Source organism: Panthera leo, chromosome D4 (genome assembly GCF_018350215.1).
Source record: "Panthera leo isolate Ple1 chromosome D4, P.leo_Ple1_pat1.1, whole genome shotgun sequence".
Classification (NCBI taxonomy): Eukaryota; Metazoa; Chordata; class Mammalia; order Carnivora; family Felidae; genus Panthera; species Panthera leo.
In genome coordinates this window covers 24,774,602-25,016,192 of record NC_056691.1, presented here as the reverse complement: position 1 = coordinate 25,016,192, position 241,591 = coordinate 24,774,602, and the positions used below count along the sequence as shown (strand labels likewise).

General features: G+C 37.9%; 2 protein-coding genes and 1 long non-coding RNA gene across 20 annotated transcripts; 2 read left to right on the top strand and 1 right to left on the bottom strand.

Annotated features, from left to right (window-relative positions):
* The first annotated feature begins 14,482 nt into the window (after positions 1–14,482).
* On the top strand, positions 14,483–112,981 carry KIF27 (kinesin family member 27). Of its 9 annotated transcripts, none has more exons than XR_006195943.1 (20): positions 14,483–14,584; positions 20,461–20,829; positions 30,662–30,889; positions 34,068–35,026; positions 42,147–42,290; positions 51,959–52,165; positions 57,661–57,830; positions 58,301–58,404; positions 59,890–60,045; positions 64,058–64,263; positions 68,912–69,109; positions 79,513–79,626; positions 83,016–83,192; positions 90,306–90,521; positions 95,136–95,342; positions 96,696–96,894; positions 100,087–100,251; positions 104,885–104,968; positions 108,109–108,254; positions 112,829–112,981. XR_006195943.1 is itself a non-coding variant. In XM_042913361.1 (20 exons), the coding sequence occupies exons 2-20, from the start codon at positions 20,532–20,534 to the stop codon at positions 112,926–112,928; spliced, it is 4,017 nt and encodes a 1,338-aa protein (XP_042769295.1). In that variant the 5' UTR covers positions 14,483–14,584; positions 20,461–20,531; the 3' UTR covers positions 112,929–112,981. The 9 variants fall into 9 exon arrangements, 7 of the variants coding, with proteins under 7 accessions (XP_042769295.1, XP_042769297.1, XP_042769296.1 ...); XR_006195944.1 differs by lacking the exon at positions 112,829–112,981 and adding an exon at positions 108,811–108,976; XM_042913361.1 differs by having other exon boundaries at positions 108,109–108,193.
* On the bottom strand, positions 77,214–126,344 carry LOC122205207. 8 transcript variants are annotated; one of them, XR_006195949.1, is made up of 8 exons: positions 124,324–124,697; positions 123,581–123,693; positions 106,787–106,893; positions 97,640–97,831; positions 94,023–94,111; positions 92,577–92,762; positions 78,255–78,342; positions 77,214–77,864 (listed from the first exon to the last, which is right to left on the bottom strand). It is a non-coding gene; the product is annotated as an uncharacterized LOC122205207 (long non-coding RNA). The 8 variants fall into 8 exon arrangements; XR_006195947.1 differs by lacking the exons at positions 106,787–106,893; positions 124,324–124,697 and adding an exon at positions 126,240–126,344; XR_006195950.1 differs by lacking the exons at positions 106,787–106,893; positions 124,324–124,697 and adding an exon at positions 125,700–125,944.
* Positions 126,345–126,420: 76 nt separating this feature from the next.
* GKAP1 (G kinase anchoring protein 1) lies at positions 126,421–209,833 on the top strand. 3 transcript variants are annotated; one of them, XM_042913381.1, is made up of 14 exons: positions 126,421–126,496; positions 126,939–127,072; positions 127,497–127,583; positions 140,011–140,263; positions 141,702–141,845; positions 151,383–151,460; positions 154,963–155,086; positions 157,469–157,491; positions 186,410–186,559; positions 197,637–197,738; positions 202,532–202,595; positions 206,635–206,705; positions 207,249–207,326; positions 209,507–209,833. In XM_042913381.1, exons 4-14 carry the CDS (start codon positions 140,054–140,056, stop codon positions 209,552–209,554), a joined length of 1,092 nt encoding a protein of 363 aa, XP_042769315.1. In that variant the 5' UTR covers positions 126,421–126,496; positions 126,939–127,072; positions 127,497–127,583; positions 140,011–140,053; the 3' UTR covers positions 209,555–209,833. The 3 variants fall into 3 exon arrangements, with proteins under 3 accessions (XP_042769315.1, XP_042769314.1, XP_042769316.1); XM_042913380.1 differs by lacking the exon at positions 127,497–127,583; XM_042913382.1 differs by lacking the exons at positions 127,497–127,583; positions 186,410–186,559.
* Positions 209,834–241,591: the final 31,758 nt, after the last annotated feature.

Here is a 241,591-nt window from a genome sequence, read left to right as displayed (position 1 = left end):
TTTTTTTCTTTCATATTTCACTAATTCTTCAGTGGCCGCCAGATGACTTGCCTGTATAAACTCAAGTACGTTAGCCATGGGACCAAGTCAGTGTCCTCCAGCCAAAGCAAGGGGGAGGATTTAAGAAGCCGCGTTCTCTCTAGATTGGGTGCTGTCAGAAAACGGCAATTCGACCCCTGGCTATCTCAATAAACCTTGTCTATAAGGAGGGCAGGCTAGAGCGAGGAAAGAGTTGAAATTGGTAAGACAGATGTCATTCACTTTAGCCAAGATAGAAGCACGTTTGGTACTACGTGCATGGCACCATGGCCTTGTTTTTGTCTGTGCTTGGACACATTTATCAAGGGGCCTTATTTCACCTCACTTTATCATAGTCTTGGGTAGTAACCTTGTCCGATGTGGGTGTTCTGGGGGATTGTGTTCAGCAGGAGCACACCACGTGGAGCTGTACCAGGCCAGCCTTCGTAAGGGGCTGTTTTTGACCCTTCTGCAGCCTTTAGCTTCCCCCTGATTAGTGCTAAAGAAATTAATAGATTTCATTCGATTGAATTCAGAAATCGTTTATTGGGCTCCTTCACTGTTCTCCCTCCCCTGAAGCTGAATGGGTAATAGTTTAATAACCTGGTTGAGGAGGTACAGGTTTCATGAGCCACAGTATGCTATTTAGGAATCAGCCCTGAGGCAACTGCACCTTCTTTTTCCTTGTGAGTCTGTAATCCATCTCTCCCAGATCTCTTAGATCACTTTTTTTTTTTTTTTTTTTTAATTTTGGTTTTAGGGGCACCTGGATGGCTCAGTCGGTTAAGCGTCCGACGGGCTCAGGTCATGATCTCACCGTTCGTGAGTTCGAGCCCTGCATAGGGCTATTTGTCTGCTGTAAGCACAGAGCCCCCTTTGGATTCTTTGTCTCCCTCCCTCTCTCTGCCCCTCCCCTGTTCGTACTCTGTCTCTCTCTCTCTCTCTCTCTCTTTCAAAAATAAACATTAAAGAAATATTTTTAAACTTTGGTTTTCGATGCCACTATCAAAGACAAAACCTGAACAAGTAAGGGAATGGATCTCGTTCAGTATTTGCAATATGAAGGGCACCCCAGATCCAAAGACTAGAGTCCCTTGGCAGGGTGATGGTGGCCTAGCCTTTTATAGGGAGGAGTAGACAAGTTACAGGTGGGGGGATTTACAGGTGGGGTTGTTTTGCAACCAGAAGTCTCAGTTCACTGGACAGGATTTCCCAGTGTTTTTCTCCGTGTCTAGCTAGTTTCAGGGGGACAGACAGTTCTAATCTTAGGTAATCATTAACAATACAAAGAATGAGGAATTGGAGAGGCTGTGTCTGGCCTTGTTAGCAGGTTTAGGCAAAAGGGAAAAGATACATGTTGGACCCTGTCACAGGTGAACAAGGGAGACATGAGACTCAATAGTTAATCTTATTTAAGTCACTTAGAGAAGGGTGGTCCTTTTGGATAAACTGTTTCCCAGAACATAAAAGGGTGGGGGATTTCAAAAAACAAAAGGCTGGAGAGGGGCATGTAATAGGTCAACTTATAAGATATTGGAAAACTTATTGTATATAAGTTCGGCTTAAACTCACCTTTCATAAATAATTGAGATAAAAGGCTTATATAGTTCCCTACTAGGGTTATCAGAAATTACTAACCGCCCTATCTCACTTCTGTAACCTCGCCTGCTTGCTAAATAGATAACTTAGGATGCAAAACGCTTCCCCACCCCTTCTACCAAGATCTGGCCTAGGCAAGACCAACATGTAAAAAGTCACGTACTTGCTGCCCTGAGGCATCTTAGGTGTCTAAACTATGATTGATCATTTTAAACCCTCTTAGGACAAAGACCTTTAAATTGATAGGTTCCCGCCCAAACTAACGTCTGTGTGTCACAATATAATTGGCTACCATGAAATGTTGTAAATTGTAATTGGTTACGTATTGACTTGCTAAAATCCATATAAGCTCACTACTACCTTTGTTCGGGGCCATTCTCTGCACTTTCCTCCTTAAGATCAGGAGATCAGATTTGGCCTGGCTGTGAATAAAATCTTGCCTCGCTTCTAATTGGCGTCTGGTGGTCTTTTTCGACAGCACCCTGTTTCAGGGTGCCTGGGTGGCTCAGTTGGTAGGGTGTCCAACTTGGGCTCAGGTCATGACCTCGTGGCTTGTGGGTTCGTTCGTGCCCTGCGTCGGGCTCTGTGCTGACAGTTCAGAGCCGGGAGCCTGCTTCGTTCAGATTCTGTATCTCACTCTCTGCCCCTTCTCCGCTCATGCTCTATCTCTGTCTCTCAAAAATAAATAAATGTTAAAAAAAAAAAAAAAAGTTAAAAAGAAAAGTTTGGAGAAATTTAATGTCAGTGTTTTCTTAAAGTACAGACCTCAGGTTGAATGTTGTCACCATCAATTCTTTCTTGTGCCTGGGTAATTGGTTGGAAATAAATTAGGCTGTCACGGCCTAGACAACATTTTTATTTGCTCATTTATTTTATTTGCTCTCAAACCATGGGAGGTAATGACCCTCAAAGTAAGGAAGTCCAGAACTGTGAATTCTCCACAGTATAAAATGTCTGGAGTTAAGATCCAAGGGCCCAGGTTGCCCTCAGGAGACTCATTATATGCTCACTGCCTTGGTTCTGTCATCAGCTTTTGAACAAATCAGTTAAAATCTCTATGTCTATTTAATTTACATATGAAATGGGATAATCTGACTCTGATTTTTTAGTTCTGGTTCCAATTTCCTTTTTATTCATTTTCTTTTATTTTTTTAATGTTTATTTATTTATTTTTGAGAGAGAGAGCATGAGCAGGGGAGGGGCAGAGAGAGAGGCAGAGAGAGAATCTCAAGCAGGCTCCACGCTGCCAGCACAGAGCCCAATGCAGTGCTTGATCCCACGAACCACAAGACCATGACCTAACCCAGCAACAAGAGCTGGACACTTAACTAACTGAGCCACCCAGGCATCCCCCAATTTCCTTTTTAAATCATTTTATAAAATATATGCATGCCTCAAATCATTTATAGGATGAGAAAGGACGAGACTGTGGTAGTTCATTTTATGTGTCAGGTTGGCTAGGTTACAGTGGCCAGTTGTTTGGTCAAACACCAGTCTAGATATTTTTCAGATATGACTAACATTTATAATCAATAGAGGAGTAAAGCAGCTACACTCTATTAAATGGGTGGGCCTCATCCAATCATTTGAAGGCCTTAAGAGCAAAAACGGAGGTTTTCAGAAGCAGAAACAACTCTGCCTCAAGACTGAAACGTAGAAACCCTGCCTCACTTCCCCACTTGCTCCTGCAGATTTTAGACTGAAGACCATAACATCAATTCTTATCTGAATATCCAGTTTGCTAGCTTGCCCATCAGGTTTGGGGCTTGCCAGCTCCCACAATCACAAGCCAATTCCTTAGAGTAAGCCTCACTTTTTCTTTCTCTAGAGGGATGGACGGGTAGATGGACAGATATAGATTATATATCTATCTCCATTTCTCTATATATTCTGTTGTTTCTGTTTCTCTGGAGAACCCTAATACAGGTATGAATAAGTAATATGGCAAAATAACTCCTATCTAATTCAAGAATATTGAATATAATTTTTTTAATGTTTTATTTATTTTTGAGAGAGAAAGAGAGAGAGCATGAGCAGGGGAGGGGCAGAGAGGGAGGGAGAAACAGAATCTGAAGCAAGGTCCAGGCTCTGAGGTGTCAGCACAGAGCCCAACACGGGGCTCAAACTCACAAGCCATGAGATCATGACCTGAGCCCAAGTTGGAGGCTTAATAGACTGAGCCACCCACGTGCCCCAAGAATATTGAATATAAGATTAAAAATTAATAAATTTATGGTGGGACTAAATCATTTGCAGGATTTCTTTCTGGTATAAAATTCACTGACTAAAGTCATTAGAAGTTTGGAGAAATATATTATTACGGCATTCATCCAAGTTTCTCTTTTTCCCATAAACTACATTCCTTCTTTTCCTTTTCATTTCTGCTTTTTAAAAATGTCTTTATTTTGAGAGTAAGAGAGAGAGAGGAGGGAAGGGATGGAGAGAGGGAGGGACAAAGGATCTGAAGTGGGCTCCAGGCCGACAGCAGAGAACCCGATGTGGGACTCGAATTCACAAACCGTGAGGTCATGACTTGAGCTAAAGTTGGTTGCTTAACCAACTGAGCCACTCAGGCACCCCCGCCCCTTTCTGTTTTGATTTATCCCACTGGGTTTAGTTTCAAGTGAAAGAAACCAGGCTGAAACTAGCTTAGTGAAAAATGAAATGTATAATGATATAAAAAAAAAAAAAAAAAGAGGGTCACCTAGGTGGCTCAGTTGGTTAAGCATCCAATTTCAGCTCATGTCATGATCTCATGGTTTGTGGGTTCGAGCCCCCCGTCAGACTCTGTGCTGACAGCTCAGAGCCTGGAGCCTGCCTCAGATTCTGTGTCTCCCTCTCTCTCTGCCCCTGTCCTGTTTGCGCTCTGTCTCTCTCAAAAATAAATAAATACTTAAAAAAAAAAAGATAAGTCCAGGGAAAGGGCTGGCTTTCCCCATACCTAGTTATGGTCCAGAGATTAAAATGCACAAAGACCACACCTTGTTTTTCTTCCTGCACTGTTGGAAGAGCTCACTCTAACAGCTAGTGATTCCAGGTCACAGAGTGCAAATCTTTGCCAGTAGCACAAGCCGAAGCCTGGGGCTTGGCTGCTGAGCCTGGCTTGAGTCCCAAGTCCCCTACCACTGTGTCCCCGCTGTGGCCTGGGGCAAAGGCCAAGTGATTGGCTGGCCTAGCAGGTAGAACAGGGGCAATTCTTGAGGAAATAGAGGAGGTAGGAAGAAGAGGAATGGTAGGCAGCCCCCAAACCTTGTGTTCTGCACCTTTGGAAGTTCAGAACTCTTCAGCAGATGAGGATCATTTCAAGTTGGGAACTCTGCCGAAGAAAAGCTGGGAAAGGGGTAGGGCTGCATTCTGAATTGGTCTAAGAAAACAACTAATTCAATTTCCTGTCTGAAGGTGGGAAAAACCTAGTAACTCCCTTTCACTATTCCTATTTTAACATTCTCAGGATAGACTGAGGATTATTTGGTAGGTGAATTAATTAGTGTTCTTTGGTTGCAGGAATGGAATTCAATTATTAAGGCACAATAACTTTGATGAAGGCTGAGTTAAAATGAAAAGAAACAATAATGGTTTCCTAATGGTGTTTAATAAGAAGTCTAGAAATACTCTGAAGAGTGAAAATGGTCTTTGGACAGTAAGTAAAAAATATAAAAATCTATGAGTTTATAATCACCCTTTCCCCATACTCCAAAAGAAGAAACCCTATTGGTTGACTTTAGAGCTTGCTAGGGACCAATTCGTTATTCTCAAAATCAATAAATGGAAGGGAAAAAAATCAAGCACGAATCCTGTCATTCCTGTATTGACTGGTGTACTGTTTTCAGATTAACCCCATAGAGGGAAAGCTCTTCTTTTTTTTTTTTTTTTTAATTTTTTTAATGTTTATTTATTTTCGAGAGAGACAGAGTGTGAGTGGGGGAGAGGGAGAGAGAGAGAGAGAGGGAGACATAGAATCTGAAACAGGCTCCAGGCTCTGAGCTATCAGCACAGAGCCAGATGCAGGGCTCAAACTCAGGAATGTGAGATCATGATCTAGGCCAAAATTGGACGCCCAACCAACTGAGCTACCCAGGAGCCCTTTCTTTCTTTTTTTTATTCTCAAGTTAGATAACATACAGTGTAGTCTTGACTTCAGGAGAATTCAATGATTCATGGCTTACGTAAAACAAGTGCCTTCCTTAATGCCCATCACCCATTTTCCCCACCCCATCAACCCTCAGTTTGTTCTCTGTCTTTAAGAGTGTCTTATGGTTTGCCTCCCTCTCTGTTTCTATCTTTTTCCTTCCCTTTCCCTATGATCATCTGTTAAGTTTCTCAAATTCCACATATGAGTGAAATCATGTGATATCTGTCTTTCTCTGACTGACTTATTTCACTTACCATAATACCCTCCAGTTCCATCCACATTGTTGCAAATGGCAAGATTTCATTTTTAATCACTAATATTCCACTGTGTGTGTGTGTGTGTGTGTGTGTGTGTATACATCTTCTTATATATGTGGTATATATATATATATATATATATATATATATGCCACATCTTCTCGATCCATTCATCAGTTGATGGACACATTTGGGCTTTTTCCATAATTTTCCATAATTTGTTGATAGTGCTACTATAAACATTGGGGTGCATGTGCCCCTTCAAATCAGCACTCCTGCATCCTTTGGATAAATTCCTCGTAGTGCAATTGCTGGGTTGTAGGGTAATTCTATTTTAATTTTTTGAGGAATCTCCACACTGGGAAACTCTTCTTTATAAAATAATTCCAGCTACTAAATGTGAAAAGGAAAATTAGAATTATAATATTACCATTTTGGAATCCCCAGTGAAATAATAGATCTGGAAAATGATCATCAATGTCTGTTCAAGCCATGAGGTAAAATGTTGATGGGGAACTTTTTAAATGGATGGATTAGGCTGGAGGCATGTGAACTCACTAGTAATGTTAACATTGCTCAAAGTGGAATATGCAGACATTATGTGCTTCCTGGTGTGTTACAACAGGAAGTGTACAGACCTGTGTGTATGAATTACTCTTGCCAGAAACACTGAACTATGAATCTAATCAGGAATCTAGATCTAACTGCTAGTTTTCAGGAAATGTAGGAAATACAGGAACAAGTTAAAATTAAATGACAACACAAAGATGCGATTGCCAGATCTAAGAATGTGAGTGTTCTGAAGGACAAATGGTGCTGTTTCTTCAATAGATGAAAGGTTTTTTTGAAAAGCTATTTAATTTTTTTAAATATATATTTTTTTCAAAACTATGGGGGTTGGCAAAAACGTGGAGAAAAGGAAAGCCTTGTGTGCTGTTGTTGGGAATGTAAATCAGTATAGTCACTGTGGAAACAGTATGGCAGTCCCACAAAAAAATAAAAATAGGATTACTATATAATCCAGCAATTCCACTTTTAGGTATATACCCAAAAAAGTTGAAAGCAGGATCCTTTTTTTTTTTAAGTTCATTTATTTATTTTGAGAGAGAGAGAGAAAGACAGAGAGACAGAGCACATGCACACACATATGCATGTGACTGGGGAAAGGGTGGAAAGAGAGAGGGAGAGAGAGGGAGAGAGAGTGTCCCAAGCAGGCACCACGCTGTCAGCACAGAGCCTGAAGCAGGACTCGATCCCATAAACGGTGAGATCGTAACCAGAGCCGAAATCAAGACTTAGACGCTTAACCAACTGAGCCACCCAGGTGCTCCTGAAAGCAGGATCTTGAGGAGATACGTGTAGTACATGCTTGTGCATAGCAGCATTACTTGCAATAGTCAAAAGTTGGAAAACAACCTACGTGAGAGACAGGTAAAGAGACAAAATGTGGTATATCTCTATAATGGAATATTACTCAGCCTTTAAAAGGAAGTTCTGACACATGCTACAACATGAATGAATCTTGAGTACTGGAGTTGTTCTTTAACGGGTATAGAGGTTCAGTTTTGCAAGATAAAGAGAGTTCTGGGGACTGGCTGCATAACAATGGTGAATGCACTTAATACTACTGAATCGTACATTTAAAAATGGTTAAGATGGAAAATTTCATGTAATGTGTATTTTACCACAATTTTGAAGAAGGTAGAAGATAACTGTTATTGAATACAAGATAATTAAGGGACATATCAACTGAATGCTACATGTGGACCTGATTTGATCAAATACACCGTTAGAGAGTAAGCAAGGGAGAGGGATACATTATGTAGAGAGCGACACTGGAGTTCAATCTTTGGGGAGGCAGTGTTGACTTTGTCATCTGACACACCCAGGCTTTGGTCATGCCTCTGTCACTTATCAACCATGTAACCTTGAGCAAATTACTTGTTTTCTGTTTTTAATTTTTTTTAAATTTTCTTACATTTATTTATTTTTGAGAGACAGAGAGAGACAGAGCGTGAACAGGGGAGGGGCAGAGAGAGAGGGAGACACAGAATCCGAAGCAGGCTCCGGGCTCTGAGCTGTCAGCACAGAGCCCATGTGGGGCTCGAACCCACGAACCGCGAGATCATGACCTGAGCTGAAGTCAGATGCTTAACCAACTGAGCCACCCAGGCACCCCTGTTTTTAATTTTTTAACTTCTGTAAACACTTACTGAATCTCTGCAATGAGCTTTATATTTACTATCTTTTTAAAATGTTTGTTTATTTATTTATATTCTTTTTTTCTTGGTGGATGAGTTTTATTTTACACCAGCAGACTCAGAGGAGATCCTTCTCCAGAGATCTGAGCCTATTTATAATTTTTAAAATTTTATTTATTTATTTTGAGAGAAAGAGAGCTGGGGAGGGGCAGACAGAGGGGAAGACGGTGAATTCCAAGCAGGCTCCTTGCTGTCAGCACGGAGCCCAGTGTGAGGCTTTATCTCACAAACCATAAGATCATGACCTGAGTCGAAATCAAGAGTCAGAAGCTCAACCAACTGAGCCACCCAGGCATCCCAATATTTACTTTCTGTTAAACACTGACTGTGCTCAATAGCGTGGACAAAAAATAATACATGGTCTCTGCTGATTCTGGAAAATTGATCAATGCAACAGAATAGAGAACCCTTCAAATAAGCCCATGAATATGTGGGAGTTTGTCCTATTTCATTGGTTCTAAGACAATTGTTTTTTACATTTTACTTCTATATACATGAACTATATGAAGTTATATGAAATATATTTTCTAATTCAAAATAATCTGACTTGGGGTTTCTGTTACTCATAACATAAAGCATGCTAATGATAAACTTTTCAACAAAGTTTTTTTTTTTTTTTTTTTCTTAAGTAAACCCAAGTTGGTTTCTGTTCCTTGGAACGAAGACTCTAATTGATTCAACTATAAAAATAACCTTTAGGGGCACCTGGGTAGCTCAGACAGTTAAGCATCTGACTTCAGCTCAAGTCATGATTTCATGGTTTGTGGGTTTGAGCCCCCATGTCAGGCTCTGTGCTGACAGCTCAGAGCCTGGAGCCTGTTTTGGAGCTCTGTTTCAGAGTCTGGAGCCCTCCCCCACTCACACTCTCTCTCTCTCAAAAAATGAATAAACATTAAAAAAATTAAAAATACCCAGATCAGTGATGTATTTCGGATATCATTTAAAAAATGACCATTAACTCAGTGTTGCTGACAGTTACCATTTCAGTGAATTTTGTTGAATATTTTTACTATCTTGTGTTTTTATATGTGTATTTCTCCCCTGAGCAAAATTGAGAAAATTATCATTCTAGCTACCTAACAATTTTTTAAGTGATTTTATTTTTAAAGAATCTCTACCCCCAACCTGGGGCTCAAATTCACAACCCTGAGATCAAGAGTCACATGTTCCACTGACGGAGCCAGCCAGGTACCCCTCTAGCTACCTAACAATTTTTGAGTTCTATCTGCTTTATTCCTACTTTCAAACTTCACAACAACTTTATGAAGTAGGGGCAAGTTTTATCCCAATTCCAGGTGAGAAAAGTTGATATTATTTTGTATCCTTAATCTGTAACCATTCTCCTATACCAATTTTTTGTAAATATGAGTTTCAATGAGTACATAATATTCTTTTTTAAATGCACTATTAATTTATCAATCCCTTTCATTGAACATATATGTAACTTCCAAGTTTTTGATATTACAAATAGTATAATAAACATTCTTGCACATGATTCTTTATCTATTTTCTTAGGAAGATGACAAGAGATGCGATTATGTATAAAAGTGACTGTCTCCCTAAATACTTGCATTTACATTATGAAAAGTTGCTGCCAACTTTATAGGTGAGAATGGTTTGTTGTTTTAATTTGCATTGCTTGATTTATTAGTGAAGTAAAATGTCACTGAAATGCAAGCCAGACTTCAGCTTTCTTGTAATCTGCCTTCTAGGTCCACATGGTCAATCTCTGGTTTTGTCCAGCACTAGACTGGACTTGAGGACTGGCGTATCTTTCTTTTATTTATTTATTTATTTATTTATTTATTTATTTATATGCTTATTTTTATTTTATTTATTTATTTATTTAAATAACATTTATTTATTTTTGAGACAGAGAGAGAGAGAGCATGAACAGGGGAGGGTCAGAGAAAGAGGGAGACACAGAATCTGAAACAGGCTCCAGGCTCTGAGCCATCAGCACAGAGCCTGACGCGGGGCTCGAACCCACGGGCTGCGAGATCATGACCTGAGCCGAAGTCGGACGCTTAACCGACTGAGCCACCCAGGTGCCCCTATATGCTTATTTTTATTACAGGTGCCCTGGGACTAGCATATCTTTCTTTTAAGTCCCTACAAAACAACCCTCTGTCACAATGCCTCAGTTAGCAACACAGACTTTATTATAAAGATTTTGCAGGAGAGGGGAAGGGTCCATGCTGCACATGTCTCAGCATACAACCTAAAGATCCCTGTTAGCCATTTCTGTTCTCTCTGGAATTCCCTCAGCAGCTATCCTCTCCTTCTCTGAGCCTCTTCTCAACACCTTCCCTTCCTCCATCTTCCTCATTCTTTCTCAAGAGCACTCAAATAATTCTTCTCTTGGTCTCATATGAGCAACATTATCCTCTTTACTGAAGCCTGGGTACCAACCAACTCAAACCTAGCTGTGGACTAGCAAAGCATCTTCTCAGCAAAATTGTGTCTCTCCATTCCAGCTGTTAAAAGGTAATATTCTCCATGGCATTGAAAGAGGACTTCAACTACCTCCATTTTGACCTCAAACTTCCAAATTAAGTTCTTCTTTCCAGCTTATCTCCCCCCTGCCCTGCGTTTTAAAGTTTACTTATTTATTTTGAGAGAGACAGAAAGAGTGTGAGCAGGGGAGGGGCAGAGAGAGAGGGGGAGAGAGAGAATCCCAAGTAGGCTCCATGCTGTCATCGCAGAGCCCGATGTGGGGCGAGAACCCAAGAACTGTGAGATCATGACCTGAGCTAAAACCAAGAGTTGGACGCTTAACCAACTGAGCCACCCACGTGCCCCTTTCCAGCTTATCTCTTAACTTAGGCAAAGGATCCTGTGAGCAAAGCATCCCCTGATGGGAATTGGAACTATCCCCCTCCCCCCAAGCAATAAGGACTGCCCTGAGCAAGCAAAACCCCACGTGATTGACCCCAAGACAATGATTAATTTGACCTTCACTGCCTACTTGCACATACCCACCAAACTTTTGACCCACATTTCCCTTATTTAAACGTGGAAATATCTTCAGCACTTTGGAGACAGTCTTTGAGATGCTAGTCCGTTGTCTTCCCAGTGTTGGCCTCACTGAAATAAATTCCTTTCCTGTTTCACCACCACTAGTCTCTCTGCCTTTGGGTTTTGTCAGCGCCCAGTGGCCGAACCTGGTCGGTTTGGGCCTCCCCGAGCCAGGTGCTCTTGCGCTTCTGTGCTCGGCTGCATCACAGAAAGGCTACAGGAAAAGGACATCTGTGTCCTACATAGATCACTAGAGAAGGTGTGAAGGATGTATTTGTGAGGGCAAGACTGGAGACATGGAGAAATCATAGGTTCTCACCCTGCCAGGTGTGAAAGTGCAGGCTGCTCCATTCCAGTGCCAACCACCTGCCGCATTCAGCTGCTCTGCTTCAGTCTAGAGAGGCACAGAGGCCCATTAACCAGCCTCTACCCCTAGTCGCGGGAAGGACACCAGAAGGCCAGTTTCCTCTTGGTGCAGCTCTCTGGGTCACTCTTAGAGCCTCCTTTGACTTAGTAGGAAAGCCTTTCATGTGTGAACCCTCTATTCCCCACGCCACAAGGCCGAGACCCCATGACTCTCTCCTTGGCACTCCCAAGTCCCACTTATAAAGACTTTGAAAGGAGATAGGGTTGGAGTTGGAATGGAGTCAGCTTTGTTCTGCTGTCATCCTGGATGGTGTGGGAGGAGATGACAATGACTGGTATCCACTTTACAGTTTGGGGAACTTTACAATTTGGGGAACTACCAGACAATGACTGGTACCCACTTTACAGTTTGGGGAACTCCTTAAAAAAAGGAGTTCTAAAGATTCAAAATAATTAGTGAATTCACATTTTTGGGTTTTAAAAATTCAAAATACAGGTTTCCCTGCTACCTGGAAGTAGCATGGTCCTGCAAAAACTTTTGTAAGCCAAAATGGTGTAAAGCAAAGAAGCAATTACCCTTAATTTTTATGGAAAAAATTTTGAGCATTCCAAGACGCCCAAATACCTTCTCTTTTATTTTTATTTATTTTTATTTTTTATTTTATTTTATTTTTTTAACGTTTATTTATTTTTGAGACAGCGAGAGACAGAGCATGAACGAGGGAGGGTCAGAGAGAGAGGGAGACACAGAATAAGAAACAGGCTCCAGGCTCTGAGCTGTCAGCACAGAGCCCGACGCAGGGCTCGAACTCACAGACTGTGAGATCATGATCTGAGCCAAAGTCGGACGCTTAAATGACTGACCCACCCAGGCACCCCAAAATACCTTCTCTTAATTCTTTTCTGATACCTTAGGGCACATCTTGCTAACAGATGCACAAAATAAATCGAGATAAAGCATAGATGCTCACAGACAAGTTCAAAGCTATGGGGGCTTGATGCTGAGGTGCTCAGTATAGTTCCCTTGAAGGCAGTTGGTGGGGCCACTCTTGTTTCCCCGGGTGCCTGCTGCCTCTATACTATAAAGATTGGCTGCAAAACAAACCTATTGTGGCTTTCGCCTTTTATCATAAAAGTGAAAATCCTCTTCAGATTTCTTCGGTTAATGAAAAGAGGTAACTAATGTAGATCTTTCAGCCAAGAGGTATAATGTGAACTTTTGAAAAGCAGGGGATACTTGTAATTCAATTTAATAACTAAGCACTTTTTTTTCCACCTTCACTTCTAAGTTCCATGAGAGAAGGGATGCTTTTTGAAAATGCTTAGATTGTGGGGCGCCTGGGTGGCTCAGTCAGTTGAGCGTCCGACTTCAGCTCAGGTCATGATCTCATGGTTTGTGGGTTTGAGCCCTGCGTTGGGCTCTGTGCTGACAGCTCAGAGCCTGGAGCCTGCTTCAGATTCTGTGTCTCCTTCTCTCTCTGCCCCCTCCCCCACTTGTGCTCTGTCTCTGTCTCTCAAAAATAAATAAATGTAAAACAAGAATTTTTTTTTTAATTAAAAAAAATGCTTAGATTGTGAGGGGTGCCTGCCTGGCTTAGTCAATAGATCATGCGACTCTTGATGTCAAGGTTGTGAGTTCAAGCCTCATGTTGGGTGTAGAGATTACTTTAAAAAAGAAAAGAAAAATCTCTTGGGAGAAAACACTTAGATTGTGCTATTAAAAATGGGAGGCATTGAGGCATTTAAAAGTAAATAGGAGGGGTTCCTGGGTGGCTCAGTCAGTTAAGTGAGCGACTTCATCTCAGGTCATGATCTCATAGTTCTTGAGTTCAAGCCCAGCATGGGGCTCTGTGCTGATAGATCAGAGCCTGAAGCCTGCTTCTGGTTCTGTGTCTCCCAATCTCTCTGTCCCTCCCCTGTTCATGCTCTTTCTCTCAAAAATAAATAAACATTAAAAAAAAATTTTTTTTAAGTAAATTAGAAAAGTTAAACATAGAATAACCATATGACCCAGATCCCAGGTCTATACCAAAAGAACTGAAAACAGATGTTAAACAAATACATGCACAAATACTTGTACATGAATGTTTCTAACAGCATTACTCATATTAGCCAAAAGTGGAAACAAACAGCGTGTCCATCAAGAGATGAGTGGATAAATAAAAGGTGGTAAGTCCACACAATTGAATATTATTCAGCATCAAAAGGAATAAAATTACTGATACATGCTACAACATGGGTGGACCCGGAAGACATTGTTTAGCCAAAGAAGCCAGACACAAAAGGCCACAAGTTGTATGATACCCTGAATACAAAGTGCCCCCAATCTGTAGATTCATACAGACAGAGAAAGTAGATTAGTGGTTGCCAGGGACTGCAGGAGAGGGGAACTGGAGAGGCTGTAAACTGACACGGGGATCTCCTTTTGTGGTGATGAAAATGTTTTGGAACCAGAGGTGATGGTTGCACAGCATTGAGAATGCCTTCATGTACACCTTAAAGCGGCTCGATGTATGTTATACGAACTTTACTTCAATAAAAATAAACTGAATTAGCAGCTAAAATATGAAAACGCAACGTGAATCTTTCTTACGTAAAGTTTACAAACTGGTGGGTAGTGACTTCGGTCCGGCACGCTGAAAGCAGTCCCCTGCGAGTTGGCTTTGTAGCCACACCTGGAGGTGGTGTCTAGGCGGCCAGCGCAACGCTCTTCTCGGTGGGGCGGGGCTCCTCGGGGGCGGGGCTCGTCGGGGGCGCGGCGCAACGGCCGGCCGGGAGGGGGCGCGTTGGCTGCTGGTTTCGCCGTTGCCGGGAGAACCCGCGACAACAAAAGGCGCGGGCGGCGGCGGCGGCGGCGGCGGCCCGGCGGAGCGAAGCTGGGGAGTCCTGTACTGTGCTCGCCGCCGGAGATCAGAGCTTTCTCGAGCCGGTCTGTAAGTGGCGCGCCGGCCTGGCGGGGCTGATGCGGCCGGGTGCGGTGCGGCGCCCTCCCGCCCTAGTGCCGCAGCGCCCGCGCTCTAGCCGTTTCGGGGAGGGGGCGCCGCCTAGGGGTCGGACGTCAGGGGCCGCCGCGGGACGGCTCGGGGACGGGGGCGGTTGGGGGGCCGGCAAAGCCGAGGGAGGGCGTCGGAGGGGGCTGAGGTCGTTGCTGGGACCCCTGGAGAACGGCATGGGGAAGTTGGGTCCCCCTAGGTAGACAGGCCCGGGGATTAGGGACGTGAGCGAACGCCGGACGGGAGCCCCACCGAGGCTGATCCTGTGTGTTTTTTGTGCCGGTGCTTCCAACTTCGGGAGCTAAACGGGATGGGAAGGCCCATCCCCCCTGGGGGTTTCGTTTTGTCTCTGGTCTCCTTTTTCCGTTGCGGATGTTGAAACTTTGGTGCAACGCTGTAGAAGTCTGAAAGCCCTCTCCCTCAGAGGCAGGTTAGATTGAGAAAGAGGGTACCCAAATTCTTTGTTTGGAACACTTTTTTTTGTTTTAGTCTCTACACCCAAGATAAGCCTCGAACTCACTATCCCGAGATCGAGTAGCAGATTCCGAGGCTAAGCCAGGCAGACACACCAAAACACTTTTTAAATAACACTTCGCCCCCTCCAAGTTGTCAAATTTTTGTTTTTCCACTTCACTTTATATATTCTTTATCTAGTCATTTATGCATTTGGGACCTTTTCTGAGATCCTTTTGTGATTCATTGTTAATTTGCTGGGAAATTTCTTACAAAAATATAATTAACAGACCACAATTTTTAGCCAACCCACTACTTCTGAAAAGCCGTGGGCACAGGATAGAAACAGTATTAGAAGACACTTCTTTTTGATGAGTGACATGGCATCATTGATCAAAGATTCTCTTGCCTTTACTCAATTTCAAAACTCCATTGAGTATGCCTAAATATTACCAATCAGATTTCCCCTTTCTTTACATTTCTTGGCGGGACAATACACATGCTTCTGGTTACTGCAGTTGACCAGAATCTAAAGTATAAATGCTATGGATTTTTTAAATGCTTAAATTCTTGAATATTACTCTTTTGCAAGCCATATGTTTAAGGGCCTTTATTTATTGGAATAGAATAGAATTTCATTTGCCCTTGTAGCAAAATTGTTTCCTATTGCAAAAACCAAGAAAGTGAAAATATCCCAGTTACACTCTGCACCTTTTTTTTTTAGCAGTTTTGTTGGAAGTAGTTAGGTTTGACTTAACATAGACTATGACTTTTGTTTTAATGTGATGCCATAAACAGACTTTAAAAAGCTAATCTGTATGATAAAAAACTTCAAATATAGATGTTCAGAGACATTTGAGAGAACCAACTCATTCAGCATCTTTGTAGTTTCTTTGGAAAAGTTTCCAGTACCAAGTGACTGTGGAGTCCTATAGGATACAAGAAGGATTTATCATACATACGAGTATTTTTTCACAGCCGGTTTTAACTAGAATGATTAAAAGTGACAAGATGGGGTGCATCTCTTTGTTTTGGCCATTACACATAGCATGTTGACTCTGTTTTGGGATTTTACAGCCCAAGGGAGCTGGTATTTTTTTACTCTCTGAGCTTTTAGTAGACTAATGTATTTGTTACTGTGATCCTTTTCAGACTTTCCCACTCACGAAATTATAATCTGCAGTACTGCTGCAGAGTTTTTTAAAGGCTAGTGAATATTAAATATGTCTTCATTATCATCTCCATAGCAAGTAGTGCCAAAAATGTTATTTTAGTCTGTTAATAGTCTACTAGGTTACTTAATGATAGTGTTCAAGACTCTCCTTCTCGAAAGAGCCCAGCCACACCCCAAACTGATTATTTTTCATTATCTGCACTTGAAAATTATCATAGACTGTTTGTTACATTTTCTTTTTAGCTTTTATATGGTGTAAGCTTTATCCTACCAAGACTGAACATTCATGTACAAGTTTTCATAAAAACATATATTTTTATTTCTCTTGGGTATATACCAAAGAGTGGAGTTGCTGGGTCAAATAATAACTCTGTGTTTTTGAGGAACTGCCAGACTCTTCCGAAGTGGCTGCATCATTTTACAGTTCCATTGGGAGTATGCGAAGGTTCCATATTCTATACATCCTAATACTTATTTTGAACTGTCTTAAAAAAATTTAAATATATTAATATCCTTTTTTTTTTTTGAGAGAGAGAGAGAAAATGCGAGCGAGTGGGGGAGAGGCAGAGTGAGAGAACCTCAAGCAGCCTCCACACCTAGTGTGGAGCCCAACACGGCACTTGACCTCACGACCATGAGATCATGACCTGAGCCGAAATCAGGAGTTGCTTTTTTTTTTTTTTAATTGAAGCCTTTTTTTAAATTGAAGTGTAGTTGACACACAATGTGACTTCAGTTTCAGGTGAACAGAAAGTCTATATGTTATGCTATGCTTGCCACAAATATAGCTATCATCTGTCACCATGCAGTGCTATTACAAGACCATTGACCCTATGCTGTACTTTTTATCCCCAAGACTCATTCATTTCATAATTGGAAGCCTGTTATCTCCTACTCCCCTTCACCCATTTTGTCCATCCCCCATCCTGCTACCCTCTACTACCGTCAGTTTGTCCTCTATATTTATGGATCTGATTTTGCTTTTTGTTTGTTTGTTTTGTTTTTTAGATTCCACATATAAGTGAAATCATATGGGGGCCACCTGGCTGGCTCAGTCAGTGGAGCATGGGACTCTTGGTCTCAGGGTTGTGAGTTCAAGCCTGACATTGGGTGTAGAGATTACTTAAAAGAAAGAAATAAATAAAAAAAAAATTAAAAAAAAGAAATAAAAAGAAATCATATGGTATTTGTCTTTCTCTATCTGACTTATCTCACTTAGCATAATACCCTCTCGGTCCATCCATACTGTTGCAGATGTCAAGATTTCATTCATTTTTACAGCTGAGTAATATTCCATTACCTACACACACACACACACACACACACACACACACACACACTAAAATCTTGGATTGTGAGTAACTTGGTCTGTGAGTGTTGCGCAGGAGGAGCAAACATTTCTCATAAACTTTAACTTGATAAATGAGTGATGTCTTGCAATACAAGTAGTACATGATGCCGAACATCACATGATCACAGCTGAGCCAGTGGTTCTGATATACAGGTACTTTGGATTACAAGCCTGTTTCTGGAACAAATTGTGCTCACAAACCAAGGTTTTACTATGTATATTTATATCCCCCACATCTTTTTTTTTTTAAGTTATTGATTTTTAGAGAAAGGGTGTGTGTGTGACCTGGGGAGAAGGAGAGAGAGAATCCTAAGTAGGTTCTGCACTGTTAGTTCAGAGCCCAACATGGGACTTGATCTGACGAATCATGAGATCATGACCTGAGCTGAAATCAAGAGTCAGATGCTTAACCGACTAAGCCACGCAGGTACCCCATATATACCATGTCTTTTTTATCCATTCATTTATTGATTAACACTTGGGTGGCTTCCATAGTTCCATATCTTGGTTATTGTAAAAAATGCTGCAAGAAACAGGTACATATGTCTTTTTGAATTAGTACTTCCATATTCTTTGGGTAAATACCCAGTAGTGGAGTTACTGGACCATATAGTAATTCCATTTTTAATTTTTTGAGGAACCTCCATACTGTTTTCCAGAGTGGCCACACAAGTTTGCATTCCCACCAGCAGTGCTTGAGGGTTCCTTTTCCTCCACATCCTTGCTAACACTTGTTATTTCTTGTCTTTTTGATTCTAGCCATCTGACAGGTGTGAAGTGATACCTCATTGTGGTTTTGATTTGCATTTGTGTGATGATGAGTGATGTTGGACATCTTTTTTCATGTGTCTGTTTGCTATATGATGTCTTTTTGATTATAGCTGTGTTAGTGGGGTTAGAGTAGTAATCTTATTGTAGTTTTGATTGCATTTCCCTGCTGGCTAATGATGCTGAGCATCTTTGCTTGTGCTTATTAACCACTTTTATATATTTGAGGAACAAAGCTTTTAAATTTGATTAAATCCATTTTATCTGTTTTTCCTTATAAAGCTTATTGCTTTTGCTTTGGTGTTACACCTGAGAAACCATCGCCAAATCCAACATTACTAAGAGTCAGTCTTGTGTTTTCTTCTAAGAGTTTTATAAGTTTCAGCTCTTACATTTAGGTCTATGAATGATTTTGAATTGAATTTTGTATATGATGTGAGTAGGAATCCAACTGCATTCTTATGCATGTGGACATCCAGTTGTCCTATGACCATTTATTGAAAAGTCTATTCTTTCCCCCCATTGAATTGTCTTGGCACTCTTGTCAAAAATCATTTGCCCAAAATATGAGGGTTTATTTCTGGATTCTCAATTCTTCTCCATTGATCTTTTAGTTTGTTTTATACCAGTACCACACTGTCTTAATTACTGTTGCTTGGTTTTAGAATTGGGAAAATGTGTCCTCCAAATTTGTTCTTTTTCAATATTGTTTTAGCTATTCTTTGTCCTTTGAATTTCCATATGGATTCTAGGATAAGCTTGTCAATTTCTGCAGTTCAGCTAAGATTTTGATAGGTGTTGCATAGAATCCGTAGATCAGTTTGGAGAATATTGCCATCTTAACAATACTGTCTTTCAGTCCATGAACATGAGATGTTTTTCCATTTATTTAGATCTTCTTTACTTTCAACAATCTTTTATAATCTTCAGAGTATAAGTTTTACATGTCTTTTATTAAACTTATTCCTATGTATTTTTTTAAGTTTATTTATTTTTTTAATGCTTATTTATTTTTGACAAGAGAGAGAGACAGAGCATGATGGGGGAGGGGCAGAGAGAGAAGGAGACACAGAATCCAAAGCAGGCCCGAGGCTCTGAGCTGTCAGCGCAGAGCTTGATGCAGGGCTTGAACTCACAGACCACGAGATCACGACCTGAGCCGAAGTCGGATGCTCAACCGACTGAGCCACCCAAGTGCCCCTTAAGTTTATTTTGAGAGAGAGTGTGAGTGGAGGAGGGGCAGAGAGAGGGAGAGAGAGAATCCCAAGCAGGCTCTGTGTTGTCAGCGCAGAGCCTGACATGGGGCTCAGTCTCATGAATCATGAGATCGTGACCTGAGCTGAAATCAAGAGTCTGTTGCTTAACTGACTGAGCCACCCAGGCAACCCAGTATTATATTCTTTTTGATGCTACTGTAAGTGGAATTTTTAAAAATTTTTCAGGTTCCTTATAAGTATAGTGGGCACTTTATTTTTTGATATATTAATTCTACCAGAAGTCTTCAGAAATAAGTATACCATATTTTAGAAGTAGAAAAGCAGTGTTTCAGTTTTGATTATTTTTGAATAATCAATAACTTGGTTTCAAGTTATATCATAGAAATCCTTGAAACTATTTTCATGGATTTATTTCTGATATTTGTGGCAAAAAGATGTTACTTTCCAGCACATAGCTATAAAATCTAGTAAAGGGTTTTCTTTCAATACGGGTGTACAATTATTCGGTTATTTCCTTGTCTTAATTTTCTAACTCTCCAGTTATTCAGTATTTAGATTAATGGACTGGGAAACCTATTTTTACTACAGAAAGAATGGCACAATAGAATCCCATGCACTTATCACTTTGCTGCATCATTTACCAACTCATGGCCTCTACTCCTTAGATTGTTTTGCAATAAATCCAGACATTTCATCTGTAAATTATAGGTGTATTTTTATAAGACAGATTTACTCTTTGTAACCGACTTATATTGGAGGAAAACCTGCTTTAATGGACTTTGCTTGAGAAGATGGTTAATTTATTAGGATAGAGAAGTCAATAACTAAATTTGGTTTTTATTTTGTTACACAGGAGTCCAGAAATTACATAAAATGGATATTTCTCACACTAGATACTGAATATTAAGTAAAATCTAAGTTGCTATGGAAGAAATACCAGTAAAGGTTGCTGTAAGAATCCGACCTCTGCTATGCAAAGAAGTTCTTCATAATCATCAAGCTTGTGTGAGAGTTATTCCAAACACCCAGCAAATTATCATTGGGAGAGATAGAGTCTTTACTTTTGATTTTGTTTTTGGCAAGAATTCCACTCAAGATGAAGTTTATAATGCATGTATAAAGCCACTAGTGTTGTCGCTCATTGAGGGCTATAATGCAACCGTTTTTGCCTATGGACAAACTGGATCCGGGAAGACCTACACCATTGGAGGAGGCCATGTTGGTAAGATTCTCGTCCTACCTTTGACTTTTATTTGAGACACTAGAATCAAGCTAAAATATGATAGTGCCTGACACATAGTAGGTGCTCAGCATATTAATTGAATGAAATAAAGGGTAGTCAGATGAGTTCATAAGATCATCATCTTTGAAAGATTTATTTTTAAATATTGGTGTTTTAGTCAACAGTTTTTATTGTATTTGCTTGAGGAAACAAGTTTAAGACAATGTTCAGTGTTCAGCCCTTTCCATTTTTTTCCAGTCTTATTGAGATATAATTGACATATACCATTATATTAGCCCAAGGTGTACAATATAATGATTTCTATACATGTATGTATTGCAAAATGATTACCACAGTAAGTTTAGTTCACATCGATCACATCATATAGTTCTAAATTTCTTTTTCTTGGATAAGAACTTTTAAGAGCTAATATTTTAGCAGCTTTCAAATACACAATACAGTGTTGTTAACTGCAGTCACCAATATTGTATATTATTACATCCTCAGAACTTAGTTATAACTCAGATTTTTTACATCTTGACCACCTTCACCCATTTCCCCCACTCCCTGCCTCTGACAAACCTTTGTCATTTTGAACAGAACTTCAAGTAGAAAGAAATGAGTTAACATGACCAGATTTTGGTCTTTTAACATAGTCCACTTGTAAATATCAGAGTCTTACAACCAAGACTTAGAGGCAGTAGGTAGAATTTGTTATGTGGTTTAAAGTGCCTTTTTTTGGGGCACCTGGGTGGCTCCGTCGGTTAAGCGTCCGACTTCGGCTCAGGTCATGATCTCACGGTCCGTGAGCTCGAGCCCCGCATCGGGCTCTGTGCTGACAGCTCAGAGCCTGGAGCCTGTTTCAGATTCTGTGTCTCCCTCTCTCTGACCCTCCCCCATTCATGCTCTGTCTCTCTCTGTCTCAAAAATAAATAAACGTTAAAAAAAATTTTTTTTTAAAATAAAGTCTTTTTTCCTCCTATTTTTTAGCAAATTTTTATTTTATTTTTTCAGCTTTATAGAGGTACAATTGACAAATAAAATTGTACGATATTTAAAGTGTACATCATGATGATTTGATGAATGTAAACATTGTCAAAGGATTCTCCAATGTAGTTAACACATCCATCACCTCACATATAAATACAGATTTCTATTTTAAATACTGAATATTTTAGAATATAGTTTCTCCTGCTTGTAATTCTAGTTTGGAAAAGGTGAAATTGTTAGGATTTCTTGTAGAGCTGGAAGGAACCTTGAAAATCATCTCTCTTTATTTATAAGTGAGGAGCTCCAGCCATGGAGCAATCACTGAAGGGCTTGCTCAGCTAGAGGGCTAGTGACAGCTGGGATTGAATGCCAAGTCCTCTTTTTTTTTTTTTATTTTTTTATTTTTTTAATGTTTATTTATTTTTGAGAGAGAGACAGAGTACACTAGGGGGATGAGGCAGAGAGAGAGGGAGACACAGAATCTGAAGCAGGCTCCAGGCTCTGAGCTGTCAGCACAGAGCCCGACGCGGGGCTTGAACTCACGAACTGTGAGATCATGACCTGAGCCGAAGTCGGATGCTCAACCGACTGAGCCACCCGGGCGTCCTGCCAAGTCCTCTTTTGAGGACTTGTTTACTGTATTGATTTTTTTTTTCACTAAATGCAAACTTTTGAATGTTGTACATATATATGTATTATTGTCTAAAATTATTGCTACGTTCTGTATACATGTAATGACTCTTAATGTATTTTCTACTTTCCTGCTTCTCAAATATAGAATATGTGACTTTCAGAAACATCTCTTATTACATGTAGGGACTGGTGAGGGGTAGAGTTGGAGTCTGGCTGAGTTGAGGAAGCCCTGATTGCAAAGATTAAATGGAGAGGCCGTTAGTGCCCAGTACCCCCCCACACCACCATTTTTAGAATCAGTATGACATAGGATTAAGAGGTTAAAGATACTAGGTTATTTTAGGGTCTCAAAAAATTCAAATTTTCTGTTATAAGTTGTGGGTTTTTTTTTTGTTTTTTTTTTTTTAGGGCTGTAGCCCCTTTTTTAATTGGCAAATGTTTTGCGATCTTTAAGACTCAGTATGTTCTTTTTACTAATAGGAGTTATGTTTAGAGCTTGGTGACTTAAGTATAGCTATATTGTTTTTTATTAAGAAGCCATACATACAATTTTAATTCTTTAAGGGAAAAAGTTGTTAAGTTTATCTATTCTTGGGGCATCTGGGTGGCTCAGTCAGTTAAGTGACAGACTCTTAATTTCGGTTCAGGTCACGATCTCACTGTTCGAAGCCTGCATCAGGCTCTGCACTGACAGTGCGGAGCCTGCTCGGGATTCTCCCTCTCTCCTTCTCTCTCTGCCCCTCCCCCTCTCTCTTTCTCTCTCTCTCTCTCTCTCTCAAAATAAATAAATAAACTTAAAAAAAATATTATAGCTGCTCTAAAGTACTTTATACTTGATAACACCCTTAGAAACAGTTTTTTATTTTATCCCCTAGGTTTTCTTATTCTTTTTATTTTTTTAATATATATTTTTAAAAATGTTTAACGTTTATTTATTATTGAGAGACAAAGAGACAGAGCATGAGCAGGGGAGGGGCAGAGAGAGGAGGAGACACAGAATCGGAAGCAGGCTCCAGGCTCCAAGCTGTCAGCACAGAGCCTGACGTGGGCTTGAACTCACGAACTGTGAGATCATGACCTGAGACGAAGTTGGACGCTCAGCCGACTGAGCCACCCAGGCGCCCATCTTTTTATTTTTTAAAAAAATCATTTTTTTTCCACCATGTTAAGTGTACTCTTTAATCCCCATCCCCTCTTTCCCCCATCACCCTACACACCTCCCGTCTGGTAACCGTCAGTTTATTCTCTATAGTTAACAGTCTGTTTCTTGGTTTGTCTCTCTTTCTTTTTTCCTTTGCTCATTTGTTTTGTTACTTAAGTTCCACATATGAGTGAAATTGTATGGTATTTGTCTTTCTCCGACTGACTTGTTTCTCTCAGCAGTACACGCTCTAGCTCTGTCCATGTCCTTGCAAATGGCAAGATTTTATTATTTTTTATGGCTGAATAATATTCCATTATATATATCTGTGGTATCTTCTTCATCCATTCATCTATTGATGGATACTTGGGCTGCTTCCATAGTTTGGCTATTGTAAATAACACTGCTATAAACATAGGGGCTTAAACAAAGGGGTATCCCTTTGAATTACTGTTTTTGTATTTTGGGGGTAAATACCCAGTAGTGCAATTACTGGATCATTAGGCAGTTCTATTTTTAAGGTTTTGAGGAAACTCCATACTCTTTTTCCACTGTGGCTTCACCAGTTTGTATTCCCATCAACGGTGCAAGAAGGTTCCTTTTTCTCTACATCCTTACCAACACTTGTTTCTTGTGTTGTCGATTTTAGCCATTCTGACAGGTATGAGGCGATATCTCATTGTAGTTTTGATTTGCACTTCCCTGATGATGAGAGATGTTGAACATCTTTTTTTTTTTTAGTGTTTATTTATTTATTTTTGAGAGAGATAGAGTGCGAACAGGGGAGGGGAAGAGAGAGGGAAACAGAGAATCCCAAGCAGGCTTCACGCTGTCAGCACAGAGCCCAACATGGGGCTCGGACTCATGAACTGTGAGATCATGACCTGAGCTGAAATCAAGAGTCAGTTGCTGGGGTGCCTGGGTGGCTCAGTTGGTTGAGCGTCAGACTTCGGCTCAGGTCATGATCTCACGGCTTGTGGGTTTGAGCCCCGTGGCAGGCTCTGTGCTGATAGCTCAGAGCATGGACCCTGCTTTGGATTCTGTGTCTCCCTCTCGCTCTGCTCCTCCCCCACTCACGCTCTGTCTCTCTCTCTCTCAAAAATAAATAAACATTAAAAAAAATTTTTTTTTGAAGAGTCAGTTGCTCAACTGACTGAACCACCCAGGTTCCCCTCGAGGATCTTTTCAGGTATCTGTTGACCATCTAGATGTCTTCTTTGGAGAAATGTCTGTTCATGTCTTCTGCCCATTTTTAAATTGGATTATTTGTTTTTTGGGTGTTGAGTTGTATCAGTTCTTTCCATATTTTGAATACTAATCCTTTATTGGATGTCATTTGCGGATATCTTCTCTCGTTCAGTAGGGTTGCCTTTTAATTTTGTTGATTATTTCCTTTGCTGTGCAGAAGCTTTTTATTTTGATGTAGTCCCAATAGTTTGCTTCTGCTTTTGTTTCCCTTGCCTCAGGAGACGTATCTAGTAAGAAGTTGCTATGGCCAATGTCAGAGAGATTAATGGCAGTACTCTCTTCAAGGATTTTTGTGATTTCAGGCCTCACATTTAGGTTTTTAATCCACTTTCAGTTTGCTTTTGTATATAGTGAAAGAAAGTGGTCCAGGTTCATTCTTTTGCATGTAGCTGTCCAGTTTTCCCAGCATCATTTGCTGAAGAGACTGTCTTTTTCCCATTGCATATTCTTTTCCTCCTTTGTTGAAGATAAATTGACCATATAATTGTGGGTTTATTTCTGGGTTTTCTATTCTGTTCTATTGATCTATGTGTCTGTTTTTGTACCAATACCATACTATCTTGATTGCTATAGCTTTGTAATGTAACGAAGTCTGGAATTGTGATTCCTCCAGTTTTGTTTTTCTTTCTTTTTTTTTTTAACATTTTTTTATTAAATTTTTAAAATGTTTTTTACTTATTTTTTGAGAGCGAGAGACAGAGTGTGAGTGGGGGAGGGGCAGAGAGAGAGGGAGACACAGAATTCGAAGCAGGCTCCAGGCTCCGAGCTGTCGGTACAGAGCCCAATGCGGGGCTTGAACCCACGAACTGTGAGATCATGACCTGAGCCGACGTCTGATGCTTAACCAACGAGCCAACCCAGGCACGCCCCTTTTTAAGAAATTTTTAAAATGTTTATTTATTTTTGAGAGAGAAAGAGAGAGAGAGGCAGAATGCAAGCAGGGGAGGGGAAGAGAGGAAGGGAGACACAGAATCTGAAGCAGGCTCCAGGCTCTGAGTTGTCAGCACAGAGCCTGACGTGGGGCTTGAACTCATGAACCGTGATACCATAACCTGAACTGAAGTTGGATGCTCAACCGACTGAGCTACCCAGGTGCCCCCAGTTTTGTTTTTATTTTTCAAGATATCTTTGGCTGTTTAGAGTCTTTTGTGGTTCCATACAAATTTTAAGATTATTGTAGTTCTGTGAAAAATGCTGTTGGTATTTTGGTAAGGATTGCATTTAATGTATAGATTGCTTTGGGTAGTATAGACATTTTCACAGTATTTGTTCTTCTAATCCATAAGCATGGAGCGTCTTTCCATTTCTTTGTGTGTCTTCAGTTTCTTTCATCAATATTTTATAGTGTTCAGAGTACAAATCTTTCACCTCTTTGGTTAAGTTTGTTCCTAGATATTTTATTTTTGGTGCAATTGTAAATGAGATTATTTAATTTTCTTTCTGCTGCTTCATTATTAGTGTATGGGAATGCAAAAGATGCCTGAACATTGATTTTGTATCCTGTGACTTTACTCAATTCATTTATCAGTTCTAGGAGTTTTTTGGTGGAGTCTTTAGCATTTTCTATATATAGTATTGTGTCATCTGCCAGTAGAGTTTTACTTCTTCCTTACCAATTTGGATGCCTTTTATTTCTTTTTGCTGTCAAAGTGCTATGGCTGGGACTTCTAGTACTATGTTGAATACAAGTGGTGAGTGTGGTCATCCTTGTCTTATTCCTGACCTTCAGGGGAAAAGCTCTCTGTTTTTTACCATTGAATATCTTGTTGGCTATGGGCTTTTCATATATGGCCTTTATTTTGTTGAGATATATTCCCTCTGGACCTACTTTGCAGAGGGTTTTTATCATGAATGGATGATGTTCTTTGTCAAATGCTTTTCTGCATCTGTTGAAATGATCATATGGTTTTTATCTTTTCTCTTACTGATGTGACATACCACATTGATTATTTTGCAGCTTATAAACTACTCTTGCATTCCAGGAGTAAATCCCACTTGATCGTGGTGTATGATTTTTTAAAATATATTTTTGAATTCGGTTTATTAATATTTTGTTGAGGATTGCATCCATATTCATGAGAGATCTTGGCCTGTAGTCATCTTTTTTGTGGTGTCTTTATCTGGTTTTGGTATCAGGGTGATACTGGCTTTATAGAATGAATTTGGAAGTTTTCCTTCCTCTTGTATTTTTTGGAATAGTTTGAGAAGAATGGGTATTAGCTCTTTTTTAAATGTTTGGTACAATTCACAGTGGAGCTGTCTGGTTGTGGACTTTTGTTTGTCGGGAGTATTTTGATTCCTGATTCAATTTCATTGTTAGTGATTGGTTTGTTCAAATTTTTATTTCTTCCTGCTTCAGTTTTGATAGATTATATGTTTCTAGGAATTCATCCATTTCTTCTAAGTTGTCCAGTTTGTTGGCATATAGGTTTTCATAATATTCTATTACGTTTGCTTTTATTTCTATGGTGTTGGTTTTTATTTCTTCCCTTCTGTTAGTAATTTTGTTTATTTGGGTCCTCTCATTTTTTAAAGGAATCTTTCTAGAAACTTATTCCCTGGCTCTTTAAAAATTATAATAATGTGCATTGTAAAAAGAATTGCAAGTGATGCTTAAGAAATTAAATTAGGGGTGCCTGGGTGGCTCAGTTGGTTAAGTGTCAGACTTTGGCTCAGGTCATGATCTTGCAGTTTGTGAGTTTGAGTCCGGCATCGGGCTCTTTGCTGTCAGTGCAGGGCCCACTTAGGATCTTCTGTCCTCCTCTCCTGCCTCCCCCATAAAAAAATGAATAAACATTAAAAAAAAAGAAACTAAAATAAATGAAAACTAGTCTCATCCCAAGGAAATAACCATTTGATGTATAGTATTCTAGAGTGCTCTAGACATTTTTCTAGGCATTTTACAAATATTCATGTAGTTTTATTCTTGTTGTTTTGTTTAATGAATTATTATACCATTATTTCTATAACTTTCTTTTTGCATTTAACAATATAAAGTATTTCATTTCTTCACTTTTGTGTCATAGAAATTTACTCATTTTTTTCAGACTATATAATATTCTACAATTGGAATGGACCATAGTTCCTCCATTCCAGTTTTTATTTATTTCTGAGAGAGAGATAGAGTGTGACCAGAGGAGGGGCGGAGAGAGAGGGAGACACAGAATCTGGAGCAGGCTCCAGGCTTCGAGCTGTCAACACAGAACCCAGTGTGGGGCTCCAACTCAACGAACCATGAGATCATGACCTGAGCCGAAATCAGACACTTAACCGACTTCTTCCTTACCAATTTGGATGGCTTTTATTTCTTTACGTTGTCGAATTGCTATGGCTAGGACTTCCAGTACTATGTTGAATAAAAGTGGAACTCTTTTGCACTGCTGATAGGAATGCAAACTGGTGCAACCACTCTGGAAAACAGTATGGAGGTTCCTCAAAAAATTAAAAATAGAACTACTCTATGACCCAGCAATTGCACTACTAGGTATTTATCCAAGGGATACAAGAGTGCTGTTTCGAAGGGGCATGTGCACCCCAATGTTTATAGCAGTGCTATTGACAATAGCCAAAGTATGGAAAGAGCCCAAATGTTCATTGACTGATGAAGGGATAAAGAAGATGTGGTGTATATATATATATACAATGGAATATTACTCGGTGATCAAAAAGAATGAAATCTTGTCATTTGCAACAATGTGGGTGGAACTAGAGGGTATTACGCTAAGCAAAATTAGAGAAAAACAAATATATGACTTCACTCATATGTGGAATTTAAGATACAAAACAGATGAACGTAAGGGAAAGGAAGGAAAAATAATGTAAACAGGGAAGGGGACAAACCATAAGAGACTCTAAAATACAGAGAACAAACTGAGGGTTGCCAGCAGGGTGTTGGGTGGGGGGAAGGGCTAAAGGGGTGAGGGGCAATAAGGAGGACACTTGTTGGGATGAGCACTGGGTGTTATATATAAGTGACAACATCTGTTGTTGCCTGAGTTAATTTTAGCCATTCTGACAGGTATGAGATCGTATCTCATGTGGCTTTGATTTGTATTTCCCTAATGATGAGTGATGTTGAACATTTTTTCATGTGTCTGTTAGCCATCTGGATGTCTTCTTTGGAAAAGTGTCTATTCATGTCTTGCCCATTTCTTCACTGGATTATTTGTTTTTTAGGTGTTGAGTTTGATAAATTCTTTATAGATTTTGGATACTAACCCTTTATCTGATATGTCATTTGCAGATATCCTCTCCCATTCCGTCCATTGCCTTTTAGTTTTGCTGATTGTTTCCTTCACTGTGCAGAAGCTTTTTATCTTGATGAGGTCCCAATAGTTCATTGTTGCTACTTGTTATTTTTATTTTACTTTATGTTTTTAATGTTTACTTTTGAGAGAGAGAGAGAGAGAGAGAGAGAAAGAGAGAAAGAGAAAGAGAAAATGAATCTGAAGCAGGCTCCGGGCTCTGAACTTTCAGTGCAGAGCCCAATGTGGGATTCAAACCTACAAACTGTGAAATCATGACCTGAGCTGAAATCGGATGCTTAACCGACTGAGCCACCCAGGCACCCCTGGTGTCTGATTTTTAAATAATGCTGTTTTTTTCCTCCTATAGATAATTTATTGAGCATTTGTAGTGCCTAGGGCACCATGCTAGGCCCTGAGGCAGAATAATCTTTTTTTTTCAATAGGATGCCTATTTAAACTAATAGTCATTTTCCTGCTTCTCAGCACCTTGGATTTACTGACTTGTACCAGAAACTAGAACATTCTCTAGAAACTTTTGTGTGTTCTTTAAATAACATACAATAGCTAAATGATAGCTGTTGATGTATAAAACTTTACAAGTTCTCTCTCCGAAGCTGTCTCTGGAATATAAGTGTAACGTTGAAAATATGGCATTTAGGTTACCAAAATACCTACTGAAGCTTTATGATAAATATTTGAAATTCAGTGTTTTGGTAAGTTTTGAATTATTGTGTTTTGTTATCTTTTGAAGTGGGAAATGAATCAGCTGTTTCTAATCGACTTTATATTCTGGGTAATCTACAATGTGTATATTGCACTGTAGTTCATAGGTGCAACTATTGGCTAGTTCCTGGAAACTCAAAAAAGAATCTTCACTCTCTTGTATTAGAAAAAGCTACAGCTTTCTTTATTTGCCACACGATGGCAGTCTTGCATCTTAAATTAGGTGAAAGGTAGTCCAAGTTAATAGAGGTTCACATTTTCAGGATGTTTGTTGCCAAAAATCTAAACATCGGTAATTTTCAACCTGGAAGCTAGTTATTTTTAAGGTTCATTTGCAAACCAACCCTTTGCGCTTGAAACATATTTTCTATGGAACAATGCTACAAATGCTGGGTAGGTTTCTAAATTAACTTAACTTATTTAACCTTAAGTCCCAATTTGTTCTTTGACTTGTTTCACACTTTACCTTGTAATTTTTAAAACTATTTAAAAAATTGTTGGGGCGCCTGGGTGGCTCAGTCGGTTAAGCGGCCGACTTTGGCTCAGGTCATGATCTTGCGGTCCATGAGTTTGAGCCCCGCGTCGGGCTCTGTGCTGACAGCTCAGAGCCTGGAGCCTGTTTCAGATTCTGTGTCTCCCTCTCTCTGACCCTCCCCTGTTCATGCTCTGTGTCTCCCTCTCTCAAAAATAAATAAAACGTTAAAAAAAATTTTTTTTAATTGTGGAAACTTTTATACATCAATATTATAGTTTACAGTTTTAAAAAATTTGTAATATAGAGAAATGTAAGAAAATAGATGTATACATTATAAATTTAGGGTTTTGGCTTTTCTTATATTTTAATTTTCAGATGTCCTTTCTTTCTCTAAATTTTTAGCTTCAGTTGTGGAGGGTCAAAAGGGTATCATTCCTCGAGCTATCCAAGAAATATTTCAAAACATCTCTGAAAATTCTAGCACTGACTTTAATATCAAAGTGTCTTATATAGAAGTATATAAGGAAGACCTAAGAGATCTTCTAGAATTAGAAACATCTATGAAGGATCTTCACATCCGAGAAGATGAAAAAGGAAACACAGGTAAATAGCATTGACTGCCTTCATTACCAAATAGATGTGATTTAATTCAGTTTCTGGATATATTCCAAAGAATCTTTAAAACAGACATAGAAGCAAAAGGAATTTGTTTTTTCTTTAAAATTGAATACCTTTTTAATTCCCAATATCCATTAAATCACCCAGGTGAAAAGTAGTTCAGACTGGTTGGTTAAATGAAGTTAGTAAGTTGTAATTCAAGATACTTATATTCTATAATTGTCCCCACTCTGGGCTGAAGATCAGTGAGACTTTGAAATAGGCTAAATTAGTATTTGTACTTTTTTTTTCTCCCAGAGTTTCTCCCAGATTGGAGACGGCTTCTCCCTTTGGTGTTTGTCCAAGTTGATCTAGAATTCTCCTTTTGTCCTCTTTGATTTTGTCCTGTACTTTGTTGTATTTTTCAAGATCTTTCTATGCTAGCAACTTGTTAATCTCATTAAATATCAATTTGTTTGGAAATGGGAGAAGGTTCGAATGGGTCAAAATGCAAGTATTTTAAAGCATAGCACCTCCTGCTTTTCTGATTTAAAGGGTTATATGTTCAACATAGAACATTTTGAAAACATAGAAAAGTTTAAGGAAGAAAGTTATTAAAGATCAGTTTTAATCCCAGAACCCAGAAAAAGTAACTTCTGTTTTTGGTGTGTTTCCTTCCAGATTTCTTTTCCCATGCATGTATAATTTTTTTTAATATACTTGCAACCCTACATATAACATCGCATCTTATTTTTTCATGTAATATTTATATGGTGAGCATTTTCACACAACATTAAATATTTCTCAAAGTTATGAGTCTTCATGGTCATGTAGTAATTTGTCTTCTAAATGTATTATACTTTACCTAATATTCCATTGTTGGACATTTAATCAGTTTCCAGAGTTTCATTATTATTAACAACAATGACTTGGATGTGTTTCTAAGAAAGGATACTTAGGTAGAACCTTCTTGGAGAAAAAGGATCCTGCTTGAGGAGTGTCCCCTTGAGGGAATCTCCTCGCAGTAGGAATGTAAGGTCGTTCAAACTGCCTGCAGGGGGCAGTGAAGTTTGTTGCCTTTTTAGCCCTGGGTTGGCAGCCCTGGAATTCCTCAATGTTTGAAAAAATTGGTTTTTGTTTTCTTTTTAATTTTTTTTTACATTTATTTATTTTTTGAGAGAGAGAGACAGAGTACAAGCGGGGGAGGGGCAGAGAGAGGGGGAGACACAGAATCCGAAGCAGGCTCCAGGCTCTGAGCTGTCAGCACAGAGCCCGACGCAGGGCTCGAACCCACAAACTGCAAGATCATGACCTGAGCTGAAGCCGGTCGCCTAATTGACTGAGCCACCCAGGCACCCCTGTTTTGTTTTTGAGAAAGAAAGCATACATGGTAGTCTATGGTCTTATTAGATAATTCAGTGTAGTTTATCTTTTCTGGACAGAATCCAGGCCAGTGTTTTGAGCTTCTATATCATATAAAAGGTAATTCTTGAATGTTTTTATTTTTTGTTAAAGATACAAAAATAATACATATTTATTGTAAAATAGCCCATATGCTGTCACCCCTGATAAACTTAATAGCTGTTATCAGTCCTGCAAAAGTTTTGGAAAGATGTGACAAATGCTGTTAAGACAAATTGCCGTATGTTTTATACGGTATTCCACTCACAACCAAAATGTATTTCTTTGACATCCTTATTTAGTTCCTTCGTGTAAAGCACTGGTTGGCATCCAACCTAGATGCTGCACAATTAGCATCACCGTGGAAGTTTTTTAAAAAATACTGATTTCCAGGGGCGCCTGGGTGGCTCAGTTGGTTAAGTGACCAACTTCAGCTCGGGTCATGATCTCGCTGTTCGTGAGTTCGAGCCCCGCGTTGGGCTCTGTGCTGACAGCTCAGAGCCTGGAGCCTACTTCAGATTCTGTGTTTCCCCCTCTCTCTACCCCTCCCCTGCTCACGCTCTCTCTCTGTCTCTCAATAATAAATAAACATTTAAAAAAGTAAAAAAAAAAACTGATTTCTGGGCCCTGCTTTTCAGAAATCCTGATGAATTTGTCTGATCGGGCCTGGGCATCAGTACTTTCTCTTTTATAAAGCTTCCAGATGATTTGCAGCTAGGTTTGAGGACCATGGATAGTGCTAAGCTGTAGCCTAACATTAAAAAACTTTATGAAAGTTATGCTTTGATTTACAGTTACATTGTCATACTTTATAATTGGTGATGTGTTAGCATTCCCTGTTTGTAGTATAAGTACTTTAGAATTTTCAATGAACTAGGTTGTTAAGAAAGTGTCATGATGGAAATAATGAAGGCAAAATGATTATTTTTCAAGAAAACAGTGACATAACCGAATCTGAATAAAGAGGAAACATGGCTCTGTAATTCAAGCACAGAATCAGGAGCTTTATGACTCTGATTCAAAGCCCAAATCCACCTTCTTCTTTTTGAAGTATGTTTGGATATAAGCAAATAATGTGGGTGGTAAGCTTTGGCTTATTTTTGGCTCTTATTCTGCTGTTGTTGAAATAGAAACTTTTTTGCTTTTTGTGAATTGCCAACATGTTTGTTTATCTTATACTCTGATATTATGTAGGTTAAGCCTGTTTTTAAAATGAATAACCAATTTATTTATACTGAAATTTTCATGTATCGTTGGTTATGACCACACAGTACCAAAACCCTTAAACCTAAGGATGGTTTGAAGACTCAAAAGAAACGGATTTCTTTTAATTAATCTACCACTAGTTAATTCTTTTGAGTTAATATTTAATTAATCTATTTAAATAAGTCTGTTAGACTCTATAAGTCAAAATACTGGATTAAAGGGTTTTTCTTTTCTCAGTCATCTTAAAGAATTGAGTGTGATATGTGACTCCAAAGAAACCAGATTGTTTAATACACACACACACACACACACACACACACACACACACACACATATATATAATATCTTTTAGAATTTAAATATCAAAATGAGTGCTGTCTATTAAAATAGTTCCTTTGGAAGATTATCCAAAATTACTTAATGATATTGCTGTCACTATTGTTTGAAATGCTCTTGATTTTTTAAGACACTTTCTTAGCCTGGGAAGTTTAGCAAATAATAACTGTTGTGGTTAAGTTTAAACTCTACTGGGTTTTGATTAAAATTTGGTTTAAAAACTTGCTGTTGCTATTTTAAGTGATTGTTGGGGCCAAGGAATGTCACGTGGAGAACGCAGATGAGGTGATGAGTCTCCTGGAGATGGGGAATGCAGCCAGGCATACAGGTACCACCCAAATGAACGAGCACTCCAGTAGATCACATGCAATTTTTACAATCAGCATTTGTCAAGTAGAGAAAAATACAGAGGCAGCTGAAGATGGATCGTGGTATTCCCATCGGCATATTGTCTCAAAGTTCCACTTTGTGGATTTGGCGGGCTCGGAAAGAGTAACTAAAACCGGGAATACTGGCGAACGGTTCAAAGAATCCATTCAGATCAACAGTGGGCTGTTGGCTTTAGGAAATGTAATCAGTGCGCTTGGGGACCCACGCAGGAAGAGCTCCCATATTCCATACAGGGACGCTAAAATCACCCGGCTTCTGAAGGATTCCTTGGGAGGCAGTGCCAAGACTGTCATGATCACTTGCGTCAGCCCATCCTCCTCAGATTTTGACGAGTCCTTAAATTCCCTCAAATATGCCAACAGAGCACGCAATATTAGAAACAAACCCACCTTAAACTTCAGCCCCGAGTCTGACCGTATGGACGAAATGGAATTTGAAATCAAGTTGCTTCGAGAAGCTCTGCAAAGCCAGCAGGATAGCATCAGCCAAACCAGCCAGATCCATCAAGAGGGGACTCCTGATAAAAACAGGATCCGGTCTCTTGAGGAACAAGTAGCTCAGCTACAAGGAGAGTGTCAGAGTTACCAAACCTGTGTAGAGGAAGCCTTTACCTTCCTGGTGGACTTAAAGGGTGCTGTCAGACTGAACCAAAAGCAGCAACACAAACTGCAGGAGTGGTTTAACATGACCCAGGATGTCAGGAAGGCGGTGTTCGCCTCGTTCAGAGGGAGCCACGGCGTCGGCAACCTGGAAGAAGGACCACAGCATGTGACAGTTCTCCAGCTGAAGCGAGAGCTTAGGAAATGCCAGGTATGTAGACACCACTTCCGTTAGTGACTTGTTTAAGGACTCCGTTTATTTGGGCAAGGGTCATTTTGGGATTCCAGAAGTTTTTAAAAAGGATTATATGTAAATTCTCATTTGCCTTTTGCTCAGTCTCTTTTTCCCTTTTCCTACTGCTTTGTCCTCATTTTCCTTTCTCTTTTAATATTTTTTTAATTTTTTTAAGTTTATTCATTTCGAGAGACAGAGAGAGCAAGTGGGGGAGGGGTAGAGAGAGAGGGAGAGAGAGAATCCCAAGGAGGCTCCACAGTGTCAGCACAGAGCCTGACACAGGATTCAAAGTCAGGAAACTCGAGACCATGACCTGAGCCGAAACCAAGAGTCAGATGCTTAACCGACTGAGCCACCCTGTTGCCCCTCTCTTTCAGTATTTTAACTTGTTACATTTATGAAGTAGAATCTTGGGGACTTGGTCATTAATTTAGAGGGTGAAGAGAAACATAATTTCAGAAACAAAATGAAGTACTTTATTGAGTTTTTATCCCTCTTTGAGTCAGTGGTTCTTGAAGAAAAAAAAAAAAACTTCACCCCTTGAGTGTGGAATGTTGAGTTTTTAAAAAAAGTTTATTTATTTATTTATTTTGAGAGAGTACAGCAGGGGAGGGACAGAGAGAGAGGGAGAGAGAGAATCGCAAGCAGGCTCTGTGTTGTCAGTGCAGAGCCTGATGTGGGTTTGAACCCATGAACTGCAAGATTACAATCTTGAGCTGAAATCAAGAGTCAGAGGCTGAAGTGACTACTGAGCCACCCAGGCACCCCGGAATGTTGATTTTTTTTTAAACAAACAAAATCATTGTATGTGACAATATTTAAGGGATGTAGGTATGTACATGTGTACATATTATGTACATTGAGTTCTGAAATACATTTGTCACTTTCCATTCAAAAACCTGAAGATTTCGTGTCCCTAGGGAAATCACGGAAAACAAGATGTACCTATTCTGCTTACGTGGAGTTTGCATTATGTTGGGCAAATAGGTATTCTGCCAGTTTTTGAAAATAGGAAAACAGCTTTCTTTCTTTCTTTTTTTTTAACGTTTGTTTATTTTTGAGAGAGACAGAGACAGGATGCAAGTGGGTTAGGGGCAGAGAGAGAGGGAGACACAGAATCCAAAGCAGGCTCCAGGCTCTGAGCTGTCAGCATAGAGCCTGACGCAGGGCTTGAACTCACAAACCACGAGATCATGACCTGAGCCAGTCAGATGCTTAACCAACTGAGCCACCCAGGTGTCCTGAAAACAGCTTCCTAGAAAGAAACCTCTATTGCAGCAGTTCTTGGACTTTTTATTCACAAGGTTTTTTTGTTTTTGTTTTTTTAATATTATTTATTTTTAAGAGAGAGCACAAACAGGGGAGGGGCAGAAAGAGAGGCAGAGGATCCAGAGTGGGCCTGATAGCACTACACTGATAGCAGAGAGCCAATGGGGAGCTCGAACCCACAAACCGTGAGATGAGTTGAAGTCAGACACTTAACTGACTGAGCCACCCAGGTGCCCATACAAGGTTTTTTTTTTTTTTTTTTTATGTTTTTAAAATTGAGGTCCCCTAAAGAGCTTTTGTTTATGTGGGTTGTATTTACCATATTAGAATTAAAACACAAAAATTTAAGCTATTAATTCACTCAAAATAATAACCCAATGACATGTTAAGTAAAAACATTTTTTCATGAAAAATAACTATTTTCCAAATAAAAAAACTTAATAAAAGTGGAATTGTTGTACATTTTTACAAATCTCTTTTAATGTCTGGCTTAATAGAAGATGTGTGGATTTTCATATCTGCTTCGGCATACAGTTTGTTGCAATATGTTGTTTTAGTTGAAGTACATGAAGAATATCCAGCCTCATTTAGATTTGTAATTGGAAAGAGGAAGATTTTAATTTTTTTTCAGATAATTATGGATATTCTTCTTGGTTATTGCACCAAAACTCAACAAGTAGCGGCATCCTAAAGGTTACTTGCAATGTGGGATTTGAAACTATTTTTGTTACATTAAGATCTATACATTAAAATTTTTATTTTTATCTTGCTTTTTTTTGTTTTTTAAGAGAGAGAGAAAGAGCGCATGCGTGCGCGCGCAAGCAGGAGAGGGGCGGCAGGAGAGGGAGAGAGACTCTCCAGCAGGCTTCACGCCCAGCACAGAGCCTGTCACAGGGCTCCATCTCACAACTGTGAGATCGTGACCTGAGTGGAAATCAAGAGTCAGTTGTTTGACCGACTGAGCCACCCAGGCTCCCCTTTATCTTGTACTTTGAATGGATCTTTCATCCACGTGATTTTCAATCATCACCCATCGATCATTTGGAAAATATTTGTTTACTAAGTTACGTGCATCTTCCAATCAAGGGGCAGAAAGAGAGGGAGAGAGAGAATCAAGACTTGGACGCTCAACTGACTGAGCCACCCAGGCACCCTATCTCACAACGTCTGATACTTAAGTATAAGCATTTAAAGTCATAACTTTAAAATAATGGAGTTTTTAATTTTTGTTTTGAAGTAATCTGCCCCCAATATGAGGCTTGAACTCATGACCTTGAGAGCAAGAGTTGCATGCTGTATTGACTGAGCCATCCAGGTTCCCCAAAAATCATGGATTTTTTTCTTTTTTTAAAGCAGTAACTCTGCTCTACCTTCTTCATAATAGAGCAGGCCTGACCCTTCCTGTTTGGTATAAGAAAGTGGCAGAACAGGAAATACGATTGATGGGAAGCTTGAACTTTGGAGCACTATAGGAGTTGACAATAAGGAGTACTTCATCCTTCTAAGGTGGCTGAAATGGAAGCCCATAAAACCCCCTGATTGAGGATGGCGGGGTAGTAAGTTTTTCTCTCCATCTGTTGGAAATTCTGAATTAACTTGCTCTAGATTATGTACTCTAGATTAAGATTTCCCAAGGATATTAACAGTCTTTTTTGTTGTTGTTGTTAACGTTTTTGAGAGACAGAGACAGAGTGTGAGCAGGGCAGGGGGCAGAGAGAGAGGGACACACAGAATCGGAAGCAGGTTCCAGGCTCTGAGCTGTCAGCACAGGGCCCGACGTGGGGCTTGAACTCAGAAACTGTGAGATCATGACCTGAGCTGAAGTCAGATGCTTAACCGACTGAGCCACCCAGGAGCCCCAGGATATTAACAGTCTTGATGAAAAAGGGCACCATGATCAGATGTCTTTGGGGAATGCTAGATTGCAAAACTCCCAAGACTTCCCAGAACTTTCAAAGTGCTAGTGTAATTAATCTCAATGTGAAAGATACAATATTCAGTATTTCCCAATTAAAAAAATAGATTTTTTTTTTTTTTTGGTCTGAAGTCTTGCAGGAGTAGTAATCTTGGATACCACTAAATAGCAAATAGAGAAATGATTGCTGTCATTCCTCACCCCATATGTCTCCTTAAAAAGTTGTTTTCTAGGGGTGCCTGGGTGGCTCTGTTGGTTAAGCATCTGGCTTTGGCTCAGGTCATGATCTGGCAGTTTGTGAGTTCGAGCCACGCATCGGGCTATGTACAGACAGCTCAGAGCCTGGAGCCTGCTTCAGATTCTGTGTCTCCTATCTCTCCGCCCCTCTCCTGCTTGCTCTCTCTCTCTCTCTCAAAAATAAATAAAAAAAATTAAAAAGTTTTCTAGACTTTCTGTTTGAGACAGAATAACACAGTGGTTAAGAACATTGGTACCAAACTCCTAAGATTTGAATCCCAACTCCTTTGCTTACTTGCTCTGTGACTTTGGGAAAATACTTAACCTCTCTGTGCTAATTAAACAATAATAACAAGCACCTTGTAGGGTTCCTGTGAAGATTATTAAAACACTAGTTCCCATAAAACGATGAGAAGGCTGCCTGGCCTGGAGTAAGGCTCAATAAAGGCAGCTCATTATTATCTCTCATTTATTTTTCACCTACCTGTGCTGAGGTTATGTATCAGTGGCAGCTAAGTGATTGGACTTAGTAGCTGTACGTGGGGCCACATGCCCCACTTCACTACTGTGAAGTCAGCTTGATAAACTACTTAGCAAGACAGCAGGTCTGTGCAGGGAGAGGCATGGACATTCTCTTTGCTCAGCCCTGCTTCCTTGAGCCTGTTACACAAGCAGGTAAGTACTTAAAAATAAAATTCCTAGCCAACAGGAGATCGTGGGCCATATCACAGGTAGAATTACCACCAGATTTTTGCTAAGGAAGTGTCACTTTGAACTTCACCATCTCCTCCTTGTTAGATGCTGTCAGGTAGTGTTTCTGTTTTTTTGTTTTTAATTTTTTTTTAATGTTTACTTTTGGGAGAGAGAGAGAGAGAGAGTGCGTGCAAGTGAGGGAGGGGCAGAGAGAGAGGGAGACAGGATCTGAAGCAGGCTTTGTGCCGGCAGCAGACAGCCTGATGTGGGACTTGAACTCATGAACCATGAGATCATGACCTGAGCCGAAGTTGGACACTTAACCACTGAGCCAGCCAGGTGCTCCTGTGTCAGGTAGTGTTGTAATCCTTGGTTTTTGCCATTGGTCAATTATTGGAATACTCCATATTCTGTATGGTATATCCATATGGAATACCTCTCGAAGGACTTTGTTGCCTTTTTATTCCAAATTTTGAACCCGAGAGCAGTATGTGAACATGAATTTACTCAACAGTTAAACACTTGAAATAAATAATAAATAATATAGCTGTAGTCTGTAAAGCATATGTAAAAATAGTTGAATATGCAGTACTACGTGACAAATTACATTTTAAGCTCAAATGTACAGTTTACCACGGGAGAGGATATTAACCAACGAGAATTATAGTTTAATCTCATTTTATGAAAGAAGTCACATAGGTCATATGTAAACATATGAAAATGAGGACGATCAGGGTCATGTGTCCTCTCCTCATTTGGTCACTTGAGGATCCCAAGCAGAGAAAAGAAGGGACTTGCCCTAAGTGGTGCTACGAGGCTGTGGCAAATCAAGGCTGGCCTTGGTCTATGGGTTCTCTGTACAGGGGCCCATCTACCCCTCTATGCCATTGCCTGAGTAGTCACGTACATACTCTGTTTTTGTGAATTAAATCTTACTTGTAAAGGGAACACTATTTTTGTAAATCAGCTCTTGTTCTTGTGTTTTCCTATAGCTTAGTAGAAAGAGCACGGGGTTTGATCCAGAAAGACCCTGGGATTGAAGGTCAGGAGTTTGGTTTATCTACTGGGTCATCTTGGGAAAAGGTTTTAATCTCTTGGTTTCTTCATGAAAAAAGAATCATGTCTATTCAGTGAGATTTTTTTAAATGTATTTTTAATGTTTATTTATTTATTTATTTATTTTTAAATGTTTATTTATTTTTGAGACAGAGAGAGAGCATGAACGGGGGAGGAGCAGAGAGAGAGAGGAAGACACAGAATCCGAAGCAGGCTCCAGGCTTTGGGCTGTCAGCACAGAGCCCGACGCGGGGCTCGAACTCACGGACCATGAGATCGTGACCTGAGCCAAAGTCGGACGCTTAACCGACTGAGTCACCCAGGGGCCCCAAATTATTTATTTCTAATGTTTATTTCTTTTTGAGAGAGACAGAGACAGAATGCGAGTGGGCTAGGGGGCAGAGAGAGAGGGAGACGCAGAATCCGGAGCAGGCTCCAAGCTCTGAGCTATCAGCACAGAGCCTGACGTGGGGCTTGAACTCATGAACTGTGAGATCATGACCTGACCCGAAGTCGGACACTGAACCGACTGAGTCACCTAGGCGCCCCACAGTGAGATATTTTTAAAATGTCAAGTCACTATCTAGCATAAAATACACTTTAAAAAAATTATTTATTTATTTTGAGAGAGAGAGAGGGAGGAGGAGAGAGAGAGGGAGAGAAATCCAGGCAAAACTCTGCACTCTCAGTGCAGAGGCCAACGCGGGGCTCAATCCCATGAACTGTGAGACCATGACCTGAACTGAAATCAAGTCGGACGCTTAACCAGCTGAGCCACCCAGGTGCCCCTAGCATAAAATTCACTCAACAAATATTAAATTTCTTTCAGTTTATTTAATTTAAAAATTGTTTTAAAAGTATTACTTGCATATCTCAAGTTTATTTGTTTTTTTTTTTTTTTTTTTTTTTTTTTCAACGTTTATTTATTTTTGGGACAGAGAGAGACAGAGCATGAACGGGGGAGGGACAGAGAGAGAGGGAGACACAGAATCGGAAACAGGCTCCAGGCTCTGAGCCATCAGCCCAGAGCCCGACGCGGGGCTCGAACTCACGGACCGTGAGATCGTGACCTGGCTGAAGTCGGACGCTTAACCGACTGCGCCACCCAGGCGCCCCTCAAGTTTATTTGAAAGCAGGCATAATTCATTGGAAATTAAGAAAACTATTTGTTTAACCATATTTTTAAATATCTTCAAAATATCTCTTCATAGTGAAAGTGCATAAAATTACCAAATATTTGGGGCGACTGAGTGACTCAGTCAGTTAAGTGTCTGACTTTGGCTCAGGTCGTGATCTCATGGCTTGTGGGTTCGAGCCCCGCATCAGGCACCGTGCTGACAGCTCAGAGCCTGGAGCCTGCTTTGGATCTTGTGTGTGTCTCTCTCTGCCCCTTCCCTGCTTGTGCTCTCTCTCTCTCAAAAATAAACATTAAAAAAAATTTTTTTTTGAATTACAAAATATTCTTTATTTAAAAGATCCAAATGTGTTCTTAACTCTATAGGTCAGTTTGGAAAACGTGACCTCTTTGATTTTTAAAAACCCACATTTAAAAGTCTCATGGCAAAAAAAAAAAAAAAAAAAAAAAAAAAAATCTCATGGAAATTCTAGCAAACTTGTAAAAATAACTCCTCCTGAGTGTAGTCTAGAATCAAGTGACTGTTTTTGTTTTAAAATTCAGGAAATAAAAACCAGGAAAGTCTTTGTATCTTTATGGTAATTAATTCTTAGGTTATAGCAATGACAGGTCCTCGAACTGTTTCTGCCTTTCTTCTACAGAAAACAAAAAAAATTGCAAATGAATAGGATGAGAAAAATTTCGAGAGATGTTGTCAAACCATCATGAAATCCCAGTTTTTGTGGTATTTTCTGGGCTGTCTGGAGTACTTTCTGTGGTGAATCTCTTGTGCTTTCTTTCCCTCCTCCCAGTGTGCACTGGCTGCTGATGAAGTTGTATTTAATCAGAAGGAACTGCAGGTGAAGGAACTGAAGAATCAAGTGCAAATGATGGTCCAGGAAAACAAAGGACACGTGGTATCTTTGAAAGAAGCACAAAACGTCAATAGATTGCAGGTAGAGTTTCTTGACCTATCTAGTGCTGTAGATTTAGTTGAATAGTACTTGGCTAAAAGAATAGCATTTTAAGTTTATTTATTTGAGAGAGAGAGAGAGACAGTGAAAGAGAGCAGGGGAGGGCCAGAGAGAGAGGGAGAGAGAGAATCCCAAGCAGGCTCCACACTTTTAGTGCAGAGCCTGATGTGGGGCTTGATGTCATGAACCATGGGCCAAAATCAAGAGTCAGATGCTTAACTGACTGAGCCACCAGCCGCCCCAGAATAGCATTTTATTTTATTTTATTTTATTTTATTTTATTTTATTTTATTTTATTTTATTTTATTAACTTTATTTTTTAAAGGAGATATTTCATCCCAGTTATTTAAAAAAAAAATTTTTTTTTTAAACGTTTATTTATTTTTGAGACAGAGAGAGACAGAGCATGAACGGGGGAGGGTCAGAGAGAGAGGGAGACACAGAATCCGAAACAGGCTCCAGGCTCTGAGTGGTCAGCACAGAGCCTGACGCGGGGCTCGAACTCACGGACCGCGAGATCTTGACCTGAGCCGAAGTCGGACGCTCAACCGACTGAGCCACCCAGGCGCCCCTCATCCCAGTTATTTAAAAAATAAATTTTTTTAATGTTTATTTATCTTTGAGAGACAGAGAGAGAGAGAGAGAGAGAGAGATCATGAGCGGGGGTGGGGCAGAGAGGGAGGGAGACACAATCCAAAGCAGGCTCCAGGCTCTGAGCTGTCAGCACAGAGCCCTATGTGGGGCTTGACCCCACGGACTGCAAGATCATGACCTGAGCTGATGTCAGACGCTTAACTGACTGTGCCACCCAGGCCCCCCGAGGAGAAAACATTTTTATTGTTAGCCTGACTTTCACAAATATGAAGGTGATACACAACTTAATTTGCATATCATATTACGGTTACCTTTTCTCCATGTTTTTCCATTCTGCTGTTTGCCAAGGTAACAGGCAACATGATGTTGTTAAGAGTTGGAAAGTAAACACATACTTTAAAATTTATTAGATAATCCTTTTATACTCTTATCAGTGATTTGCTCTTTAACCTTTGTTAAACTTTATACTTTTCTATCTTAGCTTCCCTAGTGTCTCTAAATATTATACTTCTCGGCTGTGAACACCCCCACCCCCATCCCTGGTGGGGCACTTCCCACAGCCCCAAACAGTTAATTTCATTTAAAGCCTTTAGGTTCCTATCAGGGAGGAATAACCTGATCCAGCACAAGTTAGATTTTGATTTTGACATTTCATTTTTGTTTCCTTTTTTAACTCTTCTCATTCTATAATAGTTTAAAAACATAAAACATAAACAAAACACAATGTACCATGCAGTGTTGTATCACAAAGAGAGCAGCAGCCGGGTAACCAGCTGGTAAATAGTAAACTGTCAAAAAATAGTCAGCTCTCTGCCCCTTAGAAGTCCTTAGTTGGTCCTGATCAGAGAGAGCCGCTTTCCTCACTTGATAGTATTGCTTTCCTTGGTTTGCTTTGTGGTTTTACTCTGTATCTTTGAACACTACAGTTTACTTGTTGGAATTTTAAGAAATTTAATCATTCAGTACATATATTCTTTAGTATCTAGTTGCCTTTATTGAAAGTTTTTTTTTTTTTTGTTCTGATTCACCTATCATGTGTGTAACTGTAGCCTGTTTAGGTTTATAGACATATAGGATTTCATTGTATGAATATATGGCAATTTATGTTTCTCTTCTACTCTTAATGAATATTTTTTGGTGATGGACATTGTATTTATTTTATTTTCTTTGTTTTTTTTTTTAAGATTTTATTTTTTAAGTAATCTCTGCACCCAAAGTGGGGCTTGAACTCATTGATCAAGAGCCGTGTGCTCTACTGACTGAATCAGCTAGGTACTCTCTTTTTTTTTTCTTAATTCTGGTATAATTAACAATGTTGTATTAGTTTGAGGTGTCTAATATAGTGATTCAATAATTCTGTACATTACTCAGTCCTTACTGGGATGGACATTTTCTCATAGGTGTTTGTTGGTGCACACGCACATACGTTTGTTTTGGATTTGTTCCTGGAAGTTGGATTGGTAGGTCATAGAGAAGGCGAATTTTCAACTTTAACAAATAATATCAAACTCTTTTTCCAGTTTACACTCACACCGGTACTGTATGAATATGCCTCTTGCTCCACATGCTTATCAACGTTTGTTGTTAATTTTTTTATTTCTCTGAAAGTTTCGGGTTTTTTTTAAAATTTTATTTTTTAAATTTATATGCAAATTAGTTAGCATACAGTGCAACAATGATTTCAGGAATAGATTCCTTAGTGCCCCTTCCCCATTTAGCCCATCCCCTCTCCCACACCCCCTCCAGTAACCCTCTGTTTGTTCTCCATATATATTTTTTTTTAATGTTTATTTTATTTTTTTGAGAGAGAGAGAGAGAGAACATGAGCAGGGGAGGGCAGAGAGAGAGGGAGACACAGAATCCGAAGCAGACTCCAGGCTCTGAGCTGTCAGCACAGAGCCCGACGCGGGGCTGGAACTCATGAGCCTTCGAGCTGTGAGATCATGACCTGAGCCGAAGTCGGCCGCTCAACCGACTGAGCCACCCAGGCGCCCCTGTTTGTTCTCCATATTTATGAGTCTCTTATGTTTTGTTCCCCTCCCTGTTTTTATATTATTTTTGTTTCCCTTCCCTTATGTTCATTTTTGTCTCTTAAAGTCCTCATATGAATGAAGTCATATGATATTTGTCTTTCTCTGACTGACTACTTTCACTTACCATAATACCCTCCAGTTCCATCCACGTAGTTGCAAATGGCAAGATTTCATTCTTTTTGATTGCAGAGTAATACTCCATTGTATATATATACCAGACCTTCTTTATCCATTCATCCATCGATAGACATTTGGGCTCTTTCCATACTTTGGCTATTTTGATAGTGCTGCTATGAACATTGGGGTGCATGTGTCCCTTCGAAACAGCCCACCTGTATCCCTTGGATAAATGCCTAGTAGTGCAATTGCTGGGTCGTAGGGTAGTTCTATTTTTAGTTTTTTGAGGAACCTCCATACTGTTTTCCAGAGTGGCTGCACTAGCTTGCATTCCCACCAACAATGCAAAAGAGATCCTCTTTCTCCGCATCCTTGCCAACATCTGTCTTTGCCTGAGTTGTTAATGTTAGCCATTCTGATAGGTGTGAGGTGGTATCTCATTGTAGTTTTGATTTGTATTTCCTTGATGATGAGTGATGTTGAGTATTTTTTCATGTGTCGGTTGGCCATCTGGATGTCTTCCTTGGAGAAGCGTCTATTCATGTCTTTTGCCCATTTTTTCACTGGATTATTTGTTTTTTGGGTGTTGAGTTTGATAAGTTCTTTATAGATTTTGGATAGTAACAATTTATCTGATATGTCATTTGCAAATATCTTCTCCCATTCTGTCAGTTGCCTTTTAGTTTTGCTGATGAAAGTTTCATTTTTTTTTAAGTTTTAAATTCTAATCCCAGTGTAATTTACATACAGTGTTATATGGTGTACAATATAGTGATTCAACAATTCTATACATTACTCAGTGCTCATTATGGTAAGTGTACTCTTAATTCCCTTCACCTATTTCACCCATCTCCCCACCCACCACCCCTCTGGTAACCATCAGTTTGTCCTTTATAGCAAAGAGTGTTTCTTGGTTTGTCTTTCTCTTTTTAAAATTTCCTTTGCTTGTTTATTTCTTAAATTTCACATATGAGTGAAATAATATAATATTTGTATTTCTCTGACTTATGTCATTTGGCATTTATAGTTTCTGGATCCATTTTTGTCCTTGCAAAAGACAGGATTTCATTCTTTTTTATGGCTGAATAATATTCATATATATACACATCATATATACATATATATATCATATATATATGATGTGTATATATATGCTATATGTGTAAATGCCACATCTTCTTTATCCATTCGTCTATTGGTGGACACTTAGGCTGCTTCCATTTCTTGGCTGTTGTAAATAATGCTGCTATCACTATCAACAATAGCCAAATTATACAAATACACACACACACACACACACACACACACACACACACACACATAGACACCATGGAATATTACTCAGCAGTCAGAATGAAATTTTGCCATTTGCAACAATGTGGATGGAACTAGAATGTATTATGCAAAGCAAAATAGTCAGAGAAAGGCAAATATCATATGATTTCACTCATATGTGGAATTTAAGAAACAAAACAAACAGGGGAAGGGAAGGAAAAATAAGATAAAAACAGAAAGGGAGTCAAACCGTAAGAGACTCTTAAATACAGAGAGCAAACTGAAGGTTGCTGATGGGGTGTTCGGTTGGGGGAATGGGCTAAATAGTTGATGGGCATTAAGGAGGGCACTTGTTGGCATAAGCACTGGGTGTTATATGTAAGTGATGAATCACTAAGTTCTACACCTGAAGAAACTAACTTGCGTTTGAACAAAACAAATAAATAACACATTAAAAAAATAATACTGCTATAAACATAAGGGTGTATGTATCCCTTTGAATTAATGTTTTTGTATTTTGGAGATAAATACTCAGTAGTGTGATTACTGGATCCTAGGGTAGTTTTATTTTTAATGTTTTGAGGAACCTCCATACTATTTTCCACAGTGGCTGTACCAGTTTGCATTCCCACCAGTAGTATAAGAAGGTTCCTTTTTCTCCACATCTCCCTAACACCTGCTGTTTCTTGTGTTGTTGATTTTAGCCATTCTGACAGATGTGAGGTGGTATCTCATTGTAGTTTTGATTTACATTTCCCTGATGATGAGAGATGTTGAGCAAATTTTCCTGTGTCTGTTGGCCATCTGGATGTCTTCTTTGAATAAATGTCTGTTTGTGACTTCTGCACATTTTTAAATTGGATTATTTGTTTTTTGGGTTGTTGAGTTGTATCAGTTCTTTACATATTTTGGATACTAATCCTTTATCGGGTATATCATTTGCAAATATCTTCTCCCATCCAGTAGGTTTACCTTTTAGTTTCATCAATTATGTCCTTCACTGTACAGAACCTTTTTATTTTGATGTAGTCCCAATAGTTTATTTTTGCTTTTGTTTCCCTTGCCCCAGGAGACATACCTAGTAAGAAGTTGCTAATGGCCAGTGTCAGAGAGATTACTGCTTATGCTGTCTTCAAAGATTTTTATGGCTTCCGGTCTCACATTTAAGCTTTCAATCCATTTTTAATTTATTTTTGTGTATGAAAGAAAGAGGCCCAGGTTCATTCTTTTGCACGTAGCTCTCCAGTGTTCCTAACACTATTTGTCAAAGAGACTGTCTTTTCCATGCATACTCTATCCTCCTTTGTTGAAGATTAATTGACCATATAATTGTGGCTTTTTTTCTGGGGTTTCTGTTCTGTTCTGTGGATCTATGTGTCCATTTTTGTGCCAGTACCATACTGTTTTAATTGCTACAGCTTTGTGATATAACTTGGGAATTGAGATGCCTCCAGTTTTGTTTTTCTTTTTGAAGACTGCTCGGGCTATTCAGGGTCTTTTGTGGTCCCATAGAAATTGTAAGATTGTTTGTTCTAGTTCTTTGAAAAATCCTGTTGCTATCTTGATAGGGATTGCCTTCGATGTGTAGATTGCTTTGAGTAGTATAGACATTTTCACAGTATTCTTCCAGTCCATAAGCATGGAGTGTCTTTCCATTTCTTTGTGTGTCTTCAATTACTTTCATCAATATTTTATAGTTTTCACCTATACAAGTCTTCCACCTCTTTGGTTAAGTTTCTTCCTAGATATTTTATTATTTTTGGTGCAGTCGTAAATGGGGTTATTTAATTTTCTTTCTGCTGCTTCATAATTAGTGTAGAGGAATGAGACAGATTTCTGAACTTTGATTTTGTATCTTGTGACTACTGAATTCATTGATCAGTTCTAGCAGTTTTTTGGTGGAGTCTTTAGGATTTTCTGTATATAGTGTCATGTCCTCTGCAAATAGAGTTCTACTTCTTCCTTACCAATTTGGATACCTTTTATTTCTTTTTGTTGTCTGATTGCTGTGGCTAGGACTTCCAGTACATAAAAGTGGTAAGAGTGAGGGGCACCTGGGTGGCTCAGTCAGTTAAGCATCCAACTCTTGGTTTCATCTCAGGTCACAATCTCACAGTTTATGAGATCAAGCCCCACATCTGGCTCTGTGCCGATGGGAGCCTGCTTGAGATTCTCTCTGTCCCCCCTCTCTCTACCTCTCTCTTTCTCAAAATAAATAAATATTTTTTAAAAAGTGGTGGGTGCCTGGGTGGCTCAGTTGATTGAGTGTCCAACTCTTGATTTCAGCTCAGGTTATGATCTCACAGTTTGTGAGTTCAAGCCTCACATCGGGCTCCATGCTGACAGTGCAGAGCCTGCTTGGGATTCTCTTTCTCCCTCTCTGTCTGCCCCTCTCTCCCTTGCTGTCTTCCTCTCATTCTCTCTCAAAATAAATAAATAAACTTAAAAAAATAGTGGTAAGAGTGGATATTCTTGTTTTGTTCCTAACCTTTGAGGAAAATCTCTGTTTTTCCCATTGATGTTCTCTGTGGATTTTTCATATAAGCTCTTGATTATATTTTGGTGTGTTCCCTCTAAACCTACTTTGTTGAAGGTTTCTGTCATGAATGGATATTGTACTTTGTCAAATGCTTTTTCTGCATCTGTTCAAATGACCATTTGGTTTTTATCCTTTCTCTTATTGGTGTGATATATCACATTGACTGTGAATATTGAATCACCCTTGCATCCCAGGAATAAATCACACTTGATTGTGCTGAAGGATTTTTTTTTTTTTTAAGGTTTTTTATTTATTTTTGAGACAGAGAGAGACAGAGCATGAACGGGGGAGGGGCAGAGAGAGAGGGAGACACAGAATCGGAAGCAGGCTCCAGGCTGTGAGCCATCAGCCCAGAGCCCGATGCGGGGCTCGAACTCACAGACCGTAAGATCGTGACCTGAGCTGAAGTCGGACGCTTAACTGACTGAGCCACCCAGGCGCCCCATGCTGAAGGATTTTTTTAAATGTATTGTTGGATTTGGTTTGCTAGTATTTTGTTGAGGATTTTTGCATCTATATTCATGAAGGATATTGGACTGTAGTTTTCTCTTTTTGTGGTGTCTTTATCTGATTTAGGATCAGGGTAATGCTGGGCCTCATAGAGTGAATTTGGAAGTTTTCCTTCCTCTTGTATTTTTTGGAATAGTTTGAGAAGAATTATTCTTTAAATGTTTGGTAGAATTCACCTGTGAAGCTGTCTGGTCCTGGACTTTTTGTTTCTTGGGAGTTTTTTGATTACTGATTTACTTTCATTGCTGGTAATCTTTCTAAATTCTTTAGAAGGATTCTTAGTTCATTGATTTTTAGCTTTTCTTCTTTTATAATATGTGCATTTAAGTTATAGATTTCCTCCTAAGTTTACCTGCTCAAAATATTTCCTTATATTTACTATGACTTTTATCTGACTCATGGGTAATAAGTTACTTTATTTCCAACACATGGAGGATTTCTTTTTATGAGTTTTTGGCTTAATTGCATTGTGGTCCATATGATTTCAGTCCTTTGAATGTGTTGAAACTTGCAGGGGCGCCTGGGTGGCTCAGTCGGTTGAGCGTCCGACTTCGGCTCAGGTCACGATCTCGCAGTCCATGAGTTCGAGCCCTGCGTCGGGCTCTGGGCTGATGGCTCGGAGCCTGGAGCCTGCTTCCCGTTCTGTGTCTCCCTCTCTCTCTGCCCTGCCCCCGTTCATGCTCTGTCTCTCTCTGTCTCAAAAATAAATAAACGTTAAAAAAAAAAAAAAGAAACTTGTGTCATGACTTAGCATAAGGCCAATTTTTGTAGGTATTACAGATGTACTGGAAAGGAATATGTATTCTGTAATTATTGGGTGGTGGTAATCATGTTAATAATATCTATATTTTTATTCATTTTTGGGTCTTTTTGTTATATCAGTAATTTAGAGTGGTGTTACAATCTTTTGCTACAATTTTGGATTTGTCTTCCTTTTCCATAAAGTACTAACAACTTTTTTTATTGTTTATTTATTTATCTTAGCACAAGCAAGGGAGGGGAGAGAGAGAGAGAGAGAGGGAGACAGAGAATCTGAAGCAGGCTCTGAGCTTTCAGCACAGAGCTGGCCGGAGGGCTTGAACTCACAAACTGTGAGATCAGATGCTTAACCAACTGAGCCATCCCGGCTCCCCAGTACTAACAATTTTTGCATTATACATATTGAAGCTGTGTTATTAAGTACATAGAAATGATGACTGTTACATCATTCTGGTGAATTGACTTTTTTAATATTTTTTACCTCTTCCAGTGGCTTTTGCCTTAAAGTCTACTTAGGTATTCACATAGCTCTACCAGCTTTCTTTTGATTAACATTACCTGGTGTCTCTTTTCCACCTTATTTTTAATCTTCGTGGGTCTATTTTAGTTGTGTTTCTTGGAAGCAGCAAGTTAGATAATTTTACAATCCCCTGACATATTGTAATCTTTTAATTGGATTACTTAGTTCATTTCTGAATTTAACATAATTCCTTTCATATTGTGGTTATAATCCCACCATTGTGGTTTTTACTTATCCTAACTGCTCTGCATTCCTTTTTCTCTCCTTATCTTCTTTTGGATTAATTGTGTTTTTTAAATTTTTCTATTTTTACTTCATTAGCTTAGGTGTTGTACTTTTACTCTTTTAGTTATTGGTGGTTACGCTAGAGAGTGTACCATGCACTCTTGATTTAATAAAGTCTAATATTATTGGTATTTTCACCCTTTCCCAGACAGTGTAAAGACTCCATATCACACCCCCTGCCTCAACTTCTATGCCATTGGCATACATTTTAATTATCTGAATACATGAATTTTTAATAAGGTTGCTTTCTTATAGCTTAGCATGAGCACTGTAAAACTTTAGGGTTTTTTTTTCCCTGTTTAACAGTATAGTACGTGTGAAGTATTAAGATGAATGACAGTTTCTTGTTTACATAATTTTGTGCTGATAAAACAGAGATTGATGTTAGAGCTTTCTGGATTGGGTATAGTTGACAAAGTTTCTCTAGAGGATATGTAGAAACCTAACACACACACACACACACACACACACACACACACTCCTGACACAATTTGTTCAGCCTTTGCTTTCCAGTTCTGTTTCCTCCCAGGACTACCAGCTACCTATCTTTTATCTCTTTGTGCTTTAGGCTTTCTTTTGCCCTGAGTAAAGGCTTTCACTTCACTGCACCTGTTACCAGTTAGTCTCCTTTGCAGCCACCTCTGCCATTCGTAGTTCTTTCTCCACTTTTCAACTTTCTTCTTTCCTGTTCCTGCTTGGATTTCACTCAGGAAGGCCAAACATTTATAGAGATCAGCTAATCAGAATGCTTCAGGTTGGCAAACCAACCAATCAAAATGTATGGGGCATTTACTTTGAGTATTTAATTCTTCAGTCTCTCTTTGTCACTGCTTACTATTCAAAAGTTTTTATCACTCAGAACCGTCTGGGGAACACCAGAAGGCTAGTCTGTGGAGCAGTGAGGTTTTATGGTTCTGTTAAGGTAGTCATGAGTTCGGGCAATGTACAATTTATTTTTAATCATTACACACTTACTGGGGTTCTCTATTTTAAACATGTTCATCTCTCTTTTACAAAGAATGAAAAAATAATAGAACAACAACTTCTTGTGGATCAACTGAGTGAAGAACTAGCAAGACTTAATCTGTCAATGACATCTTCAGCTACGGAAACTTGTGGAGACGGGCCAGACACCAGGACACCTGGAAAGAGGCCATGTACCGTACCGTTTGATACTCGTTTGGGGCATTATATTTATATCCCAGCCAGATCAGATTCCAGGAAGGTAATGTCTAAACATTGATTTCTTTCTGGTTTTGGTTTTGATACGTAAAAAATATGTATAGTATCACAGGATATTTGTACAGTCTCAGCACCTTCTCTTTTTCTGTTTGGTTTCATGGACTTTTATGTATATTCTTGCTTTCAGTCATGCTTATTTTTAACAAAAAATGAATAAATAGGAGAACATATAGTTTTATTTGGAAGGAATAGTTGAAGGTGATGTCTGTATTCACCAAGGAGAAAAAGCTATCCTTTGCCATCATATTTTCAGATGCCATCATATTTTCATATTTTCATGTTTTAGTCTGATATCTTCATTAATTTTTTTCTGTCTTTAACCACACCAAGTTGAGATGAGATTGGAGGGTGCTTAGTTTGATTTATTTGGTCTGTTTTATTATTTTCAAAATGATATTTGTCTATTATCCGGTCTTGCCAAGCTGACATAATCAAGACTGTGTGGAGATCAGTATGAAGTTTCATTTTAATTTTTATTTATAAATATGTGTGTGGGTGGTAAATATATGTACACAGATTTCTCATGAAAAATCAAGGAATCTCTACTGGATTGGAAATCTCTAGTGGAGAAGACTAAGTAACAGATTCATGAATTTTGGTGTCTATTTATTAATTTTATGACTGGAAAGGATCCGAAGGCCATGTGATGGTTACCATTAAAGGGGTAAGAAATATGGGAAGCGTCATAGGCTTTGTAGTCAGGTAGGCTTGGCTGTGAACACAAGCTCTTTGTATAGACCTGTACGTGTGCCTAAACCCATGTGGGCCCCCGGTTCCTTATCTGTCAGACTGGGGGAAACGTGGGTGTGTGTGGAGGATTTACATAAGATAGTGATGCTAAAACTGCCTGGTACACTGTGTCTTCAACACACGCCTATGGGGTGCGTTACTGTGTCCCAGGCTCCGTGCTTCAGAGTAAGACAGGTGCTATCCTTACCTGTGTGGTTTTTAGCTCTGAGTGGTTGAGTTTTAAAAATTAAATCACTGTTCTTATTAATTTCAGTTTTCCTTTGTAGAGTTATTGACATTTTCTTTTTAAAAATTTTTTGTTAACATTTATTCAGTTTTGAGAGACAGAGAGCACGAGCGGGGGAGGGGCAGAGAGAGAGAGGGGAGACAGAATCTGAAGCAGGCTCCAGGCTCTGAGCTGTCAGCACAGAGCCTGACGCGGGGCTTGAAGTTACGAACTGTGAGATCATGACCTGAGTTGAAGTCAGCCGCTTAACCGACTGAGCCACCCGGGTGCCCCTGAGTTATTGATATTTTCTTTATGGGTGAATACACAGTAAATTTTCGTAGAACATATGCGATGAAAGGTAAATTTTTGCAGGATTCAAATTTGATAACTATGATTTCAACTTAATAATTATATATCGTCTTCTGTACTTAAGCGATTTATTTATTAACTCTTGGCTAGTAATGTGAATAAATTTTCTGTTTATTCTTTTATTTTTTATTTAAAAAAAATTTTTTAATGTTTATTTACTTTAGAGAGACAGAGACAGAGCATGAGTGGGGAAGGGCAGAGAGAGAGGGAGACACAGAATCCGAAGCAGGCTCCATCCAGGCTCTTAGCTGTCTGTCAGCACAGAGCCTGATGCGGGACTTGAACTCACAAACTGTGAGGTCATGACCTGAGCTGAAGTCAGACGCTTAACCGACTGAGTCACCCAGGTGCCCCTCTTTTATTTTTTTTAAAGAACATTTGTTTTCCCCTGATTACAAAAGTTGTACATATTTATTCCCTCTCAGTCTCTCTTTCTTCTTTTTACTAGACATTCACTCACACATACACTCTGTGGGCTCTTGAGAAAAGTTAGACCCTTGTTCTTATTTCTAGTTGTTTGAATAGGGCTGAAACAGGCATGAGTGGAATAACGACTTCCGTGGTTATTGTTTCAAATTATCAAGTTATGAGTTTTGTTTTGTTTTTACAATTTTCCTTCCACCCCAAAAGATCTCTGCTAGCCATTAAAAGGAGGGGAAAAGAAAGAAGATGCAAAAGTCATATGATTGGCAGTTTTAAGAACTCTTATTCCTACCATGTGTCCAAGAATCTAGGCCCCTTTTCTTGTTTGGGCTGGTTACTGCAGCAGACATGAGAAGGCAGGCTTGCATGGGAAGACACATGGCATGCCAAGCCTTGTTGGTGTCCTGCTTGTTCTAAAAGTGAGGGGAAGTTTTCATATTGAATACCGAAATGAACTAAATTACTCCCAAGAGGACATCTGAAATACCATTTCATTTTCTCCTGGATTTCTATCTCCTTGGCAGAAATCTAGCTAATATTTTCTTTTTCTTTTTTTTTTTTTTGAGTTTATTTATTTATTTTGAGAGAGAGAGAGAGAGAGAATATTGGGGGGGGGGGGGCAAAGAGAGAGGGGTAAGGAGAGAATCCCAAGCAGGCTGTCAGCACAGAGCCTGATGTGGGGCTCAAAGCCATGAACCATGAGATCTTGACCTAAGCCTAAATCAAGAGTCCAGCTCAACTGACTAAGACACCCAGGCACCTTAAAAATATTTCTTAAATGCTTGTGTATACATATTGGAGAGAAAAGAGCAAAAAGATCTCATTTATTCTAAATGCATTATTTGTTATATTATGCGTATACTCATATACTTTCATTACTGGCTTTTCTCACTTAATATATCATGAACATTTGAGAGTTATTAAATATTCTTTTATAACATATCATGATTTTTAATGGCTGAATAATATTTACCTTAACATATTATCTTAATATATTGAGATATATTATCTTAAATGTTTATTTATTTTATTATATTAAATATTTAATATAATATTTTAAATAATATTTATCTTGTGTACTTTTTCCTATTATTGCACATTTGTTTTCAACTAGTTCTTAATCTGAAAAGTTAAACACCAAAATGGAATTATAGAACATATCTACTTATGCAGAATTCCTAAAGAAATTGCCCCTCACAACTAAGTAGTATATAGGTAAATGAAAGAAAAAGTTTTAGTATTATTTATCAAACTAATAGGAAAAAAGAGAAAAAACTCCTTTGTCTCAATAGATACCAAAGCTCATCAAATGAAATGTAAAGTTGAATCTTGATTTAAATCTAAAGAAAAAATATAACAGAGGTGTCTACTTTCTTAACATGGTAAATACGATATACTTGAGGCCAAGGGCCAGTATTATACCCACTCAGAGGGCACTTTGGAAAGAAAAAAATTAGAGGGGTCAGTCAATGCTTAGGTATAATACAATATCACAAATACTGATGAAAATCTGCCATGTTTCATTGATAGTAAGACTCCCGTTGTTTTCACATTTTATCATCTTTGATGCCAGGGTATGTTTTATAATTGATGGCATGTCATAGTTTGACAGCTTTTTTTCTTTCTTGATGGGATAAAAATAATGGTGTCTCTTATAGTTGATGGCATTTGAGATTCGATGAAATCTGATATGGAGTGGAAATAAAAGCAATAGGTAACTAATACCACTTTTAGTACTTCATACGACTGTATGCTAAGAAAACCGACCAAGTATTCTTAAGGGATATATTTAAAAAATCTGGACTCTCCAGGACCAGGGAGAAGAAGTGCTAAGGGAATACTTCACTTAAAACTGCCAAAGATGTGGGGCACCAGGGTGGCTCAGTTGGTTAAGGGTCCTGCTTCAGCTCAGGTCATGACCTCAGTTCGTGGGTTCAAGCCCCACGTCGAGCTCTGTGCTGACAGCTCAGAGCCTGGAGCCTGCTTCGGATTTTGTGCCCCTCCCTCACTCATGCTCTGTCTCTCTGTCTCTCAAAAATAAATAAATGTTAAAAAAAAAAAAAAAACTGCCAAAGATGATTCCAGAGGCCCCAGGGCCCCAGCAGCCAATGCTTCAGCAGAGGTCATGTTATAAATAAGAGCCAAATATGGGTAGAATAGTTGAACTCAGTAAGCTTTAAAATTCTCTCTAGCTTTATGGCTATATAATTCTAGAGAAGAAAATGGTTAGAATAAAATGTTGGCTTCTAGTGTATACACCTCAGTTAATCTGAATTATTAATCAGCTTATTTGAGTACTTACATTAGTGATTAGTACTGTTTGGGGTGTGGTTGAAAATGCTAAAGCGGGGAGCTATGGAACGCAGAAGCAACTAAAGGGAAGCAGGACTCAGTACTTAGGTGAGAAGGTGCCAGGTTTTATTGCATTGGGTGGAATGACTGTTAAGGAATTAATTTACTAAATATTACTAATTGTTGTAGAATATATTTGCTGTTCATTATTGGGCTGGCTCCTTTGGGGTTTTTTGTAGAAAGAAATTTTAAAAGCAGATTACAATTCTAGAGAACAATGTTTGACTTTGAACAGAAAGTATTATTTGCTCCTGAAATAATTCGCATTCCTCTGATGAAGAGAAACCTTGATGCCTGTTTGTTTTGGGGCAAAATGGACATGCGGGGTAATTGTGCTTGTTAGAGAAAAACTTATTGAGTTGGTTCTTCTGTAAATAATTCCCCTCCCCCCTCCCTCAAACCCCAGGATTGGGAGTCTACCTAGAAAACTTTACTCTGTGTCCATCATGGTACCAATGTGACCTTATTAGGTGGCCAATAACAGGGGCACAGAAATCAGGTATCAAGGAATCTTCCATATCAGGCGGGCTTTTCTGGGAGGGATTATGTGAGGGACCTCTATCACTTGAATCTTGATACTCTGTGATATACACATTCCACTATATGTCATAATTTTAATAGCTTCTAATGATCTGTTCATAAATGGAATGTTTCCTCTAATATTTTATTGTCTGCCTTTTTTGAGAAATTACTCTGAGGTTTGGTTACAGAGAGGTGGTGAAAAAGGAAATACTTGTAACAAAAACTAGAAGAAGAGTATAAAGGCAATTTCTGTTTTCTGTTGTTGTTTTCCAAGGTCATTTTTTGAGAGCTGAAGGCACATTGCCAGTAAGAAGCATGTTATCGTATGGAAAGCTCCCAGGCTAGCCCAGGAAAATCTATTTATCCATGATACATATTAACTATGTCACTTAGAGCATTAAGTCAGCTATCCCTAACCGCCACCTGTAAAGTGTGAATACATGCATTTGGATTTCCTCCAGTGTAGTGCAAATAGGTCATTGCCTCCTATCACACTGTCTGGGTTTCACTTTTGTTGGGAAGTACCCGTGCAATGTTTAAGAGCAGTGATGTTTTCACTCGTGCCTCTCTTTGGTTTCATTTTTGAATAATGTTTTCCATGAAGGTATCATTGAAGATAGCTTTCTAGAAGGAGGAAGAGCTGTGTAGGTTCTGAAGGAAGTATGTGTCTATGGGGTAAAACGGCATGGTGAAATTTACTTTGACTTTTTTTGGGAGAATGGATATTTTCGGTGATTGGCTGTTTCCATGTAACTATCTAATAACCTCTTTAAAAATATTTTGAGTAATAGGATAAAAATAAACATAAAAAAAATCACTTTTTTCTGTTGTTGGGTGGGGTAATCACTTGTAAGGTCTACACAAGTCCTTCTGTGTACTCTCTGGATCGAGTAGTTGCCGGATTTCGAACACGAAGTCAGATGCTGCTGGGTCATATAGAAGAACAAGATGAAGTCCTCCACTGCCAATTTTCTGATGACAGTGATGATGAAGAATCAGAAGGCCAAGAGAAATCTGAAATTAGGTATGTTAAATATAGACTGATTTCATAAGCATAATATATGGTGCAATAAATATAGATAGATATAGGGGTTTTATTCATTAACATGTATCTTTACCGTTTAATATAAGTTTTGCCTCAAGCACTGTCTACTGTGTCTAATGTGTTATGAAACCAGCATTTGAACACAAGTCATCAGTCTTAAAATTGAAAATATTTTTGCATTTAGGGCTTTTATAGCTGTTGGATTTTAATTTTCAGAGAGAATGTGTTCGGATTTCCTGATTTTACTGCCACAGTGGCAACAAACATGAATTTTCCCCTGAGTTCAGCCTGAGGGAGACATCCTTTTATTTTGAGGAATAATAGAAAAAACTGTTTATGTAATTAATACTTTTTTAACATTGTGGTCAGTTCTGGGGAAACTAATTTGAGGGCATATTAGAAAACACTAACAGACAAGTTACCTTTGATCCTGATTTTTTTGTTTTTAGACGTAGAAGTCGCTCGTGGATTCAGAAGCGAAGTTCTGTTTGTTCTCTTGTTGAATTGAATGATATTCAGGATCAAACACAAAAGTCAAGTTTGGGGAACGAAGGTACACAGACTTTCTCAAGTAATTTAGATGTAATGTTTATGACACTTCTCTTTTTCTTTAGTCAATAATTTAATTCGCAAAGGTGGGAACTTGGTAGGAGAACTTCCTTTTTGTTCTCTGTTCTCCCTCCAAGTTTTCACTTGCTACTCCTTAATTAAAAAAAAAAAAAAATGTCCCCAGTTAATTCTGGCTAGAGTTATAGGATAAATGTCTCAGAATGGGGATTTTTGTACCCAAACTTGAGTTGATATTCACATTGTTCATTGATGACAGTAAAATACATTAAAAATTTTTTTAAATAATTTATTTAGGGTTATTTATTTATTTTGAGAAAGAGTGTGTGTGAGCAGGGGAGGGGCAGAGAGAGGGAGAGAGAGAATCTCAAGGAGGTTCTGCATTGTCAGCACAGTGCCCGATTCAGGGCTTGAACTCAAGGACCACAAGATCATGACCTGAGCTGAAGTCGGACACTTATCTGACTGAGCCACCCAGGTGCCCCTAAAATACATTTTAAATAATGTACCAGGTATCTGCTGCTTCCCTGGCACACCTGCCTTCCAGTAGTGATGTATGTGACCTTAGAGCCAACTTAGTCTGCTGAGTGCTCATAATGTTGTACTACACAGCTGATGAGAATTTGTATGCATCAAATAAGCATAAAATATGTTTGTGTTGCCAAAACTATGTTGTAGTAGGAGATTTTTAACTCATTTCTCTTGGCCTATGAGTGGTCAGACACACACACAGAAAAGAGCATAGCAAATACAAATAACACAATAGGTAAGTCCTCCACTATGAAAATAGAGAGTATTTTATCTTTTAAAGAGCCTATGCCTGTTCTATTAACAGCGCATTGACTTTATGTCACAAATAAAACTGAAATAAATTTAAAAATGTATAAATAGAGAAGTGCTACTCAAGTAGCCATCCTTGAGCTGTTTGTTACTGGTCTACAGCCAGGTAAGAAACTCACGCCGAATGTAAATCAGTGCACTAACTTCTTCACTGAGGGAGTCTTGCTGTGGGGGAAAAAAGTCCGCTGAATTAAAACAGTGACATAGTTGACTTACGTTCCGGTAACCAACAGTGCTGGACTACACCTTGGGTAGCGTGGTGCAGACAGACCACATTCTCTGATGACCATTAAAGTAGAAGTTAGTGGGAAAAAATTTCAACTCTCTGCCCACCTGGAGATTTTATACCTTTCTTAAATAACTCAGGTTAAAGGAAAACTCAAATCACATACCTAAGGACAATGATGACCTATGTATCAGAACGTACAGGATGTGACTAAAACTTGCTGTCAGCTAGAAAATGAAAGTCCCAATTGCCATGTATTTTTTCCTTTCTTTCTTTCCCTTTGTGTTTGTCTCTTCCTCTGCTTCCTCTAGACTGCTTCTTTCTGCTTTTATTTAACTCCACTTCTGTGGAAAATTCTATGGGCAGGAAGTTTTATTTCTCAGTTTTGCTTCTTTTTCTTTAAAGATTTAAAGATTGAATGTCTCCAGGAGAGTCAAGAGTTGAATTTGCAAAAATTAAGGAATTCAGAACTCATACTTACTGAAGCCAAACAGAAAATGAGAGAACTTACAATTAACATCAAGATGAAGGAAGATCTAATTAAAGAATTAATAAAAACAGGTAATAATGTCCTGTGAACCAGCTTATATAAGAAAAGCATCTAAAATTGTTTTTTTTTTTTTTTTTTAATTTTTAACGTTTATTTATTTTTGAGACAGAGAGAGACAGAGCATGAATGGGGGAGGGTCAGAGAGAGAGGAAGACACAGAATCTGAAGCAGGCTCCAGGCTCTGAGCTGTCAGCACACAGCCCAATGCGGGGCTCGAACTCATGGACCGCGAGATCATGACCTGAGCCGAAGTCCGATGCTTAGCCGACTGAGCCACCCAGGCGCCCCTAAAATTGCTTCCGATGTTGCAACATTTACTTTAGTTTTTGACACTGAGGACTATCCACTGTAGCTTAGAATTTGGTATAACAAGGTGTGTTTCATAGCCAGTAGGTGGAGGTTAGTTACCAGAAGAACGTGGTTACATTGGGATTTCATCTGTGAATTGAGAGAATTCTGTGGACTTTGTATCGTGTTGCAAGTCTATGGGCATTTAATGTTTTTTGCCACTTTTTAAGAAACATTATACTAGGTACCTGGGAATATGTCTAAGATGTTTTCTAACCCACTTTAATACTTATTTTAAATTATTAGTCCTCATTCTCTTGGATAGTTCATTTTTAACGTTATTTATAAACTTTATATTAAAAAAATTTTTTTAACTTTTATTTCTGAGAGACAGAGGCAAAACACGAGCAGGGGAGGGACGGAGAGAGGGAGATACAGAATCTGAAGCAGGCTCCAAGCTCTGAGCTTTCAGCACAGAGCCCGACATGGGGCCCACAAAGCATGAGATAGATCGTGACCTGAGCCGAAGTCGGATGCTTAACCAACTGAGCCACCCAGGCGCCCCTAAACTTTATATTTTAAATGTAGATCATTTTTATTTCTCTCAAGATGTAAGGATGTATTCTTGAGAGCTATTCTCTCAGTGAGCCAAGCTTTTAGCTCTTCCCCTTAGTCTCAGATTCTGCCTGGTTGGGCATATGTCCCACATCCTCCCCTCACCCTTAGCTACATTATCAGGCTTGCCTCGGAAAGCACATCTCAGGCTTCCCCCCCCCCCCCCCAATAGACTCAAAGTGTGAGCTTTGACTGCTTTGAAATTCAGTAAGGAATTGAAGGGATAAGAGTTTTTTCTCAGTTCCAATGAACATTGGTCCCATTTAAAGGAACTGAAGGAAATATCGTCTTCCTTTTCCTTAAGCCAAGGCTGTAATTACCCTCAGATTACATGAATTATGGTGGCTCCTAGGGCAACTTGCCTTCCCACTTCCCTCCTCTTTCTGATGAGCTTGTTTTCTGTCTGGCTGGCGTCTCTCATCCTCCACTCCATAACTGCTGTGCCAAAGTGTTTTCCTTCCTCAGTCCTAGTGACGAATGTGCTATATACTGTTCCAGGCCTAGGTGTCCCAGATGGGTTTTTTGTTTTTTTTATTTTTTATTTTGTTTAATGTTTATTTATTTTCAAGAGAGAGAGAGCGAGTGAGCAGGGGAGGGGCAGAGTGAGAGGGAGACACAGAATCCAAAACAGGATCCAGGCTCTGAGCTGTCAGCACAGAGCCTGACGCGGGGCTTGAACTCGGGAACAGCAAGATCATGACCTGAGCCGAAATCTGATGCTTAATCGACTGAGCCACCCAGATGGGGTCCCAGATGTTTAATTGAGCTTGACTATGTTCCTTCCTCATAGGCAGGATCAATGCCAGTACATGTCTCATAGGAATGTCTAGGAACTGATTTAGGATTTAAAATTTTTTTTTCCATGTTTGTTTATTTTTGAGAGAGAGAGAGAAAGAGAGAGCATGAGCAGGAGAGAGAGGGAGACACAGAATCTGAAGCAGGCTGCAGACTCTGAGCTATCAGCACAGAGCCCCACGCGGGGTTCAAACTCACAAACCATGAGATCCTGACCTGAGCCGAAGTCAGACACTCAACCCACTGAGCCTCCCAGGCGCCCCTGATTTAGGGGTTTAAATAGCTTCTCCATCAAGGTACTGCCTGTGAAAGTTAAGGATATGTACCTTCTGGAATAAATGATTTTTAGATAGGTCACACCATCATGAGATCTCTCACTAAACGAGCACGCTCTTGTAGCCCAGTATGTTTATCCTGGTTGCCTCAAAATAGAGGCTACCTGAATGTACACAGAGAAGGTCCTCTTCTTACTTACGAGAACCAAGGGCAGTTTGGAGCTGTCCTTAGGGATGGTGATGAGAAAAAGGGTCAACGTGTGCTTGCTTTTCAAATCCTCCTCACCGAAGACTTCCCCCCAGTAGCAACTATTTCAGCCAACAATAAGTGACAACTATACTGTATTTCATCAATTCTAATCACATTCTTTCACATTTGAATATCTCTGAAATCAGGATGCACCGTTACCATCAGTGGCATCCTGGCATTTTACCATGTAACTGGTATAATGGGCACTGTACCTTTTTTCTCGGTGACTCATAAAATATTGGTGTGTTGAGCAATATATGGGGTCTTTAATTAATTAAAATATAGTAGTCATGTGCATTTTAATGTTAGTCAAATAATCAGAGAGTTATAGAGACAGAAGAAAACTCATAGTGCATTTAGTTCAGTAACTCCTTTTTACTAATAAAAATTAGAGATTTTCAGGGTAGCAGAACAAACTGGCCCTGATAATTATTCATCCCATGAGCTTTGGATTCAGTTTTCCATTGCCATGGGTTTGCTAGTCTAGTTCAAGGATAAGTTGACTACTCAGAACAGATTAAAACCAAACTTTTAGGGCCTAGTAGCTTAGAATGAAGAGAGATACAGAAATATCTATACTCTTTTTCATCTCTGTTCCAAGTATAAGAAAAGCATTGAAAAAGAATTCATCTTTAACAAGTTTAGTTGAGTGGAAAAGGAGGGGGCCAGCTCTAGAATGAAAGTTTCATAACAGATATAACAATCAAATGTATTGTGGGCCTTTTTGGATGGTGATTAAAATAAACCACTTGTAAAAGACATTTTGAGACAATTGTGGAAGTCTGAATAGATTCAGGTAGGGATTAATATTGTTAGGTGTGAAAGAAGTTTTGGCTATGTCCGTGTTTGATATAGATGTATTGAAGTATGTATAGGTAAGATGACATCTTTTTTTTTTTTTAATGTTTATTTTTGAGAGAGGCAGAGCATGTGTGGGGGAGGGGCAGAGAGAGAGGGAGACACAGAATCTGAAGCAGACTCCAGGCCCTGAGCTGTCAGCACAGAACCCAATGTGTGGGGCTCAAACCCACAAACCATGAGATCATGACCTGAGCCACCGAGGCGCCCCTGGCTTTTTTTTAGAGAGAGAGCATGTGTATGAGTGGGAGAGGGGCAGTGAGAGAGGACAGAGGATCCAAAGTGGGCACAGTGCTGATAGCAGTGAGCCCGATGTGGAGTTTGAACTCATGAACCATGAGATCATGACTTGAGCCAAGGTTGGACGTTTAACTGACTGAGCCACCTAGGTGCCCCTGCTTTATAATTCTTAAGCAAATAAAAACAGAAGAAAGACATAGATAAAGCAACTATGGCAAAATCTTAATAACTCTTGAATCTCAGTGATGGGGGGTTCATCATTCATCATATTAGTTTTCTACTTTTGATATGTTGGGAATTTTTCATACTAGGAAAAAAAAGATTTAAAGGTAGCAAGAAACCAAAGTGTAGTTAGCAAAAAGCCAGAGTCACCCCAAATATTTTCTTACCTGGAGTTTGCTGCCCGCAAAGCTACACTGCAAATTCAGAAAGTCAGAAATGTCACACACACACACAAAGATGAACCTGTGACGGAATGGCACCAGACAGGAACAGCCATTGAGCAACTAATTATTAAGAGGCCAGGTGGCAAGTTGTGTTTGATGGAGATGGGTGGGGACAGCTGGATACGTAATGCTCTGCCTTAAATAGATATACTGCCCAGCAGGATTTTGAAGAATAGAGCATTTTAAAGATTTTGTTATTTTACTTGGCTGTTTTTTTTTTTTAACATGCTTTCTAATTGTTATCACTGTGGTGAAGGTAACCATGCCAAGTCTGTAAGCAAACAGTATTCTCTGAAAGTAACAAAACTTGAGCACGAAGCAGAACAGGCGAAAGTGGAATTAACTGAAACAGAGAAGCAGCTGCAGGAACTAGAAAACAAAGATCTTTCTGATATCGCCCTGAAGGTAAAATTACAGAAGGAGTTTCGCAAAAAGATGGACGCCGCAAAGCTAAGAGTCCAGGTAATTTAAAAAATGTGATTGAGCAAACTTCCTTAGGGGTTTACTGCTTGTGTACCTGGTTAGGAAAGAAGTAGGATTCAATTTTTCCCAGCAGGAGGAACCGGATGGCAGCTTTTCTTTTCCGGTGTGCTGGCAGATTTGCCTGCTTTCTATCTGGGTACTACATCCTTTGTTTGAAAAGTGTATTATTTTAAACTTTTTGTCAAAAACCATGGTAAGAAATAAAGATAACCGCAGAAGTTGTGTTCTTTTCTGAAGGACAAAAGATTGATGATTAAGGAATATATATAAAACATCTGGGATGTATATGGCATTCTGTAGACATGCCACAAATGCTAATTATTTCAGATAGTTTTCTGAAACCATAACTGATTGCTTTACGAAAGGTTAGTAATTGACTCCTACATCTCATCCGTGATTTCCTAATGCCGGATTTAGCTATTGCCTCAGAAGCGGCTACCGTTAAAAGTTGTATTCTATGAGAAATATTCCATTACAGAAAGATTTTGTGTATAATTGAGCCGTTTTCAGATGCTTTTGGGATGACCAGAGTGCTTCGTTAGTCTGATTATAATGAATCTGCTAGAATGTTGTCTCCATTTTTTTTCATTCATAATCTATTTACTTTAATGTTGTTTCCACTGTAGGTAGAATGGAATTGTCGTTCACCTATTCAGAGCATTATTTATTTATTTTTGAAACTGTGCCACAATTGTACTCTCAACAAGGGCCGTGTTCATTGCATATGAACAGAACAAAAACCAAATCCCTCCTCCTAGGGTTTTATGGTTTTTAAAAAAATGTTTGGTTTTGTTTTGAGAGAGAGAGCATGAGCGGGGGATTGGGGCAGAGGGAGAGAGAAAGAGAGAATTTTAGGCAGGCTCCACACTTTGTGCAGAGCCTGACACAGGGGCTTGGTCCTATGACTCTGGGATGATGACCTGAGCTGAAATCAAGAGTCTGCCACTCAACTGACTGAGCCCCCTAGGAACCCCCCTTCTAGGGTTTTTAATGCCACCTCCAACATCTGGCCATCCCCACTAAAATGTTTAGCTAAGTAGCCTCTCAACACAAAGTTAAAATAGTATGACTTAACGTGTGAACTACTTAGAGGAGGGCTACTTTCCTTCACCGTACTTGTTTTCAGAATACATATTTCCATTTAGCAGGTCACCTCAGAGAGTCTTGGGATCTGTTCTTTTTCACTTCTTGACCCTTAAAATTAAGGCTGCAATGTCTAACAAAATACTCCTTTTAACAAAATATTAGTAGAACAAAACAGTTAAGATTTTTCCTTTGTGTTTATTATGAAATTTTACTTATAATTTCATAGTTTTATATCCAAGCTTCAGTTCTGACTGTAATTCTTATACTCAATAATAGCCAGAATGATTGGTTTCTAAAGGGGTATCATATACATGTATGGTTTAAGCCTTGTTTGTGGATTTAGCAAAGATTATATGTTCAGTTTCACACAGCTAAAATGATTGAATTAAAAGATTAAGTGAAAGATTAGAGAGTGCAAGTAGGGGAGAAGAGAAGGAAAGGTGGCGGGGAGAGAGAGAGAGAGAGAGAGAGAGAGAGAGAGAGAGAGAGAGAGAGAGAGAATCCCAAGCAGGCTCTGCGTTGTCAGCACAAAGCCTGACTCAGGGCTCAATCCCACAAACCATGAGATCATGACCTGAGCCAAAATCAAGAGCACTTAACCAACTGAGCCACTCAGATGCCTCTAAGTGAAAGGCTATTAATAGGGTTTGAGAATTATCATGTTTTTTGTTTTCCGTGTTTCTTGTTGCATATTCTTTTCTGCTAAGAGGACTGATAAGGAAAGGAAAGAAGACACAGAACACAGTTAAGCTCAAAAGAAATATCCCATACAGCCGAGGACTGAAACGGGATTCCCATGTAGTTTTAGAAATGTCTGGGCTTTTGACCTATTCATGTACACCCAGTGGGGATGGGGACGATAAGGAGGAGGATGATAGTTACCAGCTTCTAAGTGTCTACATACCAGATGTTTCACAAGTATTAATCATTATTTACCCCTTTAGAATGAATATTTTTACCCTGTTTTACAAATGAGGAAACTAAGTTGTAAAAAGGTAGAATAGCTCAAGAATCTCATAGTGGAGGTGACAGTAACAGTTTTCAGTATGCTAACATCTCATGCCATTTTTATTTAATTAATTATTATTAGTTTTAATGTTTATTTATTTATTTATTTATTTATTTAAAAAAAAATTTTTTTTCAACTTTTTTTTTTTTTATTTTATTTTTGGGACAGAGAGAGACAGAGCATGAACGGGGGAGGGGCAGAGAGAGAGGGAGACACAGAATCGGAAACAGGCTCCAGGCTCCGAGCCATCAGCCCAGAGCCTGACGCGGGGCTCGAACTCACAGACCGCGAGATCATGACCTGGCTGAAGTCGGACGCTTAACCGACTGCGCCACCCAGGCGCCCCATGTTTATTTATTTTGAGAGAGAGAAAGAGCACAGGCAGGGGAGGAGCAGAGCAAGAGGGAAAGAGAGAATCCCAAGCAGGCTCCATGCTGTCAGAGTAGAGCCCAATGTGGGGCTCGATCTCACGAACCATGAGACTATGACCTGAACCAAAATCAAAAGTCAGATGCTTAACCAACGGCCACCCAAGCACCCCTCATACCATTTTTAAATGTTGAAATACTAGTGTTTTTATTAGTATTATAAAGTTATTTCAGTTTTTAAAACGAATTGTTTTAATTTAAAAAATCTAAAATCTGGTTTTTTAAAATTTTTATTTATTTATTTTGAGAGAAAGAGAGGGGCAGAGAGAGTGAGAGAGAGAATCCCCATGCTGTCAGCACAGAGCCCGACACAGGGCTTGGTGTCATAAACCGTGAGATCATGACCTGAGCTGAAATCAAGAGTCGTATGCTTCACTGACTGAGCCACCCAGGTGCCCCTAAAATCTGTATTCTTATGTCAAGATATATACAGAGACCTATATGATGCATTAATTCTTTAATACTAATAGCATTAAAGGTGCACTTTTGAGCATGTGTGGAATAAATACAAAAGATGACGGCAACCTATCTTACTTTTAAATAAGATTATCAGTACCTATACCTTCAGTATTATGTGGAAAGACACCAAACTGCTAATATTATCATTTTTGCTGCAGTATTGCAATTACTATCAAAAGTAAGTGTGGCAAAGCCACTGTCCAGATTTACGGATAGGAAACTACAGAGTCCTGTGGTCTCCAAGCTAGTGGTACTCAAACTAGTTTGTCTGCAGATTGTTTTTGGTCTCTGACGAGATAAAGGCAAATGGGAGCATAGCTCCCTTCATCAAAGAAGTCTTAACATATGGGGCGCCTGGGTGGCTCCATCGGTTAAGCATCCGACTTCAGCTCAGGTCGTGATCTCACAGCTCGTGAGTTTGGGCCCACGTCAGGCTCCGTGCTGACAGCTCGGAGCCTGCTTTGAATTCTGTGTCTCCCTCTCTCTCTGCTCTTTTCTGACTCTCTCTCTCTCTCTCTCTCAAAAATAAACATTAAAAAAATTTTTTTAATAATAAATGTTATGTATTTGGAAAAAAAAAAGGCTTGACGTAAACAGCGTCAGCTGAATCCGATAGCATGCTTAGCGGTGCAGGCTAACAACGAGTCTGGGACTAGTACTGGTTCACAGACTACAGTTTTCGTAGTGCTGTAAGTTACAGTGCCTCTGTGAATACCTAGTTGAGTTTAAACAAAATATGTTTTTGCCGACAACTTACTGCCAAAATAAAGGGAACAATTAATTGTAGTTTGCAATAATTTACAAATGACCTCACTTTAACTTTTTATGTAACGTAACACGTACTTAGTGCAATGCTAAGACACATCATACATGTTTAATATGTTTGCTCAGGAGTAAATTGGAACACTGATATTTTATATTAGTATAAACTCTTAGTAAATGTTCAACATTTTTTATGCTATTCAATTATATTTGAGCTAGATGAGGAGAAGCTTTATTTCAAATAATTAAACTGATAATTATAACGTTGGTCACTGTCAGGGAAAATGGTATCTGTACTGATCATCTTAACTCCAGGATTAATTATTTAGGCTATAGCTGGTTATAAAAGAAGAGCACAGTGGACTACTTTGCAATCACATAAAAAGAACAGATCTCTGTGAGATGATCTCTAAGATAAGTGGAAAAAAAGGAAGGTGAAAATCAGTCTGTTTAGAATATATCTGAATTCATTTGCATGCATATAAATTATTTCTGAAAGAATATTTAAGAAATTGGTAATTTTGTGTCGGGAGCAGGACAGTAGATTTTGGGTCAGAGATAAGTCTTTAAATATATAGTTCAGTTTTATATTCTTTTAATTTGTATCATTTTTAAACTAAAACACGCAGTAAAAAAGCAGAGACATCAAATTTGTTCTGTTTGGCTGTCTGTATCAGGGAGTCTCATCATTCTCTGTATCTGGTGAAAATTATGATCGTGGCCCAATTGTAAAAGTAGACATGTAGTAAACAATTATGAACCTATCAAAAGTAACGAAAATCTAGGCAAATGCCTCCCTTCGCCACAGAATGAAAAGTTTAAGTTTACTTGAGGTCTGTGGGAGATTCAGCTTTTCATTTTGAAATATTCCATATGCTCACAGGTCTTACAGAAGAAGCAACAAAATAGTAAGAAATTGGCATCACTGTCAATCCAAAATGAGAAACGTGCTAATGAACTAGAGCAGAATGTAGATCACATGAAATATCAAAAGGTACAGCTGCAAAAGAGACTTCGAGAAGAAAATGAAAAAAGGAAGCAACTGGATGCAGAAATTCAGCGGGATCAACAAAAAATCAAAGTAATATTGTCATACTTTCCTGCAAGCATAAGTATGAAATGTTAAATGGCTCATGGCTGATGAAGCCACTTGGCTTCTGAGGTATCTGACCTTGCCCTTTCCTTGGCTGCTGTCCTCATTCACTCAATGCTTGGTTCATTTACATAGTAAAACCTATTTATTGAATTCTGAGTACTGTCTTGAAGGCTTTTGCTTCATAGAAGAAGGTAGGTACAGTGATAACAGTTTCTCTGACTAGGACCTTTACTTTACTTGAGGCTGTCAAAAACATAAAGCTGACTTTCCAAAAAAATACCTGACATTTGATAGGATTTCCCATTTCCAAAGTGCTTTGACCTCCATGTGACATCATGGGAAAAAGCACAAGGTAAAATAGTATCATTTCATTCATAATGAACAGACGAGTGATCAGACCTGTATGCCCAGCAGTTCTATAGAATGGATTGGGCTGTGGAGGAACTAATGGTGTCAGCCTGGGCTCTGGGGCCAGGCCAGCATGGGTTCAAATCCCAGCCTTCTCAGTTCCTGGCTGGATTGTTTATTGAGAAAATCACTTACCCTCTCTGAGTCTGTTTATTCTTATCAAAAATGGCCTCAATCATACTTACCTCACAGGACTTTTTTGAAAAAGAGGAGGAGGATCATGATCATAGCAACAGCAATAACAAATACTCATCTAGCATTAGGTACCGGGCTCTTTTCTATTGAAATGTTAAGCTGAACCCAAGACTTGGAACATAATTTAAGCCAAGTTACTGATTCTTTTTTTTTAACAGCTGTACTGAGATATACTTCACATACCATACAATTCACCCATGTAAAATAAACAATTCAGTGGGTTTGGGTATATTACATTATTAATTTTTATAAGGTTTGGCAAAATAGACATGAAATTTATTATTTTAATCAAGTTAAGTGTACAGTTAGTTCCATGACACTGATTACATTCATAATGTTGTATAACTGAGACCACTAGCTGTTTTCAAAACTTTTCTCCTCTTTCCCCCAGTGCCCTGGTAACTTCTCATCTGCTTGGGTCTCTCTAAATCTGCCTGTTCTAGCTATTTCATAAAAATGGAATCATACAAGATTTAGCCTGTGTCTAGCTTATTTCACTTTTCATAATGTTTTCAAGGTTCATCCGTGTTGTAGCATGTATCAGAACTTCATTATTTTTTGCAGCCGAGTAATATTCTGTTTTGTGGACATACCACATTTTGTCCATCCGTTCATCTGTTGGTAGACACTTGAGTTGCTTCCACCTGTTGGCTACTGTGAATCATACTGTGGTAAAAATCGACCTGTAAGTTAACTGTTTAAGTTCGAGGAGTGGAATTGCTGGGTCATATGATAATTCCATGTTTCATTTTTTCAGGAACCACCATTTTCAATAGTGATAACACCATTTTACATTTCCACCGGCAATGTGTGAGGGTTTTAATTTCTCTGTATCTTTGCCAACATGTGTTATTTTCTGTTTCTTTTTTATTATAGTTATCCAAGTGTGAGTGAAGTGGTATCTCATTGTAGTTTTGATTTGCATTTCCCTAATGACTAATGATGTTGAGCATCTTTTCATGTTCTTATTGGCCATTTGTATTACTTGTGTGGAGAAATGTCTATTCAAGTTCTTTGTCTACTTTAAAAAAAATTTTTTTTTAATGTTTACTTATTTTTTGAGAATGACAGAGTGTGAGCAGGGGAGGGGCAGAGAGAGGGGGAAACACAGAATCCGAAGCAGGCTTCAGGCTCTGAGCTGTCAGCACAGAGCCCGACGCGGGCCCGACGCAGGGCTTGAACTCACAGACCGTGAGATCATGACCTGAGCTGAAGTCGGCGCTCAGCCGACTGAGCCATTCAGACGCCCCATTCTTTGTCTACTTTTTAAATGGATTATCTTCTTATTTTTAACTTCTAGGAGTTTGTTTATGTACTCTGGACATTAAACTCTCTCACATACATGACTTTTATAAATTTTTCCCATTCTGTAGGTTGTCTTTAAACTTTTTTTTTTTTTTAAACAGCAGGTGAATTCCTGTCTGCAAGATTTTCAAGATAAAAAAAATATTTTGTTTATTTTTTTTGAGAGAGAGACAGAGCATGAGTTGGGGAGGAGCAGAGAGAGAGAGAGGGAGACACAGAATCTGAAGCAGGCTCCAGGCTCTGAGCTCTAAGCACAGAGCCCGATGTGGGGCTCAAACTCATGAACTGTGAGATCATGACCTGAGCTGAAGTCGGACTGACTGAGCCACCCAGGTTCCCTTAGACTTTCTTGAAAATAGTTTTTGAGGGGCGCCTGGGTGGCTCAGTTGGTTGAGCGTCCGACTTCGGCTCAGGTCATGACCTCGCGGTCTGTGACTTGAGGGGACGTGAGCCCTGCGTCAGGCCCTGTGCTGACAGCTCAGAGCCTGGAGCCTGCTTCGGATTCTGTGTCTCCCTCTCTCTCTGCCCCTCCCCTGCTCATGCTCTGTCTCTCTCACTCTTAAAAATGAATAAATGTTAAAAAAAAAAAGAAAATAGTTTTTGATGCAGCAGAATTTTAAATTTTTTATGAAGTCCATTTTATGTTTTCTTTTGTTGCTTGTGCTTTTGGTATCCTTTAAAGATTCTACTGCCAAATCTAAAGTCACAAAGATTTACCCCCTTTGTGTTCTTCTAAGAGTTTTACGGTTTTAGTTTTTATACTTAAGTCATTGATTGATTTTGAGTTAATTTTTGTATATAGTGCGAGGTAGAGGTCCAACTTCATTCTTTTGCATGTGGAAATTGAGTTGTGCCACCATCATCTGTTGAAGAGACTATTTTTTCCCCATTGAATGGACTTGGTACCCTTGTCAAAGATCAATCGATTGTATTATGGATATATTTCTTAGCTCAGTTCTATTCCATTTGTGTATATGTCTGTTCTTATGCTAGTACCATACTATTTTTACTACTGTAGCTTTGTAGTAAGTTTTGAAATTGGAAAGAAATCCTTCAGCTTTGTTGTCCTTTTTGAAGATTGTTTTGGTTATTTGAGGCCCCTTGCAATTCTATATTAATTTAAGGATCACCCTTTCCATTTCTGCAGAAAAGGCCATTGGAATTTTAATATGGATCAGGCTGAATCTGTAGAGTCCTTAGGGAATACTGACACCACGTGACAATATTAAGGCTTCCTATTCATGAGCATGGGGTGTCTTTTATTTAGGTCTTCTTTAATTTCTAATTTTTTTAAATGTTTTATTTACTTTTAAGACAGAGAGAGATAGAGCATTAGTGGGGATGGGGCAGAGAGAGAGGGAGACACAGAATCTGAAGCAGGCTCCAGGCTCTGAGCTGTGAGCACAGAGCCTGACACGGGGCTTGAACTCAGGAACCTGTGAGATCATGACCTGAGCTGAAGTTGGATTCTTAACCAACTGAGCCCCCCTTCTTTAATTCCTATCAGCAATCCTTTCTGATTTTCGTTATGCAAGTCTTTTACCTCCTTGCTTAAATTTATTTCCAGATATTTTATTCTTTTAGATATTATTGTAAATGGAATTACTTTCTTAATTTCTTTGAAGTACTCAGTCTTACTAATGTAATTATTATAGCATAGTTAACATTTATCTTCAGTTAATACTATTCTAAGCAGTATGTGCTTTATCTCGTTTCTTTTTTTCTTCAATCTTTTCAACTTTTTCTTTTCTCCTGGATTCTTTCTTTTTTTTTTTTTTAATTTTTTTTAACGTTTATTTATTTTTGAGACCGAGAGAGACAGAGCATTAAGGGGGGGAGGGTCAGAGAGAGAGGGAGACACAGAATCTGAAACAGGCTCCAGGCACTGAACCATCAGCACAGAGCCTGACACGGGGCTCGAACTCCCGGATGGCAAGATCATGACCTAAGCTGAAGTCAGATGCTTAACCGACTGAGCCACCCAGGCGCCCCTCCTGGATTCTTTCTTTAAACATCTTTGGGGTGCCTGGGTGGCTCAGTCGGTTAAGTGTCCGACTTCAGCTCAGGTCATGATCTCACAGTCCGTGAGTTTGAGCCCCATGTCGGGCTCTGTGCTGACAGCTCAGAGCCTGGAGCCTGCTTCAGATTCTGTGTCTCCCTCTTTCTGACCCTCCCCCATTCATGTTCTGTCTCTCTCTGTCTCAAAAATAAAAATAAACAGTTTAAAAAAATTAAACATCTTAGATTTTTCTCTTTTTTATATTTTATTATTTTAATATTATTTATTAATTTATTGTTAATTATTAATAATAATTAATAATTATTTATTGATTTAATATTTATTATATTATATTTAATATTATATTTAATAATATAATATATTATTAATATTATTTTAATGTACATCCAAATTAGTGAGCATATAGTGCAACAATGATTTCAGGAGTAGATTCCTTAATGCCCCTTACCCATTTAGCACGTTCCCCCTTCCACAACCCCTCCAGTAACCCTCTGTTTGTTCTCCATATTTGAGTCTCTTATGTTTTGTCCCCCTCCCTGTTTTTATATTATTTTTGCTTCCCTTCCCTTGTGTTCATCTGTTCTATGTCTTAAAGTCCTCATATGAGTGAAGTCATATGATATTTGTCTTTCTCTGACTGACTAATTTCGCTTAGCATAATACCCTCTAGCTCCATCCACGTAGTTGCAAATGGCAAGATTTCATTCTTTTTGATTGCAGAGTAATACTCCATTGTATATATATACCACATCTTCTTTATCCATTCATCCATCGATGGACATTTGGGCTCTTTCCATACTTTGGCTATTGTTGATAGTGCTGCTATAAACATGGGGGTGCATGTGTGCCTTTGAAACAGCATACCTGTATCCCTTGGATAAATGCCTAGTAGTGCAATTGCTGGGTCATAGGGTAGGTCTATTTTTAATTTTTTTGAGGAACCTCCATACTGTTTTCCAGAGTGGCTGCACCACTCTGCATTGCACAGCTTGCATTCCCACCAGCAATGCAAAAGAGATCCTCTTTCTCCGCATCCTTGCCAACATCTGTCTTTGCCTGAGTTGTTAATGTTAGCCATTCTGACAGGTGTGAGGTGGTATCTCATTGTAGTTTTGATTTGTATTTCCCTGATGGTGAGTGATGTGGAGCATTTTTTCATGTGTTGGTTGGCCATCTGGATGTCTTCTTTGGAGAAGTGTCTATTCATGTCTTTTGCCCATTTCTTCACTGGATTGTTTTTTTGGGTGTTGAGTTTGCTAAGTTCTTTATAGATTTTAGATACTAACCTTTTATCTGATATGTCGTTTGCAAATATCTTCTCCCATTCTGTCAGTTGCCTTTTAGTTTTGCTGATTGTTTCCTTTGCTGTGCAGAGCTTTTTATTTTGATGAGGTCCCAGTAGTTCATTTTTGCTTTTGTTTCCCTTGCCTCCAGAGATGTGTTGATTAAGAAGTTGCTGCAGCCAAGATCAAAGAGGTTTTTGCCTGCTTTCTCCTTGAGGATTTTGATGGCTTCTTGTCTTACATTTAGGTCTTTCATCCATTTGAGTTTATTTTTGTGTATGGTGTAAGAAAGTGGTCCAAGTTCATTATGTTGCATGTCCCTGTCCAGTTTTCCCAGCACCACTTGCTGAAGAGACTGTCTTTATTCCATTGGATATTCTTTCCTGCTTTGTCAAAGATTAGTTGGCCATACGTTTTTGGGTCCATTTCTGGGTTCTCTATTCTGTTCCATTGATCTGAGTCATCTGTTTTCTCTCTCTCTTTTTTTTTTTTTAGGTTTATTTATTTATTTTTGAGAGAGAGAGGGAGAGTGTGCAAGTGTGTGCACGAGTGGGGAATGAGCAAAGAGGGAGAGAGAGACAGAGAGAGAGAATCCCAAGCAAAGCTCCACAATGTCAGCATGGAGCGTGATGCAGGGCTTGAACTCATGAACCGTGATATCATGACCTGAGTAGAAATCAAGAGTAGGTCACTTAACTGACTGAGCCGTCCAGGCACCCTCAATCTTTTTTTGTTTGTTTGTTTATTTTTATGTTTATTTTTGAGAGAGGGGGAAGGGGCAGAGAGAGGGGGTCACAGAGGATCCAAAGCAGGCTCCATGCTGACAGCAAAGAGCCCAAGGCAGGGCTCGAACTCACCAACTATTGAGATCATGACCTGAGCTGAAGTTGGACACTTAACCAACTAAGCCACCAAGATGCCCCCTTTGTTTTTTGGGTTTTTTTTAATTTAGTTTTTTAGTTTTGAGAGAGCAAGCAGGGGAGGGGCAGAGAGAGAATCCCAAGCAGGCTCTGCGCTGTCAGTGCAGAGCGCAGCTTGAACTCACAAACTGTGAGATCATGACTTGAGCCGAAATCAAGAGTCAGATGTTTAACCCAGGTGCCCCTAGATTTTTCTCATCTTAAAATTATCCTTCTTTAACCTTATGCTTTTCTCTTTCTCTCTTCTCACCTTTAGAACCGAACTGGTTGGAAAAGTTTACTGCATCTGTTTCTGTTTCCTCTGCTTCCATTCATTCTCTCATCCTCTCCAGTTTGGTGTCTGGTTCCTGTCTCTACCATCTACTTCAAAGCTTTTGAGAAATTCACTAGTGCTTTCTCGGTCACTAAAGTCCTTAAAACCTCAGCTGCATCCAGCGTAGTTCACCACTCCTTCCTTCTTGAAATATTTTCCCCTTTGCCTTTGTGAAATTATATTCTTGTTTTTTTCCTCTGACTGCTTAATCTCTGTCTTTGCTAGTTCATCCTGCACGATCAGTACTTAATATATGGGAATTCCCCAAACCTCTAGGCTTATGCCTCTTCTGTCTTCTGTCTTTGATGACCTCATCTTTTTCCATGGCTACAATTTAACTCTGACAGCTTTCAAATTTAATCCTTAACCCCAGATTTGTACTTGGAGCTCTGGATTCCTATATCCAACCATTGACATCCTCATTAGGTTGTCTTATAGATTAAATTCATGATCTTCCTTACTTATCTCACCACAATTCCCCTCCCTGCTCCCTTCATAGGGGAAAATACATAGTTTTCCATGTGCTTTACCTAACATTTCAATCCATTCAAATAGGTAAGCTAGCAATCATCCTTGACTCTGTCTTCTTCCTAAGAAGGAACCACTAAGTCCTATATAGATTATATCTTCTGAATATCTTTAACCTATTCAATTCTCATTTCTACTACCGACAACCTAGTCTCTTTCTTATGGTCCTTCCTCCAATGTGAGGATTAGGTCTGCCTGTCAGTCACATGACCTTTGGGTCTCAGCTTCTCAGCTCTCTTAGATCATGGTTTAAACCAACAAGACATAGCACTGTCTAAGTCTCTATTTTGGGAAAAGAGAAAACTCTTTTGGTCAGAGTCCATACATAGTCTTCTGGAATGCAAATCTGCCTGTAACTTAAACATTTTACATTTTCATCTAGGGCAGTTTTGTTGCTTCTAGCCATATCTCTCATTCTAGGGAAACGACCCTATGTAAAGGGAGAATGACTATTCCAGAAAAAGGAAAAAGTCTATTCCAGAGATATATTAAAGTTTCCACTACTTCATGCAAAAACAGAAAAGCTGCTCACAGTCTTCTGTTTGGGGCTAACTTTCCAACATGCCTGTTTCTTCATTCTCCCTTTGACTAAACCATTTCCGGAGAATACCACGACGTCTGTGTAGGTTCTCCTTGGAGTACCAGTTCTTAACTGAAGTCCGTGCATAGGCTGTAAGAAAAAGTGTGGGAACCCTTGAAACTGTGGGTCATAGTGTGATCTTGAGCTTTTTACCTCTCTAAACACCAATTTTCTCCAGCTATCAAATGGAGTTTTTAATAGTCCCTGTCTCAGAAGATTATCGTGAGGATTAAATGGGACAATTAAATAGATATGAAAGCCTGCATCATACCTGGTGAACAGTTACTTTAATATTATAACAGGGATTATATCGTAAGAGAATGGCAATAACGTCGAGAGTAACATGTAGAGAGGATGACACCTACTATAGTACACTCACAAGAAGAGGAAGGGCAGAGTGTCTGCTCCAAGCAACTATAAGGTGCCTTTGTTTCAGCATCTTGGCGTTGCTGCGACTATGACGGGGGCTAAGTTATAACGACGGACGAGAGGCTAGGAAGCATGAAAAAATTAATGGGTAAATATAACAGGGTCGTATTCACTTGTAATACAATGCAGGTGAGCAGAGAAAATTTATTTAGTCTACAGCAGACCTGTGTTCTTTATGACACCACCACCCCTCTCACCCTGCCCAATCCACATCACGATAATTGCTGGAAGTCTAGGAACAAAGTAAATGTCCAATCTGTTCAAACCTTACTCTGGTAATTTAACCATTTCCTGTAAGTAACTCTCAGCTCTCTTGAATAAGAATATTCAGTCCAGTGTATGCGATGGTCAGGTATACAGCTTTTATTGCATCATGTGGAGTTGAAGAGAAAAGGATCACCTGAATTTCAGTTGGTCCTTGTGTGTGACTGGCTGGAATGTGCTCTCTCTCGTCTGCTTTTCTTTGTTGGGTCCCAATGATGAAGCCCTGAGTTGGCATAAACTTGTAGTCTGGTCTCGCTTCCAGTTTAGAGCATGGAGGTGCTTTGGCTTCATCTCACCTCCTCTGGCATTATGAATCCCCATTGAGGCTACTAGGTCCCCATCTATCTTGCTAGCCCAGTGGCCTGTCCTCTTCTTCACTTTTGGGGTCAGTCATCGTGGGGAAACGGTCATTGGTTCTCAGGATCCACATCACTTGACGCCAAGGAGTCTATATGATGTCTCTTTCTGTTTTTTCTTCTCTTTTTCTTTCTTCTTCTTCTTTTAAATAAATGTTTATTTATTTTTGAGAGAGAGCATGAACAGGGAAGGGGCAGAGAGAGAGGGAGACAGAGAATCCCAAGCAGGTCCCACACTGTCAGTGTAGAGCCCGACGTGGGGCTCGAACTCATGAACTGTGAAATCATAACCTGAGCCAAAATCGAGAGTCTGATGCTTAACCGCTGAGCCACCCAGACACCTCTCATCCCTCTTTCCCTGATCGAACTTTTCTGCTCTTTCAGCGAGGCTGGGCAGCCCCCTGTGGGTGGGTCCTCTGCACTACCGTCTGCGTGTTGCCCCTCTGCCCCCAGTGATATACCTTACTTATCACCCCCTTTCTGGGCCAAAATTCGGAGGGAGGAAAACTGGAACACACATCTTTCTTACCATCTCTTTCTTTCTTTCTGCCATTCCCAGGGCTAGAACATGATAGAGTTTCCTTTTACTTCCTTTATATCAGTACTTCTGAAATTACCTGTGGAGAAGGTGCAGTTTTCATTTTATTATTAGCTTGTCAAGCCCATTTTAGTATTAAAATGAAAATGAAATAAAAAATTAAAATATACAATAAGTCAATCTTTTAATTATTTATTGTAACTATTAATATTCAACAGACATAAAATTATTCTGTCCAATTTTATAAAGGTTTCTAAACGCTTTCAATTTCTGTAGTTTTATCCATCATGGACCAATAAGCAATAGTAATGCAGACCAGCCCACTTTGGTTCATGGCCTCCTTCCTTATTCCTGCTAAGGTAGTGGTGGACAGAGGCATCATCTCTAAACCCAGGAGAAATGGGTTTTAAGAAACCCATCTTAAAATGTGGATGGAAAATAAAGGACCATGATCTATCTTTTAAAAAAAAATTATTTATTTATTTATTTTGAGGGAGAGCACGAGTAGGGGAAGGGCTGAGAGAGAGTCAGAGAGAGAGTCCCAAGCAGGCTCTGTGATGTCAGCACAGCCAGATGCGGGGTTCAGTCTCACGAACCATGAGATCACGACCCAAGCCGAAATCAAGAGTTGGACACTTAACTGACTGAGTCGCCCAGGAGCCCCATATCTTTTTTTTTTTAAGTTTATTTATTTAAGCAATCTCTACACCCAGCGTGGGGCTTGAACTCATGACCCCGAGATCAAGAGCTGCATGCTATACTGACTCAGCCTGCCAAGCACACCCCATCATCTATCTTGAAAGGCTGTTCTCATGCACAAAATCCTATTTCTGAATGACAGAAACTGAATATTACTTTTCATATTTCTACTGTCATGACTTCTAGTATCCCCATGGCAGATGGGTGCCTTGGGGAGACTAACTAAAAGGTCATGAGCTCAGAAAGGCAGAAGAGAAAAGCACATTTATAATTTTCAGACTCTTAACCTGCTGTGCTGATTTATAACACTGGCAAACAATGAAAAAAAAACCAAGTGATGTTAGTAAACCTTGATTTGCTGTGAGATTTTATTGCTTCAATGAGGGGCTAACATTATTTTCCTCTCCAGTAGCCCCAACCTTCATCTACGCATTTTCTTTCTTTTTACAAGGAAGAAAGTAAATGTGAAGAAAATGATTATCTGCATAAATATTTAATGATGGCCAGGAAGTAAAAGCAATAAGGTGTTTTTAATTTCTGTTCTCTACAGGAACTAAAGTCAAAAACAGAACAGGAAGACTCTCTGACACTAGAAACCGAGGACCTTGATGCATTTAAGATGAAAAAGAGAAAAGGTTCGTTTGGAAGTATAGACCAGTTCCAGGTTTGTCGATTCTGTTTGTCCTGCTTTCTCTTTGCTTTGATGGTTGTTTAAATAGAGGTAAAAAGTGGTGTACTCTGAATAAAATCTTCAAACACTGGACTTTACCACTGGACTACAAATTTTCTAATTATTTCTCCCAAAGCTTTTCTGTTATTAAAAAATTACTCTCAGGCACTTGAGCGTCCAACTTTGGCTCAGGCCATGATCTCACAGTTTGTGATTTGAGCCCGCGTCAGACTCACTGCTGTCAGCACAGCTTGGGATTCTCTCTCTCCCTCTCTCTCTGCCCCTCTGCCACTTGTATCTCTCTCTCAAAAACAAAATGAACATTAAAAAAAATTACTCTCTCATCCAGAAATGTGCTTGTATTCTTTTTTCAGTAGAATGCATTTATTTGGGGGCATCTGGGTGGCTCAGTTAGTTGGTTGGGCATCAGGCTTTGGCTCAGGTCATGATCTCGTGGTCAGTGAGTTCGAGCCCCACATCAGGCTCCATGTTGACAGCTCAGAGCCTGGAGCCTGCTTTGGATTCTGTGGTCCCCCTCTCTCTGCCCCTCCCCCCCTCAAAAATAAACATAAAAAAATGCATTTATTTGAATGTTGTAGAATGTAAACATGAAATCCATGTTCACTGGATTGTATTTATTCCCATGGAAACAATACATTTCTAAAAATCAGAGCCCTCCATTCAAACATAACCAAATTATATATGCACCATATATGATGTATTAAAAGTTATTGTTTTAGTGCCACATTTATTTTTTTAAATGTTTATATATTTTTGAGAAAGAGTGAGTGGGGAAGGGGGAGAGAGAGAGGGAGATAGGGAATCACAAGCATACTCCACACTATCAGCACAGAGTTCCATGAACTGTGAGATCACAACCTGAGCCAAAACCGCAGGGTCGGATGCTTAACCAACTAAGCCACCCAAGTACCCTGTTTTAGTGCCACATTTAAAAAGTGATATCTATAAACTAACTCAAAGTTCTAGGAAACAAAATTTTATTTTTATGTCAGTTCAAAATGGCAATTCTAAAAATCTTAAAAACACTGCAGTTAAACCTAATTACACTCAAATGCTAAATACATCACCTTCTGAAAAATTTATTTGCTCTTTCTTAAATTTTATGTATTTTAATAGTAAAATTGAGGACATGAATGTATTCCGAGTTATTTATTTTACCTAGTATGTTTTAGACATTGGTTAAGCGCTATCACTCTGACATTCTGTGCTGCTTGGTAATAACATTTCTGGGCAGAAAGGGTATGTGGGAGAGTAGGAGAGGTAGGAACGCACAGAGCAGTGAGACCTGTTTTTCAAAACACTAAGGATCTAAATTTTAAATGAATACAACAATAAAAAGATTTCCACAGCTTGCACTATATTGGGTTAAAAATATTAATAAAACAAAAACAAAACTTCATGTTTTTAAACACTGCAAAAGAAAAACCCACTTTCCAGAATTTGACCCTAAATAAGAACAAGATTATAAAGTAATCAATATGGGTATCCAAAGAGCTTAGAATAGGATATTGATTTGTTATGAAGCTCCTTTATAAGGAAGTATTTTTTGAATTGTGTGATAGGAACTGTGTGATAGGAACCTTTGCTATTAAAGGAGAAAACACAAATCAAGAAATTTTCAGAAAACTTACTAAGGTACAGTGAATTGTATAAATCGTAACCTTTATTATATCAAATGCAGAAAAATCCACTCATTTATTATTTCCCTAAAAAACCTGTATTATGTGCACTCCTACCCATTCTTCAAAGCACTGCCAAAATATTTCTTACTCTGTGAGGCCAGCACTGACATTTCTTAGAGCCATTCCAGTCCCTCACTCCCTTTTTGCTGACATGGTACCTGGGAGTTAGCTGTATACAGCATTTATTAGCAACAATCATAATTTTTCAGGTTTCCCTCCTATTGGAATGGACCTTACAAAAGATGTTATTAATTTTTCAAACCCCACTCCAAGTCAAGGAATGTTCATAGAATATGTTTTAGCTAATTGCTAGACTTCATAGGTTCTCCTGTATGGAGTTGCTAAGGTAGAGCTGGATATAACGAAACAAAAGTGTCTCTATAGTTGTTCTGGGATATCCTTCCTGTTTCTTATAAACTGTAGAGCTACTATTATAGGCTTCAATATTACTTCAATATTATTTGGATGTGATAGTGCTTATAGGGCCATGCTATCTAGGTCTGGATGGAGGACTGCATAGCACTGGATCTACTTTGCTTTGGCCACTTCACTCTCTTTTCCTCATGCATATTCACTATCTCATTGTTTTGTTGTTTTTTTAATGTTTATTTATTTTGAGAGAGAGCACAAGCGGGAGAGGGGCAGAGAGGGAGAGAGAGAACCCCAAGCAGGGTCTGTGTTGTCAGCACACAGCCCGACAGGGCTCAGTCTCACAAACCGTGAGATCATGACCTGGGTCAAAGATCAAGAGTTAGACGCTTAACTGACTGAGCCACCCAGACACCCCATCTAATTTTTTAAATATAGATTTCTAAGTACCATTTTCATCAATCGGAGAAGAACTGGAAAATAGTACTGAATGATTTGTTTCCCTATTATCTGTTGTTTATCTGGCATTGCTTCATTACCATGTCCGCAGTGCGGATGGGCGCTTGGTAGAGCTGATCTTGGACAGTCCTATTCCATTCATATTTTTTTCTTTCTGGGTATCCTCGATTTGAGAGAATACTAAGATACTTGTTTTGGAACTCCTTCCAGCTCATTTTATCTTACAATTGATGTTGACAGGCTACAGTGCAGAGTGGATTTCCATGCTCTATTATATGTGTCTTCCACCGTGTATTCGTTTACTTACTTCGTTGATTAGTTAGTTGGATCAGGCATTCATTCAGTCATTCATATAACATTTTATTGAAGGCCGGTCATGGGCCAGGAAGTATAGCAGGCATTGGGGATAGAGAGTTAGAAAAGACAGTCTGTCCAGTCAGTCAAGGAACTCAGTCAGTCGGGGAGACAGACTGTAGAGCAACACACAGTGTAAGTGCTGTGATGGAGGTATGTTCCTCTACGACAGAGAAAAAGATCCCCCAGCCTGTTCTCAGAATTACCTCTTAATATATGTATGGAAAAATTGTCAGTCCTTTTGTCAACTTAGAAAATCCCAGACTCAAACATGTTCGGAGAATACATCTTAATTCCCTATAAAACACAGCAAGATGTTAACTGGAACCACTTCCTAACGATTTTAGACAGGAACACTGTTTTATTATTCTCACCAATAGTTTTTAAATGTTCATTTAAGGTATTTTAGCCAATCTGAAATGACATTATTACAATATACATCCTATGGCAGAAGAAAAACAAATGATGTAATAACATTTCTTTGAAATTTTAATGTAGAATTTGGATGAGCAAAAGAAATGGTTAGATGAAGAAGTAGAAAAAGTCCTGAACCAACGCCAAGAATTGGAGGAGCTGGAAGAAGATTTAAAAAAACGAGAGGCCATAGTTTGTAAGAAGGAGGCCCTGTTACAGGAGAAGAGCCACCTGGAAAATAAGAAGTTGAGATCTAGCCAGGTATGCTATTTGTTATGCTCTTGGATTCTGGGTGTAAGCCATATAAACTAGGATTACCTTTCTCTCTAAGAAGTAAAGCATACTACTATGAAATTAGAAACCAAAAGAAAACTCTTCTGGTTTTCAATGTATTTTTGCATATTAGTGCTTATTTAATGACCACCACTAAAATCTATTGCAATTTTGAAGTTGAATGTTCAATGTCCATTGGTTCAATGTTCTGCCAAGTATATTATTATTAACATTTTTGGGTATTTGAAAAATTATGGTAAAATAGACATAACATAAAATTGGCCATTCTGACCATTTTTAAGTGTGTGATTCAGTGGCATTAATTACATTCACAATGTTATACAACCATCACCCTATTTCCAAAATGTTTTATTACCCCAAACAGAAAGTCTATAACCATTAAGCAGTAACTCTCCTTTTCTCCCTGCAACCTCTATTATTAAGTTTAGTGGATATTTAAGGAATAAATTGTACCATTTGATGCTGTATAGAGAACACTGGTAATTTGGGAAAATAGACTTAAAAATGATCTAGCTATTGGGGTGCCTGGGTGGCTCAGTTGGTTGAGCGTCCTACTTCAGGAGGTCATGATCTCACCATTTGTGAGTTTAAGCTCCACATCAGGCTCTGTGCTGACAGCTCAGAACCTGGAGCCTGCTTCAGATTCTGTGTCTCCCTCTGTCTCTGTCCCTCCCCTCCTCGCACTCTGTCTCTCCCTTTCTCTCAAAAATAAATAAACATTAAAAAAAAAATGATCTAGCTATCACTACTACCCAAAGTTAGGGGTTTGCAGGGTTGCTGTAAAAGAGAGATTTTATGTGATGAAGATTTGTTCAGTTTTCAAATTATAATGACTTGGGGACCTTTACAAGAACTTTTGCTGGAGAACATGGGTTTTATGAGCCAAATAAGTGATTTTTATGAAGGGGTTTGCCTCAATTTCAGGTTTTGAAAAAGGAATGATTATGGAAGGAATAGAAGAACCAGGGGATACGTTTTTTGGATGTAGCTATGTATATTTTCAACTATAGCAATAACAGCATCTGAAAATGAAGCTGGCTTGCCCCAGACTTGAGGAGGACTTTCTGCCCATCAGGCCGAGGACAGTCTATACATTGAGTAATTGAACAGCGAGGATCAATGACCTGCCTCTTTAGTAGACCTTCCTTTCAGGCTCCTTTCAGTAAGATCTGAGATGATGGTCGTGTGTTCTTAGCCTCTCCACCTCAATACAACAGGCAGACAAGTGTGGAAACCTGAACTTACCTCTGCTCTGTCCTCCTTTCCCCATTCATGTTGAATAGCTATTGGCACCCAGGGATAGGGGCAGCCCCTGTAACCAGGCTTGTTGTTGGTGCTATATCAGGTAGCTTGCTCACGCTGGCTGTAAGGGCCAAGTTTTATTTTTACTTCTATATATTTTTTTATTTTTTAAGTTTATTATTATTTTTAAGTAGTCTCTACACATTGCATGGGGCTCAAACTCACTACCCTGAGATCACAGGTTGCACCCTCCTCCAGTGGAGCCAGCCAGGCGCCCCGTCAGGGCCGAGTTTGAAAAGCTACCCCTCAAAACATGTAAATGACAGCAAGAGAGATGAACACATTTAAATATCAATGTGTAAATAGAAGAAAATAAACTGGGACCTTTACTATTTGTTCCATATTACAAAAGAAAAAAGAGGAAAAAACAACAACAAAAAAATCTTTCTCCTGAAATAAGTTTACTTCATGATACGGGGAGGGGGGGGAATTGAAGTTTTCTACTTTGAACAAGATGTAAAATTTAGGAAGCAAGAACATACTGAGGTAAGTAGAGAGTACAAATAAATGAAACCCACAACAGAGCAAAGCAAAATTGATTCTTTGAAGATTGTTTTAATGAAACAGAAGAGAAACTTGATGATGTTATACTGCTGGGTTCTTTTCTGAACAAAAGGCGTGAATAGATTACATTTTTTTCCAGTGTTTTAAGAAATATTTATAAGGTTCAATCCTATGCATTTTGGACATGGAATGTGATATAAAAAAAACTATTTTCATACCATAAACGATTTCAACTCAAAGTAAGTCGAAGACCTAAATGTAAGAGGTAAAACTATAAAACCCTTAGAAGAAAACAAAGGTGTAAATCTTTGTGATCTTGGTTTAAGCAATAGTTTCTTTGCTATACCTGAAGCAAAAGCAATAAAAGAAACATTAGATAAATTGGACTTCATCAAAATTAAAAACATTTGTTATGCAAAGGACACCATCAAGAAAGTTGGTGTTGAAAAGACAACCCACAGAATGGGGAGAAATGTTTGCAAATCATATACTTGATAAAGGACTTGTCTCTAGAATATATAAAGAAGTCTTAACTCAGTAATAAAAAGACAATTCAATTAAAAATGGGTGAAGGATCTAGTAGACATTTCTCAAAGAAGATATACAAATGGCCAATAAACATATGAAACATAGCCATCAGGGGTATGCAAATCAAAACATAGATGAGATACTCCTTCACACTTACTGGGATTGCTGTAGTCAGAAAAATAGATACTAAGTGTTGGCAACAGTATGAAGAAATTGGAATTTTAATGCACTGCTTGTGGGATTGTAAAATGGTACAGTTGCCTCGGATAACTATCTTACAGTTCCTCAAAAGGTTAATCATAGCATTACTATGTCACCCAGCCATTCCACTCCTAGGTATATATCCAAGAGAAGTGAAAGCACATGTCTACACAAAAGCTTGTACATGAATGTGCATAATAACAGCATTATTCACAATAGCCTCAAAATGAAAAAATTCAAATGTCCCATTAGCTGATGAATGGGATAAACAGAAAGTGGTATATCTATACTAGGGTATGTTACTCAGCTATAGAAAAGAATGAAGTTCTGATACATGCTACCACGTGGATGAACCCCAAAAACATTGTGTTAAGGGAAAGAAACCAGTCACGAAAGACACATGTTGTATGTACATGTAATTTATATCAATGTGCAGATGAGGCAAGTCTGTAGAGACAAAAAGTAGAATAATGGTTGCTTAGGGCTGAGTGGGGAATGGGGAGTGGAATGACTGCTAGGGGGCATGGGGTTTTATTTTTGAGGACAATGAAAACGTTCTAAAATTGATTGTGGTGATGGGTGCACAACTCTGTGAGTATACTAAAAGCCATTGAATTATACACTTAAATCGGGGACTTAGGGGCGCTTGGCTGGCTCAGTCTGTGGAGTGTGCAACTCTTGGTCTCAGGATTGGGAGTTCAAGACCCATATTGGGTATAGAGATTACTTAAAATAAAATCTTTAAAAATAAATAACTAGGTGAATTGTTCGGTATGTGAATTAGATCTCAATAAAGCTATTACTCAAAAAAAAAGCTATAAGCCCATAAAGGAAAAAAAAAAAGATACAGAAGACTAAAGATTACCAAAAAGTATAAGATGGGAAGGTATAGGTAAGTAGTTACTTACTTAGCAGAAGAGGCTGCAATCCAAATGCCTTGAGAGCTTAAGAGGGACATGAATGAGAGCTGTAGCATGAGCTTTTTTTTTTTTTTTTTTTTTTTTTTTTTTTTTTTTTTTTTGAGAGATAGAGCATGAGCGGGATAGGGGCAGAGAGAGAGGGAGACACAGAATCCAAAGCAGGCACCAGGCTCTGAGCTGTCAGCACAGAGCCCAGTGCGGGGCTCAAACTCACAGACCGCGAGCCAAAGTCAGACCCTTAACCAACTAAGTCACCTAGGCACCCCTAGTATTTTGTTTGTTTTTGTTTTTTTTAATAATACGTTTATGAGAGGAGTGCCTGGGTGGCTCAGTTGGTTGAGCATCCGACTTCGGCTCAGATCATGATCTCATAGTTTGTGGGTTCAAACCCCGCATCAGGCTCGATCTCATAGTTTGTGGGTTCAAACCCCGCGTCAGGCTCTGTGTGATAGCTCAGAGCCTGGAGCCTGCTTCGGATTCTGTGTCTCCTTCTCTCTCTGCCCCTCCCCCACTTGTGCTCTGTCTCTCAAAAATAAATAAATGTAAAAAAAAATTTTTTTTTAGTAATGATACCTTTATGAGATAGAATTCACATAGAATACAAAAAGACTCCGAAATGAAGGGACTAAGATTTTCAGAAGGCAGAAGTGAGGCATAGGATGGAAACGACATCATCAGGAAACCACCCTTTTCTCACTTCGAAGACCAGACGGTTTATTTTCTGAAGCTTGAACCAGGTACAGCAGATCGTCACGGTAAGTCAGAATACTCAAAAGAGGTAATGAATAAAAGTCAGTCTACGTAGGAATCCTGAGATAGCCATTTCCTAACACCTACTTGGATCCCAAAATGCTGACAGCCAGATTTATACTTCCAAACAAGACATTGTTGGATTTTCTGAAACAGTCCATGAAGAAAGACCTAAAAACACCCTTGGGGGCCCCCAACTAAGTGGCCAGACCCCAGATACATCCCATGGTGACAAAGTATACCTACTACAGAACTTATCAGCATTTTCATACCTAACTCTTAAATGTGACATCCATGTCAGGAATGCTACTAACTTGAAAGTCAGAGTCCAAAAGAAAAAAAGAAGCTCAGAGACATCAGAAATAGAGGAAGGAGCTGAAAAAAACTTTCAAAAAACCTTTAATATTCTCAGGGTGTTGAAAGATTATATAGTCTATCCATAAAATGAGAACTGCTAGAAATTTAAACATTTTATTTTTAATTTTTTCAACATATGTTTTATATTCTAGAGAGAGAAAGAGCATGCGAGAGGGAGAGAGGGACAGAGAGGGAGATAGAATCTTAAGCACGCTCCACACTCATCACGGAGCCCAACACAGGGCTCAATCCCATGACCTTGGAATCATGACCTGAGCCGAAATCAAGAGTCAGATGCTCAACTGACTGAGCCACCCAGGCACCCCGAGAACTGTTGGAAATTTAAAGCGTTGGAGGATAACATTGAGAAAATATCCCAGAAAGTAAATAAAAGAATAAATTAATAGAAAATAAGAGAAAAAAATTTAATTGGCAGATAAATCCAGAAGTCCAACGTCCAAGAAATAGAATTTCAGAAAGCTATAACAGAGAAAACAGAAGAGGGGACTATCAAAGACAATACAAAAAATTTTCCCAACACTGAAGATGTGAGACTCTAGATGGAAATTGGTCATCAAGGGCCCAGCAAAATGAGTGCCAAAAGCTTATCACTGTGAAGTTTTAAGTATACTGAGGAAAAAAAAAAAAAGATCCTGAAAACTACCAGATAGAAGACATGAGTCACTTGTAAATCTCAACAATCAGAATGATATTGGACTTCTCAACCTTCTTCAGTAGAAACTAAGACCTGCAGCAGTCTTCCAACTCACAAGGAAGATTATTTCCAATCAAGACTTCTTTTGAGCCTAACTCTGAATCAAATATGAAGGCAGAATAAGGGCATTTTCAAGTGAAAAGAATGATCTCTGACCTCATCTCTCAGGAAACTACTTGAGGATATGCTCCACAAAAATGAGGGCATCAGCTATGAAAAAGGAAGACTTGGGGTACTGAAAGTGTGATCCAACATGGAAATTCCAGGGATAATACTAAAAGGAAATTCCAGAATAACTAGTCCAGTTTGGAGCAGGAGGATGGAGATTTCAGGCAAAATGTTTCCAGAAAAAGAATAGAACAAAAAGATGACCTGATTTAAGTTTTGGTCAAGTGAAAAAAAAACAGTATTGAGAGGAACTGTGTAATTGTATTGGAGAAGAATTAGTAGAACATACCAGCAGTCATACCCTATGGAAAATGATAATTTTATACGAGACATTTGAGCTGTGAATAATATTCACAAAGCTATGTGAACTGAATATTGATTTAACATAAAACTGTAATACACCTTATACTGGGAGACTAGAGGGAGGGGAAGTAGAGGAGGCATAATAGTGCCAAGTGCTCGTCTTCCATAATAGTCCATCTGTGGGCACTATTTGAAATTGGTTATGTTATTTAGAAACATGGACATTAACACAAGCAGAAATAGCTAGAAAGGTTGAAGATAGTTGTTTCTGGAGAGTGGGACTCAGGTAAGAGGGTGGGGTAGGGAGCCTGCTTTTTTAAAAACTTTTAAACCTGTGGTATATATACATGTAATTACTTAGATGAAAATCCATTTTAAGAATTTTCTTTTTTTAATGTTTGTTTATTTTGAGAGAGACAGAACATGAGCCAGGAAGTCGTGAGAGAGAGGAGGAGAGAGAGAATCCCAAGCAGGCTCCACACTACCAGCGTAGAGCCTGACGCAAGGCTCACACTCACTGTGAGATCTTGACCTGAGCCAAAATCAAGAGCTGGATACTTAACCGAATGAGCCACCCAGGTGCCCCTTAAAAATTTTCTTAAAAAAAAAATTCTTTTAAGTTAGGCCATAATGAAGATCTCCATTACTCTAATTGGCCATATTTTCTGACCAGAATGAAATAAGAGCAGAAACAAATTATATGTTTAAACAACAAACCAAATCTCAACCTATAGAGAACTTATAGTTACAGACCATATAACTGTGTAACAGGCCAAGGAAGAAAAGTTTAATTTAGAAAATAATACAAAAGAAAAATATTACCTCTTTTTTAAAAAAAATTTTTTTAACGTTTATTTATTTTTGAGACAGAGACAGAGCATGAACGGGGGAGGGTCATAGAGAGAGGGAGACACAGAATCTGAAACAGGCTCCAGGCTCTGAGCTGTCAGCACAAAGCCCGACGCGGGGCTCGAACTCACGGACTGTGATATCATGACCTGAGCCGAAGTCAGACGCTTAACTGACTGAGCCACCCAGGCGCCCCCCAAAAAATGTTACCTCTTAAAACTAATACTCTGTAGTCTGGTATAGCCAAGCAATACTTGGCAGTAAATTCATCATTGGAATCTCCATTAAAAAAAAAAAAAAGGCATTCGATTTAAGATTTTAAAAAATGAACCCCCCAGCCCAAAAAACTCCATAAGAGAAAACAATAATGTGGAAGCTCAAAATATATTCAGTTAGTAACTTTTTTCTGTTTTTCCTAATTTATATGCAGTTTGGGTTTCTAATAACTGTTTTTGGGGTGTTTGGTTGATTGTGTCTTTTTAGGTCTTAAACACAGATAGTTTGAAAATATCAACTCGCCTGAACTTGTTGGACCAAGAGTTGTCTGAAAAGAATGTAGAGCTGCAACGCAGCACGGCTGAGGAGAAAATAAAGATTTCTGAACAAGTTCAGGCCCTCCAGAAAGAGAAGGATCAGCTACAGAGACGAAGAAACAGTGTGGACGAGAAACTTAAAAATGGTAGTGTGTTGTCACCTGAAGTAAGTCAGTATTCTTTAGAACTGGAAGTGCTCTATGATGGGTCACTTGGATGATTTCCTCCGTCTTTGTTAACTTAAACATAAAAATGGATAAATCTGGTAAACTCTGTTTTCTTGAAACTTTGTCAGATGTAATAAGTTGAGCTGGCACCCATTAGGTGCCATAAGCCATGCTTGACCAGAGACTGTAATATCCTCACACAGGGGTCCGTGAACATGGCCTCCTACTGGCATCTCCACGGATGGGAAACTAACATTTACCTTGAGTAGGGACTTTCTCAGCTGGGGTTTCTCATCTGACATCACAGAACACAGATGAGCTGAAGAACTCTTTTTCTCAGTTCTTCCGAAGAGAGCACCTACCTCCTCTCTCTGCAACTTTCTTGAACGATATTAGGTAATTCGTTACATACATGAATGACTAGGACATTAAGGGTTAATTCCTTCAGAAAGGCCCAGCCTGCAGGAGCATATTCCAGCCCAAGTAGATGCATAGAACTCAAATCCCAATAAAAATACCTTTGAGTTGCAGTTTTCATTTGGGAGAGCTTATGGCTCCTCTCACCTTTATTTTTTTAAACTCTATAAAAGATAGTATATTTATTGGCTGTCACAATTGTCCCAGACTTTGTCTTTTTTCAAAATTTTACATCAGTTGGCAATGGTACTTATCCCTTACTTTATCAGACAAGTATGAATTTTTGAGCCTACATGTTCTCTACAAATATTTTGTAAGTTTATTGATTTATTTTGAGAGGAGAGAGAGAGTACAAGCAGGGGAGGGGCACAGAGAGAGAGAATGCCAAGCAGGCTCTGCATTGTCAGCGCAGAGCCAGACATAGGGCTCCAACTCACGAACTGTGATATCATGACCTGAGCCAAGATCAAGAGTCATATGCTTAACCAACTGAGCCCCCCACATGCCCCTCTATGCAAATATTTATTGTTGCTGTCCTGTCATGACCAAAGCAAGAGAAGATTGTTAAGGGAAAGTGAGTAGCTGGGGATCACGCACCTTGCCGAATCTCGTATGGTTTTAGATTGGAGCAAATGGGAGATGGAAGTTAAGGGGGCTGGGTAAGAAGGAACAAGAGCAAAGATTTCATAAATGAGATTGTTGTTCACTGTGTGGATGAAAGAAATTGAAGACTAACTTGATTGGGGGCTATGTGGCATTATAAGCTTCACTGCCCAGTTTAATAACATGAGTAGCTGAGAGGATCACAGAATCAGACTGTCCTCCTGGGGCTGTTAAATTGGAGCCTGGCCTTGTAGATCGAGAGGTATGAGAGCCTAAGATACTGCAAAATATAATACTAGTATTTAAGGAATTCTTGCCTGCCCAAGACTGTTACCGGACCCTATAGAAGAAACCAAAACAGTAAAAAGCATTATGCTTCTTTTGAGAAATTCATACTCTATCTGGGGAAAAGAGACAAATATAAGAAAACTCTAAACCCTGAAGAACATAAAAAAAGCAAGTTATAATAATGTAATAAAACTATACTTATTATATTATTTATACAAAGCAATGCAGTGATCACGTGGGGGGAAGATTCATCAAGGCAACTTTGGTGCATTAGAAACTTGAGCTGAGGGGTGCCTGGGTGGCTCAGTCGGTTGGGTTTCCAACTTCAGCTCAGGTCATGATCTCATGGTCCATGAGTTTGAGCCCCGCATCGGGCTCTGTGCTGACAGCTCAGAGTCTGGAGCCTGCTTCCAATTCTGTGTCTCCCTCTCTCTCTGCCCCTCCCCAGCTCAGGCTCTGTCTCGCTCTCTCAAAAATAAATAAATGTTAAAAAAAAAAAATTTAAAGAAACTTGAGCTGAATTATGAAAACCACGATACTGGCAGATAACAAGAAAGAAGGCCATTGTAGATAGAACACCATAAATAAGGCATGGAGAAGGGAACGAGCAAATTATTTTTGCAGAAGGGGTAGAAGTTCCATTGTCACTATCAAGAAACATTTACATTTCTATTTCATATAGAATTCTGTAACTAAAAAACATTATTTAGGGTTTTGTGGGGAAAACACAGCACCATGCATAATACCTGTGTAGCAGCCAGTCTGGATTGGTTTGAGGGAATGATGAGCCTCCTACAATTCGTGGGGTTCCATCAGCTATGGGAGCTTCCGTGCAGCCTTCTTCCACAGGGTTGGTTCTTCTTAGTGTCAGTCTCAAGTGGGCTCTGCTCTCACTACTGTCTTAATGCCAAGATTAACATTACCAAACAGATCTGCCAATAGCAGGTGATCAGGAACATGAGATTGTGATGTGACACAAGACATCAGTAAAATCTAGGTGCAATAGTTGGCTGTTTCGATGTCTTTAAACTAGCTTAGAATTATTTTCTCTTGCCACAATAGATTAAAACCGTTTTCATAATGGGAAGTGATAGAAAGATTTTAGATTAAACTAGTACAGGATTCTGCAACAATTTAATACAGACAAATACTTCGTTCTGTGGGTAAATTCCGTAAACAAATTTAAAAAAATACTTCAACTCCATTTTTCTAATAATTCACAGCAGTTGCTCAGTGAGAGGGGCATAGGAGAAAATATAAGAACTATTATGTTTATTTCACTTGTACTTTCAATTTCATGTTTTATCACTAAACTGCATGCATATAACTTACGGAGAAATATACGTATATACAATGCTTAAAAGTGTTTACTTTATGTGTGTTTGTTTTTGGTTTTGGTTTTCCGCTGATAGGGATGTGTGATCTAAACTGTTTGGAGACCCCCTGCTTTAGGTGCTTGTTGCTCTCAGTGTGCTCTCTGGATCTGCAGCAGCCTCACCTGGGAGCCTGTTAGAAATGCAGAGCCTTGGGCCACACCCAGACCTGCTGAATCAGAAATCTGCATTTTAACAAGATCCCTGGTGCATGTGTGAAAAAGCAGTGCTCTGTGATAAAACATTAGTCAACTCTTGATAATCTGTCATTTGCCTCCAGGCCATTTTTCATCCTGGAACAGTTTCCCATTGCCATTCATCTTGCCAACCCACACCTATTGCTGGGTTCAAGGGAATCACGAATATTTATACACTGCAGCCTCACTGGATTGGGCCATCCTCAGGGTTCTGTATTCATACTGCCTTATATTATCTCAGTACTTCCCTAATTTAGATGCAAACTATAGAAACTAAATTTGGGCCAAATTGTTCTCAGACATATATAAAGGTAAACTCTTGCCACATTTGTTTTTGGAAAATATCATAGTATGCATTCAAAAGTTAAATATGTTCTTTGGATAGTCCACCTTTATTTTCTGGTTCCTCTTATCCATTCACCAATGTACCTTTCAGGACTTAAGTTTGTTTTTCTTAAAAAGGTGAATATTATTTTCTTCCTGATGGAGTGATTATCAAATCATCAAATCCTTGATGGTTAGTGATTGCACAGAGAAACAAAATAGCTCTTTCAGGAGATATTTTATAAATTTTTTTTTTAGTAAGTATTACTCAACCTCCCACTGGAATGAGTTAACATACCTTTTCCCTGGATTCCAGAAAAGGAGTTCTGAAAGTCAGTCTATTCTTTAGGTAGATCAGAAATATTAACCTTATTTTCTCTTGAAATGCTGGGGGAAGGAGTGGAAAGAAATATTTCGATCACATAATCAGACATATGAAAATATTTTTTTCTCCTTTTTCTTCATTAACTCATTCAGCAGATACTTACTGAGTTTAAACTGTATGATAGGTACTGTGCCAGGCAGTAAGGACTTGAGTATGGACGAGATGGTCTGCCTTCAAGGAACTCAAAGTTGTGGTAACCCTCCACCACACATACAGGTATACAGAAATATTTATCCAAGTCTCACCAAGTTTGAAATAATTTCTTGCCAGAAATTTGGACACCCCCAAATATTATGTGTTTGGATAGTCCAAAGAACTGACAGGGATGCATCAGGTTTGTTGTGGGTTTTTTTTTTCCCTACGAAGGAAATCTTCTCTAGCATATGAAAAAAGTTGTACCACCACCATTTTTAATGCCTTTGTTTGCCCCGTAATGACATCTCATAGGAATTTTATGAAATGTTTCATGTCCTTAAATTCTCACTACTTTTTTTTTTATGCCATAATCTTTTCTCCCTAAGAGATTCTCTTCTGATGACTAGTCCTTAATAATTTATTCTAAATCTATTTCTTCTTTCCCTCCTGGAAGTCTGTTATTTCGATAGATCTTTGAAGGGATACTAGGGAGTATCCAGATCTCTCGGACACATAATATACACTTTAGGAGCTGTGGAAGGAGACACCTGGCAATAGTGCTGGTCCTGGAGGCTGAGGCTTTGTTCAAGTGTATTTCCTGGTTATTGGCATTTGCCGTATGACCTTGGGACGTTTCATAACTCACCTAGCTTTTGCCTTTTCCATTTTACTACACAAAGTTTATTGCAAGCATTCAATGATTCTATGTTTTATATATGTGTGTATACACATACATTGTGTAGCATTGCAGGCACTCAATAAACATTATTAAAATTTAGTAGACAAATGGTAATGTTTGTTAGACTCCAGTAGCATAGTTGAGATCTTAGTGTATGACCAAGTCCAAGTTGTAGTATTACATTTAAAATGGGTGATTTCTATTATATCTAGGAAGAACATGTTCTTTTTCAACTTGAAGAAGGGATTGAAGCTTTGGAAGCTGCAATTGAATACAAGAATGAAAGTATCCGGAGTCGCCAGAACTCGCTCAGAGCTTCATTCCAAAACCTCTCTTGTAGTGAAGCAAATGTCTTGGAAAAACTAATTTGCCTGAGTCCCATTGAGATTAGAGCTATTCTTTTCAGATATTTCAATAAGGTTTGTTCCTGAGGGACAGGATTTTCTTATAGAAGGGTGGGTCAGGATGCTTATATGTCTCACATTTAAGAAATTGAAAGGCCTAAAAATTTGATGGCATAAATACCATTGAAGTATGATTTCCCATTCCCAGTACTGAGTGTAATCATCTGAAAGTTTTGTGCATGTCCAACTTCGGGAGGTTCTTGAAGTTGGAAGGGCCTTTTGAAAGAAGGGCTTTTTGTAATAGTTTTAAAAACCGAAGAATTCAAGTTCTATTCCTCAGTTACTATTTCTTGGATATTTTCTAGATTTGCTTGTTGCTGCTCAGCATTCATGAAAAATCAAGGGCCCTCCAACTTTGGGTTCCCTTTCCTTCGTTGCTGGGGGGGGGGGGTTGTACCTGTACATTATCATCAGACCTGTGAACTGAAATGAAGATAATAGTAGATTTTAGCATTAACCTGAATGATGTCTTCTCTTAAGGTATATATTATGAAGTGTTAAACAGATAACTCTTTTCTCTGAAAGGTATATTCAGTGTAAAGGAATATCAGACAATTAATGAAAAATAAAACACTGGAATTTTAAAATAAAATTCTAGTTCTGTTAGACAAGTGAAATAAAGATGAAAAAATTAATGGAAATGTTATACACAGCCCTCTTCTTGAATAATGACTGTCAGTAGTAAGCTACTATCATTGATCAGAGTGCATCCTTATTACCACATGTATGAAGGGCAGAAAAATGGTGTGGTGCTGTCTGAGGCTCTGATACAGAGAACTCACGGGTTAGAGCACAGGTTCTTAACCCAAAGCACCCAGGTTAAGGTCAGTGGGTTTTCTGACCCTGGGAACCTGAGTATTTATTTCTAGACAGAAGGTCATTACATTAGTGAGTTCTGTGAAGTATCTTCACTTCACAGCAGTGCAGAGAAGAACCCATTGGACTAAATGCACAGTCTGAGACTGAACTCTGTATTTACAGTTTCAGAAAAGTCTGTTACTTATTTATAACATCCATTTTGGAGTTAAAACTGGGAATTACGTGGATGTTACAAGAGTCTTTAGGTTCCTGTTATCTTCTTAGACTGGAGAAATAGTTATAGGATTGTAAATATAAACTGCAGAGACCATGTCTAAGAGATGATGGAGGGGGTGATAGAGCCACATTATATTTAAAATGAAGCTTGTAACCAGTTCAGAATCCCAACAAACTCAAAAGGCTATTGGGTTATTTTGTGGGTATGTTACAAAGCATTCGCTTAGTTATTCCATGGGGACTAAGGGAGTTCTTTAGGTAGCCTGAGAGAAGTAGCTTATTATATTAGGCTATTTAAGACAAAGTTAAAAGGTCAAAAAATTTCTTTGCTAGGTGGTCATTTTGCGAGAAACTGAACGGAAACTACAGTTAGAGAATGAAGAAGTTAAAATGAAGATTCTGGAACGGGATAATATGGTTCGTGAGTTGGAATCTGCACTGGAACATCTGAAATTGCAGTGCGACCGGAGACTGACTCTCCAGCAAAAGGAACATGAGCAAAAACTGCAGCTGCTGTTGCATCATGTTAAAGGTACCTGCCCCTTCTGGTCAGTTGTGGAAAAATGATGTGTCAGAGGGGCTAGGAAAGGAAGATAGGACAGAATTTGATTAATGAAAACTCCCAACATGAAAAGTCAAACATGAATAAATAGTTACTACTTGTACTTGTTTTTGTGCTTTGCATGTTTACCACACGTAGGGGATAGTTGGGTTACCACACGTGGGGATAGTTGACTGTGATGTAGGGCTATTCATGCTTGAAATGCCATCCCTCTGCCTGTCCCTAGTGCTACACACAAGAACCTCCCCCTCAGTTTGTTGTTGGTCTATTTTTTTTTAAGTTTATTTATCTTGAGAGACAGCAAGCATGAATGGGGGAGGGGCAGAGAGAGACGGAGAGAGAATCCCAAGCAGGCTCCACACTACCAGCACAGAGCCTGACGCAGGGCTCAATCTCATGAACCCTGAGATCATGACCTAAGCCGAATCAAGAGTCAGACGCTTAACCTACTGAGCCACCCGGGTGCCCTGTTGTTGGTCTATTTTCTATGTACAAATGTGGGATGACTTCTAGCTTTGTGGTACACAGTTGAAAAGTTTCTGTCGCCAAAGGATATAGTACCTTGATATTTAAATTACTTTCCCTCCAGAAAATTAAAGCGATAGGCTTTGTCAGATTTCTAGTTATATTTGTCACAGTACTCAGTTAGTTGTAAGTTTTATGCATTAAGATTATTTCTTAGGTCAAAATTAGTCTACCATCAGTGGACACATACTGTTAATCAGTGCACAGTAGTTCAGCCGTCAATTCTGGTGTGAAAAGAGCAGTCATAGCAGTTGGTCCTCATGTTACCTGCCATTTGGCCAGTACGTAGTTGCTATGGCAACAGAAGCGCTGCCTGGCGATGCTAGTAATGCTTCAATCCAGGCTGCTTAGCTGCTTAGTCTTGATTCTTGTGAATCTATAGCTGGAAATGGGTTAAACAATGGAGAAACAACATGAGCAAGCAGAAAATTGGGAAATATATAAATTTGAGTGTTGAAGCAGTGTGCCTCTAAGTTAATTTTATAGCCAGTTAATTAGCAAGCGGTTGTCTGATGACAGGATTTCCTTGACAGGATCCTATACATCACTTCATTCAAACAGCTCTCCTTACCTTATTTTAGTTCTGTCTTAAGTCTCTATAAAGTGATATTTTAATAGATTTGTGGGGGTTTTCTTTGTTTTTGTTTTTGTTTTTGTTTTAGAGAGAGAGAGAGAGAGAACATGAGAGTGGAGGAGAGGGGCAGAGGGAGTAAGAATCCTAAGCAGGCTCCACCCCCAGCATGGAGCCTGACACAGGGCTTGATCCCATGACCCTGGGATCATGACCTGGGCCAAAATCAAGTGTTGGACGCTCAACTGACTGAGCCATCCAAGCACCCCTTATTAGAATTTTTAATGTATTTTTCAAGTGACATGCATTGTACCACAAAAGCTCATGCTATAGCCAAATAAGAACATTTTAAAAATCATTCATTTCTATAGCTGGGATAAGTTTTTCATAACAAAATGTTAATAATTTATGAATTTTCTAATTTCAACTAAATATGGTATGTAAAATTAAGTTGACATATATAATATTTTTAAATACCTAATTATTCTGAGAGAGAGAGAGAGAGAGAGAGAGAGAGAGAGAAAACACATGCACACACACAAAGGGGAGGGGCCAGAGAGAGAGGGAGCGACAGAATCCCAAGTAGGCTCCACACTGTCAGCACAGAGCCCAGTGCGGGGCTCAGTCTTATGAACTGTGAGATCATGACCTGAGCCAAAATCAGGAGTTTGACGCTTAACTGGCTGAGCCACCCAGATGCCCAGATGTATTCTTTATGAGGATTCTGATTTATGGTGTTATTAATTTCAAGTATTTTTTTTTAACTTTTTTTTTTTTTTTGAGACAGGGAGAGACAGAGCATGAACGGGAGGGTCAGAGAGAGGGAGACACAGAATCTGAAACAGGCTCTAGGCTCTGAGCTGTCAGCACAGAGCCCAACAAGGGCTCGAACTTACGGACCGCGAGATCATGACCTGAGCCGAAGTCGGCCACTTAACCGACTGAGCCACCCAGGCACCCCTAATTTCAAGTATTTTTTAAAGATTTTTTTTAAAGATTTTTTTAAACTAATCTCTATATCGAACATGGGGCTTAAACTCACAACCCCAAAATCAAGAGTTGCACACTACACTGAGCTAGCCAGGAACCCCTAATTTAAAGTATTTTTTAAAGTTTATTTATTTATTTTTGAGAGATTGAGAGAGAGAGAGAGAGAGAGAGTGCACGAGTGAGCAGGGTAGGAGCAGAGAGAGGGAAAGAGAATCAGAGCCTGACACGGGGCTCGATACCATGAACTGTGAAATCATGACCTGAGCTGAAGAGTCAGATGCTTAACCAATTGAGCCACCCAGGTGCCCCTAAAGTACTTTTAAATACAAGATAATGAGTTAATTTAAAATATCCAATATACTTAGATCACATTTTTCAAAACAGCCAGTTACAACAAAGGATCATTACAATCAGTAGGACCATTTTGTAAATTTACCAATAGGAAAAAGTAGGTCGGAAAGTATTTATTTTCAGAGGGTCAATAACTAGGTTTTACTGATTCTAAAACATACCCAATAGGGACAGTTTATTAGACATTCATAAATATTAATTAGAAGCTTTAAGCTATATTGTAGCATAAACTACAACTCATGCTCTTTTCCGGTCTTTTTGTATGGTATTTGCTTTTGTTATTTAATCTTTCTATAGCCTCTTTTGACAGGTTTTTGGAGTTTTTTTTTAGAGGTAGAGGCTTGGCTGTAGATTTCTTGAGCCTATGACTTTCCATACATCCACAGTTCCTGATAGGAACTTTAAGTGATGCAACTGATGGACAGGTTCCAAACATGAACTTTTAATGGAAAACACCTTATTTATGCTGTTCTAAGGATAAATCTAGTGAGTGCTACTCAAAAAGCAGTTATGAATTGTGAAAATGTGGTAATTGATAGGGGGTAGGGTGGAGAAGGTGACTAAGGCTAGAAGAATCCAAGTTGTAGCTGCAAACAAATCCTTTCAGGTACCAGATACAGGTAACATACTTCTGACTCATTAAGTATAGTCTGGAGACTATGTTAGAACATAATTTTCAGCCATTTATTTTAAACTGATTTGAAGTGTAAATTTCTATTTCATAGAGCAAGAGGGGGAAGGCATTATGGAAACTTTCAAAACATATGAAGATAAAATCCAGCAGCTGGAAAAAGACCTTTATTTCTATAAGAAAACTAGCAGAGATCTTAAGAAGAAACTTAAGGAATTGGTAGGGGAAACAGTTCGGCGGCAACAAGTACCATCTGAACGTAAGACCTTTAGTATTACTTGTCACGCTGACAGTATTTGGTGTATCTAGTATTTGGTGACTGACTTGGAGTTTAGCCTTTTCCAATTGATGTGGTTATTTAGAATTCGATATTTAACTTGTATTGGTCTCGGTAAACAAAAATAGTCGTCTAGTCCTGATCATCAGGAAAATGCGAATCAAAACCACAAGGTGATACCACCTCACACCTGTCAGGAACTATATGTAATGTTCAAATCAACAACACAAGGAACAGCAAGTATTGGCGAGGATGTGGAGAAGGAACCCTCATGCACTGCTGGTGGGAATGCAAACTGGTGCAGCCACTGTGGACTTCCTCAATAGTAGGGAGTTTCCTCACATTAAAAACAAAATTACTATATGATCGAGTAATTCCACTACTGGGTATTTACCCAAAAGTTTGAAAATACTAATTCAAAAAGATATGTGCACCCTCATGTTTTTTGCAGCATTATTTACAATAGCCAAATTATGGACTCAACCCAAGTGTCCAGTACATATATATCATGGTATATATGTATGTACACCATGTGTACCATGGTGTATATGTATGTATGTATATATACATATATACACATACATATATACCATGGAATATTCATAAAATATTCCATAAAAAAGAATGGAATGGAATCTTGCCATTTGCAAGGACATGGATAGATCTAGAGGGTATAATGCTAAGTGAAAAAAGTCAGAGAAAGACAAATACCATATGATCTCACTTATATGTGGAATTTAAGAAACAAAACAAATGTTTGAAAAAGAGACAAACCAGAAAAACAGACTCTTAGCTATAGAGAACAAACTGGTCGTTACCACAGGGGAGATGGGTGGAAGGATGGGTAACATAGGTAAAGGGGATTAAGAGTACACTTAACATAGCAGTATATAGAATTGTTGAATCACTGTATTGTACATTTAGAACTAATACAACACTGTATGTTAATATACTGAATTAAAATTTTTAAATGGTCTAATCTGTGGATGCCACAGAATCACAGGGGAAGTGAACGAAGAAACAAATGTAGATGTGTGAAGGAAATGTCACATATTTATTGGCTGTCATGTGCCATGGGCTTTTGTATCCCCTTACTTAAAATAACCCTATAATCTAAGATAGCTGTTGTTTCCTATATTATCATAAATTAAGTGTTCTGATTATTACAAAAATGTAAAATAAATAGTGAATACTACAAGTAAAGGTATATTGTGTATATTTCTAAGATCAGGTCTTTTTCACCATGACCTCTTGAAATTCAAAAATATAATAAAACTCACTGTTGAGCCAAAGATGCTTTCTTGCCTAATTGTATGTAGTTATGTAGAAGTAGCACCTTCCTAAATGAAATGATATGAAATGATATAAAATCTTGCAAAAGTAGAAAGTGCCATGATTAAAATATACCCTCCTCAAGTCTGCCAATGAGAGAAGAATCCGTATTTCTAAAATAACATATTTTACATTTCGTAAAAGAATTAGCCTTCCTATAGAGAAAGTATTCTAATAAGTCAAGTACGGCTCATGCAAAGTTGACTTTACAACCTTTTAGGAACACAGGCCTATTTTGTATCTATAAAGAAGACCACTTAAAGATGGGTACAACAAGATTGTAAAGAGACCAGTGAAAAATTATATATATGCATAATGAAAAGATACATGCTGAATATATAATGTAAGCAGAATTAACATAGCTTTAAAGTTTAAAACAGTAATATCTTAGATAGTTCTACTGCTACATTATATTTATGATATTTATAATTTATAGACATTTTCATGAGTAGTTCATTCAACCCTTAAACTCAATGTAGGCCAGTGTCTGCTAATCCCATTTTTAGAGAAGAGAATTGAAACTTAGGTCAAGTAACTTACAAACACAACAGTAATTAGAACATGGTCTAAGGTCTTTTGTCTTACAACTCCTGGTTCAATATTCTAGGATAAAAGTTGTTGTAGATAGAAATGTGATACAAACATGCAGATCCTGCCAGAGAGACTACATTTTTTTTATTTTCAAGGTAGTAATGGAGAGGTACTGATATAATTAAAACATTTACTTGAAATTCTGCCTGCAGTATATAGCTGAACCTTGTACTTGAAACATGACTTATAAAAATTTGAAATGGAAACAGGTATTAAGTAGCAAACAGAACAATCAGCATAAGGCCATTTTAGCTTTAAAAAAATCCACTTTCAAACTCGAGATATCTGAAATTAGATATTTAGTGTTTCAGTGTCCCATGTTTGTATTACTGAGTCAACTAGACATCTCTTAAAATGCCAGTGTGGTATGGTGGTATAGAGGTTTAATCCTTGTCCTGGATCCTCGTCCTGCTCTTCAATGAGACAAATGCAAAAAACTTTGAAAAAGTTAAATAATCTTGAAAATATATAAAGTGATGACACCTGTCTGACCAACTTACTTGGGAAGTCTAGCCTTTTTTATTTGTTTATCCGTTTTAAAGTAAATTCTACTCCCAATGTGGGCCTGAAACTCACGACCCTGAGATCAAGAGTCATATGCTCCATAGACTGAGCCACCCAGATGCCCTGAAAAGGCTAGTCTTGATAGTAATGTTGAAGATATTAGTTCAGCTAACCTGCTGTCCCACCTAGAAACACCTTTTAAAAAAAATTTTTTTAATGTTTATTTTTGAGACAGAGGGAGACAGAGCGTGAGTGGGGGAGGGGCAGAGAGAGAGGGAGACACAGAATCCGAAACAGGCTCTAGGCTCTGAGCTCTAAGCACAGAGCCCGATGTGCGGCTCGAACCCACAAACCATGAGATCATGACCTGAGCTGAAGTCAGATGTTCAACCGACTGACCCACCCGGGCGCCCCTAGAAACATCTTAAATACTTTTATTTTTTTAGCTCTAAAAAGTAATATAGTTATTGTAGAAAAATTTGAAAATATAGAGACAAAGCCAAAAAAAATCACCCATAATTCTACCCACAACCATTAACAGTTAGCATAATTCTTTTCAATATTGTCCCCATACAAATGTCAAAAAAGTTACAGTTGGAATCCTATTTGAGATATAGCTTGTACTGTATATATCCTATCTCGAAATGCTGCTCTAATATAATGACATTAAACAAGGTTTGTTTGAATTATAAATACAGCGATTTAAATATATCAAATTCTGAATTCCCTAAAAAGTATTATACATTTAGTACTCAGTATCCTTAATACATAGCTGGCTTGGTATTCAGTTCATTGGTTTTTGATAGTAGTCTCTTTATTTAAGTTTATTTATTTTGAGAGAGAGAAAGCACGCGGGGGAAGGGCAGGGAGAGAGGGGGAGAGAGAGACTCCTAAGCAGGCTCCACACACAGTGCAGAACCTGACGCAGGATCATGCCCATGAGATCATGACCTGAGCCAAAATCAAGAGTCAGATGCTCAACCGACTAAGCTACCCAGGTGCCCCAGAAATCTATATTTTTATATGTAACTTTCCAATTGAAAATGTTGGGGTTAAAAAGAAAAAATAATTATCAAAACAAAAACAAACCCCCCCCAAAAGAAACAAAACAAAAATAAATAAAATACACACAGTAAGGAAAAATAAAATGTTGGGGTCACATGTTGTTTCATAGGCTAAATAAAGCACGTCTGTGGGCCAGATTTGGCTTGGAAGCTGCCAGTGTGCAACTTCTGTTTTTATACTTGGTATTCATAGGACAAAAAGTACTAATCACGTGCCAGTGTATGTTAGAGTTGGCATTTTTCATCATATTAGGTCTAGGGCCTATATGGACTTCTTTTAAGTAAATTTTTATCTTTGATATTAGATAGTTCTTTGATTTGAAGACCTCTAGCTTTGATCTCTTCACTCACTCCTGTCAGTCATTCCAGCAGGGTATCCCCACTGAGGAGATACGCTGTCACCTCCATTTTGATGGTGGATCCCCAGAATACCCTGAGAGAGCATAACCCTGCCATCATGCTGGGACTTCTAACCAAGATTAGATTTTCACACACGTGATGCCATGTCCCCAAAGATTCCCCAGACATAGAGCCAGTATTCTCCAATGCTGGCTTCACTTAGCCAAGGTTTGGACTGTGGTTCACAGTGGCAAGCCCAGTGGAGGGCAGGCATGGAAGGGCACCGGAGAGGCCCAAAGTACTCCTTTGTTTCCAAGGAGAAACAAAATCAGTAGGTGACTGTTTCTCAATTTTGTTCCATGAATTAAAAGTTCTCAGCTATTCACATTCAAAATGTCTATAAGTGAAATAATAATTTGTATTCACACTTCTGTTTGTCTAAAGAAGTCACTTAAAGGGCGCCTGGGTGGCTCAGTCGGCTGAGCATCTGACTTCGGCTCAGGTCATGATCTCGCAGTTTGACGAGTTTGAGCCCCGTGTCGGGCTCTGTGCTGACAGCTCAGAGCCTGGAGCCTGCTTTGGATTCTGTGTCTCCCTCTCTTTCTGCTCCTCTCCTGCTCACACTCTGTCTCTCTCTCAAAAATAAATAAAGATTTTAAAAAATTGTTATTTAATCTGAAAGACATCATTTATATTGAGTGATAATAGGATATCCTTAAAATTCCTGTTTTTGAGGAAAGCTCTAATTTTTTTTTTTTTTTTTTGCTTTTTGGGTTATTTTTAAGATCGTGATGCTGGAGATGGAGTCCTGAACCCTGAAGAAGCAGTCATGGTTGCAGAAGAATTAAAATGGGCATCCAGAACTGAAAGTATGAAGTTAAGTGGAAGAGAAAGAGAATTAGACAGTTCAACAAGCAGTTTAAGAACACAACTGAATCCTCAGAAGCTCTGGGAAGAGGCCCCGGAATTACCTCCAATCTGTAGCTCTTTAGCACCCACTAGTGGGCATTTGCTAAACAATGAGGATAAAAAAGAACTAGACGAGTATCATTTCATAAAATCTCACAGTCGACCATCACCCCAAATCCAGCCAGTGGGAAACGCAGGACAGCTTCATGGTGTCACGTCTGTAAAGTTATGTCGTAAAGAGTTACGTCAGATTTCTGCCTTGGAACTATCACTACGGCGTTCCAGTCTTGGAGTTGGGGTTGGATCTATGACTCCTGATTCCATTGAAGTAGCTAGGAAGCCGAGTGACTTTAAAACATAGGCATTTGATAATACAATTTTCAATTTAGTAGAGGTGTAAGATTCCTTTTTCTAACCTGTTAGAAATTAAAGCTTATGCTCACTAGTTCTTCCCTCAGGATAAAGGAAGAAGGGAAGGAAGGAATCATTTTATATACTATAGATGTGTGTATCTTCTGTGGTATATTTGGGGAGTTTTAATGACTTGCAGATATTTCCATAATAACGAAATGAACACGTTTTCCCATAGTATCAAATAATGGAATATTTAAATATTTCCCCTTATAACTTTGCTTAAAATTTCTTTCCAGGCATATGTAAAGAACAAAACATAAAAGTAGGATTATAAACTAAAATATCCATCAAATGTATATTGCCATATAATATAAAAGTATGTTTTAATACATTAATTATATCTTACAAGTTCATATTATTATCATTCTCAAATATAAATAAGTGTTTGTTATTTTGGAGAGATGCAGTTAAATATTGCTTGTATGAGCAGGGGAGTCTCCTGCTGCATGTGTTTTGGCATAGCTGAAAATCTGTGCCAAAATGCAGTCTGTGGATGAAGGTAACTGATTAGGTTTATGGTTAAAGTTAATTTATGGTCCTCAGTGTCCACAGAGGTTAGGTGATCAGTCTAGACTTTTTAAACATGGTTCTCTGCTTTTTCTGAGATTGTTTTCAGAATGTCATATTGTTGGTTTGCTAATATTATGGAATGTAAGTCTTTGTCTCTCTCCCACCCTGTCTATTCAACATATATCTCATTAGGCTACTAGATTTGGGGGAAAGAATGCAGTTCCTTGCCACAGGGAAGCAATAATAGAATGACAATAAAGCATTCCAGCATTTCAAGGCAAAGATACCTGGTCACAGGGAGTATGACTATAAACTTGACGTCTAACCAGAGGCTCTATAGCTAATGATCTGTTGGGCTTACTGGGAGATTTTTTTCTACGGCCTGCTAGGTCAGGTCATGCACACAGGCAGGCCAGACTGCATTGGGACTGTAAATATGTAAATGAAAACTTTTCTTCATGATTTTTTTTAGTCTAAATCTTACTATATAATCTAAACTTCAGTTTGGAATTAAGAACTGAACACTGATTGGCCCAACAAACAGTTTGTACTTGTTCATCATACTTTTTAATCACGAAAACATCCCATTATAATGACCAGAGGTATTTTGTTACTTTTTGTTGCTGCTGTTGTCATTTGTGTTACTTTTCCACATTTTCACTTGTAAAATAAAATTTTTTCTTAAACTAATTACTGTTTGGGTTGGGCAGTAGTAAAACCACCCTGACTTATGGATGTCTACTCAATTAGAGTCACCCACTTCCTTGCTGACTCCAGTTTTTCTTATGTGATGCTGCTACTAATATTTTTCTTTTGTCCTTTCCTCTGTTGTTATTGACCCTACCCATTCTTACCTAAGACCCAAACTGTCCCTTTGTGCTCAAACACTTATGGTTTTGTTTTTCTGGTTTCTAGGCCTTGGGGAGTAGGGTTCCTTGTTCTCATTGCTAAAAACCAGCTCCTAGAGGAGAAGAAAAACAAAACAAAACAAACTTCTAAATCAGTGAATAGTTTGTGTATCTCTTAAGCATAGTACTGAAATTCATTTAAATTGTAGATTAAATAGGGGTGTTTGGGTGGCTCTGTTGGTTAAGCATCTGATTTTGGCTCAGATCATGGTCTCATGGCTTGTGAGTTCAAGCCTCATATCAGGCTCTGTTCTGAATGTGCAGAGCCTGCTTCAGATCCTCTGGCGTCCCCTCTGTCTGCTCTCCCTCATTTGCTCTCTCTCTCAAAAACAAACATTAAAAAAAATGTAGGTTAAATAGACTGCTGTGGACTTACCTGGGAATGGACTTACCACAATGTCCGATATTGGCCCAATGAGAAATAACTTTAGACAAGGAATTTACAAACTAACTTGGAAAATATATTTTAAGCAGAGACTATTTCAAGTCAGATTCCGGTTTTAAGCTAGTTTCTTCTTTTTGCCTTTAGTTTGTAGGATATATGCTCAATATATAGCATGTGTAATATATATATATATATATATATATATATATATATATACACACACACACACACACACACACATAATGGCAAAGGCCAGTGCCTTAACAAAGCACAACAATGATATATTTATTAATGAATGCATAGTTATTAATTAAGGTCCTAATTGTAAATTCCTTATAAATTAAGTAATGATTTAGAAATTATTCATATAAGAATATATTCTAACTCTGGAATCTTGCTTCCCTAAGAAATTGACATATACTTGTTTTGCCTGTGGAAACATAAAAGTATTTTCTAAAAGCTAACTCACTAACAAAGCAAAAAAATTTATATCAAACCAACGGTGATTAGATTTGATAATGCAAATGTGAACTGACTTCTAAATAAGAAAGGTACAATTTTTCTTCCTTTTGGTTAAACATATATCCTTTATATGCTATAATAGATTTCATGTACCTACACAAACACATACCTATAAGTAATGTCCTGAACAATAAATATGTTCTGGAAGTGAACTTCCATGTCATTCTAGCTTAGTGCCCTCACAAAGGAAAGAAGAATTATGACACTTCCCCCAAGGCAAGTAAACTTATTTTTTAACAAATGCTACTAATAAATTTTACTCAGTCATATGCTTTCCTTAGTCTAACAATTTTGTCACTGTATTTGCCTTTTAGAGTATATATAAAATATGTGTGTGGTTTTCTTTTTTTGTTCATTACAGGTTTTTCTCCACTTAGAGCATTTGGAAGGAAACATATTTGCCTCTGTAAAGTACTAGTTCCTTCTGTAACATCAGAGTGTTACAGGTAACAGAGTTGGAGAATCGTATAAGGATGGGAATTCTGGGTGGCGAGAATATCAATGAAGGTGATTTTGTGCTTTAATATTTGTTTTCTTTTGCTAATGGGTTTTTTGGTTGTGATGTTTTTGTTTTGATTTTTGGTCCCTCTGTTCTTCATATCTTTATGGACTTTGCCCGAAGAGTCAGGAAAAATACAAATGATCTTCAGTAGTGTGGACTTTATTGCCATTAGTCGTTGGCTTATTTGTATTAGTTCAGGTCAATAATGTGGTAAATGCTTATTTAAGAGTAGCTATTTTACCAGCCTGTGAGTTTGAGTCCCACTTCGGGCTCTGTGCTGGCAGTGTGGAGCCTGCTTGGGATTCTCTCTCTCCACTCCCCTCTCTCTCTGCCCCTCTCCTGCTTGCACTCTCTCTCTCTCACAATAAATAAATAAGAACTTAAAAAAAAAAAGAATAGGTGTCTTATATGAAAGAAGTTAATAGAGGTCTTATAGTAAGTCTTAGAATGAATTGCTAGGGAGTCACATCCTTAGTGGGAGTTTTGATTCTATAGTCAACCTAAATTCTCATGCATCAAATGCAAGAATGACCCGTTTTGCTCTTTCATTTATTCCCTTAGGTACATGTGACTCTTAAAACACTGGTGCATCAATATCTGAAAGTTCAGTGTCTGCTTGTGTACCATTCTTCTCTCAACTTCACTGGAATATTAAAAAATATTAATTATGTATATTTTCCATTTAAATTTATAACAGGCCAAAGGTTCCCTTCATTAGTACTAACACATTCTTCAACACTTATATTTTCAAAAATTGAAGACAAAGGTGGGGGCACCTGGGTGGCTCAGTCTGTTAAGCAGCTGACTTCAGCTCAGGTCATGATTTCACCGTTCATGGGTTTGAGCCCTGTGTCTGGCTCTGTGCTGACAGTTCAGAGCCTTGAGCCTGCTTGGGATTCTGTCTCCCTTTCTCTTTGCCCCTCCCCTGTTCGTGCTCTGTCTGTCTCTCTCAAAAATGAATAAATTAAAAAAAATCTTTTTTGAAAAGAAATGTGGGAATGGATCCTTCCGCAATAAACACCTCAAGTGCATTGGATATGTAATACTTTTGAGCTCGTATGGGCAGTAGTGTTTTCAAAGGGCAGTAGGGGCAACTGCCCAATGGGGAGGAATATTTTATCACTGTCATTGTTTATCTCGATGCTGACAATTAAAAACAAGCTGACTTTTCATAAGTTTCAATGTTTTAAATACTCTACAAACAATGCACCCCTTTGTCATTGGCACCAGGAGGGACTGCCTGCGTTCCTTGCTCTTGGAATGCAGTGCATACATGGTGTTTGATTTTTATCATGATCTTTGTGTTGACCCCAACAATACCCCAACATGGAGGTAATTAGAACATGAGAAATTATCAAAAGAAAGCTCAGGAAAACTTGATGTTGGGACGTCTGGGTGGCTCAGTCAGTTAAGCATCTGACTCTTGATTTTAGGTCAGGTCATGATCTCATGGTTCATGAATTCAAGCCCCACTCAGGCTGTGCTCTGTGCTGGTGGTGAGAAACCTGCTTGGGATTCTCTCCTTCTCTCTCTGCCCCTCCCCTGTTCACACATGCTTTCTCTTTCAAAATAAACTTAAAAAAAAAAAAAAACAAACTTGATGTTATAATATTGACTTTTGATATTTTCCATAGTTCTTTGTCCCTTTTAATATTTTTTTTCCCTAGGAATTTCCATAATGAGTCAAGAGAAAAGCCCCTATGTGAAATGCTAGCAGTGTAATATGATTGAGTCTAAATGTATTGACTTAGACTTAGCTATTATGTTCTACTGGTAAATTGTGATACACACTTCTACTGAGTTTTATCTACAGTACTTTATTATTTTTTTTATGTTTATTTATTTTGAGAGAGAGCAAGAGCAAGCAGGAGAGGGGCAGAAGGAGAGACAGAATCCCAAGCAGGCTCCACGCTGTGAGCGCAGAGCCTGTCACAGGGCTCAATCCCAGGAACCATGAAATCATGACCTGAGCCAAAATCAAGAGTCAGACACTTAACTGAGCCACCCAGGTGTCCCCTCTATAGTACTTTAAAAGAAAAGTACAACAATCTCACAGGCTGTTAATACTGAGCAAGATCCTTATATGCCCAAGGAACAAGTTCATTCACAACAGAAGAGTAGAAAAATAAATATTTTTTAAAATGTTTCAGGGGTGCCTGGGTGGCTCAGTCGGTTAAGGGTCCAACTCGATTTCGGCTCAGCTCATGATCTCGCAGTTCATGAGTTTGAGCCCCGCCAGGCTCTGTGCTGACAGCTCAGAGCCTGGAGCCTGCTTTGTATTCTGTGTCTCCCTCTCTCTCTGTTCCTCCCCTGCTCATGCTCTGTCTGTATCTGTCTCTCAAAAATAAATAAATGTTTAAAAAAACTTTAAAAAAATGTTTCATACTTATGATTGTTGGAAATTTAAAACTCCATTTATTAGTTAATACTTGTGTAATTCAAGTAGAACAAAAATGTATTTTAAAACAATATTTGTATACTGTATTAATGTGTTTTCAAGCTTATTACAGTATATACAAAGGGAGGTATCATTTTTTAAATGCAAAGTAGTAAATATTGTTAGAATTTATTTGATCCGAAAGTCTTTTAAAAGAACCACTTTTTAGACCCTCCCCCCTCTTTCCCAATTATCAACAACAAATTATAGGACAATTACGGCTTACTTAACCCTCATTTCCCATAATGTTCTAGGATTCAAATAGCTCTGATAAGAACACTAGGTAAAAAGGTTTATTTTAAAGCATTCTGTAGACCAGAAAAGAGTTTTAAAAAATATTTTGAGAGAATATATTTTATTTCTCTGGCAACAACACTAAAGCTTAACTTCAATCTTCGGCTATCTCTAAACCCTGAAGAATACTCTCAGTATTGAATTTGCTTGTTGAAAATATACATCCCAGTTTTTATACCAGTTCCTTTTCCTATGATTGCTAAAATTCAGGATTATATGAAAAGAAGCCATCCTTGATAGGATGGAAATTGTGGAGCTATTCAATAGAGAATTACAAAAAACAGTTTTGGATAGATTCCAACAGCCAAGACATAAACCAAAGAAAATAAAACTTAAGCGATTTTACCATTGAAGAGCCATGAATAGTATGCCAAAACAAACACTGTAGGCAAAATTGCCAGGATTTATCTTTATACAACACGTAACCATTTTGCTTAATTTTTCTCTCTGCTAAAATATCCTTGAATATTTCTACTGAAAAACCTCTGGATAAAAGACTTCCATTCATGATTACAAACCGGCAGCTATTGGCCTGCCTGAGAGGCTGAATTGATGTTATTCATTTTTGTTTGTGGTCTGCAGTGGCATTTCACTGTCCACCATGAATTTGGCTGATTTATGTAATAAATGATATGTATTAAAATGGTCAAAGTTTTTTGTTTGTTTATTTTACTCTCTAGCATGATTTTTCTAGATGGGAAGAATGCGAACAGTGTAACATATTTATATATGGAGAGGCTGATCTCCTTTTGAAATCCCCATCAAACTGGGGGTTGGGCAGCGTCTGAATTGTTCCATCTGAAGCCTGGAGCTAAGCCTATCTGTTTCACTGGACATTTTCCCAACTAGTACCAGGTGTCACCGATTGTAAAATACAACCACAACATGACCAGAATGACTCAGGTTAACATCTGAATGGAGTGCATTAAATAATATTTTTCTGAAACACCAGCCTTCTCTTAAAAAAAAAAAAAAGCAATTTATGAATCACTCCCTTGTGTTTTAAATCAAAATCTTATCAAATGCAACTCAAAGTAATTAAATTAATTGGGAGGGAAATTGCTAATTTTACCATAAGGCACATAGTCTGTTACTTTATCAAATACATGAAAGCACTTTGAAAACTAAAGCATCATATATGTTTATGATGGAATTATAAGTGGGTTTTCCATAGAATTGGCTGTCAAAGTGGGACATTTTAGCACAAATATGGTTGCTCATCTTATACATATATTCTAAAATATTTTTAAACAAATTATCAGAGTTTTAGTTACATTTGTTAGCAACAGTCGAAACAATGGTGTTCTCTGGAAAAGTTTCATGTGAAATCTATTCTCCCAAGAAAATATTTTAAAGACTTGGCTGAGTCTGTTTTATAAGCATAAGAAGTGCTTCATGACAATTTGAGTTATGAATGAAAGAGTATGTTTTTACTGGGTTTTTAACCACCAGTTGTTTTTTTTTTTTTGCCTATTTGTTCCTTATTTATTAAGTAACAATTACATTTGTGAGTTATTAATGAAATCTGGCAGAAAGTAACTTCTTAAAACTGAGAAGAATGTTTTCCATTTGGTAGTCACAAAGATGTTTTAAACTCAAATTTTCCCCTCAAGGAAACTAAAACAGTAAGTTAATTTTGGGTACATGTATAAGTATGTGATCAAATTAACAGCAAAGTTAGTCTTTGTTTGGCATTTGATGCTCTTGGCTACTATATACAAGAAGCAGATTAGAATTAAATCTGACATTACCATGGTGGTCTCTCCTTCATATGCATTTTGAGGGAAGCTCCTTCCCCTCAGTTTGCAAGTATCTGCCAGTGTTACAGAATATTTTGTTTCTTTTTAGATCAGAGCACCCAAGACCTGCACAGCCAAGTAATCAAAGAACAGGCCAAGACTTGAAGAGTAATGGAACTTACAGTCAGAAGTATTCTAGTGGATTGTGAACAAATAAATCAGAAGGGAAGAATACTAATGTACACTTTCCCTGGAAGAGTTACCTTCAATGGTACTGAGGTCTTCTCAGTAAGGTTTATTACAAAGTTTACTATCTCCCAGGAGAAGGGGAAGTAGGTATAAGGAATTGATTGTGTGAGTTTAATTGACCAGGCCACAGCAAACCAAAACACCCCTTAGAACCAGGGCCAGCGTCCTGGGATTTCGCTCTTATGTGGGGAAGGATCTGTGCCTCTTCCAAAGGGTGAACCAGTAACGGAAGTTACTTGTACATCACAAAAAGGGCATCTATGTACTACAGATTGAAATTTTCCATAGTATTTATTTTATAAATAAAGCATTTTTCCTGCTTAGTGCTTTCTACTAACTAACCTATTATTGTTGAGGACAGAGCTGAAACTCTAGCCCTGTCAGGGAACTTACATTCCAATGATAAATACTATGGAGAAGATAAAGCAGTGTAAGGAATAGAGAATCAAGGAGATTTTTTAATTTTATTTTTTTAAATGTCCATTTATTTTGAGAGAAAGAGAACATGGGGGAGGGACAAAGAGGAAGAGGGAGAATCCCAAGCAGCAGCATGGAGTCTGATGGTGGGGTCTGATCACATGAACCATGACATCATGACCTGAGCCAAAATCAAGAGCGAACGCCCAGCTAACGATGCCCAACTTACTGAGCCATCCAGGTGCTCCAAGGAGGTTTTTTTTAGAAGGAAATATGCTTCTGAGCCAGGCACACACATAAAGCTGTAAACTCACAGACATAAAAAGTGCTTTTCAATTGACCAAAGGTACACATGCTCAAAAGCAGCAAGCATCAAAAACTGTATCTGAACACAGAAATCATATCCAACTGGTTTTTTTTTTTTTTTAAGTTTACTTATTGTTCTGAGATAGCTCAAATGAGGGAGGGGCAGAGAAAGTGGGAGAGAGAGAATCGCAAGCAGGCTCCACACTGTCAGTACAGAGCCCCACGAAAGGCTCTATCTTACCAACTGTGAGATCATGACCTGGGTGGGTATGAAGAGCCAGATGCTTAACCAACTGAGCCATCCAGGCGCCCCCACATCTAACCAGTTTTTATGAGAGGGCAAGAGCACTAATTTTTCAGGGCCATTTTGCCCTTCCATAAATAGAAAACTGCTCTATATCTACTGCTTTGATCACAATTGCTTATCATTTTTTTCCAAGTTTAGGATCACATTTCACTTAAAAAAATTCAAATTGATATATAATTCACATAAAATTTATCATCTTAATGTGCACAATTCAGTAGTTTTTAGTATACCTAGTATGTTGTGCAATCATACTAATTCCAGAACATTTTCATCCCCCCCACCCCCACAAAAGAAAATCTTTCCCTATTAGCAATCATTCCTAATTTCCCCTTTCCCTCATCCCCTGGCAACTATCAGTCTACTGTCTGCCTCTTTGGAATTGCCTATTCTTGACATTTCATATCAATATCATATAGTATGTATCCTTTAGCATTTGCCTTCTTAGGATAATGTTTTCAAGATTCACTCAGGCAGCATATAACAGTATTTCACTCTTTTTTACAACTGAATAGCAATCCATTGTATGGTTATACCACAGTTTGTTTATCCATTCATGAGCTGATGGACATTTGGGTTATTTCCACTTTGGGGCTATTATGAATAACCATGCTATGAACATCTGTGTACAAGTTTTTGTGTGAAAATGTTTTCAATTCTCTTGGGTATATGCCTAAGAGTGAAATTGCCAGGTCACATGGTAATTCTGTTTAACTTTTGGAGACACTGTCAAACAGTTTTTGACAGCAGCTGTATCATTTTACATTCCCACCAGCAGTGTATGAGGGTCAGCTCATCAACATTTATTATTGTCTGTCTCTTTTTATTATTATTATTATGGCCATCATAACAGATGTGAAGTAGTATCTCACTGTGGCTTTAAGTCACATTTCCCTAATGACTAATGACACTGAGTATTTTTTCAAGTGTTTATTGGCCATTTGCATGTCTTCTTTGGAGAAATGTCTATTCAAACCTTTGCCCATTTAAAATTATTTGTCTCCTCAATGTTGAGTTGTAAGAGTTTTTTTATATATTCTAGATATAAGTCTCTTATCAGATTTATGATTTGCAAATATTTTCTTCCATTCTGTGGGTTGTCTTCACTTTCTTGATAGTTGCCTTTGTATTACAAAGTTTTTACTTTTGATGAAATCCAATTTATATTTTTTCCTTTGGTTGTTTGTGCTTTAGTTGTCATAGATAAGAAACCATTGCCTACTTCAAGATCATACAGATTTACATTTTGTTTTCTTCTAAGAGTTTTATAGTTTTAGCTCTTACATTTATATCTTGGGTACATTTTGAATTAATTTTTGTTGTATGATGTGAGATAGGGATCCAACTTTATTCTTTTGCATGTGGATATACAGTTGTCCCAGCACCATTTGTTGAAAAAAACTGTTTCTCCCTTACTGAACTATCTTGGCACTTTTGTTGAAAATTGATCACAGATGTTTGGATTTGTTTTTGGACCCTTGGTTCTTTTCCATTGGCTTATGTCTTTCCTTCTGCTAGTACCACACTATATTGATTACTGTAGCTTTGTAGTAAATTCTGAAGTTGGGAAGTGTCAGTCCACCAGCTTTGTTATTTTTCAATGTTGTTTTGGCTATCTGCGGGTCCCTTGAGTTTCCATATGAATTTTGGAACAGCTTATGCATTGCTGCAAAAAAAAAAAAAAAAAAGCCTGTTGGAATTTTGATAGGAATTGCATTGAATCTTTAGCTCCATTTGGTGAGTACTATCATCTTAACAGTATTATGTCTTCCAATCCATGGACATGGGCTATCTTTCCATTTATTTAGATCTTGTTTTCTTTCAACTATGTTTTGTAGTTTTTAGTGTAAAGTCTTATGCTTCTTTGGGTAATCTGATCCTTAATGTTTTATTGTTTTTGATGCTACCATACATGGACTTGTTTTCTTTTTTTAAAATAATTTTTAAATGTTTATTTTTGAGAGAGAGATGGGGGGAGGGGGGAGGGGCAGAGAGAGAGGGAGACACAGAATCAGAAGCAGGCTCCAGGCTCTGAGCTGTCAGCACAGAGCCTGATGTGGGACTTGAACCCACAAACCATGAGATCATGACCTGAGCTTAACCAACTGATCCACCCAGGCACCCCTGGACTTATTTTCCTTTTTTTAATTAAAAAAAAATTTTTTAACATGTATTGATTTTTCAGAGACAGAGAGAGAGAAACAGAGCACAACTGAGGGAGGGGCAGAGAAAGAGGGAGACACAGAATCAGAAGCAGACTCCAGGCTCTGAGCTGTCACGCAGAGCCTGACACAGGGCTCTAACTCATGGACTATGAGATAATGACCTGAGCTGAAGTCGGATGCCCAACCGACTGAGCCACCCAGGCGCCCTGGGCTTATTTTCTTTATTTCCTTTTCAGATTGTTCATTGCTAACGTATAGGAATACAACTGATTTTTGTATATTGATAATTTGGTTTCCATTGATTGTTAGAAATACACCATACCACAAATCAAGGGATTTAGGTAATGTTTACCCATACAAACTGACTAAATGAGCAGAAATCCCAACCTGTTGTTGCTTCTGTTGATAAATTTTTAGCTGGTTATTTTAAAATTCTTCCTCCAAGAATTATTTCTATTTTGTTCATCTGGGTTAAGGGTGGTAAGATCATAGAGCACAGCTAGGTAATTTGGCATATGTAATCTCCAGTCTTAGGTCTTTCACATGTACTTTTCCTATTTAAGTAAAACACAAAAGGAATAATCTTCAGCACCCCATCTCTCTGTATCATGAGGATATTTCTATATAGTCCTCAGTGTGTATATTTTAAAGATTAATGATAATGCAGAAAAAGCTAATTTATTCAACAAATTTCTATGGGCTAGGTCTTCTGCTAAGTGCTAAATGCTAAAGGAAAAAAAAAAAAAAAGGTGAATAAATCACAGACCCATCCACCAAAGAGCATATGGTATATCGAGGAAGGACAGACAATAACATTTTGACCGTTTGAATGTACACAATGAGCCTGGCATTGTAGTGACATACAAGTGAGTAAAACAGGCCAAGTTCCTGCTTTAATGGGGCTCACAATATAAAGGAGAATATAATGGCTCTGATAAAAATATAGAGGGTACTATGAGAGTATAGAGGAATGGCTTTTAACTTTTAGGGGTAAGGGAAGGCTACCCCAAGAAGGTGACTCTTGTATCTTTTTTTTTAACTTTATTTTTTATTTTTTAAAATTTACATCCAAATTAGTTAGTATATAGTGCAACAATGATTTCAGGAGTAGATTCCTTAATGCCCCTTACCCATTTAGCCCATCCCCCCTCCCGCAACCCCTCCAGTAACCCTCAGTTTGTTCTCCATATTTAAGAGTCTCTTATTTTGTCCTTCTCTCTCTTTTTATATTATTTTTGTTTCCCTTCCCTTATGTTCATCTGTTTTGTCTCTTAAAGTCTTCATATGAGTGAAGTCATATGATTTTTGTCTTTCTCTGACTAATTTTACTTAGCATACTACCCTCCAGTTCCATCCACATAGTTGCAAATGGCAAGATTTCATTCTTTTTGATTGCTGGGTAATACTCCATTGTATATATATACCACATCATCTTTATCCATTCATCCATCGATGGACATTTGGGCTCTTTCCATACCTTGGCTATTGTTGATAGTGCTGCTATAAACATGGGGGGTGCCTGTGTCCCTTCGAAACAGCACACCTGTATCCCGTGGATAAATGCCTCGTAGTGCAATTGCTGGGTCGTAGGGTAGTTCTATTTTTAGTTTTTTGAGGAACCTCCATACGGTTTTCCAGAGTGGCTGCAAGAAGGTGCTCCTTGTATCTTAATGGAAAAGTTGGCTTTTAGAAGGTATAGGAAGGAGAGGAATATCATTTTAGATCAGGAAACCACTTTGCAAAGGCTAAGTGGGAGACAACATCACATACTCAAGGAACTGCATGCTAGTACATTGGGGACCCCAAATAAGTATCTGTTGAATGGCTGAATTAGTGCTGGGTATGGGGGATGGCTGGGAATGAGGACAGGAAGACAGCTCAGACCACAACAGGCCCACACCAAAGAATCCAAAGTATGGAAAGCCTACCACATTTATTCTGTCCAATTTATACAGCAATTTGGACTGATCTACTTTTGCTGCTCCAGATCCTTTAGACATAGACAAATGATGTACAAAATACCAGAAGAGAACTACAAACCCATTAAGTAGAACTAATTATTTACAAATAATTTATTTACAAGTAATTTATATTATTTTTAACTATAGTTCAGATACATATCCATTGTTCACCTATAGTTCAGATATATACCCATTGTCCATATATATATATACAGGATCTCTCTCTCTCTCTCTCTCTCTCTCTCTCTCTCTCTATATATATATATATATATATATATATATGTAACTATACATAACATCAATTTTAATCACTGTAAGGCATCTGAGGAAAAAAAGAGTTTTTGGTCTAGTGTAAGAGGATATTTTTAAAAATAATTATTTTTGGAAGTATAAAATAATCTTTCACAACATAATTCCATATACATGTAGGTCATTTTTCAAATTCAAGTTAGTGACATTTGACTTCATATAAATAGTACACTATAAATAACACCACAGTAAGGGCAAGGGAAGGAGGTAGCTGAGTCAAAATACAGCATTAACATTTCTATTTTGCAGTGGACAGTGTGAAGGTAGAATGAAAAAGGTTAGCTTTCAGTGCCTCAATTTATTCAATATTCTGGGGGGAAAAAGGTATTTTTAAAGTCCTAATCAAAAATTAGGTTCTACTTACATTCTTAGTATTTCTGTGGGATGATAAACGGTCAGTTTGTTAAACTGGTTGAATTAAAAACAACAATACAAACTTCCCCTCCTTCCACTTACCATTACTTTTTCAAAAAGATGTAATTTTTATTTTTTTCAAAGTGACAATGTATATGGTTTAAGAGTCAAATAATTACTAGGCTTATGACAATAAACAGAAGTCCCTGCCCCATCTATCATTACTCTCATGGCTGTTTCCAAAGAAAAGTTGTTCTGCTACTTAATTCCACATTTCGAAAGATCATATTTCTATTGCCACATCTTAGGTTTTCAGTTTTAGTCACTTTGTGCCATTTATTAATTGCCCAGTATGTTTCCATCACACTGTTCAGTATTTATCATATATATTTTAATGTCTATTATATGTTGTACACAGTGCCCCATGTTGTGTCAGTCAGGAGAGATTAATTATGCTGCTTTAGGGGCACCTGGGTGGCTGAGTCAATTACACGTACGACTTTGGCTCAGGTCATGATCTCACAGTTCATGGGTTCGAGTCCTGCATCAGGCTGTGTGCTGACAGCTCAGAGCCTGGGGCCTGCTTCGGATTCTGTGTCTCCCTCTCTCTCTGCTCCTCCCCTGCTCACTCTGTCTCTCTTTCCTTCCAAAATAAATAAACATTAAAAAAGATTTTTTTTTTTTTTAATTATGCCGCTTTAACAAACTACCACCAAAACCTCAGTGGCCTAAGACAATAAAGGTTGACTTCTTATTTCTACTGCCTATCTGATGGCAGGTCAGCTGCAGTTCTGTTCCATGGTGTCTTTACTCAGGACTTACATGGCCAGAGGCAGCCTCTATCTGAACAATGCCCATCTGTTCAAGGACAGAGACAAGGCTCCTGAAACTTCTGGCTGGAGTGACATATTCACTGTGCCCCTATGTCACTGGCCACTGCAATTCACAATGGAGCAGGGAAGTACAATTCTCCTCCAGGGAGGTAACATCAAATATTCTGTCATACGGCCCACCACCAATCTTTTGTTTCCCCTGGAGTTTATAATCCCCTCTTTCTGGGGTTGCTTACTTTCCTCTATACTTGTCACCATTTCATCTCTATATGTTCTATCAGAGCTTTGAAGTTTTGTTCCTAAGGTTCAGACATGTTAGGTAATCGATCAGTTCTGTGTTTTTGTTTTTTCTTGGTGACATCCCTTCTGGAGCCTTCCATTGTCCTGTGTTGGAATGGACTGGCTACTCTCCAGGCTGCTACATGGGTGTTATCCTGGAACCTCTCTCTTCACCTTCATCTCGGGAATTCTGTTTTCTCATTTTGTTGTAGCTCCTGTTTATCAGGTCCTATGTGTTTCCGTGTCTTATTTTACACCCTGATCTTGGTGGGGTATCTCCCTCCAGTAGCTACCTGAGCATATGTGAGTTAAAATTTTTGAGATTTTTGTTTCATTTTGACATCTTTTTCTGTTCCCTGCATTAGCTCTATTTGCTCTATTTCTTCTTTTTTCCTTCCTTCCTCCCTCCCTCCCTCCCTTCCTTCCTTCTTCCTTCCCCCTTACTCTCTCTACTTCTCTCTCTTCTGTTAGTTCATTTTAGGACCTTTCATGTGAGAAGGTTTCTTCAAATACCTAGAACCTGAATTTGGGAATAGCACAGGGGAAATATGTCTCATGATTTAATATGTATGACTTCATTTAATTCTGCTTTTCTGTGGAGTGAGTCACCCCTGTCCTCAGCTCTGCCTGGTATCCAGAGGAGCTCTGAGTCAACCTCTTCAGAAAGTAAACATCCTATCTTCTACTGAGTTAAGGCAGTGTGGAATGGGAGAAGGGATTCGGGGGAAGGAAGGATCTGACTGTTCTTTATACAACTTTCACAACAAATTTCGGTTTTCAGCCCCATTTCACCTCTGCTTTCAGAGTTATGGCACCTCTAGTTTCAGAGCCTTTCCTCATCAGAGTCTATGATGTGAATGGGTCCACCCTGGCTGGCTCTACCCCCCCTCCCAAAAGCTTAGGTATTAATTTTCTCAGTTTCGGTAAGTTATTATTCATCCATCTGCTTTCCATGTTCCTAAGGTTTGTTGACATCCTTTTTCAGCAGGGATCTTTTCCTCTTTGGTTCATGTTATGGGTTTATACTTTTATTGCCTAACTGTTTTTTTAAGATTTTATTTTAAGTAATCTCTACGTTCAACATGGAGCTTAAACTTACAACCCTGAGATCAAGAGTTGCAGGTTCTACCAACTGAGCCAGCCAGGAGCCCCTGCTTCACTGTCATTTTAATGAGGTGTCTGGAGTAAGTGGAGAAAAAATTGTGTTCAATGTACCATGTTTAACTGGAAGTCTCCTTACTGTTAGGTCTTAACATGTATAGATGTAATGCACATAATTTCTAAGTTGGAAAAGTCAAAGTATAGTTATAGGCAATTCCATAAGAATTAGATACAATAACTATAACTTTTACTGAGAGCTTTTATGTGCTAAGCAGTCTTCTAAATGCCTCTATGTACTGTATATTATATATTATATATTATATATCTTATCCTCACAATAACCCATGAGATGGGTGTTGTGATTCAACCCCCATCAGTCTGACTCCAGAGCCCGTAGGTAGATAATGTGGTGCATCATTTTCTAAACTAGAGGTAATCTTATTATTTTCAATTGGTCAGGTTTCTAGTGAATTGCTATTTATTGTTAAGTTATACCTAAGGTTTTTCATGCAGATTTTGAACATTTACAGCCCATTATTTGATGCTGCATAGTTAGCTAGTATCACATTTGATGTATCTATTTGAGGATATATGTTGGAGGTAGAACAGAGTAGTTTATGACAAATTTTAAAGCATTCATTTAAACTGGGAAGCCTGGCATGTGTTTGTTTTATAATACAGACAGATGGGCATTTCCTCTTAAAGAAAGCAGTTACCATCTGTAATCTGAGAGGTCAAAGAGAAGCAATCACAAATCCCACATTAGTAACACAAAACTTAAAAGCGCCTGTTTAAATGAAACATGACCTCTGCAAGAGTTTAACACACTAAAGCACTGATGGCCTTGAACACCCTAATTCCGAGAACTCAACCCCTCGTTCTTTGAAGATTTTGGTACCAGGCTCATTACCACTCTCTCCAAGGCTATTCACTACTCCAACATGACTAACAGTCCTTTGATAATTCTTTGTGAGATAAATACATTCAAACCCTTCCTGTCTTTCAATTCCTTGACCAGCTCCCTTCAAATGATCTTATGCCATCTGCTATCTCAGCAACCCACTCTCATGATCATTCCCTACACCTTGACATTGCTGACAACTATAGCCCCACGTCTAATTTTCGTCTAATTTTATTTTATTTATTTATTTATTTATTTTTTTTTTTGGTTTTCATTTCTTTTATTAAACATGTGCTGTCACTTCAATAGGTTTTTTTTTTGTTTTTTTTTTTTATTTTTTAATATATGAAATTTACTGTCAAATTGGTTTCCATACAACACCCAGTGCTCATCCCAAAAGGTGCCCTCCTCAATACCCATCACCCACCCTGCCCTCCCTCCCACCCCCCATCAACCCTCAGTTTGTTCTCAGTTTTTAACAGTCTCTAATGCTTTGGCTCTCTCCCACTCTAACCTCTTTTTTTTTTTTTTTTTTTCCTTCCCCTCCCCCATGGGTTTCTGTTATGTTTCTCAGGATCCACATAAGAGTGAAACCATATGGTATCTGTCTTTCTCTGTATGGCTTATTTCACTTAGCATCACACTCTCCAGTTCCATCCATGTTGCTACAAAAGGCCATATTTCATTTTTTTCTCATTGCCACGTAGTATTCCATTGTGTATATAAACCACAATTTCTTTATCCATTCATCAGTTGATGGACATTTAGGCTCTTTCCATAATTTGGCTATTGTTGAGAGTGCCGCTATAAACATTGGGGTACAGGTGCCCCTATGCATCAGTACTCCTGTATCCCTTGGATAAATTCCTAGCAGTGCTATTGCTGGGTCATAGGGTAGGTCTATTTTTAATTTTCTGAGGAACCTCCACACTGCTTTCCAGAGCGGCTGCACCAATTTGCATTCCCACCAACAGTGCAAGAGGGTTCCTGTTTCTCCACATCCTCTCCAGCATCTATAGTCTCCTGATTTCTTCATTTTGGCCACTCTGACTGGCGTGAGGTGGTATCTGAGTGTGGTTTTGATTTGTATTTCCCTGATAAGGAGCGAATTTTCGTCTAATTTTAATTTCAAGGCTCCTCCTCTCCAATCCATCTCTTATCTTTTAAGGTCACTCTCTAGAGTACCAAAACTCCATTCTTCAACCTGATCAGAAACACCAGTCTATACACCCTACCATCTTTGCACTTTTCCCTACCCCTCTCATAGTCTTACCTCTTATCTGGCCTGAAATTATGATGCCTCCTTTCCTTCCACCCTTAGCCTCTTTGTCTATCACTCCCCATTTATACTTACCTGGCTGAATCTCTGTCCTGGTTAATCCCAAACCACCTACTCAGTGTTTGCACATAAGCAACAGAATATGGCTGGAGGAAAATGCACAACCATATTGACTGGTCTGACTGTAAGTTCACGACCACTCACACAGGCAGACCCTTAATAGTGCCTGAAAACCCTACTATCCTTCCCTAGTCAATTGTCTCTCCCACAGTCAGACTATTTCACATTTCCTCCCCCTCCCAACCCCCCCACTTCAGTTATTGACTACATTAGCTAGAGGAGGCTAAGTAGACCCCAAAATGTTACAGCTCCAACTTAATAGAGAAATGTATATCTTGCTCACATGATAATTGGCAGTGGGTGTTCCTGGTCAGTGGGCAGCTCTCCTTCTTCCAGGCACCTTCTTTCTTGTGGCTCTGTCACCCCCAGGGGCTGGTAGTCATCTGCATAATCCAGCTGGTGGAAAGGAAAAATGTATGGAGACACGCTGGCCTGGTAGTGGCAGACATCATTTCTGCTCACATTCCACTAGCAATAACTTAATACTTGACCATACTAACTGGAAGAAAAGCCGAGAAAAATATAGTCTGTGTGCCCAGGAACAAGGGGAGAAGAGCCTGTGACGGACAATTAGCAGTCTGCCAGAATGATCTTGCTTCTTAGTTCACAGAGAAAATAGAAGCAGTTAGAAAAGAATTTCTATCAAATCCATAAGCCTACCTACTTCCATATGCCCCATGTATGTGGGGACTGGGGGATGGGAGGTGGGATTATATTTCTAGGCTGTCGTCCCCTATCACAAAGGAGCAATTTCCAAGCTTTTAGTGGGAACATGGTCGGTCAGAGGATCATACCACCCAGTTACAAAATTCAAGTATACCTTCTTTCCTCGTGCACTTTAACCTCTGTGGTATTAGATATTGTCAATAAACACTTCTTCCTGTCCCTGCCTTTATGGAACTCCAATTTACCTTGCTTTGGTGATTCTGCATTATCCTGATTCCCCTCCTGCTTCCTCCTCCCTCTCTCTTTGCTGGTTTTCCTCATCTAGATTAGATCCCTTCTTTATTTGTTGGCTTCTCTTACCTAGGTCACAGTTTCTCAAACTGTAATGTGATACAGATCACTTGGGGTTCTTGTTAAGGATGCTGATTTAGCACGAGTTGGGGATGAGGGGGACTGAGATTGTACCTTTCCAACAAACCCCCTGGTCATGCCAGTACTGCTAGGCCACTGACCACACTTCAAGTAGCAAAGTTCTAGTGAAGATGTTCTCCAAGATTCTACCCTTTGTTTTCTTCTTTTCTCTCACAGTGATATCATTGATAGGCTGCTAACTTACCAACCTGTTTTCTAGTTCAACCCTCTTTCCTATATTTCAAAGCTTTTATTTCTAACTTCTTACTATCCACCTCTATCTGGCTGTCTCAACAATCTTTCAAACTCTTAAAGTGTCCAAATCTCAACTGATCTTTCAAAAAGCAGTTCCTACTTCTATCTCTATTTCTTCTACAATTACCTAAACTCAAAGCCTCCACTATCTTCGATTTTTCTCTTCCACCTTCATATATGTTCTCATGTTATCCCCTCTTGCTGTAAAACCAATTAATCAATCGCCAAATTCTGTGGATGCTGCTTCCACATCATCTTCTAACCAAGCTCTTTTAAATCCTTCCTGCCTTACCTTTAGTTCAGACTCATCATTACCTTTCACCTGGCCTATTGCAGGTCTATTTGGCAGTTTTCCCACCTCTGATTTCTGTATCCATTCACAGAGATGTCAAAGAAAAGGAAGGCTTTTAAACCACGAAAACTCAAAGTACTGTATTAAATACAAAATTCTCCCACTTGGCATAGGGCCCCATTCCTGTTTGTCTGTGCCACTTCTCAACATGTCCTGGAGTTTAACCATTTGCTTTTTCCTGACCATGACTTTCATTATCAGTCTTCATATATGTTCTCATGCTATCCTTCTTGCTGTGAAACCATTCCCATCTCCTCCAAGGTCAATCCCAAATGCCTCCTCCTCCATGCTGCCTTTTCTTTCCTGATATCCCACACAATTAGTTTTTTTTTTTAATCTTCAGACTCTTTGTGTTTTTCATAAGGCACTTATCACGGTTTGTCTTTTATTGTAACTTTTATTTCTTAGTCTCTGAAGGCAAGAATAACATCTTTAACCTCCCTAACTCTGCAGATGTTACCTATGGGAGTGTATGTGTCTACTGTTAGTTAAATCAAAGTGATTTAGGGAGATTTTGTGATCGATGGCAAGCAGTACAGAATTTGAAGTCAGTACAGCAGGGTTCCGGCTCTGACTTTTATTAACTGTGAGGTTTTGGGTGAGTTACTTGGCTTGTAAAATGAGAATCCTACTACCTGATGGAGCACCAAGAGACAGAGAACGCTAAAGTGCTGTGTAACTCTACAGAAAACTGAGCAACGTTGGTTATTTTCCTCACGGGAGAGCAGATGCAGTCTTGTTACTGAAATCTTGATTTGCAGAACCATCCCCACTTCACTAACGGGACGTGAAACCCGGTCCACCAGGTCCCACGACCTTCTTCTACTCCAAGGCCCCCAGATTGCTCTCCGCGACGCAGGTGAAACGGCCCAACTGCGGGGAGTGGCCCGGAGCCCTATTCCCTCGGGAGGCCTCCCTCCTTCCAAACGCCCAGGGAAAGCCCTTCTCTTCCCGGTAACCCCGAGGACCGCGGCGCCGCCGCCTACGCGAGCCGTTTGGACCCTGCCCGGCCCCCGTAGCTCCCCTTCTCCAGCAGGTGGTTCTGGTTCTCTCCCCCAACTCTGGGCGCTCACGTCACCGGCGAACCTCTACCCACGCGCCAGCGCCGCAACCAACCGAGAAAATAAACAAACCCCCGCGCGCGGCGGCGGGCGCGCCTGGCCCCGCCCCCGCTCCGCCCCGCGGCTCTCACGCCGCCCCCTCCGCCGGGACTTCCCTCCCGCCCTCGGCTCGCAACCGCGCTCTCCCCGCCCCTCACCGCAGCCTGCAGCCGCGCTCCTCTCCGCGGGCCGCCCAGCCCGCCTAGCCCGGCGCCCGCTCGCGGGGCCCGTTAGTGCCCGGCGCCCGCTCGCGGGGCCGCCGCGCGACTCCCGCCCGGCGCGAGTTCGCCCCCGCCCCTGCCCCTTGACCCAGCCTAGTCCCAACGCCCAGTGCGGCCGCCCCAGGAGCCGCGGGAGCGGCGGCGGGGGGGGGGAGGAGGGAGAGGAGGGCCGAGCCGGCGGCCGGGGAGGCCCGGTGAGTACGCTGAGGGCGGGCCCGCCTCGCGGGGGACGGCTCCGGCGCCCCTGAGGCGGTGGTGGCGCCTCGGCCGCGCCGCTCCGTGCGCCTCGGGCTCGGCGCTTGGGGACTCGGCCTGAGGCGACGGGCCCCGCTGGTCGGAGCCGCTGGGCAGAGGGCGCGGGGAGGGCCGCTCCTCGGGAAGGGCCGCGGCCCCGCCGCTCGGCGCAGGGCTCGGGGCGGAGAGGGACCCGCGCCTCCTCAGGCCCCGGCGCCCGGGCCGTGGCTGCGCCTCCCCAGACTCCGCGGGGCCCGGGCCCGGGGGCTACCGTGGTGGCGGGGCCGCCGGGTGACAGGTGCCGTCGCCCCCTCCCCGCCGCGGGCATCGCGCTGCCTCGTCGAGCCGGGCGCTCGGAAATTTCTGGAGCCACGACCGGACTCGCTGTTTTCTTCCTTTCAGGTTTGGAAGCCGCGTCTCTGCCCGAGTTAGGTCTCGCCCAGCCCTGTTTCTTTCTCCGTGTACTTTGTGCGAATAAGTTTTGGAGCCTCGGTTGACAGCCTCTGGGTGAAATTTGGCTGTCGTTCATGAATGAGGTATAGTGTATTACTTTTTGAATAAAGTGCTCCTTCTCCTCCTCCCCGCTAGCTGTTGAAAAGTAAATGAGAAGGGTTTTGAATTTTGTTTCTTGCCGTTTTTCTTTGGAACAGCCGTCAAAGAATTTTTGTCAGATCTCTAGCCTTCGGGGGGCTTCGTAGATGTTGAACAGTAATGACAAAAACGGCTTGTTCGATTGTCTTTTCTCTCAGCTTCTTTGATTTTTCACTCTTACCTTAGTCAGATTTTACGATTGAGTGGGTGCTACGGCTTTCATTAGAAGCACTAATTAAAGATCATCTTTCTTTTACTCAAAAGCCAGTGACATTTTTTCTACATCATTCACTGTTGTCTATTTCTTTATGTAGTAACGGTGCTTGTGATTGTAACCTGAATCATCAGTTTAACATATTTGACTTGCAGCAATAGGAGTGTTGGAGAAACTTTATGGGAAATTGAAATATTAAAAAATACTTAATCTGTGGAAATACAGATTTTATTTCTCAACAGGTTTGTAACTGTCGTTGATATTAATCATATATCCTAATTAATGGGAGATATTCTTTTTTTTTTTTAAGTTTACTTTACTTTTTAAGTAATCTCTACACCCAACGGGTGGCTCAAACTCGTAACTCTGAGATCAAGAGTTGTGTGCTCTACGACTGAGCCAGCCAGGCGCCCCTAATTAATGGGAGGTATTCTTAATTGTTATAAGTGGTTATAACAGACTTATCTATAAGGTACCAATTTAGTGGCTTCACTCTGTGGACTAAGAGCAAGAAACTGGAAGTTGACCAAAAGCATATTGGAGCAAATGAAAATACACTTAGTACTTGCTTGTACTTTTTGCTAAAATTAGGCGCAGATTGGATTAGGGAAGCAGTACTTAACTATGAAGAAAAAGTGGAATTTAGGACATACCCATTAAATTTACGTGGCTTGTTTGTAGTAAGTGTGTTGGAAGCAAGGTTTTGGTATGTACTTGGCAAGTGTTGGTTGTGAACTTTATAAGAAGCCAAAGTGAAAGATTGCTTAGTTGTGTTGCCTTGAGGAACAGAACATGAAATAATACGTTAACATTTTTTTCACCAGGTACTGAATCACTGATACTCAGTGCCATTTCATTTTATGCTCAATCTGTTTTTTTATTTTATTTTATTTTATTTTTTTTTTTAAGTTTATTTATTTTGAGAGCAAGAGCACAAGTGAGGGAGGGGCAGAGAGAGAGAGAGGGAGAGGGAGAGGGAGAGAGAATCCCAAGCAAGCTCTGTGCTGTGAGTGGGGAGCCCAACAAAGGATTCGATCCCACGAACCCATGAAGGGGTTCAAATCATGACCTGAGACAAAATTAAGAGGCGGTAGCTCAGCCGGCTGAACTGCCCAGGCGCCTCTCAATCTGTTTTCCTAAATCTAAGTTATATTTCAAGGAGGCCACTACCTCGTATTAATTTCTTTTTTTGATTAGGCCAAACTGGTTGATAGTGTTAATGGAAGATGATTATCATTTTATTAAAGAAATATATTTGGTTGTTGATTGAGGATTTTATACAGGTGTCAATTCTGAATTGCCCTAATTGTGGTTCCCAGGACTGAGATAGGGCTACTGCTACCATTTTTCTTGACCCTACAGAGCTCACAGTCTGGAGGAATGAGGTCATAGTGGCAGTAGTCCTCAGAACTTTGGTGGAAGAGGCTGAGAGTACTAACCATTAATCCTGCTGTTTACAGTTTAGGTTATTCATTTTTAGAAAGAGTTTATTTAATTAAGTACCTGGTATATCCTAATTCTTTTTAATCAACACTTTAACCAGTATGTTTCTTAAATATGTTTCCTGAACAAAATCGGTTGTGATGATCACTTACTAGAATGGCATTTCTAATGAAACAAATTTGAACTGCTAATAATCATTGTTCGTTCACATTTGCATTATGGGAATGGGGGGTTATCTATAGTGCACTTTGCACTTTCTTTTGCTGTGCATTCTTCTTGAAGACACATATTTCATTGCATAGAGAGCTGTGTACTTGGGGAATATAAATATTTTTTTTAAATTCAGTGAAATTATCTTTTGTGTGTCCGGTCCTGTGGTTTTGTTAGGGATTGACTTTCAGAATGTTGACATCATGATTGTAGGTGGCTAGGCACAAGGGTTAACATAATTTTAATGGGATCCATTCAACAAAGTAAATATAAACGTACAGAAATATTACAGAGGGAATGATTAATTTGAGGCAGGTCAGACAAAGCTTCATAGAGATGCTGGCCTCTGAGTAGGATTTTGAAAGATGAATAGAAGGTGTTTTTTTTTTAATGTTTATTATTATTTTTGAGAGAGAGAGAGAGAGAGAGAGAGCAAGCGCACAAGTGGGGGAGGTGCAGAGAGACACAGAGGTACAGAATCCAAAACAGTCTCCAGGCTTTGAACTGTCAGCACAGCCCGATGTGGAGCTCAAACCCACGAACTGTGAGATCGTGACCTGAGCCAAAGTCAGATGCTCAACCGACTGAGCCACCCAGGCACTCCAAGAATGAATAGAAGTTTTAAGTGGAAGAGAGAGAGGGCATTTTAGGCGAAGGGAACAGAAAAAAGATATAAACAAGTAAAACTAAAAGTGTGTTCAGGAAATTTTTAAGTAGTTTATTTTGTTATAGCATCGGAGGAAGGACAGTTGCTATAGAAAGCCCTAACGTATGCTATAATATTTAATAAGTCAAATAATTGGCCTTTTGAATATTGAGTATATTTTTAAATGGAGATTTCACTATAATTTGATATTGCTGTCATCTCAAGTATAGAGCAATTAATAGTTTTTACTAATGGTAGTCTTTGAGAAATTATAGAATATTGCACTTATATGTTACAAGCTGCCTGTATATTTACATTTGTGAACTTACTTGTGTTCTTGTGCATTTTCACCTGAAACATTTGTTTTTAAATTGTTTTTGGGGGCGCCTGGGTGGCTCAGTCAGTTAAGCGACTGACTTCGGCTCAGGTCATGATCTCACGGCTTGTGGGTTCAAGCCCCGTGTCGGGTTCTGTGCTGACACCTCAGAGCCTGGAGCCTGCTTTGGATTCTGTGTCTCCCTCTCTTTCTGCCCCTCCCCTGCTCACGCTCTGTCTCTCTCTCTCAAAAATAAATAAACATTAAAAAAAATTTTTAATTGTTTTGTGAATTTTCTTATGTCTTCCTTCAGCTACCTAAGTTAGCATATGTTATTTTTATTTTTTTGTTGAGGTAAAATTGGTATATAACACATTAGTTTCAGGTGTACAGCATAATTTATGTTTGCATATACTATAAAGTGATCGTCATAATAAGTCTAGTTACCTACTATCTGCCGTCGTATAGTTAACCCCTTTCATTCTTTTTCACCTATCCCCTAAACCCCTTCCCCTCTGATAACCACCAATCTGTTCTCTGTATCTATGAGTTTTATTTGTTCTTTTGCTTTTTAGATTTCACATATAAATGAAATCAGATGGTATTTGTCTTTCTCTGATTTATTTCACTTAGTATAATACTCTCAAGGTCTATCCATGTTGTCACAAATGGCAAGATTTCCTTTTATGTGACTGAATAGTAAGTGTGGTATATAAACCACATTTTCTTTATCCATTCAAACATCACTGGACACTTAGGTTGTTTACATATCTTGGCAGTTATAATATACTTACTAGTGGAATTGCTGGAACATATGGTAGTTCAATTTTTAATTTTTTGAAGAATCACCATACTGTTTTTTCATAGCAGCTGTATCAATTTACATTCTCAACAACAGTGCACAAAGCTTCCCTTTTCTCCACAACCTCTCCAACACTTGTTATTTCTTGTCTTCTTTTTTTTAACGTCTTATTTTTGAGAGGGAGAATACAAGAGGGGGATGGACAGAGAGAGAAGGGGACCAAGAATCAAAGCTGGCTCTGTGTTGACAGCTGAGAGCAGAGAGCCTGATGCAGGGCTCAAACTCACAAACCCTGAAATCATGACCTGAGCCAAAGTTGGACACTTAATTTACAGAGCCACCGAGGCACGTCTCTTGTCTTTTTTGATAATGGGCATTCTGACAGGTGTGAGATGACATCTCATTGTGGTTTTGCTTTACATTTCTCTGATGATTAGCAATGTTGAACATCTTTTCATGTGCCCATTGGCCATCCTTCTGACTTCTTTGGAAAAGTGTCATTCAGATCCTCTGCCCATTTTTTAATTGGATTTTGATGTTGTTGTTGTTACTGAGTTGTATGAGTTCTTTATATATTTTGAATAGTAGCTCCTTATCAGATATCTTCTTCCATTCAGTAGGTTGCCTTTTTTGTTTTGATAATGGTTCCTTTGCTGTGCAAATATCTTCTTCCATTCAGTAGGTTGCTTTTTTTGTTTTGATAATTGTTTCCTTTGCTGTGCAAAAGCTTTTTGTAATCCCATTTGTTTATTTTTGCTTTTGTTGCCATTGCCTTTGGAGTCAGATCCAAAACAAATACTGCCACGGGTAATGTCCAGGAGTTTACCACCCATGTTTTCTTACAGGAGTTTTATGGTTTCTGGTCTCACATTTAGGTCTTTCTAAATGTGAGTTAATATTTTGAGTTAGTATTTTGTATGGTATAAGATAGTAATCCATATAAGATAGTGGTTCTGTTTCATTCTGTTGCATGTGGCTGTCCAGTTTTCCCAGTACCATTTATTGAAGAGACTCTCCTTTGCTTATTGTGTATTTCCTCCTTTGTGTAAATTAACCATGTTTGTGTGGGTTTTCTGGGCTCTATTCTGTTGGTCTGTGTGTCTGTTTTTATGCCAGTACTATACTGTTTTGATTACTGTAGCTTTGTAGTATAGTTTGAAATCAGAAGCATGATATCTCTAGCTTTGTTCAAGATTGTTTTGGCTATTTGGGATCTCTTGTGGTTCCATACAAATTTTAGAGTTATTTGTTCTAGTTCTGTGAAAAATGCCTTTGTAGTTTTGATATGGATTGCATTGAATCTGTAGATTGCTTTGGTAGTATGAACATTTTAACAATATTAATTTTTCTAGTCCGTGAGCACAAAATATCCATTTATTTGGGTCTTCCTCAATTTCTTTCATCAGTGTGTTATAGGTTTTAGTGTACAGGTCTTTCAGCTGCTTGGTTAAATCTGTTCTTTTTGATGTAGTTGTAGATGGGATTGTTAATTTGTCTTTCTGATAGCCTTTTTGTTTGTTTAAAGATTTTATTTTTAAGTGATCTCTACATTCAACATGGGGCTCAAACCTACAATCCTGAGGTCAAGAATCACATGCTCTCTGGGGCGCCTGGGTGGCTCAGTCAGTTAGGCGACCAACTAATGCTCAGGTCATGATCTCGCAGTTTGTGAATTCAAGCCCCACGTAGGGCTCTATGCAGACAGCTCAGAGCCTGGAGCTTGCTCTGTCTCCTTCTGTCTCTCTCCCCTTCCCCACTCACACTCACTCTCTCTCTCTCTCTCTCTCTCAAAAATGTGAATAAACATTAAAAATTTTTTTAAATAAATAAAGAGTCAAACGCTCTGAGCCAGCCAGGCACCCTGCCTTTAAGTTATTTTTAAAAGGAGACTCAAAGGGAAGAGGGGAAATATACAAAATAATCATTAAATTTCTGGACTAACAACGTGATTTGTATAGTATTTTAGTAATAGATAAATGGCTGTTTAATTTACAGCACTAGCCACCACATTCATAGACTGACCAATGTTGGCAGCTTACAGGATGTCTGGCATGTGTTTTTTGCCTTGTGTATCTTAATTATGTCCATGTCACTTAAGGGTATATAAACATCTGGACATTTGAGTATTTGGATTTTAAAGACCATATGAGACAGAAAGAAAAGGGAAATAGTAGGGGGAGGGAGAAGAGCTCTATTTGAACCTGTTTATCCTAATATCTCTTTGCTGTGACTATAGATGGAGATGTAGAAGTTTAGGACACAAGACTGAAAGAATAGTGTTCTGAAGGAATAGTAACTGTAGCCATTCCCTGAACCAGTGTCTTTATTTTTATTTTTTATTTTTTTTAATGTTTGTTTATTTTTTGAGAGAATGAGAGAGAGACAGAGACAGAGCACGAGCAGGGGAGGAGCCGAGAGAGCGAGACGCAGAATCTGAAGCAGGCTCCAGGCTCTGAGCTGTCAGCACAGAGCCTGACGTGTGGCTCAAACCCATGAACTGTGAGACCATGACCTGAGCTGAAGTTGGATGCTTAACCGACTGAAGCACCCAGGTGCCCCTGAATTAGTGTCTTTAAAATGCCTGATATTTTCATGGTCTGCCTTTCTCCCCTTTTCTCTTCAAGGTTTACCAAAAAAAAAAAGGTTTCAAATGAATCCCTGGATTGTATAACATGACTATCTTTTTGTAACTTCTGAAAAGTTTGTTAATGCAGGTAATGTTCTCCTAAAAGTGTGCAGTCAGTCTTTGACAACTGCCGTCTGTCATTTGTCTTCTTCATCACTAACATGAAGACCAGGGGCATCTCAATGTCAATCTGACCTGTAGTTGGCCCTTTTTAAGTTTTGATACAGGGCAGGAAAAAAAATCAATATTGCAGTGATTACCTTATATTTACCCTTTTGAATTTAGGTGTAGATGACCATTTTCCCTTTTCAAAATGAATTTTTTTCTTATAGAAGAAATATGGTCATTATAGAATATTTAGGGAAATAGTGAAAACTGTAGAAAAGACAGTAAGCATAATGAGTAATCCCATGGATTTCCTTCTTTTTGGTATGTATGGAAATAATATTCATATTTACAAATTGGGGATTGTTTTTATATTTTTATTTCCTTCTTTCATTTAAAATTTACATTTCCTTTCTCCTCCACTTCTGAAGTACTAGTTAGTGTACCTTTGACATGGTGCATAGATTTCTTTCATGGCTATTGAGGTAGATGATGTGTTAGCTCTTACCTTTTTTTTTTGTTTTAAATGTTTATTTATTTTTGAGAGAGAGAGAGATGGGGAGGGCAGAGAGAGAGAGAGACAGACAGAATCCAAAGCAGGCTCCAGGCTCCAGGCTCTGAGCTGTTTCCACAGAGCCCATCGTGGGGCTCGAACTCATGAATCGAGATCATGACCTAAGATGAAGTCGGTTGGACGCTTAACCAACTGAGCCACCCAGGAGCCCAATTTTTTTAAGTACAGCGTGTAGCACAGATGATCCAGCCCTTCCAGTTGTTTCATTTCCCTACCCCCTATTCTGTTCTCCTGTTTTACATCCCTGCCTCTGACCAAACAAGGAAACATTATCCATGAACATTTCTCTTTCCAGCTATCCATTCTTAAAGTATTTTAACACATGGTTGCTGAAGTGTAGCATAGGTAGCTGCCTCCTCAGAAAAACATTTTTTTTGTCTTTTCACTGTTTTTCAATTAACACTATTCTAATGCTTTCTTTTCACTTTGTTGTTCTTTTATTATTTCTTTACATTCATTCAGGAATTGTTTATTGTTTGTCTGCTGTGTTTAAGACGTAGTCCTTACTGTGATTTTTGGGTTTCAGGTAGATGGGTGTTTCCCTTCTGCCATTTGTTAGGCATAATCTTCAGGTGTTTGACTGTCTTCAGTGGTTGACTGCTTGACCACTACTTCTCAGTGCCTAAATCCTTTTTCCTTTCATAAATTAAAGCCTTAGCTTTGAGAAGGGCTGGATGTTAAGTTTCATAACACTTTCTGCAATGGAGTCAAACAAGCTTAGCCAAATTTTTAAATAGCTTGTGCCTGTTCTGTGCCTTTTAGGACCTGGAGACATACTTTAGTTAAAAATCATAGTAAGAACACCAGTAGATGTTTGTATTTGAGTGCTTCTGCTGTACTGGCTACTGTTCTAAGCTCTTCACATATATTATTTAACCTTTACAACAACCCAGTGAGCTATGTGCACTCTTGTCCCTATTTCACAGAGGAAGCAGGTGGATTGCTCAGGAGCTCTAAGCAAGCAGCAAGTTGACCAGGTTTGACTAGGCCTTCTTGCTCCAGGTCAGCACTCATAAGGTAGCGCTTTCCTGCCCTCTGACTTCTGCAGTACAAACATAAAAGACCAGAGCATCTCATTGTCCCCAAACTGGGAGGAGATCTACAGCGTCTTTAAAAGAGCTGGGTGGAAAAAGGTGTTACATTTTCTTTATAGTATTTGATTAGGATAAGTAAGACAAAATATAAAGTATTAGGAAAGATATTAAATGTTGAATTTGTATAAAACTTCAGAATCTTTTCAGGGTTTCTAATGAGAAAATTGTGCTTGCTTCTGTGAACATAAATTTTTAAACAGGTTTATCCATGAAATAAGAATATACAAGTGGGTGTTATATGTAAGTGATGAATCACTAAATTCTACACTTGAAACCAATTTTACCATATATATTAACTAATTAGAATTTAAATAAAAACCTGAAATCAGAAAAAATATACTATTCCTGACCCAGACTTTTAGATGATGTTTTCTTCAAATTGAGTTCTCATTGACATTTTGTTTAGCTGAGTAGGTAATTAAAACAAAACAAAACAAAATATTTTTGTTGTATAACTGTTCAATAATTTGTAACATTTGAAAATATTTTTAGAGAATTTAAAAGCATTTCTCTGAAAATGTAATAAAGAATTTTTTTTGTGATAAAATGAAAGGAGTTCAATAAGACTTTGTAACTACAAGTGTTTAAAATGACAAAACTCTTTTTGTCATTTTAAATGACAAAAATGAAAAAGCAAATGCTTTTTCAGAAAGCATGTGCATTGTTTGAGCAGTCACCTTGCAGCTAGATTTATGCCATTAAAAAGGCATATCACCGGCAAGTGGGAGGAAGTACCTGCCACTTGTGAACATAGAGCTTTCAGGCCATTACTTGGAACCTTGCTCACTAGGAGATTCTGTGCTCTGCCCCTCCTCACAGCAGCCACTGCTCCCTGTACTGCACGGCTTGCATTTGGGGCACCTAGAACACAAACTCTTCCAACAGTTCCTTGGACCTGCCTACTCTGATGGGCACCGGTGCCTTCTACACTTGTCTGAGGAAGTAGATTTCCAGGGGCTCCTGCACTGCCGTCTTCACAGTTGACAAATAACTGCAGAGCAGCATGTGCAGGCGCTGTCCTCTGGGGAGCACCACACGAGGCTGCCTGCATCTGATGGTGATGGGCCCAGCATCTCTGAATCATTCTCCAGGGTTTTCTTAGGTGCCCCAAGGACTGAGGGAAACAATATTTGAGGATACGTTGGTCAGAAAGCTCTGCCCTGTGCCACAGAAAGAAAATTTCTGTGAGCTTTGTGGAGATGTTTTATTTTTTTTTTAATATTTTCTAAGGTTATTAATTTTGAGAGAGAGAGAGCGTAAGAGGGGGAAGAGCAGAGAGCAAGGGAGAGAGAGAATCCTAAGCAGGTTCACGCTGTAAGCACACAACCTGATGCAGGGCTCGAACCCACAACTGTGAGATCATGACCTGAGCCAAAATCGAGTCAGACGCTTAACCAACTGAGCCACCCAGGTGCCCCAAGATGTTTTAGATAGACAATTGTGAACATTTAGCTCATGTAGAACAATCTAAATGTGAAATTCATGGTTTTGATATTAGTCCTAGAATGGAAAATAAATTTATTTGTGCAAGAAATCAGTCACGATAAGGCCAGATTATGCTGTAATAACAACCTGAAAATTTCAGCAACCTAAAACAGCAAAGTTGCTTTCTTGCTTAAGCTACATATCCATTACAGGTTAATAAGGAGATTTTATTCATTGTAATTTCAGACTCCATCAGACTTGACTGATGGAGACTCCAGCTCAGCATATATTTCCACAATCACAGAAATAGGAACCACATTCTGGCTTTTAAAGCTTTTTAAAGCTTATATTTCACTGGCGAAAGTAAATGACATGGTCATGCCTCCCATTCAGTAGGAGAGTGGTATGTAATTCTCCTTCAGGGAGGGGCAGTAAGTATTTGTGAATGGCTAACACATGCAATTTATAGTCCCAGGAGTTAACATTAAATGTGGCAATAGTTGTTGAACAACTGTACAGGATCTTTGTACCTAAAGTGCTCAGAGCAACTAAAACTTAAAGGATTTGGGGTGTCTGGGTGGCTCAGTTGGTTAAGCGTCTAACTTTGGCTCAGGTCATGATCTCACGGTTCCTGAGTTCAAGCCCTCCATAGGGCTTTCTGCTGTCAGTGTGGAGTACACTTCAGATCCCTTGTCCCCCTCTCTCTCTCTGCCTCTCCCCAGCATGCGCACTCTCTCTCTCTCTCTCTCAAAAATAAACAAACTTTTTTTTAAAAAAGGATTTTAACGTGGCATGTTAAAGTTGAAGCAGTATTAATGCTTTCCATAGTGTTTTTGAGTCTTGAACTTCTTTTTCGTTTTGTAATATGGTATATTCTCCTGTGTAGTAACTTAATTCTCATGCTTGCAGCAAAGATTTAAGTCTAATAATATGTCGTAATTGGGGCGCCTGGGTGGCTCAGTCGGTTAAGCATCCGACTTAGGCTCAGGTCATGATCTTGCAGTTTGTGAGTTTGAGCCCCGTGTTGGGCTCTGTGCTGACAGCTCAGAGCCTGCAGCCTGCTTCAGATTCTGTGTCTCCCCTTCTCTCTGCCCCTCCCATGCTCATGCTCTGTCTCTCTCTGTTTCTCAATAACAAATAAACGTTAAAAAAATTTAAAAATATGTCATAATTTATCAATGTGATGCCATCTCTATATGTCATGGTATTTAATCTTAATTTGCATATAGGGTATAGGAACAATAAGTATTAACATGGTTTTATAATAAAAATACTCTGATTTAGTAGCTACTAGGTAGCATCTTCAAATATCAGCTCTTTTTTTTTTTTTTAATTTTTGTGCATTGTTTCACAAAAAAATTGAAAGCTTTCCAAATAATTTTCCGGATTCTTAGGTTAAGATGGAAGTTTGAATTCATGCTTCTCATTTTTGTTCCCTCATGAAAACATATAAACTATAGTGTGTGGTTAGCTTTCAAAATGGACCTCAGTGATTCTCACTTCTAGTATTTGTACTTTTGCATAGTCCTCTACCATACTGAATAGGGGGGAACCTGTGGAAAAAATAGGATATTTTGGAAATGACAGTAGCTGGTTTGGATATGAGTACTGTGCCTCCAGATAGATATGTTAAAACTGTAAAGACAAGCAAATGAATAACACGAAAATTAGGATAATTATCTCTGGACAGGGTGAGTTGGATGCTATTGGGGAGAGGCACAGGGTGAGTTAACATTCTGTTAATCTTAGTGCTGGGTAACTGGAATGTTCATTTATTTAAAAAAAATTTTTTACTGAGTTGTGTACTTGATAGATTTCAAAATAAAAATGAACAAATTTCTGAATTTCACAATCTATTAAGAAAATGTGGTTCTTTTTGGGGCACCTGGGTCACTCAGTTGGTTGAGTGTGAACTTCAGCTCAGATCATGATCTCAAGGTTCGTGGGTTCGAGGGGTTGAGCCCTGCATCAGGCTCTGTGCTGACAGCTCAGAGCCTGGAGCCTGCTTTGGATTCTGTGTCTCCCTCTCTCTCTGCCCCTCCCCTGTGCTTGTGGTCTGTCTGTCTGTCTCTCTCTCTGTCTCTCTCTCAAAAATAATAAACATTAAAAAAAAGAAAATATGTTTTTTTTTTAATTGAAAGAGTACCAAGTCTAGGAGTCTTCTAGTAGTTACGGGGCTTCTTACTTTGAACTTGCAGAGCAAGGTTCAGCAAACCTAGGTTCATGTTGTGACTGCCAATAACTTGCAGATTGACCTTAGGCAAGTCACTTAACCAGTCTAAGTACCAGTTGCCTCCTCTGTAAAACTAAATGATTTGGGTTAGATATTACTGCAAGACCTTTAATATCCTAAGTGTATAGGTGTACTCAAGGTATGCTGAAACTAGTGAACCAGAAGATAATGTGGAAGGTGATTTGAAAAAGTTTCCTTTGGTTCTCTATTTTGTTGTCAGTTCTGTGACTTAGTAGCAGTCTCCAGAATCAATTTTAAGGTAGTATTTTGTGAATGATAGGAGTGTTTTTCCTTTTCTACTCCTTTTTTCCTGTCTTGGAAGTTGGAGATTAACATGTAGTTAGTTGGGCTGAGGGTCTCTGCAGTGTAAAAAATATTCCTACTTCATTGTAAACCATGTTGGTTTAACATGTTCTCTGTACATATGTATATATTACAGCAGTACACTTAAAAAAGAAAAAAATCATGAATTTTTGAAAACCGTATATGGAAAAACGAATACATTTTATTGGTGGTAGTCTTGCGATAGTTGTGAAATCTCATATCTTTTCTCTATTTTCTATTTTACAGTTGTATATTGCTTACTTAAATTAGAAAAGAATATTATTGCCAGTAAGCCTTATGGGTATGAATCCAAATATTACTAAATCCAAGGGTGCCTGGGTGGCTCAGTTGGTTGAGCCTCCAACTCAGTCTCAGCTCAGGTCTTGATCTCCGGGTCATGAGTTCAAGCCTGGTGCTGGGCTGTGCATTGAGCTCCACACTGGGTGTGAAGCCTACTTGAAAAAAAAAACAAACAAAAAACCCCCCAAAAAACCCAATTATTACTAAATCCAGTGTTGGGAGAAGTGTGTGTGTGTGTGTGTGTGTGTGTGTGTGTGTGTGTGTGTTGTTCTCGAATCTAGAACAGATTTTTTTTTTATTTTTTTTTTCAATGTTTTTTATTTATTTTTGGGACAGAGAGAGACAGAGCATGAACGGGGGAGGGGCAGAGAGAGAGGGAGACACAGAATCGGAAACAGGCTCCAGGCTCCGAGCCATCAGCCCAGAGCCTGACGCGGGGCTCGAACTCATGGGCCGCGAGATCGTGACCTGGCTGAAGTCGGACGCTTAACCGACTGCGCCACCCAGGCGCCCCTCTAGAACAGATTTTACTGAGCATATTTACTCATCTGCCTCTTCTCCTTCCCTACAGGAATTATTCTTGACAAAAGTATTTTAAAATAGAAATCGTTACAATGGCCTCAGCAGTACTTAGTTCTGTTCCCACGACTGCTTCTCGTTTTGCCCTATTGCAAGTAGATAGTGGCAGTGGTTCTGATTCTGAGCCCGGAAAAGGCAAAGGTCGGAATACTGGAAAGTCTCAAGCAAGCAAATCAACTACAAATGAGAAAAAGAGAGAAAAAAGAAGAAAAAAGAAGGAACAACAACAGAGTGAAGCAAATGAGGTAACAATTAGAACTTTTTGTGTCTGCTCTCCCAATAGACTGTGAGCAGAAGTCCAAACCAAGGGGTCAGTGAGAGCCAGGCTCTCTCTGAGACTCTGAGTAGAGCCCTTCCTAGGCTCTTCCTAGCTTCTGTGGCTGCATCATTCAGTCTTTGCCTCTGCTGTGACTTAGCGTCCTTTGTGTGTCTCTGTCTTCACCTCTTCTTGTGGGGACAACAGTCATATTGGTTTAGGGCCCATTCTCATTCAGTGAAACTGTATTATTGTAAGTTATCTTGATTACCTCTGCAAGATCTTATTTTCTAAATGAGGTCCCATTCACGGACACCTGAGGGTTTTAGGCCTACTACATATCTGTTGGGAGATTACAATTCAATCCATAACAACTTCTTAATAGTTTTATCTCTTGTTTCACTTGCTGCATCTCAGATCATGATGATGTGACTGTTACTTGAGACTGGTTTAGCCAGTCCACTTTTAGCTCATCATGTTATTTTGTGGACTAGGCCCTGTATTTTTAAGGACTAGCAAAGTAGTTGCTGGAGTTGTTTAAACTTTTAAATTTGTAAGCCATTAAACTTTAATCTTTTTTTTTCTTTAATTTTTTTAATGTTTATTTTTGAGAGGGAGAGAGACAGAGCATGAGTAGCAGAGGGGCAGAGAGAGAGGGAGACACAGAATCTGAAGCAGGCTCCAAGCTCTGAGGTGTCCTCACAGAGCCCGACGTGGGGCTCGAACTCACAAACCGCAAGATCATGACCTGAGCCGAAGTCGGACACTTAACCGACTGAGCCAGCCAGGCACCCCAACTTTAATCTTTTTGAATCCCACTGTTTTGCTTTTTTAAAAAATGAAGTATAGTTGACATACAGTGTCATGTATGTCATGTATGTATGTTTTAAGTACTTTGCATCTATTGACACAGTTAATAACAACACAACAACCCTGTAATAATCAGTAATGATATATTATCATTATCCCCATTTAAAAATTTTTTTCTTTTACTTGGGGGTAGTTGACACATACTGTTACATTAGTTTCAGGTGTACAGTATAGTGATTCAACAGGTTTATCCATTATACTATGCTCACCACAAGCCATACAGTGTCATATTAGCTTCAGGTGTACAACATAGTGAAAAGTACACTTGTTATCCTGTTTTTCACTTCTATAAACTTCTTCCTTTAAGTAAAGTAGAATCATTAAAATCATGGTATAATAGAATACAGTCCATTTTCACTTATTGTTTCATTTAGAAACCCACCAATATTATCTAAATACCTGTGAAGTTACTATTTTACAAAGATTAAGAAAAGCACAAATAGTGACTCTGAGCATAATGAGTGGAATAGAAATATTATTGACTTCTTAACAAAAAATCATTAGTATTCTAGAATTGGTAGACTGAATTTAATGATTTTTGTTCATTTGTTTCATAGCTCAGGAATCTTGCTTTTAAGAAAATTCCCCAGAAATCCTCCCATGCCATTTGTAATGCTCACCACGAGCTTTCATTACCAAACCCAGTACAGAAGGATTCACGAGAAGAGAATTGGCAAGAGTGGAGGCAAAGAGATGAACAGGTACAGCTAAGTAAATCAAATTGTTTTGCTTTGTATTTTGATGAATGTGTGCATTTTTATTTAATTATTTTTTAAGTTTATTTATTTATTTTGGCGGGGGAGGGGCAGAGAGAGAGGAAGAGAGAGAATCCCAAGCAGGCTCTGTGCTGACAGCCCAGAGCCTGAGGCAGGGCTCGAGCTCATGATTTGAGATCATGACCTGAGCCTAAATCAAGAGTTGGAGGCTTAGCTGACCGAGCCACCTAGGCACCCCAAATTTATGCATTTTTAAAATGGCAGTGTATCTGAATCCATGACAACGCTATTCTGATGAGCATACTGTATTGGATTAATTCACACATCTTTTGCTTTTACTGAGAGGCTCTGTTTTTTATCTAGGAAAAAGTTGATATATTTGTTATTTTATGTAATTCAAAGCAGTTATTTTGTGAGTTTTCAGTTTATATGCCTTTTTACAAGTGAGGGAGAGATACAGAAGGTAAAACAACAAGATTAAATTATTTCATGTCAAGAGATGAGTATTTGTAGGGTGGGAGGTCTCTTGTTAATACTTAGTCACAGTTTTGCTTAAAAAAGAAAAACTTTGAAGGTAAACTTCCTCTTCAACTTTGATGTAACATAGTATATGACATTTGTTAGTTTAACTTATTTATATGGTATTTTGTGCTTCTATTAAATAGATATCAGTAATAACCAAATCAGGTAATTTTTAAGACCAGTCAGTTTCTTTTTCTGTGTGGTGTTCAGGAAAATAACATACTAAGCCTAGAATGTACTCTAGGAGATAGTGGATGTATGAGAAATGAATAGTTACTTATTTGCTTACTTGTTAAACTGTCATTTAATCCATTGGGAAGAGGTATTGTTTTATCAGATATTTGACTTAATAGAGTGCTATACCTATCATGCTTCAGTTACTAGTTTTAAAAGATTTAGAGTATACTAAACTGTGCTCTTAACACATCAGCTGTATTAGTTATCACATTTTCATTAGGATTGTGTAGTGCCTTAGGCTCATCGTCACAAGCATCAGTTATTATACAAGAGCTGTTTGCAGATGCCATTTAAAAGATATTTCCAGGCAGTGGATACTAGATACATTGTCTTGTATTAAACCCTCTAGTTTTTATTTGATTATTTCTTTTTTTCCTTCTATGGCATTTATTATGACAAATTCTTACAAGTATAAATGTAATGATCTACTTTGTTTAGACAGTAATAGAATTTACCAGTGTCTTCACCAGAGAGAATTTCTCCCAGTGGCCCTAAGAGCACTGGAAAATTAATGAAGGAAAACTACTCAAATTTGCACCAAAATCCATTTTGTGTAATGTGGGAACCTGAGCACAGATATTTGATTGCCCTTCTTCCTGCCCCTACTGATTGCTGCCAGAATGACCAGGTAATTATGAAAAGAAAATAGTTGACATGGCCCTGGCCCTATACAAGAATATCATCCCTGGCTCAGGAACTTTGAGGAACTTCTGCTGGATATGCTATTGATGGGCCACTTAGGAAAACCTGGTAGCATATTTGGAAGTCTCACTTGCAGAAAATAATCAAGGTCATGAGAAGTAGAGTAGATGCTAGGATAATTAACACCGATGAATAGCAAAGAGATAAAGGCAGACCTTGGAACAGATGGACAGTAAACCATTTGGAATCTATTTTACTGTGTGGAATAACAAATTTTAAAAGTAGGGACCAGGCAGTGACTAAACTAGGCAAAAAGCCTGTAGAATGGTGGGTGTTCTCCCTGACACAATAAAGAAACAGCACAGTGAGAAATTCCAGTATTGAGGACTGAGCCAGACAAAAAGCTGACTATAGAAAGCTAGCCTGTTATGTGGCTACTTTTTTCAATCACAAAAGAGAAATTATGCTAAGACAAACTTTCCTACTCCTAAATCACCAAGGTGACTTTGGCTTCACAGAGCCTCAGCATAAAATCTGACAGCTGGAATTAAACAGCAACCAGGTGGATAGTAAACAAGCATCCACTCCATCTACATATGAGCAAACAGTGGAACTTAGTTGATCTCATCTCAGCTGAAGAAGTTTGTGCCATGTGAAAGGAAAAGAACATTGTACTTAGTCTCCAGAGTGAAAGCATACTTTGAAAAATATTTATTACAGGGAGCAGAAGTTGATTATAGACAGCACCTGTTCTTTTAATAAAAACCAAGGAGCTAGACCATTTTGTAAAAGTCAAGGGGATTAGTAATGATATATATAAGGTGAGGTGAAAAAGTGCCAAAGAAGTTGAAAAGAGGGGCGGGTGAAATAAAAAATTTGGGGGAAGTAAAATCATAGAATCTAAAATTTCATTAGAAAGACTAAAGAACAGAGTATACACTGAAGAAAATTGAGTCAATTGTATGAAGGAAAATTTGAGATAAATTTTGCCAATAAAATCAACCTAATAGATTGGAACACAGAACTGAAATCCAACAGAGGCAGAGTTAGGGTCCCTAAAACAAATAGAATAGAGGCAATCATTAAAGGTAATGTTGATAAAAATTTTCTTAAAGGACTTGAATCTGAGCTTGAAAGAACTTTTAAGCCTTTTTCAAAGGATTTTTTGGGAAAACTTTTTAAAAATTCTCTTAAAAGTATTTAATTTTAAGAATAAGAGACACAAAAATAATACTATAAATATATGCATGGGAGAAAAAGGTAAAAAATTAGACCAGCTACTTTAAATGGCAGAATTAAAATGTTAGGACCAAGAATTCTGTATCTAGCCAAGATGTCATTTTTTTGAATGCTCAAGAAATATATTCCCAGACATGGAAGGGCTAAGGAGGCATACTGCCATTATTCTTTCTGCAAATTTTTCTGAGATACACTCTTTGCCAATTAAGACAAATCTAAATAAAGAGCACAATTGGAAAGTACCAGTGGCGAACATTGAAGCTAGTTCAATACATAATTAACTCTAGTGTTTGTAAATTGTTATTAATGAGAACATAATTCACATGAAGAATTTGTCTAAAATGGAACGGAACCCCTGTTTTTGAACACAAAAATTAGTAAGGAAGTAGGTTGGGGAAGCCAATAGGTATTTTAAGATTTTTCATATTGATGACAAGATACATAGTTCCAAGTGTGATTTTTTTTTTTTAATTTAAAAGAACTGTTTATACACAAGACTTTTCATTCTATAAGTTTTAAATCAGTTGAAGAAAAAGAATTAAACCTGGTCCATATAAGCAGAAGTTATAAAGTAAAGGAAGATGCAAGGAAGCCTTTGAAATAAGATATGAAAAAGGATAATAGACAAATAATTTGTTTTATAAATAAATATAAATAGTTGAATTTACCCATTAAAAGACCAATGGGGGCAAACTGCCTGGAACACATTTTGATCTTAATTCTTATCTTTTCCTTAACATTAAAAGTTGTGACACATTGACCTGAAAGAATAGGTTCAGACTATTCAAGATATTGTATATTTTGCTGAGGTATGTTATGGAAGTTGCTAGAAATTGTAGAGATAATCTTCAATGCAATATTAGTATCTTAAGAAATGTTTGTATCTCATTTTCCATTTTGTAGACTTATATCCATCTCAGCATACTTCAGAGTTGGAAAGATAGTGTTATATTTCCTATTTCTTTGCAGAATGGTATACATCAAAAGGAGGTATATGCTTTGCACTTGAAATGCACAAGTTTTATGTGATATATGAAGTATGTGAATTATATCTTAGTAAAGCTGTTTTTAACAAAGATGAATAGGCCTGCTTTGATTTGGTCATATTTATAATTTTTACTACTTTTAATATTGAATTAAGATCAAGAGACATACTGTTCAGTAATACCTGTTGCCTGGGAATAAATCTGTGGAGATACTGTTCAGGTACAGTTATACCTCCTTTATTCATGATACACTGATATTACTGATTCCAGTGTACCTTTTTGTAACTCTACATCATGGCTCAAAAATAATTAACTGAATAGAAAAATTTCTTCTCATGATAAGTTTTTAGTGATAAACCAATCAAAATTTGTGTGTTTCTTCCTCTTACTGATTCAAACCGCACATCACTGGTTTTATCTGACTCCGAAGTGGATTATCTGCTAGCATGTGCACAATAGTAATTGTTCTTTCACACTGAATCCTCTACTCCATTTGATTAAAGGTGTTTTGCCAATAGCTTGTTCTGTGTTTGTGAGTATACTATTTGTCATTAACCTGATGGCTGGTATAATAAGACCCTTGGCAATTGTTTGACTTGCATGTGTGTCTCTATATCTCTATAAGGAGTGCAAATTCAAATGAATCCTCTGTATTTTGGGGCTCTTTTTTTAGCAACAAAATTCATCACTTTTCTTCTGGAAAAAGCATTACTTGGTACTTGTTCTGGAAAGACTCCTACAATTCATTGTGCTTTGAAAGTGAAACAAAAACTGGTGTCTTCAGGCTACAGGTCTGACCATGTTTCATAGCAGGCAGCTAGGAACAAATAGGTTGACTCAACAAATCAAAATTTCAAATAGTCACTGTCTTAATTTTTTATTTATAATTTTCCTTTTCAGTTGCTTATATGGTATCGCTCTTGTCCTGACACAAACAGATATATATTCTGTATTCACTGTATTTGTGTCCTGTTTATTTAAAAATTCATGGTGTTTTTTATAAGTTGCAATGTTTATAGTTCTGTTTTCATTCCTACTTTTAATCCCTCAGTATATGATTAAACCAGTTTTGTTCCTTAGAGATACAATAGAGCATACAACAAAAAATGCAGACAAAAAATGTAAACGACACTCCAAGAATAAATAAACACTAAAAAAAAATTTTTTTTAAGGGGCACCTGGGTGGTTCAGTTGGTTAAATGTCCGACTTCAGCTGAGGTCATGATCTCATGGTTCATGAGTTCGAGCCCCGCGTCAGGCTCTGTGCTGACAGCTCAGAGCATGGAGCCTGCTTCCGATTCTGTCTCCCTCTCTCTCTTTGCTCCTCCCCCTCTTGTACTCTGTTTTTCCTCTCTCTCAAAAGTAAAAAAAAATTACAAAAAATGTAAACAACACTCAAAAGACATCAAGATACATTAACTAAAATGAACTGAACCTGATAATTAGTGTGTACACATAGATCCAATTTTTGTAGAACATTGACAACCTTTAAAATAATAATGTTCAGTAAGACTATTACAAGATTTCTGGGAAAATAATTCTGCTTTCCAAATTAGTGAAAGATAGGTGGTCCACACTCGGAAGATCATGGAGTTAGAGGATCACAGGGCACTGCTGCTGTTGTGACTAAATAAACGGTTGGGTGCAAGCATGAGAGGTCTTCAGAATGATGTTCTGTGTTGTGTTATAAAATCCTGTTCCCATGATGCCTGTGGGAAATGAGGAGTAGCTCTTCATTTTGAATTGGTTTTGCTTGAATTTAAAATGGGTAAAATTGTTATGGTACTTAGACTTACAAATCAATTTTAAAAAAAAAAAAACAAAAAACAAATCAATTTTTAAAAATCTAGTTCCAAAATGTTTACCGTCCTTTCCATTTTTCATTGGTTCTTCATACTCTTTAACTGATCATAAGCCCTTGAGCTATAGGTTTGTTTAAATAGAAAAAAAAAATGTTTTACTACTAGATGGGGAGTAGGAGTCAATGAAGGAAGCCAAGAGGAAGGGGCTCTGAAGTACTCCATCTTGGGCACATGTAAGTATTTTCTTCAATCCTATAGGCATTGTAGTACCTACCTACCATTTCCTCTTTTTCTTCCTTTCCTCCTCTTCTCATAAATGAGGAATTCTCTATTTGCAAGCTTAATAGAAGATACTTTTTAAAAATCATGGTGATTTTTGCATTTTCTTGCCTGGTACCTGTCTTTTAGGCTCAGACTTCTTTTCCCCTGTTGGTTCTGCCTGTACGTGTTCTGATGAATTAGGTTGACAACTGTATTTATAGTAGTCTTATGATTAATTAATGCTGTAAGATATGTTTAGAGAATTTAGAATCATGTTTTCTTTCTCTTTCTTGAAGTTTTAGTCTTATGCTACCGTTCTCCCTGTTATCTAGGATCAAAAATCTTATCTTTGATTCATTCTTCTTTCATACTTCATGTTCAGTTAGTCTTCTAAAACTTGGCTATTCTTTTCTAAGATACAGCCTTTATTTTCTGTACTTTTATGTTCTGGTTCTATATGCTGAGATTACAGAGAGTTAGCCAAACACATTGATTCTAAGCCTTTATTTTTATAAGGGTTCAGTTTATTTCTTTAAAATTACTTTTATCAGCATTTCTCCTTCAGCTGCCCTTAGTCTGTAATTTTTAGGGAGTGTCTGGAATCTAATTCTGCCCTACCTAAGCAACCTCATTTTCCACTATACTCCAACATAGAGAAGGGGAATTCTAATTCACTGTTTGTAACTCTTGTGGCAGGCAGGCACTGTGCTAGGTACTTTACATGTATTAATAGCTTTAAATCTTGAAAACTACCCTGTAAGGTTGATATTTCTATTTCCTTTTTTATATGTGAAGAAACTGAAATTTACAGAACTTCTGTAATTTGCCCAAGGTCACAGCTAGCATACATGGAATTGGAATTTAAATTATCCACCTGTGTGATCTCCCAAAGCCTGGATTTTGTCCACGTCTTTCTTGTATTGAATTCACACTTTATCAGGTATCCCCTTTCTTTATCAGTGTCACCCATAATACGTTATTTTTAATATCATGTCTTTGTTTACTTGGCTCTTTCCTCCTGAACTTCTTCTATTCCCTTTTCTACCTGTCCAAATTATATCTGTCATTTAAGGACAGACTTAAATCAATGTCTTTTCTGTGTATGCCTCTCTAAATTTTATTTGTTGTATATGTTTTTTCCCCACCACTTTTGTAGCACTTTCAACATCTTATTCTATTTTCTGCACTTCATATGTGTTAGTCCCCAACTGGAGTAGAAATTCTTTAAGGGCAAAAGCCATACATATGCTGTTTCTTTAAAGCCCTACAGGCAAAGCACATAGAAGGTTCCCTGATACCTTTTTTTTTTTTTTAAGTTTATTTATTTTGAGAGAGACAGAGACTGCATAAGTGGGAGAGGAACAGAGAAAGAGAGAGAAAGGGAGAATGCCAGCACAGAGCCTGATATGGGGCTCGAGCCTATGAAACTGAGATAGCGACCTGAGCCGAAATTAAGAGTTGGACACTTAACCAACTGAGCCACCCAGACGCCCCAGGTTCTCTGTTATCCTATTGGATCATACAGATATTTTTGGAAGATTTGTTCTAGTTCTTAGAAACTTAAATTGAAACTTAAATCATTTTTGCCTACTTATGTTTCCTTGTATACTAGTTGATGTTAAAAATTAAAAGTTCTAAACTGCTATTTAGAATCAAATGCTGAAGAGAACCATAGTTTTCACTTTAAAAGTTCTATCTCATTCAGTTTTTATCATACTATTGGAATCAGCTACTTTAATATTCAAGTGCTACTAGTTAATGGAAAAAAGAATAATGACATCTTGCAAGACTCCCAACTCTCTAACCTATTCTCCTGCCTGCTAACTTATTTTTGGAATATCGGTCAGAATATGTAATATATTGGAAATAATATTAAATGCAATTTTTATAAATGTTAAATGTCATTAATATGGATTAAAAGTTTAGTGGTTAATTGAATCAACTTTGTTCAGAATAAACTCAAGTCGTTTTGTTACTTTTTCCGTGTTGGGATGACTTCTTGGCTTTACATACAGAGAAATATTTGTACTCCGTGGCTTTGAGTTTAGACAGAGAAATTGATATAAACTTGTGTAACACATGAATCCAATTCTTTTTTACCTTATAACTGTATATTGTTTTTGAATGTCCCTTTGTATTGTAAATTACTTAAAGGGTTAGTTTATTTTTCCTGATTATTACTAATTTGGGTTGAATTAATCCTTCAGTTTGTTTTAGTTATTTTATAGAACTATGTACAATTTACTCTGGGCTTAACGGTATTTTCTAGTGCTATAATCCCTTATTTACCATTTTAATTCTAATTGCATTTTTCTCTGAATTAGATTAATTTTTTTCTGTGATAAACCTACTCTTTTCCCCCCCTCTTTTTGTTGTCTTAGTATAGGTTTAGATGAGATGCTTCCAGAGGTATGATTTGGTTAGGAATAAGAGCTTTAGTTCATTGTGTCCAGTGTTACTATTTTTCCAGTTTTTAAGTTATCCCTTGGAAATATATCACTCCTTTTTGGAGTTGGTTTCTGTTTTGGTTTAGATTTTTGTTGTTGTTATCAAGCAGTAGAAATAATTCTGATTAACTTGGCAGAGATCATTTGTTGAAAGGTTTCACAGATCTGAATTAAGAACCAAACAAGTAGGCCTTGGGGAAGATGGAAACTAAGAATTCTGGAGCACTTAGAGGAGTGACCTAGTACAACTAGTACATGCTCATTTGTAGAGGGCTGTCTCATGACTAGACCCCACTTGCTTTGTGTTTGTTTTCAAAATTTAATTGCTAGGAGATCAAAAGAGTTGGATCCCTTGCCCCCACGCTGTCGTTGATGATGGTAGCTTGGATTTTGTGTGGGTTTGTTGGTGGGTGGTATATAGGATTATATAATCGGCTGTCCTACTAGAATCATAGGACTTTGGGATGAAATACAGTTATTCACAGGAGTAAAGGAATGGTTTCTGAACAGACAGAAACAAGAAATATCCACTAAATGTGTGCTTTTACTATCTAGTCCACATAGGTCAACACATACATGTACACAAGTCCAGGAAGTTTGTGTTGTGACTCTCCTGTGTACAGCTGCAGATATAACCTTATCTCCGTGGTGGAAACCCGAAGTCCCACCCAACTACTGTAACAATTCTGCCTGGCAATTAAGAAAAGTAATTCTTGGAGAGTAGTTTGATTAGAGGGTAATGAAAGCTGTATTATAAGAAGATAAGATGAGAAAGACTGGTGGGAAAGAGGAACCAAAAGATATAGATCAAAAATTAAAGAATCATTTTTTATAGTATTAGATTACCTTAAAAGGTAGGGCAACCAAATAAAAGGATATGAGTAAAAAGATGCACTATGAATAATTATGCTATAACATCAGGGATATACCAGGACATTTGGTCACCTTTTAAAGTTATTTGGTCACCTGTTTAAAGTTTCTGTACCCATGGATTAATCTGTATTAAGGGAATGGTATGTTTTATAATGCTGATTGTGTTATTTTTTAGTATTTTTGAGTAGTAATCCCTATTAAAATTTTCTGTGTCTTAAACTGGATACCATCATCGACATCTAATATATTGTCAATTTCTTTGTAAGTTTTTTTTGCTAAAGGGAAAAATTGATATATAAAACATAATTGACAGTGAATAGGGAAGTAGAAATATCAAAATTGGAAGTTTTGCTTTGGTATCTTCTGTAAAATACAGAGTTCCCTACTTTGGCATGGAGAGATAACTTTGGAGAACCCAGGTTATTTTTTAATGCATTTGTTTTCCTTTCTGTATATATAGTCATAGTTCTTTTGCTTGTGTGGCATAATTGTGAAACTTTCTTTTTGTTTTAGCTGACATCTGAAATGTTTGAAGCAGATCTTGAGAAGGCATTATTGCTAAGTAAATTAGAATATGAAGAGCACAAAAAGGTATTTACACATTTATTGATTTAGATATTTCAGAAGTTTAATTGTTCAAAGGTTTGGACCAACCTTCCTGAATTTGATATAAAAGTTCTCCATTTAAAGCTTGTCCTAAAAATTCATCATCATAACAATATTATTATGAAATTTTTATAATAAGATTACTTCTCAAGTTTTGAGAGGCAACAAAAACATGAAGACTGAACTTTGGTGATTTGGAATGTTTCCTTAAGAAACTCTTGCACCTTAAGAAATTCTTCCTTAAAAAAAGGGTCCCACTTCTTTTTTTTTTTTTTAAGTTTATTTATTTATTTTGAGAGAGAGAGAGTATGAGCCAGGGCGAGAGTGGGTGACACTGGGATGGCAGTGCAGAGAGAGGCAGAATCCTAAGCAGGCTCGGCGCTGTCAGTGCACAGCCTGATGCTGGGCTCAGTCCCACAAACTATGAGATCAAGACCTAAGCTGAGGGGCACCTGGGTGGCTCAGTCGGTTGAGCATCCAACTTCGGCTCAGGTCATGATCTCACGATGTGTGGGTTCGAGCCCCGCGTTGGGCTCTGTGCTGACAGCTCAGAGCCTGGAGCCTGCGTCGGATTCTGTGTCTCCCTCTCTCTCTGCCCCTCCCCTGCTCATGCTCTGTCTCTCTCTGTCTCAAAAATAAATAAAAACATTAAAAAAAAATTAAAAAAAAAAGACCTAAGCTGAAATCAAGAGTTGCACGCTTAAACTGTGTAACTAAATTGTGGTATTGGCTTATGTGCTGAAAAGCATTGTATAGCTTGTAACTATAGGAACATTTTAGTTAAAGTAGTGTTGCCTTCTAGTGTCTGTATTTAAGTTGAACATTTATTATTTTCATATCATTTGACATTTTAGTCCTTTATATGTATTGGGAATTTTTTTGGTCCATAAAATGTATTCAGTTTGTGAGTATAGTTGATCATAAATGACCCTGATCATGCTTATGGGCCTTTAGACTATGTCATTGTACACTAGCTCCTTCAGTTAAGATGAAGGGAGGAGAGGAATTAAAATTCACAGCAGATGATTTTGCTTTTTATTTATAGTGCAAGGGAAAAGGATGAAAGTTGCCAGTAAAGTGGACTTTGTGCATTGTGTATGTTAGTTTCATTTTCCATGTCCCTATTCCTGTTACCCTAATTAATAAAGACTAACTATAATCTTTATTATTAGTTGTCCATTTAAGCACAAAGCTGGCAACTAGAAAAATGGATACAGCTAGCTTTACTACGATTTAATAATTTAAATGGACTTTCAGTTATACTGGAAAAGTGTAAAAAAAAAAGTTCTCCTGACTTGCTTAATCAGAGATAAAATTTATCAAATAGAATATTATCATACAATAATGATTTATTGTTGTGAGATACATGTCTAGATTCTAAAGCTAAAAGAATTAGCTATATCTTTAGAGGAGTAAAGTAGATGGTGTTGATAAAATATCATGATCCCTGCCGGTTTTCTTAACACAATCATAGGCCTGTTACCCAAAAGCATTGGTTCTGTCAGACCATAATGACTCTCAGAGAAGGGAGGAACTCCTTTTGTATGCAGTAGCTAGTTTGATGTGATTCCATTAACGTAGTCATTGAGTTTTAGGTCAATATCCAAAAAAAAAAATTACTATAATTATTTTAGCCTAACTGTCTTTATATTAACTAAAGTTTGGGATGGCTTTTATATTCTGTTCTATTACTCATTCACCAATATTTTTTGAGTAGCCAAAATGTGCTAGGCACATAATACAAAGATAAAGATATGGTCCCAGCCCTTGAATTTAGTAGAGGGAAATGTACATGTAATTACTGTGTATAGTATTCACAGACGAATGTTTTCAGTGCAGTGGTAATTCAGAAAGATGGAAGAATTTTCTTTGCCTTTGATGGGGATGAGTTTTAGAAAAGGATTTTTTTTTTATGTTTATTTATGAGAGAGAGTGTGTGTGCACACGCCCATGCCTGCATGCAGGGGTGGGGCAGAGAGAGAGGGGGACAGAGTATCTGAAGTGGGCTCTGTGCTGACAGCAGAGGCAGCCCAGTGTTTGAACTCATGAACTGTGAGATCATGACCTGAGCTGAAATCAGAAACTTAACTGACTGAGCCACCCAGGCACCCCTAGAACAGGATTTTTAAAGAGGAGTCTTACAAGTCATATAAAAGGTCACAGTGTAGGCAAGAGAAAGTAGGCATTGTCAGAGAAGGGGTGGCAAGAATACAGGATATGTGTGTATGAAAGGGTATAGCATAGTTGATTCGGAGTTGCTAGAGACACTTTCTGAAGGATAGGATATAAAGAATCTTGAGCACCAGGTTAAGGAGATTTGGCTTTATAAATCTGTTGTCAGAGAGCTATTGAATATTTTTAACTGTTAGATTGATTTCAGGCTTTCATTTTAGAAACTCATGCTGTAGCAGTGTAGAAGATAGATGGAGGGGCTAAAATTAGAGGGTGTTGCAATGTCCAGCAGAAGATAGAGAAATGACAGAAGGTCTGAAGAGAACAGATGTAAGAGATCTTTAGGAGATAAACTCAACAAGACCTCATGACTAATTTGTATATAGTGTGTAGGAAGAACAGATAGAAGTGACTCAGGTTTCTAGTCTACAGAGTTGTGTGATGATGGTAGCATTAAACAGGTGCTTTAACAAGAGGATCCAGTAGGGAAGGCAGGGTGAGCATATTTAGCTTGGAGATGTTTACTGAACATTCCAATTGAGTTGTCTGTACATACCAAAATCATGAGTGTATCATTAGAGCTTTAAATTTTGAGAAACAATGGTCATAAAGCAAAAGAATAGCTTAAGAGTGGAATAATGATGAGAAGAGTTTGGAGAAGAGAAGCCAGTGATGGAGACTGAAGAGTAGTTAGAAGTGTATTGAGGAAACTAAGAGGTGTTTGAAAAAATAATGTCTTTGGATTTGGCATTGAGAGGGAGGTTGACCTTAATTTTAGTGGCAGAGAACAGAGGAAGCCAGATTTGACAGGGAGGTGAGAAAGGAAGTTGACTATAGATGATTGTCTTAAGTTTGGTCCTGAAATAAAGAAGAGGTGGCAACTAGGAGAGGTTATAAACCAAGGTATAGCTTTTTGTTTTTATTTTAATGTTTAAGAGGCAAGAGATTGAGTTGAAAAATAAAAAAAACAGCTTTTTATACAATTTGGCTAGTTTATTTGAGAGAGAGAGATAGCATGAGCAGGGAAGGTGCAGAGAGAGAGGGAGAGAGAGAATCCCAAGCAGGTTCAGCATTGTCAGCACAGAGCCCTATGCGGGGCTCAAACTCCTGAACCTTGAGATCATGACCTGAGCCGAAATCAAGTCGGATGCCTAACCAACTGAGCCACCCAGCTGCCCCTAACGTGTTGACTTTTTAATTTGCTATTTATCTTTAAAAAATAAAACTTTAAGAAATATATTACCTAATGGTATGTTGATTTTTTTTTTTTTTTTACTAGTGTTAACCAATTTTAATTGTTGGTAATTCTTTTTAGGAGTATGAAAATGCTGAAAGTGCTTCAACTCAATCAAAGGTTATGAATAAAAAAGATAAAAGAAAGAATCATCAGGGAAAAGACAGGCCTCTTACAGTATCACTAAAAGATTTTCAATCTGAAGGTAATATATGTATGAAATCTATTATGCTAGAGAAACTATTTTAAGTCTTTTTATATGTAAGTTGTAAGTTCCTTGCTAGTTTTTAAAATAAGTAAGAATCGTTTTTTTAATGTGTTACTGAGATTGTGAAAAATGTAGCCCTGTTTGGAAATAAACAATTGGGGGAGGGGGGATGTGTAACTTAAAAGCAGTCATTAAATCCCCATAAAGCTTCAGTATGAATTTATCTTTTTGTATTAGAATTTGTCCATTTTCTAAAACTCACTGAAAATAAAAATTGTACTTGTAGTCTTTGAGTCATCTTGAAACGTTGTCCTTATACATAAAGTGATTGGACTTACAGTACACCTGGAATAGTATCTTCAGGTTTCATCCACTATTGGTCAACCTCTTCAAATTATCTAGAACTACACCTTAGAAAGTTAAAATACAAATTTTTAGGAGACTTATTACCAGAAAACTTTATAATATCATTTATATTTTTTTATTGAACAGAAAGACAAATTAAAGGCAGATCATAAAACACATTGCTTTTGATGTGAGAAATGGTGAAAACCCTAAGTCTGTGCTGTAAAATATGGTAGCTACTACTCATATGTGGTTATTTAAATATAAATTAATTAAAATGAACTAAAATAAAAAATTCCTTAGTTGTGTCAGCCACATTTCAGGTGCTCAGTAGCTACATGTAACTAGTGGCTTCTACATTAGAACAGGTAGGGAACATTACTATCATTACAGAAAATTTTATTGGACGGTGCTTTGCTTATGTCAGAATAGTTGCTGACAAAATGAACTGCGTTTGTTCATTGACAGAGTGATCTATTTGATTCATATGAATTTAGCTCTTAATACATTGGGCATTTGTTCTGTTAGGATTAATAACACTATAGTAATAATCTAAAAAGAACAATACAGTGAAATACTTTACCATTTTCAGAAACAAGCCTATCTGTGAAATTTGGAATACACTTAGAGCATTGTTTTGCTTTGGTGTAAGGATCAAGACAGTTTTTCCTATAGTCTGCCTCTCTTATTAAGTGGTTTTTTTTGTTTGTTTGTTTAGGGGTTAAAAGAAGAGATGTATGTTAAGTTTCTTATTTGAGGTTAAAAGAAACAGGTGTATGTTAGAGTTTTCAGTTTTGGTAAGAAAGATTTTATATAAGATGTATTATTAAAAACTAGTCAGAAACATGAAAAGAAAGCTTTTTAAAACTTTATTTTTCATATGTTTGATTATAAGTACTATGTAAATTTATTAAATGGATTGAGAAAGACATCAATATGATGCTGTTCTGGGGAAGCTAGACAACTATTTCAAGATATGATTTAAAAAGTTATGATTATTCCTCAGTTTCTTGCATCTCATTGTATGCTAAGTAGAACACACTAGAAGAATGACTTTGATGTTAGGAATAAGTAGGAAATTAGAAATAAATAGGATTTGGTAGTTTGAGTTGAAACTTGTGATTTTGACATTTACCATACTTGTAGACTCTGTTCAGATCAACAAATGCTTTAGAGAACTGGGCCAGCTTTTAAATTCTCAGTCGTAAGAATGCTCTTCTATTAAATTATTGTTAGTCCTTGAGAATAGAAAATTTCTGCTGTGCATAAGAAGCAATGTTAGATATTAGATATCCTGATTATCTCTAATTTAAATAAGACCTCTTGCTCCCTCTTTGTACTTGAGTTTCAGCCTTGTATCTGTGTGGACTCCCTTATGTCTTTCTTTTCTTCATTCTGTAATCCTTTTCCAAAAATGCTGTGTTGTTACTAAGTCAATGATTTGTGGATCTGGATATTTTTCTTATTGCCTTCTTTTTTGTATTCATTTTATAAATATATGTCACTTTTTAAGATTTTTTATAGTATTATCAAAGCACTATGATGTATATTTTTAAAACTAAGAGGTTTAAAGGACCCAAATTACTCTTCTACTTTTTTCCCCCCACAAAGGCAGTGATCTGTACAATTTTGCAGTTATAATACCCTGTGATTTGATTTTAGACATGTTTGTTCACCTCTTTGGCCAAAAAAAAAATTGTTTAACGAAAAACCTTATTATTTGGAATTCAAATGTGTAAAATTTAATAATACCCTGTGGTATGGGTGGCATTTACTGGGATATAAAACGTAGTCCCTAAGCTGAGCAAATTAGTAATTATGTGTTGAAATTTAACATCTTATCCCTAGAGAAGAAATCTGATATTTTAGACAACCCCCAAATGACTTCTTTAACTCTTATTATAATTTTGCAAGTCTTCTCAATTACTTTGTTTGAATATTTTTACATACTGGGTATTAATAATTATTAATAAAGTATTAATATTATTGTTAATTTTATTCAGTGAAATGTCACCATTTTTTTTTCATTTACAGATCACCTTAGTAAAAAGACTGAGGTAAGTGTTACTGTAACCATCTTTATTCTAGAAAATACTTGATGATTTTAAGAATAATAAGTCAGTGTTTGGCAGTGCTTTTTTAGATCTAGCTATTTAAAGGACAACCCATAGGTTTGTTGTGAGTGAATCCAGTCATGTCTGGCAATTATAAGGATGTAAAATATATTGCAGTAGATTGAAAATACTATTTCCATGGAGGAAGTATATTATTTGGCTTTAGTATCCTAATTTGTGTCTGTGTGTGCATGCGCGCGCACACACACACACACACCCCAAAAGGTTACCACATGTAAGCTTAAAATTTTAGGGAAAAGTGGTGTAACACTCCAATCTTTATTAAAAACATCCTGAAACCATGTCTGAAGATATTTAGGAATTATGGAAATTATGAGGTTAGCTGTGATTCTGTAGTTTATACCTATGGATCATATGCTACTCTTACCATTCACCATCACAAGTAGCACCACCCACACGTAACTTCCTAGGGTTATTGATTGGTTTTCTTTTTTTTAAAACTCCAGGAACACCTGGACTTAAGTTGCTGACTTTGGCACGGGTCATGATCTCGCAGTTTGTGAGTTCAAGCCCCACTCCAAAGTGGGGATGTTCTGTGCTAACAGCTCAAAGTCTGGAGCCTGCTTTGGATTCTGTGTCTCCCTCTCTCTCTGCCCTTCCCCACCTCACGTACTATCTCTGTCTTTCAAAAAATGAATAAGCATTAAAAAAAACTTTTTTTTTAAGGGGTGCCTGGGTGGCTCAGTCAGTTAAATGTCCTGACTTCAGCTCGGGTCATGATCTTGTGGTTTGTGAGTTCGAGCTCCGTGTGGGACTTTGTGCTGACAGCTCAGAGCCTGGAGCCTGCTTTGGATTTTGTGTCTCCATCTCTGTGCCCCTCCCCCGCTCATGCTCTGTCTCTCTCAAAAATAAAGATTTAAAAAAAATTTTTTTTTAATAGTTTTTTTTTTTTAAAAAGACTCCAATACCAGATTTTACAAACCTTTTAGAATTGGGAGGTACTACTATAAAATATCTTCTAATATTGAGGGAAGTACTAATAAAATGTTAGTGTTATTTTCACTTCTTTAGGTACTAACTTGAAAGCTTTGCTATTCTGTTATGTATATATTCTTGTTAGTAATTCTATCAGTTGATTTTTTTTCATGGTCAGATGTTCCTTGATTTCACTTTATAGTATATAAATGGTTTTTGACCATTTTTGGTGTTGTTTCAGGTATTTACTTGACAGGTCAGAGAAATGAAATCATCTCTAAGAAAACCACATCTGAATAGCTCTGTGACTATAGTAATAATATAGTCCTTAACTTTGCACACAAGCAGAAAATTGATTTATTAAAACAGATGGTAGAATTTTTTTTAATTTAAAAACCACAGTCACCATTTCTTAGATTAAAATTTAAATGACCACAAATACAGTCTGAGTATTCATTGCATGTCTGAAGTGTGGAAAACATGTACTTTTGAACTGAGTCTATCTTTTAATCCATTGACTTCTTTGGAGGATAACTTTATGCAAATGAGAAAGCAGGTACAAATGGTACTCCCTATTCCTAAGAGACTACCAGCAACTGTTAGTAGAGGGAAAAATAATTTTTATAAACTGTTCCATGCTTATTTTTCCTGCTTTCCTGATTTGAAAGAGGAAAAAATAATGCAGAATGACAGGATCTCATCTATTTAATATATTCAATCTAAGTTGTATTTAAACAAGCATAGGTATGTGACACAGCATATATTTTGTCTTTCATTGTATTTTACAGCTGTTTTCTGATCATCTTCTGTTAAAAATAATTTGATAGGTAATAAAATTCACTTTGAGTAATCCTAATGATTAAGGCATTTCCTACTTTTGTAAATGCAGTCTAATTATAATTTATTTCCTATGTAACTATTTTAAGAAATTGGTCAAAAGAACATGTAATTCACATTATCCTTTGACACTTGTTAAAAATATACCAAAGTTATGTTCCATTTCCATTAGAGGTATTACTCACTTTCTTATGACTTGAATATTTAAATGTTGCAATGGTTATGCCATTGCTCTGGGAATCTAGATGAACTTTTTCAGAGAGTTCAAAAATAAGCCTGAAAAAATATTTCTGATTTCAAGTCTGAAATGAGATCTGCTTTCTACTCCTAAAAACATATGAGTCTTTGTTACAGTGTATACTCAATAATTGACTTAATTCTTCCTATCTCTAATATGTTACTTATGCCAAGAGATTTTTTTTTTCCCCCATGGGAACTTTAAAATTCCTAACTTCTGTTGAGAACAATATGCATCTCATCCATTCCTTCTTAAATCAGGTATTTAGTGGATAAAATTCAAAAGAGAAAAGATTTTTTACTTTATTATAGATGATGAGGGGTACTTCTGGTATATTCCTCTAACTGCCAACTAAACTTGTTCTTGGGTTACATCATTCCCGTTTTGCTTATTCCATCCGTCTTGATTTTGTGTTACTAATCTCAGTGCTTTCTTTCTAGTCCCAATTATTTATAATCTTTCTCACCATGAAACATTTAGAATAAAAATGACACTATCAGGACTAGAAGATGGGAACAAGTTTTCTTCATTAAATGTCCAGGACATATTGGCTGCCACTGCTATACCAGTCCCCTACCCATTCTTCACTACAGTATAGTCAAGAATATCCCATGAGAATTCTAGACAAGAAGAATGAATAATAGAATAGGTGCTTGTATATACCTCTTAGAAACCTTAACTAATCATGCCTTTTAAGGAGCATTATTTGATCCTTAAAGTTGTTTTTGTTTTTAATTTTCTTGTGTTGTCTTTAAAAAAAATTTTTTTTAACATTTATTTTTGAGAGGCAGCGAGAGACAGAGCATGTGCAGGGGAGGGGCAGAAAGAGAGAGGGAGACACAGAATCTGAAGCAGGGTTCAAGCTCTGAGCTGTCAGGACAGAGCCTAACATGGGGCTCAAACTCACAGCTGAAAGATCATGACCTGAGCCGAAGTCAGATGCTTAACCGACTGAGCCACTGAGGTGCCCCTATTATGTTGTCTTTTTAAACGCCAGTGCTGCAAGGTGGAGTGTCTCATAGGTACTGCTTTCTCTTTAGCTCCACTTTTATCTTGCCTTCCCAACCGCAATCCTGGTACCATTCAGTAGCTTTAAAATTTTTAGTGATCATCATATGTCTTGAAGTCTAAAAGGTCAAGTCTTCAGTACTCTTGAATAGACTATCTTTAAAGAGTACCCAAGAAGTTGTAATAGTGGTTAGCAAAGGGAGGGGAAGGAGGGCTTATTGGGAAAGGAGAAAGGCTTACTTTTCCCAGTGTAAATTGTTGAAGTTTTTTATTATGTCTGTGTAATATGTATTTAAAAATTATATCAAAAATAAAAAGCAATGGAAGAGTGAGGGAACTAGGGAACAAACCTGGTTTTATCTGGCTCCATAGCCTGTTTCCTTTTTGTTGCACAGTGCTTCTTGTATGTCTACCTTAGATGTATGAGTTTGGAAGAATAATTTATTCATTTTAGGCCTTAGTTATGTTAGATGAAAAGTAACATTTCCAAAATTATAAATGATCAGTATGTGACCAAATAGTATGTGCTAAAAATTGAACCCCATAGTTAACACTACCAAAACTAGTTAGACCATTAAATTTTAAAAGCAAATAAATTCTGCCAAGTTAAAAACAAAACAAAACAAAATACCTCACCTAAAATCTGGCTTTACATTAGCTCTTCAGCCTGTTTCCTATTTCTCAATGTCCTGAACTGATTTTTGCTCCCATGCCTTTCCTTATTTGTATTTATTATATTTGTTGTTAGTTCTCTTTGGTTGTAAGTAAGAAGCCCAACTCAGTCCAGCACAAGCAAGAAAGAATTGCTTGTTTGATTGGTATAACCAAACCATGGAAGGTTAGGGAAAGAACTGGCCTCATAGTTGACTGGATCCAGGGATTTATGGAGGTTTAGGATTTTTCATTTCTCTCCCAAGTCTCAGTTGCTATCTATGGCTTCACCTCATGGTAGATCGCATGGTTACTGGGGGATCCTGGGGTACATCTTTACAGCTTTTCCTGTAAACTGTTAGCTTTTGAGGCTAACAGATTGAAGTTCAACTTTTCTTTGAGGAAATGAGGGAAGCAGAAATATTCCCTACATGGTATGGTTTACTTCCTATTATATCACATTAGGGGATGTAGAATGGTTATTTTTATAATAATAAAATTGATCTTGAAGAATTGGCTATTACTTACATAAATAACTGATTGAATAAATATATAAAAGAGAAGAGACAAATCTTCCATACAGAAAATTACAAATAATTTACGCAGATATTCCCCTTCCAAGAGAGGGAGCTTAACTCCCTCCACTCTTCTTGAGTATGGGTTGTACTTAGTAACTTGCTTCCAAAGAATAGAGTACAGAAAGGGAGGAAAATTAGTTTTACACTGTAGAAACCTGGTAAACAGAACCTTGACCAGGTAATCAATATTATTAGTGATATTTCATGTTGATAGCATGCCATCTTGATATGATGTGATGAGAATGACCTATACTTGTGTGATTTTCCTTGCAAAAAACACATAAAACCAGTCAAACAAAAACATTAGACAAATCCAAATTAAGGGACATTCTGCAAAATACCTGACCTGAATGACTAGTATTGCTCAAAACTATCAAGGTCACTAAAAACAAAGTCTGAGAAATTGACATTGACCAGAGAAGGCTAAGGAGACATGACAACTAAATGTAGTATATCCCAGGTGGAATCTTGGAACAGAAAAAGAACATTAGGGGAAAACTAGTGTAATCCAAATAAAGCGTGGAATCTAGCTATACTATTGTACCAATGTTGGTTGTTTAGTGGGAAAGCATACTATAATAATGTAAGATGTTATCAACAGGGGAAACTGAGTAAGAGATATATGGAAATTGTACTATCCAAAATTTTACGTAAATCTAAGAGTATTTTAAAATTAAAAGTTTAATTTAGGGGCACCTGGGTGGTTCAATTGGTTAAGCGTCCGACTCTTGGTTTCTGCTCAGGTCATGATCTCGCCGTTCATCAATTCGAGCCCCATGTTGGACTCTGTGTTGACTCTGGAGTCTGCTGGGGATTCTCTCTCTCTCTCTCTCTCTCTCTCTCTCTCTCTCTCTCTCTCTCTCTCTCCCCCTCCCTCCCCCTCCCCAACGCTCTGGTTTCTCAAAATAAATAAATAAAAAGTTTATTTTAAAACTTGATCAGTGGGTTCAAGTGTTGTCAACCATTATAAAGTTTCCCCTTAATGCTTTTAGCAACTATTAATGATTATTTCCTTTATCCATTATGTTTTTAGAGCATATTTTTCATTAAATTAAAATTTTTACTTCAAGAATACATGCATATAGTAATAATTGAATGGTAGAGGAGAATTTATGAGACCAGTAGTCTCCCAGCCATTGCTCTTCCCTTACTACTTAAAAAAAATTTTTTTTAATGTTTATTTTTGAGAGAGAGGGAGAGAGACAGATCGTGAGTGGGGGAGGGGCAGAGAGACATGAAGACACATAATCCGAAGCAGTCTCCAGGTTCTGAGCTATCACCACAGAGCATGTGGGGCTCGAACTCAAAAACTGTGAGATCATGACCTGAGCGGAAGTCAGACGCTTAACCAACTGAGTCACCCAGATGGCGCCCCTTACTACTTTTTAAAAATCATTCTCATATGTCATGATTGACCCTGCATGAAGCATGCAAAAGTGTTTAGAGCTTTTCTGAACATACTGTATTTTTTCATGCTGCCTTGTCTACCTATGTATTCTTCCCTACCATCTTTCTCAGTGGTATCTTATGCATGAATAGTTGTTAGTTCTGGGATGGGAGCGAAGTCAGGAACAACCCATGTCGCCATCTTGGTGATGTCACTCCCCTTCCATCTTTATTTGGCTAACTATGCTTCAGAACTTGGCTAAAGAGTCATTTTTATCCTGGTCTTATTTAGATGCCCAGGGTATTCTGTATGTACTTCATAGCACTCAACACTTTTATCATTGTTTTGCTTCTTCTCTAGAATGAGTTCCTAGAGGTCTGGGACTATATGTTGTTGATTTAGTTTTCCTGTTAGTTCTAATTCCCTTCACATAGTAGGTAATGTAAATGGAAGTTGGTTGATGAATGAATGAATGTCCTGCTTTCTCACTAAAACCTTCTCTAGCCTTTTTTGGGTCTGTTTCTCCCATATATTTTTACAATATATCAGAAGCACATTGATTTTATTTCTTCTGTCTGTTCAAGCACATTGTTAGGGCCTTCCATTTAATGGAGCATTGCATGTAGGTAGAATTCTGAGACTGCATCCTTACTCAGCAAGAAAAAATTCCACTATTGATTAATTATGTGTGCCATTTATAAAGAGGAAGAAGTGGCTGCATGTCTTACAGATACTTGCTATTTCTGACATGTCTGTAGAAGAGCACTTAATTGTATTTATTATTATGTGTTAATTTTCGTGTTTTTCAGTAGATAATGAGTTCCATGAGAGTAGACCATATGTAGCATAATAAGGGCTTAATAAGTAAATATTTCAAGTTTAAGACTTGAATCTACCAGGATCTATCTTAGGGAGGAGAAGAAAGTAGACTTACATCATATATGATGTCATCTTTAATATAATAGCTCATTTAATAATGCCATTATTTAGATTTCCCCTTGGATAAGTTAAAAGCACTCAAATGTAGCAAAAGAGAAATCGCGCATGTAGATAGAGCATTTGAGGTTTGCATGTTACTATATATTAATGTATCTTAAAACTGTAAAGCTGGGAGACTGTTCTTCTAAAGGTGCCTTGCATCCCCTGGAAGTTTAAAAGGAATGTTGTTCAAGCATTAATATTTGTCAGTTTATTCTATAAATGATGTGTTCTTCAATTAGGAAATAGGGACTCAGTAGGAAGGTAGGTTTGTTTTTTTATTTTATTTTTTTAATTAATTTATTTTTTTTAATATATGAAATTTATTGTCAAGTTGGTTTCCATACAACACCCAGTGCTCATCCCAAAAGATGCCCTCTTCCATGCCCATCACCTACCCTTCCCTCCCTCCCACCCCCCCCCCCCCCATCAACCCTCAGTTCTCAGTTTTTAAGGGTCTCTTACACTTTGGCTGTCTCCCAGTCTAACCTCATTTTTTTTTCCTTCACCTCCCCATGGGTTTCTGTTAAGTTTCTCAGGATCCACATAAGAGTGAACACATATGGTATCTGTCTTTCTCTGTATGGCTTATTTCACTTAGCATCACACTCTTCAGTTCCATCCACGTTGCTACAAAGGGCCATATTTCATTCTTTCTCATTGCCACGTAGTACTCAACAATAGCCAAATTGTGGAAAAAGCCTAAATGTCCATCAACTGATGAATGGATAAAGAAATTGAGGTTTGTTTTTTTAATTGAAGTATAATTTACACACAATAGAATGTACAGGTCTTAAGTGTGCAGTTTGATGAAGTTTGACACATAAATATAACTATACGAACCTACATCCCTAACAAGGTAAAGAACATTTTCCATCACACCAGTAAGTTCCCTGCTGCCCTATGCCATTTTCTCATGTACTCTGCCCCCTCTTCCCACAGGCAACCAGTGTTGTGATATCTATCACCATAGATTAATTTTGCCTCTTTATTTAAAGTAAAGCATACAATATGTTATTCTTTGGACTGGCTCTTTCCCTCCCAAAATGTTGAAGGTTTATCAATATTGTGTGTATCAGTACTTTTTTTCCTTTTCATTGCTAAGTTGTATTCCATGGTGTGAATATATCATAATGTGTTTATTTATTCTCCTATTAATGGACATTTAGTTTCCATTTTTTGCCATTATGAATAAGGCTGTTAGAGCATTTTTTAAAATCAATTTATTTAGGTGTAATACAATAAAAGCTATCCATTTTAAGTGTATAATTCAGTCGATTTTAGTTTATTTAGAGTTGTGCAGCCATTACCATAATCTGATTTTAGAATATTTCTATCACCCCTGAAGAAACCTTGTGCACATGACCAGTTATTCCCCATACCCCTTCTTCCCAGCCAGCCACCAGCTTCTCCCCCACCCCCACCAGCTTAAGTAACAAGTAATATATGTGGTCTGCATAGATTTGCCTGTTCTGGACATTAAGTATAAATGGAATCATACAAAATGTGGTTTTTTGAGATTTCTTACACTTAGCATGATGTTTTTACAAGTTTGTTTATGTTGTAGCATGTATCAGTGCTTCATTCCTTTTTATTGCTAATAGTATTCCATTGTATTTGATTTTATTTACACATTCATCAGTTGGACATTTGGGTTGTTTCTACTTTTTAAATTATACATAATACTCCTGTGAACATTCAAGTCTTTTTATGAACATAGGTTTAATTTCCCTTAGGTAAAAACCTAAGAATGAAATTGCTGTGTCATGGGGTAGATGTATGTTTGTTTTTCTTTCTTATTTTTTATTTTTTTATTTTTTTAAGTTTGTTATTATTATTATTATTATTTTTGAGAGAGAGAGAGAGAGAGAGAGAGAGAATGAACAAGCAGGGGAGGGGCAGAGGAGAGAAAGAATCCCAAGCAGACTCCGTGCCATTAGTGCAGAGCCCAGTGTGGTGCTCAAACTCATGAACTGTGAGATCATGACCCGAGCTGAGATCAAGAGTCCTGATACTAAACCAACAATGCCACCCAGGTGCCCCTATTTTTCTTTCTTGTTTTTAAATTTGAGTGTATTTGGCACACAATGTTATATTAGTTTCAGGTGTACAACATAGTAATTTGACAACTTTGTATGTTTTGCTGTGCTCACCACAGGTGTAGCTATCATATATAGCATTGTTATAATATCGTTGGCTATATTCCTTATGCTGAGTCTTTTGTTGCCTTGATGTATGTATGTTCAACTGTAAGAAACTACTTACAGTTTTTCAAAGTAGATGTACTATTTTACCCTTGTGGAGTTATAGGAGTTTATGAAATAAGGAAAGTTATTTTTGCATTCCTGGTAGGGAGGCTGACAAAAGGTTTTTATAATGCTAGCTTTAGTTACTTTCACTATAAATGAAGATACAGTTTCAATAATTGTTTGTATTTCTATATGCCACTAACAGCAGACAGTGTAATTAAAATCAGTATTTTTTTTTACAATAATACATTATAATAACACCTAGCAATAAATTTAATAAAGATGTGGAAGGCCTATATTGGGAAAATTTTAAACTTTATTGCAAGAGAGTAAAGACTTAAATGGAGGAATATACCTTGACTTATTGTCATAAAGATGTCACTTTTTCTCAAATTAATTTATAAAATCAGTGCAATCCCAATCAAAATCACAAGTTAGTTTATTTTTTTAAATTTTTATTAAAAAAATTTTTTAGGGGCGCCTGGGTGGCTCAGTCGGTTAAGCGTCCGACTTCGGCTCAGGTCACGATCTCGCGGTCTGTGGGTTCAAGCCCCGCGTCAGCCTCTGGGCTGATGGCTCAGCCTGGAGCCTGCTTCCGATTCTGTGTTTCCCTCTCTCTCTGCCCCTCCCCTGTTCATGCTGTGTCTCTCTCTGTCTGAAAAATAAACGTTAAAAAAAAAAAAATTAAAAAAAAAATAAAAAATAAAAAATAAATTTTTTAATGTTTGGTTTTTTTTGAGAGAGACAGAGTATGAGCAGGGAGGGGGAGAGAGAGGGAGACACAGAATCCAAAGCAGGCTCCAGGCTCTGAGAGGTCAGCACAGAGTCCCACATGGGTCTTGAACTTAACGAACCATAAGATCATGACCTGAGCCAAAGTCGGATGCTTACCAACTGAGCCACCCAGGCACCCCACAATTCAGTTTTTTCTTAATTGAAGTAAAGTTGACCTGCAATATTACATTAGTTTCAGGTATATAACGTAATGATTCAACATTCATTCATATACCTTACAGATTGCTCACTACAGTAAGTGTAGTTACCATCTGTCCCCATATAAAGTTATTACAATATTACTGAGAATGTTGCCTATGCTGTACTTTAAATCCCCATGATTTATTTATTTTATAACTGGAAGCTTGTGTATCTTTAAAATTTTTTTTTAATGTTTATTTATTATTGAGAGACAGAGACAGAGAGAGACAGAGCATGAGCATGGGAGGAGCAGAGAGACAGGGAGACACAGAATCTGAAGCAGGCTCCAGGCTCTGAGCTGTCAGCACAGAGCCCGACATGGGGCTCAAACTCACAAACCACAAGATCATGACCTGAGCTGAAGTCAGATGTTCAACCAACTGAGCCACCCAGGCGCTCCTGGAAGCTTGTATATCTTAATCTCCTTCATCTATGTCTCCCACGACCACCCCCTTGTCTCTGGCAACCACCAGTTCTCTGCATTTATGAGTCTGTTTCTGTTTTGTTTTGACAATTTAGGTTTGTTTTTTTTTTTAATGTTTATTTCTGAGAGAGAGATTGACAGAGTGTGAGCAGGGGAGGAGCAGAGAAAGGGAGACACAGAATCCAAAACAGGCCCCAGGCTCTGAGCTGTCAGCACAGAGCCTGATGCAGGGCTCGAACTCACGGACGGCAAGATCATGACCTGAGCTGAAGTCAGACGCTTAACCAACTGAGCCACCCAGGCGCCCTGACAATGTAGTTTTTAAACTGAAAACTAAAGCACTTGTAAAACATTAATATGGAAATGCAAAGGACCAAGAATAACCAAAACATTCTTGAAGAAAAAGATAGGAGAATTTGCCCAACCAGATATCAAAATTTTTCATTATTTTTTTTTAATGTTTGTCTATTTTGAGAGAGAGGCAGGTTGCAAGTTGGAGAGGGGCAGAGAGGGAGAGACAGATTCGGAAGCAGGCTCCAGACTGAGCTGTCAGCACAGAGCCCCATGAGGGGCTCAAACCCACGAACCATGAGATCATGACCTGAGCCAAAGTCAGACACTTAACCGACTAAGCCACCCAGGTGTCCCTCAAGATTTTTTATAAAATTAATAATTAGTATAGTAGGTATAGGGATAATGATAAATAAATAGCCATTAGAAAAAAAATAGCACAGAAACAGGCCAACCACTGTGTAACCTTGATCTGTAACAGAGTGATGTGGAATAGTACTGGGTAAAAGATGAACTTTTTAAAATAAATTATTTTGGGGCAATTGAGTATTTTTATGGAAAACAAGATTTGATTATTACTTCATATCATACATAAAAATTTCTCCACAGTGGATCAAAAACCTAAAAGTCAGAGGCTATGTTATAAAGCTTTTAGGTGCTAATATAGGAATATTTTTATAACTTTAGGGTAGGAAAGACACAAAACCCACTAGATTCAAATTTATACATTAAATGAAGGACTTCTTTCCATCAAAATATATTAGAAAAGTGCAAGGATAATCTTCAGCATAGGAAAAGATTTTTTTCCAAAATAGAGCTCAGTTGAAGAATGGATGAAAAAACAAGTACTCACAAAAGAATATATATATATATATATATATATATATATATATATATATATATTGCCTAAAAACATATGAAAAGATGTTTAACTTCAGTATTAATCATGAAAATGCAAATTAAAACCACAGTGAGAATATTAATTAACCTCCAGTTTGGCAAAAACCAAAGCATCTCATGATTTGAATTGTTGGTGAGGATACGAAATAATGGTATATAATGCTTATGAAAAGGTGACTTGTTACAAACAGTTTTGTTCCACATAGTACTGGAAGTCCTAGCCAGGGCAATTAGGCAAGAAAGAGAAATAAAAGACATCCAGATTGGAAAGGAAGAAGTAAAACTGTCACTGTTTGTAGATGATATGATGTTGTGTATAGAAAAGACCCAATAAAGACCTCACCAAAAAACTGTTAGAACTAATGAAGTGTATGTAATCAATATACAAAAATCTGTTGCGTTTCTATATACTAATAATAACAAATTATCAGGGAAATTAACACAATCCCATTTACAGTTGTATCAATAGAATACATAGGAATAAATTTAACCAAGGAGTTGAAAGACTTGTACCCTGAAAACTATAATTGATGAAAGAAATTGAGGAAGGCACAAATAAATGGAAAGATATCCCACGCTCATGGATTGGAAGAATTAATATTGTTTAAATGTCCAAACAACCCAAAGCAATGTACAGGTTTCTTTTTTTTTTTTTTAATTTTTTTTTTTAACATTTATTCATTTTTGAGACAGAGAGAGACAGAGCATGAACAGGGGAGGGTCAGAGAGAGGGAGACACAGAATCCGAAACAGGCTCCAGGCTCCGAGCTGTCAGCACAGAGCCTGACGTGGGGCTCGAACTCACGGACCGCGAGATCGTGACCTGAGCCGAAGTCGGCCGCTCAACCGACTGAGCCACCCAGGCGCCCCAATGTACAGGTTTCAATGCACTCTCTATCAAAATTCCAGTGGGATTTTTCAGAGAAATAGAACAAACAATCCTAAAATTTGTATGGAATCACAAAAGACCATGTATAACCAAAGCAGTCTTGAGAAAGAACAACAAAGCTGGAAGTATCATGCTCCCCGATTTCAAACTGTACTGGAGTTAAAGTTTGGTATACCAAACTTTAAATGTGGCATAAAAACAGACACAGATCAATGGAACAGAATAGAGAGCTCAGAAATAAATCCACACATATGTGGTCAATTAGTTTATGACAAAGGAAGCAAGACTATAGAATGGGGAAGGACAGTCTCTTCAATAAATGGTGTTGGGAAAACTGGACCAATGTCTTATACCATACACAAAAATTAACTTAAAATGGATTGAAGATATAAATGTAAGACCTAAAACCATAAAATTCCTAGAAAAGTTAGCAAGAAGAAGAAGAAATGAAGAAGGAAGAAAAATGAAATCTTGCCATGTGTGATAACATGATGGACCTAGTGGGTGTTATGCTAAGAGATACAAGTCAGACAGAGAAAAACAAATACCATATAATTTCATTTATATGTGGCATCTAAAAAACAAAACTAAGAAACAGAACTCATAAATAGACTCATAAATAGAGAAGAAACTAGTGGCTGCCAGAGGGGAGGGTGGTGGAGGAGTAGGTAAAATGGAGAGATTAAGAAATACAACTTCCAGGCAAGGATGCGGAGAAAAAGGATCTCTTTTGCACTGCTGGTGGGAATGGAAACTGGTGCAGCCACTCTGGAAAACAGTATGGAGGTTCCTCAAAAAATTTAAAATAGAACTACCCCTGACCCAGCAATTGCACTACTAGGTATTTATCCAGGGATACAGGTATGCTGTCTCAAAGGGGCACATGCACCCCAGTGTTTATAGCAGCACTATCAACAATAGCCAAAGTATGGAAGGAGCCCAAATGTCCATCAATGGATGAATGGATAAAGAAGATGTGGTATATATATACAATGGAATATTATTCAGCAATCAGAAAGAATGAAATCTTGCCATTTGCAACTATGTGGATGGAACTAGAGGGTATTATGCTAAGTGAAATTAATCAGAGGAAGACAAATATCATATGAATTCACTCATATGAGAATTTTAAGACACAGAACAGATGAACACAAGGGAAGGGAAGCAAAAATAATATAAAAACAGGGAGGGGGACAAAACATAAGAGACTTTTAAATATGGAGAACAAACAGAGGGTTACTGGAGGGGTTGTGGGAGAGAGGATGGGCTAAATGGGTAAGGGGCATCAAAGAATCTACTCCTGAAATCATTGTTGCACTATATGCTAACTAACTTGGATGTAAATTTAAAAAATAAAATAAAAATAAATTAATTAAAAAAAAGAATTATGTGTGTGAGGAAGCAGTTGAAACACTCTAGGCAAATAAAGGACCATATAAATACTGAAAAAAAAATACAACTGCCAGTTATAAAATGAAAAAGTTACAGGGAATAACATAAAAGTTCTATAAGCATAGGGAATATAATAATATAGCATTGTATTACAACACGGAATGGTGACTGTACTTACTGTGGTGAGCATCGTGTAATGTATAGAATTGTTGAATCACTGTGTTGTACACCTGAAATGAATTTAGTATTGTATGTCAACTATACTTCAACTTAAAAAAAACTCCTAAAAGAAAACCTAGGTGGTAAGTTGGACACCACTGTTGGCAATGATTTTTTGGATTTGACGTCAAAAGCAGAGGCAACAAAAACAAACAAGTGGGACGACATCAGAGTAAACAGTTTTTGCACTCCAAAGGAAACCATCATCAAAATGATGTGGAAGAAATGGATGGAAGAGAATATTTGCAAATCATATATCTAATAAGGGGTTGGTATTCAAAATATATATAAAAAAGTTGTACAGTTCAAGAGCTAAAGCCCAAACATGTTGTTCACTAAAAAATGGGCTGAGGGGGGCACCTGGGTGGCTCAATCGGTTGAGCATCCGACTTTGACTCAGGTCATGATCTCGCAGTCAGTGGGTTTGAGCCCCACATCAAGCTCCGTGCTGACAGCTCGGTGCCTGGAGCCTACTTCGGATTCTGTGTCTCCCTCTCTATCTGCACCTTTCCCACTCGTACTTTGTCTCTCTGTCTCTGTGTCAGTCTCTCAAAAATAAAAACATTTTAAAAAATGGGCTGAGGATATGAATAGACATTTTCCCAAAGAAAACATACAGATGGCCAATGGGTACGTGAGAAGATGCTCAACATCACTAATCATCAGGAAAATGCAAACCCAAACCACAATGAGATATCACCTAACACCTGTTAGAATAGCTGTTATCAAAAAGGACAAGAAATAACAAATGTTGGCAAAGGTGTGGAGAAAAGGGAATCCTCATGCGTTGTTGGTGGGAATGCAGAGGTGCAACTGCTATGGAAACCAATATGGAGGTTCCTTAAAAAATTAAAAATGGAACTATTGTATGACCCAGCAGTTCCACTTCTGGGTATTTATATGAAGAAAAGAAAACACTAATTTGAAAAGATACATGCATCCACATGTTCAGTGCAGCATCATTTATAAGAGCCAAGACCTAGAAACAGCTTAAGTTTCACCAGTGAATGATTGGATAAAGAAATCATGGTACATGTATATACAATGGAATATTCAGCCATAAAAAAAAAATGAAGTCTTGCCATTTATGAGAACATGGATGGACTTTGGCATTATGCTAAATGAAATAAGTCAAAGACAAATAATATATGATCTCACCTATATGTGGAATCTAAAACAAAAAACAAACAAAAAAACCTCAAGCCAAGATCATAGTTACAGAGAACTGATTGGGGGTGAGGGAACAGGCAAAATGGGTGGAGGGAAGCAAAAAGTACAGTTACAGTTGTAAAATAAGTCATGGAGATATAATGTATAGCATGGTGACTGCAGTTAATACTGTATTACTTATTTGAAATCTTAAATGTTTTCATCATAGAAAAAATGTTCTGTAACTGTATGGTAACATGCTAATTAGACTAAATAACTGTGGTGATCATTTTGCAGTATATACAAATGAATTATGGTTATATACCTGAAACTAACATAATGCTATATGTCAATTATACCTCAATAAGAAATATTTAATTAAAAATTAAATAAAAATTGTAAGTAAAAATTAGTTTTCCAAACTGAAGTTGATGATGCCCATAACCCACAACCCAGCACTTTTACTCCCGAGTACATACTCTGTAGTAATGTGTGCTTATGTGGACCACTATACCTATATGAGAGTTTAAAGCATCATTGTTCGTTAAGATCAAAACCTGTAAAGAATCTAAATGCCCATCAACCATGAAATAAATAACAAACTGGCAAATTTACTCAATGGAATACTAGTCAGCATTGAAAGTGAATGAATTATTGTTATCAGGAACAACATGATTTCATAAAAAGTTCAAAAACAAGCAAAATTGAACTTAATGTTTAGGGATGCATGCATAGGTTGACAGGCAATAAAGTCAAAGAGATTATCACAGAAAGTTCAGATAGTCACCCCCTTAATGGAGAAGAAAGGAGAAGCAAGGAATCTTCTGGGGCGCTAGGAGAGTTTTATAAATACCTTGACAGTAACTTGTAAGCATGTCATTTTTTATAATCTTCAAACTGTATATATGCTTTGTATGTGCTTAACATGAGTAGACGTAAGGGTATTAAGTGAAATAAGTCGGACTGAGAAAGACAAGTACCATATGATAACACTCACATATGGAATTTAATAAATGAATAAAGAAACAAAAAGAATCAGACCTGCAAATATAGAGAACAAACTGATGGTTGCCAGAGGACGGTGGAATGGGGGGGGGGGGGGTGGGGATGGGCAAAATGGGTGAAGGGGAGTGGGAGATAACAGACTTCTAGAATGAATAAATCATAGGAATAAAAGGCACAGCATAGGGAATATAGTCAGTGATATTGTAATAGCGATGTATGTTGACAGATGGTAGCTACACTTGTGAACATAACAGAATATAGAGACGTTGAATCACTATGTGGTACACCTAAATCTAATATGACGTTGTGTGTCAACTATACTCAAATTTAAAAACTCAAAAAAATAAAAGCTTAAAATTGGATTTTCTTTATGCAAGTGGCAAAAGAGAAATTATTTTTCAAAAGGATACTATTTGCAGTAGCAACAAAAAAAATTACAAGATACTTAAAGATCTAAGAAAAGTATGAAGAAACTATATGGAACAAATTATAAAATTTTATTGAAAGACAAAGATGATCTACATAGATAGACATGCTGTTTGTGTGGATAAGCGTTATTATAATAAAAGTAACAATTTTTCCCAAATTGTCTTTGCGTTTCCAATGAAAATCCTAAAAGCTTTTTCCCCCTAAGAACTCAACAGATTACTAATATTGAAGAACAAAGGCTGCATAATAGCCAAGAGCTCCTTAAAGAAGAACTGTATTTAATGTATTATCTATCATTCATCAATATTCCACATATGCAGTGGTCTGTTTTTGGGCTGTTTCGGTGATTGATTTGTTCCTGTGCTAATTCCACGATGTGCTCATTACTTAACATCATAATGTCTTACATGTGGAAAAGCAAGGGACAGTTGTTAGTCATATTGGGAAAAAGTAAAATTGATCTCGATATTTTATCATTCATTCAAATCTATTCCACGTAGATTAAATACTTCTAGGGGCGCCTGGGTGGCGCAGTCGGTTAAGCGTCCGACTTCAGCCAGGTCACGATCTCGCGGTCCGTGAGTTCGAGCCCCGCGTCAGGCTCTGGGCTGATGGCTCGGAGCCTGGAGCCTGTTTCCGATTCTGTGTCTCCCTCTCTCTCTCTCTGCCCCTCCCCCGTTCATGCTCTGTCTCTCTCTGTCCCAAAAATAAATAAAAAACGTTGAAAAAAAAAAATTAAAAAAAAAAAAATACTTCTATGTGAAAGGCAATTAATTGTAAACCCCATACAACTAGAAAATATGGAATATATATTTGACTCTATACATAGAGAAAATCTTAACAAAAACACTGTAAAATGAAAGGTTGGTAAATTGTTATTCAAAATGAATAACTTATATTTTCAAAACTTATATTTACAAAAAGAGCAAAAAGATCGTAAAAAACCCATAAAACAAAGTTGAGAGAAAGTATTTTCAAAACAACTCCTAGAAAATTATTATCCAGATACAGAAAGAAGTCCTATTACATGATTAAAAAGGAAATGGCTGTCTTGTTTTCTTGCTATCTCAAAGGATAGAAATTTTAAATATAGGTAAAAGACATCAAGCATTTTATAAAATGGAAATACAATAGCCAAAAAAATCCCGTAAAAAATGTCCAACCTTGCTACTATCAGAAATGCAAATTAAGACCACTCTGCAATACCTGATAGGCAAAAATTACGAAGTTTGAAAATCTTAAGAGTCAGAGGTTCTAGATGAATGGGATTATGGGTCAGTTTACATTGGAGGGAATATAAATTAGTATAAATGTTGTGTTTTTGTAAAGTCGAATATACATTATAACCGAGGTAGCAAATATTCTAGGCTTTGGGGCACATCCTATCTTTATCACAACTACTGAACTTGGTCACTGTAGTATAAAAGCAGCCACAGGCAATACATAAATGAATGAGCATGACTGTGTTTTAATATAACTTTCTTTACAAAAAAGGCAACAAGCTTCTTTTGGGCCATAGTTTGGTAACCCTTGATACAACTTACAACTTACGATTTAGTAGTTTACTTGTTCATAGGTATAGATGCCCTAGAGATACTTATGTGTGTCCTGGGAGCCTGGCACATGTAACATGGATGAATCCAAAAGAGAATGATGAGTGAAAGGTCTCAGACTACATCAGAGTGATAACCAAATTATAAATCTTAAAATCAAGCAAAAGAAATTATTCTTGCCAAGTATGTTTAAGTCACAGATGAAGTAAGCCTTAAGATCTGACTTCCATTTTAGGAATCTAGGGATTACATGTACAAATTAAGTGATACCCAAAGGAAGCAGTCAGGCAAATCTAGGAGATGGATAATTGCGGGACAACTGGCTTGGTTTCTTCAATAAGAAAGTATTATGGAGAAGGAACAGTGGAGTGTGGGAAAGGAGTGTTCTGGATTAAAGGAGATTTAAGAGATGACCAATATAATTTTGAACCCTAGTTAGATTAGCAATAAAAGACATTTCGATAATAACTGAAGCAATTTAAACTAGGTATAAGATAATATTATGAAGCAATTTGAACTAGGTATAAGATAAAGAATATTTTTGTTAAGTGTGATGATTTGGTTAAAGTAGAAAATTTTTTGTAATTGCATGTGAATTTTAAGGTGAAATGATGTCTAGAATGTAAAAATCAAAAGGAGGTGGGATAAATTGTGAAGGAAAACCTTAAAAATTATTAAATGCAGGTGTAAAGTATGTGGGTGAAAATTTCATAATAAAAACCATGGAAAATGAATATTGTTTAGTAATACATCCATAATATACTAATATAATATGGAAATAATAAATCCTAAACTTATATTAACAGTTACTCTTATGTAGGGAACAAGGTACTGGTAATGTTCTAGTTTTTAACTAAAATGGTGCTATCATGGATGTCCTTTTTTAAAAAGAAACAGTCTTGGGGCATCCGGGTGGCTTAGTCAGTTAGGCGACTGACTCTTGGTTTCACCTCAGGTCGTGATCTTATGGTTTGTAGGTTCAAGCCCTGCATCGGGCTCTGCACTATGGCACAGAGCCTGCTTGGGATTCTCTCTCTCCCTCTCTCTGCCTCTCCCTTGCTTGTGTGCGTTCTCTCTCTCTCTCTCTCTTTCTCTCTCTCTCTCTCAAAATAAATAAAATATAATAAAAATAAATAAAAAGAATCTTATTGAGTTATAATTTACCCTTTGTTAAGTGTATAATTCAATACTGTAACATAATAAATTTAAAGAACTTTGCAATCATAACCATAGTCTATTTTGAGATTTATCCATGTTACATTGTAGCATCTGTCAATAGTTCATCTCACTTTATTGCTGAATAGCATTTCATTGTATAAATGTTTATTCACCAGTTGATGGACATTTGCTGTGAATACTTGATACATGTCTTTGTGTAGATATTTGTTTTCATTTAGGTGGATACTTAGAAGTGAAATTGATGGGTAGGAAGGTCAAGCTATTTTCCAGAATGTACCATTTATCACTCCCACCGGTGATGTATGAGGGTTCCAGTTTTTCCACATCGCTGCCAACATTTGCTGTTGTCTTTTGTTTTGATGATAGCCATACTAGAACATATATCTCATTGTTTTAATTTGCATTTCCCTAATGACTAGTGATTTTTGAGCATCTTTTCATGTACTCATCAGCCAGCCTTACATCTTCTTTGGTGAAATGTCCATTCATATGTTTTGTTCATTTTTAAAGTATATTGTCGTACTGTTTTGTGAGATTCCTTTACACATTCTGGATATAAGTCCTTTATCAAATATATGATTTGCAAATATTCTTTCCCAGGATGTGATTTACCTTTTTATTTTCTTAATAGTGTCTTTTGAAACACAAAAGTTTTTAATTCTGATGAAGTCTAGTTTATCATTTTTTTCTTTTATGGATTGTGCTTTTGGCGTTTCATTTAATACTCTTGCCTAACCCAAGTCCACAGTGATTTACTGTAGAAACCTTATAGTTTCAGTTATTCCTTTAAAGCCTATGATCCATTTTTTGATTGTGGAAAATACATATAAAATTTACCATCTTAACCAATTTTAAGTGTATAGTTCAGTGATACTGAGTACATTCAGATTGTGCAGCCATCGTCACTATCCATCCCCATAAATAACTCGTTTCATCTTATAAAACTGAAGATCTGTACTTACTAATAACTCCCCATTCTCCCGTCCCCACAGCAACCACTATTCTACTTTCTGTCTCTATGACTTTGACTACTCTAAGTACCTCATATAAGTATAATCATTCAGTATTTATCTTTTTGTGACTTATTTTACTTAGTTTAATATCCTCAAGTTTCACCCATGTTATACATTATTGCAGAATTTTCCTTTTTAAGGCTGAGTAGTATTCCATTGTATGTATTTACCACATTTTGCTTATCTATTTGTCTGTCAGTGGTCACTTGGATTGCTTCCATGTTTTAGCTGCTGTTAGTGCTGCTGCTGTGAACATGAGTGTGCCGATACCTCTGAGACCCTGCTTTCAATTCTTTTGGGAATACACCCAGAAGTGGAGTTGCTAGATCATAGGATAATTCTGCTTTTAATTTCTCAAGGAGCAGTCATCTTGTTTTAAACAGTGGTTGTACAGTTTTACATTCCCACCAGCAACTTGCAAGGGTTCTGATTTCTCCACATTCTTGCCGGCACTTGCTTTCTAGACACACCATTCTAATGGATATGAGGTGGTAATTCACTGTAGTTTTGATTTGCATTTCCGTAATCATTAGTGATGTTGAAAATTTTTTCATGTGCTTATTGGCATTCATATATCTTCTTTGGAGTACTGTCTATTCAAGTCCTTTGCCCATTTTTAAATTGGGTTGTTTGTTGTTTTTTTGTTATTATTGAATTTTAGATGTTCTCTGTATATTCTGGATATGAATCCCTTAGTAGATATATGATTTGCAAATATTTTTCTTTTTCTATGGGTTGACTTGGTCATGGTGTATATAATTCTTTCAATTAGTTGTTGAATTCTGTTTGCTAATATTTTGTAGGGACATTTATTTTTTTATTTTTTTAATTTACATCCATTTATAAAAGACATTGGTGTATAGTTTTCTTGAAGTGTTTTGTGTCTTGGTATCAAGGTTATGCTGCTTTATGAAGCATTTTCTCCATTTTTGGGAAAAGTGTGAAAAGCATTGATACTAGTCCTTTAAATGTTTGATAGAATTCACCAGTCAAACCATCAGGTCCAAGGCTTTTCTTTGTTGGGAGAATTTTGATTACTAATTACATCTCTTTAGTAGTTATAGGTCTATTCAGATTTTCTATTATTCGTGATTTCTTTTTGGTAGGCTTTTGTTTCTAGGAATTTGTTCATTTCATCTAGGTTACCCAGTTTATTTGGCATATAATTGTTCATAGTCTTCTTTTATAATGCTTATTTCTATAGAACTAATAGTAACGTCCTGTTTACATCTCTGATTTTAGCAATTTGAGTCTTAGTCCATCTAGCTAAAAAGACTTGTCAATTTTGTTGATCTTTTTAAAGAACCAACTTTTGGTTTCATTGATTTTCTCTTATTTTTCTATTCTCTATTTTGTTTACCTCTAATCTTATTTCCTTCATTTTGCTAGCATTGGGTTTAGTTTTTTGTTTATTTTTTCTAGTTCCTTAAGTTGTAAAGTTGAGTTGTTGATTTGAGATCTTGTTTTTTAAGGCAAGCATTTATAGCTATAAGTTTCCCCTTTAGCACTGCTTTTGATGCATCTTGTAAGGTTTGATATGGTGTGTTTTGGTTTTCATTTGTCTCTAAGTATTTTTCTAATTTCCCTTGTGATTTCTTTCTTGATCCATTAATTATTTAAAACTGTGTTGTTTAATTTCTGCAATTTTGCAAATTTTCCACTTTTCTCTGTTTTTGATTTCTACGTCCATCCCGTTGTTGTCTGAAAAGATACTTTATATAATCTGTCTTTTAAAAGCTATTGAGACTTCATTTGTGGCCTCATATGTGGGCTGTCCTAGGAAATGCCCCATGTGCACTTGAAACGAATGTGTATACTGTTATTGTTGAGTAGAGTGTTCTGTATTTGTTAGATCTAGTTGGTTTATTGTGTTAAGTTCTTTATTGCCCTACTTAGCTTCTAATTATTCTCTTCATAATTGAGAGTGGGTTATTGAAGTCTCCAACTATTACTATAGAACTGCCTATTTCTCCCTTCAATTCTCTCAGTTTTTACTTCATATATTTTTATGGGTATGTCATTGGGTATGTAAATTTTTATAATTGTTATATTTTCTTGCTGTATTAGACCTTTTATTAATATATAATGTCGTCTTTGTCTCTTGTAAACTTTTTTGATTTTAAAGTCTGTTTTGTCTGATATTCATTATAGTCTCCTGCTTTCTTTTGGTTACTATATTCACAGTATATCTTTTTCCATCTCTTCACTTTCAGTCTATTTGTGTCTTTAGATCCCAAGTGAGTCTCTTGTAGAGACCATATAGTTGGATGTGTGTTTTTATCCATTCCGCCTATCTCTGTCTTTTCATTAGGGAGTTTACTCCATTTACATTTAAAGTAATTATGGATGATGAGGGATTTCTATCAGTGCGCTGTTTATTTTTTATATGCCCTATAGCTTTGTTGTCCTTCATTTCCTGAATTACTGTCTTTTGTGTGTAGTTGATTTTTTGTAGTGAAATGTTTAAATTCCTTTCTTGTTTCCTTTTGTGTATATTCTGTAGCTATTTTCTTTGTGATTACCATGGGGATTACATTTAACATCCTGAAGCTATAACACTCTAATTTGAATTTATAACAGCTTAACTTCATTAGCATGCAAAAACTCTGCTTTTTACACTGCCATCCCTAGCCCTTTGGTTGTTGATGTTACACAATTACATCTTAGTACATTGCATGCCCCAAAACATAAACTAATGATTATTTTATGGGGTGCCTGGGTGGCTCAGTCGGTTGAGCATCTGACTTAGGTTCAGGTCATGATCTCGTGGTTCATGAGTTCAAGCCCCACATTGGGCTCTGTGCTGATGTGCTGACAACTCAGAGCCTGGAGCCTGCTTTGGATTCTGTGTCTCCCACTCTCTCTGCCCACCCTACCCCCGCCCACTTGTATGCTGTCTCTCTCTGTCTCTCAAAAAGGAATAAATGTTAAAAAAATTTTTTTAATGCATTAGTTTCCTAAATTATATAGAAAACAAGATTGGGAGTTACAAACCAAAGTTATAGTAATGCTAGCTTTTACACTAATTGTTTTTTCTTAAAAAAATTTTTTTTAATGTTTATTTGTTTTTGAGAGACAGAGCACGAGTTAGGGAGGGGCAGAGAGAGAGGGGGAGACACAGTCTGAAGCAGGCTCCAGTCTCCGAGCTGTTAGAACAGAGCCTGATGCAGGGCTTGTGCTCACAAACCCAGAGATCGTGGCCCAGGCCAAAGTCAGATGCTCAAACAACTGAGCCACCCAGGCACCCCTAATTATTTTTTCTTTAAATGTATTAATCTTTTAAATCTTTCGAAAAAAAAAATCTAGTTAAATACATTGTTATAGTAACACCGGCTTTTATCATACCAATATATTTACCTTTATTTAGGTTTATGTTTCTCTGAATGGCTCTGAGTCACTGTCTTTTCTTCTACCTTGTCAGGACTCCCTTGAGCATTTCTTCCAGGGCAGGTCTGGTGTTTACAAACAACCTCAGTTTTTGTTTATTTGGGAATGTCTCGATTTCTCCTTTATTTCTGAATGACAGTTTTGCCACATATAAGATAATTGGTTATGGGGCACCTGGGTGGCTCAGTCATTTGGGTGTCTGACTCTTGTTTTCGGCTCAGGTCATGATCCCAGGGTCATGCGGTCAAGCCCTGCGTTGAGCTCCATGCTGAGCCTGGGGCCTGCTTAAGACTCTCTCCTCCTCTGCCCCTCTTCTCTGCTTGTACTCTCTCACATTAAAAAAAAAAAAAAAAGGTTGAAAGTTTTTTTTCTTTTAGCATTTGAATATATTGGCCCATGTTTTCTGGACTCCAACGTTTCTGAAGACAAATCTGCTGATGATCTCAGTGAAGCTCCCTTGTATGTGGTAATTTACTTCTTACTGCTTTTAGGATTTTTTTCTTTGTGTTTTGAAAGTTTGTTTATAGTGGGTCTTGGTGTGGCTCTCTTTGAGTTCATCTTACTTGAAATTCTTTGAACTTCTTAGATGTTTATACTCATGTCTTTCATCAAATATGGCAAATTTTCTTATCGTTTCTTCAAATATTTTCTGTTTCTTTGTCTTTTCTCCTTCTGAGACCCCCACAATGTGTATATTGTCCTGCTTGGTGGTATCCTATAGGTCCCTTAGAGTGTTTACTTTCTTCAATTATTCTTTCTAGTCTTCTGCCTATGTAATTTCCATTGTCCTATCTTTAAGTTCACTGATTTTTTCTTCTGCTAGTTCAGTTCTGCCTTTAATTTGTCATTTCAGTTGTACTTTTCAGCTCCAGAGTTTTTTTTTTTTTTTGGTATCTTTTCAGATTTTCTGTCTCTACTGATATTTCCATTTTGTTCACACATTGTTTTCTTGATTTTTTCCACAACTTCCTTCAGTTCTTTGAGCATCTTTTTATGATAGTTATTATAAAGTCTTTGTCACATAGGGGTACCTGGGTGGCTTAGTCAGTTAAGTGGCCGACTTTGGCTCAGGTCATGATCTCGCAGTCCGTGAGTTCGAGCCCTGTGTCGGGCTCTGTGCTGATAGCTCAGAGCCTGGAGCCTGCTTCGGATTCTGTGTCTCCCTTTCTCTCTGCCCCTCCCCCAGTCGTGCTCTGTCTCTCTGCCTTTCAAAAAAAAAAAATGAATAAATGTTAAAAAAAGAATTTTAAAGTTTTTGTCACATATAACTGTCATATGTCTTTTTCAGGGACAGTTTCTGTTGATTTATTTTTTGCCTCTCAATAGGCTGCACTTTTGTATTTCTTTGAATACATTGTGATTTTTTTTGTTAAGTGCTAGACATTTGAAACTAATAATGTGGTAACTCTGGAAATCAAATTCTCCTTCCTTGGATAGTGGTGGGTTTTATTTAAAAAAAACCTTTTTTTTTTTAAATTGTTGTAGGCTATCTCTGTTCAAAGGATCAACATGAGGTGTAAACTTAATTTCTTAGGTCTTTTCTGGGCCTTTTACCTTGCACGTGCACAGTCACTTTTTAATTTTCCCCTTCTAGACATTTGCTTTTGAGTGTCCTAGTTTTTAATGTCTGGCTCCCAAAAGTGAAAAAGCAAAATATGAAGGAGGGAAAAAGGGCACCAACCCTTTGAATCCAGTGGAAGTCACTTCAGCTGGAGGGGGAGGAGCTTGCAACAGTGTGAGGAGGTACAACTACAATGGCTGCCTGCCTCTTTGTTTCTTTGTCTGCACTTCTGTGATCAGAGCAGCAATCAGTGACCAGAGCAGATTCCCATTATTTGGAGGACAGGGTCCTTTTTTGCCCACCCTAGTTCCCATAAATTGTGCAAATTGCTCCACAAACATTTCACACAGCTGCCTGCCACACGACTGAGGACAGGGGATGAGTAGCTGCTACTGTATTAAGAGCTAAAATTAACCAAAATTCATCTCAGTTTACCATCTAAGTCTTTCCCTGGAAGTTGCAAGCCTTCAACAGATTCCAGAATTCTAAAATAGTTACATCAGATAGATTCTATCAGTGCAGTTGTCTAGATGAGGTGCTTCTTTCTCCACCATCTTCCCAGGATCCTCTCCAGGATCTGTTTTGAGTTAATTTTTGTATTCAGTGTGCAAAAAGAAGCCAAATTCACCTTTGGCGTGTGTGTGCCCAGTTGTCCCTGCACCACTTGTTGAGAATACTCTTGTTTCCTTAAAGGAATACCTTGACTCCTTTTTAAAAAACTGACCATATATGTGAAAGCTAGGATCTAGACTCTGAGTTATGTTCCAGTGATCTATAAGGCTATACTTATACAAATACCATACTGTCTTTCTCACTGTATGCTTGGCACATAATAGATGTTCAGTATTTGAGTTAAATTGAAATTGAATTGGCTCAACTTATTAAAGAGTCTGTGTTCTTACATTTGCCACATGTTTGCCTTTTTTCTGTTGGGATGTGTGTGTGGTAAGGGGAGTTGTGGGTAATTCCTTTTTGCTTCTTTTCCCCCTAGTTTCCTATCAAACTATATTTTGAAAAATTCTATCCTTATTCTACAAAGACATTTTCTGCTTCACTGAAAAATACTCCAGGACAGAGTACCTTTGGGATAGGCATGCTGTAGTAACCCTCTACAGCTAATGGTAGTAGCCTTCAAAAAACAACGATGTTGACTAGAACTGTACTCTTTAGAGAAGTGACATCCAGAGGCCTGTTAGTTGCCATCATGTTATTCCTTCCGTCAAAGCTTAGCTGTTTTAAGCATTGTTGTATTTATTGCTTTAAAGTAAAATCTTACCAGAATATACCGGACATATTTTATTAAGCAGTAGACTTAGAGTTATATCTGTACCATGTAACAATAGAATGACTCATGGGCAAGTTATTCAACTTTCCTGAGGCCATGATTACTTTGTGACAAAATAAGTCTTGCTCTATTAATCTCTTATGGTAATGAGAATCAAAGTGATGCTTGTGTGTTTTGCAAAATGCAAAGTGATACACAAACTTTTTAATGTCATTTGTTTATTTCTTAAGCAGCAATACACATCTTTATTTCTGTAAAATGCTATCTTTTTTTAAATGTTTATGTTAAGAGAGAGCCCCTGCACAGGGCCACACATGCGTGCGTGAGGGGGAGGAGCAGAGAGAGAATCCCAAGCAGAGCCTGACTACAAGGGACTTGATCTCAAGACCCGTGAGATCACAATCTGAGCTGGAAGCAAGGGTCAGATGCTTAACCAACTGAGCCACCCAGGCACCCCTCTTTCAGATGCTTTCTAAGATAATATGAAAGGAAAGGAATTTGAACTGTTGGATCATTTGCTTACAAAAACAACTGAAATGGGTAAAGTTTGAGTGTTACAGCTCAAGAATGTGGGACATTTGTGAAACCAAGGAGAATAAGAGGAACATTTCTTTAGTCTCTGTCTTTATGACAAGAAGTTGTAGAGGAAATGCTGCTTTTATTGGAGAACATGTAAAATTTCTAATTTAATGTAATTGAATAGATTGTGATAAAATCTTGTTTCTTTATCACTGGTATGTAGAATTTATGTAAAAGTTATTTCTTAAATATAAAAGATTGAGCAATATAGAGCTACAGTAATCAGGGTTGTGTGGTATGGCATAAGGGTAAACATATAGGTTGACATAATAGAAGTGAATCCAGAAGGAAACTCTTTATGAAACCAATTTATGTTCAATTGGTTTTGTATAAGCGTGCCAAGACAATTCAGTGGAGGAAGGAATGATCTTCACAATAAATAATGCTGGATATCCACATGCAAAAGAATGAGTTTGGACCCTTTGTTCACATCATACACATAAAAAAATAACTCAAAATGGATTACAGACATAAATGTAAGAGCTAAAACAGTAAAGCTCTTGGAAGAGATTATAGGAGTAAATCTTCATAACTGAGTTAGGTCATGGTTTCTTGGATAAATTGGACATTGTCAAAATTCAGAACTTTTGTAACACAAAGGTCACTATCAAGAATGTGAAAAGACAACCCATCGAATGGGAGAAGATATTTCCAAATCATATATTGGATAAGAGGCTTGTATCCAGAATATGTAAAAAAACTTACTACTCAAAAATAAAAGGCAATCCATTTAAAAAGTAGGCAAAACATCTCAGTAGATGTGTTTCCAAAAAGATACACCAATGTCCAATAAGCACATGAAAGAGATGCTCAGCCCCATTAGCCATCAGGGAAATGCAACTCAAAGCCACAGTGAGATACCACTCACACTCACTATAATGGCAAGTGTTGGTGAGAATGTGGAGAAATTAGAACCCTCATGAGTTCTACTGATGGGATTATAAAATGGTATGGCTGCTTTGGAAAACTATCTGGCAATTCCTCAAGAAGTTAGACATAGAGTTACCACATGTCCCAGCTACTCATAAGTATAAACCCAAGAGAATTGAAAACATAGCCACACAAAAACTTGTTCTTAAATATTTATAGTAGCATTATTCATAACAGCCCAAAAGTGGAAACCACCTAAATGTCCATCAGCCAATGGATGGAGAAATAAAGTGTAGTGTATCCATCAGTAGGATATTATTTGGTAATCAGGAGTGAAGTATTGATACATGTCATAATATAGGTGAACTTTGAAAGCATTGTACTAAGTGAAAGAAGCCAGTCACAAAAGGGCACATGTTGAATGGTTTCATTTATATCAAATATCCAGAGTAGGCAGATCTATACAGACAAAAGGTAGATTAATGTCATGCAGCGGACAACTAAGGGTGAAGGTATTAGGAGGAAATGGGGAATGACTGCTAATAAGTTCAGGATTTGTTTTGGGGATGATGAAACTTATTGTAGTTATGGTTGCACACTTGTGAATATATTAAAAACCATTGAATTGTGCATATTAAATGGGTGAATTGTATGGTATATGGACAAATTTTTTTTTTTTTTTAATCAAGCAGTACCCAACTCAAAAAACTATGAAGAGAAGGACATCTAAGAATGTGCCTCTACTATTTATCTTCTGGAGACAAAAAAGAATCAGATGGTTGTTTATCTCTTAGTTACCATTTTTCTTTCATTCTCTAGTCTTGTAGTGGCTGACTAGGTTTATTAAATACATCCATTTTTGTGTTGAATGATAGTAAATCCTAATTCATTTTTGACAGGAATTGAGTTCTCAGACTTTATCACATGATGGAGGATTCTTCAATAGACTGGAAGATGATGTTCATAAAATTCTTATTAGAGAAAAAAGAAGAGAACAGCTTACAGAATATAATGGAACAGATAATTGCGCAGCTCATGAACACAACCAGGCATGTAAAATAGAAAATTCTCTTAAAATCACAGTGAAATTAAGATGCAATTTTCCTTTAAAAAAAAAAAAACTTAAGCAGTGGAATCCAATTATGATATGATGCTACAATTTTAGGGTATTATCTTAGTCATTATCACACATAGATTCTTATGTTATCAAGTGTGAGGTCCTCCATTCATTGAATATTGCTGAATGTGTGCTATGTGCTAGGTACTGTTAGGCACCAGTACAGGGAGTGGGAATACCGAGATGGGTGAGACTGTCCTTCACTTAGATACTCAGAGCAGTGGGGATAGGAGTAGGCAGACCTATACAGTATCATTCAGCATGATGAAGGCTTTGAGAGAGAGAAGCACGATAAACACGAGGCTTTGAATAGAGAAGGTACTAGCTCCCTCCCTGGGGGAATTGTGAAAGGTGTCTGATGAATTGACATTTGGGATGGATGTTGAATGATGAATAAACTGTAAGAGAAATAGAGGGAGCCTGCGGGAAGTGCAAGAGCAGAGGCCCAGAGCTGCATAAGCCATAGAGCGAATATTCAGAAAATAGAAGATTTTGCACTGAGATATGTACAGGGTATGTGAAGGTGGGGTAACAGGGCTGGGGAAATAGATTGGGTTTAGATTATGAAGGTCTTTTTTTGGAACTAAGAAGTTGGAACTTTGACGTGTAGACCAGGGGTTGCAAACTATTGCCCGCAAGCTAAGAATGCTATTCACATTTAAAAACACTCAAAAACCAAAAAAGAAAGTAAAGATCTTATCATGTAGAGACATATAAGTTGCCTTTATTTTTCTCACCACAACTGCTAGTCTTCTGTTTTACTGGTTCTTAAACTTGAATATGTTCTTTAACTTAAATTGACCTCTGATCCATCAGTAACTGTTCCTAGCCTGGAACTTGTAGTAATTTCAGTACTGTGCCCACAAACACCTTCCTCCTTGATTTTCTCTTCTTCCCTTTCAGATGCACAGCATTGCCTTTCACAATATTACCTACTTCCTCTATTTTGATTTAATTCCTGGGCTTCCAGGTGTTGCTGGACAACCTGTTTTTTTAAAAACAGTGTAATGTTCTCCTCTGAAAATAAGTGCTATGTAACTTTTGCCATATCTTCATTTCTACTTAACAGGCCTTTGGTTCATCTCTCTCTCTCTTTAATTGAAGTATAATTAGTACACAATGTTATATTAGTTTCAGGTGTGCAATATAATGATATAACAAGTCTGTACATTTTGACTTTGAAAGATTCCTACAGTGGCTGTTCCAAATTCTAACTTTTTAAAAAAGTTTACTCACTTATTTTGAGAGAGAGCACGCAAGCAGGTGAAGGACAGAGAGAGAGAATCCAAGCAGGCTCCGAGCCATCAACACAAAGCCGGAAATGGGGCTCAGTCTCACGAACTGTGAAATCATGACCTGACCTGAAATCAAGAGTTGGGTGCTTAACCCGTTGAGGCACTCAAGCACCCTAGCTGTTCCAAATTCTAAAAGCCTGTTTCCTATCCTTTTACTCTTCTGTTGACATTATCTATTTGTTTCATTAAGATAGTCATTTAACAAATTAAACACCTACTGTGTTGTGTTATAGAGAGACGTAAAAGAAGTCCGACCTTTAAGAACTTTTTACTCTAATGTAGCAGTAAGATGGTTTATAAATAACACTAACATAATTCCACATGATATCTATTTTCTTTTTTTCTTAATTTTTAATGTTTATTTTTGAGAGAGAATGTGAGCGGGGGAGGGGCAGAGAGAGAGGGAGACAGAATCTGAAGCAGACTCCAGGCTATGAGCTGTCCGCACAGAGCCTGATGTGGGGCTCGAACTCACGGATGGTGAGAATATGACCTGAGCTGAAGTCAGGCGCTTAACTGACGGAGCCACCCAGGCAGGCACCCCTCTATTTTCAACTTAGTAGCAGGAAATCCTTGTCTGCCCAGAAGCACTTGTGAATTTCTTCCTTTCTAGTATTGAATTTTAATATATTCCTGTCTTTCCTTGACTGTCAAATCTTATGTATAGTCTGAGAAACTATGTTAACATTTATCATTGGCATATGTCTTTCTTTTTTCATTGACCATGATTTTCCCCTTTGTGGTCCGTATCTTATTTTTTTAAAGTCATTTCAGATCATTTTTGTATAGAAAAAATTATATTAAGTGTATTTCAACAAATAGGTGTCTCAGAACCCTTTGTAGAACAAATTTGGGCATATATAAGTTCACTTAAATGATTAAGTAACATTAATGGTCTAGTAAAACTAAAGTGACAGTGCAGTAGAGTAGATCGACAGTCTTTGAAATCAAACAGACCTAATAACACAAACTATAGCTTCTGTAGCTTACCAGCTGTGTTACATTGAGATGAAATTACCTGCCTTTCATGTACTGTTATTAGGAGTTATGATTAATTAGCAGTTATGACTTAAAATGTTTATCAGACCATGTTGTACACTGTACTCATTTAATATATAATTATTTTTGTACAAGGTAGAAAATGGTATGTCCAAAAAAGGATATATGCTGGTAAAGTGCCATACTAATTCGCAAGAATGGAGATCAGAGATGGCTTTCTTAGGAGAAAATGGCTTTTGTATTGGAATGTAAAAGGACAGTAGAATTTGATTATGCACAGGTGAGGGAGAAGAAACTAGAAGGCCATGAGTAAAAATATGGAGGCAATGAAGTTAAACCAGTTCAATTAAAACAGAAAGACCATTGAGTATGGTATAAGCTTGGTAAGGTGGGTTAGAAAGTATTGTGGAGGATTTAAAGGTCTGATTTCTGGTTTAGTCAATAGACAGTAAAGAATTTTTGAAAGTTTTGAGCAGAGAACAAAATATGTGATAATAATTTCACTACAGTGCTTAGGAAAAACTGAGTGAATTTGAAGATGAGTGTTAGGAATTAAGACAGTACTCAGTATTATTAAGGGTATAGAACAACAGTAACATACTGCTAGTGGTATAGTATAAATTGGTATAACCATTTTGGAAAACAATTTGGTATTAACTTTTTATTTATTTATGTTAAAGATGCAACAATATTTGTTTTAGCTTTATTGAGTTTTAATTGACATATAAAATTGTAAGATATTTAAGATGCACATCATGATGATTTGCTGTACCTAAACATTGTGGGAAGTTTCCTCCCATCTTGTTAATTAACACATTTATCACCTCACATTTCCTTTTTTTTCCTTAGACTATTTAAGTTCTAGCCTCTTAAAAGGTCAATTATGCAGTATAGTGTTATCAACCATAATCACCATTTTGTACATTAGATCCTCCAGTTTTAATTCATTTTATAGCTAAAAGTTTGGGCTGTTTCACCAGTCTCTCTCTAATTCCACTAACGTTGAAGATGATGGGCAGACCACATTTTCTAGAAATTCCATCCTAGATTAAACCCTGGGGACATGTTCAAGATGAATGTTCAAAAGTCAGTTGTTTGTAATAACAAAATGGATAGGAGAAATCAGTGGGCTGCTGTTACACATAGCAACATGGATGAATATCAAAAGCACAATGTTTAATGAGTAAAGCAAGTCACCAAATAGTTTGATGCCATTTATATATATTTCAAAAAATAGTAAATTTAATATATTGTTTGGAGATACAGATATATGCAGTAAAAGAGGTAACAAAGGAAGAGAAAGACAATACAAAATTCATAATAGTGGATATTCTCAGGAGGGAAGGGAATGCCAAAGTAATGTTCAACTTCTTAATCTGCCTTCAGGTTATTTTCTTTTTACCTTATGTGTGTCATTATAGACTACTTCTGCATATGCAAAATTTTTCAAAATTAAAAAATTAAGATTTTCTCATAGTATATCATTGAGTGTAATGGGGAAAAGAAAAAGATTAAGACCATTTAAAAAATACTTTTCTCAGGGCGCCTGGGTGGCTCAGTCAGTTAAGCAGCCGACTTCGGCTCAGGTCATGATCTCGCGGTCCGTGAGTTCGAGCCCCGCATCAGGCTCTGTGCTGACAGCTCAGAGCCTGGAGCCTGTTTCAGATTCTGTGTCTCCCTCTCTCTGACCCTCCCCCGTTCATGCTCTGTCTGTCTCTGTCTCAAAAATAAACATTAAAAAAAAAAATTTTTTTTTTAAATAAAAAATACTTTTCTCTCTTTACCTCCTTCCTCTCTCCATTGTGCTCCTTTCTCAGAAAAAGAAAACTCTTCTTTTTGCCAAGGTGAAAATCCTCTTTTATTATACATTAATATGCCAGGAATTTTCAAAGGTAGAAAATAAGTCAATCCTAATAAACCTCTGTTTTTTAAAAATTTTTAATGTTTTATTTGAGAGAGAGACAGAGACTGAGTGTGAGCAGAGGAGGGGCAGAGAGAGAGAGGGAGACACAATCCGAAGCAGGCTTCAGGCTCTAAGCTGTCAGCATAGAGTCTGATGGCGGGGCTCAAGTCCACAAACCACGAGATCATGACCTGAGCCGAAGTCGGATGCTTAACCTACTGAGCCACCCAGACGCCCCATCTTTTTAATTTATTTTATTGTATTTTTTTTTAAGTAGGCTCCACACCTACATGGGGCTTGAACTCATGATCCTGAGATTAAGAGTCATGTGCTCTACTGACTGAGCCAGCCAGATGTCCCTAACCATTTTTTTTTAAAGTTGATTTATTTATTTTGAAAGAGAGCATGAGCAGGTGAGAGAAAGGGAGAGAGAGAATTCCATGCAGGCTCCACACTGTCAGCGCAGAAGCTGACATGGGGCTCGAACCCACAAACCTTGACATCATGACCTGAGCCAAAATCAAGGGTCAGGCACTTAACCAACTGAGGCATCCAGGCGTCCCCTCCTAATTCAACCATCCTTAACACAACATGTTTCATTTTTGAATACTGCTTTTCTAGGAAAATACCACATGCATGAGTATTTAAAAATAATTATAACAATAGGGAATATAGTTTTGTAGCCCCTTTTGTAAACCATGCATTATATTGTCAAATCAAGACAGTATAATTCACTTGGTCATTCATTGCCCTATTATGGAATATTTAGATGGTTGAGAATTGGTCACTTGATATTCATTGAACATCTTCTTATGTTTAGTTTTTTTGATGAATTATTTTCTTGCAATTTTTTTTAAAGATTTTTTTATTTTAGGTAATGTCTACACCCAATGTGGAGCTCGAACTCATAACCCCCAAATCAAGAGCTACACACTTCACCAACTGAGCCAGCCAGGCACCCCTCCTTGAAATAAATTCTTAAAAGTAGTAATTATAATTGAATCAAAGGATATAAACATCTGTGTTGCTCTTGATGTGTATCAACATTGTCTTCTAGTAACAGGGTATGAGCTTACTAGATTGTCCATAACGTTACCAGCATTGGGTAGATCATCCACTCCTGGTCTTATGGACTTGAGGGCTCTGTTTTATTAATTGCCCTTGTGGTATTTCTTGCTCTTTTGTTCAGGTGATACCCATACTCACTATGTCCAAACTCATGCCCATCATTTACTCTCCAAACCAAACATTTGGCTTGACTTCCATCATTTCTGTTTTTGGTTCTGTCATTTTATCCAGATATCCAGACTCTAAACTTCTTTTATTACTTTTCTGTTTTTCAAGGTTTGGGAGTTTTTAATCATTGAAATATTTCTCAAATCTATCTTCTCTTCTATTTTCATGAACACTTTTCTAATTTAGGCCCTCATTATGTCTTACTGGTATTATTTCAGTAATTTTTGACAAGTCTTCCTGCCTCCTGCCTTCTAATGGTAGGTGTAATTCCTCTTATACACTGCCACCAGATGGCTTTTTAAAAAGTGTGACTTCTACCATGCCACACAAGCCCTTAAATGTCAATGTCTGTTGAATCAAGTACAATGTCCTTGACCTGATATGTAAAGTCCTCAGTCTGTGCTTTTCAAACTGAGAGTTCCAACTCATTTAACAGGTCCAGAAATCAATTTAGTAGATTTATAGATAGATAGTAGAAAAATATAGTAGATAATAGAAAAAAAGTGTCAAGAGTATATAAACCATCTACCTACTCGTATTTTATGAAATTTGTTCCAATGCATATATGTACACATACACAACATATACCTACATACACTGACATGTATGTGCATTCTGGGTCATGATCTAAAACATTCTTTAATGTGGGTCACTGTCATATAAGCTGGAAAGCATTGTTCTGTGATATAGTTTCAACCTAATTAACTCCAACTATATTCTTTCCCAGATTTTCTCATAGCTAGAGCAGAGCATACCTGTCACAGAGTGCTCAATCCTCCCTAGCTTTGCTCAAGGTTCATGTCACATGCTATCTTCTCTGTGAAGCTTTCTCTCACTGCCCCACCCTACACGCGAAACGTAGAAAATCTGGATGTGATCTTTCCTTCTTTTTCTTACTACACAGCATTTTGTTTTTCTTATGGCACATTTCACAGAGCACATTTTTATTATAACAGATTACAAATCCCTTGTGGACATGGACTTTATCTTCTACATCCTTGTGTCTTCATTATAGTATAATATTTTCTACTTAGAAGATATTTTTTTATTTCTTGAAATACAGGATTTTATAAAAATGAATGTACATTAAAACAGCATGATTTTCTCGGGGCGCCTGGGTGGCTCAGTCAGTTGAGGGTCGGACTTCGGCTCAGCTCATGATCTCGTGGTCTGTGAGTTCGAGCCCCGCGTCGGGCTCTGTGCTGACAGCTCGAAGCCTGGAAGTCTACTTCGGATTTTGTGTTTCCCTCGCTCTCTGCCTCTCCCCCACTCATGCTCTGACTCTCTCTCTGTCAAAAATAAATAAAACATTAAAAAAAAACAGTATGATTTTCTGTAAAGTGGAGAAATGATAATAGCAAAAATTAGTACTTGAGAGGTTGCTATATTAAACATTATTTAAAATGATTATTTCATTTAATTTGCACAGTTAACTAGAAGTTGGTAGATGTTATCTCCAGTTTGTAGATTCAGTGGGAAAAAATGACCTTAATTTTATTCATCTGGAGAAAACTGATAATTTGTTGTGGTCCTGCTTTTCTAATGATATATACTTTTTTCCTCCAATAATGTGGAAACCGTTCTATGGACCACTTTTTAGCTAAATAAATATGGTGAGCATTTTGAGTTATTAAGTCATAATTCTTATACATTAAATAATTGAGTATTTTAAAACACTAAATTGCTTTCAGTTACCCACATTGAGAAAGAAAAATATTTTAAATGTACCAGTTTGAGATAACATTTCTTTGCTTACTGGCGAAATTGTGTACTTTCTCATGTTTATTGGTTATATGTCTGTCATATGGTTGTGACTGTTTTTTCCAGTTTCTCATTTACCTTTTGATTTTGTTATAGTATTTTTGTGGAAATTTTTCATCAAGTTAAATCTATCAGTCTTTTCCTTTCAGTTTTTTCCCTTTGGTATGTTCAGAAGTACTTTCCTACTCAAAGATGATAGATATTCATCTAGATTTTAATACTTCTGTGTTTCCATTTTTTCAAAACTAGAATAGTAATTCATATTATTCCATACTCAGTATAAAACAATTTTGATAAAAGGAAATTTTAGTTTTTTTAAATGTTTATTTATTTTGAGAGAGAGAGAGAAAGCAGGAGAAGGGCAGAGAAAAAGGGAGAAAGAATCCCAAGCAGGCTTCACACTGTCAGCACAGAGCCTGATGCGGGCCTCGAACTCACAGACTGTGAGATCATGACCTGAGCCAGCTGAGCCACCCAGATACCATAATAAAAAGAAATTTTTAAATGATAAAGTGAAATTTCTATAATCTCACAAGAATAAATCTCCTAAGAGTTATTACATTTTTAGTGTATATACTTCCAAATTTCTTCTTTGCATATGGTATCATAATATTAAGACCCTGTGAATGTTTTATAGTTCTATATCATTTTTAGTGACTTTGGAGTTTTCAGTTTTGTGAATTTACCACGTGTTTAGCCTGTATCCTGTTGTTGGGCATTTAAATTGATGTCCAGGGGTGCCTGGGTGGCTCGGTAGGTTAAGCATCCAGCTCTTGGTTTCAGCTTAGGTCAGGTTATGATCTTATGGTTTGTGGCTTTGAGTCTGCTGTCAGTACAGAGCCTGCTTGGGATTCTCTCTCTCCCTTTCTATTTGTCCCTTCCCTGCTCACTCTCTATCTCCCCCTCCGCCTCTCAAAGTAAATAAATGTTTAAAAATAATAGGGCTGCCTGGCTGGCTCAGTAGGTTAAGTGTCTGACTTCAGCTCAGGTCATAATCTTGCAGTGTGGGAGTTTGTCAGCATCAGGCTCTGTGCTGACAGCTTGGAGCCTGGAGCCTGCTTCAGATTCTGTGTCTCCCTCTCTCTCTCTGCCCTCCTCTCCTCAAAAATAAACATATATATATATATGTGTATATATATGTATATATATATATATATGTGTGTGTATATATATATATATATATATATATATATATATATATATATATAAATTGAAGTCCAGTTTTTTTGTTGTAATAAGTCTTCAGTGAACACTCTGATATTCTCCCCACCTCACTTACCTATTGAAGGTAAATTCCTAGAAGTGCAGTTCTTGGGCCTAATATATATATGTCTAATTTGGATCCACTCCCCTTATTCCTTAAACTAGAATCTTGAAGCCTATCATCCTCACCTGCCACATTCAACCCCCAATAAATACTGTAGATTCTGCTCCCAAATAGTTTTTCCTATGATATACTTCTCTCTATCTAAACTTCTAATCTCAGGCATAATCTTTTCTGACCTGGGTTTGCAGTTGTTATTAAAGGGTCTTTATACCTTTCCTACCCACTCTAATCCATTTTCCACAGCAGTCAAAGTGATCCCTGAAAAACATAAATGTAACATAAATATAAATCTGATAGTCCTGCTCAAAATCTTTCACTGCTTCACAAGGCTCTCCAAGATTAGGCTTCTGTCTTCTACTATCTTCCCCCTCACTAAACTCCAACCATACTGGCCTCTTTCCCCTTCAAATTCGGGCTCTCTCCTGCCTCAGAGCCTTTAAACATACTGCTCTTTCTACTTGGAAATCTCTTACGTCTACTTTTTGCTTAACCAGTTCCTTCCCATCTCTCAAAGTTCATCTCTTTTTTTTTTTTTTTTTTTCAAAGTTCATCTTAAGTGTCACTACCTCAGAGAACACTTCCCTGATCCACCAGGGAATAGTCCACATTATTCCCTTTATAGCACTGTGCTGCTTTTCTTCATGGCTTAAAACCTTGCATTGATGTTATATCTGCCTCCTCTGGGACAAGTCCCAGAGAGCAAGAGTCAGTACACACAGCACCTAGCAGTTAGGTGTAGAGTTTCTGTAGAGTAAGTTAATGTTGCCACATTAGTCATTAGATAAATAGAACCAATTTATACTCTTATGTGACTGTAAGATGATTTTTTGCATTTAAATTTGTTTTGGTATGTGGTGCAGGATGGCAGGGATTTATTTAACTTGATTTTTTCCCCAGTTAGCCATTTATCCTGTAACCTACATTTGTTCTGTAATTCAGCCTTTTCTCACTTCTTTAAAATACCATAAGTATGTTACAATAAATTCTTATATCTCGGGGTGCCTGGGTGGCTCAGTCAGTTGAGTGTCTGACTTCGGCTCAGGTCATGATCTCACAGTTCGTGGGTTCGAGCCCCGCATCAGACTCTGTGCTGACAGCTCAGAGCCTGGAGCCTGCTTCAGATTCTGTGTCTCCCTCTCTCTCTGCCCCTCCCCTACTCATGGTCTGTCTCTCTCTATCAGAAATAAATAAACATTAAAAAAACATTCTTATATCTTAAGTCTCTTTCTGGAATTTCTTTTCTAGCACAGTGGCTCTGTCTACCTAGGTGCCCTGACCACACTACTTTAGTTATTTTTGCAATATAGTGTACAATTATTCGGTAGACAAATTCCTCTTTGTTGCATTAACGTTTTGTTTCTGTTCTGTATTCTCCTGGATGAAGTTTTGACTGGAATTTCAATTGAAATTTTATTGAACTACCTAAATAATATTTAGTCTTCTCATCTGCAAACATACTTTGTTCCATGTCCTCTTTGGTATTTTATAATTTTCTTTATAGATCCTAAACATTTCTGAATTTTAATTTTAGAGATATACTTTTTAAATGTTTATTTTGAGAGAGACCATGTGCGTACATCAGCAGGGGGAGGGGCAGAGAGAGAGGGAGAGAGAGAATCCCAAGCAGGTCCATGCTCAGTGCAAGCCCAATGTGGGGCCATGACCTGAGCTGAAATCAGGAGTTGGATGCTTAACCGACTGAGCCACCCAGGTGCCTCTAGGGATATTTTTTATAGCTACTGAAGAGGAATTGGTTTTTCTAGTTATATTTTCTGCCTAGTAATTGCTGATATACAGAAAAGCTGTTAATTTTGGGGTTCTATTATTATTTGTTACTTATTATATTTTATAATCAAGTATAAAATATAAATTATAAAATAAGTATAAATTATAATTGATTACTTCTCATACGTTTTGAATTCTTTTGAGTTTTAAAGATAAACTAATAGCAACTTGTCACAGAGCACTTTTTTTTTTAATGTTTTATTTATTTTTCAGAGAGAGAGACAGACAGAACATGAACAGGGAAGGGGACAGAGACAGAGAAGGAGACACAGAATCTGAAACAGTCTCCAGGCTCTGAGCTGTCAGCAGAGAGCTTTACATGGGGCTGGAACTCAAGAACTGTGAGATCATGACCTGAGCTGAAGTCAGATGCTCGAAATGACTGAGCCACTTAGGCTCCCCATCACAGAGCACTTTTAATATGTTTATCCCAGTATAGAAATATTTCAAAGTTTGATATTATTCTGTTATGCTTGTAGTTTGAGATTAATCATAAATATCTTATTTGCTTTTACTGTAATAATTACAATTATAATTGAGTAGAAGTGGAAATGTAGTCAACGGTTTAGGGTTGCTTTAGAAAATGAATTAAAATTGGGAAAAATCAGGCTTTTTCCTCTTAAACGTTCACAAATATTGTAAATATTGTAAACCAGAAATGGTAGAACTATCTTAGTTCTAAAATAGTGTTTTTCTCTCTTAGGAAGTAGTTCTGAAAGATGGAAGAATTGAAAGACTAAAGTTGGAACTTGAAAGGAAAGATGCTGAAATCCAGAAGCTGAAAAATGTGATCACTCAATGGGAGGTTTGTATTTATTTACTGTTGTAAACTAAAATAATTCTCTTACATGGTACTTTTCTGTTTTTCTTATATGTAAATATGTGTAATATTTGATCAATAGAAATAACATTTCTACTGTTCAGGTTTTTAAACTCTCATTAATGATATAAAATCTGAATAACAGTGTAATTTTCTTCTCATGTTACAATATATATATAACATTAAATTTTCCATTTTAACCATTTTTAAGTATACAATTTATTGGCATTAATTATCTTCACAGTGCTATGTGAATAACCACTATCTACTTCCAGAACTTTTTCATCATCCCAAGCAAATTCTGTACCCATTAAATAACTGCTGTTCTTCTTTTGTTGCAGCCACTGGTTACCTGTAATTCCAATGAATTTGCTTTATTCTGGGTACTTCATATAAATGGAATTGTATAATTTTTGTCTTTGTGTGTCTGGCTTATTTCACTTAGCATAATGTTTTCAAGTTTCATCCATGTTTTTTGCATGTATCAGAATTTCATTCCTTTTATGGCTGAATTGTCCATTGTACGTGTATACTACATCTTGAACTTTACTCATCTGTTTGTGGACATTTGCATTGTTTCCACCATTTGACTGTTGTGAACAATGCTGCCATGAACATTAGTGTACAAGTATTTGAGTCCCTGCTTTTAGTTTTTGGGTATATACCTAAAAGTAGAATTGTTGGATCACATGGTAATTATATGTTTAACTTTTGGAGAAACTGCCATATTGTTTTCCATAGCACCTGCAACATTTTACATTCCCATCACCAAAATACATGAAGGTTCCAATTTCTCCACATCCTTGCCAACATTTGTTATTTATACAGTTTATTTTAACCACAAACCTGCATATTACTCTTTGATTTGCTTCCTTAGGCTTTTTTTTTAATCTCTTATTCATCTCAAGTGTCATTGTTTTTTGACTAATATTTATTCACTCAACAGTTATCTGCTGAGTGCCTATAATGTGCCAGGTGCTTTTCTGGGCCCCACATATGCAATGGTGAAAAAAATGATAACTCAAGTTCGAGCTCTGATGGTTCTTACATTTCCCTTTCTCCTCTACTTATGCCTTTAGGAATCATCCCTGCTAAAACCTTTTTGGACTGCATCCACCCATCTCCCTTAGCTTTCTCTTTGTGGTTTATATTTTCCTTTTCCTTTTCTCCTCTGTGCCAGGCACAGGGAAGAAATACAAATATGAGGTACCAAGAAGCTCATAGTCTAATGAGGAAGATACACATGTAAATAGTTGTAGTACACTGTAGAATTTATAGAGATTTGACAGAGTGCTCCCAAATCACAGAAATAATCCTGAATTAGTTGCTGCTATTGAAAATTGCTAAGCTTTTCACAGAAGAGATGGTGTTTCCAGGTAGAGACAGTACCTACAAAGGCATGGAAATGGTAAGAAATATATTGTTGCTGAAATTTAGAGAAATGGAAAGTTGTAAAAGGTTATATTGGAGATGTTATTTGGGGTCAGTATTTGAAGGCAATTGGATTTTATTTTATTTATTTGTTTAATTACAGGAAGGTAAAACCACACAGCAATATCAGCCATGAACAAACATGCGGAAATTCTTAACAGGATCTTAGCAACTTGAGTCCAATAGATTTTTTTTTATTCATCAAATGAATTTATAACTGAAAATTAAAATTTAAAGTTACTATTGAAAGCAGTAAAATTTTAGTTGACCATGGCTAAACAAAAAATATATATAAGCCAAGAAATTTAAGTACCTTTTTGTTCTTTGATGTAATTCTTTTAATGGAACATTTCCCTTCTGGTGACAGCTTTTAACATTTAGTTTATATTTATTCACATCAATCTGGGCCCTAGGTAAAAAGAAATTGTCAGGTACTATATACATCTATATCTTATAAATATATTTAGGCCAAGTTTTTAGATAAGAATTGAAATATATATTCATGTAGCACCAATCTAGTGGTTCTAATTGCAGTTCTTTTTTGTCCTGCTCATAATTTATGAAGCTTTGTTTTTTTTAATTTTATTTATTTAATTTTATATTTTTCATCATGGTGGGTGTACTCTTTAATCCCCATCACCTGTTTCCCCCATCCCCCACCCATCTCCCCTCTGGTAATCATCAATTTGTTCTCTGTAGTTAAGAGTTTGTTTCTTGGTTTGTCTCTCTTTTTTCCCCTTTGCTCATTTGTTTGTTTGTTTTTTTTATTTCACTTATGAGTGAGATTACATGGTGTTTGATTGACTGACTTATTTCACTTAGCATTAAACTTTCTAGCTCCATCCCTGTTTTTGCAAATGGCAAGACTGCATTCTTTTTTACAGCTGAATAATATTCCATTATAGATAGATTAGATAGATAAGATAGATAGATAGATGCACACACACACTCACCACATCTTCTTTATCTATTCATCTATCGATGGACACTTAGGCTGCTTCCATAGTTTGGTTATTGTAAATAATGCAGCAATAAACATAGGGGTGCATGTATCCCTTTGAAGTAGTGTTTTTGTATTTTTTGGGTAAATCCCCACAAGTGCAATTCCTGGATTATAGGGTAGTTCTGTTTTTAATTTTTTGAGGAACCTCCATCTGTTTTCCAAGCTGCACCAGCTTGCATTCCCACCAACAGTGCAAGAGGGCTCTTTTTTCTCAACATCCTTACCAACACTTGTTTCTTGTTGTTGTTAAGTTAGCCATTCTGACAGGTGTGAGGTGATCTGTCATTGTGGTTTTGCACTTTCCTGATGACTAGTGATGTTGAGCATCTTTTCACGTGTCTGTTAGCCATCTGTATGTCTTCTTTGGAGAAGTGTCTTCTGCCCATTTTTTAATTGGATTATTTGTTTTCGGGGATCTTGAGTTGTATCATTTCTTTATATGGACAGTAACCCTTTATCAGATACGTCATTTGCAGCTGTCTTCTATTCTAATGGCTGCCTGAAGGCATTTGGATTTTAGTAAAGGTCTTTAGAAAGGGAAGTGGCATGAGAATTGTTTTGTGGGAGAATAATGCACATGGCTGAAGCCTTGAGTGAAGGTAGTCTGGTAAAACAATGAACAGGTATTGAGTGTGAGAGGAAGAGCACATTTTCAACTGGTTTGGGCAGTGGTAACTAATACCCCATTTTGTATATGCTTAGTTTGAAATAGCTGTAGATGTAGGCATAGATGTTCAGGATGCAGCTGAACACAGTTGACTCACAACGTATGTATCATTTAACTTAAGTGCTCTCTTTTTCATGAAATTAAAAATACTAATAAGGCACTATATGTTTCATTTGTGCTCTTACAAATTGCATGGCACTAGTGTGTTATACATTTTGTTTTTATCAATACATTTGCTATTCAGGGTTATATGTACAAAACTATATATGCTATTTTTATGGTCAATATAAAGATTTTTCACAGGTAATTTTGCTCATTTGCAATTTTTGCTTTATGAGCTGACTTTAGACTCTAAGGCTGGAATAAGAGGTGTTTCTGTGTACACTGATCTATATCTGGGACAAAAGGCTTGAGCTGAGATAGCCTTTAGCAAGATATTAACATTGATTAAAGCCTTGAGAGAATTTCTTACAGTTTCATATTCTTAGGGGATATATTTCTATATTCATAGTGAATATACTTATAGTTGACTTTGTATGGTTTTCCCCTTCATATTTCCATGTGTCCATCTGACTTACTGCCCTCATTCATTTCTAAGATTCTCAGAAGTTCTATTACTTTTATATTTACTGTGGTATTTACTTCTGTTCGATGTATTGACTGCAGTTATTACTGAGTATCATTACTGGTTATCAGCAATTTACTGAATAGAGTGTTTAGTAAAAGCCATTTTTATCTTTATTGAACTTGATTTAAAATACATTAAATGTGTTTTATAAGAAATATTTTTGAATCGGTAACTTCTGTACTTACCTATGTACATGTTAAGAGAAGAAGTGACAAGTTTCTTATACTGATCTGCTTTCTTTCGCTGATCTCTTGTTTTTCCATACTGTATTAAATATAGTGTTATGTCTAATGTACTAATATGTTAAGTATTTATAAATAATTAAGTCCATTTAAGATATGTTGAATAAGTGTAGTGGAGTGGGCAAATTCCCTGGAATAAAGATGTTAATGTGGGAACACAGTTCCTCTTGTTCATAAGTATAAAATTGTGCCATTATGTAGTATGAGAAGAAGCTAAGTCATTTAGAAAAATAGAAAAAGAATTGGAAGGTATTTCAGTAAATTATTAATTCATACCATCCAAATTTACTTTAACAATATATAGTTAGTGAAATAGTGAGAAGACATAGTACTGCACTGTACAATTGAGTAACCACTATGTGAGTGTACCTAGTCACCTTTTCAGTAGTTTAGTAGCCACATTTTGGACAGTGGCAGGTATAGAACAGATACAGAAAGTTCTAGTATAGTACTGGACAGTCTTGGTCTGGAGCTGTGAATCATTTTTCTTTGTTTTTACCTAATTATTTTGAATTGTGTAAGGATTTTATTTAAGGAAAAAAAGAGAAAGACTCCAGGAAAATTTAGTCCTAAATTTTGTCCAGTTTTATCTCTCTCTTCTTGATTTTTCAATATCCTATAATATTAATTTCTGTTATTGTACCAGGGATTTAATTTAGGAGTAGACAGTTATGAATACATTTTCTTCTTTCAAAAGTAATTTCTGTCTTTCAGCAAGCCTAGAATTCATAACTTCATAATTCATAGTAAATCATTAATTACATTATTTACTTTTAAAAAATTAAATCTTTTTTCTTTGACTATTAGGCAAAGTATAAAGAAGTAAAGGCAAGAAATGCACAGTTATTGAAAATGCTTCAGGAAGGTGAAAGTAAGTGATTTGTGTGTTTTTAGAATTAAAAGTTAACCTTAAAAAATATTTGAAGATAATTTTTCAAGATATATGATTTATTAACTCAACAAAATTAAAAATTTTATCAGAGTGATACAAATTGAATTGTTTCTGATAATTTTATTATTACAAGTCACTCTTACAGCGCCTTAGTATTATACAGGTTTATGACTATTTGGGTAAGAGAAAGCTTGAAATTTCCGTTCTTATAAAGTACTGGATTACATTCAGCAGGAAAATAAGAATAGACCTTGCTTAAGATTCTCTTTTTAATTATTAGAGGAGAATGCTTATTATTTTGGGTTTTCCTTCTCCCCTTCTCCCCAACTCCTTATACTTTTGTTGCCACTCTAAACTTTGGCAGTAGTTCACCAGCAGGAAGCCAAGGAAATCACTCAAAAATGATTAGAAATATTCAGATTAGTAAAGTAGATGCTATGTGAAGCCCCTCCCCACATCAGTTGCACTCCTGATTATGTATACCTAATGATACTTGCCTTGAAAGTTCTATGAAGATTTTCCACTCATAACAGAAAAGGAAGTGTGTGTTAAGTTTTTAAATTTTTTTTTAAGCTTTATTTTTGAGAGAGAGGGGGAGAGAGAGAGAGAGAGAGAGAGAGAGAGCATGCACACATGAGTGGGGGAGGAGCAGAGAGAGGGAGACACAGAATCTGAAGCAGGCTCCAGGCTCTGAACTGTCAGCACAGAGCCAGACATGGGGCTCGGACTCACGAACCGTGAGATCATGACCTGAGCCAATTGAGCCACCTAGGCGCCCCTGTGTGTTAAGTTTTTAATATGAAGCTTATGCAAAAGAAATTATAAATAATAAAAGACATATAGAAAGATATGAATAAGAGAAAATCTTCTGAACAGACAAAATTAAGGCCTATAAACAGTTTTCCCTGTTAATAAGTGTCAGTGATAAACCAAATAGATCTCTTATGAGTACTGTATAATGTTCAAGAAATGGTGAAACTCACCTTGAAGAATAAGCAAGATAACAGAAATTGAAGATCCTGGGAGTATAATTGTCTAGTCAAAATTTAAACTATGTTAAAAAACAGTTATCAAAACAATATGAGTAAAAACCAGAAATTATGTTCAATTGAACAGAATATATAGTGTTGAAATAGATTCAAGCTTGCTGTTTTATAACTTTACTGTTTTTTGTAATATAATTTATACAGCTTAACTATGATGAAATGGAAGTTAAAGAATAATGGGGAAAGGTATTATTTGGACAATTAGATACCAACATTCTGAGATCACTTTAGATCTGTGCATGTTACTGAGTTCTGTGCAGATCATTTAATAAAATTATGAAAATAAAGTAATTGTTTATAAGCTGTATTTCTTTTTTTTTTATTAAAAAGTTTTGTTAATGTTTATTCATTTGTGAGAGAGAGAGCATGAGCAGGGAAGGGACAGAGAGAGAGGGAGACACAGAATCCAAAGCAGGCTCCAGGCTCTGAGTTGTCAGGACAGAGCCTGACGCGGGGCTCAAACCTACAAACCATGAGATCGTGACCTGAGCTGAAGTCCGACACTCAACCAACTGAGCCATCCAGGCACCCCTCTGAGCTGTATTTCTAATTAAAGAAATTAAGGGTATCATTGGACATTGGATGCATGATTTTTAAATATGTAAAAAACAAAGTAATATTTATATTTAGAGAAACATTTATGAAAAGTAAGAAAGTTAAATGATAAAAGCTTTCTCTCATTTAAAATGGCTACCAGTAAATGACTTCAGTGTCCATGCTATACTATAAAAAAATCCAAATGAGATCACCTGGCTGGCTCCGTCAGAGAATGCAACTCTTGAACCCAAGGTCATGAGTTTGAACCCCACATTGGATGTAGAGATTATTATGTTTTTAATTTTTTTTAATTTATTTATTTTGAGAAAGGCAGAGAGCAGGGAGGGGCAGAGAGAGAGATCCCAAGCAGGCTCCACACTGTCAGCTCAGAGCCCATGTGGGGCTTGAACTCACAAACCGCATGATCATGACCTGAGCCCAAACCAAGAGTCAGAGGCTTAACTGACTGAGCCACCCAGGTGCCTGAGATTACTTTTTAAAAAATCCAAATAGAAGAATTTTATATAGAACCATTACATGAAAAATAGAGTACATTAGAGCATATATACTCTAGCATTTATAATGTAAATGTAGGGGCGCCTGGGTGGCTCAGTCGGTTGAGCTTCTGACTTCCACTCATATCGTGATCTCAGGGTTCATGAGTTCGAGCCCTGCCTCAGGCTCTGTGCTGACAGCTCAGAGCCTGGAGCCTGCTTCAGATTCTGTGTCTCCCTCTCTCTCTACTCCTCCCCCACTCATGCTCCGTCTCTCTCTGTCTCAGAAATAAACATTAAAAAAAAATTTGTAATGTGAATGTAAATACAGTCAGTTCTATTATAATGCAACATATGTTCCTAACAATCACCAATTTCTGCCTAAGTACACAATTAAAACCGCAAGGATTATGGGGGAATGGGATTAGGAGTGCACAACAGTCAAAAAACTTCATCAGAGACGTGTTAAAAAAAAAAAGATAGGAATCTAATTAAAACAGTAACACAGTTTTATACATGTTAAAATGGTTAAACACAAATACTATAATAAGTCTGGCACTTTACCTGAAAGACCTGAAATTTGCTTGAGAAAATAGGTTTCAGAAGGTCTGCAGGTTGTGTTTACTGTGAAGCAGTGGAAGGATGGAAAGTTGGTATAGTTCTGAACACTCAGGGAATGGAGATAGCTGAGAGATATTTGAGGTGTGTGCATGGGTTCAGTTTTCTGTGTTCGTGAAATAATGCTCAAGCAACTGTAAAGTTCGCGTTATGTTCAAGTTGTTCCCCAATACAGTAATCTCAGTGAAACAAATTTGTGTTTTCAAAACAAGCATATTATTATAAAACTGACTATAATTGAAATATTACGTAATATTTAAAAATTATTCTCAGTGAGTGTGTGTAATTCTGGGGATTGGGGAGTAGAAAACATAATACATAAAAATTCCCAGGTTGAAGGGCACCTGGGCTGGCTCAGACAGAAGAGCGTGCAACTCTTAATCTCAGGGTCATGGGTTTGAGCCCCACGTTGGGTGTAGAGATTGCTTAAATTAAAAAAAAATTACCAAGTTGAATCTTGAGAGCCTATGATTTGGTTCTTGATGCAGTGTCTCACCTTCATTAAACTATAAAAAATACATTTTAATTGCAGTGTTATATTATATTGGTAGAGCTGTGGTGATATCAGTACTCATGTAGTTGATCTTTTCCTCCTTCACTAAATTTATTACAGTCTTACCTGTTTGGTTTCTCCTAGCTTGTTTTCAAAGTTCAGGAGTTAGTTTTTCATGCATTGGCCATTACCATGGGTTAAAGAAGTTGTTAGCCATGTGGGGATTTTTAAGGCTTAGGAAACCTTGGCACCAAAATGTAGAGCTCGTGCTTCCCCAAAGAGGGAAAACCTCTCGACAAAGGAATAGTTCTAAAAGTCCACAGGCTTATGTAATCAGTTATGATCATATGAGCTACATTTATTTGACAGTGCTGTATTGATATGAACAGTCAGATAAAAATCATTTTTGTGGGCCTTACAGTATTGCTCGCCCTGACAATTTGACAAAACAAAACAAACAAAAACATTCTACACTGTTTTTAAAATCTTGCTTTAAGACTAGTCAAAGTATTTGTTTTATCCCTTTGAGAAATTGTTTATGCCCTTGTTCTCTGTAGTATAGTTGGAAAAAATTAGTCTTTCAAGATACCTTTACAATTAATATTTTAACACCACAGAAAATGTAAAATTTCCAAGAAAAACTGCTATAGTAATAATAATGATGAGAATTTACCAGTGAAAAGTAAGAGCTATATAGAACTAAGGAATACATTGATTCAGTACAAGGACAAATCTTTGCCCAATTGCACTGCTGTCTTGGTTCACTAAAGTATTATTCAAGTGTTTGAGTGACTGAAAACATTACACTGCTGTTTTTCCTTTCTTGTCAGTGAAAGATAAAGCAGAAATACTGCTGCAAGTTGATGAATCACAAAGTATCAAGAATGAGCTAACTATACAGGTAAGAAAAACTATGGAGTATACAGGACTGGTTTCCTTAAGCTATTACACTTTAGTCCTAAATTATGAAACTTGATTAAACAAAAATACAGCCCATCAACACTGCAGTAAAGTGATATAAATTACACTTTTTTATTATTATGTAATAGCAGATGGATGAAGATTCTGTTTTCCATGCTGAGAAAGTTAGGTGTGTCCTGAAGAGTAAGGGAGGATAGGGTTGTATTTCAGTTGATGCCTACTCTAAATATAGAGATAAAAAGGGCAGGTAGAACTTACCCAGTCATGAACCGTGACTTTCTTCCTTTCCCATCCTTACTTTGTCATTTTCTCTTGGAATATTGAGCTTCTCCTGTCTACTTTTAGTAGGCAACTGAGTAAAATGCCTAATTGAAATTGTGTGTGTGCTCAGTGGTGGGAAGGTGGTTCTCCTGTGATCCCTAGTCATCTAGTAGTCAAATTCATCCCCAGGAGTAAGTGTTAAGAATTAAGAGTATTTGCCTGAAGACACGAAGTCTTTTTTAAATTGAATGTTTGGTTTTAGGTGACTTCACTTCATGCTGCATTAGAACAAGAAAGATCGAAAGTGAAAGTATTACAAGCAGAACTAGCCAAATACCAGGTATGCGTTTCTAATTTCGAAAGTGTTCTCATCACAAATAATACACTTAGGATAGATACTGTGTGAGAATAAGGTACTATTTTATTCAGTCTAAAATCTATTCGCCAAACATATTAATAATGTTATTATTGGGCATATCATTTACACTTTAGAAAATGTTAGGGTCATTCTAGATATTGGTATTTACAGTACTAACTAAATTCAGAAAAATCCTTGGTATGTGATGTGGCATATGTGCCAGTGAATCATATCGAGGGAAGGTACATAATGACATTTGTCCTATTATATAAATTTGATCACATTGGTACAGCAGTTTCTCCTAGATATCTTTATTGTAAAGATATCTTTTCCCTTTATAGTTAATAAATATGTGAAGTGATACTTTGAGATTGTGTGAATATCCTTTTCTTTTTACTAAATGGTTTTAGCATCCATTGATGGTGATTTTTCTAATTCTGTTATTTCTTCTGCATTTACACCTGGCATTCAGCATTTTTTTCTGGACAAAGCAGTAAAAAAATCAGTTATTTGTTTCAGTATATGTGTATATGAAGTATATATGTATAAAAAGCATTTTATGTATGTGTGTCTAAGTCATGATATAAAATATGTTAATTAATGTGGGGAGTCATAAGTCAAAAAGGTTTGAAAGCCACCACTGTTGGCCTGGAGAACATAGAAGTTGTAACAGCCCCAGGTTTGACATCTCATCATTCCCGGAAGAATTCCCTTTGCCTGGGAGACTTTGAAAAAGTCATATCATTGATCCATTGATCATTTTGTGTGTGGGTTTTTTTTTTAATCTTGTGGAAAAGCAAGGTAAGAGTTTTAAGCTACGTGACATTGGTACCTATGCATAGTGGGTATCTACTTTGAGGAAAGCTCTTAGTAAGTGTATTTGTATTTTCCTGCTACAGGAAATAAATTTTATTTTTGATACATGGCATTACACATCTCAGGTCCCACATAACCTCTTCATACGTTTTTTTTTTCCTCTGGACAAATCTGTGCATAACTTTTATTTGGTCAGGAATGAATCATGACATTCTCATACTTGATTTTTTTATTTAAAAGATTGGTGAAGAAATGTTTTTGACCACTAGGAGGGAAGTTATAGGCAGAACAAGGATGAAAGCAACAGAGAATAGCTGCCAACACTAGTAAATGGGTCTGGATTCCATGGGCCTCTGACCACTTTAACCACAGCCAAGTACTGGTTCCTAAACCTGGCTGACCATCAGAATCACTTGGGAACTTTTTGAATTACAGATTGTTGAGCCCATTTCTAGTAATAATAAATAAACAGATCTGGGACAAAGTCTAGACTTCAGAGTTTTTAAAATATCACCACTTAGGTGATTCTGTTGATCAACTAAATTTAGGCATCATTGCCATAATTTATAAAAATGGAGAAGAAAACTGTAAAATTATTGTAAGGAACCATTATTTTGTGGTTAAAATGAGGGGTAGAATAGTTCAGGATGATTTTAATTTTCCTCTTTGCACCTTTGTACTTTCTGTATTTTTACAATGAGTATTTGCTTTTTAAATCAGAGTCAGGCAGAAAATGATACGTTAAAAATAATGAATGTAAAATACTTCTTATATTTTGAGCTCCTACCTCTTTGCTTGGCTCAAATCAAACACCATAGATGGAGTTTCATTTGGAGCAAATTAAATACAGATTCATGTATATCACTGAGCAATATGAAAAGTAGAGTCTGCTTTTCAACCTGCTGATGAACAAAATCAGATTTCTGATGCTAATATGAACAAGACTAACTTGAATTAAAAATTGAATTATCCGAGAAGGTAATAACTGAATTAGCAGATTTGCAGATTATATGGAGCAAATTATTTATTTTAGAAGTGATCAAAAATTGCACTTTTAAAAAAACCTGGGACAGTCCAAATGAGGTCTAAAAAATATTGGTAGTCTTACTAAGTCTAAACTAGTTCAAGTAGAAGTAACTACTTCATACAACCCGCTTTAACCATTTGGAAAAAAATAACCTTATAAAAATAATTTAGTGGTCTGCACATTCAGATTTGCAACAAACTAAAAAAAAAAAAATGTTTCCTTCTCATACTCAAAAATGCCTTTGGTCTCATTTATTCTTAAAATGAAAATGCCCCCAAAATGATACTTCCTAAATAATTTGCCCTATTTTTCTTTACAGGGTGGCAGAAAAGGGAAAAGAAACTCTGAATCCGACCAGTGTAGGTGATTGCATTAGCCTTTGAGGTCAACACAAAAATTAACACTTTCAGGGTTTTGCAAAAATGTATATATTTAATGCTGTGCAACTGCTAAACTATGCAGTTTTTGTTGAAGAAACTTAAAGTGATTAGCTCACTAACAGTCTATAATTTTATGTCCTTTTGGCTTAAAGTGAAAAGAAGAAAAATAGAATTCCAGCAGAATTCACTGATTATTGTTTACTATCCATACTTCTTATCACTTTAGTTTTTCATCAGTCAATAAAATTAATTTACTCTTCCACTAATATGTTTGAGTTTTTAAATTTCAGAAACGGTGTGTAAGTAGTATTAATTGGATTGTTGAAGTTCAGTGACCATTTACTCAGCACTTTGTGCATGCTAAACTCTACAGGACATACAAAATGAGTGAAAAGTGGTGGATACCCTCCAGTGGACATCGAAGCTGGGGACGACAAAAATACGTATGCATTAGAGTGACTAGAGCGTTGATAGCACATTGTTTGGAAATTGAGAACACTTGCATGAGCTAGTTTCTGCAGGGTGGATCTCTTTTCTGTAAATTTGCCGGGAGGCATTCCAGGCAGAGGGAGCAAAATCTGTGCTGAAATATTTGTTTAAAGAACAGTATGTCTTGAGGACAGAAACATGACACACTGAGAATAGAGTGTTGAAGTTGGGGAGGAGTGAATGAGAGATCTTTCACTGGTATCATCAATCACTAGAGTGATTAGTGGTTTGTGGAATTGATGTTTTTCTTTTTTTAGTGTAGTCAGTGAAACACAAATATGATTCCTAAAAATACAGAGGTTTTTTGCTTGTTTGTTTTACAACAGAGATGAATACATAAATACTGGTGTTGGCCTCCTTTTTTTCTTTTTTTTTTGAAGAAAAAAATAATGTCATCATTACTTTTATGTCTGGCTTCTAACATGAGGCTAAATGAACCTTGCAAAGAATTGGGACTTCTTATTTCTCCCTGTATTCCTAGCACTTAGTCCTTTGTGTGGCACAGAATAGATACTGGATAATTATTTAATAAAGTGGTAAAGCCTTTTAAGATAATTTTACCTTTACTAATTTTACCTTTGATGAAGAATAGGTACCATCAGACCTCATAAGCCCCCAAATAGAAAATAAAAAAATCTTACTCTTATTGAAGTGTATATTCACTATTGCATAAAAGAAAAAGTGCCTTGTTGAGTTTTTCTAGTCTATATGAATCCATTAGATTTGGCTTGTGATTTATAACTCACCTCTTGATGTATGCTGAGATTAGCTTTCAACAGTCCTTCTACAGAGGGAGAAAGGAGAAGAAAGTGTCTTGAGATGCTAAAGAACTATTACCTTAGTTGTGCATTATTAAACTATTAAAAAAAAAAAAAAAGAATAGGTACCATCAGGGACACCTGAGTAGCTCAGGCAGTTAAGCATTCGAATCTTGATTTCAATTCAGGTCGTGATCTCACGGTTTGTGAGTTCGAGGCCCTCATCAGGCTCTGCGCTTGACAGTGCGGAGCCTGCTCGGGATTCTGTCTCTCCCTCTCTCTCTACCCCTCCCCTGTTCACGCTCTCTCACTCTCTCTCTCAAAATAAATGAATAAACTTAGAAAAAAAAAAAAGAATAGGTACTATCAGAGCCTAATCAATTCAATAAATATATATGGTAATATTCCATGATACCATATTTTTCAACCCAGTGATGAACAAAATCAAATTTCTAATGTCTTATATGAACCAGCTAGACAGAACCTGAATAGTTTCAGTTATAATTGAATTACCCAAGGAGCTAATGAACTGAATTCCCAAACCATACTGTATCATCATCTGCTTTTGATTTTCTGTCTGCACATTATCCATTTAGTACATTATCTAGTTTCTAGCACAGTGCCTGGCACAAGGTAGATGCTAAACAGATATGCCATTTTCTTTCTTTCTTTTTTTTAATTTATTTATTTTGAGAGAGAAACAGAATACACAAGTTGGGGAGGGACAGAGAGCGAGTGAGAGAGAATCCCAAGCAGGCTCTGTGCTGTCAGCACAGAGCCTGATGTGGGACTCGAACTCATGAACTATGAGATCACAACCTGAGCCAAAGTCAAGAACTTAACCAACTAAGCCACGCAGGTGCACCCAGATATGCCATTTTCTACTATTGTATATTGGTTTAAAATCACCTGGGCACATAGAAACCTTCATTGATCATCCTCTTTTGAGTTGGGTCTTCTCTGGAGTACTGTATTCATAATTCTGTTTTTCTCCCTGAATTTTCTTTTTCCTGATTGATACATTCACTTCTGTGGCTCAATCTACCACTTGTAGGCTGATACCTTAGTCTCACCAGGGAAAGCTTTATCTAGTAAGAGATAGAAAAGACAATCTGTGATCAAGTGGTGGTTTCTTTTCCATTAAATTGATTTCTCAGGCATTTCTTCTGTTTTTTTAAATGTTTTTAATGTTTGTTTATTTTTGAGAGAGACAGAACATGAGTAGGGGAGGGGAAGAGAGTAAGGGAGACAGAATCTGAAGCAGGCTCCAGGCTCTGAGCTGTCAACACAGAGCCCAGTACGGGGCTCGAACCCACGAACCGCGAGATCATGACCTGAGCTGAAGTCGTATGCTTAACCGACTGAGCCACCCGTGAGCCCCTCTCAGGCATTTCTTTTAATAAATATTATTACTTAGATTATTTTCAATTTACTAAATGCTCAATGAAATTATTGATAGTTTAACATGTGCCAGGTGTTGTGCTAAGTACTAGAGATGCAAATATATCCATAATCAATTGGAAGGAAACAGAAATGTAAGGAAATACTCATAAAATATTCCAATAAATAATAATACTGATATGTTCAATTTGCTATTGGAGTACAGAAGAAATGCATCTTACCATTTTAAAGGGGTATCTTGGTCAATTTATTTTATTTTTTAGCCTTCACAAGAAAATTTAAGAATTTATTTGCATTTTAATGTATATATTCAAAAAGATTTTTATTTTTTTTAATGTTTATTTTTGAGAGAGAGAGAGAGAGACAGAGCATGAACAGGGGTAGGGGCAGAGAGAGAGAGGGAGACACAGAAACTGAAGCAGGCTCCAGGCTCTTAGCTGTCTGCACAGAGCCCAGTCCGGGGCTCAAACTCATGAATCGTGAGATCATGACCTGAGCTGAAGTCAGACACTGAACTGACTGAGCCACTCAGGTGCCCCTTCAGTTACTTTTAAATTGGAAGCAATTTTCATTATGCTATATTGAAATGAATACACATTTCAGAATTTTCAGTAAGCCAGTGGATATCATTTCTTATTAGGGAATTCATTTTAATTATTTCAAATTCCATTAATAAGGTCTTACTTAAAATGTGATTATGGCAATATAGCTGGTTAATTAAATTCAAATATTTTTGACATCTGTGGGATTTTTGACATTTTTTGTAGTGTCAGTAAAGCCAGAGGAACTAGAACTATGTTGAAGTCTCAGTTCTATTACTTAGTTGTATGGACCTTGGCTCATAATACTCAATAAATGATTGAACAGAGTGAAACTGAGTATCAAATGAGAGCAGCTAGTGAAAATATTGGGTAAAAAACTGAAAGATGCAGTCTCTTCCTTTGAATTATTTTTAGTCTGATAGGAGTAAAAAGGCATAGCATGTAAGTAAGTAAAATTCAATATAGAATACAGTGGATTCCATAAGGAGAATATATTTGTTAGGGAAGTCTGATGTTACTTACAGAAAAAAATAACGTTTTTAAACTGCTTCTTAAATTTAGAATAGGTAGCTTTTAAGGGTATAGGTCATGTACCAAAAAAAAATGATGTGTTCAGGGAACAGAAATATAAGCAAAGAATATGTTGAGGAAAGGGATTGCCTTCATTTTGCCTGGAGCATAAGACAGTATTGAGATAGCCAGAGAGATGATTTGGGGATAGCTATCATTCATCTTAAATTTCAGATTAAGAGGTCTGTACATAATTTGGTAGGCATGGGGAAATCATTAGAAGTTTATAGACAAAGGAGTGATGTAATCCAAGTTGCCCTTTAAGAAGATTGAAATGGCAGCAAATTATAGAAGAAAATTGATAGCAAGTTATGGAAGAAATTAATTTGGAAGAAAATGTCAGAGAAGCTTCTATAATAGAAATAGGGGGTAAAGAGGATCTGAACTACAGAGATGGCAATGGGATTCAGAAAATGAAAAAACATTCCCAGGGTGGAATCTAGCAAACTTGCTTAGAGTGAGAAAACGAACAAGGGCATTAGAGATGAAAACAAGAGCTCATGCATAAACAAGAGAATACCATGAGCAGGGTCAACTGATGGAAGAATGAATGTAGAGGCAATGGACAGAATTGGCTTTGATTTGTTAAATTGAATTTGTCCCCAGAACACTTAATGTAGAGGCCATCAAGTTAGAAATGCAGTTCTGATCCTTTGAGGAAAGGCTGGAGTTAACAGTTTTAGGATCCACCTACAATTAAGTTGTATGAATAGTTGATACACCCAAAGGAAAAAGTTTTTGAAGGAAGATATTGCTGAGCATTAGACTTTAGAAATTGTGGGAAACAGAGTGGTCAGAAAGGTGGGAGGCATGGTCATGAATGTTGTAGAGAAGTCTCAGGTCATGAGCCCATGGAAGAACTGTAGGACTGCTAAAACACATTGATGACTTTCAAAATAGCTCTGGCACAGAGCAAGGCATTGAGGAAAAAGTTAAACTCTTTAACACTTTTGGCAATTAAAGAAGCCCCAACATGCCTTGAAGGGGCCACAGGATTGAGTGAGGATTGGTTTGTTTTATGTAGGACTGAGGAGACCTTTACAGTGTTCATGAACAGAAAGGAGCCAGTCAAGATGACAAAGAGATGGGGGGTGGGAGTGAGGAATTGTCTTGTGAGCTCACCAATTAGGTATTTTCTTGCCATTACACTATTTGGTTGCCTTATCAACCTTCTGTAATTTGTAGTTTAAAGCTAAGTTAAGCTGCTCTCTTGTTAGTGGAATTATATACCCCTTTTCATATAACAACTTAAGAATGTTTAAGTAGAATTGAAAGACTTAAAAAAGAAACAATGATTTAATGATGCAGACATTAATAAACATCAATGACTTAGCTTTTATACTGAAGCTAAGGAAAAATTACTGAAGCAACAAGCAAGATGGTAAGCGAAAGTCTAAGATTCTCCAAAATCTGTAAATCACTGGCAAATTTTCTTGGGGTAAATTTTTAATTGAATTCAAAATGTTGTCTAATATGAACCCCCACTGCCTATGGGGTTGTTATGAAGTGGATGCACATATGTACTATTAGCAGCCTTGAACTTTGGTTTTTGCCATTAGGAAAAGCTCTATAGTAATAGAGAGCCAGAAAAATGTTTATACCCAATAATTACCAATATTGGATAATTAACCCTTAGGAAATAATTTGAGAGAAGAATAAATTTTAAAAGATCTATACAGATACAACAGTATGCATGGTAGGGAACCATGGAGTAACCCAAACGTCCAACTTCAATGTCTAACCCAATATCCAGCTTGAATGACTAAATAATATAACACATCAGTGGGAATTGTTATTATGCAGCCTTCAAAAAGGTGTAATTAGGATAACTATGTAAAAACCTGGAATATTTGAACAACATTTAAATATAAAAACAAAAATAAAACTTGTATACTGATTATAGCTATATAAAAATATATGTGCATGTGGACAAACTGGAAAGTAGTAATTCTTTTTAAAAAAATTTTTTTGAGTTTATTTATTCACTCCATACAGAGAGCACAATTTTGGGAGGGGCAGAGAGAGAGGGAGAGAGAATCCCAAGCAGGCTCTTCACTGTTAGTGCAAAACCCTATGTGGGGCCCAAACTCATGAACCATGAGATCATGACCTGAGCTGAAGTCAAACACTTAACCGACTGAGCCACCCAGGCACCCCTGGAAAGTAGTAATTCTGAATTAAACTGCTTGTGTTGGGATAAGGGGATTACCCATAGGTAATTATGGGTTCATTGTGTTTTCCCCCAAAATTTTATCTAATATACTGGTTTTTGTAATTAAAAAAAAAAAGGAACACTACTACTTGTTAAGTAATTTGCTGTTATGGGAGTATGTTGTATTTACTTACCAATTTTATTGACATGTTCAGGTGAATCATGTTGATTATTATGGGATGTCTTTTGGTCGTGGAAGTTTTGTTTTTCAGACCAGAACCCTTCACTGTAGAAATGGTGCGGAGAAAGTAGCATTGTGAGTCAAATAATTGTATGGCTGCAAGAAAACTTGTAAATTTTAATCAACCAGCTTGATGTTTCCCTTATTTTGTCTTCCCATTTAAAAAATTTTAGAAGTTTTACTACCATTAACCATGTCATATTGTTCTGACATTTTATTAATTTTTTTGATATTCATATTATAAATTAAGATGTGAATTATTTTATAAATATTATTAAATATAGTATGCTCCTCATTGTGAATTTGTTAAGGAAGCAATCAGTTTTCTTCTCCATACCTCAATATATTAGTGTGCACTGATTGTACCATCTTACATACAATTAGTTTTTAAAAACACAACCTTATTGACACATAATTTACATACAACTGCACATAATAAATGGGGGTAAGTGAACATGCTTTGTGATTTTAATCCTCTGATACTAAGATTTGCCTTAGGTACCAATATGTGACCTACCTAGTAAATGTCATGTGTGGGCTTATAAAGAATTTGCACTCTGCAGTTATTGGGCACAGTACAGTGTTCTATATATGTCCAATTAGATCAGGTTTCTTGAAATCTAATGTATCCTTAATGATTCTGTCGGTTACTGAGAGATATGTTAAAATCTAACAGTGATTATGCGCTTGTTTACTTTCTTTATGTTTTTGAGTTCTGTTGAGGTACATACAAATTTGAATGTTTCCTGTCTTCCTGCTGATTTTATTTTTACAAACTGACTATCCCTAGTATGTTTTTGTTTTAGAAGTATTTCATCCAATATTATTATAGCTACAGTATTTTCCTTTCACTTAGTGTATCCATCGGTATATTTGGTACCACCCTTTTAATTGTCAGTCTTTCAGTATCTTTATATTTTAAATAGATCTCTTCTAAACAGCATATCACACTTTTTTAAAAAGAATTTAAATTTATTGATTTAATTAAGATAAACCTGTCTTTAAAATTGTCAACATTAAATATAAAACTTTTTCTACCTAAGTTTACCGAAGTCAAAGAAGTTCATGTTAATCTCTGTTGCAATTTGTTAACAAAAATACAACTTAAAATGATTGTTAATTCTGTCTCAAAAGTTTTCACGGGTAATTGTTTGTTTGTTTTTAATTTACCTCCAAGTTAGTTAGCATATAGTGCAACAATGATTTCAGAGTAGATTCCTTAATACCCCTTACCCATTTAGCCCATGCCCCCATCCCACACCCCTCCAGTAACCCTATTCTTCATATTTAAGAGTCTCTTATGTTTTGTTCCCTCCCTGTTTTTATATTATCTTTGCTTCCCTTCCCTTGTGTTCATCTGTTCTGTGTCTTAAAGTCCTCATATGAGTGAATTCATATGGTTTTTGTCTTTCTCTGACTACTTTCACTTAGCATAATACCCTCTAGTTCCATCCACGTCGTTGCAAATGGCAGGATTTCAGTCTTTTTGATTGCCGAGTAATACTCCATTGTATATATATACCACCACATCTTCCTTATCCATTCATCTGTCGATGGACATTTGGGCTCTTTCCATACTTTGGCTATTGTTGATAGTGCTGCTATAAACATTGGGGTGCATTCGAAACAGCATATCTGCATCCCTTGGATAGATACCTAGTAGTGCAATTGCTGGGTCGTAGGGTAGTTCTATTTTTAGTTTTTTGAGGAACCTCCCTACTGTTTTCCAGAGTGGCTGCCCCAGTTTGCATTCCCACCAGCAATGCAAAAGAGATCCAGAGATCCTCTTTCTCCTCATCCTTGCCAACATCTGTTGTTGCCTGAGTTGTTAATGTTAGCCATTCTAATAGGTGTAAGGTGGTATCTCATTGTGGTTTTGATTTGTATTTCCCTGATGATTGATGTTGAGCATTTTTTCCTGTGTCTGTTGGCCATCTGGATGTCTTCTTTGGAGAAGTGTCAATTCATGTCTTTTGCCCATTTCTTCACTGGATTATTTGCTTTTTGGGTATTGAGTTTGATAAGTTCTTTATAGATTTTGGATACTAACCCTTTATCTTATATGTCGTTTGCAAATATCTTCTCCCATTCTGTTTTTTGCCTTTTAGTTTTGCTGATTGTTTCCTTCACTGTGCAGAAGCTTTTTATTTTTATGAGGTCCCAGTAGTTTATTTTTGCTTTTGTTTCCCTTGCCTCCGGAGATGTGTTGAGTACAACTGCGGCCAAGGTCAAAGAGGTTTTTGCCTGCTTTCTCCTCGAGAATTTTGATGGCTTCCTGTCTTACGTTTAGTTCTTTCATACATTTTTAGTTTATTTTTGTGTATGGTGTAAGAAAGTGGTCCAGGTTCATTTTTCTGCATGTCGCTGTCCAGTTTTCCCAGCACCATTTGCTGAAAAGACTGTCTTTATTCCGTTGGATATTCTCTCTTGCTTTGTCAAAGATCAGTTGGCCATACGTTTGTGGGTCCATTTCTGAGTTCTGTATTCTGTTCCATTGACCTGAGTGTCTGTTTTTGTGCCACAGCATATCACACTTTTAAAAATCCCAGTCTAGGGGCACCTGGGTGGCTCAATGGGTGAGTGTCCGACTTTGACTCAGGTCATGATCTCACAGTTTGTGGGTTCGAGCCCCACATCAGGCTCTGTGCTGACAGCTCGGAGCCTGGAGTCTACTTCAGATTCTGTGTCTCCCTCTATGTCTGCCCCTCTCCCACTTGGATTCTATCTCTCTCTCTCAAAAATAAACGTTAAAAAAAATTTTTTTTTAATCCCAGTCTAACACATCTTCTGTATTTGTTTCTCTCTTTTGCTCATTTTCTTTGAGTGATTGACTTGGTGACTTCTTCCTTTGTCAGGCCTTCAGTGCCTTTAAGAAGTCCTTCCACATTTTAGCTTTTTCAAACTGGAGAGTTTGTCTGAACAAACTGGTTTCTCATATCCCTGGAAAAATCGGAACTAAAAATTCTATCAGCCCTGTTTTGCTATTTCCTTTAATGGATTTATACCCACCACTTTATTTTATTGCAGAGCCTGGGTTGACATTTTTAAATAACTGTTTCAAGGCCCTATCGTTAAACCAGCTATTGCTGGAGGAAAACAGCTGACAATTAGAATTTAGTTACTTTTCTTCAACACTGTAGTTCATTTTGAGCCAGTGATTTTAATCTTACCAGACAAAACATTTATGTCTAGTTACCTGATCAGTAACACTATGTGTATAGATAGATATAGATATAGATATAGATATAGATATACACACACACTAAGAAATAATATATACATTTTTTTGGTTTCTGTAAAGGAGAATGCTAGTCATAGTATTATCATCTAGACTTATTAGCAAAGTATTATTTTTTGTGTCAGAATAATGGGTTCTTTTCCTCTTATTTCTAAATATCAGTCTTTTATGCTTATAAGATAGAAAACAAAATTATTGTGGAATATTATAGTGAATCAGTTCTCCAGGTGATTTAAAAACTGTAACCATTGGATTGAAAACCACTGGGCTAAAAAAGCAAAAGAACTAAAATCGGTTCAGGGAAAGGTGTGTGTGTGTGTGTGTGTGTGTGTGTGTGTGTGTGTGTGTGTGAAATTCGTCACCCACGAATATTCTGTAGTGCTCCTTCTTTAATTTGGCCATGAATTATTTGGTCTATCTTCTATCAAGAAGTGGCATTTATGATTCCTTTTCTTGAATCAGGGTGGGTTCTGTGACTCTTAGCAAATAGAGTATGGCAAAAATGGCACTATATTTCTTTTTAAGCCTGGGCTTTAAGAGACTGGCAACTGCATTCCTACCCTTTTTGGAATAATCCCTATGTGGAAAGCCAGCTACTATGTATAACTACTTTGAGGCCTTGATGCTGTGAAAAACAAGTCACACAGAAGACCACCTATAGGTACTCTGGTTGGTGACCGCAGCCTGGCCAACAGCCAGCAGCAACAGTAGACCATATGAGCAAGCCATTTTGGACATCTCTCCCAGTCAAGGCTTCATTATGACCCCAGCCTGAGCTGCATTCTGACTGCAACTGCATGAGAGATCTCAAGTGAGAACTGCCAGGATACACTGCAGCACAGTGGGAGGTAGTAACAAATTATTGTCTTAAGGTACTAAGTTTGAGAATAGTTTGTTACACACCAATAAATACCCAAAGCAAAAATTGTTACTTGGAAGGAAGATAATATTGAAATAAAACTCAGTGCATATGGCATTGGTGTTGGCACCAGGTAGTGGGGCAGAAGGTGGAAAGTGCCCAAGGGGCTTGTTAATGAATACAGAAGAAGACTTTTGTGACAGCTTAAAGGACAGGGAGACAAATGTTATTGGAAGCTGGAGAAAGGGGGCTTCTTGTGAAATGACAGAAAGATTGGCTACATTTTTGCCTATAGTAACATAGAAAATAGAAAATGAATCTCATGAAGGTTAAGTCTGTCTGTCTGAAGGTTTTTCAGACATTATAGAGAGTTACAATTGACATCTTATAAATACCTGTGCTACAATACAGGAAGAAATTGATGAACTAAAGGAACAATTAAGTTCTTAAGCAGAATTTAAAGAAAATATAGTGGCGACTGGGTGGCTCAGTCGGTTAAGCATCCAACTTTGGCTTAGGTCATGATCTCGGAGACCGTGAGTTTGAGCCCCACTTCAAGCTCTGTGCTGACAGCTCAGAGCCTGGAGCCTACTTCAGATTCTGTGTCTCCCTTTCTCTCTGCTCTTCCTCCCCCCTCTCCTCTCTCTCTCTCTTTCAAAAATAAACATTAAAAGGCCATATACCTTAGTATGTGTTAAATGTGCTAGAACTCAGTGAATAAACCGTTCCTTCTTGACTTCCTTAGAGGCACTTCCTCCACTCCCAGGATGCTGGAATGATAACTCTCCTTCAGCTCTTCCCACTATCCTAGTACTGTCGTTTCTTTTTATCCTTTACACTGAGAAGACAGAAGGAAGCATTATTTCCTACGAATAAGTTTATGAAATGGATCACTAGAAGAATAAAAGGAAACTTGTTTTCATGTGTGCAACCAGGATCTTAATAGTTTTTAATTAGATAAAACAACGATTTGCACAAAGGCACCGAGTGGCCAAATCATGGGGCCAGGTACTAGAATTCTGAATGCAATTCTATTCCACTGAAACTGTTTCCCAAATTCATCTGCAGATCATCTGCATTATGCTTACCTGGTGGTACTTGTTAAAACAACATGTAATTTTGGTCTTCACTGCAGCCATGGTGAATCGATATTTCTAGAGGTGGTCCTGGGTATCTAAGAATTCTAACAAACTCCTCCCCCCACCCCGGGAAAAGCTTATACATATTACAATTTAACAGTCACTTCTCAAATAATATTAAGTCCACAAAACTTTAATTTCAACTGTAAAGTTCACCTTGGTTTCTTTATCTGTAAAGTGAAAATTTTCTTAGATAATATCTGAAGTCCTTTTAAGATCTGAAGGTAAATATTGTATAATTGCTGGGTTGTAGGTTAGTTCTATTTTAAACTCCTTGAGGAACCTCCATATTGTTTTCCAGAGTGGTTGCACCAGTTTGCATTCCCACCAACAGTGTAAGAGGGTTCCCCTTTCTCTGAATCTTTGCCAATGTCTGTTGTTTCCTGTGTTGTTAATTTTAGCCATTCTGGCAGGTGTGAAGTGATAGCTTATTGTAGTTTTGATTTGTATTTCCCTAATGGTGAGTGATGTTGAACATCTTTTCATGTGCCGTCCAGATGTCTTGTTTGGAAAAATGTCTATTCGTGTCTTCTGCTTATTTCTTAACTGGATTATTTGTTTTTTGGGTGTTGAGTTCTTTATAGATTTTGGATACTAACATTTTATCAGATATGTCATTTGCAAATATTTTCTCCCATTCCGAAGGTTGCCTTTTAGTTTTGTTGATTGTTTCTTTCACTGTGCAGAAGTTTTTCATCTTAAGTTCCAGTAGTTCGTTTTAGCTTTTATTTCCCTTGCCTCCAGAGATATATCTGGTAAAAAGTTGCTATGGCTGATGTCAAAGAGGTTGCTGCCTGTGTTTTTCAGGATTTTGATGGTTTCCTGTCTCACATTTAGGTCTTTCATCCATTTGAATTTATTTTTGTGTATGATGTAAGAAAGCGGTCCAGTTTCATGCTTTTGCATATTGCTGTCCAGTTTTCCCAACACCATTTGTTGAAGAGACTGTCTTTTTTCCATTGGATATTGTTTCCTGCTTTGTTGAAGATTAGTTGGCCATACATTTGTAGGTACATTTCTGGGTTTTCTGTTCTGTTCCATTAATCTGTGTGTCTGTTTTTGTGCCAGTTCCATACTGTTTTGATCAGTACAGCTTTGTAATATTACTTGAAGTCTGGACTTGTGATGCCTCCAGCTTTGCTTTGCTTTCTCAAGGTTGCTTTGGCTATTCAGAGTCTTTTGTGGTTCCATACATATTTTCAGATTGTTCGTTCTAGCTCTCTGAAAACTGCTGGTGTTGTTTTGATAGGAATTGTATTAAAGTATGTAGATTGCTTTGGGTAGTATAGACATTTTAAATATATTTGTTTTTCTAACTCATGAGCATGGAATATTTTTTTTCATTTCTTTGTGTCATCTTCATTTTCTTTCATAAGTGATCTATGGTTTTCAGAGTACAGATCTTTTACCTCTTTGGTTAGGTTTATTTCTCCTAGGTATCTTATGGGTTTTGGTGCAATACAAATGGGATCAATTTCTTGATTTCTCTTCCTGCTGCTTCATTATTGGTGTATAGAAATGCAACAGATTTCTGTACATTGATTTTGTATCCTGTGACTTTACTGAATTCATTTATCAGTTTCAGTAGTTTTTTTACTGGAGTCTTTTGGGTTTTCTTTTTTTTTTTTTTTTTTTTAATGTTTATTTATTTTTGAGACAGAGAGAGACAGAGCATGAGTGGGGGAGGGTCAGAGAGAGAGGGAGACACAGAATCTGCAACAGGCTCCAGGCTCTGAGCTGTCAGCACAGAGCCAGACGCGGGGCTCGAACTCACAGACCATGAGTTCTTGACCTGAGCCGAAGTCGGAAGCTCAACCAACTGAGCCACCCAGGTGCCCTAGTCTTTTGGGTTTTCTATGTAGAGTATCATGTCATCTGCAAATAGTTAAAGTCAGACGTCTTCCTTGCTGATTTGGATGCCTTTTACTTATTTTTTGTTGTCTGATTGCTGAGGCTAGGACTTAGTACTATGTTAAATAACAGTGGTGAGAGTGGACATCCCTCCTTGTTCTGACCAGAGACGACAGGCTCTCAGGTTTTTCTCCATTGAGGATGATATTAACTGTGGGTTTTTCATATATGTCCTTTTTTATGTTGATGTATGTTCCCTCCACTACTAGGTGTTAACCCAAAGGATACAAAAATACTGATTCAAAGGGACATATGCACTCCAATATTTATAGCAGCATTATCAACAATACCCAAATTATGGAAAGAGCCCAAATGTCCATCAATTGATGAATAGATAAAAGAAGATATGGTGTATATGTGTGTGTACACACACACAAACACACAGTAGAATATTACTCAGCCATAAGAAAGAATGAAATCTTGGGGTGCCTGGGTGGCTTAGTCAGTTAAGTGTCCAACTTCAGCTCAGGTCATGATCTCACGGTTTGTGGTTCGAGCCCTGCATCGGGCTCTGTGCTGACAGCTCAGAGCTTGGAGCCTGCTTCGGATTCTGTGTCTCCCTCTCTCTCTGCCCCTCCCCTGCTCATGCTCTGTCTCTCTCTCTCTCTCTCAAAAGTAGATAAACATCAATAAACATCTTTTAAATTTTTTTTAAAAAAAGAAAGAATGAAATCTTGCCATTTGCAATGCTGTGGATGGAGCTAGAGAGTATTATGCTAAGCAAAATAAGTCACAGAAAGACAAATAACATATGATTTGACTCATGGAATTCAAGAAAGAAAACAGATGAACACAGGTGAATACAAAAAGAGGCAACCAATAAAAGAATAAATCATAACCATAGAGAACAAACTGAGGGTTGCTGGAGGGGAGGTGGGCAAGGGGATTAGTTAAATGGGTGATCGGTATTAGGGAGGGCACTTGTGGTGAGCACTGGGTGTTGTATGTAAGTTATGTGTCTAGAAATTCTACACCTGAAACTAATATTACACAGTCTATTAACTAACTGGAATTTAAATTAAAACTTGAAAAAAAAGTGTTTACAAACATATGTGTCCAAGCCCATGGAAAGTGCCATATACTTAACTCTGAAATGACACTATGTATAAACTTACTTTAACTAAGATCTTCTTTCATTAAGATAGAAGTGTTTGCAAATGATGTGTGGAAGCCTATGGAAAGTACCATAGACTTAAGCCTTTGGAAACTACACTGTATATAAGCTTTGTTTCGACTAACATCTTCCTTCATTAAGATAGAAGCGTTTGCAAACATATGTGTGGGAGCATATGGAAAGCACTGTATACTTAAGTCTTTGAAACTACACTATGTATAAACCTTTCAAGTAACATTTTCTTTCATTAAGATAGAAGTGTTGGTAGGGGCACCTGGGTGGCCCAGCTGGTTAAGCATCTGACTCTTGACCTTGGCTCAGGTCATGATCTCATGGTTCATGAGTTTGAGCCTGCATCAGGCTCTGCGCTGACACTGCGGAGCATGCTTAGGATTCTCTCTGTGCCCCTCCTCCACTCTTGCACATGCGTACACTCTCTTTCTCGCTCTCTCAAAAATCAACATTAAAAAAAAAAAAGTGCTGGTAAACTTATAGAAGCCTGTAGAAAGAGCCATATGCTTAACTCATTGCAAATACAGTACACTGTGTATAAACCTTCTTTCAGCTAACATCTTTCATTAAGATAGAAAAAGCAAATAAATAAAGGTAAGTGTTGTTCTTCACAGAACTCTTGAAACTATAGAATGCACATTCAGTATTGAAAGAGTGACTGTGGAAAGTATCATACTGGATACCAAATAATTGGAAATGACCATTACCAAGTAATGAAAAAACACTGCCAAGTTTAACGAATACATTATGTGCAAAGATTACCAGCTATCTACCAGTGCACCAGCTCCACATAACCCTCCTTTGGATGAAGCAAACAACCCTTGCAGATAGTATTGTTCATTATAATCTCTAAGTAAAGAATTTTATGTGGAAGCATCTTTTAAAGAAGTTCGTTTGAGCTAGAACTGCTTTCAAATGGGACATTTTGAATGAAATGGACTCCATTTGGAGAACCACGTTTCTAAAATACAAGGGGAAGAAAGATTTAAAACTGTGTAAAGAAAATATTTTGAAAGTTACTTACCACGAATACTTTAATAATTGTGCTTTTTTGTTTTGCTTTTAGCAATATACCTATTGTATCTTGTGAAAAGATGGCAAGTAGCTCCACTATGACTGTTTAGTATTTATTACATAAAATGAAGCACATTACTATGTCACCAAGATTTATCTGGGAGAATATCAGGTGCTGAATTTACAGCAGATTGTAACTCAGAATATAAAAGTATTTTGATCTAGATAAAAAGAGCAAAATTAAATCCAAGTACAAGAACAATCATACAATTTTTAAGCAATATTAACATTTTACAGCAAGAACAAGATATCACCTGTCAGTTCTTTTTTTTTTTTTTAAATTTACATCCAAATTAGCATATAGTGCAACAATGATTTCAGGAGTAGATTCCTTAGTGTCCCTTTCCCATTTAGCCTATCCCCCTCCCACAACCCCTCCAGTAACCTTCTGTTTGTTCTCCATATTTATGAATCTCTTCTGTTTTGTCCCCCTCCTGTTTTTATATTATTTTTGTTTCCCTTCCCTTATGTTCATCTGTTTTGTCTCATAGAGTCCTCATATGAGTGAATTCATATGGTTTTTGTCTTTCTCTGACTACTTTCACTTAGCATAACACCCTCCAGTTCCATCCACATAGTTGCAAATGGCAAGATTTCATTCTTTTTGATTGCCGAGTAATACTCCATTGTATATATATACCACCACATCTTCGTTATCCATGTCATTCACCAATGGATGGGCTCTTTCCATACTTTGGCTATTGTTGACAGCGCTGCTATAAACATGGGAGTGCATGTGTCTCTTCGAAATGGCATACCTGTATCCCTTGGATAAATGCCTAGTAGTGCAATTGCTGGGTCATAAGGTAATTCTATTTTTAGTTTTTTGAGGAACCTCCCTACTGTTTTCCAGAGTGGCTGCCCCAGTTTGCATTCCCACCAGCAATGCAAAAGAGATCCTCTTTCTCCGCATCCTTGCCAACATCTGTTGTTGCCTGAGTTGTTAATGTTAGCCATTCTAATAGGTGTAAGGTGGTATCTCATTGTGGTTTTGATTTGTATTTCCCTGATGATGAGTGGTGTTGAGCATTTTTTCATGTGTTGGTTGTCCATCTGGATGTCTTCTTTGGAGAAGTGTCTATTCATGTCTTTTGCCCATTTCTTCACTGGATTATTTGTTTTTTGGGTGTTGAGTTTGATAAGTTCTTTGTAGATTTTGGATAATAACCCTTTATCTGATATGTCATTTGCAGGTATCTTCTCCCATTCTGTCGGTTGCCATTTAGTTTTGCTGATTGTTTCCTTCGCTGTGCAGAAGCTTATATGTGTTTTTTTAAACATTTATTTTTGAGAGACAGCAGTGGGGGAGGGGCAGAGAGAGGGAGACACAGAATCTGAAGCAGTTTCCAGGCTCTGAGCTGTCAGCACAGAGCCCGACACAGGGCTTGAACCCACAAACTGTGAGATCATGACCCAAGCTGAAGTCTGATGCTTAACCAACTGAGCCACTTAGGAGCCCCTCTATGTAAATATGTTTAAAATGTAAAAATATATATCACAAAGTTAATTAGTTAAAAAAAAAAAAAAAAGAAGCTTTTTACAAACATCTCTTGTTTTAGTACCCTCCACAGGGCAGTTCCATGCTCTATTAGAAAATGAAAATGATCCTAGATCCTAGCACCTTAAATAAAAATAACTATTTAAATCCTTCTAGGAAGAGACTAGTCTGTCTGTCTCTGTCTCTTTCCGACTTATGGATATGTTTGGGGCTCTAGAAGCCTTTAAATGTTCATTGTGCATTTTTGTGATTTAAAAAATAGGGAGTTTTTGGGGCGCCTGGGTGGCTCAGTCGGTTAAGCATCCAACTTCGGCTCAGGTCACGATCTCACGGTCCGTGAGTTCGAGCCCCGCATTGGGCTCTGGGCTGATGGCTCGGAGCCTGGAGCCTGCTTCTGATTCTGTGTCTCCCTCTCTCTGACCCTCCCCCGTTCATGCTCTGTCTCTCTCTGTCTCAAAAATAAATAAACGTTAAAAAAAAAATTTAAAAAATAGGGAATTTTTGAACACCATCCAAGTTTTAAAACTGCCCTTTAACAAACATAAATCACTAAAATGGGAATACTATATGTTGAGTAGTAATCTGTGATTTAAGATCATAATGATGTGGTCATGACTTTCCCTGGCTCCTGAGAGTTGATTGTGTGCATCTCTTCCCAACTCTAAAATCAGTGATATCCCAATGACATGGATAGTTTGTAATTGGTCATGTGGGAATATTTACAGCATGGAAATTGGCAACATAAATGCTGCAAATCAGCACCCCCACCTCCACCCCATCCAATTCATCAGCATGCCTCTGCTTAAAAACTAAGAGTTCTGAATATAAACTTTCTTTCATTAACTTTCTTTTCTTTAGAGAAGCTTAACATGTTTCACAAATAATTCTATCAAGACAGTCTGGTGCTTTCTGAGCCTTAAACAGGAAAGCAGCCCAAACAAGAGAACTTAACTCAGGTGAAACTTAGAAAATAATCAAAGAGTGGAAATAAAGTAGAAGAATAAACAGAGTGTGGCATGCATTGGACCAAGCCCCTGCCACTTTCTGATAGTGTTACTAGTAGGAAAAAGAGAAATCATTGAAATAATCCCCCTTCCTTAGTTTCCTTTGCTCAATAGTTGTTTTCTACCTTCAGCTGCTCACCCAGGAGAAAATAAAACTGTCCTCTGATCCTTGGAGGTAAAACCATGGAAGCAGTTTCCTGATTCTGAAAATCATGCTATTTGGGGCTAATGTCTTCAGTATTTAATATAAAACCTTTCTTTTTGTTCTGGATTCCTCAAGTTATTTAATCCAGGTCCCTACAGTTTTATTGCTTTTATATTAATCAGAGATTCAGAAGTATTACTTATTTAGCCTTTCCCCTAGATAGAAAACTCTGAGTGTCCATCTAATAAGAACGCATCCTTGATGAGAATTCAGAAAACCCAGACTGCGTGTTTGGCTGTGTTGACCGTTTACTTGATGATAGTCATTTAGCTGTGCATTGCCTGGGTCTCTGTTAAGTCTTGGGTTTTAGATACCGATGATATGATTCATAAGGGTTTGGGTTTATCCTTTGGAGCCCTTTGGAATAAACGCAGTGTTGAATAATGTGGTAAAATAAATTTAACAATCCAACTCCAAACTAGAAAAATACCTTTTACATTTCAGTGATGGCTATGTTCTCTTCCCTTTTACTGCAACGTGACCTCTTTCTTTTCTCATGCATGCTTAGTACATTTGACCCCAATAGATCTAGTTTCTACTTTGAAGGAAAGCTACTCCTTTTGAAATATTTGTTTTTCCCCCAATGGCCAGCAGCTCCCAAAGTATGTTCCCCCTCCCGGCTTTTCTCTCTCTGTTTCTCTCCCTCTCTCTCCCCTGCTCTTATACTAGCTTGCACAGCAGTGAATTTGAAGGTACAGCATTCTAAAACAATAGCTGGTTATGTAAATTATTTTCCAGAGTCTAAACTCTTACAAAATAGGTCTAGACCCAATGCACCTATCCTGTAAAGTTTTCATTTAATTATCAAATTCAGCCTGTGCTTACAATAAAGATCTAATTCCACTGCTCCCTTAAGATGTGTTTTTTATACTTAAAAAAAGTTCAGATACTTCCTGGATACTAGGAATAGATACTACACAGATACTAGGGCACAACTCAGCCCCTTTGGAAGTTGGAAAACAATATTTGTGCCAACAAATTTTAGCTGAATTTTAAAATGAACACTGAATTTTTAAGTGAGCTATGTATGGAGGGTACCAGGCCAGCCACTGCATGAATCCTCTGTAACATCTGTAATACCAAATTTTCATTTGGCTTTTACATGAGCACTCACAAGTCGATTTGATCAATTGTTAAGCACCTCTAATTATTAAAGACTGTTCGTTTCGGATGTACTGAATCTGCCTCTTTATCATTTTCACTCATTGGTCTTCATTCTGTGCTCAGGAACCACATGACTACACATCACATATTTGAAAACAACTTCCATGTTCACACCAAGGCTTTTTCTCACCCAAGTTGGACTTTCCTAGCTTATTCAAGGTTGTGTAGTAGAGTGGTTAAGAGCACAGGCTCAAATCTGGCTTATATCCTGGGCCATGATAATGCTAATATTCTGCTTACTGCTACTGCTATAAAGAATAAAGTCCTTTGTCTCTGACCTGAGAGCCTTGTGTCTTCCATCCACATCTGCCCATGAAACTGCAGCAGACTGGGGCGCCTGGATGGTTCAGTGGGTTAAACGTCTGACTCTTGATTTCGGTTCAGGTCATGATCTCACAGTTCATGAGTTCAAGCCCTGTGTCAGCCTCTGTACTGACGATGTGGAACCTGCTTTGGATTCTCTTTCTCTTTTTCCTGCCTCTCTCTCTCTGCCCCTCCTCTGCTTGCTCTCTCTCTCTCTCTCTCTCTCTCTCAAAATAAATAAATTTAAAAAGTTAAAAACCAAAGAAACTAGTGGCAGACTAAGCTTGTCAGCTTGCAAGTTGGCAAGTAGAGGCTGATACTAGTATATGTGCTGCCGAAGTGAGCACAGTAGAGTCTGATATTAGATCACCCTCAGCTTCACCCCATTGTAACAATGAGTACTAAGTTTTGCCATCTTTCAGAAAACAGTGACTCAGACGTGCAGTACCTTGAACACGAAAGGGAAATTCACAACCGCTATGGGCAGAAACCAGGCAAATTTTTAGAATTTGGGCTGATAGGCTCGGGGGATGAGGGACTGGGCATACAATGCTTGTTAAGAATGGCAATAGCTGGAGGCATCTGAGCGGCTCAGTTGGTTAAGCTTCAGACTTTGGTTCAGGTCATGATATCACGGTTCATGAGTTCGAGCCCCAAATCAGGCTCTTTGTTCAGAGCTCAGAGCCTGGAGCCTGCTTCAGATTCTGTGTCTCCCTCTGTCTCTGCCCCTCCCTTCCTCACTCTCTCTTTCTCTCAAAAGTAAACATTAAAAAAAATTAAAACAAGAGAATGGCAACAGCGGGGTGCCTGGGTGGCTCAGCCAGTTAAGTACCTGCCTCTTGATCCCAGGTCATGATCTCACAGTTTGTGAGGTCAAGCCCCACATCTTGGGATTCTCTCTCTCTCTCTCTCTCTCTCTGCCCCTCCCCTGCTCTCCCCCTGCTCTTGTGCTCGAGCAAAAAAAAAAAAAAAAATGGCAACAGTTAAGCTGTCTTTCCCTTAAGTCTATCATGCTAATCTTAGATCCATCCAGAGATGATAGTAAGGGGTCTGAGTTTTTGTTCTTGTGGTTTTGTTTGTTCACAATGCATCCATAAGGAGTTTTGGCCGTCTCAGAGAGATTTTCCTTAGGCAGACCAATTCCTGTGAGAAACCATAAATGAACCATTTTAGATGAGTATTAAGGCTCTTACTGTCCCAGATTGGGTTTACAGTGCTGATGAAGTAACCCCCTGAAGATTGAGAAACATACCCAAAGAAATATAGGTAAGTTCTTGAAGTCAGCCCTTCCATCATGGAAAACTTCCCCCTAGCGTTTACGTTGAATTTCGACAACAGGCAGCAGATGCGTCAGAGTGAGGTGGACTCCTCAAAAGAGGTCATCGGCCAAAGAGCACAAACCGCAGCCACGGCTGGGAAAAGTGTCTATGACCTGCCACATTTCCTACGGCTGAACTAGTCTGAGCAAATGATGACTCTGCTGTCTAATGCAGGGCTTTGGGTGGACTGATAAGATTGGAAGTCTGTTTGATTAAGCTGCAATCAGCCACTGCACTTCTTCAAACAAAGACAAGGCACCTTACTTCCAGCACGTAGTCACCCTCCTTACCTGCCTCTTGATCCCTCCCTCCCCCTCTATGCCAACTCGGCTGCTTTAAGGGAAAGGTGATTAGAGGAGGGCCAAGGTTTCCCTGTCACCCAGGAGCACCAAAGGTCTGTGCACCTGACAAGTATGCTGGGCAATTTGGGGGAGGAGAGGACCTCGAACTTGTATGGCTGTGTTGGATACTCGGGCCCAGATGTTACTTTTACGTCTGAATATATAGTAGAAGTTAATGTGGTGTATCCTTGTGTTTCCTCTCCCAAAAGTGCCAGAGGAGATTTTTCTGATTGGAGAGAGCTGCATGTAGAGAAATGCTAGTACCTTCAACGCTCCACAGTTTGAGCTATTAGTCTGATGATTTTGCTGATCAGCGCCTCCTCTTGTAAGAGGTTCTACTTTGGGGTTTGGGACACACCCCTTTTGAAAAGCAGCTGTTGGTTTGCTGCTGAGCTCTTGCTGCTGCAGTGGAAGGCCTGACTGATAAAGGCCTTGCAACTCTCAGCATGACACTCCTATTTTGGGATGGGTCCACTTGGACTGAATGACTGCCAAAGTGAGAAGCGCTCCCTAAGCCTCGCTTATCAAATGGAAATGGTATGTCCAAGATTGATGGTTTCCCCTAAATGCCTGGGTTTGATTCATTGATGGTTTGGCTACACTGAAGCCTGGTAGGTTTCAGAACTGTAACAGCTGTTCAATCTCGGCGTCACCGTGTAGAACCAAAAGTGGGAGGGGCGCCTGGGTGGCGCAGTCGGTTAAGCGTCCGACTTCAGCCAGGTCACGATCTCCCGGTCTGTGAGTTCGAGCCCCGCGTCAGGCTCTGGGCTGATGGCTCGGAGCCTGGAGCCTGTTTCCGATTCTGTGTCTCCCTCTCTCTCTGCCCCTCCCCCGTTCATGCTCTGTCTCTCTCTGTCCCAAAAATAAATAAAAAAACGTTGAAAAAAAAAATTTAAAAAAAAAAAAAAAAAAAAACAAAAGTGGGGAACTCAGTGGGCAGAATCCAAGGCCACTCTCTTTATCTCTGCCCAATAGTGCTCTTGTTACATTTGTGTGGAGCCTTGGGCTGTTGCCAATGGCCTGGCTCTTTGGTCTGAACTTGGAAAACTACAGGCTGACAGATGGAAAATATCCCCCTTCTTTGGGGACATGAGCTATGGAAACAAATCACAGCTGCTGAGCCAACCACATGGGCCTCTTGTGTGTTAGGTGTCCCTGGAAGGGGCCGTTCTGAGGAGACCAACTAACTAGAGTCCAGCTGCTGACAGAGCTTTGTGCTGGACACAGTCCACACCAATCATGGACCGGGCACAGAGAACAGGAATTAATGTTTCCCATGCAAAGGCTACCACTGCCTGCCAGGATTGGACTCCTGACAAAAGGTGACAGACACATTTGTCTCACAGCAAATGAGGCCATGCCGCATGAGTATGACCCCCACCCACTCCTGGATTACATTAGACTTTTGATCCTCTCCCAGGGCTATTGGTGTACCTCACTGCTGTTGACACTTTAACTTTGGTGTTACTGGTCTAGTCCAATTGACTGACTCTAGTCACACCACATGGCCCTTGAAGTCAACGTGTCATGTGTTAGTCTTTCTGGGCCGTTTGCTGTCTGACAGTGGTATACTTTTTTATTGCAAAAGCCACTCAACAGTGGGCTAATGACCAAGGTACTTAATGGGCTTTCCATGCTTTGTATTATCCCCAGACATCTGGTAGTGTTGAGTGTTGCAACAGTTCACCTCAGAAATCAATTCAGAAAGCTTTCTTACTCTATAGCCCTTACCTCCTCCTAGTTCATATACTTTAGTTGGGGATATTTTGGTCGCTGAATGTGTCTGTCCCCAGAAAGTCATCCTCTCCTCTTGGCCACTTCCTAGATTATGATAAGGAAGAATGGGTGGGGTAGAGAGTTTACACACCTACTTTGAAAATCCAGAATTCTGGGGGCCTGGGTGGCTCAGTTGGTTAAGCATCCAACGCTTGTTTTTGGCTCAGGTCATGAACTCAAGGTTTGTGAGTTTGAGCCCCGCGTCGGGCTGTGCACTGACAGTGAGGATCCTGCTTAGGATTCTCTCTCTCTCCCTCCTGCTGCCCCTCCCTCTCTGTCTCTCTCAAAATAAATGAATTAATTAAAAAAAATAATAAAGTTGAAAATCCAGAATTCTAGCCTGGGGCATTCCTGGGCATGATGCTTCTTTCTTTGCCCTAATGGTGATTGCAGGCTGGCCTGGTTGGTGTACCCTCATGGTGACAGCCCAGCCAAAAGGGGGTCTAAGGGATTTAAACTTAATTCTGGTTCAGCTACTTGGATTCTCCTGTTGGACTGACCTGGACCTAGCACATCCAGATAATAACTACCTACCTGAATACATTGCATTCTGAGTTCCCCTATAGTGGCCCATGAGGGCCCAGATGGGGAATATAATGGGTCTCCGTAAGTTTTAGGAAAATGTCTTTATCCCTTTTGCACCTTACCCTCTGGACAAAAGGTCTGGGTGTGAGTGTGAGACCATTCGGGAAAAGGTAAAATTCTAGCTACTGGAATAGAAAACACTGGTGTTTTGGTGGTGGATATAAGCAATTCCAGCACCAGGGAAAGAGACATCTTGGACCTTGGGAGGCACAGGAGAGGAAGAGATATTAATAATCTTCCACATTTCCAAGCTGTCTCTGGACCTTTCTTAAGTACTCAGGTGAGGTTCTGCTGAACTAACACTAAATTTAAAGAGCTGCTGGATCAGCTGTGTCCCACCAGACAGCTCTGACCACAAATGATCACCATTCTCCATAGATTTAATAGGCCAATTGAAAATGGCAGGGAATTGCCCAGCTCCTGCACCTTTCTTGCAAAATATCTGTCAACAGGGGCGCCTGGGTGGCTCAGTTGGTTAAGCGTCTGGTTTCAGCTCAGTCACCATCTTGTAGCTCATGAGTTCGAGCCCCTTGTCGGGCTCTGTGCTGACAGCTTGAAGCCTGGAGCCTGCTTCCGATTCTGTGTCTCCCTCTCTCTGCCCCTCCCCTGCTTGCACGCCTGTGCCCTCCGTCTCTGTCTCTCTCAAAAATAAATAAATGTTAAGAAAAACATCTGTCAACACCTCTATCTTTCCCACCCTCATTCCCGTAGCCTTTACTAGTCATTCTGTGGACTGGATGATGCCACCTGGACAAACAGAACAGTTTTGACTAGACTTCATATGTAAGGATTAGACTCAATTCAAACAGAGCTAGGACACTGAAGGCCTACCAACCATCTAAGAGGCGACAATGAAGACGCTGCCAACCTGTGCCCCCCAGCTGATGTAGATCACATTTTGGGGGTTCCAAGAATCATAAACATTCTTTCCGGGTAGACCATGTGAGCTCCCAGGACTGTACTTCTTAAGTGGAAGTCAGGAGTTAACTTGCTTGAAAACAACAGTGCCTTGGACCTTAGGGGTGTTCATAAGACAACTTCAGGTGTTTAAGAAAATACCATTAGCATATCACAGAGCCCTCAGCTAACAGGGAGAAATGTCCCAAGTGATGCTGCCCTTGATTGCTTGGAGGAGTTTCTCAGAGAGAACTTGCTACTTATATGCGACCTGTGTGCAGTTATTCTTAAAATGAGAACCACCCAATTAGAAGAGGTGGAAAAAAATTTGTCCTGACTTTTGCTGAAGGGATCAATGTATCACATTGGCCCTGGAAGGCATTCAAGTAAGCTTCACCTCACTGCTCGGGGTTGTTATGATTGATATAATTGCCCTAGATTTCCTCCGTGTGGGCCATGGCAGAGTATGTACAATTGCTGATGCATCCCACTCTCCCTAGATTAATACCTTGGGCCAAGGGGAAAAGTCAATAAAGAAACAATATGTAGGAGGCAGCCAAAGTAGACCTTGATGGTTTATGGGATTTGTTCAGCTGGTTGGGTCTGGACCCCTGAGGAGTGCAAGTATTAATACTAATGGTTGGCCTCATCCTGCTACTTAGAATCCTGTTGATATCAGCTTTATTAAATGCTATATGAGGGCACCTGGGTAGCTCAGCTGGTTAAGTGTCCAACTCTTGATTTTGGCTCAGGTCATGGTCTCACGGTTTGTAAGATCAAGCCTCAGGGCTCTGAACTGATGGGGAAAAGCCTGCTTGGGCTTCTGTCTTTCTGTCCCTCCCTTTCTTGTTCTCTCTTTCTCTGTCTCTCTCTCTCTCTGTCTCAACATAAATAAACATGTAAATGCTATATGAAACAAGTTGAATGGGTTTTGCCCCAGCCTCTGTGGTCAATTTAATCAGGATGACAGAGTGGCACACTCATGGGAAAGTTGGCTAGAAGCCAAGAAATTGTAGAAACAAGGGGGATATTACTGGGAGATAGCTCTTCATGGGTATCTCATAATTCTGCACATTTTGTGAATATAGGCACTGACTGCATGTGGTGGGCAGTGTAATAACTCCCCCAATATGTTCACATCCTAATCCCCAGAACCTGTGATTCTGGCACTTTACATACAAAAGAGATTCTGCAGTTATGACCCAGGATTCTGAGATGGGGAGATTATCCCAGATCATCTGGGAGGGCCCAATGTCATCACAAGGGTCCTTATAAGGGAGAAAGGAAGGCAGGAAAGTCAGAAACTGACAATGGAAGCAGAGATTGCAGTGATTTGGCCCCAAGCCAAGGAATGTGGGCAGTTTCTAGAGGCTGAAAAAGACAAAGAACAGATTCCCCTCTAGAGCCTCCAGAAGGAACACAGCCTCTGATTTTTGCCCTTTAAGATCCATTTTGGGAGTGCCTGGGTGGCTCAGTCAGTTAAGCGTCAGACTTTAGCTCCGGTCAGTCTTGCAGTTCATGAGTTCGAAGCTGTGTCGGGCCCTGTGCTGACAGGTCACAGCCTGGAGCCTGCTTTGGATTCTGTCTCCTTCTCTCTTTGCCCTTCCCCCACTAATTCTATCCTTCTCTCTCTCAAAAATAAAACATTAAAATTTTTTTTTTAAAAAGATCCATTTTGGACTTCTGTCTTCCAGAATTGTAAAATAGTAAATCTGTGTTGTTTCAAGCCAGTAAATTTGTGGTTGTCACAGCTGCAATAGGAAACTAATACACTGCCTTTGTTCTGGACTAGTTTTTCAAGGGTATTTGTATAGGGAACAGTCTTTGAAGATGTAATATCTCCGCCCCCCCACCCCCCCCCCCCCAGAGCAAAGGGCTGTATGTTTACTGCTCATTTAAAAGATCCAAGTTCCCCATGCTTGAGGTTCCTCTTTTAACGTTTTTTTTTTTTTTTTTTTTTTTTTTTTTTTTTTTTTTTTTTTTTTATTTTTTTTTTTTATTTTTGGGACAGAGAGAGACAGAGCATGAACGGGGGAGGGGCAGAGAGAGAGGGAGACACAGAATCGGAAACAGGCTCCAGGCTCCGAGCCATCAGCCCAGAGCCCGACGCGGGGCTCGAACTCACGGACCGCGAGATCGTGACCTGGCTGAAGTCGGACGCTTAACCGACTGCGCCACCCAGGCGCCCCGAGGTTCCTCTTTTAGAATGCACCCCACTGCATGTGCAGGTGTCACTGGCCCTCTCTGCATCATTCTGCACAAGTTAGGACTTGGGGAACTGGTGCAAGAAAATGTAGATACACCAGCTACTGCTATTGCTGTTAGTAACAAAGTACTTTGTTTCTGACCTATGAGTCTTGTATCTTCTGCCAGCATTCATGAAATTGTTAGCTTATAAATAGAGGAAAACCTTGGACTGTTCACAATTCTCCATAAATTATAGAACAACTCAGACAAACCATAGTGTTGTTCTGTCTTCACTTTTAACTCACTTGGCAACTGAGATAAGAATTATTTGGATGAAATGGAATGATGAGAAGACTATACACTTAAAAAAGAAAAAAACACTTCTCAGCCTCCTGTGTATGATATCTTCTTGAGTGCTACAGAACTTCCCAACATCCAGAAGCATTTTTGTTCCCCAGAAGCATTTTATCCTCTGGAGTTCCTAGATGATTTGCTTCATACAATAGGTTTTGTACACTTTAGCCTATTTCTCTCTGCCCTCAGAGAGTACCAAAATTTCCCCATGGTTCCTTTGCTTAGTTCACACAAACATAATGGCACACTCTTCATGTAATGTGACCTCCTAGGTCAAGAAACACATTGAAAATACATGTGTGTTGAATAAACTTGTCTTCTGAAAAGAAATCACTGGGCTTGGAATTCCATACAAAATAAAACCAAGCTTGAGTCTAATTTTAAAAATATTTATTGTTGTATTTATATGTGTCCAGGAGAACCTGTCTTACCACTTCTGTAAGATATTCAATGCTCGCCCTAGGGACCATGACTCAGGACAGCAGTAGTACCTGCTCATAAAAGAGGTCAAAGGAGAATAGTCTTAGAACATTTTTAGGCATTTTCATAAGGCCTGAGTAAATTCCAGTCTCCTGATAAGAGCTGTGTGGGTAAAATGCAACAACTGAGGTTAAATGCAAGTTCATAATGGAATCCTGGAAATACTTACCAATACTGGGGAAAATCTATAAGGTTTATCATGAGTTGAACTGACTCAGAACTAAAGAGACTTTGTAGTGGAATATGATTCTTTGTACAGCAGTGGTTCTCAACCAGAGGCAATTTGCCTTCTGGGGACATTAGGCAGTGTCTAGAGTCATTTGATTGTCATGATAGGGGTATGTTGGGCTGGGAGTGCTACTACTGGCATCTAGTGAGTAGAGGTCAGGATGCTGCTAAATGTCCAACAGTACACACACACACACACACACACACACCCACAATAAAGAACTGTCTGGCCCTAAATGTCAGTGGTGTCAAGGTTGAGAAACCCTGCTGTACAGGAAGGATAGGGGCGCCTGGGTGGCTCAGGTCATGATCTTGCAGCTTGTGGGTTCAAGCCCTGCATTGGGCTCTCTGCTGTCATCATGGAGCCTGCTTCAGATTCTCTATTCTCCCTCTCTCTGTGTCCCTCCCCCACTGGCGCTCGCTCGCTCTCTCTCTCTCTCTCTCTCTGAAATATTAAAAAAAAGTAGTGAGTCTGGCGTGTTTGAATGGCTCAGTTGGTAGAGTCTCAAAGTCATGAATTCCAGCCCCAGGTTGGGTATAGAGATTACTTTAAAAATAAATAAATAAAAGTTGAAATTTTTAAACAGTGAGGCTGGTGGTAGAATCATTCTGTGTCTTGGCTGTGATTATGGTTCTCCAAATCAATACATTGGCTAAAACTGCATAGACCCACACAAACACACCCATACACAAATGAATGCAGGTTAAAAAATATAATGAAAACTGACTATGGCATGCAGTCTAGTTGAGGTCAATTTCCTAGTTTGATATTATGCAGCAATTTAAGATGTCACCACTAGGGGGGAAGCTGGGTGAAGGGTACCTGGGACTTTTTGTACTATTTGTGCAACTTCCAATGAGTCTGTAATTATTTCAAAATGAAAAGTAAAACTATAGCGAGACTAGAACAAAATAAGGACCACAGGGGTATTCTTCGGAGGCTGGCTGTATCTCCCTCTCTTGTGCACTGCTGGCCCTCTCTCTGCTTCTGTATGTTATGCAGTGCCTGGCACAGCTGTGGGATCCTACTTGGCAGCCTTTCTTCAAAGTTTGTGGTGGCTGTATTTCACCCAGTGGTCTACGGTTTCAGTTGGCAAATCAATAAAGTAAGCACCTCTCATCGCTACCGCCTCTTCCTCAGCCCTAACGCTCAGAAACTTATTGAATGTTTTACTCCATTCCCTTTGATTTTGAAGCAGCCCTGGAGAGAGTTGCAGACCGTTCCTAGGCTGTGGACCACACTGAGAACAGCGCTCTAGCAGAATTCCTATTTCTCACCACTGCGTCTTTCTCATGATGCTGCCCCTCTTAACACACTTAACAAAATCATACCGATTCCTTAAGGCTGGCTCAAATAATCTCCTTCAAAATTCTGACTCACCCACTTTGCCCTTCCTTATCCCAAACGGGAATGAATAATGTTTCCTTCCTCTGAACCTATTGCAAAGCAGTTTCAAGGTATGTATGTACAGATCTATTATCTTTCTATGTGTCACTATGCCATAAATCTTGGGAAAGACAAAGGTGTATAAAATGATCTATTGCTCCAAATGAATTTCCTCTCCAGTAGAAACAACAATTCAGTTCAATGGTAAATGCTCTCATGCCAAGAAATTAGTTTGAGCATTGGGGTGAGCATTCAAGGACCTTGTCTAATAAAGGAGATGTACACACAATTCAGTGTAATATAAGGCATGACACCAAAAAGGTAATAAAGCTATATGGAAATACAGAGTACTTAGAGAAAATTTCTAATAAAAAAAGTTATCAGGGATAAATTGATAGGGAAAGTCACATTTCAGGTGAGGCAGCAAGGGTGGGTAAAACAATGGGGTCAGTGTGAGAGGGAGGGATTTCTACTTGCAGTGAAATTGTTGCATTGAAGCCTTGATTCAGGAAAGTGCAGGACAAGTTTGGAGAGCTTAGTGGACTTGCTTACTTGGGAGGAAGTTATGAATGAAAAGCAAGGTCTTTTGGCCAGAAAGAGCCCTGAACACCATGGCACAACATTAGATATTATTCTAAAACTTTGGTGAGAGCTAATTAAAATTTTTTTCCAGGTGTCATAACCAAAGCTTAGTGGGAGAAGGATAAGATGGCACCAACAGAGGAGGTCGGAGACTTTACACTGAGGCAGAGGAGCCTCTGTAGGAGGTTATTGCTGTAATAATCTAGGCCAGAGTTCAGGAGTGTGTGAACTAGACTGATAGCAGGAGAAATAGTTATAGATAATAGAAGCTATGTTACAAGTGATGAATTGGTAAGTGAATTGTTCTAATAATTATGGAGGATCAGAGAAAAAAAAATTGATTCTGTTGGCCTGGGTGTTCAAGGAAGGTTTTAGAGAGGAGGCAGTGATAACGGGCACAATGTGTGTGTGGGGGGGGGGGGGGGAGGGGGGTCTAAGGACTTAAAGAACAATTAGAGGTGAGAAAAGTATAATGTACAAGTGCTTCTAACAGGTGGTAATAAACATGTCTGACTGCAGTGGAGTGTATCTACAAGGTAATGGGAGTGAAACTTGACAGACCAGGAGTTACTTGTGAAAGGCTTTGAATTTCTAGTTAAGAAGCTTCGGCTTGGTGTACCTGGGTGGCTCAGTTAAGCGTCCCACTCTTGATTTTGGCTCAGGTTCGTGACGCTGACCATGCGGAGCTTGCTTGGCATTCTCTCTCTCTCTGCCCCTACTATACTGCCCTCTCTAAAAAAAAAAAAAAAAAAAAAAAAAAAAAAAAAAAGTGTGCTCAATGAATTTGTGTTGATTGAATTAATTGATTCATTTTGTCAAGGAAGAATTCTTCCACCATAGGATAACCTTTTATCTTATACTTTAAGTTTGGTTATTAGGACCAACAAATAGGGACCTATTCAGTTAAAGCTGGCTCATATCAGCTGATGAGAACTCACTGAAAAAGTTTCAGGAACTTTGTCAGCAAGTTGACCTCAAGGTGGTAGCTTGAGATGGGCCATTTTGCAAATATTTACATCAAGGAAACTGCCAAACGCTATAAATCAAAGCTTGTTTTCTGGAGAGTTGGTCATTAAACATTTACCAGCATGTCACTGCTATCTCCCCCACTTCTACTTCCCATCCAACTAGGCTCTAGGTTTTCTGAGGACAGAGACCGCGTCTTCTTTGTCTTGTAGTCTCAACATACTATTTGGACATTAGTCATGCGCAATTAATATTTATAGAATAAATGAAATATGCTCATGTAATTTTTCTCTAGACTGACTATTTAATTAAAAAAAATTATTTAGAAGAAAATACCTCAAGTAGGCATGTAGACGCTGTGGTTCCAATAAGATCCTTTCCTGTGGTTCAGATCAGATCCTATGCCTGTTTTTGTTAAGTGGCTTTAGAACACAGCCACTTATTCACGTGTGTATTGTCTATGGCTGCTTTGTGCTACAGGGCAGAGGCAGAGAATGTATGCCCTGCAAAGCCTAACATACTTACTATCTAGTCTTCCCTGAAAATTTACTGATCCCTATTCATACCCCCACTGCCAACGGTTCTTTCAAAGGTAAGATTACCTCTAAAAAGTGGCATAATAATTATACTGTATATTCTTAGAAATAAATTATTTTATTTCATAAATTGTGCACATACATCATTTTTTAGAAATTAGACATAGATAATTACAGAGCAAGTTCATACGTGCAGCGTTAGAGATAGTGATTGGTTGTCCAATGGAACTTTCTACCTTGAGAAGTAGTGATTACCTCACACCTAGACGTATGCAAGTAGTCACCCTTCAGCAGTGGGTGTCCTTCAGCAGAGAGCCTTGAATAACCTCCTCACCTTATTGAACAATGCTGCCAGAAATTTAGCTGATGTCAAATGACGTCTACATTGCAATTTATTCTTTCAGAACTTCTCTTACGCCCACATTCCAAAGGGGTTCTGCTAAAAGGTAGTCTTCACGTGGCTGTTTATCCCTGGATGAGTTGGACTGTTTAAAAAACAGAAATGCAGAATGTCTGTATAGTTGAGTCACAGAGGGCTGTCAGGGTTTCCATTTGCGCAGTACTGATTAATAAAGTTAACGTCCTGGGTTCCATATTCCTTACAAGTCATCTTTAAAGACAAATGATGACGTCATTTCAAAATCAGAATTCTCCCGGTAAAAATAATAAACATATTTCTTATTTGTACCCATGCTGAAAACAATTTCCCAAC

Coding starts and splice junctions, on each gene's coding strand:
- KIF27 (XM_042913357.1), top strand. CDS start 20,532: ATGGAAGAAATACCAGTAAAGGTTGCTGTAAGAATCCGACCTCTGCTA. Junction 42,291..51,958: donor AAAACGTCAATAGATTGCAG/GTAGAGTTTCTT, acceptor TCTTTTACAAAG/AATGAAAAAATAATAGAACA. Junction 100,252..104,884: donor GCAACAAGTACCATCTGAAC/GTAAGACCTTTA, acceptor GTTATTTTTAAG/ATCGTGATGCTGGAGATGGA.
- GKAP1 (XM_042913380.1), top strand. CDS start 140,054: ATGGCCTCAGCAGTACTTAGTTCTGTTCCCACGACTGCTTCTCGTTTT. Junction 155,087..157,468: donor AAAAGATTTTCAATCTGAAG/GTAATATATGTA, acceptor TTTCATTTACAG/ATCACCTTAGTAAAAAGACT. Junction 202,596..206,634: donor AATGCTTCAGGAAGGTGAAA/GTAAGTGATTTG, acceptor CTTTCTTGTCAG/TGAAAGATAAAGCAGAAATA.